Source organism: Mus musculus, chromosome 6, assembly GCF_000001635.26.
Source record: "Mus musculus strain C57BL/6J chromosome 6, GRCm38.p6 C57BL/6J".
NCBI classification, from domain to species: domain Eukaryota; kingdom Metazoa; phylum Chordata; class Mammalia; order Rodentia; family Muridae; genus Mus; species Mus musculus.
The window spans coordinates 3685325-3947017 of NC_000072.6; the positions used below are offsets into that span (position 1 = coordinate 3685325).

Genomic DNA, 261693 nt, shown 5'->3' on the forward strand with positions numbered 1-261693 from the left:
TGACCTGAGGAGATGTTGGACAGATCAAGTCTGGCTTCAGAATAATGAAAGCCAATACGGGACAAAATGATTTTATACGTCCCTGTGTTGGATTTATATGCTATCATCCCCAAATGTATCTAATAATAGACTGACAGTTATGGATGGTTTCATATTATCAAGGATATGAGGCCTGTGCCACCAGGTTAGATTCAAAGTGGTTACACTGATAAAGATAAGGATCTTGGATTCATGTAAGCCATCTCTAACCTGTGCCTTTAGATCCTTCTCCCTCCCACAAGACAAACATGGTGGAATGCTGGCAGCTCATGGCTGAAATGAAGAATGCATGGAATGAGCAGGGACAAAAATGAATGAATGAAAGATGACAAATGTATTTCTTTATAAAAATATGCCAATATACATCTTTGCCTTTTTAATATGCTCTGTATTTATACATGTACACAGCAGAAGCGTTTCACACAATTTAGGTATGACATGCAATGTTATGGTAAGTCAGTTTGATTTCATCAGCTCCTACTACATAAGCACAATAACATCTCAAACACTTCAATATATTATCACATTTGTACTAGAGCTGCCTGAAATACACTGATTTCGATGTGTGTAAACAAAACATAGGGACATCACCAGGTAACACTGTGATTGAAAAAACATCCTTCCTTCAATCCGTCCTTCCATTTTGGTAAAGGCAACTCTCAGTATCCAAGGTCCACAGTTGCTATTGAAATACAGTTTTCTCTGGGTACACCAAGCATGTAACCAGAACAAATCAAGTTACTTTTGTCTTTACACAACTAAATCACCTCTGAAAGGCAGTGACAAAAGATTACAAAGGTGAGAGGAGATTTTGAGGGTCTCAAAAAAGCTCCTCATTTAGCATACAAATTAAGTAATGATGACTGGTTACTGTTGCAGATTCAGAAATCTGTGATGGTATTGGTTTATTCATGGATCTTAGATGATCTCCTACTGGGGAGTAAAGAGGGGTATGGAGATATAGTACTGGGTTTTGATGAGAAGCTCTGTTTTTAATTTAAGATGAATTAATATGAGGTTAAATTTGAAGTCCCTACATTGTGGGTTTTTTCCCCCTCTTGTTTTGCTAATAGCAGCAAGCAAGAGGTCAACAAGAAACTGATTTGTAATTAGCCACACAGAGTCTTCTTGAAAAACACAGGGATCTTGTTTAGCTTTGAAGCTGGGTGGAAGGCAGTTAATGGACTTGTATGGAGTCTTTTAATTACCAGTCGTAAACAAATCTTTCTCTTACTGCTAGATAGCACCCAAGGGCAAGAGGTAATCTGCTTTATAAACCTTGGAGTGATTTGTTTTATAAATCCTGTAGTTTAGGAAAGTGGAAAACTCTCTTTAAAGATTGTTACATTTTGGAGGGCAGTTTTGTGATAAATTTGGTGATAGGTTCTTGGTGACCTCCCAACTTATAAATGTCAGTGACCAAAGCACATACAAGGTTCAGATCAATTCATTACAGCATTTGGGTCTGCCTGGTGAACTGGATCATGTTATAAAAGACACACCATCTTTCAGAGGTCATGCTATATGTGTAGTTGACATTGTATGGATGGTAACATGTGTAATATAGGAACTGACTGAAATAAAAACATTAAAAACCAGATCTGTAGTCAAATACAGAAATAGTCTAATTCAAAATCCAGTGTCAAATTTAAAAACATTGAGAGTGATTTTAATTTCTCAACGGTACAAATGGCTCAAAATTCACAAGGAGCACCCTGTATCTGAACTAGGTCAATAGTGTGACATCTTTTGAACACCTTGCCTGCTTTCCTACGAACACAGTCATCTCAGTCCAGGATGAATGATGGAGTTCACAAGTTGCAATGGGAGACTCTATTCCTAGACTGACTCCCAAAGCAATAGTACCAAGAATCACTTTCTTCAAATTCACTATGGACAAATTCACTTAACACTTCTTCACAAATGATATGGTCAGCTCCTGGGAGGATGGGAATCACTTGAAACACATGGTCTGTCTTTCCCCAGGAAATGAAGGCTCAGTGGATCACAATGCTTGGGGTGGCTTCACATTCAAGCGGATGCGTCTTGCTGGATGACGTTCATGGGGATCATTTCAGTACTCTCCTCGCCTTCGTTGTTGCTGATTGGAGGATTCCGTGGTTCCTGATGGCAGATGTAAATGGGGAGGCCATCTGGCTCAGCGAAGGCTACAGCCCGAGGAGCACTAACTACGCGGTTGGTGGGGCGGCGGCGCCTTCCCCAGCGTTGGCTCCACTGGATCTTGAACTGCGTCCACTGGCGCTTCAGGGTGACTTGCACCTGCAAGAGCAAAGAGAGCCTGTTTCCATAGACTGTGGGCAATGACCCCAGCAAACCTTATGTACATGACTTTTGGGGCTCATCAGAGGCGAATGGAGGTTACATTGTAGATCTGATCTAAGAACCGAGTTTATACTGAGGCAAAGAAATACACCTTCTAGGAATATCAATATGCTAATCAAGATATCGAGTTACTTGTTTAGGTAACAAGAGAGAGTAAGTAGAAAGAGTTAAGAAAACTTACCTGCTGCCTTTCATGTTTTAATCAAAATGATCATGATTTGATCAAAATCTGAGCTTGTGTAGCATGAAAATATATTCATAAAGCACAACACTCATAGATTCTATGATAGTAGGACCTATGTTGTACATTTTCCCTGAGCACCAAATGAGGTGTTCCAGATAAAAACTTTGACTAATGGAGTGGAAACATTTTAAGAATGAGACTTTAGTCTCTCTTTGTAGAAAAACAAATCAGAATAATTTGGTAATTGGATCATGTAAAATACTGGACTTACTTTTCAAACAAGCTATGGATGTATGTGTGTGTATGTGTGGAGCATTTTAGTACATTTTAAGGAGAGAACACCTCTTACAGCGCTAAGAGCTGAGGTGTACCATGCCGCTGGAATTTGCCCTGATAAAAGACATACAGGGACAAAGGACGGTATAAAGCCTTTAGTTACTGCTTACTGATTGATTGCCCCAGGCCATATTATAATCACCTGATTTGAATTATTTTTTCTAATCCTCACAACAGCCTTCTTCCAAGGGCACCGCTGTTGTGTTCACTTACAGATGGGAGGGCTTAGACTACACCACGTGTGCACAGCACAGGAGCTGCAGAATCCAAGTTCCAATCGAAGCCTGGCTTTGTTTGGATTGTAAGAAAAGCCCTTTGATGTCAGGTTTATAATCTAGAGACAATCCGTGTACTCTTGAGAAACTAGCAAAGATGCCTGTTCAGTGTCTTTGGAGATGCAGTGTCTGTAGCTAAAGGGAACCAACCAATAGTTTCCATGGATTCAGCATCTCTTAGGTACCAAGGTTGTCCTTACAGCTAAAGCTTACTTGGAGTTTTAGAGGCACCCATTGCAGATGGTTAAATATGTAGTGTTAGTTGGCGAGAAGTGCCCCACATGGAAATAAAATCTTGTTTTTGCCTCTCCTGTCCTTTTACAATCCCTACCAGAGAATCCAACCCAACATGAGTTCGAAGTGCTTAAAGTCAATTTTAATTTTTTAAAATTATTATTATAGGAAGTTAGCAACCTTTTCTAATTGCATTTCAAATTTATGAGCCATCCTTTTGTGTGGTGATGATAATCTGCTTCCAATCTGCTTCCATTTATAAAGTGTGTGTATAAAAACAGTCCCTGAGCAGCAAACAAAAGATACAGTAATGATGACAGTCCAATAAGGCTTATCTCTTAGAGAGGTAGGTGGATATAGTACTTGGACTATAAGCTGATTTGAGGATAGGAATAAGGGCATTAAATCTGTGATCTTGAAACAAAAACCAAAAACCAAAAAGTGAAACAATCCTGAGACTTCTTTCTATTCTGGAAAGCAGGAGAAATGTCTAGCAAGTTCATAGGGTAAAACCAATGCACAGTGTTTCAGATTATTAATTTGTTTTTGAATTTGAAAAATGAAAGCTCTGCCTGAGGGTTTGAAGACACAATTGTTCTTGCTGTTTCTATTACATAGGACTCAGCCGTGGAAGGCTTAGGTATATTTGTATAAGGTATATGTGGGCCTCAGTTACCATGTCTGAGGAGATCAATATTACGCTGAAATCTTCTTGGATAGATTAGGATGTTTTGCTGTGTATCCCTCTTTTCCTGTTAAATTTTTCATAAGCACGTAGTTATGTGCTGATGCATGGAAGTTGGGGTTTCTGTTCAATAGTGGACAGAGTTAAGGCCTGTTCATCATTCTTTATTCCATCACCACAACCTAGCATACCCTCTGATCTTAGGTTATCCATGAACCCTGTCTATAAGGCTTAATTTCTATGATGGTGACCACTGACAGCTACATGCTGATAATGGATCAGAATTAAATTTTCAATTTTTTATCATTGCATTCATGACCTACTGGCCCCTTGGATCTTTGCCGAAACTCAATATCCACCCAGGCAGAGCCTTGTGACAGACTTATCTCAGATGTAGCTGAAAGTAACATCCTACGAGTGTGACAGAAGGAGAATGTATGCAGAACGTCCAGCTGAGACCCAGATGCCTGATGTCCGTGGGACTGTGTGATATTACATTTTGGCACAGCATACCATTTTTGTAATATTAGAAATGTCACATTTACACCTTCCTCTAGCTACACAATCTTAATAAAAACAGAAACATTTCAAACCCAGAAAAAATATAGGCAATAAACTCCAGCTATTTGAACTGTCATGGGTCCCCCTTGGGTTTACTTTGTGTCTGAGACTCCCAATGACATTGTCGTTAAGACACAGTAAATATCGTGGCAATTTTACAAATGCACGGGATCCTCTTGTGCCGTTCAAGGCTTGGCCTTTCTGAGCCTGATCTTTGTATTATCCCTGTTTTGGTATTTATTATTTTCGATGAAAAAATTTATTTTATATACCAAAGCAAACTCAGAATGCAAAAGTCTACATTTACAGAGCATTTTCACTGGTATGACAATATTTCACACTGGATGATTTAAGCCCCATTCAGTTTTAAGTTTTTACTGTCAAAGAATAAAAGGAGGAGAGGTTATTCAACCAGCTAGTAACAGAAGGAAACCTTGTTTTTATTCCAGACTCCTACTATGTCATGTGGCAATCATGAGTCTACAAATACACTTTGTTGAGTGGAGGAATAAACTGTTGGATCGAAGAATAAGATGTAACAGTGAGGCTGGCTGAGATGGCTCAGTGGGTAAGAGCACCCAACTGCTCTTCTGAAGGTCTGGAGTTCAAATACCAGCAACCACATTGTGGCTCACAACCATCCGTAATGAGATCTGACTCCCTTTTCTGGAGTGTCTGAAGACAGCTACAGTGTACTTACATATAATAAATAAATAAATCTTAAAAAAAAAAAAGACGTACCAGTGAAAAGGGAGTAAAAATATTTAACTTCTATTTAGAGATGGGTATCAGTTGATGGAGCAGGTAAGTATTTTAGATACTCAGTGAGTATTATTTAAAGAAATAATAGAACAGGTATTAGGTACACATTGCTAATGATTAGAAAATGTTCCTAAACACTAAATGCATAGAGTGGGATCATATGACAACAAACTGGGATTTGTCTTGAATAGAAGTGTTTTTCCATAGGAAATAATTTACAAGGAGAAGAACATTTGTGTATCCTAACAATTGAGGAGCTGTTATTCTTTGACATTCTGGAGCTTACTTGGAAGAACCTCTAGGGCTTTAGAAGCTCTATTTTCATGTTGTATAAATTGGTCTCTCAGGCAAAATTTTGTTAGAGGGGAGGTGACTCTGGCTGAAGCTACCTGGGTAGTCTGGTTGTCTAAGTCTCTGCGTATACTGAACCAGATATTCAGATTCTTATATAAGGCTTTACTCCATGACAGCAATCTCTGACAGAAACCTGATGACAGTGAATCAAAATTAAAATGTCATTTTAATTTTATCATTGCTTTGCTGACACTATCAGCTAAGAGAACACCTGGTGTGCTCTTTGGGCTCTATGTGTAATTGCACCGAACATCCATAGGTGAGTGTGATTCTGCTTGAGGTAGTGGGATAACCACCAGTACACCATTACTCACAATCCCCTATGAGAGCATATTGAAATGAGATCTGATGAAATTGCACTGTGGTCCTTTAGAAAACGTAAAAGGCTGGCTTTATATACGTGGATGATATTATTATGTGAAACACATGCTTACCTCATGGTTGCAGAAGCAGTAGATAGTCGCCACAAAGAATCCCTAAAAAGAGAAGGAAACATATGCTAATTAAATTTAAAAAATTAAAAAGCTGTGGTCATCAGAAGAATCTTTTGCAAGTCTGAGGGTGAAGCTGTGGACTGTGAATTAGTGAGGAACTGTTCCAACTATGTCTCTCAGAAGCCTGAATTTAGTTGTCTAGGGGGTCTTGCTTAAGCTCATACAATGCCTTGTGCTAAGTTGTAAGTATGATCCCAGTAGCTTAGGTTATTAAACACATGCTTGGCCTTTCTTTGTGACTTAATTAACTTTACCCTGCTCCTCATATTAGGCCTTGGCAGTTGGAAGAATGCAGTGAATTTGAAGTTTGTAATTGAGAAAGAAAAATTCTGGCCTAGACTCCAGTGCTAGACCCTCTTCCTGAGACCCTAGTCATATCCAGACTGAGTCTCAAAATACCTAGTAGTAGCCTTTATTGGAGCTTTTAATCTGGGTCAAGTCTTTGGAGTGAATGGAAACAAGGAAGCCGTTCTCTTCTCTAGTTTGGCTAATTGTGCAACCCAGGACTGCTCTGACATCTCACTCTGTATTCTCCTATGTGAGAAATGTTAGAAGCCCAGGTATAGTGTTCCTTTATAGGCCTAGAACTCTCATGGATAGATTCATACAATGAATGGTAATAGGGCAGGAAGCATGGACAGCCCTGTGCAAATTCACTACTCTAATCACTCCAAAGTCACACTGGTTTATGAAAGAAATGCTCTGTAGCTACCTGATATGTGTAAAGCTCCATGTGTGGGGCCAGTAAAGGGGCCTGTGTATCAATAAAGTAGAAAAAAATGCCTTTAAAAACCCTATTTCCTTCAAAATTTTTGGTTGGGTCTACTCAGTTGAAGGCTATGCATTTTGACTCCTAAGATCATAATCTTATAAGGAATGTTCTGGGTTTTAGTCAGATTGACGTAACAGGAGAATAAGCCATCAAGTAAACATGGGGTTGGTTTCCTTACCTGGAAATGAATCAGAGAGTGCATGAGATAATCATAGATCTTCCCAAGCACCTTGTTGGAGGGCCTCCAGGGAAACACAACAAACTGGATCCCCAGCAGGGGCACAAGGACCATGGTGGCCTTCACAGCCTTCAGGTACATGTAGGACTCGGCCTCGTGGGTTTGCCTCATCTTGGTCACAAGCACGCGGACAATGTTGAGAAGAAAGAAGAAGTTGACCTGCAGAGAGTCAGATTGGTGAAGGATTCATTTCTGTGGTGTGGACAATACTATATCTACTAGATCGAGGACTAGAGAACTTTTAAAAATAAAAGAAGTTGACATCTGAACCACATCTAATTTTTGGCTCTGATGGTGAGTTTTGAAAATAAAACTTTAAAAGAATTTTATTGTAAGCACATAGAGTGAATTTTTAAAAGCTGGAATAGAAATGGCCATTTTGCAAAAAAAAAAAAATGGAAAGAAAGGAAGGAAGGAAAGAGAGAAAGAGAGAGAGAGAGAGAGAGAGAGAGAGAGAGAGAGAGAGAGAGAGAGAAAGCAAGCAAGCGAGTGACTTTTGGTAGTCATTGAATCCTTCAAACTTGGGTCCCTGACTGAAAAACAAAGGAAGATAAGCACCAGCAGAATTCATCGCTCTGTGCTTCCTGACTGTGGACACAACCATGTGAACAGCCACCTCATCTTCTGGCATGCAGCCTCTGTCAGGATGGTCTGTTTCTCTTCAAACCAGGAGCCAAATATACTCCTACCTAAGTTGTTTTTGTCTCAGCAAACAAGAAAAGTATGTAACCCAATGGGAGTGACCAAAACCCAGCCTGGATGGTGATCCAATTTCTTTGGTTACCAAGAGATGCCTCCTCAGTGCAATAGCAGATTGTGGTCATCCAGATTTGAGACTGTTTTTATTTTTATTACTATGAGAAAGGAAAACACCACCTTTGAGATTAAAGTGCTATACTGTGTATATCCTGTGTATGCAAATGAGCTTCTGCACATATAAAGCAAAAGAAATTTTTTGAGGAAAATAGTGGGTTCCTTTATGATAAAATCCCATTAAATCTGCTTGATCTTGTAGTTGCAGTACATGTGCCACATATAAATGTATTCACAAATTTGGGCAATGACACTTAGAGCAATATATTTAAAAATCAGTTCTCACCACCAGAGCCACCATGACGGGTCCATGGATGATGTAAAGCAAGTGGGTTTCTGCACTCAGCCAGCAGCTGAAGAAAAGCAAGGGTTCATATCAGTACAAATGTGCTCTTTCTTTGGAGTATCCTATTAAAAACCAACCTGATACTTACTTGTCGTTGTAGTAGAGGGCACGAGTGATGGCGTGGATAATGGTTGGCACTATCGGGAACCCTAAAATTGGGAAAAGCACAAATCAAACTTGGCCCCCATGCCATAAGCTTAACTAAGATTGCATAGATAATGGGGGCATTTTTGCAAAGATGGTTGCAAATTGAGGATACCTATCAAGACATTCCTCTGATGTTTGTAGACAAGTGATCTTTGGCCATGCCAGAAAGAATTGCTCCTGGCTCAAGCATCATCAGCATGTGGAGTTTGGCTAAGAGCATCCAGACATTTAAAAGCCTTTCACCAATTCCTAGCTGTAGTGGGTATACAGTAACTTGCACTGAGAGTCTTACTAAAGTTGTTTTCTGAATACGCTTTTGCTGATACTCTGAACTGGGGCAAGAAAGTCTTTCATTGTTGTGGATTAGACTCTCACATGGTGAGATTCTGGGCCAGGCTTAAGGGATGTCACCTGGGATGCTGAGTGCTATGAAAGCCTTCCTTGATGTTCATATGAATTCTTTTGGGTCTTATTTTATTTTCCATGGATTCTGTTTCCTTTTAAAAGAATATTTTAGAGAAGCCAGTATACTCCTACCACTGTATAGTTCTGACTGAGGCTTTTAGAGGAAGTGTACTGTCCTCTTCCTTTTCAAAATCTAAGTGCTACTAGCAAACATAAACAAAACTCCCTTTGAGTTTATCTTGAGAAAAATACAGATGATATCCATTCAGCCTGCCAGATTATATATTTCTAAAATATTTTTTCTCTCTACAAATGTATTCTCAAGTTGTAATTTTCCTTTAAAAAGATTGTCTTTTTATTCAGATGTACCTAATACATGATAATACAGCTTGACTTGATTGAAGCATCTGTAGAAAGAGGTTTGTTGTTACAGTCAGGTTAAGAAATGTGTCTCAGGAAAGAACTAAACTGGTACTCTTCAAATTTTTAGAAATGAGATGAAAGGAAGAAAGGAAAAGAGGAAGAAAGGAAGAGAGGAAGAAAGGAAGAAAGAAAGAAAGCAAGCCTAAAACTATTATGTTTTCACATAAAATCATGTGGGTTTCTAAATGCATAAATGAAATAATTCAATAATACCACTGATTACATGTTGGGCTTGAAATAATTTTAACCTGGACTATTTACACAACATACGATGGATGTGCTGTTCATAGCAGGTCTAACAGACTGTTTCCTCATTTGAATTCAAAGACCCAAAGTTATTGTCTAGATTTATTCTGAAATACTCATTTTAGAATTAGACAGGAAAAAATGTATTTGGGAATCAGAGTCTACTACTCCACTTCACTGAAAGACAAGCATATTTCCTAGCCAGTAGGTATACCCGACATCTAACTGCTAGGTCTTGACACATTCCTATAGCTACTGTAGCTTTTTTTTTTTTAATGTTCAGTTTTGGTTTTTCTCTCTGTTCCTGTTCTTCTAATCCTCAGGACTTGTAACAACCTGACCTTTCTACTAAAGGCATTGAAAATAAGAGCAATACTTATGCATTTCATAAATCATGGAATTCCATTCCGGTTTGGATCCTGGATTTGGAAACATGTTTTTTAACCCAGATGCTCTTCATGTTCCCCAAAGACTAGTTAGTGCCCAGAAATTAGCTTTGGGGGCATGCTTTCTGCGTCCTAACTTTGAGGAGTATTTTCAAAATATCAGTTGTGCATTATTTTATTGATATTGTAAAGTCTAAAACCCACATTACCATTTTATATTTTCAACATGAAACCATATATTGCCAACAGAAAGTTTTTCTGTTCTATTACATCTTTTAACATCTCTTTGAAACATTTTTTCTTGAAAAGTTCTTTGAGGATACCTTTACTTGTGTTCCTCCCACACAAAGACAATGTTATTTCAAGTTCTAAGTGAAGGCTATTATTTTAAAACCTGCTACTCCAATGGTCTCAATTGTTTCAGGGGAGTTGTATTTGGCATTCTGAGTTTGTTTGTTTTTTAATGGTAAGGAGTGTGGTGGATTTTAGTTTTCTCCCCCCACCCCCTTCCTTCTTTTCTTCTGTGTGTGCGAGAGCAATCATGTGTTTGAGTGTGTGTGTGGGTAGAAGTGAACAGACCTTGGCATGCTCTAATAGTGAACTGTGGGGAGCCGCCCTCACATTCGCCGTTGCAAGATGGCGCTGACATCCTGTGTTCTAAGTGGTAAACAAATAATCTGCGCATGTGCCAAGGGTAGTTCTTCACTCCATGTGCTCTGCCTTCCCCGTGACGACAACTCGGCCGATGGGCTGCAGCCAATCAGGGAGTAAATACGTCCTAGGCGGAGGATAATTCTCCTTAAAGGGGACGGGGTTTCGCCTTTCTCTCTCTTGCTCTGGCTCTTGCTCTCTTGCACTCTTGCGCTCTTGTGCTCTGGCTCCTAAAGATGTAAGCAATAGAGCTCTTGCTCTCTTGCACTCTTGCTCCTGAAGATGTAAGCAATAAAGTTTTGCCGCAGAAGATTCTGGTTTGCTGTGTTCTTCCTGGCCGGTCGTGAACTCGTGTAAGAGTTGGTGCTGAAACCCGAGACGAGAAAACCCGGGAGGAGAAATCCTGGGACGAGAAAACCCGGGACGGTTACCATCACCGGCGCAAGGAAGATCCCTCATTCCGGAACCAGAACTGCGGGTCATGGTAATGAAGTGTTCCTGTAAAACAGACTGTTGAGAAGGATTCAACTGTGTGAATTCAGAATTCTTCAGCTGGGGAACGGTGGTAATGAAGTGTTCCCGCAACACAGACTGTTGAGAAGGATTCAACTGCGTGAATTCAGAACTCTTCAGCTGGGGAACAGGGTACCCGTAAGCATAGCTTTACAAGGTAAGTCTGGTCTTGAACTTTCTAACGAAATTCAAGACAGTCTATCAGAAGTAAAGTGGGAAATGGCTTTACAAGGTATGTTTGGCCTTGGACTTTTTCTAGTGTTAGGAGCCCTTTTGTTCCTTTTCACATGTTATCAAGCGGTTAAGGCAGGGCTGAAAATTCTGGATGAAATTCAGGGCAATCTATCAGAAGTAAAGCGGGGAGAGAGAGTAGGAGCAAAGAGGAAATATGGTTCACAAAATAAGTACACAGGCCTTTCCACGGGTCTTGAACCCGAGGAAAAGTTTAGGTCAGGTAAGAATACCTGGGGAGAGATTAGAAGGAAGGAAAAGAAAAAAGAAAAGAAAAAAGATCAATTAGCGGAGGTCTCTAGGAGAAGGAGCCTATACTCATCACTAGATGAGCTCAAGGAGCCAGCTCTTAGTAGCTCTGAAGCAGATGAAGAATTCTCCTCTGAAGAAACAGACTTGGAGGAGGAAGCAGCTCATTATGAGAGAAAAGGGTACCAGCCAGATAAAATGCTAGCTAATCAGTTAAGGAAAAAGCCAAAAGCGGCTGGTGAAGGCCAGCATGCTGTTCAGCCTCCGGGCAGTCGGCTTCAAGGTCATAGTGCACTTCCGCCCTATGTGGAGCCCCCGCCCTGCGTAAGGCGTCAGCCCTGCGCAGAGAGGCAATGGACAGAGAGGCAATGCACAGACTCGTTCATTCCAAAGGAGGAACAAAGGAAAATACAACAGGCATTTCCAGTCTTTGAAGGAGCCGAGGGTGGGCGTGTCCACGCTCCGGTAGAATATGTGCAGATTAAAGAGCTTGCCGAGTCGGTCCGTAAATATGGAACCAATGCTAATTTTACCTTGGTGCAGTTAGACAGGCTTGCTGGCATGGCACTAACTCCTGCCAACTGGCAAATGATTGCAAAAGCCGCTCTCCCTAGTATGGGCAAATATATGGAATGGAGAGCTCTATGGCAAGAGGATGCACAAGCACAGGCCCGAGCAAACGCTGCTGCTTTGACTCCAGAGCAGAGAGATTGGACTTTTGACTTGTTAACGGGTCAGGGAGCTTATACTGCTGATCAAACAAACTACCACTGGAGAGCTTATGCCCAAATTTCCTCCACGGCTATTAGGGCCTGGAAGGCGCTCTCCCGAGCAGGTGAGGCCACTGGACAACTAACAAAGATCGTCCAGAGACCTCAGGAGTCCTTCTCAGATTTTGTGGCCAGAATGACAGAGGCAGCAGAGCGTATTTTTGGAGATTCAGAGCAAGCCGCACCTCTGGTAGAACAGCTCATTTATGAGCAAGCCACGCAGGAGTGCCGAGCGGCCATAGCCCCAAGAAAGAACAAAGGTTTACAAGACTGGCTCAGGTTTTATCGGGAGCTTGGGGGAACTCTCAACAATGCAGGCTTAGTGGCCGCCATCCTCCAATCCCAAAAATGCTCCATGGGCAGAAATTAATCAACGCATAGATCTTGTCCAGGAACAACTAGATGTATTATGGCAAATAGCTCAGCTGGGATGTGAACAAAAGTTTCTGGGATTGTCCATTACTTCCATTCAGTATGAGAAATTTACTAGGGCAGCTAATTTGTCAAAAAGTCTTTCTCAGTATATGTTACAGAATTGGACGGCTGAATTTGAACAGACCCTTCGGGAATTGAGACTTCAGGTCAACTCCACGCGCTTGGACCTGTCCCTGACCAAAGGATTACCCAATTGGATCTCCTCAGCATTTTCCTTCTTTAAAGAATGGGTATGGGTGGGATTATTTGGAGATACACTTTGCTGTGGATTAGTGTTGCTTCTTTGGTTGGTCTGTAAGCTTAAGGCCCAAACTAGGAGAGACAAGGTGGTTATTGCCCAGGCACTTGCAGTACTAGAACATGGTGCTTCCCCTGATATATGGTTATCTATGCTTAAGCAATAGGTCACTGGCCATTCAGCTCTTGCACCCCACGAGGCTAGTCTCATTGCACGGGATAGAGTGAGTGTGCTTCAGCAGCCCAAGAGAGTTGCACGGCTAAGCACTGCAGTAGAAAGGCTCTGCGGCACATATGAGCCTATTCTAGGGAGACATGTCATCTTTCAAGAAGGTTGAGTGTCCAAGTGTCCTTCTCCCCAGGTAAAACGACACGGGACCAGACCAGGACCCCTCTGGGTGATGAGCCTGGAAGGAGGTTATGTGTACGGCTCCTTTACCTGCACACTGGGGATTTGACCTCTATCTCCACTCTCATTAATATGGGTGGCCTATTGCTCTTATTAAAAGAAAAGGGGGATCTGTGGGGAGCCGCCCTCACATTCGCCGTTGCAAGATGGCGCTGACATCCTGTGTTCTAAGTGGTAAACAAATAATCTGCGCATGTGCCAAGGGTAGTTCTTCACTCCATGTGCTCTGCCTTCCCCGTGACGACAACTCGGCCGATGGGCTGCAGCCAATCAGGGAGTAATACATCCTAGGCGGAGGATAATTCTCCTTAAAGGGGACGGGGTTTCGCCTTTCTCTCTCTTGCTCTGGCTCTTGCTCTCTTGCACTCTTGTGCTCTTGTGCTCTGGCTCCTAAAGATGTAAGCAATAGAGCTCTTGCTCTCTTGCACTCTTGCTCCTGAAGATGTAAGCAATAAAGTTTTGCCGCAGAAGATTCTGGTTTGCTGTGTTCTTCCTGGCCGGTCGTGAACGCGTGTAAGAGTGAACTGCTGAATTCGAGTTACTTTCTGTCTTTCCAAATACCTAATATAAGGAGGAAATACTTCCTTTTTTTTTTTTTTTTTTTTTTAACCTGTGGCTAGACCATTGAACTGGAGAGCTATTGCCTATGCCAGGACCAATTAGCAGTGTTCCATCCTGTGGTTGCTGTGAGTGTAATTATATTTATGTTTCTACTTGGATTTTGCTAATGAAGTTTTAAATATTTTCTGATCAAGGAAAGTTAAGGTATTGTATAAATATGTCATTAGCATTCCTTCCTTTTTTATACAGGTAAACAATTTATTTTGCCCTTAGTATTGTTTATGTGCTAAATACAGATACTTATTGAGCTGTATACAAAGGTGCCAACAAGCTTTATAATTAATTTACAATGAACCAGCCTGGAAAGAAAAGTATAAATGTTCCTTCCAATATATCCTTGTCACAGTTGAATGTCATAGGTGAGAATAAATTTGTAGCTAGATTTTGTTCTCCTGGAATATTTTCTGAGTTTTACAGATAGACACTTTTGAAACTCGTACAAAGAAAATTCCATCAATTGTATTTCAAATGAAATAAGTAAACTAGACTTGAAAGAAATATGTGAGGGAAGTTCTTCAAGTGACTAGAATTCTGAGTGTGTCTTTCTAAATCAAGACTGGAAGAAGGATATAAATATGCAAAGATGCAAATATGAAAAGATGGGTCCCTAGCTCCTCAGAATCTAGCTGTTTGAAATACATACCCCAGCCAAGAAGATAGTACCAGCGTAGGCGTTGCTCGTCGGTAAACACAGCCATGACAATCAGAGTATGAAGATAGATCCCCTCGCAGAGCATCCAGAAGTAGTTGCAAGACATCATGTACTGATGTAAAAAGTGTAGAACCTTGCAACTTATCTGTTAGAAAGAAATAAAGATGCTGAATGGAAGGCATTGTTGAAGATGTGGTTGGAGAAAGAGTGCATTGATGAGCCAAAGTGTGTGCATTGAACTCTCAAGAATCACTCTGAGTATTTGTCAACATGTGCCCTCTACATTTACAAATTAAAGGGACAGTGTGAGAGTCACAAGTATTTTATGTAAATAGCTGAATAGGCTACTGAAATTGGAGGCCACAAAATAATTTCTCCGTTAAATTCTGGAGACTAACCTAGACTAGAGCAGTTCTTTTTCCTATGAGGTGTCTGAGACTAACGGTTTTTTAAAGAACATCCAAGGGTTTTTCATTTCTTTAATCTTTCTTCTTCCTGTGGTTCATGAGGCAAATCACCCTAGACATTAAGAGTTGCTTCTGAAGCTAATTGGATTCTTAGTAATGCCTTCTTAGCCATAAAAGAAGAGACCACCATGGGGGAAAGTTCTCTTGTATGGACCAGGAACCTATTCTGATCCCAGCTTCTCTTTTATATGTAGCCTTGTTTTCTACATTAGGAACCAAGGGTATGTCAAACCCTCTGCAAACATGAGGACTGTGTCCTCAGTGACTGCTCAGAGAACAGTTATGAATGAGTTAATTATGTATCTCGTAGTCACCTAATGGGAAAACTACCAACTATATAACAGAATATCCTGCTAGTTCCTAGTCGTTCTAGAACAGTCATTCTCATCCTGGCATCCCTGACATTTTTGGCTAGATAACTGGTTGCTGTTGCCCTGAGCTACTTAACAGTTAATTGTTTCTGACCTCATTGATACTGAATTCATGGCCCACAGCACAATAGCCACTACTTGAAAGAAGTGTACTTGTCTTTTACTTTCTTTGTAAGCATATCAAGACTTTCTTGTTTTGCCTTAAAGCAAATTTATCAAGGGATAATTAAAAGCAATGGCCATATATTCCTTAATGGCTCTATTCTTGTAGAGTTCAATGCTTATGATCAAGCGAGCAGCCTTCTGGTGGCAAGACACACATGTAAACAAATGTAATCATGCACAATGACTTCTAGAAATATGTATGTATATATATTCAAGTTAATCTGGCTATTAAACTATTTTAACAATTGTTTCCTCAGATACATAACAAAGTCTGGCATTTAGGAGAATCAATGAAGTTAACTAGAGTGGCTTGTTTTAAGAACACTAAATTTTCTACTTAATTTGGGGACAACCATCAAGGAGTGGAGTATTAGTCTGAACACATTAGTGGGTGCTGTAAAATGCTCTGCTCACACGTTGACTTTTGTTCTTTTGATGGGATGGAGCAGGGTGTGGCAAGGCAGATTATTTTATACTAAGGGAGGTAGCTGACTATAAATTTACTTCTCAAATCCTTACAAAAATATTGAAGCAAAATGGAGCAAATACAAAGAATCTCTCTCCTGTTTTTTTGGTTATTGAGGGACAAAAGAAGTTCCTAAGGAATTGTGGCTAACCTTTAAGAGTACATGGCTTAGTATAATTTTTTTTTAAAATCAGAATTAGTTTGAAATGGCTAGTATGCTAAACCCTAAATGCTTTCCCCTGAACTAAAGCTTTCATTCTGAGTTATGCCAAGTTTTGTTTTAAAACAGAAATAAGCATTGTTGCTTCTTTGAGTGATCTCCAGTGATTCAGCACACTTCCATACACTTCCTTGGAAATCCTGTTTTCTCACCAGTTCACTTTAATACAAAACAAAACAAAACCAAAAACAAACAAATTAAAAACAACACCCATGAGTGGGAAGTTGTGTTTATTTTATCAAGGGAGGATGAATCAATAATTCAGTTTCTAAATATTTAACTTGATGTGTGGAAAGACATTTTTGAAAGATTCCATGCAGCAAAGATATGTGGTCTATGTTGATTCAATGTTTAGGTTAATTTTAAAATTAAATTAAATTTAACATCTAGGTTCCATGTTGAGTGAACCTACAGTTGCCATTAATATATAACTATTTCATCACATACGTTGGACTCCTCCACTACTATCCTAAGGACTTGCATCCAATAATATTCAGAGAGAGGTGTGTAACAGATTCTTATACAATTTAAATGAATATGGCTCTATATATGACTCATAATGTTGCTCAATTGAGTGTTTCAACTCTTAATTAATATTACTATTTAGGACATAAACCAGAATTGCTTATTCAAGAGTGGATACAGTCTTCCTGGCCTTTTATTTTAATTAAATATTATTGAAATTCTTGAGAATATTTGTAGACATCAGGATATATCTTAGGGGTCAGGCTGCTGACATCCATAGAAAATGTATAATGTTCAGCTAAACTCTCCTAAACTGAATTTTTATGTCATTTGCATTGTGGGTCTTTGTCATGTCCCCCTTAGTGTCCAGAAAGGGTATCTTTTGATGATGGCTCTCTCTAGACAAAATACTCACAAAAATCTTGTGACTTTTCTCTTGGGTTCCCATTGAAAGAGTTGTTTTACTTTGCCCAGCATTTAAAAAAAAATTGGTATGTGTAGGTTCCATTGGACACACACAGAAACTCTTTAGTAATCAATACTTAACCCAATTTTCTAGTTCCTGTCACTAAGTAACAGTGTATTGATGTTTCACTATTCGTTATTTATCCTTCATAATGCTTGAAACATTGTTGTCCCTTTAAGCTTCATTTTGTCTTTGGCAGTTCTTTGTTGTCTCTTCATGATATTTATAATATCTGTATTTTGCATTTTTATGTATTTGGCTTACATGGTCTTGGGACTATTCATCCCTCCCTGATATTTTATGTATCTTCTTCAGATTGGACAGTTACTCTTGGTTAACCATTGATTTTGCTGAATCTTTCCTTGTGGCCTCCAATCTGCAAATAAGCTAATCTAATTTAACTTATTTATATTTCAGGACTTTTGGTTCTAGAATTTCCATCTAGTTTATTTTTAGTAATTTCAACTTTTTGGTTAAGATTTTTATCTTTCTATTCACTCACAACTTTTAGAATAGTTATAATGACTACTCCATAGTTTGATCATTTTAACATCTGGATAACTAACAGTTGATCTTAATTCTATTTTCTTTCTTGTATAGCCTAGGCAGGTGTACCACACATGGTTATTTTTCTGCCTAGTCTCCTGAATGTTAGGATTACAGGAATGAGCCACCAAACATGTCTGTATTTTCTCTTGACAATGGGCCATAGTTTCTAATTTTTAAAAAAAAAATCTCGTATTTTTTAACAATTTCTAGATACCATAATTATTGGGAAGTTGTAGACTTTCTGGTATAGAGTCTAGATTCTGTTGTATTCCTTTGAATTTTTCTTATTTTGTTTGCTTGAATAGGTACTTTACATGGCTAAATCCGAGTTCCCAGTTGAACTGTTGATACCTTAAATCTCAGCACCTTAAATTCAATCTTATTTAGATTTAACTATACTCTTAGTTTCCTTTGAACATATATGATCAGATGGCATCAAACATATATATATGCATGTGTGTATGTATATGTATGCATGTACACGGAGCTTCAGCTCCTCAACTTTCAGAGAAGAATACCCTTTCATTTTAGGGCACTAAAATTGCCCTATTCTAATATTATGCAATAGAGGAGCAACTTAGTCATCACCGTTTTCTCTTAAATCAGTCATATAATCTATAATATTATGTGAGGATTATAATGGCTGGGTAAGCATGAACCAAATTTTAAAGGAACATATTTTCCCCACAAAACTGGTTTTGCCATTTAAGTAAAATGAAGAGTAGTAGGCCAGGGTTGACTACCATTACAGGACAATTTCATAGCAGCATTCTTGTTTATCGTCCCAGCAAGTAGGTTTATTTTCAGTCCATATTTCCACAGGAAACTGAAATAGGTAAGTCTTGTCTGGTTTAATCCACTGTGAGCTTTTCATTCCAGCCTTTCCCTCAGTCACTATTTCCATGGTCTCTCTTGTACCAGCGGCCCTTCATGGGCAGGAGCAGCCATTTGCACCTTGGACTTTACAATCCACAGTGTCTGGATTCTGAGCACACTTTCAAGTTGATTGTTCTGTAGTCTCCCAGAATGGCACTGCAGTGTAGTCTGGTGGCTCAACTGTCATGGACATGTGAGCGTCATGCCATTCTTGAGTTTGGGACTCTGTCTTACTTAGCTAAGAGGCTATAAGAATTGTCTCAGCCTTTGAGGTGCAAAGTGCCAAGGTTCTCAGGGAAAACCAATCTCCCTGTATTGTCCCTTTTAGAGCCAGATAGAAAGTTCAGACAGACATTACGTTCTAGAAAAATGACAAGTATCCTGGCAGCTTCGTTTAGATGCAACAAGAACAGTGCTTTTAAAGCTGCCTTATGGAGATCACTGAGTGAACAGATAGAACAAGAAAAGTGAAAATTTGGATATTATGGAAATGAAATGCTTAAATGAAAATGGGCAATTTTCACATCACTCAGTAAACTGAGGATCTATTCAGCCCTTATTTATGGCATGAATTATTTTGAACTTAACTTGAAAAAATAGAAGAAAGTGAAGGAATAAGACTCTTATCTTGGGTAATAGAGGTAAGAGTAAACCTATCAAAAAAACCCTTTGGAGGAGCCGAGAGCCACAGAGATTCACCGCTGTTGAGAAGGCTGTTCTGTGCCTTTTTTTCCCTCACAACTAAATGAAAGCTCTTACAAGAGTAGCAAAGCCACATTGGTACATATGAGATGAGGTGGTCTCTCTTATCAAGAACTGATTTTTCTTTTTAGTATATTCCCCAATTATTGGGCAGAAAAGTTTTGTGATATTTAGTGAATTGGAGTAGAAAAACATATCACTTCTCACCTTTAGTATACTTAGGAGAGAAAAATATCACTGAAAATTAAGTATTGTGTTTTTCTTTAAAGGAGACAGAGTCCATATGACATTTAGAAATGGAAAGTGTACTAGTGAATTAGCTTTTATTTAATTTTATGACTATGGCTATAGTGTTCACATTATATTTCAATAAATATTTGTAGATTACTAAACATTACATTTCCAAAAAGTTCTTTTCTGTTGTGTTTTCTTTTCTCTTTTCTACTTTTATTTATTTATTTATTTATTTATTTATTTATTTATTTATTTATTTATTTATTTTCTTCCTTGTCTTGGTTTTTTATGGTGAGGCAGAATCTTGGTTTCATATAATTTGGGTTCTTCAAATCACTGCATTGCAATAACTTTAAATGCATGATTCTGCATATGTAGTGTTGAGAACATGTTTCTCTGTCTTTGGTTTCTGGTTAGGCTGTCTCATTAGACAAGGAGAACTTTTCTCCCAAGAAAGATGGAACTTGGGGGAAAAAAGTTGAGTTTTCCTTGTTCTCATCTCTTCCCTCTATACTCAATTCTATGGCAATAGAGGAAATATCTTTATTTCCTCACAACTAAATGATAGGGACTACTATTATCCTCAGAGATAATATTCTGGATGGGAGAAGATCCTCATGAAACCGGGCTTTCGTGAATGCACTTGCTGTAGATTATACCCTCTCAAGGCGAGAGATCACAAATTTCAAATTGTATTTTCCAGAGATGGTAATAGCTTCAAGGACCAGAAACATTTCAAATGTGCCTGCTTATGAGAATCCCTGAAGCAGTTCTGCTTCCCCAGAGTGAGTAGTCCTATGACACTTATTTATGGAGGATCAGAATTAATGAATTCTTGCTGAAAAGCTGTAACTATTCAAATAGAGAATGTACGTGAAGCAAATCCCTTAATTTCTTTCTTCTGGGAAAAGGGTAGGCTGAGGAGTTTACAAACATGAGTTAACTTTTGGAATTATAATCATTTACTGTTAGTCTGTACTATTTATGATTTGGTGAGAAGTTTGGGTTGCCATACTTCCTCTCAGGGATGAAACAGACATTTGGAATTGTGAAAGAGAACACGATATGAGAACTTCTTAAAAACAGGCAAAATCTTTTTTGTTATTCTCATTTGATGGATACATTTCCACCAGTTCCTATAACGTAGTAGTAAACTTTGTAATGGTGTAGTGAATTTGACTTTTTAGTCTATTTCAAGATGATAACAAGGTCAGCAAGATCTCATAAACTGTGAGGATTCTTTTTGCTACTAACAGCAGGGGAGCAAGCTGAGCAGATGGGAGAAAATCTATTTGTGAGCATAAGTACTCTGCAATGTGACTGAGCACCAATCCCAGGTCAGTGTGGTTGATTATTCAGTGACTGAAGTGCAACCCTTTAATGAAGAAGCTCTGACAGAGGCTTCTGAGAGGAACTTAGTGCATTGCTTATACTTTGATGGCTAATTACAGAGAATCCTTGCAATGGATGAGACTGTTGTTTCTTTTTTCTTTTTCTTTTTCTTTTCAAGAACATAAGGAAATAGTAGATCATCAAGAATACAGAAAAGAGCGATAGGATTGAGTGAGATTGGGCCATCTTGAGTCCTATCTCCAAGTACTCATAATAGAAAAGAAATTTGCCTTCACAGAACTTTGGTTTCCTAACTTTAAAAATAAGGTAATATCCACTTCTCTCTGGGGATGCTGTTAGTGTTAAATTAAATGAGATTAATTTTCTTTCAATCAGTTGTCATTTAAAAAGAAAAAAGTCATCAAGGAAAACCCATTTGGCTACATAATTCTTCAGGTAAGACAAGATGTTGTGTCCATTAGCATGGATTTTAAAGAAGACTCATAATGATTTTATGAATATATTCAAATGGCAAAAGTGTGGATTTCATGAGAAACCAAATTAAGCAGAAGCTTAATTTGCTATTCCACTGCTATGCCACTGTTATGCCGGATGATGCTCTGGGCAGACTTCATGCATTTTTGTCATTGAGTTGGCAGAACTGCCAAATGCCAGATTTGAAAGATGAGGCTATCTACAGATGCTTGTATAATACAGTTAAGCAGAGAAACAAAAGTTAAAATATGCCCTGGCCAGTCCTGTGAGCTAGCTAGCTACAGCCTCTGCTTTCTGGTTCCCTCTCCTCCCATCCCGTTGTCCCAGATACGTTTAGACATCTCTCTATAGCTGCTGAGGCTTCCTTGAACTCTAGTTTCTAGATTCAGCTCAGTTAATGGGACCCCCTACACAAACTAGCCGATGAGAATGAATTACGAGAAAACAAACCCCCCACCCACACCCCGCCCTTTGTGGGTTTGTCCCAGGCTGGTTGTGTCTGGAGACAGAAGTCACGAGTCTCTGAAGTTCAATCCTCATCATACCACTTCACTGGCATGAGGGTCCATCTTTCCCTCGTGTGCACTCAGGGGTAAGGGTGGTGACAGTTCCCACTGCATTGTCCACATATGTGTGTTATGATGAAAAATATGCATCTGTCAATGTTTCAGAACAAACATGATCAAATATTGGCAATGTCATATGCAAGGTTTTACAGGCACAATTACAACATTAGACTGTTTCCTTAACTGACTTTATAGCAACTGACCTTCAGCATCATGGGAATAGCAACTAGCTATTATTTCTATTTACCCAGTTGGCTAAAGTGTAGCCACATCTAGAAACTAATATGAGAAGAGAAATCTTAGAGAAAAAGAAAGAAAGTAGAAGACAAGCATGAATTATTGTAAGCAACCCTCAGAACAATTCTGACAAAAGGAATTCATTGTAGTTCTTGGCAAATGACTTCAGTTTTTCTCAACAATACATAGAAGGATGGTGCAGAAAGCATGAATTTCATGAATGTTTGTTTTTTTGACCTTAGGTTCTTTTTATTTCCTATGTTAATATGGATCTTTTCCAAGGCATACCAACATAGAACCCAGCCATATGTGTATGATTCATCTGGGTAAATGCACAAGTGCACACAGCTAAGGGAATTGCAAACGCTCATGCTGGAAGCATTAGAATGAAAATCAGTGGCCAACTGGACTTCATTGTGGAGCACTGGTACAGTGTGACTAATATTATCTGTATTCCCAAGAGGTACTCAATATTTTCCCCATAGATATTAATAGATCATTAAAATTGATAAATTATTGGGTAGCCATAAGCACATGCATTATTACATAATTTTCACCAGTTTAACATGTAGCAATTATTTTAAGAACCACTAATAGGCTTTCTTCATGCAAAAATCAACTACAGAAGTTAATGTGATTATGCTTTAAACCACTGGTTAAGTCAACAACTAGAATCATGCTATCTTTAGGTACTGTGATCTTTACAATAAAATTAAAATCAAAGTCAGATAGTACTTACAGGATCCCGCCGCACCAGATCTCCATTGGGCACAACCTCAACCAGGTGGATGATGATAATGATAGAATTCAGAATATAAGTAAGGAACATGTGCTTGTGCAAGGTCACCCTCTGGCAGCTAAGGTTCCTGGGGAAAAAATAACATGAAAGCACAAAGGGTTGTTACACGATAAACTTGGAGAGATGGTTTAATACTTCAGATTTTTAGAGGAAAGCTTTGAAATTCATTTTCCAGTGGCATTTCATGGTTTTTGTTTCTCATGGTGGCTTCCAATAACAAATGTAAGAGATTGAAAGTTATTTAATGGCAATAAATTCTTTTGCTTGGCTAAACCATTGCCTACCTTGTGTGTACTGGGTTTCTTCTCTACTTCATTAACTTGTACATTTGTGCTAATGTTAATGTTCACATGAAAATAGAGGTTTGAATATCCCAAAAATTCAATGAAAAGCCATCAGATATAGTAAGGTCTTATATGACAAGGAAAGTGATACATTTGGATTCAGTACAGGCTTTCATACTTAAGGAATTCCTCTTGCTATTTGTAAACCATGCTATATGTTTCTCTCCCTCTTCATAGCTCTGCCTTGCTACATAAATGCTGTGTTATAAAATGGCCAATGGTTATCTTTGCAATTGGTTGTATCAGTGTGGAAAAAGAAGATATCAATATCTTTTAATATTATTATTGATACTATCAATAATTTATGATATTATCAATTGAATGGTCTTTCTGTATGATCAGGAAAACATCCAGAGAAGCATAATGATGAATACTGCACAAGGCAAAGTCACTTCTTCATACAATATGCAAATATGGCAGGGAATAACAATTAGTTTTTATGGAGGATTGACATTTCTTCCAGATATCCCAGTGGAATCCTGCTTTTAAACGGCTCCATGACGATCTATGTTATTTGTCTGTTTTGTTTTTCCCCTGCTACTTATCTCTGAGCCAAGGCTACATTTATTTATTATTTTATGTGGTTAGAACTGTGGCGAATTGTTATTCTTTTACTTTTCTGTGTTTTTTTATTATTGGAAAATAACTCAAAGGTAGACTTTTAGCATCGTGCTTTTTAATCAAAGCTGTTGTGAGTCATGATGATTTATTTATTTACCATGGTGAAGAGCAATTGAGAAATGAACAGACATTCCAAAATTAATCATGTGATGTGATTACGCCGCTGTGTTCTGATCATTATAATTGAAAACACTCTCCTAATTCTCGTAATTAATTCTCCATGTCTTGTTGCTTTATCATCCCTTCTTCTGTTAAACCTTTGTGGAAGTGGCTTATTGATGATTCGTTTATGTCATTGTTCACTTAAAATTGCTTAGGTGTAATACTTAATAAATATAAGAACTGTTACCATGATACAGAAGAAAATGTAAAAGGATCAAGGAAAAGTAGTCATTGTGCTCAGGATGTGTTTGTAGGTAATTAGTCTCCCTTGGGGTTAATTGTATTTAGTATCATCAAGAAAATATTTCAATAAAAATCAACTTAGGATTCTCTTATACTATGAGTCATTATATATTTAATGACATGTAACATACTTTAAGCATGGAGGATTAGATGTATTTAAAACTCAAGAAAAACTCTTAATTTATGTCATTCCCCAGCCATAAGTAGTACCAACAGTAATGGCTATGATAACAATGATTATTATGTCAAATACTTATATTGCATTTGTTTTATGGCAGTTAATAATCTAAGTATCATCTGATTATAAGTAATCAAATTATTTTTACTTAATTCTTTTTAGTTTCTAATGTATTACTTTACTGTGGTATCTCTATAAAGAACATACATGCGGCGTATGTTAAATTTATACTTGTAAATATAGGTAAAACAGCTAGTGAGGCATAAATTATGAGTGCTTTATTTATTTATTTTTTCGAGACAGGGTTTCTCTGTGTAGCCCTGGCTGTCCTGGAACTCACTTTGTAGACCAGGCTGGCCTCGAACTCAGAAATCCACCTGCCTCTGCCTCCTGAGTGCTGGGATTAAAGGTGTGTGCCACCACGTCCGGCTGGGGTAGCCATTTTTGCACATGGCCGACCCTGCATGCAGACTTCTTCCTTTTGAGAAATAAAAGCACTCTTGCTAATTGCATAAGTGAGTGGTGGTCACTGTATGCATAATGTTTCTAACTTATTTTTATTTGATCCATGTGTGAACATATTCCTGTGTGGGGACGGCTTGAGGGTACAACCATGCATGAGTGTGGAGACTGGATACCATATTGGGGTCTTCTTGGGTTATTCTTTACTTTCTGAGACATGGCCTCTCACTGAACCTTGAGCTTGCCATTTCAATGTGATTGGCTGGGCACTGAGCCCCTAGTACCCATCTTTCTCTTACTGATTTCCCCACAGCTAGGGTTACAGACAAGCTATGCCTAGCTTTCAAACAGGTGCTTAGAGTCTGTACTCTTTCATGGTAAGCACTTTACTCATGAGCCCTCTCTCCAGCTCCAAGAGTTTTTAACTCATGATTTTAACTCAAATAGTTGCATTTGAACTTGAGAACTTGTGAGTGAAAGAAAATGGAGATACTTTCTCAGCAGCCCAGGATGGAACCATAGCTGGGGTAAAAGAGACTTTTACTGTAAGACCACATGGTTCTTATGGGTTCGCAGAATTACTACAGGAAGGAGGCATGTAGTCGTTGAAGATGACTCAGGTAGAGTTAAAAGTATATTTATCTAATATAGGTTTTCTTGCTAATTTATCATGCTGAGTGGCCCATGTTCCTACAATCCCTGTAACTGTACTCTTTTAAGATTCACTGTTATTTGTGTAAGTTGAAGATGGTGATAACATTAATAATAATAATAAATGAAGGATAGCTCTTCTCTTCAAGAATTTTCCTTATGATATTGTCTTGCTGAGAACAAGACACAAAATAAAGCTAATACTAGAATAAAAAACAAGTGGTATTTTCAATGTACTTACTTGAAAATCCAGAAGATCAGCATGGAAGCAACCAAAGCAGCAATCGACAAGGAGTGACCCACAAGAGCCAGGTAATAAAGAACGTACGCATTCTAGAAGAAAGAGTTGGAAAATCTTGTAAGTAGATGAACAAAAGCTTCAATTTCTCTCTCTCTCTTCTCTCTCTCTCTCTTTCTGTCTTTCTTTTTATTGGTTATTTTATTTGCATTTCAAATGTCCCCCTTCCTGGTTTCTCCTCCACAAACTCCCCATACCATGCCCCATCCGCTTTGCCTCTGTGAGGGTGCTCCCCGACTCTAAGAATAAATTAATAAATATTTACCCCTTGAAAATATATCTTAAAATTATAACAACTATTTCAGTGGATGAAATTATTTTTCTATATAGTGGTGTATATAAAAATAAAGTAAGCCATTTTCAAAAAACAAAACTCCTTGAGATGAATATCATTCAAAATATCAAAGGAGTAATTTTAAATGTATTAAAATGTATTGTCCCTAATTATAGTAGGCAATCCACACGGGTTTTAAGCCCTGGGGTCCTGTTATCTGCAACAGTTTGATCTAATCCATCAAAGTGAAGATGAATAGTCTTTGGAGATTCTTCTGACCCCTGACACTTTGAGTAACAAGGAGAGACAAGAGAGGTAAATAGCTCAAAATTCAAGAAGATATACCTTTATCTACCAATTTAAATAAAATTGGAGAATATCATTAGTATATTCTTGGCTGAAGAAGCCAAGATTTTCCTTGACTCTATATGTTAGTTGACTCTAAAGGATATCTTCCTTCATAAATTCACATCATAGTTTCTTTTTCTTGGCCATCCACCATCTTTCTTTTTCTTATGATATAATTTTATCATATAAAAAGAAGAGGTTGATCCACTCATTTTTCTCTCTCTATCTCTGACCTTGCCTCTCTCTCGATCTCACCATCTTGACTCAAGATTTTACAGTTAATGTTACTTAGTCACTGTTGTTAGTTATAGAAGTGCATATATGTATATATCTGCTGCTGATGGAGTTTGTTTCATTTATGTTTTCATTAATGAAGATACTATGTGCATAATTTTGCAGATATAAATTTTCATCTATGGACTTTTGCTCTGACATTCCTACAAGTATTTGTTAGGTCTTTATATGAACAAAATGGAATGGAGGTAAATATAATAGAGGTAAAGTGGATAATTTCTATGCTTCTTAGCAATAAATGTTACATCTATGTATTTTGATTATCTTAATTATTGTTAATTGCCCCAAGGAGGGATGTTGATTAAATAATTTTGCTGAATCTTGTCAAAACATGCAGAAGTCTTTATGTGTATAGTTATTTGTGCTAAAAAAATGCTGCTGTTTAGACATCAGGGATTTTAAATAAATAAATTAGCTGACTTCTTTTGAACAGTGTCCACTGTGCAGTTGACCACAGAACCATGTTGTTCTGAATTTTACCTTACTACTATCCTTCTCCTAACAACACTTCCCATCCTTACAGACAATGCCAATGATGTGGGAACAGCTGTTCTGTAAAAATACTGGATAAAAACTCAAGATAGCGTTTTAGTGGGGAGGGGAGGGATTCGGAGGCTTTTTATGAAAACTAATGATCAACTCCTATTTTTTTCTCCCAGGAATATAGCTTCTAAAAATATATATGTAACTTATGTCTGCCTCATTTTATAATAAAACCACATGTGACTTAATTCATATTCTTCAAAGTACTCTGTTTTAAATGGATAGTTATTCTCCTGAAATAAAATTGTCTAAATGTATACAATTAAATTAGCAGTTCATGATTTAGCCACCATCTTTTGTCATTCTCAAGACTCAGAAGTTTGGGGTACTTTAAAATTAAAGACTATACTGATTTATTCAAATTGGTTTGGACTACATTTACATAAAGAACTCATGAAAAGAATTTTAACTATCATATCAGGGGAACACTTTTTTCCTCACAAGTGGCCAGAGTGTCTGAGGAGGTCAAACACAACAGCACTGAGAATTATCTATTTAGATTTGCATTGCCCTTTACACTCTAATGAGAATACTTGTCCTTTTCTATATGAGCCTAATTAACATGCACTCATGAAGTTCCCTACATGGTCACGGCACTTCTCTGAGACTTCATTAAATGAATAGACATACATAGATATATATCTATGATGCAGAATAGCTAAGAAATTTGTTATGAGCCCACTAGCTTTGATTACCTCATCTGTTCTTGTGACAAGGTGATCCACCAGTCACCTGGTCTTTACTTAGCTTGCTTATATTGCTGTGATTTGTTTCAGTTTTAATAAAGGAAAACATTGATCTACTTTTAAACTTTTTAACAGCAAAACAAAGCATAAAATGCTTTTAGTTTCTGACTCGGTAATTACTTAATGCACGGGCCCCTCTTTGAAGGAAATGATTGCACATGTTAGAACTAAGAGGATAATTCAGAGATGCTCTTTATAGATAAATATTGATGTTATTTCTTCCAGCTATGAGGGTTAGGGAGTTGGTGGTAGATTTAATAATCTTTCAGATTTTTAATATAGTTAAAGACAAAATAGTATTTGTTTCCTTACTCAACAAACTTAAATAAACATTCTTTAACCCAAGAACATTACATATATTTCATAGCCTGTAAGGGCACAGGTATTAACAAATCAGAGTAGACACCTCTGAAAACTATCTAAAGTGCCCTCACTATATCAATGGGATGATGGGAGGCTCCATCCCACCCAGTAGTACAACTAATGTCATATCCAACTGGGGCGCTAAGAGAGGGTAGCTTTAGCTGGTTGCTCTCTGATAATTAGAGGCTCTGGAACTCTCCCAGGGGGAGAAAGCTATTAATGAGTTCTTTAAAATGCTGCCTAATTTCTGGCTCTAAGGAAATCCCATCATCTGCTCTGTGGAGAGTAGTCATATTTGGCTCGATTGCACATTCAAACAGAAGTATTGATGCTGAGCACCAACAAGGAAAGAAATGTTATTTTCTCTAATACGCTTCAGAAACCCTATTTCCTTACATAAAAAATATGTCGTTTTTTTTTTTTTTTTTTTTTTTTTTTTTAGTTATGTCCGTTATATGTCAGTAGTTTAGTTGTTTTTTGTGATTTGGGGTAGCAGATATTTTACAGTTTTACATCCATTTTCATGCATAAATAGTGGCATTCTTATCCAATACAGAGATTTGAAATAGAACTTACTTGCAGTTTCTCAGAAGTGAAAGCGTTGCACAGAGTATAGTTGGACCAGGTTCGGTTGCTGTCAGGGTGTCTAAACCACTCTCCATTTTCATCACAGTATTTTGAAACCTTTTCTGTTAATGGATCAAAATGGTAACGTATTAGTACATCAAATCCCAACAAGAAGAGTCATGGCTGAAAGCTTACAGGCTGTGCCTGAGAGTGAATCACACCAAAGAACTTAAACATAGAGATAACATGAACCATTTTGTCACTTAGACATTTAAGGCTGAAAGAGAGATTCCAAGTGTTGGGCTTCTCAGACCTCCATGGTAACCATTCCTGTTCACACTGTAGATGACTCCTGGGCAGTATATCCTCTTCAGAATTCCAATACTGACACAAACTTTTTCACTATTTGCTTCTGTGTAGTATACATGTGTTTACATGTTCCTGTATATGTGCAGTTGTTTGTGTGTGGCGGCCAGGGTAGATGTGTTTGGGGATTTCTCCAATTGTTTTCCACGTTAAGTTTTGAGAAAGCATCTCTCAAAGAACCTAGAGTGCACCAATTTGGCTAATTAACCTGGACGGAGCCTCTTGCTTCTACCTTCCCAGAATTGGGATTTAGGTTTGTGCCCTTGTGCCCAGATTTTTATATGGCTGCTGCAGAGCAAGCTCTTGCTTTCATAGATTTGTTCACTAAGACTTCCCAGTCAGCCCTCACCATCTGTCTTTTATCAAGCATTTCTTCAAAAATGAACTTCTGGAATTTCATTGGACTATTTTTGTGCTATTTAGATGTAACCTTATGTCAACAAAATTGTAAAGAATTGAAATGTGTTGAAAAAAGACACATTGAAGATGTTTTTTTGTTAGAAGTGAATTTGTCTTAAGCAAAGATGGCTCCATCTAAAAACTAGACTGAAAAGATGGATCTATGACTGGAAATCTCTCCTTTGCTTATCAAGACCATGCCTTTTAGTCAATATTTATAGCTACTTTGGCAAGAGCCCATTGCTACTTTTGAACTGACATAGTAGACCTCAATTGTTGGACAGGTTTTTGTGCCAGTCAAGTCACCTTTCAGGCAGTGGCAGATTAAGATAAACGAGGCACCACGTGTTGGGGAGAGGTAATAAAGACCTGAAGGAATCTCAGCATAGAGCATTTGGTTCCAGTTTACAGGAATGTAGCTCCGAGTTAGGGCACCACACAAAACCTGTTCTTTCTATGTCATCCTTTAGAATAGAATGAGATTCCTAGACATGCTTGGCCAATGCTGACATTTATTTGATTTTGCATTGGTTTAAAAAGCATCCCTTGTAATTATACTTTGATTATCTCTATTGTTCTGGGTTGGGACTTTGGTTTCAATAATAAGTGAGAAATTCCCTTGAGGAAACCCCCAAAGTATGTCCCAAGCCTTGTCTCAGTGAAGGGCTCATAGCTTGCTCTTATGGGAATTTCAGAGACACTTAAAACACTTATGACCAGGTCTAATCGTATTGGCCCTTGGAAAACAATATTATCTTTTGCTAGAGACTTACATATTGTATCTCTAGCTGATGCTATTTAGTTTCATCATCTGGACATCGTCTCTAATTAAGGCTTATTTAGCCTTTTAATGACCTTCTAGATTTAACTTCATGGGGCAGATACTTTTTTCTTCTAGGGTGTCTGAGTATGATTTTTCTGGCTCTGATCAAGCAGACCCTGTTGTGAGTAGCTAACCCCCAATAACCCTCTGCTGTCTGCCTTACCAGGCTCATCTGGTGCTCTGCTTCCTAAGGTCCAAATTGTTCAGTACATTTATTTGAATCTGCCAAGCCTTGATCATGTTTATACCAGGATTTCCCACACCTTTTATTAATTCAAGTTGCTCAGTCCCATTTCCTGCTCACATCTCTGTGTCTAGTGGATAGAGGCTGAGACAATCTCCCTGCATGGCTTTGCACCACTCCTGGGTATTCCTTGCAGAACTGCCCCGTTCCTAGACCTTCACCCCTGTATACACGAAGAACCTAAACTAAGTGACATCAGCCTTTAAAATCACCCAGAACCTGACCCTCCTAGACTGTCCTCCTGCTTGAGCATTCCAGGTTGGCATCTAACAATACGTGTGTGACAGGATCAAGCCCTCAAAAAGCAATGTGACCACTCTTAAAGGTTAGTGAATGTATTCCAACTTGTACAAGTTATGAAGGTTAAGAAATAATATGTAGTTCTGAATTGAGAGATCTCGACACCATGTATTGAGTTGGATTCACTTGGAGCCTTGTGTTAAATGTTGTGAGTATAAAAAGAGATAATAAGTATTACATGCTTGGCAATGTGAAGGGTGATGTTCAGTGTAACACGTCTCTATGTAACTTCAATAGCTGAAGTGGATTTGGGTCTGCTTGTTCACTTGACACATTTTTATTTATAACGTAAAAACATAAAATGAAACCAAAGAGCTTACCTGCTGTGTCAAAGTCCGGGAAGTAGTCAGGGCAGTGCTGATAGGCTGTGGCTCCAGCGGGAGTGTCGTCCCAGCACATCCAGCCATCCCAGGTGCGGTTGCAGTACAGACCTGGGAATTCAGGAAGAAACTAGGATTGAAAACATGTGGCTTAAGGAAAAGAGAATGTTTTCTGAGGTGGTTAGAGAGGCTGGATCCTATCGCTGCGGTCATGATCAATCACATTTCAAATGAGCCGTTCTCATTCTTTTTTTTTTTCTTCTTCTTCTTTTTCTTCTTTTTTAAAATAAACTTTTAAATGATTTTGGTATAGCAGTGGGGAAAATCTCATTGGATGGGAGGCAGGGTTCTCATTTTACTTTGTAAGAGGCTCCAAAGTTGGGCTTCTCATAAAGCAAGCAGCCCCAAATGATGCCTTTCTGTCCATTTAGTTAATTGTAGGGGAAATCTAAAATGTATCCTAGAAAAAAAAAAATCAAGGGCTCTGAGGTATGTTGATAAGTTTTTACTTATTGAAAAATTTACCCTTTTCAAAGTTATAGTTCATGTAAGGTGAGGCACATTTTTCTACCTTTATCTTCATAACAGTAAAAAAAAAATTCAGCTATGGCATTATTTATCGAAACTGATGACACAGGTTAATTCCTCAATAATCTGAAATATATTTACAAAGGGTGAGGATATGTTCTACTTTAATAAAGCATATAATTCTGTTGCACCTGATAAGCCTTCTTAAAAATTATTACTTAAAGTAACAGTGTATATGAGAGCATACATATTTCGTTACTTTCCACCCTTCAAAGCAGCTTTTATCTTAGAATGTTCGAGGCTACCCAAAAGCCTTATTGACTCTGCGAAGTTGGTCCAGAGACTTGGAAGAGAATTTAAAAGGCCGTGCCAGTGCTTGCCTGTCACACATTTTTCATTTTTCATTTTCTTCTTTGGTACTTCTACAGCAAGTGAACTAGACTTAGCCCTGAAAATATTTGGGGCAGTTACAAAGATTCCTCTAGAGAAGAGCACAGACTAACCATGCTTACTGAAGCAGCTCCCCATGGACTGGGGATGGGGTAATGACTGAAGAATTAGCAGAGGTTGTCAATGAGTTGGCAACGAAGGAAAGATATACCTAATTTATCCAAAAAACTCAGGGTTTGCACAGGTTCCACCTCAGGCAGATTCTCTGTCCATCGACTTGCATTTCTCTGCTGTCGCTCAGTCCTGTACTGTTCCTGCTTATTAGGTGTGAATGCTGAGTTACTGAGGTAATTTTGTTGTAAGGGCAAATGGCAGCCAAAATGATGTTCGGTATAGTGGGAAAATCATCCTATGTGCTGTACAAAATACACAGGCACACCACAACGTGAGACTGTGGATCTATTCCATTTCAGCTATCATCCAGCACTATGTGTACCTTGGGAAGAAACAGGCTTAAATGATGCTTCACACATAGGTTCACATGGTTTCTCTTACCTTCTCCTTCATAAGAGGGCAACTGATGAATCCGGTCATAGCATTTGTACTGAGCATCCAGCAGCTTCTTGCGGCCAACCAAGTACAGGAATGGCTCCTGATCAAGGCCGGAGTCAGTGAGATTGGTAGGAGCCTGAAGAACTGGAGTTGGGCTCTGTATAAAAGGTAAAAAGGTAGTTACTTACAGAGTAGGTAATGAATTAACACATAAATAAATGTGATAATTGTAAAATTATGAAAACATTTCTTTTTTTCTGTAAGCAACATTTATGTAAGACTCCACATAAAATATTCTTTGCTAAAAATGCATTACATCTAGCCATATTCCATCCATTTATATTTGTATCAATGTACAGTTGCTATTGAGAATGTAGAACAATCATACACACTCACACACGTCTTGATAATCTTCTATTGTTTGAATTTATTTTCTTTGGAAAGCTTACACATGAACAAAACAAATAACTTGATTTTTAAAAATCTCCACAATTAAACCAACTTTTCCATCTTTGTAAATCTTAAGAATCATAGATAACATATTTTAAAAAGAGAAATTATAGGACAATATGTTTCTTTAGTGGACATCTTCAGCTAGGTTTTGTTCAGGTTTGGATTGTGTAGTCTGCCAAAACTTGCCTTGTTTATCTCTCAAATCAAAGAAAATAATTGACTTTAAGTTCTTCAGAGTGGTTTCCTTGACACTTGGCTTACACATAGTCATTCATTTTCAGTGAATAAAGCAAATGTAACCCTTGAATATTTATATCAGTACATCATGTTTCAGAATAAGGTGACACTGTCTTTCCACTCAGTCACCATCTACAGGTCTTTCCTTCCTGTAAGTTGTGTGTGTACATGTGCACACGAACATGGTGAACACTATACTGCCTCTTCTAGCTTGTAGTCAAGAGTTCAGTTTTCTCAATCTCTCAGCCTGATGTGCTCTTTAGGAGTGCTAGCCACCTTAGGAATAAAGCTTATTGATTTATTTATTTGTTGAGCTTCATGCTCAAATGTCACTGATCCCGTGTCTGTCACTATGTACGGCCCCTGCAATAGCATGCCATCAATGTGAAGCTGCATAGTACAAAATTCAGACTAAAGAGAGGATATGGAACAAAAATATTTGGTGACAGTTACAGATACATAGAACTTGAATGGGTTCTTGGATTTCTGGAGATACATAGAGAAGAAAGGCCATGGGAAGTAGATGGGAAAGACACACTAATATTTAGGGACTGCTATGACACTCTGGCAACACCATCATGACAAGGGAATAGAGTTTAGGATAGGTAAGTGGTTGAAAAAAAATCGGGTATTGCAGAGTTTTGAAAGACCAACAAAACAAAACAAAACAAAACAACAACAACACCCCCCCAAAAAAAAACCCCAACTTTACATATTTTGATCGATCAAGGTTTTGAAGGCAGAATTATAGTAAATTTCATGCAGCAGCATAGATTTCCACAGTTCAAAGTCATGGGGGTAGGAAGAGGTAGAAAAGTGAATGTCTGGGCCATATCACTCTATGGTTGAATAAGAGAACACAACTCTCAACACTTTCTCATTCAGTGGAGAGATGAAGGCATATCCAAATATAAGGACTGGGGATAGTGATTCCCAAAGGGCCTAGGTATTTGGTCCATACTACTGAAAAGGATGATTCCTGGGGGAAGGGGATATTGAGTCAAAATCTTTGTAGGGGAAGATGAATCCTGTTTTAGACATGCCCACAAGTTAGCTGGGTAGAAACTGTTTACACGGTGAAGAGGGTAGATACTTCTAAGTATTATAACACTTCTACCATTTGAATATTGATTATTTAATATTTAATGCATTATAGATGTATGACATCAGGGAAATTGATGATCCTCATAAAACAATTAACCATGTGTGGCCCCTTTAACCACATCACAAGACACAAGTCCCTGTCAAGACTCATCTCTCAGTGACTTTCAGTGAGAGGAATTTACTGACGTTGGCAAGCTGAACATTCCTAAGAATGAAGTCCTGAAGCAAACAGGTGTGAATCCTGCTCCTGTGGAGCTTAGAAAGACACACTACGCGTGCTCCTGACAGGAGAGACTACAATCAACCACCTCCCCTCAGGACATTCTCAGATAGAATTTGTTTTTGTTCAGCTTATTCTTTTCTGTAAAAGAGATCCCTTATTTGTGTTTGTGTTTTAACGCTTAATTTACTCATATTTGTATGAATGTATGTGACTGTATTTAAAAAGCCTAAACTAATATGACTGAACCACTAAAGAAGGGAGGATGACAGTGCCCTTGTGGGACAGCTATTCAAAGTTTATCTATTTGGAAACCATTTGCAGGCTCACTTGATATGTGGGCTACCTGCTCATTGTCTTCTAATCAAATTAAAAGCTGGGATGAGGTATGTGTATACACACACATACACACACACACACACTTTTACTCTTTTTTTTAACTACAAGTTTTAGACATTAGGAATTATTTTCCTTAGGTATCTTTCCAGAACCATATTCTAAATTCTATCCCTGTACGTTTTGGCAACTCATTAAGAAATATTCTTGTAACAACTGGAAATTCATGGGAGCCTGAGGGAAACACTATGTGTAAGGATGCTAAATAGAAACACTCTACACTTGTGTTTTCAGCAACATCTTTATTAGGTTTGACACATTGTAACATCAGTAGGAGTGGGGATAACATGAGGGAGGTATTGGTAGCTGATTGGGGCAGCTTCACACTTAGCACTCCTGCAATACTGAAACAAACTCCAGTGAACTCGCTTTGGAGCTTGGTTCAGTAGAGATTGTTTCAACACTGAAAGAATGAAATCTCAGAACCTCTGTTATCAGAGAAGCCACAGAATTCTGGGCTGCTTCCAGCCTGGTCCTTGCTTGGGCATTGAACTCTCTAATGACCTTCTTCCTAAATAACATGCACCTTGAAGTACTTCATTTACAGATGGGTGGATGGATAGATAGATGATAGACAGGCAGATAGAAATATACATTATTTTTCTAATAATGAAATTAGTACTACTTAAGATTGAATTTATATATAAACATTTTACATTGTTAATTAAACTTTTCTGATAATTTCATGCAAATAAAATTGCTAATGAGATAGCATTATTTTCAACAGTAATAAGAAAAACTAAAGCCAGCAGTGATATCATGAGACAATCAAGCAATATGCATCACATGAAGCAATTTGACTAATTTATTATTATTGAGCTTATGATGCAACAAATATATAATGCCATGCTTATATAAAGGTGACAATGACACACAAACATGTCACATGTCTTTAAAAACTAACCAACACACAAGCCTATATCTTACTTGTTGTTCCATGTAACAGTTTAGCTGCCATATATGTGGTGTCATTCTGGAAGACTTTAGAAAGTGTCATCACACATATGACAACCAAGCTGCCACTGCAGCAGTTAGCAGCAGATGAGGCGTCACCAGGTCCTGTTGTAGGTTCTGAAAACTCAGCAGTACATTTGCTAGCATGGTTTCTGCCCTCATGGGGCTTACATTCTAGAAGGTTTAATTCATAATGATCATGACGTACAGAAGGAAATGGCCTCAGGTGACATGACTTTGTGCTAGGGTCAATCCTACTTTGATATGAGTTAATCAGTTTGCTTTTGGGTTACCAGAGGTTTCTAAAAGTACCATAATAATGAGAGCCTGTTCTAGAGTGTTGTAAGCAGTCCTCTTGCACTTAGATCAGGTTCACCAGATCCATGGGTAATAGGGACATGGATTCAGACCATACTGTTGAAGGTGATGTGATGGTGTGTCCATAATTTTGATACAAATTTACACCAATAGAGTGTTCTAAGGCAATTACACCTCTAACTAGCCAAATCTTTATGAGTAAAGAAACATGAAGTTATATAATATGAATCTGAACTTAAAAGGCACAAAAGAGTTACAGAATACCAGTGATTCCTAAAGTACTGAAGATTCTTAGTTTTGATCAGAAATTCATTGGAGAGAAATCAAGGGCTAGAGTGGCAGAGTTCAGATGTTTTAAAAGCATTGAAGAGCCCAGAAGCCACAATCCAAATCCACATTTCAAAAACATGTAAAAAATGTATACAGGCTGTCTGTACTATGAATCTGACACAAATTATTATGAACTTCCCCAAACAAATGGAATTTAATTGTTCGGATAAATTATGACAATAATCAAAATGAGCAAACATCCAAAGGACATTTCTCACATCCTTCAAGAAGAATGACAGTTTGGAGAAGCCCAGTTTTGGTTTCCTTTCAGTTGCCAGTTCACCCACACTCAGACACTCCTCTCTACTCTCCATGACCATTAACAGGAAACAGAACAATCTTCACTCACCACTAGGAGCAGGAGCAGCAGGGTGAACCTGTTCACGAGAAGGAACCTCATCTTCGGTTTGCGGAGATTCCGCCTTTTCCTGGAAAAAGAGTAATGAAGATGTAAAATGGTATAGCTCTCAGATCTTTACCCTGTTCCCTCTCCAGATGCACTACATACAATGGCATGGAAACAAGACTATTATGCCTGTGACATACCTGCATGTACATGTTTCACTGTTCCTTTTGTCAAGTGGGCTGTTGTCTATAAAGCGCTATTAAAATTTCTGACCATATCTATTGACATTTTCATCAGCTAAAGTGAGATTTCCTGGCTTTAAAAGGTATTAAGTTGAACGAAACAGTTTAATACAGGTTATAAGAAAAATGGCAAGATCTATTTTGAACATGGGGGATGGAAAGCCAAGTGAAAGATGTATGAAGAAGGAAATCAGCTAATGAAATACATTTTTAAGGTATCAGTCAGTATATAGGTACAATTTTAGCACTAGCTTGAAAATTGGTATAATTTATTATTATTCATCAAGTTTAGCAAGCCATGTGTGCTATGTGATAAAATAAACTATAGGACACAAAATAAAATTCCCACCAGAGCATTTATCAATTTAAAACTGATTTTCAAGACAATCTTGGTATTTTTAAATTAACTGATCTGAGAATCTAAGTATTGCAGTTGATATATACATACTACAGATAAGGCATATGCAACATATGCATTATATCTGAGCTACTTAAAGAGGCTTAAGTGTAACAATAAATATGAAACTTAAAATTAGGTAGCTACTTTTCATTTCAGAACTGAAATAAAGAAAGACTAATAGAGACGAACAGTCATATTGACTTCAACAGTATGTGTAATCAATAGAAATTGATGAAATGCAGCAGTGACATAAGAAGTCACTTCATGGGGCAGAAGCCAATGAAGTCCATGGTTTGTGAAAGATATGTAACATGAAGTCAACTCTTAAAGTTGTCTGAGAGCCCCAAGTATTTTTCCTAATAAATACGTTCCTTTAAATTTAAATTTACTTTTGGTAATAAATTTCTTTCACAGCAAAGAATGAGAGCTTCAGTCAAGAGCTCACTGGTCCTGCTCAAGAACTCAATAGTCAGAGTAGATCACTCTGTCACAAATATCCAATAGTCTCACAAACTCACAGATATCATTATACATGGAAAGAGGGTAAAGAGGTGAAAATGTAAATATTCTCCACATTTTTATCATTAGGACTTGGGGAGAAACAGTATTTTGACTAGGGACAAGAGATTGTAATTGCTTCTTAAGTGGCATAATCACCTTTTACACTATCTCTATTGTCTCAGTTACAGATTGAAATTGGAATCTATAAAGTGTGTGTTATGCACTTGCCTCTGTGTGAGTGAGCTATGCTCACTTCACATACTGGTGCAGTAGTACACAGAGACTGCATAGTGTCATTTTGAAATGCCATCTTATATTCTGGCCATCAATCATTAGTACTGATTGATTTCATATCCACTCTGTAAATTAGATACAAACATAACATGCTTCTATGCTAAGTAAGGCACTGTGGGGAATATGGGTGATCCGGGTGAGGGACAGTTCATGTTAGGAAACTTAGCACTTGGGAGAGTTAGGGAGTCAGTATGTGTTATAAACTAGGATGTAGACAATAACTAGGATGCAGACCAGACGAAGCACTCATCAACACTGTGAAAATACAGATCCAGTAATTTCTGAATAAGAGGATCAGAGTAGGGCTCATATTTTGACTTAGAGTAGGATTGTGAAAAGCAAAGACCTGCTAGAAAGAGAAAATAAAAACAAAGTGTGGCGACAACAAGGAGGGTAATTGAAGGATATTAAGTTGAAGAGTCTAATTTAGCTGGCACATACAGCCTCATAAATGCTGAAGACAAGTCAGGAAAGCAGGCTTTTAAGTATGAATGAAACTTACTAATTAAAGCACTCTGTCATTTTGCATGAGTGCCATATAGCCTAGCAGTCTTACTCAATGCTAGTCTCACGTAGACAATTGCTTTTTAATATATCTATGTATGTCTGGAACCTCTTGTAATCATTTGAGTGTGACTGTTGATATTATTGATAATGATGCTTTTTTGTGTACTAAGAAAATAAAAGAAACATTGAAGTTTGAGTTTTTATAGCCTGTCTTCTTCACACTATGGTGCTAATAAGTCGGGGTTCTATTTTCTCTATCATTCTTTTGTATTTTCCATACCAGAGACTATCACAATTATCCATACATTGTCTGAGTATGAAACTAGGGACCAAGCTAGGTCTCAGGCACTTCTCTATCTCTGCCATCCTGTTTTCAGGACTATCTGTTTCTCTGTGTATCACAGTTCAACCTCCAGCAGCAGTGTGCAGAGCTGTGCCATTAAGGTGTTGATACCTTCAAGTCATCTCAGTGCTCAGATGAGAGTGATCTTGTTTTTGTTCCTACTTCATAACTGCAATTTTGCTACTGTTATAAATTGTAATGTAAATATCTCTGTTTTTCCAGTGATGTGGGAAAAAGGGTCATTTCACTCCCCCCTTCAGACTGAGAACCGTTGCTTTAACGGATTTTCCTAGTTTGCTTTAATATGGAAACATTCTTGTTAAGCTGCCTATTGAGATAATACTAGCTATGTCCACAGTATTGCTTTAATTTCCCTTAGTCGCCTTCAGGAACTCTGATTGCTAATGATTTTAAGGATATTTTAACTCAGAAGGAGCTTAGACCTGAATAAACAATGTTAAGTAAATGCATGTTGTTCAAATATATAACCACCAATTCCTACTGAAAGATCTTCCAGGCAGGACAATTACTGGCTGTTGGCCACAGACAATGTATCGATGCTCACCAGTGCTAAACTAACCCGGTTGCTTGTATGCTTTTGTTCTTGATATTATAACCTTGATAAATATTGCATTCCATATTTTATGTTAATGTTTGCAGAAATAAAAGTGGGATAGAATGGTGTGGGGGAGAATCTATTGTAGGAATTATGAATTGTAGAGGATGGTCAAGTGAGTATGATCCTTACAGGCACCATTAGATAGTTCATCTGGTACAAGGGATCAACTTCCTTTTGATTTCCAATTCTAGCAGCACATATTTATTTGTAGGAAAAGTACCACCTAGAGCAATGTAATCATCACATAGATTTTACTTTGCGATCCTGTAGTGACACTCAGTCCTCCATCCAAGCTTTAAAAGCAAAGACTCAATGTTCTAAGTGTTCAGTGCCCTCCACTGCCGTTCCCTCTCTTTGTATCCTGAGGGAAAATTGCATTATTTTCCTGTTCATTACAACAAAGTAATTTATGTTTCTGAAAACAAAATAACTTCACACCAACAGAAAAGTTTGAAAGCTGCTAGTTGTTCCTCTTGATATTCCCTAAGGAAACTGACTTAGCTTATCTACCCCATGTAGTCTGAGCATGATGTAAAGGCAGAGGAACATACCACATGTGTGCCAGTCTTAGTGACCAGTGGTACTTGTTCTTGGCTCTGCACATCCTTGTTCAAGGTACACATGGTTTGCCTACTCACATATATACACAGAGACAATAAATTCAAGGGAGAGGAAATTAAGGAAAGACACATAGCCCTTTTAAGAACATTAACGTGCGGTGAGAAAATATTCCTTTAAGAGCTGTTATCTAGCCATGACCAGGAGGGAGAAAGACTCCAAGCAAAGCAGACCCTTGAGAAATTGAACAGTGACCTTGGGAGAAATAGCCTACATGTTGAGTTAGGTCTCAAGAAAGAATTGGTGGAAAGAAATGCAGAAAAGTCATGGCTTTGCCTGAACCGTTGCTTGTAGTATGAGAATCAGGCTAAAGGTCTGTGTTTACATGTAATTAGTTATTTAGACTGCAGAGGTAACATTTTTCTCACTTTTCCTCCATGAGAGCCAATATTCCTTATTTTATGAAATCTGGACTCTGATTATTCTAAAAGTCCTAACATTAGACTGTGTGCCCCAGTCTACAGTCAAAATCTTATGAAAATGTATACCTACTATGTTGAAACCTATATATCTTTTTGGCATGTATTGAGAGAAGTATACACTTATAGCTCAGATATTGGCATGATATCTATGCTTATGTAGAATATTTAATACAAAACAATTGCAATATGTTTATTCAACAAAAGGGAGGTGTAATGATGAAGTACCATTGTCAGGTGGGTATGCTATTACTTTGAAAAGTGAATGTTTTTAAAAAACACACATTCCGGGGCTGGGAAGATGGCTCAGTGGTTAAGAGCACCGATTGCTCTTCCAAAGGTTCTAAGTTGAAATCCCAGCAACCACATGGTGGCTCACAACCATCTATAACGAAATCTGATGCCCTCTTTTGGAGTATCTGAGGACAGCTACAGTGTAGTTACATATAAAAATAATAAAATCTTTAAAAAAAAAAACAAAACAAAACACACATTCCAATTAAAGCATTATATGGGATTAATTTCTGATGCAATTTTACTGAATTTAATCCTTAATCACGCTACTACAGAGAGTGAATTTTGTTTGGTAATAAACAAAGGGTAAGTGGTGATGGTAAATAGGAGTTGAGTGGTCTAGCAGGCAGAGTCAATGAATGATTCTTAATTAACCTAGTTGGAAATGAATGCTTCCTCAAATGTTTTGAGATTCCTGGTCTGGGTTCCAAGTAAATACCAATTTACTATGATATTGGCGGTGTGGCTAGGCATCTGTCTACATTAACTCTCTCAGTAGAGGAAAGAAAGTTGTAGTTGAGAAGGTGGCAGACCTGGTCACTACCAGGTCTCTCTTTACAGTCCCTGTACTTAGCAACTGCATAGACCATTCCAGATTTCAGAAGAGTAACTTCTGCTGAGATGTGGTCGTTCTCTTGCTAGTGGTTAGATTAGCCAAACACTCAGCACAGAATAGCCGGATAAGAGCGTCTGCTCATCTGTGCACTCACCAGTCATGAACACCCGGGGAGCTAATTTCAATCAGATGGCACCGCGGTCAAAATAGGCACCAGAAGAGGTCAAGTCAAATAACAAAGTCAATATTCCAGGGAAATTCAGATGAGGCTTCTAGTTGTATTGTTCTCCCATTTCCCTTTTGTGACTAACTGGCTTTGCAAAGAACTTCAGGCATTCTTTGTTTCACCCACATTGGTCTTTTGCTGTATGTAATGCACACAGATTTACACTCACTGCACACATCTTATTTTCACAATCTACAAAAATGTGTGCTAGTAATTTGGACTGAAAATAACTACCCAGGGCCAGGGAGATGGCTCAGCAGGTAAATGTGCTTGCCGAGTTGATTCCTAGGACCCACATGGTGGGAGAAGAGAACTGATCCCTAGAAATTGCCTTGTGATATTCACACACTGTAGCATGTACATGGACCCCACAAAACAAATAAATTAAAGTGTAATAAGAAAAATGTAAAAATATAAACAATGATCATACACAGATAACAAACATTGGCACCAATAGAGGAAAGTCTTGCACCAACTTTTTAAAAAGATTTATGATTTCCATTTGTAGATGAAAACACATATTTTCTATAAATCTTTAAGTGACAGGTAGACTCTTACTAATAAAAGTTATTAATATTGCTTAATATCATAATAAACAATTATAATATTGTTATTTAGTATTAATGATAAATTGTTACAACAGCTAAGCAATAATAAATATATACAAAATTTCAAAGTTGAATAATTTAATGTCGTGAATTATTGAACATTGTGTTTAGTGTGATTTTCTAAACACACAATTAACTTTTTTATAAATGCACTTCTTGAAGAAATACATTTTAGCCAGTCATGGTTGTGCACGCCTTTAATCCCAGCACTCGGGAGGCAAAGGCAGGCAGATTTCTGAGTTCGAGGCCCAAGTGGTTAGGCCATGTAAAGAACTCCCTGATTATCTAATGGGTTGTTCTAAAAGAGGCAATCTAACTAAAAAAATCATTTCTAAATCACTGGAACCCTTAATTACAAGATGATCAATAAGATTTTTTAAAAAGTTGATAATCCTAACCACGTTACACACTAAGAACATCCTCAAACAGAATTAATGGTGGCATAGAAAGCAAAAAGCTCCAGTTGTAATTTTCATGGAGAAAGCAAGAATAAGGCAAGTGTCCCAACATATCACTCCAACTTTATAGACACGAAACATAGAAACTGTTACGTAGAAACTGTTACATAGAAAAAAGTTGCCTAGGTTAAATGAAGAAGTGAATGTATGTCGGTGACACTGATTGAGGATTTAGAAAATCATGTTGATAACTAGAGATTTTAGAATAACAATAGTTACTTCTAAAGCTAGGGAGGGATGCACCTGCATGGCTAAAGAGAACACTGTAGCTAATGAGATCCTGACTGTTTTAGAATCACTGTTATGTCTTATATATACAAAACAAATACTCAGTATCTACTCAACTTGTAATAAAAATCCCTTAAGATGCACAATGTGGAGCAGGCTTAATTAATCCTTAGAAAGGATTTTACTTAAATCTTTCATCCTTGGAAATGGGTAGCTTCTGATTTTAGGCTTACATGTATTTTTTATAAAAATTAATTCATCAAGAATTTATTGAGCATAATGACCTAGACTCCTAAGTAAGAATCCCTCACAATAAAGAAATTACGAGACATTAGAAAGCAATAAAATAGAACTCATACATCAAAGTTTGCAAGAACAACTAGAAGTAGATCCACTGACAGACCAATTGTTGCAGTTCTCTGACCAGTACTTTAAAGTCATTATTAAACATAGATGAACTAGTAACATAGTGATGAATGACAGCTGTTGTAAATGAAGTGATGGCGGATTTCAGGAGACACTGAAAAATTAATGACATACCAAATATAAATTCTGTGAATGAAAATCACATATCTGCAGTAAAATAAAATATTGGCTAGGGTGAGTAAGAGATTGAACTAAGCAAAAGAAAGATCAGTTTGGGGGATAGGCATGCATTGCTCATATAAAAGCAAAAGCAGGCAGGAATACCACTTTAAATGTCTTCAATTGAGGTGGGTCTTTATTTTAGAACTAGCCATGCTTACTGCTTTGTATGAGCAGAATAAGCCCCTGCTGAAATACAGAGCTATGAGCTACAGCATTTTCAGTGATGTATAGGATGCTGGCTGAACGACATTCAAGGTTCTCTCAATGTGCTCAGCTGAGTATGTCTGTGTGTACAGTGAAAAGGAACTGAAGACCCGAGTGGAGAGTTGGTGTGATCAGGCCTCGTACTGTTTACTTTTTAGCCACTAAGCTGTTTGCTACCTAATGTCTTCAGCTTATACAGTGAGACACTGCATTCAAGAGAGATGAAGACACTCATCTGAGAACTTTGCAGCCCAAGTCTTTCTGACTCTCCAGTCCATGTTTCTACTTTCCCCAGTACCTCCCTTTAGTTTCTTCTTGTTAGAGAAAACAATCTTGTGTTTGATTGCTACAGTATAAAATGCAAATGATCTGAAGCCTTAGCACCTTTCACAAGACTTTTGTAAAATGTACATGCAATCAGCAGCCATGTGATAAGTACACACGTGGGAGATACTGAATTAAATTGCTGAATTAAATGCAGCCAGAGATCTCACATCATTTAAGATAATTATGTTTTTTGATTGCATAAATTGTTTTGACTTGTGTTGGCAATCTAAAATGTCTAATTAAAAGGTAATTGTGCTGGTAGAGTGGATACTCTTGGGCTGTTCTTGAAGAGCCTCGTGCAGTTTGCCTGCACCTGCCCCTTACACCATCCAAGGTATCATAGGATTCTAAGGAAAATTACACGATTCTAAATTGTCCTTATGGAACCCTTTTCTTTACGAGTGGCAACACAAGTAATCTATGATAAGCTCCTCCTCCCCTCCAGCACATGATTACTGTTCCTAAGACCTGCTATCTCACTGATACACTAATTAAATCTTTGTCTTGGCAACAATGACAGTATAGAATAATTGGTTATTTCTTTCTTTCACATTGGCATTTACAGAAATTATGTAGTTTTGTTCTTAATAATTCTACAATCATTACAATATATTATATTGGATAATGTGTGTTTTTCAATACAATCACCAGCTAACACTTGTCATATGTCAGGATAGAAGAATAAGTCTGCATCCCTGATACAGGGCTGACCACCTGTGTAACTAAGCGAGCAGCACTTAGTAAGAGACTTAGGCTTTATCATTTTTATTTGAAAAAAGGGCATCATAACTGTCTTGTAGTAAAAATGTGTACTTCAAAGAGGATATCTCTATAAAGCACATAGCTTGCAATACATACTTAATATCAGATACTGGCATTTAGTATGGTCTGGTCCTATTCCATTTGTTTTTATGAATAAGAATAGCCTTCAGAAGGCTAATAATTTAGAGAGAGGCTCTCAGGATAACTTTCTGTACAGTATTAATATAAACTCTGTTATTACTTAAGTTCGCTGTCAAATAAATAGAATATAGCTTTAATACCTATATGCTAGGGCTGAGGTCTTAGAAGGAAATGAAAACTTCAATAGAATAAAATATCATTGATGTAGCAATATAACTTCAATTACAAAAACAAATTGAACATACCACCTGTCAGGTGCTGCCACCAAATATATGTATTCCTTAGTTTAGCTCAATATCATATCTTTGAATATATACAGTTTAAGGTTATGGTGGATTCGAATATCATGGACTTGTGCCCCAAAACATATCTATGTGTTTCTGTAAGATTTAAATGCAACTTTGAGTCTTCCTGACAACCCACAGCAATATATTTTTCATAAGTTCTATATAAATTCATTTTTTTGCCAAATCACATTATGCCAAATCATTTCATGATTCTATAGCTATAAACTGCTTTCGTTTAAGCCATTCCTGAAGCTGGCATTAAAGAAAAACAAAACTCCACTTACTTAAAATTTATAGCACACAAACTTGTCCTCTGCAGAAAAATACACAGAGAGAAACGTCAACCGTGTCCAGGCATTGACAGTGCTTTTGCCTCACCATGTGTTTTCAGAAAAGCAGAGATTTTGGACTTTGAACATCATGCATATTTGTGCGTTTGTTAGAAAGTTGCAAAACGTTGCTTGATTGGCAATGATAGTTAAAACCTATACAGTACACCATAAGGGTAATTTTGTATAGCTATTTTTACACTGGTATGTGTTCTATATCCGCTTAAGTGTGTATGTGTATATTATTTCTATACATTGATTATAGCTCTTGATTCTGATGAAATACTACACACACACACACACACACACACACACACACACATACACGCACGCACACACTATTGACATGCTTTTCATAATTGAAAAATCTCTAAAATAGAAATGGACCCGACAATCTGAGTTCAGTGGTAAGTGAGAAACTGTTCCCACGGGCAGCTTTGAGTTGGAAAGTGATTTATGGAATGCCAGTCTGAATGTGACATTTTAGGGTGCATTAAACAAGTTTTCTTTTCTTTATTTTTTTATTTCAATTTAGCCATAGATTAACATGTTATAAAAAAAATCTATCTAAATGAGACTGAAAAAAATCTTTAGGTATGCATAAAATTTCTAAAATAGACTGTGGATTTCTAGTATAATTGAAATTTCTTATTTACATAAGGACCAACATAATGGTGCATGAATGTGGGTTGCTTATAATTTCTACCATTAGTGAACATTAGAGCAACAGTCTACCTAACATTTTTACCTATTAGTCTTATTTAAAATTTTTGTTAAAATCAATTTTAGACTTGGAACATTGCCCCTTGTTAAAAATGTTAAAATGCCTTTAATTTAATCCTTTAAGTGTTATAAATTCAAAGCTTGCAAGAAAAATAGACTGCACATCTGCATGATTTTTATGTGACCCCCAAACTCCACTGTGAACTCATTAGAATGTTCTGCTAAGGTTCTGTGTGCTTTGTTACTAACATCTACTTACAGAGCTGTAAAATTTTGTATACATACTAATTCAAAGGTTCACTGCTGAGAAATGACTGCAAGCAAATCTTATGTGGGCACATATTTGGCTAAAAGGACTAGCCTTAGACTGTTCATTACAGCAAAACCTACCATGTGGGGCCTGGGAATGGAACTCTGGGCTCTGATTTAGCTGCAAGAGCCTTTACCTACTGAACAATCTTGCTGGCTCGTTTGCAAAAACTTTTCAATGTAATGAGTTTATCTTACCATAGTGAAGTATTTTCTGTTTTATAACTGAAGGTAATTCTACAATTTCACCATATTTTTAAGCTGATAAACCGGATCACAAAAGGTTGTTTGGTGCACAAGGTTCTTTCAAGGCATAGCCAGGAGCAAACTGGTGTGCCACTGGTATGCCATCTGTGACCCTGGCCTCTGTCAATTTATTCATCTTTTCTCATTTTCTGTGGACCCTCTCATGCTGCTATGAAAATATATGTAATGAAGTAAAGAGACAAGTATCCATATAAATACAATTTTTAAAAAATCATACTCTCTATGCCAATGACAAGACTTGTTGAAAATAAAAAAAAAAGCAAATATGGAGAAAAACCAGTTTTTTTTCCATTAGTTTCCTGCCTTAGATGGATGAAAAGATGTCCATGACTTGGCCAGTTACTGTATGGTACTGGGATGGAGGCTCTACATGAATATGCTAACTATGCTGTTTCACAGTACTGATCACTGATGTGCAATAGAATATGGTAAGTTAAACCTTATTAATCAAGAGGCTTATGTATTTCCTTTGCAAACACTTAGGAAAATTGCTTTGAATTTTCTTTTCAATAATTAAATGCAAATGACCATCTCATTCGAGTTGTTTCTCTTTGCAAGGACTGTGAAACACACGTGTTTGCTTCATACATTTTTAACCCCCTTTTTAGCAGGCAGACGAAGAGTCTTAGAAAAACATTATATTCTCTACATAGTAAGTTTCAGCCCAGATGGGCAACATCCTACCTTGTCTCAACAAAACAAAACAACAGGTACTCGAAATAAGATTTTCCTTGTTTCCTTTCTATTATTGAGCAACATTCCTAGACCTTACTTTCAGTCAAAATATTGAAGTAGTATTTAGAAAAAGTCTCCAGACATTAACAGATAGAAGCCCAGTGTCTAATCCTAAATCTGATAGTTTGGTAACGTGGCCACTCTCTACAATGCACTCTCATATTCTTAAAAATGTATTATATGTGTAGCTGTTTCTTGTGAGGCTATGCCAGGGCCTAGCAAACACAGAAGTGGATGCTCACAGTCAGCTATTGGATGGATCACAGGGACCCCAGTGGAGGAGCTAGAGAAAGTACCCAAGGAGCTAAAGGGAACTGCAACCCTATAGGTGGAACAACATTATGAACTAACCAGTACTCCCCGGAGCTCGTGACTCTAGCTGCATATGAATCAGAAGATGGCCTAGCCGGCCATCAGTGGAAAGAGAGGTCTATTGGTCCTGCAAACTTTATATGCCTCAGTACAGGGGAATGCCAGGGCCAAGAAATGGGAGTGGGTGGGTAGGGGAGTGGGGGGGAGGGTCTTGGGGACTTTTGGGATAGCATTGGAAATCTAAATGAAGAAAATATCTAATTAAAAATAAAAAATGTATTATATGATGGATTTATAATTCTTGGACTCTAGTTATAACATGATTTAATTATATTTCTAGTTAGCATAGTTAGTTTATTTTATATATAGATAAGACTCCCTTATTAATAAAAGGAAAAGACATGTATTCGAAGAAAGAAACTTGGCTCGTCCCACCATTCTAAATAACTATGTCCAAACTTAATCTCTTTCCAGCTTTTAAAAAGATGTATCTGTGACTTTTCACTGCAAACTTATAATCAAATTTTACTTTTTATATCTTATGTTTTATTTTTGTGTGTCCATAAGGGAAAATGCTTTCTAGTTCAAAGGAAACAAAAATAATTCCAGTTTTTCTCTAGTTCATCATCTTCTCCTCTCACAATAAGCTCATGTGTGCAACGAGGCTCAGGGTAAAGCTAGAAACAGTGAATGTGTATGTCTTTGTGCGTCTGTTATTTTACCAATTATCTGTACTCTAATCCTTTGTCTGTGTAGATAAAATTAATTCTGGGAATTAATTCAAAAGGCACTTAGGATAAATAATAAAATATACTTTGTATATCATCTCTCATTGTGTCTTTTGCCTTTAAAAAAGGCTCATACAGTTGTATTGTATATGTGTACACATGTGTTAGCATATGATCACCTGTGTGCAGGTGCAAAGGTATATGTGGATGGTTGGAAGGAGGCCAGGAGAGGACATCAGGTCCCTTGGAGCATGACTGACAAGTGTTTGCAGGATCTGGGTTTGCTACATGAGCGAGTGCTGGAATCAAATTCCAGTCCTCATGGTTCGCAGCGATCTCTACTACTAAGCTGTCTCTTCAGCCCTTCATTTAAATATGTGGTGTATGTTGTATGTGTACACATGCCCATGCATGTGGAGGCCAGAGGCTGACACTGAATGTTCATTGCTTTCTATGGTTAATTTTGGATACAGCACCTTCACGCTGAACTGGAGATCGCTGACTTGCTTGCAAGCTACAAAAAGACCTGGTTATATTTCTTATAATTATGTTCATACTAACAATATGGCAATCATTCCATGGAAGGAGGGGGCATTCTAAATTAAAAGAGAGAACAGAAAACAAGGTAGAAGCAGGTCATAGTATGTGAACTAGCGCAAAGCAAGAAGAGACAATAACTGTTTTAAAGAGAACGTCTTACTTCTTATGGCCACAAGTATTATTCTTCTTTTATTCCATGAATTCAGGAGTATAATTATTCTAGACATGAAAGTTTGTCAATTTAATTTTTTTCAGATAGTAGGAAATAGATTGGCAGTAGCCATCAGTATTCATCCTTTAGTTGTTATTTTTTAAAATAAATTATGTCAGTATGTCTCCAAATATTTTTGATCAGTATTATATATGGGGGTTAGAGAGTATTTAATATTAAATTAATTTAAAAGCGATTGAATACTCTTTGGAGAAGAATTGGTGTTTGTGTTTGTGTGTGTGTAATTTTCATATTTTGTTCTAAAAAACAAATGCATTTGTAGTTCACCTCTTTTCTTTCACTCTCACTTGTACACATTGAAGTTTTATGAAGTCTCCTTTTATGAAGATTCAAATTAGAAAACAAACAGGGATAGATAGTGTTTTTCATGTTGGCATTAGAAAAAAAAAAAAAACTATTCCAAAATGACTCATTGTGTCAAGGAAGATATGGAAAAGGGCTTTGCTCTCCATGTATGAGAGCTGGGCCTGTTTTGTTTATTTAAGTGAGGACATTTGGGTTCTGGTTGATGATGTAATTTTTTCCAAGGTGATGTTGGCAACAGAGGCAGAGCTTGGATAACATGCCATCTCCTCTGGCATCTGCCTTAACAATCTATCATCTGCTTGTCCTTAGAACATGAATACCTATTACCTGTTCCAAAACACAGGAATAGAGGTTGATAAGGAGGAATCAGTAATGCTGAATTACAGGCAAGATAAAGGGAAAAGGTTAGGGTGTGACTTATAATGTACATCTAGTCGTCAGCATCAAAGACAACAGTGCTTGTGTATCTTGTGTGTGTTTCAAGGGATGTTCCCAAGAAGATTTCAAGGTATTTTACAGAATATGAAATAATATAAAATGAGACTTTTTGAAACGTTATTCTATCAGGCAGGCCACTCAATTTAAACAGGGTGTTATTTTAGGAAGAGACAAAATGATATTATTAGTGTTAATTTAGTAGAAAGATAATTGTGTCATGTGTTACCTGTGGCTCCAGTTTTGAAAGTGTGTTTAACATAGTCCTGCGAGCTTCCTATGTGTGTTAAAGGAGGAGAGAATTTTCCATTGGACTGAATGGTGTAAGATAAAAGACTGCCATTATTTTCACAGGAAACCCTAGCTTGCACCTTCTATTGTAGCTATGCAGTAAGCACATGATTATGATCAAATTAGGGTTTTTAATATCTAGGGGTATACACACATACATGGATGAATAAATATTCAGGCATGTGATAAGCATAAATCTTTCATTTAGTTGCAAAATAAAGGCACAATCTGAAGATCTTCAAAATCTATGTGCTTATTACAATTTTGTCCCACTTAATTTAAAAATACATATCCTGTATATATCGGGGATGTTTTGATTTGTCTTCTAATTTCATCTTTAAACATCCCACGTCTGGGAGTTATAGAGTGCTTATTAAGACACAGGTCCAAGGCACAGTTTTAAGTAAACAGAACACTAGGTGTTCATATTTGCGCAATGAATAAATGGGTGAATAGAAAGAAGATGAGGTCTGGGGCACAACAGTGACCATCATTTCATTTTGAATAGTCCCTGGAAGGCTGGCACAATAAAGTGCAAGCCCCCCTTTGTGTTTCAAATGACAGTTCAATTTATGTTTTACTTTGACTCAAATAAATGTTTCTGTATCTTTCCATGGCAAACAGCATCCTTGTTTTCAGGGCTCTTTATCTGTGCTCCTGTTTACAGCAGGATCTCTCAGGAAGTTGGCTGGCCAAATTGAACACATGTATACTAACAGGCAATCAGACTATTATTTGTATTTTACAAAGTTAAGTTCTGACAGCAACTCTTTTCATTCATATTCTTCTCAATTTGGAGGTAGGTCCACACAATGATGCTGTGTTAGGGAAACAAAGAAGCATGCTGAGAGGCTAAGAGATCCCCATAGGAAGAAGTCCTGACAGACAGAGGCTTTGAATTTATAAATCAAAACATTTCCATTTTATTGGATTTATAAATAAAAATAAACAAGACCACATCTTCTTTCTGGACTGCCAGCCTACCTGAAAACTCGGCAGGTTGGCTGGGGTTTTGTCTTCATTGTTCAAAATGACATTCATTACGTAACCATTTCCACCTTTTAATTTAACTTTAGTGCCCCAGCATATGAAAGTGTTGGCTCGAATTTATTTTGGTGGATTAATATCACATATTGGACAGGAGGTCTATAATTTCCTTAACATATGAAGTGCTTATGATCACCCACAAATGACACATTTTAAAATTCATTAGAGATCTCTGACATGCTGTCCTCTCTAAAAGGTTCCAGCGAGCACAGATGTCCATTAGTCACACAGGTGCTGCTGGTTAACTTTTCTGATTGAGGAACAACAGCCTCCCAATCTGCAGAGATGTATGGGATCACTGAAAACATCTTTCATAAACTCCTATACTCTACATACATTCCTTGGTTGATTTCGATCATAAATGTCTGATTGGTGGAGAGTTCAGTCCTATAAGAATGATAGGTTCTTTTAGTTGAACTATTGCTTCTCCAATGGTCCCTGGGATAGACAGCCACATGGGCGACACTCATGAGCTTCTTAGAAGGAAACATTTCTTTGCTTAAGATCTGCTGAATCAGAAACTATGGTGGTGAGGCCATAGGTCTCCAAATGATTCTCATCCCAGGAAACTCACGAGTGTGTTGAAAGGTATTTGGATGCGTTTGAAGAAGAGTTTCTCCTGAAAATAAAGTGTAATATATGAACTAAATTGTTATTTTACATTTATATTTAAGTAAGCATTGTTTGGTTATATATAAAATAGTTAACTTTTGTCTTTCATGTAAAATTATCTACTGAAGAAATGCAGAGTAATTTTAAGAAACATTTAGCCTTCCAAAACCCATACAACCTTCAGTGCTGTGACCTATACAAGGACTGCCATATAGCACTATTCGGGAATCATATAAAGAAACAACTTATACTGGACATTTCACTGAATGCCTAGAGCGATTTAAAAACTAACAAAGAGAATAATTGCTCTCTTCATCTTTGAGACAGGAAGACTGAAGTCCTGAAAACAAAATCCTTGGCCATGCTTATTAAATTCCTGAGTGATCCCGTGCTGATCTCTCCTAACTTCCTAAACTCAGTATTACTTATAGACTATTTTATGCCATTAATAATCTTTTCACAAGTTCTATGAAACTAGAGAATATAGAAAAATGAATGAAAATTTTACTGATAGTAAATTTTATGAATTAAGTTTCTTTATTTTGTACTTACCCTCTATTTCAAGTATGTTTACTATTTCCTGTAATACTAACACATAATTTATTCTAGACACAAGTCATGATAACTTTAAATAACACTAATTTCCAACTAGCAGGACATTTTCTGTGCAAGCTTAAATTCCTTAGTTCTTGTAGTCTTTTGTCTTAACCCTTAATTCTCCTTAGTGCTATGCAGAGTCTTTTTCCACCATTTTTTTTTTTTTCTGATCTGAGAAACTGGTGGGGGATTTAAGACGTGGACTACGAATTAAATGATAATATTGCAACATTAAATGCTGAGGTTTGGGAAATGGGAGTTGGGGGATGGGTAGAGTTGTTGCCTTCCGTCTCCCTAAGTGGCTTTTCAAGGGTCATTTGAGCAAAACCCTAATTTCTGTGGCAATTGCAATTGAGTTTTGTTGGTGTAGACCAAAAATGCTAATTAGTTTTAGAGGATTTGAGGAGCATGTAGTTCAACTTTGAAGTAGGTGAGTTTTCAGTTCAATGCAAAAAACCTCAACATGAGTAGATGGGATAGGAAAACAGATGAGCCATAGACGGTCCACCCTCCTGGGTGCTTGGCAGGTAATGCCCCCGGTCAACAGGACTGCAAATAATTTTTGCCTTTGGTATAATTGGAATTATACCAAGTGTCAAGGCTGTGAAATAAAAGATCCTGTGTGGTATGGGCTGAGACCTAGTACAAAGTTCATCTTGACTCATATACCTTTTCCCCTTTTGATTTTACTGAAACAATGTATGTCTTTTCTTTACATCAACTTAAAGCAAAATTGAAGACTATTGTCTACTAGCAGTTAACTTAAGCATGTATTGAAATCTCTTTTCTTGTTTACTTAAAACAACTTAATGTATTCAAAATTTAAAAAATAAACTCAAATGTGAAGAGATCTCTAAAGAAAATATATGCTTCTATATTGTATTGAAGTTATATACTGAGAATCTGGTTAATAGGAATTAGGATTTTCCCATAAATCAATGTAATTCAACATCACTTTTCTTATTCACCATTGATCAGGAAAGATTCAATGGAGAATTTTTCAATATTGGTATTGAAAGTTCATTTTCATTAGTGAAAATGAGCAGTGTTGTGACATTAACACTCATTGTCATCGTATAAACACTAAAATAGATGAGCTGTGTTTTCAGTGTATAACTTGTAACACATGACTGCCATGCAAATTCACTCCACTGGGCTGAACAATAGATACAAATTGGATTTATAAGCTCCAGAATCACAAAATCAAATTATAGCTTTGTGAATGAAATACCAAACTAAGCACTGAATAATTTTTTTTTTAGATCAAAGAGCATGAGAATTGAAATCAAGGGCTTAAAGCTGGAGGGGGCAAGTCATCCCTACATTTGTCATTTTATTTGTATTTTTTCTGGTTAAAGATGTATTTATACTTATAACAGCTAATAATAACATTTAGAGGATTTCTTCCTTTAATATTTTGGGAAAATTAAAATTAAAGAACACATAGGATATGTTACAAATACAGACAACTAGGAAAGCAAATGGAAAACAGAGAATTTACAAAACTTAAGACCAAAATGTTAACTATAATAGTAGACACGTTTGGAATATATTCTCCTCTTAACACAGAGTAACCTTTTCATTTTATTAAAACTTAATATACTGCTATATTGATATGAAAATAAACAAAAATGGTACAGAAGTGAGTGAAGTAAGAAAAATTATCTGACATCAAACAAAAACAAAGAAAAGTTTAAAACTTTGAAATTAAATGATATCTACACTTTGAGGTAAGGTTAGTTGTTACAATTAAAAAGCAATAGAGTTAAATATAGTAAGTAATCTCGACAAATACGCAATTAAGGTATATTTATTACATTAATTTATGTGTCCCATTCACTGTGAGGGTAGTTGGAAAACTGTATGCAGATTTTTCCTCCATTCGTTCTGTGTGTGTGTGTGTGTGTGTGTGTGTGTGTGCGCGCGCGCTCCCATGCACACATATATTCTTATTAATTTTGGCCATTTTTGGAAAACATTTATGGATATTTTATGTAGTGGTGTGGGCAAAAGTTTGTCCTATTCATATAATTGAGATTTTGTTTATGCATTTGTTGATGGATATGTCTGTGATCTAACAGAAGAGTTTATATGTTTGTAGTCAACCATGCCAGTCTGGTGTATGAATCCCCCATTCTTTTCTATCTCTTGGGATGGTCTAAGCCCTCAGGAACCTTCCTCCAACTCTGCTAGATGAGTTCTTTATTTGGAAGCTGGAGCGGGATTTGAGCCTGCGCTGTGGTGGAGCCTAATGACCATTTCCTTAGAGTCAGACTTGGCTGGGGGAGCTTTGACAAATCTTCCCACAGCCGTCCTCCAACTGCTAAGCAGCAAAGATATTTATGTCACAGCGCGTCTCCACACCTGCGGTCAAGGATTTCATGCTGCTCAGGGCTCATTTCATGCGGAGCAGGAGGAAGGGCGCTGAAGCAGCTTTCCCAGGCTGAATATGAGCTCATCTTTCCTGCGAGCTGTCCCACACTTCCCTCAGACCACAAGAGGGGCGGAAAACAGGCAGCAGAGTACAACCAACCGCCTGCACTTTTCCCCTTGTGATGCTGCATCGGGCACAGAAGGATATACTACTATAGTATAACTGGTAGAAAGAAAAGAAAGCACACACAAACACACACTCAGGAGATTATTGGTGTACTCTGTAACCCCGAGACCCCATGCACAGGGCATTTCTGTTGATAGTTTTATCAGGACCGAAAGAACCTATTTGGTTCTTTATTAAAACATCTAGCCGGGCGTAGTGGCGCAAGCCTTTAATCCCAGCACTAGGGAGGCAGAGGCAGGTGGATTTCTGAGTTTGAGACCAGCCTGGTCTACAAAGTGAGTTCCAGGACAGCCAGGGCTAAACAGAGAAACCCTGCCCCCCCCACCCAAAAGAAACATGTATGTGTTTAATAAAACGTGTATATGTCCCCTCTCTTTTGGGAGCATTTTCAGACTCCTGCTGGCTGGAGAGGAGTGTTTTTGTTAAATTAAGATTTAGGAGGGAAAGATGACTTAAATGGTGTGCATTGAAAGAATTTAAACAGACAATGTAAAAACAGATGCAAAAGATACAACAAAGTAAATTTGCTAAGTGGCTGAACTAAACAGAAATTAAATCCAGCATGTCCTACTGCTGGGGTGTATTTATTGAGAAATCCAGGTCAAAGAGCATCAGCTTGCTGAACTTGTGTGGTGCTTGCCAGTGAAATGACGGGTGCCCCATTGTTGGGACAGCTGATGTTTAGGCTGGCAAGAATCCTGAGAACATGTTTTAAAAAAGACCCTCTGCTGGCAAAAGGCATAGAGATGACTTCATGGGACTTCTGAGTCTAGAATTTCTTTGCTTTTATTACCGATTATTTTTGCTGGATTTTTTATTTTTTGACGCAGTGTTTTTAACTTTAAAACTTAAAAAAAAATCTAAACAAAAATAACTGTCTACTTCCTGAAGTCACACTGGAGTGGGCTGCTGTTCTAACAGTGGCCTCATCTCACCCCTCATTCGATGTCTGACAAGGGTGTTGCTGGAGTTAAAACAGCAAGCACCGTCCTCACCGCACTCTGTGTTTGGGCCACAACTTTGGGTCTGGAAGGAGACCCAAAGTGAGTGTCTCCTCACCAACTAAGCATGTAAAATGGCAACACCCACTACCAAACATTTAACAGTTTAACTGGTTTAATTCCGATGCTGTAAATGCATATATAGAGAGTGAGTGTAAGCACTGAAACAAATATTCGTTTTTAGAAATGTTTGGCCATAATACCTTTGGAAATGTCATTATATTTTCAGGGGAGCATTAGCTCACACACTTTAACAAAGACTCTCCTTACAGTAGTATGTTCATGATAGATAAACACCCTCTGGTCTTATTGTATGGGTTGTCCTGCCTATTCAGAAATAGTGGTAGAGCTCCTAAAACTTCTAGAGATGTTATAGGTGTAAGTAGGCAGATTGGAATGAGAATTTCAGCCTGCAAAGCGTACCTAGCAGCACCCAGCGAGAAGACATTAGATGATCATTTCATAGAGCTCACTTGTCTTTGAAATCCATGGCGTTCATCACGCCCGACATAGGATTTCAATTTACTGTGTGCCAACTGCTGGGCAAAGAAAGCTCTTATGGCTATTTGAAAAAAATAAATGAAAAGTATTGCATAAATGATATTTTAATTATCACACATACTAATATAATATAATAATGCTAATACTTTTATGGTTTTGGACCTTAAGAAACCAAAACCTTAAATTTCAGAAGCAAAATATTTTATGTGGATATTTTTATGTTATTTTTTTTCCCTCATGAAACATGATACCAACTTTCCTTCAGTAAAGAACTTGAGGAGAGGTAAGATTACAGGCAGAGAGGCAGAGGAGTTGAGAGGCAGAGAGCTCCTCGTATCACCCAGGTTGTCTAGGTAGTGTTTGAATGAGAACAGGGCGCCACATCAGGACCTAGTCCCAGGGAGGATGTATTACACTTGGGAAATCATTCTTCATATTCACAAGAAACAGCTGGTCCTAGTAAAATCATGGGACAGAGTCAGGTTTTTCTGTACATCCTGACTTGTTTCTATGAGATGTTTTCAGACATTCCATCTCATTAAAGGACTCAGAACATGAACGAGGGGCTGTTGTTTCAAGACAAGAATTTGTGGAGCTGTCCTGATGGCGGAGTCTGTAAACAAATGTTTAGTCTATTCAAGGACCTATTTCTCAGAGTTGAGGATGTTCCTATCTCTGGATGTCCCCAACCCTGTTCACTTCAAATGAGTCCAACTCTGCAAATGTTAGCTAGCGTGGAGGGCACATGAATAATTTTGCTGAGAGTTAGCTGATACCAGGTCTCCATTTCTGTGTTTTGTTTTGTTTTCTGAATATTTGTCACTTCAGAACTTTTCAGGGGGCAAAAAAGCCAACTGTCATTGGGTATCTTCCTTCAGTGTTCTTGACTTTTATCTTTTGAGGCTGTATCTCCCACTGAACCTGATGCTTGCCATTCTGGCTAGGCTGGGTAGCCAGAGAACCCCAGAGCCCTCCTGTTTTCTTTCCCAATATTCTGGGGTTGCCAATGAATCTTACTGAGCCAGATTTCTAAGTAGGTGCTGGGGATCCGAGCCCAGATCCTCAGCCTGTGCTGCTCTACTGAGCCATTTTCCAGCCCCCCCTTTTTTTTTTGTTTTTTTGAGACAGGGTTTCTCTGTATAGACCTGGCTGCCCTGGAACTCACTCTGTAGACCAGGCCGGCCTTGAACTCAGAAATCCACCTGCCTCTGCCTCCCAAGTGCTGGGATTAAAAGTGTGTGCCACCACCGCCCGGCCAGCCCCTTCTTTTTTGATAGCTATGGGCAGTATCTCACTTTTCAGGTGATTCTCATGATTATCAATTCTGTACCCCCTTCCACTAGGGAAATAGAGAGAGAAAAGGATATAGGACTTTTTGAGTAGTCTTAATTTGTAAACTGATTCAAATAGCCAGTTTCAGAGGATGACCCTAGTAAACATAATGGTACTCTTGTGCTACAAATGAGGCCCTTGTTTTTCATAGAAAGTTCCCTAAGAGAATTTTTGGGTAAGATTTATGGTCAGGGTTAGAACCCAAATGAGAACTAAGAGTCTGCTTTCAGAATCCACCCAGTCCATCTGGATATAGAACCCAAGTGTAGCTCAAGGACTTGATGAAGTCCTTACAAAGCAGAGACCATGGAAAGCAAAGGCACTTAAGTGCCGTGTTTGTAACTAACATGTGATGTGTAGGCGGTGAGCAGTGTTTGGGCAAGAATATTCAAAGGGCTTTAAACTAAGTGAGGAGGCTTTTCACTCCCAGTCCCTCAATGTCTGATCTTCTGGAGAGATCAGCTTCACAGGTAAATGCAGAAATTTACTCCTGAACAGTGGCAAAGCTTGTCCCTTGCTCTGTTTTCAGTAAATATCACAAAGGCAAAAATGTAAGGCAAGATCCTTTTGTTTTTCTCAGTATAGGGCATTTAATTGTTGTTTACAGTTTACTACTATAAGATGCTATTTTCCTTCCACAGATCAATTAGCAGACAGAACTATCAATGTAATCAATAGGATATTTTTGAATTATATTGCAAGCAATCATTTCCATTTGGATTAATCTCTCTCTCTCTCTCTCTCTCTCTCTCTCTCTCTCTCTCTCTGACAAACACACACACACACACACACACACACACAGAGGGATGGGGGAGATGACAAAGTACCGACAAGACATATTGAAATAGCTGCAAAGTACTTAACTTTAATCTGATTTGTCCAAATGACTGGTGGATCTGAGCTCCCCAGTGTCTGCTGTGCTATGACTGTGGCTCAGATGCACGGGAGATACCAGTGACACTGGCGACAACCAATTCTACAGCCCAATCTTGGTTTTGCAAATTTCCAAAAAGTTTACTTAAAAAGTGTGTAATATTTAAAGACCCATTTTCTAGTTTTATATGCTTTTTCTTATATCTGAGCAAAAAAAAAAAAAAAGACACAAATGGTGTAAATCGTTGAAGCAACAAGGCATAAGTGGATCTCAAATTAGCATATAGACCCCCAAAGAGAGGATGCATGAATTCAAAATTACTTGATCCTAAAAGATATTTTCAAGAGTAAAGTTAATACCCTGAGTATATATTTAAACAGTTGAGATATGAAGCAGCTCCCTCCTGAGTCTCTGAGCCAAGTTTAAGGGTATATTTCTTTGAACACAAAGGCCACTGAGTGTTAATATTGTGCCACCTACTGGACAGCCTGTTGGCTCCTACAAAACATACTCACAGCATGGAAATGTGTATTTTACCCACAAGGCTTCAGCAGAGGTGAACCATATGATCAAAACACTCTGGACATTTTGATAACACGTTCTGCTCCTTTTACTATTGAAGGCCAAAATTGTTACTAATGAGATTCATGTATTCAGAGTCAATACTAAAACGTTCAAACAACAAGAACACTAACAATGCAACTTCCTTCATTGGGTTTTTCTGCGTCTGGCACTTTAGATTGATTCTCTAGTCACTATAGCAGATTGATTTATAGGCACTGGGGCTAATGTGAGGAGCAGTTAACAAAAATTTGTGGGAATATCTCAGCTACTATCACCTGACACTTTGGGAAAACATGTCATGGGTTTTTTTTTTTTTTTTTTTTTTTTTTGGTCATGGGTTGTTTTATTTGGGGGGGGGGTGTTATGTCTCCTGTACAGTAGGAATAGAAAATTACACATCCTCTGTGCACACAGAGAACACAAATGAGAAAACATCCCAATGTCAGTAAACAAGTAAAATATTTATTATTACTAATAGAAAAAGGCCACTAATTTAAATATTTATACTAATAAAAAAAAAGTCAGTATTAAAAAATATTCAGAGCATAGACAGACCTGACTTCTGCAGACCCAGTTAAGGCTAAGTGATGCTGGCCAATGTTAATTTGCCTCCCAGTGTTTTAATCCCCCCTACAGGCTGACTCTTGTCTAATTTACAAAACAAATGGCTGTGGAGTTGCACAAGGCAAGACACTCTTCTCAAGTCCTCAGATTTAGCAGGTTCTTAGTAGAGATTATAAGTGGCACCCATTAAACTCCACAGGAATGTACACACGCATGCTTTAAAATTAACCAAGTTTAAGAGGCCATCTTTGTGAACTGTTCTGTTACATTTCAATCCACCTGGCTCGGAGTATAGTTAATCATGTTTGCTTTACATGTTCTGTCTGTATATTATATATGATGGCTCAAGGAGACACATTTGTGCTCCAAGATCAAATGGGAATGATACCTATGCAGGACAGTCTACCACTCCATATGACTGTGGCCACAACCGGTCTTCTTGTGTGCACTTATTCTCACTGAGCCTAGAGGTGGTTTCCGTGTCCTACTCAAAGCAGGGCTGTAGCTTAGAAAATTACTGAAAATGAATCAAAAGAAGATGAAAAAGGAGGAGGAGGAAGAAGGGAGGAGGAGGGAGTGAGGAAAGAAAGACAGAAAGAAAGAAAGAAAGAAAGAAAAACAGAAAGAAAGACAGAAAGAAGGAAGGAAGAAAGGATAAACTGACCATTTTTGCTTTTATTATGTTATCTGTGTTAGATTGTTCAAGAAGTTTGCATCTTAATGCCAATTTTGAAATTTGCCAAGGTCAAAAGGTAAACCTGTATATGGTTTTTTTTTTTTTTTTTTTTTTTTTTTTGGCATAGTGTGAGTTTTTCATGTGGGTTTGACAAATTCCCATGAGAATTTGCTTCAAGGCTTTGTGTTGGTTTTGGCATATAAAAAGATGTACCATTTAATAAACCATTGTGAAAGTTGGTGTGCAAATTGTGCTTTATTTGAAATATTCTTTTTATTTGAAGCTCTATTTACTCAACAATCTATTGATCTGGAACTCATGCATCCTAACAGCACCTGGCAGATGTTCTCAACACTTTCTCGGAGGCCTGAATATTTTTTTATTTTATAGATTTAGACGCACTCTGGATATACAAGTCTTTCTAAAAGAGAGTGAGTCTAGATGGGAGGGAAGCAAGTGAGAAAGGAGTTAGAAGGGACATGATTAAAGGTGATGCTCCTAATGTCAAATTTCATTTTCAGTTGACAAAAAAGAATCTTAACCCTAAAGAGGTGCTGGTGGAGGAACTAGAACAGAATCACAGGGCTCAGCATGCATCAGTAGCTGGTTGGCAAAAAACTTAAGACCAATCAGCAATATCGGCCCTAGTTGAAGCAAGGCACTTTTTCAGAAGGAAGTCCCCTCTTCAGGGATAGAATAATTGCAAAATCATAAAGACAGAGTCAGTAACTGTCCCGTTCGCCAAGCCATGTGTGTGACCTATGTGTGTGCGGGTCATTCTCACGTGGTGAATTCTATCAGGAATGTTTAGTCATTTGCCCTGCATTGATCAGCCAGAGCCTTTTGCAGACATGATAATCTGGAGAGTCAGCACCACAGAATGAGAGGAAACTGAGGCACAAAAAATGTTAAAGTGCTTGCATTAGGCCATCATCAGTAAGTAGTGTGGTATGTTTGACCTTAGAATATCTGACACCAGAGTCCCTGTGAATAACTACTGCATCAAAGCAGCCTGGTGATTCTGGAGATTCTAGGCCATCTCCCTAGGACTTAACAGGTGATATGGATTTCTATATAAGCAAGGTCTGACTGAATAAAACAGAGCTCCTTTGTCAGAACTCTACATGGGGTGAGGAATTCCATAGAGAAACAGAAGGTGCTCAGAAGGGAATTTTGGCTGCATCAGGTTGCAGCCATGTTCATGATGCAAAATAGAGCAGGCCCAGTTAGCTCAGGCCTCTGAGGGAGTATGAGGAAGCTACTGGACGGTTGACTCATTATCCTTGAGCTGCCTTTGAGGAGGGAAAAGCAGGTCCTCACACTCCTGGGCTCACTGGAAATAGCCAGGATAGAGTAAGCTGGTACCTCAGAATAAATTTGACAGGATTTATGTGAAAAGTCACTTATGGAATGGAAACTCAAAGCAACACATTGAATGCCTGCCTGTGTTGAAGTTGTTTGCAAATCCTTTCAAACAATTGTCAAAGGGAAGATATTGAATGCCAAACTTTGCAAATCATTTTTTTGATGTAGGCAAGTAACAAAATAAAAATGGCAGTGATTACAAGCATATCACGGTGCTTATCAAGTTGATTAAAACAGGTAGAAACAACAATAAAATATGTTCTGAAATAGTGTCTTTAAAAATGGGTCTTTACAAGTAAGAATTTGATGGTGAGAAATCTCACCTTGGGCTGCCTGGTAAATAGATGGAGCTTATCATAGTTTTACTCTGTTTTAAATTTCAATTAAAACATCCATTTCCCGCTGTGGTCTTTTTTCAACAGTGTGAAAAGGAAAAAAAATTACCTTTAATGGGGAGGAAGCATACAGATAGGAGGGGAGGAGTGTAGTAAGGAAGGCTTCCTGGATCCACTAGTTAGTTGCAAGTTAACGCTATACTGAAGGATATTTGAATTTGGTTGCCTAGAGCAAGACTGCTTTAAAATAGCAAAGGAGGCATGGATAAAGAAAATGGGAATGGGGTTTTACTCTCAGTGCTTTGCTGTTAATATGGAAGTACACCTAGATCTGCAGGGCATGGATGTCCCAGCTGAGAGACAGGAAGGGCATTCTGAGCCTCCAGGGACCCAGTTATGTGCATTTACCTGCAGTGGCCTTGTAGTTCCAAAGAGGGAGGCCATAAAGTCTCTTCTATTTCACTTTTAATGATGGCAGGGAGGCATGGGCAAAATACCCAGGCACTTGAAAAAGCATTTTGAGTACTTCCACTCACTACTTTTAATGGAAAAAAGTTAATCTCTGAAGAAATATGTTGATCTATAGGCGTAAATACTTTAAAGCCGTTTTCATAAATTTGTCTAACTGGAAATGTCAGAATTATCTCCCACTGGCTTGCTCACACTTCTCACCGGTGGCTTTCTCTTGGGTAATACTGACTTTTCCTTGCAAACTCAGTCTTGTACTATCCCTATCTGGGGGTTGACATCCCATGTGACAATTTCTCTGCTGCAACCTTGCATCCCAAATCAGAAGAAGATATAAAACGTAATTAGTAACTATTAAGATTCTATGTTCAGGATACTCATTCTCGCAACCCAGGGTATATCCATATGACCTTGCTCTAAATACATTAGGAGCAGCTATTTAAGTTCCAGATGTCTAATGAACTCTGAGCGAGAAATGGAATGCTACATTAAGAGAAAAACAAGCCCTGTAGAAGAAAGGAAAAGGAATTGGTTTCCTTCCTCATTTGTTTCTTCTGGGGACTAAGTCACAGCCTACTTCTGCTTTCTCTTTACAAAGGCAGAAACCTTCTGTTCTTTAGCATTAGGGTGAAAGCAACGCGTCTAAGGAAGCAGTGCGTGCAATTATCTCTAATATTCTACCAGCAAAGTTATGCTGTAATCTAGATGTGCTGGGTGACTGTACAGGATAATTAATAGACTTGGAATAGAGTAAGAATAAGAGTAAAAGTGGTTGTACAGGATAATTAAAAGACTTGGAATAGAGTAAAAATGGTTGGTATAAATATATCCAGCTTTGCTTTACCAATCCTGTTCATGGAACAAAATTTCTGTGACTAATTGGTTATTATTAAATGCCTAGGCCATGAGGTTGTCTCATTGTCTGACTAGTTCTTAACTTAGTTAACTAATTGAACTCTTCTATATCTATCTTTTGGTAAGTTACCTCTACTTAAGTACTTAAGTCCTTAACACCATCACCTAAGTTTTAGCTCATGTTGGAATCTGTGCTGTGCTCCCCCCATTCTATATGAGGGTCAAAATAATAATAAAGAATATATAAGTTGTCAGAGGTTTAATTCAGTGGCAGAGTACAATACTGATATATATTTGACTATAGGTTTGCTACCCACTACAACAGAAAATTGGGAGAGAGAGAGAGAGAGAGAAAGAGAGAGAGAGAGAGAGAGAGATTCACTCCTGTGTGATTCCTGCATGTTTGATAATTTCCCCCTGTATTATATAAAATCTATGTAAGACTTCACTTTGAAATTTTATTTTCCTTACAGAAATCTGTGCATAAGGAAAGCCAAGCACTAGGTTCTAAAGATGGAGCCCCAGCTGCTGGAGTAGTGCTGCTTTACACAGTAGTAAATGTCTATTAAACGAAAGGGCAGAGACACTGCTTGATGCGTGTATATGGTGTTCAGCTGGAGTTCAGGTGTTTTGTATATGGAGAGGGTTGTTCTATGAGAGTAGATTAGACAAGGCTGGCGACAGCCTTCCCTTAAATGTCTTTTAAAACTAGAAAGTGTATATATGTATATTTTACAAAGGCCAGAAGCTTACAGTTTAAGAATTAATGCTATTTTCTCCCATTGTTCCAAGTATGAGGCAGAAGGCACGGGACTGACAAATTTTTAATGAGTGTTTTTAAAAATAATTATCAGCCATTTTGAGTGTCATTAGATTTAAATGGGATATTATTGTTCTACAAAAGGAAGACTATGTTTCTAGAACAAAGCTCAGTCCTTTATAGAAAAAGGTCTTAGTAGTTACGGAAACTCTTAACATTGTCTTTGAGCTTCTCATTTTGCTACTAGACAGTGAAACTCTGCCATGTGTTTGTAAACAACTCTTTTCGATTAAAAGCCACATGGGATCCTGAAAAGCTACACACTCAGCACCAAGCAGACATGATCAAGCATAGACTCTGTGTTCAGTAGGAGTATAGGACAGTGATTAAGACTATAGTGTGCTGTTCATATCTGCCCCTACCTCTAGTTATAGGACCTTTTTTTTTTTTTCTAAGTTTCCCCACCTCCTGAAGTTCACTGGGAATAATAAAAACATCTGTGACAACTGTGTGAAGAAAATGGGAGTAATTCTTCCAAGAACTGTCAGAGTAAGCCTTTGTGTCACTGAAAAATGATTGTACTGGCATATTAGAATTAGCATCTTAATTCTAATTTCTTCTTATAGACTTCTTCCCCTTCTCTGGTTTTCAGTCCTTATCATTATGAACCGGAGGCAAAAATGTCTCATTCTTGGGCTAGTGTGCAATCTAAATGAGATAATGTGTATGCATATTCTGTCTGGCAAATATACATCTGAAATTGAGTAATAGTATGCTTTGTCTGTTTTGGAACTCTGTTTAGACATAAGAGAAATAAAACTAATGAGTACATTAATATAAACTATAAATCGCAGCCTCCCCCCCACCCGATGTTCACATTTCCAGGAGCTTGTCTGCTTGTCTAGCCTCCCCAGTGTTGCTTTGTCTCCCACACACCTCCTCCCCATCTGTCACCACTGTGGATAAGTCTGAAGCCACACCTTTTTCTTACTAAGATTATATCTTGCAAGCTAGAAGTTTCTGGACAGTGATGGAATAAGACAGAGAGGGAAATTCTCCTGTATTATTGTGAGCTTGACTTCTTAATAATGACCTAATAATCTTCAAATTCCCGAGGAAGCTAGATAATTTGACTTAAAGTAAGTTCTACCTCAATGGTTTTTCTCTTACTGTTCTAAAATTCATCTGTACCATTAGAGAAAAAAAGTTGTAGATTAAACATGATTTACACTAGAATGTAAGACATGTGTAAGACAAGCAAATGGAAGGGGTGAAATTAATGTAAATGTAGATATAGCAAATAAACAAACACAGACATAATTAATAAAAACCACTTACAGAAGACTGAATAGCCTGAATGCACTCGAAGGACTTACACACAGTTTCCTTTGGGCTTCAGGATGGACAGTCCCACTCCTGTTGGCCCCTCCCCCTGTTTGCCCAAGTACACAGAGTACCAAGGTAGTCATCAGATAGGGAAATGTCCAGGGAACATGGAAATGAGCTGTCATGTTCCAAAATAGAGCTTGGAAAGTTTATCATCTCTGAGTGAATAGGAAAATTGACATTTTTAGACTAATTAAAATTCGATGTGTTTTCATTTGCCATTTTGGGCTCATACATTTATTTTCCCCTCCACACCATTAAAACCACAGATACCATGGGTTTCTGACTAGCTCTCATGGAAAGAGGCAAAATGTAGTTTTGGGATTCTTTTTAAGGTCCAGTTAAGAGTTGTGTTGAATATTTCTAATGGAAAATTTGAAATAATAAGTCAACTTGTTTGCAGTATGATCTTGATTTTTTTTTTAATGAATGAAATTGTCAACTTGGAGAGCACACTTTTCCCTGGTAAAGCTCAGTTTGCAGTGGAATACTATAAACCTGGGTATAAGCATGACAGCTTCAGAGAAAGATATTTACAATAAGGAAACCCTTTATTATTTCTATATATTTTCTAAGACAGAAATCCATGGATCTGCTGCTTCAAGACATGCAAAATACAAAGCGAGAGATATTTTTCATTAAGAGAATGAACTTTGGCCGTCAGAAATGTAATAGTAAGTACATGTCTCTTTTCTGATTTACTTACACTCTGGACCTCCTTGGAGTCATTTTCAAATCCTCTGTGTAGTAGCCCTGCTCCCTCGGTTTCTTCTCCTCTGGAAGGCGCTCTAATGGCACTTACCTTAGGTGGATGCTGCAAATATCAAATGTATTAAAATCAGTGAAAAGCACACAACATTAGTGGCTCATAGTAAGTTCTATGTAAGTGGTAGATATGTTTTTCATGATTATTTTTACTGATATGTTTTACAAAATACTGATATGTATACAAAATGCATATCTTTATACTTATATATGCATATAAATATATGCATTTTGTATACATGGTTGCTTACAAGTTCTTAATTAGTTCTCAAGTCATTCTTAAGTTTTGAGAACCTACCATTTACAGGTTAGCTATAATGATATAATCTGTTCTTCTTTTAGTTAGCTTTACACTGAATATTAAGTCTTTAATATCTTTAGCTGCAGTATAAAGATAACATTTTGGAATTAATATTCAAAATTATTACACAAAGAGATCATCATTATTGCTGGTAATTTTTTTTTTTCCTGAAGAGAGTTAAGTGCAGTTTAATCCTACATGTAGAAAGCAAGATTTGTGGGTATGGAGCAAAAAAGTAGTAGATTTGAGCTTGCAGGAGTATCAAAAGAGACAGAAAGAGAGACTCTGGGGTGGTTCAAGCAAAGGGGCTTTTTCTTAAGAAGGTATATATATGGCCCACATGGCATTACTGTGCACATTTTAAGTACTGGGTGTGCCAGGATAATAGATGGAACAACCAAGATAGACTACTCCTGTCATGTGTTCCATTCTTCTCTCATCCATGAGTACAGTGGTACATGAGGCTTTCTGTAAATGCTCATGGCTCCCAGTAACCTTGTCTGCTCTTTGGAGAGAGCACTGGGCAGGGAGTCATAAGGATGGGGTTGCCCTGGCAGAAGGTGGTAACCTTCTGCTGGGCTGAACTGTGACACTTCTGTGGTTTCTTTCTTAATGAAAGCATTGGGTTCCTGATCTTAATAAAGGTAAAATATGAATTACCCGGAAAACATATGGCATCACCTTAAAGGCAAAAGTGCTATTTTAACGAATTAAAATGCGGCTCAATGAGTTCATAACATTCAAAATGGACATCAAGCTGCTGCTCCTCAAATGTGCCTAGATATTAATATTTCAGTAGCTAGAAAGAAAAGCCAAGTTTCTCCCTGACCTTCTATTCACTCAGATAACATTTCCAATTTGTAAGAATATATATTTTCCTCATGGGATACAATAAAATTATTTTAATTTTCAATGGGAAAAGAAGCAACCTAGTAAATTCTTATTTTTTCCTGAATTGGCCCCCAAGCTATGATCATTTGCTTCGTTGGGGTTTTGCCTTAATGCCATCTTTGCAGTCTGTGTGATGTTAGGAATGAAAAAGTGTTCTAATATTGTCCTGACCTTTTAGCCTTGTAGTAGGCCCAGGCAAAAAGGTGCTGAAGCAATTTGCATTACTGTGTGTTCTGTGCCAAGAACGTCTCTGAATCTTGGAGTAAAGAGGCTCCATCCAAATGCCCACAAAGAGCAATATTTACTCAAGACTCTCGTATGCCTGCCTGGAATCCTACCTGTCCCACATAGCATAGAAAATCGTTACACTGAAAGTTGGATTAATTAACGTATGAGTTGAGTCAGTTTAAAATTAAATTTGGCAGCAATAAAATTTGTCTTTCCTTTACCTGTGTTTCCTGAGATGACTTCATAAAAAATCACTCTAGAAAGAAAATCTTAAATAGCCAAGCTTTTCTTTAGGAATCACTATTATTATTAAATGGATATTTTCTCCATTCTATCTATAGGATAACCAGTAATTATCTTTGAGCTCCAGGGAAGGATAAATGGAGCTTTTATGTTTCGTGGCCATCAAATTGCTGTGTTAATAATTATTAAATTAATTTGATGACTCTTTAAAAGAGGAATTGGTCAAATAACAAAAACTTAAAATTATAAATCAATATTACATTTTACATTTGGTTATTGTGAAAAAATGTCTGCTTATATATTTAGGCATCTAGAACATTCCCTTAGGTGGGGCTTGTGCTATTCCAAACTGTGCCAAAAGGTTGGACTTTGGGGATAAGGGCAGTCACAGCTCCTGTAGGCCCCGTGGGTGGGAATGCCAGTTGTCTGTCATGCCTGTGGAGAGGGGCTCCTTATTTCATCTGTTACAGAGGCTTGACCATCTATGATGATTAATATTCTAATTATAGGATTTTTAAAAGGTCTTCAAGTTACCATCAAATGCCATTAATTGGAGTAGCAGAGAGAAGGAGATCAATCAATCGTAGGTTTGAACTGTCGCTCTGCCACATTCAGAAAGCCATGAATTTTCTCATGTTTCTAATCCTGCTTTCTCATTGATGGATTGGGTTTGATAGTACCTTATAAGGACACAGGATACTATAATAGCCTCCTGAAAAGTGACTGAGTAGTGCTGTATGCAGCATACATTAGGCCCCTATGAATTGTTGCTGCCTTTGTTGTTATTTTGTTGTGTATCCTAAATCAGGAGGTCCTAGGTTATTTTAGAAGATAGATTTTCTGTTTAATGTGACTTGCTTCTGGTTCTGGTCTATACTGGGAAAATAAGATATTCGAGTAGCTTTGTTCACATGCAAGAAGCAGAAGTAGGAATGTCCTTAAGGATCCACAATTAAAAACTGGAATATGTAATTCGCCTACAACTTCCTTATGTAAAACAGGGCAGTGCTTGATTGTAATCCAAAGCACACGCTCCTGTCACCCTTTTAATCATACCGGGGCTGCATGTAATAACTGCTATAATGTAAATGCTGTTTAAGGAATTGCTTTAATTTTTAATTATGTGTAGGTGCACATGTTGGTGGTATGCACATGTGACTTCAGCTGCCTGTAGAGGCCACTGGTTTTCAATCTCCCTGGCTTGAGCTGGAGTTACAGGCAGCTGTGGGCCATCTGACATGTGTGCTGGGAATTGAAATCCAACCTCTGCAAGAGCACTATGTGCTTTTAACCACTGAGCCATCTCTCCAGCTACTATAGATGCTATTTAAATATCTCCCTGGCTTCCCGTGTTCAGGGAATAGCTACAGGGAAGAAAAAAAAAAAAAAAACAGCGTGCCCACTTTTTCAAAAAGATGTTTTTAGCATGGGTGCAGAATCCATGGCTGCGCCCCACAGACAATGGGCATACACTTTACTTTGTGCTTTAGAGGGGTTGGAGGGAGCACTGGAAGCAGTTCTGCATGATGTGATGGGTTCGGAGCTGGGAGGGAGGCTTTCAATGTTTACAGAAGAAAACATGATCTGTTCCATACGTTAGCATGGACTCCAGCCTGACGCAGGAGAATGGGTTTAATATGCTTAAAAATGAAAATGGATTATTGAGGAAATATTACAGAGAAACACGTCAAAGTTTTGAGACAATTGCGAGTTGATACTTTAAAAGAAAACTTCAGGCTTCACTGTGACTGAAACCACTTCAGGAAAAAAATTGTCAGCATCTTTATGGTTAAATTTAAGTAAGTTTTAACCCTTCCCTATCTGAGCATAGAAATCTGTCTGGATTTGCTGAGACAATTGGAAAACAGATGACTGTCATTTGTAACCCTGAACAGAAAGAAAAGAAGTTAACACATATTCATAACAAAAGGGACATGTCATAAAACAGAAAAATTTTCATCTTTTCCAAAAGTTGACACATTTGTCCTGAAAACTTGTATGCAACTTCTTAGGGCATAATCATTCTGGGAACAGTTTGTATATGCTGAAATACTAGAATCTCTAGGGGGCTGGGAAAGCTTTTGTTGGCCTCCCCCCCCATATACTAAAGAGAATATGTTACCTAAAAGTAAATATACACATATTATATGTGTAGCACACACACAGGCACTCATTCACACACACACACACACACACACACACACACACACACACACACACACACACACACAGAGGCACTCATTCACACAGGTTCCTGTGCACAGAGCTTGTGGAGAGTCTTTAAAGAAACTGACAGAAGGCTCTTTGGGAAGCTATCAGTGGCCTGCAAACCTGATGGAACATCTCAGGTGTCTGCAGTTTCCCAAATCACTGTGTTGGTTTTTGCTTTGGAAGGTTACTTTTGTACTGCTCTTTGCTTCTATTTGTTTGTTATACAGTCTAGTTTCCTACCTGTTACTTCATGTCTCCCCTCTTTACTTAGCTTTTTATGAACTGTCATTTTAATGCCAACTCACATCCTCTTTACAAGGATCACCTCCCTAGAAACTGTTCCTGCAACCCACTTCAGAGCACCAAGGAACTGTAATTATCATAATATTCTTTGACCAAAATAATAAGCATTTAGTACATATTTACTGAGTATGAAAATATAAGTGATGGTATCAGGATAAAATCATGTGTGTTAGGGGGGAATAATTAATATTCTCTGAGGGATGGACATAGGTTAGATATAAAATGCTAGATTCTGAAGCCCCAGACAAATAAAGGACAGCTCCTGGGAAAAGAACTGTTGGGAGAAACATAAAGCAAAGCAAAGCAGCCTAGCAACTTTATATAAGTGAGTGGACAGACAGGCAGACACACACACACACACACACACACACACACACACACACACACACACCAGTGTTGAGGCAATGTAAACTGAGGTTGACAAGCAAGGGCACAAGGTTGCAAGTGAAGGATGGACTGTGAATCTGGATTCAGTTTTCCAAGTATGATTGTAGCCCCTGAGCTGGAATTAAGGAGCTGCTGAGATTTTCTCCATTCCATTGATGGGGGGAAATTAAATGAGGTTTTATCATGAAGGGTCTTAAAAGAGGGCTACATCCTTGGACATTAACTGAACAATTTTGAATAGAGTATGACAAGACCATAGCTTGAAAATAATTCTGCCTGTGTTGTAAATTCAAAACACAGGGACTGAAATGTGGCTGAATATTGGGAGAAAATTTAAATGTTTTTGATAATGGTAATAAAAGGGGTGGCTGAAGAGCTTTTGAAAAGGCTTAGCATCTGTCAGAAATTGGAAGTACCCCACATTTGATAATTTGAGAGAAAAGAATTCACTGCCAAAAAATGTCAGTGCAACAATACAGTTAAATATTGGTTACAGAAACATTGGTTGCACTGCGCTGAACGAGGTGCTTTATTTCTTTGAGAACGAACTCCTTGTGGTTAAAGAATCCAAACTATTCTCATACAGAGGACACTGATGTGCATGGTTTCTTTAAATAGAAACTTCCATCAGAACAGAGCAAAGTCAAGTGGTCACAGGTGCCAACAGGTGTTGGCAGCTGAGCGGAGCTACGGGCACCATCTAGGGAGAACAGTGGGCTCCCAGATGTTATCTTGCAAGCCAGCTCAGTGTCTGGACTTTTACTACATTCTTTGATGAGCATTTTCTCTTTTAAATTCATGTTTTTTTTTTTCAGGATTAGAAGTAAAACCACATTCTAAACACACACACACACACACACACCCCATTGCTCTTAAGAAACTGATTTGAGAAAATTGTACTTAACTGTATTAATGAACATATATCAATGGGAATTTCTACAAATTCATCTTCAATGTTTCAACCTCATGATTTACTTGAATAAAAAACAAAGTTTCAAGCTCTGTAACCCCACCATAGGTCTGTTTTCTAACCTTACACATTAAAGCCAGAGCATAGGATTTTCTGTGTTTTGATCAAATCTAAAACAATGTAGGACCACCTTAACAACCTTAACAACAGAAAATATTACCATCTGGGTTGTTTTGTTGTTGTTGTTGTTGTTTTTTTTTATCATTTGGAGCTCAGCAAGATCACATTCACACTGAAAGATACATAACTGTCATATACCAAACCATGCTTTTAATTATACTCAAGATGGAAAAAATGCCAATGCCTGCTTTAAATAATCATCTATTTATTTATGCTTATTTTTTACTAGATGCAACATATTAAGGACAAGGATATGACTTTTTATGTACTGGCAGACTTAAATCACTGGTTGGCATTTAATAAGTAATAGAAATGTTTATGAATAAGTGGCATTTTAAAATTAGACATTTAAACACTTACATAGAACCTACTATGCATAAACACACAAATGCTTTACAAATGGTAATTCACTTAATGCACATGAAATAAAATCTTTTGAATCGATGTACCCTTTATAACACAGAACAGCTAAAATACTTGCCTGATTTATGCAGCCAAACAGTGGTGGAACCCGGAGTCCTTCCCGGGTCCAGCTATATCAGAACCTTTGCTCTTATCCTATACCACTTTCAAATAGATGCTGTCTTTAAAAAGTTAAGAATATAAATATTCACTTAATCTGTGATTTATGATACAGTTAAACTCAGAATAAGAAGCTATGAGTTTGAGTACATCTTTATATTACTTGATTTGCTATATTAAGCAAGTGTATTAACAGAATGGAACCTCAATTTTCTCATGTATAAAATCAGGGCAGTAGATTTTTACCTCAAAAGCTTATGATGAGTTTTATAAAACCAATTTGTATGAAAATATTACAACACAATTGGCACCCAGGATATGTTATTGGTATGCCAAGGAGAAGGGCTCTAAGTTTTCTCTCTCCCCTTTCAAAATGCACATTTGCACAATGTATAGCATATTGGTGTTAGTAAAAGGAAATAAAATTCTTTGCTTCATAAAGCATTTTTTAAACATTTCCTGAAGCTAGAGTTCATGTAGTAAGGCATTTTCTGGATGGCAGGATAGCTTATTTTCTGGGGAAAATGTTGGGATCTGTTATGATTTAACAATCTAACATAAAGAATAAAATCTTTCTTCTAGTTAGAGAATCAACTTAACTGCATCACATACATGGAAACAAAGAGTTGACTGGCAACACAACAAATGACATTTATCTTCACCAAGATCCTTCAACATTAATGGGCTCAAAGAAATCCAAAGATCAGCATAAGTAGCATTTGTGTTCACCAAGACCTTCCTACATGAATAGGGTCTATCAACTCATAGAAAACTGTATCAGCTGATTCATGTCAGTCATGGTTGCATGTAATCACCTAAAGATATTCATCAATACACAGGCCTTTCCGCCCAGATACTGTGATTTAATTAGGTTAGGTTAAGTAGGGTCTGGCATGCTTGCTTTTTGCTTTTTTTTTTTTTTCATTAAATAAAAATTCTCTCAGAGATTCTAATTTGTGGCTCAAGTTGAGAACATCAGTTCCACTCACTAGTAAATCATCACTGACCCCCCCTTCAATTTTCACCTCACCTTTACTTTAATAAACACCAATGAAATTTATTATTTTCATTCAAGTCACCATTGAAAGAATGTGTGCATGTGAGGTTTCATGGAGATTCATGAAAAACAGAGATACCATGGCATGACTATTTGATATTTTAGCTTCATTTCTTTTAATTGCTTAAAACAAAGGCTATCTTTATTTACCCCAAATCTTCCAAAATTACGAGTAACTGGGCAATAAGAAATATAAATTAAATTTAAATATAAATACCATCAAACAATACAATAGATTTAGAGTGTGTCCTTTGGATCAATTTTAGTGAATATGTTTTTTATTATATATAGATTACAGTATTCAGTGTGTTGGTGTGGTCAATAAGCAATAAGCATTTTTATAATATGATAAATATTACTCTTAAGACTTTAGTTATTAAAATTAACTGTAGGTGAGAGTTATTGTTGAACCAAAACAAATTCTAGTCGAGGGTTGTTTGGGGCTGCTACAAACAGAATAGAAATGAGTGTGAACACTGACAAAATGGAGGGCTTTGCAAACCTAGCCCATGCTTCATTTTTCTGATTTAAAATATACTATAGATTAAATAGTATAATTAGATTAAAGGTATCATAAAGAACATTTTTTTCCTCTTAGTTGCCCTACAATTTCAACAATTAACCTTGAATAGACAGGCTTGCTCAGAGTCACTTCATCCACAAAGGTGGCATGGTCACCTAAGGATCAACTACTGAAAGTATGTAAGGCCAACAACAAGCAATCACAATTTATACTTAATAAATATCATAACATTCCCACTTTGTCCTTAACAGTAAGTCAGCGAGCTTGACTATATAAAATACTTGTCTTTTATCATCAGTTCAGACAGTGAAACTTGGAGACCATGCTATTTAATATTGATTTTAGAACCTACATGTTCAACCTATAGTTTATTTTAAACATCATTTTTCTCTCAGCTGCCCAACAATTTCAACAAATATCCATGATTAGGCAGGCTCATTCAGAGTCATTTCAACCACAAAGGTAGCATGGTCACCTAAGGATCAACTACTGAAAGTAAATAAGGCCAACAACAAGCAATTAAAATGTGTACTTAATAAATACCATAACATTAAAAGCATTCCTATACAGCTGTCTTCTGAGATATAGCTGTCTTCTGGAGAGGCTCTGCCAGTGCCTAACAAATACAGAGGTGAATGCTCTCAGCCAACCAGTGAACTGAGTATGGGGTCCCCAGTGGAGGAGCTAGAAAAGGGACAGAAGGAGCTGAAGGCGTGTGCAGTTCCATAGGAGGAACAATATGAACTAACCAGCACTCCCAGAGCTCCCAGGGACTAAGTCAGCAACCAAAGAGTACACATGGAGGGACCCATGGCTCCAGCTGCATATGTAGCAGAGGATGGCCTCCTTAGACATCAATGAGAGGAGGGGCCCTTGGTCCTGTGAAGGCTTGATACCCCAGTGTAGGGGAATGCCAGGACAGGGCAGCAGGAGTGGGTGAGTTGGTGAACAGGGGGAGGGAGGATGGGATAGGGGAATTTTGGAGGGGAAACCAGGAAAGGGGGTAACATTTGAAATGTAAATGAAGAAAATATCTAATAAAAATAAATAAATAGAAGCATTCCCACTTTGTCCTTAACAGCAAGTCAGCAAGCTTGACTATATAAAATATTTGTCTTTTATCATCATTTCAGACAGTGATACTTGGAGACTGGGCTATTTAATATTGGTTTCAGTACCTACATGGTTAACCTATAGTTCATTTTAAACCATTTTTTTTCTCAGATACCCATGAATTTCAATAAATATCAGTGGACAGGCTCATTCAGAGTCATTTCCAACACAATGGTGGCCATGGCCACCTAAGAATCATGTTTCCTTTTTCTGATTTACAATATATTATAGATGAAGTATATAGATTTACAATAGGTCATAGATTAACATACTATTAGATTAAAGGTATCATCAAGAACTCTTAGGTAGATTCCAGAGGCAAAGCTTGCAGAATAGGCGGCCATTCTAAGTGCACTTTTTTGATTTTTGACTTTGCACCATTTTAGACCTCAAGGTAAGTGACCTCTTGACCTCTTAATTAATTAATTAATTGACCCCTAATTTACTTTATCCACCCTGTCTTAGAAAGAGCAGTAAAACAAAGGAGGCTTATTAGGAAACTATGTAAACAACAGATTTTTCTTAATAGGTGTGAAGAATGGTTGCTATGCATAAATGATTGTTGGAAATTCTGTGTAGAACATGACCAAACAAGCAACAGCATTCACCACTGTATTCCAAGACCCAGCACAACGCTGCCTAGATGCCCACATTCTTTAATTGATACCTATTAAACATCTATTAGGAAAAGCCACGACCTTAAGCCTAGAAATTGCTATACTCAGCAGTACAGGAGGCTAAAACTTTTGAGAGAAAATTCATATGAGTAATATCATAAAACACCCACAGAACCAGAGAGCTCCACAACACAAAGGTATAAACTATCACATCTTCCAATGACACTTTTTTTTCTTAAGCCATGGTAAAATGAAGCAACCGAGACTAAGCCGACCCTACAAGAACACCTCTAAACATCACAGTCAAACTACAATTTTGCAATAAAAAAAATCCACAAAGTATCAGCCAGTCAAACTACAATTTTGCAATAAAAAATTCACAAAGTATCAACCAGTCAAATTACAATTTTGCAATTAAAAAAACCCACAATGTATCAACCAGTCAAACTACAATTTTGCAATAAAAAAAATCCACAAAGTATCAGCCAGTCAAACTACAATTTTGCAATAAAAAATTCACAAAGTATCAACCAGTCAAGTCACAATTTTGCAATTAAAAAAATCCACAATGTATCAACCAGTCAAACTACAATTTTGCAATATAAAAAAAAATCCACAAAGTATCATTCTCACTATCATCTTTCCTGGGACACTCCACATCTTTAATTCCAATCATTCCCTCCAAAAAAGAAAAAAGAAAGGGGGAAAAAACCCCTTCTTCTTACCAGGAATTCTCTTGCTGGATGTCTGGGCACAGCTCAGGTGTTCTCAGGAACGCAGACTTCACTGGGCATCTGCAGGCAGGGGATGCCAACGGCAGGGTGAGGCGCAGAAGTAAGCACCTCTCCAACCAAGAGTTGTCTGCAAGCCAGCCAGGTGCAGTCCGCCCAGAGTCTTGGGCGGCTGGCTCTCCTAGTTTAAAGTGAGAGCAAACTGAATTAGTCCTAAGCACTCCTTCTTGTCCACCTTCCAATTTCCAGACCTTTAAGCCTCCTTTATGGGGTAGGTTTAAAGCCCAAGACTGCAAAGCAAAATAGGCTCCAGGCAAGGTCCTTTTCCCGGTTGCTCTGCTCCCCAAAGCGCGGGAGCCTCACCTTAGCAGTGCCTGCCGCTGCTCGCTCCGAGATGAAGCTGTGCGCAAACTTCTCCGACTTAAGTCCTTTTCGGTGCGCGCGTCACCCGCTCCCTCCTCCCTACGCGCTGCGGCCAAGGGGGGTGGTGGGGGGAGCGGACGATCTCAGAGCCGGCCCCGCCCGGACCCTCCCTGCGCGTCAGCCCCTTCAGCCCTCGGAGGGAGGGGCTAGCAGCCGCTCCGTGCTCCTCCGGACCCCAAGCCCCAGCGGGAGAGGGTCTGCACTCGCTGCCGCTGCTCCACACCCCAAGAGTCCCCACACCCCAGCGCTCGGAGCTCCAGGAAGCGGGAGAGGGTCCCCAGTTAGACCTTGAGTAGGGAGGGAGTTGGGTGGTCGACAGATTGGGCTCAGTGATCGTAACCCGTCCCTGGAGGCAGCTTTCTGAGAGTCCAACCCCTTCCCTGGAGGATGAAAATTCCGTAGGGAGGTGAGTTTCCCAAAGAACCCTACCCCAAAGAGAGTGGTCCCTGGCTCCAAACGTGGTCACTCAGGTGACCGCACCAGGGACCCGATGGAGAGTGGAATCTGTAGTGGGGCGCGGCAGTAAAATTAGGGTGGGAGCGTGAGAAAACAGCTGACCAAGACCTGGAGTGCTGAGTAAGGACCCCGGAGGCAGAGGGTAAGAAAAACCAGAGGGTCCAGCAAGCCCTGGACCCCTTTGGATTTGGGCAGGTGCAACCTAAGGTGCAGGTTGGATTTGGGGGGACATTGCCCTCCACAAAAGAGGTTGTTGCTGGTTTATTATCTTAGGGTGAATGACCGAAGTGAGCACAGCTAGAAAAGAGTAGTCTGAGGTACCTACCTGACTTGGTGTTGAGGACAATTCCCCTTCTCCACTGAAAGCCAGCAGGAGCCCGGGACAATCTGATTCCAGGCGGGCGCAGTCTGGGCTGGCAGGCGCACCCTGGGAGGAAAGCAAGTTGCTTCCAAGGACGGGCTATCCTCCACCTCCTATCCGGAGCTGGGTGCAGCCAGGCATCAGCGGGCACTTCTTTTCCTGACTGTTCAAGCAAAAGCCAGGAAAAGCAGTTACCTGTGTATCCCGGGAATGCAAAGTGGCTGTAGCCCTCGAGGTGACTAACACACCAGAAAAAAAAAGTAGTAATAATAGAATGGGGAAGCGTCAGAGAGCAAGACAAAATACTTTCCTAGGCACTCAGAGGTTGAGTTTGGGTAGTTCTGGGTGACAGATTCAGGTGTCTTGTGAAAGGGGCTGCAGTTCTCCTTGTTCATCCATCCTTGGATCCCTTGCCCCTGAAGTCAGTGACTTCAGGCAAAGGTGTATGTGCTTCTGTCCTAATTTGAACCCCTACTCGACTCTTCCATGCAGAGAGACTATAGGGGCCCCTAATCTGTTTAGTTTGGGGCTTTTATTGCCCCAGTGGAAGACAAGTCAGCTGTACGATTTCCATGGGGGTCTTAATAGGTCTTAATAGGTCTTAATAGGCCCCCTACTCCATTTGCTCTCTGCCTTTCCCTCTCACCTTCAACCGGGTGACCAAGAGGGCCGAGTGAGACTCATACAATCAAACCTAAAGCACTACTCCACTGCAGGGGAAGAGCCTTTAGCCCCTTCATTTTCTGGATTGAAGTGGCAGTAATAGTTGGCCGTGTGAAATGTGACAAGGGGCCAGACATTCGGGTGAGAGGGATGTTAGCAAAGAAAAATGCAGAGCAACATGCACAAAACCTGTATGTGAACCTTCCTATTTGTACAATTAATTTGGGCTAATAAAAAATCAAAAGAGATCCTCTAAATTCACGATTTAGATGTAAATCCTGGCTGTGTGCTTTAACATCTGTCCTGGGTTCAGTAGCTCTCTGATTTTCCAGCTGCTGCTAGCCAGCCGGCAGCTGATCAAACCTTCTTTTTAAAAATTCTTTTGGTAACCTTAATTGCCTTCATGGGTACAAACGGCACAGAATTATTAAAATTGTTAATTTATCTACTATATACTATAGCAACTGCTGGGGGGCCAAATATCCAGAATTATTCTTTTGTAGCTCCAAAGCACTGAAATATCAGTGAGTCGGGGAATGACTGGTGTGAGGAAGAAAGTGTCGCTGTCCAGCCAGCACAGGGGAACTGGTTGTTGTTGACTGATCCTTGGGCATCCCACAGTATTGATAACAAACAGGAGTGTTCTGATAGCAAATTGGACGTGTTTCTGTAAAGCCACGGAGTTGTACACGACTTAGATAAAGAAAAAAAAAGTCTAAGAACTATAGAGGAAACAGCACACGTATGTTATAAAGCCTTAAAGCATGTGTGGTGTAAGCATAGGCAACTTCAACTAACTGAGGTTCTAACTGTGCCAGAAGTAATTTTGGCAAAGCAAGAAGCCACTATAGCCAGATTTTGGGGAAGGTGATGTAGCTGGAGTGGATCAGGGATGAGGCTGAGTCTCTCAAGGGGAATAAAATGACTTTGCTTGCTACATTAATTTATTAATACCAAAATTGCTATGCACCTGTTAGATGCGTTTGGAATCACAGAATTGTAGCTAACTCTGTTGCTGTCTTAATGGTTCCAGAATATTTTCTGTGTGGACCCAGTAAGTCCCCAGATGGAAAGCTGTGGATGTGGGGGCCATGAAATAGCAAAAGTATGTTTGCCCGGTGATCTAGACTTTCTGAAATCTGTTGCTTGTTCCAAAGTCAGTGTAGTGAAATGGAGTGGAACCTAGCACAGTGGAGCATGTTTGGGAAGTATGGGTGTGGTTCCTCAGAAGCTCAGTCTCATTTCCACATTGGACTGTCTGCGCTGGACTGCTGAGTAAAGAGATGGATTATAATCAAAGGTAGCATAACCTTGATTCAGGGTAAGTTGCTGCTTTTCAAACAGGATGCCTCATATTTGCAAATAAACCTTTGAATAAAACAAATTTATCTGTGTGGCATTCAGGAAATAATCAAGTTAATTGTTAATTCTATATTTCTGCAATTGTCCCTGATTACTCTTGATATCAAAGTGCTGAAGTTTTATGAAAGGTTTACTGTTCTCCTTCTGTCCCTCTTTAAACATCTTGTCTGTTAGGCAGCCGTGAGTTTAGGGAGACTCTGTAATCAATCTTGTCTTCCGTGTCTGGAGACTAAAGAACTAACTGCTTTAGAGGCAATTCCACCTCTGCCTTTAAAATTCCCCGTCTTCATTGCTCAGAGTGTGGAGTCTCGCAGTGCATGAAGTTCAGAGCTTGTCCTTTGGCTGGCTAGCGAAAGCCTGCGATCTGCCTCGTCTGCCCTTCAGCTCCTGGATTACAGGTTTGAGCTGCTGGACAAGAGGATGCTGGGGCTCTGGACTCAGCTCCTTATCCTTGTACAGTGAGCACAGTACTCACTGAACCATCTCTCTATGAGTTTGTTCTCTTTTTTAAAAATAATCTAGACAAAAAGTTTTTCTCAGGAACTTAATCTGTTCTTTTATTAATTCCTGATAGGCAAAGCTTCATTGTATTGAAATACACCCCAGATCATTATACTCCATTTAGAGCATATTTAATACTCCTTGGGTCATAATACACTGGACTAGTCACCCTGGGGTACCTAAGGTGTATAATGTGCAGTTCCGACCCCAGGAAGCCCAGAGTCCGCATACAGACACGCAGTGCTCCCTTTTCGGCCTTCTTGAACACACAACACCTGGTGATTATCCTGTATGTAATTACCCTTCAGCTTTACAGACCTCAGGATGACAGTGAGAACAATAATTTATCTTGGTAAAAAATAATTTTCTTCCTTTGAAACAATTTGAACTTTGACCTGATAGATCATTCTTTTCCGGAAGGAAGAGAGGCTGCTTTGATTTTCTGGTTCTTTTTTTTTTTTTTTTTTTTTTTTTGACATGGAGCTGGTGTGTCTCACAGTTGTATTTCTATAAAGAATACATCTCCTGACAGCAGAAAACAAACAAACAAAAAAAAACCAAACAAACAAAAAAACTAAACTAAAGCGAAGCTGAACCACAAATTCCTCGGGAACTAGCAAATGCCTTCCCTAATTCTACTCAGTATAAAGTTTACTTGGGTTAACAGTTAACTCAGTCAATAAATAACCCATAGTAAGAGGCTGTGGCAGGGTGTATATTACTGAGTTGTAATGGAAACTAATTCTTCCATGTCTGAGGAAGTTGGGAAATAGGTACTTCCTGTTTTATAAAGAGAATTCCAGAGAGAAATCCAGGAGTTAGGGAAAAAATCTGCAAAATAAATAAAGAAATAAAAATAAAATGCATGCACCCATTCATTAAAAGAAAAAAAACATGAATAATTGAGTACCAAGAGCTTACATCCTAACGTGAGTTGGCCAGATGCAAATAATAATAAGCAGGAGAGTGGTTAATTTCAGGTACTGACAGTATCAAGGAGACTGCTGACAGACAGCTGAGATGCAGGCATGGCCGTGTTGCTCTACGTGTGAGGGAAGGTTCTCCTTGAGCTGAGCCCCCCATGCCTTCCTAGAAAAATCCTTGTGGTGTGCTTGTCTCACCCATTCCCTATTAAAGATATCCTTCGGTCAGGAATCTATACATCTTGGGATATGCATGTGTGGGTATGTGTGCCTCTGTAAACGGCTCTCTGTAATTTAGTCGTATTTGGTCTGTGCTCATGAATTTAGAACGAGAGGAACTGTGGAAAAAGTAGCCCCAATTTTCTGTACCTTCTAGGGCTGTTTCATATTATGTTATATTAGTGGGAAAACTGTCACTTGCTACTAACCTCTTAGCTTAAATTGTCAGGATATCTTATTAGAATGCTCAGAGGAATATACAACTTCCCCTAGAGCTATAAGCAAAAATGTAAATTGTCTTTCATAGCTGCATTTCTTAACTTTTGGCTTTATAATGAAAAACCAAGAATTTTATTGGCTCTCCCTTATTGAAAACTTACTATGTACTGATTTGTTATCAACAAGCATTGGCCTTATCTTAATTCTGTAGGGTAGGCACATTTTTATTACTGTTAAACAAGTTCAGGGGCAGATGCCGAATGTGTTAAATGTTTTTAACAAAGTAGCCAGGAGTCGACTGCAGGATGATTAATTTGTACACACACAGGACGACAATGTTTCCGTAAACACAAGAATGGTGATCGCCTGTATCCTCCATTCCAGTACTAGCTGGTCGGAGAGCAGAGAGAGAGTACGGGCTGTAAGGGCACTGGGTCATACTTTCTGCTTGCTTCCCACGGGCTTGCTTTCTTAATGTAAAAAAAGAAGAAGAAAAGAAAAGAAAAGAAAAGAAAAGAAAAGAAAAACCTTAGGATTCTAAATAGTGGAAGAGGCCCATGGCAGACATCTGTAAATATTTCAAAAATAGATTTTAATTATAGAGTTTATTCAGAGAAGGTGGTGAAGGTGTACAGATTTTTCAAAGGCAGAAATTGCAAAAATCAAAGAAATCCTTCCGTTTTAAAAGAAAAACAAAACAACAACAACAACGACAACAACCCAAAAAACAAAATAGGACTAGGAATAAAGCAGAGGCTGAATGGGAGGGAGGCACTGTGAAGGGGCAAGCTTGCTATCTCTGGGGTGATCCTGAACTATCCAGGTCACTCAGGTTGCTGTTCTTCAAAACTGACTACAGAGAAATTGATTACAGATGACTGTGTTTATCGGGGAGAGAGTGAGATCTCTTCAGTTACCTGCCTCTGCTTTTCCCAGATCCGAATTCTCCACTTCAAAGGGGGCAGTATTTTCCCATGTCCTCTTCATTACTGCTCTGTTTAAAGAATATATTCTATCTGCCGCCTTGTTTCTCCTTGCTGCCTAAACCTTTTCAGATGATTTCCCCCCAAGGTTTCAAAATCTCTAGTTGACGGATTCTGTGTTCCCCCTTCTTAAAGTGTATCTGCTCATGATTTTATCTCTCAGTGATGGACCAGCTAGATCCCCAGCTTCTTGAACGTGTCTCTATTGTAAAATATTATTTGAAAAGAAATGTTTATGTTTCTTATTAATCTAAATTAATATTTATGTGATACTAGACAAACATCACCTTCTGCTACACGCAGAATGTCAGATTCAGCTGAAGAAGTTAGTGCCTTGCTGTTCAGATTTTAAAGGGCTGCAAACTAACTGGGGATCTTGATGCACTGTGGCTTCTCCTTGGTACCTTTGGAGTGGGCCTTGAGATTGTGTGTGTGTGTGTGTATCTGTTTCATCTGTATTTGTGATGTATGTGGGTGCCATCCCTCTGGTGTGTGTGTGTGTGTGTGTGTGTGTGTGTGTGTGTTCCTGGAGGCCAGTTAACAACTCCAGGGTGCCTCCTTTAACATTTCTCCAACTTAATTTTTTAAAAATATCCTCTCTCAACTAATCCGGTGCACACAGAATCTGCTAGACTAACTGGCCAGCAAGACTTAAGAAACCTTTTGTTATCAGTCCCGTGCCCTGATTTTATAGGTGTGCACCATTAGGTCTAATCTTTCATTGTGGTTGCATCTGAACTCAGCTTCTCACACTGTGCAGCAGACGCAGATTTCTGAATTCCTAAGAAGTTCACATGATTTTGATGCTGGTTTGTAGATTATCTTTTGGAAAGTATAGATTCTGGTTATTCATCTCAAGTATATATACTGTTATATATACTGCATTCATTTTAAAATTTGTATATAGGTTTGATTCCATAATATACAATGTTGTATGACTCCATGAAATGGAATTGATTCTGTTTTGTTTTTTAATCTCAAAAATAGCTTAGTAATTATTTATAAATAGAAATAGCAAAGGCAATTGCTTTGAATAGGGAAAGCTTCCTATTGCAGGAAGCTGGGAAAGAAATTCATTCTTGGAGGCGTTATCAACAGAATTTATTTGTCTTAGAAGATGATTGGGTTTTAAAGAAACTAGTCTTTTGGAGCAGAAGAAACGAATGTTGGCAGGAGATGGATGATGCTCACAAGGCAACAATGGGGGTGGTAAGGTGTTTTTGATAGTTCTGGAGTTTGATGGTGATGGGGATTTGAGGCTGATTGTGTTCATCATAGGTGAGAGTGGTAGCTCTGGCATGGTGGCAGTTCCTGAACTGGTTAGAGGTGGTTGATAGTGTTGTCAGTTTTCAGTAAAGAACAGAGCAGCAGTTGCCCGTCTTGTTTCGAGCCCTTTGCTATTTTTGTGTATGCTAAAAAATATTACTTAATTTCTTTGATACTGAGTTTGCTCATAAAATCAAACATGATAATTATGTGATTATGCTATAGAGATGAAATACAGTACGTAAACACCTTAGCAAAATGGAAAGACCATGTCCTATATTAAACAGATATTGATAATTATTAGCAAATGTGTGAGGCTCTGCTTTCATTCTTAGCTTGCAAGTGTGCTACTGAGTTGAATTCAGATTTTAAAATTTTTAGTTCATGCTTTCCTGTCTGGTTATACCTTCTGTTTCTCAGAACCAGAGGTCATAGATATGTCATTAACCTTCGGATGTTCAATGAGTAAAGGCAGTTCAGACCTTTCTTTCTTAAAATTTTCTTCATACACAATTTCAGGCCAGTAGAGATTGGCATGTCTAGAATTTAAGAATGTATCTTTGCATCTAGAATTTTCAATAATCTGTTAAGTGGGTAGCTAGTGTCCAGGTATAGGAATTTGGACTCTGGACTATTTTCTATTATTTTTATCTTAGCCCACGAGCCTCGTGCTGTATAATCATTTTCCTGATTACCAAGGGAATGCTTAAGAAATTACAAAATTTAACATTGCCTGGAGATGAAGTCTCCTTGAGACATTTTAACAGTTTATAACAGTCCAAACTTCTTAGCCAGGCAGTCATGATTCTTCAAGACTGGGTAATAAGGCAATCATGGTCAATTGCTGGCCACTCTTACCTCTATGTGCACTTGACTCAGCTAGTCTAGACCACTTACCCATTAATAATAATAGTTTCAATTAATTAAATACTCACCACCTGTCAGACAGCACTGAACAGGTCTCAAGCATTATGTCATTGACCTCTGTGTCAACCCTGAAAAGAACACTTTATTGACCTTTGTAGATGTTTAAATATCATAATAGTTAAGAATTTTTATCACTGTCATGAAATGCATGCTGACTTCAGTTCATGTACCTAGGATTTACTTTTTCTAGGGTCAGCAGCCTCTCCCTCCACACTTTCTGGCTTATCATCTGCTGCTCATTGTTGGCTCTCATTCTGAAGTGTACTTGATATCTTATTGTTTTAGGTAAAAATTCCAAAAACATTCAAAGCTGCATTCAAATCCACAGGACTCTAGGAAACTTCCTTTATCTTTCTATGCCTCAATTCCTCACCAGAAAAATGGGAAAGAAAAGAGCTGGTTTTGTATTATGCAAATGATCTAGAATTAAATACGGTATCTTTTATATTCTATTGCTTATTCATGTAAGCACATGCTCATATGTGTGCATATGAACACACTCATAAGCTTGAATCTGTAGCTACAAAGGAAGTTAGATCAGTTCATGCACAAAGTGTTAGGTCAGTTTATAGAAGCAGATATGTTAGACAAGAAAATTCTAATGGAAAAGGTTGACTCTGAAATGAAGCTCACATTGTTGTGATAGTTAGCTCTGGAATTCAGGATTTTCATTTTCTTTATCAGAATATTTCTCTACTTTATTACATTGGAATGATCTGCCTTATACAATTTAAAACTTGCCATTAAACTTCCTTATACCTTTTTTAGTGGGGAACATTGAATAATCACTACTGTGATATGATTGTTACCACTCCTACACAGTTGTGACCTCCATGGAGGCAGAGGGTCTATCTCCTTCATCCTCCTGCCTCATAACACAGAGATACAGTGTGCATCCACATAGCATTTCCTGCATTAGTTGAGTGTCTGCTATAATGATTATATGCGCTGATTATTCATCAGCTAGAAATGGAAGTCCAGGGGTCTCTCACATCAGATTTCAGTTTTCTCGTCAGCTGAATGGCCAGGTACAATTGCACAGAGGAGAAATCAGAGTCCAAGAAATCAGAAGGATAATTGTACAGGTGTTTCCAAACTACCAGCATAAATAGACTGTGGACTCACAGGGTCTTTGAAGCATCTGTAACTATGCTGTCTTTCTCAAATGCAGATAAATGAGAATTGCTGGTGATTCTTTTTTTTATTTCTCTTGTGATTTTCTTAATATATTTTATTCTCATCTCTACTTTGTTTATTTAATAAAGTGTTCCAGGACATCGAATGATACACATTGCAGTATATTTAGAAAATGAAAAGAAGGAATGAGCTGCCGATAACCTCACAGAGATAAGCAACATTAGCTCTCCGGTTAGTTTCTCCCATTAGGTTTCCTGTGCAAAAACTATTAATGGTATCTGCTTATTTTTCTCTTTTCTTAAATTACATTTAAAGTGAGGTGACAATGCCTTTTAGAATGCTACTCCTCCCATCATTGCCCAGGACCTGGTGAATAAAAGCGGTCTCTAGAAAATAAAATGATGTTAACATGAACAACTCTGATCTCAGAATGCCCTGTCTAACAATGTATATGACAAGGAGCTCAAGCATGTATGGAGCACAAGGTTCCCTTGTGTTTGGTAATTCTTTTCAGAGGTTCCCACTCTGCTGTCTCTTTTCCCAGCTGGAAGTACGGCAGCTCGGAATAACAGCTACAGACACCTGTGTGCAGATAGCTCTGTCAGTACGACTAACGGGAGCCTTTCTCTGGGGAAACAGGCACGAGTGTTTAGAGCAAAACACACAGAAAATTTTGATACTTGCATGACTTTGCTTGTAGGCAGTCATAGTGACCAGATTTAGGAAACAAAAGTAATCGCATTGGTGCAGCTATGTCGGGGCTTTACTGTGAACAGTTGTAGACACTGCACTGATCTTCCTTAAGTGTTTGCATATGTTTATTAACTTATATAAACAATGGTTAGCTTTGCAGAAAGTTTCATCATGAAAATAAATGAGAATGCAGAATCTGGGTGAGGAGTGGTGAAGCCGACTGGCTTTCAATTTTAGCGATGTTGCTTTCTCTGTGAGACCTAGGGCCTCTAGCAATAGACTTTCAGTGTGGTTACAGGTAATGGAAGAACTGCAAATGATCACAGATTGATAATATTTATTTCTTATTCAAGAAGGATATGGAGATAGATATTCAAGAGAAAATATTGCTAGTAGAATCTGCCTATTTGAACTCTACACAGATCTGAGCTTCCACCCCATTTTCTCTCTCTTGTCAGGGAATTAAAAAAAAAAAAAAAAACCCAGGTCTTTAGGAATAAAAAGAGTTCTGGGCCAAAACCAACATTTCAAGGTAAAGGATGCAGGAGCTAGGGGGAAAAGCACTAAAAAATATATATAGTAAATTTCTTTAAAGATGGTGCAGAAACTACCCTGTTTCTTTCTCACTTAAAACTTCCTAGATGGAGCTGGCGAGATGCTTCAGAGGTTAAGAGCACTGGATGCTCTTACAGAGGACACAGATTTCATTCTTAGCACTCACATGATGGTTTACCACTGTTTGCAACTCAGTCCTAGAAGATATGATGCTCTTTTTCCTGGCCTTGTTTGACAAGAGACATGCATGGTATACATGCATATATTCACATAGGCATCACATAAAATAAAATAATAAAAAATCCTGACTGGCCCATAGTCAGATGGTTTACGTTCACTTGCAAAGGAATACAGAAAAATTTATCTTCACCTGGGTGACCATGTATACAAATTATACCATTGTGAAATACGAATACAGTGGGTACTGAGGGCAGTTTTGATCTTTTCCAGAGAGATTATTAAAAGCCATTGAAAATAACGTTTACATTTTATTCTATATGTATGTGTGTTCAAGTAGCTATTTAATGAATTAAATAGTACAATCAAAGCTGCCTGGTGCAGAAATGAGCAGACTGGAGCCCAAGGGCCAGAGCCAGCTGCTATCAGTTTTGTAAATAAGGTTGTATGGGGATACAATCACGCTCAATCATTTGTGTATTGTTTGTGGCTGTTCCAGCACCACAGAAGCCAAGCAAGGTAGCTGCAGCAGCAAATTTAAATATTTACAGCTCACCTTTCAGGGAAAAAAAATCCATCAGTTCTTGTTCTGAACCCTACTGTTTGGTGAATTTTGAATTTATCCACCTTTAAAATCATTCATGTCACTAGTTAAAATAAGGTATTTATAGATTATTATTACATTGAGCTGCATCTATAATAAGATATACTGGCATTCTGTATACTACTAGTTAGGTGAGAGATGAAAAAGAGCCAATGAGAAAGACTAAAAATATAATAAAGGTGTTTTAATTATTAAAATTGGAAGTGATTTTTTGTCAAATTATTAGCACCTGTCAAACCTAAGTCATTTATTGATTTATGAAAGTTGACTATTTTTCCTCTATTCCTTTGGAAAGCTCATATATATTCTGTAACACAGTAATTACCACAACTCATATTAAAAACAAACTTAGGGTGTTGCCCTGCACAGCTTATAATCCCATTGCAGAGACAGGCCAATCCCCATGGCTTTCTAGCCAGTTAGCCCTGCCTAACCTGTGAGACTCTGTCTCCGATATCATCGTGGACCATTACCTGAAGAATGACAACCAAAGTTGACATCTGATCTCTACATACATACACATACATCCACTGAACAAGCATACATATATATTCATATAGTTAGTTGCACACAGGCCTTGAAGAGGAGGCAGGATTGCCAGAGCTGGATTTGACATGCACAGTGCCTTCCGGGCATTAACAGACTGATGCAGTAAAAATCCCATGGAAGCTGGGGTTGTCTACACAGAATAGAGCTGCTCAACATTCCACCATGGAAGACTGAGAGGTTCAGGCCCACTCCACTCCTTACCACGAAACTATTGGCAGAAAAGTGGGGTTTTGTTAAGGGTGTGGCTCCTGGTGTGCTCCTGTTGATGGCCCCATACCCTATGAGTATGTAGGGAGCACAAACTGGACTCGGGGGACTATTTGACAAAGAAAATAGGACAAGAAGTTGGGTGGAGGTGGAAGGGTGGGGCTGGATCTGGGAGGAGTTAAGGGGAGTAATAGAAATTAATATGATCAAGTGATATTGCATTCCTGGATACAATTTTCAAAGTTAATAAAAAAATTAAAATCAAAGCAAATCCAAACACTATTCAAGTCTATTTTAATTTGGATGCCCAAAGGGAGCTCTTTGTGGGATAGTATGCCATGCAGGCTGACTCCTTTTCATTGGAATGTGAGACTCTTGTGGTCGCATCTTCAAAATCATTATCAGCAGCTCCAGAGCCTCTGCACATCTGTAGAGCCCCCCAAAAGAGCTCCTGTATCTGGCAGCAGAGAAAACAACATCTAGACTAGTAAGAGTTCTGTAGCTTTTGCCGTTGTTTTTGGCATCAATTTCAGACCATTTACTTATACCAAAGTAAATTATGTAGGAAGGCCAAAATCGGTGAGAAAGACTTTTTTAATATTTAAGCTTTTCAAAATGGTGCTCATAATCTATAAACAACCAGATATGTAAAAGGAAAAGAAACTCTAAATTATTTAAGATTTGCCACTTTAATTACAATAAGTAAAGTCTTTTTTTATTTCTTTAGAGGAGCCTTCCTATATTAGAAAAGTAATGTGGCAATGTATATATGAGAGAAGGAATTTCAAAACCTCTATTGCTTTAAAAATTGTATCATTGTACTTTAACAATACACACACACAAACACACACATTTTATATTTAAGAACACACACACATATGCAGAAAAACTGTTTATCTACCAAAATTGGATTACTTTACCAATTGCAAGTTTAATTAACTCGAAAAGGGTTACATTTTAATTAAAATTTAATTTAATTTACTATCAAGAACCATAGTGTACTTATTTTGTGATATAAAACTCTCACAGTATTATCAGTAGCTCCCAGGTTTGACCACTTACACATTCTAAGTCATTACCTGGAGAGTAAAACTAAAATACTGAATAATTTTTCCAAATTCTGAAAATCAAATGTCTAATTTATGAAAGGTAGATATTATATACTGAAATTTGAAAAAAAAATATTCCTAGTAGGGATAGGAAGAGAAGAAAAAAGTTAAGTATTTCAAAACAGACAAGTCTCCTAATAGATGTCCAAGACATGGGAGGTGCTAGAGAACTTCCATGGTCAGATAAGGGAAATGACGAGCTCACCTCAGAGAGTCTCTGGCAAGTCTAGTCTACAGCCTCAAGTGTGCATGTCATAAAAAAATGAATTTCTTCATGTCAGTTGAGTGTAAGGTTATTGGAAATAAATAAGAAGAGAGGAAAACTCAAGGGCAGTCTGAGGTGGATTATCACCGAATACTCTTATAGAGGGAAAGGCCAACGTTGGTCAGGTCTGAGTTGGAATCATCTTTGGTTGGAAGCCAGTGAGACAGGAAGAATGTGACCCAGGTGAAAGACGCCAAAGGTCTGGAGTGGAGATGTGCGTTGCAGTGGTTAATTTAGGTTATTGGCCAGGGCACTGGAAAGGGGGAGGTGAATCTTTACTTTCTTTGCAGAAATAAATCCGTTTGGTAGTGGGGGTCGCTAAGGAGCAGGGGAGAAGAGAAGGGAGAGGAGAGGAAGGAGAATGAAAGTTGCTATTGGGTGGCAGACAGGTGACCATGGCAACCCCAGAACAGAGTGCATGTCAGTTTGGGAACTGGGCAGGGAGAGTACTTTCCTCAGTTGATATCCATGTGATAATTGATGGATTTCTGTACAGAATTTAGGGCCCCAAATGGGACATTTGTGACTCACTTTAAAAAAAAAAAAAGAGCTATTTGTTTTTACTTCTGTGTAACTGAGTGGGTTTCGTGAGGGTGCATGCATGTCTGTGTGTATCCATGGAGTCCAGAAGAGGGTGTCAGGTCCCTGGGAACTGGGGTTTTCGGCAACATAGGCTGCCTTATGTTAATGCTAGGAACAGAACTCATATTCTTTGGAAGGGAAGTTAGTGATCTAAATAAACTATTGAGACATCTCCAGCCCTGAAGGACTCATTCTAACTAGGTAATGATTGAGACTGTGAGTTTAGATAAATTGTCAACAATTATTAGTAAAGACTATAGGTATGAGTGACACTTTCTGTCTATGAGTATGGGTGACATTTTCTGTCTAGAGTGAGATTTCAGATGGGTTTGTTTCATTTCTTTTGGAGGCCAAGGGAATTTCTGTGTGTGGCTCCTTTCTCCATCCCCTGACAGAAAGTGAACCTACCTTGATTTTTATCGGTGATTAACACGGCCCTGAGTCCTTTCCCCAAGCCACTGATGGGAATCTCTACAACTTCTCTCATACTTCTGGATTTAAATTATTAGTAAGGCAGATTCCAGCTTACTAATGGCAGAAATTCAGTGTAGTGTAAGCTATAAGGCCATTTCATTAGAAATGAAAGCATTGATTGAACTCACTATGGCAAAACTCCTTAACTCTTTAGGAAGGTATTGTTGTGATATTTAGAAAAAATAACTCTTCTGTGCAAGTAAATTATTCACATATGAAACTCTTTCAAGCCTGTTACCTTCATTGATTTACCCGAGCACACACCTCAATCCCCTCACAGACATCTGTCCTTGTATTTCTCACTAACTAGGAGTTGTCCCACTTCCTTTGAATAACACCACAACTTGTGTTTCTAGTCTTTGGAATCATCATTTCTTATCTGCTTTTATCAAATTCTGGTCCCTTCAAACAATGTTTTTAGTATTTATTCCTAATATCCATGTTCATATGAATATAGATTTAGAGTCAGAGACTCTTTAGAAATCCCACGATCCCTTGTGAAAGAGACCTGCCAAAAGTTATTTTCATAGAGAGCTGTAGAGTCTAGTAGGGATGAAAAGGTGGGGGGTGGGGTGGGGGGCTCTTTCTAGGGATGCTGACCATTCCTGCTCTCCTCTCCTTGATAATCATGACAAGTTGGGTAGGAAATATTTCCATGACATTTTGTTCATGATTGCAGCACAGCAGAGCACACTTTCATTTTTCCAAGGTGAAATGATAACCAGATTACTTGTGGAATTCCCTCAGGGTACTGGTGAGCATTACATAAGGGGTAGGGGGAGATTGTACAGAGGCAAACAGCAGATGTCGCTGATATTCCTGCACACCACTGTGGACTCTGAGCACTGCTGTCTTTGTAGATTTGTACCAGAGCAGTTGAAGTGGATGGGAAAGCCATCTGTTCAGGGAGGCAGGTAAAAGAGAAGATTGGACAATGGTATCCCTTGAAAGAATGATGGACACCACTTATGGTTTCCAGGATGCTGAATACCATTGTTTAGACGAGACCATAGTGGCCTGGTGCTTTGAATAAGAATAATAGCACTTTGGATGGAAATAATAGCACTTCAAGGTTACACAAAGAATGTCTTCTACACTTCTGGACTTGAGACAAAGAGAGGATTGGAGATTGTGTGTGCAGAGGAGAGGGGGAAGGGAGATATAAAGAATAGATGATGAGTTTATCACACTGATAACATGGAAAATGCAAGTAAAATAATCAATATTTTGTTTCCCTCCTTTGAAATCATTACTGCTTGATGATTTCTATGCGCAAAATTTCAACTCTTTTATAAGAATTTAGTAGTGGCCTGTTGATATTAATTCAGCATTTTCAGTGATCAGTCTTGAGAGGCTTTGGCCGGTGGTAGTTAGGAGTGAACGTTCTGAGGGTAGCCTCCCCTGTAACCAGGTCTGAGACACTCAAGCTCCATAAGCCTCGGCTTCCGCATCTATAAAACAGAGACAGTAGTGATAGTGCTGCCTCCACAGGTATTTAAAATGAAAATTAAATAATATTATCATATAATAAATTAGGCACAGTACAGACAATCTTGTTTTTTTTTTCTTTTAACTGTGTGATACTATTAATCTGGCTAAAAATTTGCTTTGTAAAGTAATTTTCACAAGACACACTAGACTTTGTTAAGCTGTCATGGAAAAGATACCTATATTTTATCGTTGTTCATTTTCCAAGTAGATACATGGTTTCACAGTTTATCAGCTGTGATCCAATTCTATCATCATTCTCTGGCAAAACTGCCTTCTCCAAAAAAGAAGGTAATGGGTACAGACCTTGGACAGGAGCAAAAAGGATGCAAGTTGCTAGTCTAAGGTGCCTTGCTTTGAACCCAAAGAATTCTCTTCTTCTGTTATAGTCTGATTTTTGCCTGGAATAATCCTTCATCTTTTCACATTTCCCAGAGCAGTAGCTTCACTGACAATTCAATAATCAGGTAGTTGAGAGTGTTGGTATTGTAATCCATTTTTTATCTAGATCCACCAATAACAAGGAAATATATCAAGGAAATAACTTTAACATTTTGTGTAACATTTGTATTTTAACACAATAAAACCAGAAGACACTTATAACCAACTATAATCTCAGTGATATTTCAGCCTTTCTGGAAACTCTAAAGGTGTAGTGATGGTGGTGGTGATGTCAGTATAGACTCTTCATTCTCCCTATCCCTCTGTCTCTTAGTCTCTTAGTCTTTCTGACTCTGTCTCTTTGTCTCTCTGTCTGTCTCTCTGTCTCTGTCTCTGTCTCTTACACACACACACATACATGCATACACACACACAAAGCCATCTATTTAGCCTTGACTCTCCACATCTTGTTGTCACAACATTTAAAAGGTACTTGGAGAGATTTCACCTATTGTTAACAGTTGTGAGCAGCCTTTCATGTATTCTAATTTTTGTGGTTTTAGATGTTAACACAAACATAAGACAAGCGCCTAAGAATACCCATGTAAATGATCTCTAACTATCCCTAGACTTTATCAAGATCACCACATCAAAAAGCAGCAACTTACATTCTAACTGCTGCTTGTCTTATGCAAATGATTTTCAAGATAAGAAGGTTTTTAAATCAAAAATTTTTTTTTTCTAAAATTGAAATCCAGACTGAGATAGAAAGGAATAACAGAAAGAATAAGAGAGAGGAAGGGAGAGAGAGAGAGGGAGAGAGAGAGAGAGGGAGAGAGAGACTCACAGAGACACACAGAGACAGAGAGAAAGAGACACTCAGATTATCATTCAATCACATAGATGTTAAGAAGCAACAGAGAAAAATTTCTAGTTGTGTGGTTGTGATGGTTAATTTTAATTAGATAAGTAAATCTTAATTGTTAGTAAGATACTATGTCTAGAGAGGGTTAAATGAATAACCAGATAAGCAAGCAGCTTCACCCTCCCTTGCCATCCTTCTCCATGGCTATGGGCTGAACCTTTGCAATCTGTAGACAGAGTGGAAGCCTTACTTCCTCTCGTTGCCGTTTTCCAGGTAGTTAATCACAGCATAGAGAAAAGCTCACCACCACCACCACCCCCATTTTTCTTATAAAGCTTTGGAAACCTAAATGGTTTGTCATGTCCCTGATGTCAATATCTGTGCTCCAATGCTTTCTTTCCTCAGGGGCAAATCAGAGCTGGTCTTCTGCCCAAGGCTCATGTTGAGCCCCTGACTTCAGCTCTTCTAAAGCTGCTCCTGGGGTTTGAATGAATATCTCAAATTTAGAGCATAAAAGATGCTGGATAAATATTTGTGGAATACATAAAAATTATTTAACAGACTACATTAGTGTTTTGCTCCTAAAACATTTCTAACATGATCATAAACGTTCTCAGTGAAAATTTTAAAAAAAGAACAAATAAATAAGAAAAACAATGAAATTAATTATGTTAGTAAATGATATGATATTTATAAATGTTTATGTCCCAGCTTTGTCCTCCCTCTCCTCCTCCCTTTCCTCCTCCTTGTCTTCCCCCTGTTTTGTTTTGTTTTTCATTGAGGAATTTCTGCTCCTGGAACACAGCAGCCTTTGGTTCCCACTGATAATTTAACCCGTAGAAGCTTTTCTGCCTTCCTGATTCAGGACACTTTGTTGGAAGCTCAGTAAAACGTTCTCTATATTTCTCCAAGTATATCAGTGTTACATGGCCAGATTTCTTTTCCTACAGGGGATGCTTATTTATTCAAAAGGAATTGTAAGGACTCACTGAAGTTTTATTCACGAGTGTTTGTGTATGGGCATGCACCACATACAGATGCCACAGAGGCCAGAAGACCGTATCAGATTCCCCTGAAGCTGAGTTGCAGGCAGTTATTAACTACCCAGTGTAGGGATCAGAACTCAGATTCTTTGTAGGAGGAACAAGCGTTTTTAACCTCTGTACCATCTCTCCAGTCCACAGTCATAGTCAACAATTTTAAGTGATCTCTTAACTTCAATTCCAAGAATTACTTGGATACCCAATCTTTTCTTTCTCACCCTCTTTGATTTTTTGTGTTACTTAATTTTTAAATACTCACATACACACACATGTGCATGTATATATGTATCATGTCCTCCCGACAGCAGCTGTCTTTCCTTCTTCTCTTCCCCCTTCTCTTCCCTCTTCTCTTCCCTCTCCCCACCTCCTTTTCCCCCAGATCCACTCCTCTTCCATTTCCTTTCTCTTCAGAAAAGGACAGGCCTGTCAGGATTACCAACCAAACATGGTATATCAAGTTGCAATAAGACTAGACACATCCCTTCATATTGAGGCTGGATGAGGCAACCCTCTAGGAAGAAAAGGGTCCAATCTTTTCAATGTCAAAAGCTGTACTTCATTTTAAAGTTTTAAAGCAAGCAAGCAAACAAACAAACAAGCAAACAAAAAAAGCTACTCCTAATCAGAGTGTGTGTATGTGGTAACTTGTTTTCGAAATGTCTGTCCCTAGCTGTGTCCCTGCTTGCTAAATTTATCACACAACACTTGATGCATGTTTATAGTAAATGCCATAATGGTATGAGTCCAAATACAGCCCCTTAGCCTGTCATACAGCTCCCCAGCCTCAGCCTCAAACAGCCCCCCTTAGATGCCACTCGTCAGCCTTCACTCCCTCAAGCTAAATGGCACAAAGTGGGCCACTCTGTCCACTGAGCGCATGCTGCTTTGTGACACTACACAGCTTATTATATACACAATAGCAGGAGGAGCAAAAGCCCATGACCAAGCCAAAGCAAGCAGGTTTTCATAAAGTTTGTCTTATAAACATCTGATAGTGATTAAAGAAAGGCTTGCACTTGGAAGTCGTTTAATCCCAATTTCTTTGAGGACATTTGGAGACTAACAATATGGATCTGTACCGTTTGGAACCGAGTCACACATGGCTTGAAGTGCCCCTGTGAGAAATGATGCAGAATCTCTTTTAGGACTAAAGTAATTAAGTGCTTTTTAAGCCTTCAACTTACTCTCAGACTTCCAGGTTTGCGGCTTTGAATACGTAACTTCAGCAATATTACCTTGGCTAATGGTATCTTTAACTAAAATTGCTTATTTTATTCTAAAACAAAACAAAAAGAAAAAGAAAAAGAAAAAAAAAAACACCCAAAACCAAAACAGCACTGCTTCAAGCTCCCTCACATGTATTGAATAGCATACACAGTTAAAGCAGGTTTGTGTTAAACTATTTTTCTTGCTCAGATACGACAGACAGAAGCCCACCTAGTGTTACTTAAAGATATAAAGTAGATTTCATTGTAATGTATGAAACAAGTGAGAGGATGGTGTGATAAAAATATGTTAATTGTCAAGAAGGTGAAATATGTCCTAAATGGATCTAACCAAATTGATTTTAATAAATATAAAATTTTAAACCAGAAATAAATCATATTTCTATCATAGTTTGTAAAAAAAAAAGAAAAAAGCAAATAATCTGTCACTATCTTTTACTTGGGAATATATATATATATATATATATATATATATATATATATATACGTATATAATAAACATGTATGTTTAAAATATATATATAATAAACATATGTATGTTCCTTCTTTGTACATATTTTTTATGTTAAAAAGACAATAAGTCTGTAGCAAGATGATCCTAGTTTTGGTTTGTTTTGGTGTGTGTGTTTTGTTGCATGTAGTTTTTCCAGGTGTATCAAAAAGTGCTCATTAAAAATAACTGGACATTTTTTTGTATTAAGGTCAGTGCAGCCTGTGTTCTTGAATTTTCTTTCTTTGTATTTTTGGTTGTTCTTCTTCCTACATTAAGCGCACTAGAGAAAAAAAATGATGCTTCTTTATTTAATATGGGTGCATTAAACTTTTTGGGATTCTAAGTTCTTTCATCAATATGCACAAACACTTTCAAAGCTTGAATAAGATAATGTGGCCTTAAGAAGTGATCCTTCAATTTCTCCCTTTTTTTCTAGAATATAATCTGTAGACAGAGAATGCATGATGCTAGGAACGGAGCACACCAACCAAAGCAATAAGTCAATAAGCCAATAAGTCCTTGCGCTGACCTTACACAAAATGTTTTTCCAAGAAAAATGTCTTAAGTGAGAAAAAAATCTCCTCGTTATTTTTTTTTGTTGTTGTTGTTGTTGCATTTTCTTTAGTAAGAGAAGGGTATTGTTGTGTGCTGTGCATTTTTTTCCTTCTGTTAGCCTTCAGGATCTATTAAACTTAAATTTGTAATTAAAATAATATATATCATTAAAAACAGTGGACAATGTTTTCATGATGGCAAGAGAAGTTAGCAGGACAAATTATAGAAAAGAACACAAAAATCAAAATGCAAATTTAAAAGAAGTAAATGCTAATCAGTTTAGTCAGTAAGAAACATAATTTTCCACATAATTCCACATAATTTTATTGTAAAGCTGCTGTGTCCTGAATGGCTTTCCCACCATGGAACCTTTTGTGCACTCTGCTCCATGTCAGCCGTCCACACTGACACGCATCCTTGATGATACTTAATATTTATGTCATTAGGTGAGCAGTGTTTTCACAATGTCAAGTCCAGACTGGCATCTCACAACTTTAAAGATGTTCCTCTGTTCTCCCTCAAGGCTCTATTCCAGGCAAAGAGATAATTACTCCTTGAGTTCTTGTACATTGAGTTCACTACTACATCTCAGAAAGCATAAAGGAGAACTGTGTTTTGGTGAATCTAGATACACAATAAAGACCCACACAATACTATCTCTTGCTAGTCTTCCGACAGCAAGCTTCAAGTATAGTTTAAAGTTGCATACAACTCTGCTAGGCACAGGACCTGTCTTAGTGAGGTAACCTGGCTTAGGGAGTTACCCCAGAAGAATGAGAACATTCCATTTTTCTAAAAACTTTGAATTTCTGGAGAAGAATCCACTTTCTTGTTTTTTTCCATTACTTGAGTCCAGTGTCAAAATAATATTTTAAAATTTATTGCAGAATGTTTGCTAAATTGAAGAACGCATCTTTCAGATGGGTTCTGAGAAGTTTCTTAAATCTAGATAAGCAATTCAGATTAAGATGAAAATCATACCAGGTTATGGCTACGCTAACAGAGTAAAGAATATCAGCTTTTATCATATAAAAATTACAAACAATTAAAATCCTGTAGATATTTTTTTTATTGTGGGTACATAAAGGGAAGCCTAGGGCATCATTATTTCTGGAAAAACTTCCAAATACATCTCATTTCTCCATGGTCACTGTGCTTTTTTTATTTCAAAATATCAAGAGTTTCTCTGAATTACTAAGCACTCAATGCACTGTCTGGGGTAATGTGCCCTTCATCCTGGGTGGCTCTTCGTATAGTTAGAGACAGCTCCAAATTATCTACTGCAAGCAGTAAACCAACATCAGTCTTTACATGTAGCTCATCTCTAAGTAAATCCTGTTATCTGCTGGAGGAGTGATTCCCAATGTGGAGCATGAAGTCACTGATAACATGTATGGCCTCTGAAATAAAATCTTTTAGTACAAACATATGAAAAAAGAAGTATCCTATTTTCCCAAGGTAGTTATATAGCATATTCTAAGCATCAGCTGTCAGTATCCTAATATTCTTCCAATTGCTTTCTTGGTGTGGGAAGAATAGGAAGTTGGTGGCTTCATTATCCTCCAGCCCACATCATGTTAGTTTTGATTAGATATTTGGATTTTGTTTGTTTTATCTCTCTTTTCTTCTTTGAAACTGGACCTTGCTATATAGTCTAGGCTGGCCTCCAATCAGCATCCTGCCTTATTCTCTGGAGTAGGAGGATTACAAGCGAATGCATCACCATTGCTGGCTAAGATGTTTAAAGTACCACATACCTTCCTCATTATCCCCAAGTTCAAGGTGTATGGCTCTTTAGCTGCCACAGGTTCAGATGCATGACCTGTGGCTAGCGATTCTCTTGTCTAAGTACCCAGTTGTAACAGGTCAGAGCTCTCATTGCTGTTATTATATATTTTTAGCAGCACCTTTAACTCTTGCTTTAAGCTATTTAAAAAATAACTTGCCCTATGGACTGACTAATTGCTATATCTTCAAGGGGCCTTGGAATAAACCTTAGAGATGCAAATTAAAAGTTTAGGACATTTAGAATAAAAACATATTATGTTTCTGCAATTTTGGTTTATGGGAAATGAAAAGACAATCTTGTCAGGAAAAAACCCATAAATTTGTAACCTATGAAGCAAATTAGGATATAATATTATTCTCGAATGTCATTGCTAACATTGACAAGTGAAATGACAGTATGAGAGATAACTGTGGAAGGTTTTTGTTGTTGTTGTTGTTGTTTGTTTCTTTGTTCTGTTTTGTTTTGTTTTTCTCAGTAGTTAGTTTTGGTCAGACAAATTCTGTAAGCCTTGATGTAAGTCCTGAAATAGAGTCACGTAAAACCGGTCCATTTTTGCGTGCCTTCATTGCTATGATCCAAAGAATCAATTCTGTTTTATTATAAGATAATCTGTCTTAAATTGCAGGCCTTGGCTCATATTCCTTCTTTCTTTTTGGAGAAACTTGCTCTATATTTTTTGGGGTTGGTAATTGTATGGGAATATAGATGAACATAGCATCTTTCTATTCTCCAAACATCCCAATGCTGAGTGTGTCGATGCGGTTTGGTACCACTTCTAATTATGGTTTCTTTTTCTTTTTTTTTTTAAATTAGGTATTTTCTTAGTTTACATTTCAAATGCTATCCCAAAAGTCCCCCATATCCTCCCTCCCCCACTCTCCTACCCACCCACTCCCACTTCTTGGCCTTGGTGTTCCCCTGTACTGAGGCATATAAAGTTTGCAAGACCAAGGGGCCTCTCTTTCCAGTGATGGCCAACTAGACCATCTTCTGTTACATATGCAGCTAGAGACACTAGCTCTGGGGTTACTGGTTAGTTCATATTGTTGTTCCACCTATAGGGTTGCAGACCCCTTTAGTTCCTTGGGTACTTTCTCTAGCTCCTCCATTGGGGGCCCTGTGTTCCATCCAATAGCTGACTGTGAGTATCCACTTCTGTGTTTGCCAGGCACCGGCATAGCCTCACAAGAGACAGCTATATCAGGGTCCTTTCAGCAAAATCTTGCTGGCGTATGCAATGGTGTCTGCAAATGGAGGTTGATTATGGGATGTATCTCTGTGTGCGGCAGTCTCTAGATTGTCCATCCTTTCGTCTCAGCTCCAAACTTTGTTTCTGTAATTCCTTCCATGGGTGTTTTGTTCCCAATTCTAAGAAAGTGACCACACTTTGGTCTTCATTCTTCTTGAGTTTCATGTGTTTTGCAACTTGTATCTTGGGTATTCTAAGTTTCTGGGCTAATATTCACTTATCAGTGAGTACATATCATGTGAGTTCCTTTGTGATTGGGTTACCTCACTCAGGATGATACCCTCCGGGTCCATCCATTTGCCTAGGAATTTCATAAATTCATTCTTTTTAATAGCTGAGTAGTACTCCATTGTGTAAATGTACCACATTTTCTGTATCTATTTGTTGGGAGCCGCCCCCACATTCGCCGTCACAAGATGGCGCTGACATCCTGTGTTCTAAGTGGTAAACAAATAATTTGCGCATGTGCCAAGAGTAATTTTCCACTACATGTACTCTGCCTTTACTCGGCCATGGGCTACAGCCAATCAGGGAGTGATGCATCCTAGGCGAAGGATAATTCTCCTTAAAAGGGGACGGGGTTTCCGCCATTCTCTCTCTTACTTGTGCTCTCTTGCTCTGCGCTCTGGCGCGCTGGCGCTCTGGCTCCTAAAGATGTAAGCGGGGGGCTTTCGTTTTTGGGGCTTGGGGCTTGCGCTCCTGGCTCCTGAAGATGTAAGCAATAAAGTTTTGCCGCAGAAGATTCTGGTTTGTTGTGTTCTTCCTGGCCGGTCGTGAGAACGCGTTTAAGAGTTGGTGCTGAAACCCGGGACGAGAAAATCCGGGACGAGAAAATACAAGAAAACTCGGGACGGGAGTTAACCATCACCGGCGCAAGGAAGATCCCTCATTCCGGAACCAGAACTGCGGGTTATGGTAATGAAAGTTCCCGTAAAACAGACTGTTGAGAAGGATTCAACTGCGTGAATTCAGAACTCTTCAGCTGGGGAATGGCGGTAATAAAGTGTTCCCGTAAAACAGACTGTTGAAAAGGATTCAACTGCATAAATTCAGAACTTTTCAGCTGGGGAACAGGGTACCCGTAAGTATAGCTTTACAAGGTAAGTCTGGTCTTGAACTTTCTAACGAAATTCAAGACAGTCTATCAGAAGTAAAGTGGGGAATAGCTTTACAAGGTACGCCTGGCCTTGAACTTTCTAAGAAAAGTCAAGACAGTCTATCAGAAGTAAAGTGGAAAATAGCTTTACAAGGTATGTTTGGCCTTGAACTTTTTCTAGTGTTAGGAGCCCTTTTGTTCTTTTTCACATGTTATCAAGTGATTAAGATAGGGCTAAAAATTCTAGATGAAATTCAGGACAATCTATCAGAAGTAAAGCGGAGAGAGAGAGTAGGAGCAAAGAGAAAATATGGTACACAATATAAGTATACAGGCCTTTCCAAGGGTCTTGAACCCAAGGAAAAGTTTAGGTCAGGTAAGAATACCTGGGGAGAGATTAGAAGGAAGGAAAAGAAAAAAGAAAAGAAAAAAGATCAATTAGCGGAGGTCTCTAGGAGATACTCGTCACAAGATGAGCTCAAAAAGCCAGCTCTTAGTAGCTCTGAAGCAGATGAAGAATTCTCCTCTAAAAAAACAGACTGGGAGGAAGAAGCAGCTCATTACCAGCCAGATAAAGTGCTAGCTAGTCGGTCAAGAAAAAAGCCAAAAGCGGCTGGCGAAAGCCAGCATGCTGTTCAGCCTCCGGGCAGTCGGCTTCAAGGTCCGCCCTATGCGGAGCCCCCGCCCTGCGTAGTGCGTCAGCCCTGCGCAGAGAGACAATGCACAGAGAGACAATGCGCAGAGAGACAATGCGCAGAGAGGCAATGCACAGACTCATTCATTCCCAGAGAGGAACAAAGAAAAATACAACAGGCATTTCCGGTCTTTGAAGGAGCCGAGGGTGGGCGTGTCCATGCTCCGGTAGAATACGTGCAGATTAAAGAACTTGCCGAGTCGGTCCGTAAATACGGAACCAATGCTAATTTTACCTTGGTGCAGTTAGACAGGCTTGCCGGCATGGCACTAACTCCTGCCGACTGGCAAACGATTGTAAAAGCCGCTCTCCCTAGTATGGACAAATATATAAAATGGAGAGCGCTTTGGCATGAGGCTACACAAGCACAGGCCCGAACAAACGCAGCTGCTTTGACTCCAGAGCAGAGAGATTGGACTTTTGACTTGTTAACGGGTCAGGGAGCTTATTCTGCTGATCAGACAAACTACCATTGGGGAGCTTATGCCCAAATTTCCTCCACGGCTATTAGGGCCTGAAAGGCGCTCTCCCGAGCAGGTGAAGCCACTGGGCAATTAACAAAGATCGTCCAGGGACCTCAGGAGTCCTTCTCAGATTTTGTGGCCAAAATGACAGAGGCAGCAGAGCGTATTTTTGGAGACTCAGAGCAAGCCACACCTCTGGTAGAACAGCTCATCTATGAGCAAGCCACAAAGGAGTGCCGAGCGGCCATAGCCCCAAGAAAGAACAAAGGCTTACAAGACTGGCTCAGGGTTTGTCGAGAGCTTGGGGGACCTCTCAGCAATGCAGGTTTAGCGGCTGCCATCCTTCAATCCCAAAACCGCTCCATGGGCAGAAATGATCAGAGGACATGTTTTAACTGCGGAAAGCCTGGGCATCTTAAGAAAGATTGCAGAGCTCCAGATAAACAGGGAGGGACTCTCACTCTTTGCTCTAAGTGTGGCAAGGGTTATCATAGAGCCGACCAGTGTCGCTCTGTGAGGGATATAAAGGGCAGAATCCTTCCCCCACCTGATAGTCAATCAGCTTATGTGCCAAAAAACGGGTCATCGGGCCCTCGGTCCCAGGGCCCTCAAAGATATGGGAACCGGTTTGTCAGGACCCAAGAAGCAGTCAGAGAGGCGACCCAGGAAGACCCACAAGGGTGGACCTGCGTGCCGCCTCCGACTTCCTATTAATGCCTCAAATGAGTATTCAGCCGGTGCCAGTGGAGCCTATACCATCCTTGCCCCCGGGAACCATGGGCCTTATTCTCGGCCGGGGTTCACTCACCTTGAAGGGCTTAGTAGTCCACCCTGGAGTTATGGATTGTCAACATTCCCCTAAAATACAGGTCCTGTGCTCAAGCCCTAAGGGCGTTTTTTCTATTAGTAAAGGAGATAGGATAGCTCAGCTGCTGCTCCTCCCTGATAATACCAGGGAAAAATTTGCAGGACCTGAGAGAAAGAAAATGGGCTCCTCAGAAAATGATTCTGCCTATTTGGTTGTATCTTTGAATGATAGACCTAAGCTCCGCCTTAAGATCAACGGAAAAGAGTTTAAAGGCATCCTTGATACCGGAGCAGATAAAAGTATAATTTCTACACATTGGTGGCCCAAAGCATGGCCCACCACAGAGTCATCTCATTCATTACAGGGCCTAGGTTATCAATCATGTCCCACTATAAGCTCCATTGCCTTGACGTGGGAATCCTCTGAAGGGCAGCAAGAGAAATTCATACCTTATGTGCTCCCACTCCCGGTTAACCTCTGGGGAAGGGATATTATGCAACATTTGGGCCTTATTTTGTCCAATAAAAACGCCCCATCGGGAGGGTATTCAGCTAAAGCAAAAAATATCATGGCAAAGATGGGTTATAAAGAAGGAAAAGGGTTAGGACATCAAGAACAGGGAAAGATAGAGCCCATCTCACCTAATGGAAACCAAGACAGACAGGGTCTGGGTTTTCCTTAGTGGCCATTGGGGCAGCACGACCCATACCATAGAAAACAGGGGATCCAGTGTGGGTTCCTCAATGGCCCCTATCCTCTGAAAAACTGGAAGCTGTGATTCAACTGGTAGAGGAACAATCAAAACTAGGCCATATTGAACCCTCTACCTCACCTTGGAATACTCCAATTTTTGTAATTAAGAAAAAGTCAAGAAAGTGGAGACTGCTCCATGACCTCAGAGCCATTAATGAGCAAATGAACTTATTTGGCCCAGTACAGAGGGGTCTCCCTGTACTTTCCGCCTTACCACGTGGCTGAAATTTAATTATTATAGATATTAAAGATTGTTTCTTTTCTATACCTTTGTGTCCAAGGGATAGGCCCAGATTTGCCTTTACCATCCCCTCTATTAATCACATGGAACCTGATAAGAGGTATCAATGGAAGGTCTTACCACAGGGAATGTCCAATAGTCCTACTATGTGCCAACTTTATGTGCAAGAAGCTCTTTTGCCAGTGAGGGAACAATTCCCCTCTTTAATTTTGCTCCTTTACATGGATGACATCCTCCTGTGCCATAAAAACCTTACCATGCTACAAAAGGCATATCCTTTTCTACTTAAAACTTTAAGTCAGTGGGGTTTACAGATAGCCACAGAAAAAGTCCAAATTTCTGATACAGGACAATTCTTGGGCTCTGTGGTGTCCCCAGATAAGATTGTGCCCCAAAAGGTAGAGATAAGAAGAGATCACCTCCATACCTTAAATGATTTTTCAAAAGCTGTTGGGAGATATTAATTGGCTCAGACCTTTTTTAAAGATTCCTTCCGCTGAGTTAAGGCCTTTGTTTGGTATTTTAGAAGGAGATCCTCATATCTCCTCCCCTAGGGCTCTTACTCTAGCTGCTAACCAGGCCTTACAAAAAGTGGAAAAAGCCTTACAGAATGCACAATTACAACGTATTGAGGATTCGCAGCCTTTCAGTTTGTGTGTCTTTAAGACAGCACAATTGCCAACCGCAGTTTTGTGGCAGAATGGGCCATTGTTGTGGATCCATCCAAACGTATCCCCAGCTAAAATAATAGATTGGTATCCTGATGCAATTGCACAGCTTGCCCTTAAAGGCCTAAAAGCAGCAATCACCCACTTTGGGCAAAGTCCATATCTTTTAATTGTACCTTATACCGCTGCACAGGTTCAAACCTTGGCAGCCACATCTAATGATTGGGCAGTTTTAGTTACCTCCTTTTCAGGACAAATAGATAACCATTATCCAAAACATCCAATTTTACAGTTTGCCCAAAATCAATCTGTTGTGTTTCCACAAATAACAGTAAGAAACCCACTTAAAAATGGGATTGTGGTATATACTGATGGATCAAAAACTGGCATAGGTGCCTATGTGGCTAATGGTAAAGTGGTATCCAAACAATATAATGAAAATTCACCTCAAGTGGTAAAATGTTTAGTGGTTTTAAAAGTTTTAAAAACCTTTTTAGAACCCCTTAATATTGTGTCAGATTCCTGTTATGTGGTTAATACAGTAAATCTTTTAGAAGTGGCTGGAGTGATTAAGCCTTCCAGTAGAGTTGCCAATATTTTTCAGCAGATACAATTAGTTTTGTTATCTAAAAGATTTCCTGTTTATATTACTCATGTTAAAGCCCATTCAGGCCTACCTGGCCCCATGGCTCTGGGAAATGATTTGGCAGATAAGGCCACTAAAGTGGTGGCTGCTTCCCTATCATCACCGGTAGAGGCTGCAAGAAATTTTCATAACAATTTTCATGTGACGGCTGAAACATTACGCAGTCGTTTCTCCTTGACAAGAAAAGAAGCCCGTGACATTGTTACTCAATGTCAAAGCTGCTGTGAGTTCTTGCCAGTTCCTCATGTGGGAATTAACCCACGCGGTATTCGACCTCTACAGGTCTGGCAAATGGATGTTACACATGTTTCTTCCTTTGGAAAACTTCAATATCTCCATGTGTCCATTGACACATGTTCTGGCATCATGTTTGCTTCTCCGTTAACCGGAGTAAAGGCCTCACATGTGATTCAACATTGTCTTGAGACATGGAGTGCTTGGGGAAAACCCAAACTCCTTAAGACTGATAATGGACCAGCTTATACATCTCAAAAATTCCAGCAGTTCTGCCGTCAGATGGACGTGACCCACCTGACTGAACTTCCATACAACCCTCAAGGACAGGGTATTGTTGAGCGTGCGCATCGCACCCTCAAAGCCTATCTTATAAAACAGAAGAGGGGAATTGAGGAGACTCTACCCCGAGTACCAAGAGTGTCTGTGTCTATGGCACTCTTTACACTCAATTTTTTAAATATTGATGTTCATGGCCATACTGCGGCTGAACGTCATTGTTCAGAGCCAGATAGGCCCAATGAGATGGTTAAATGGAAAAATGTCCTTGATAATAAATGGTATGGCCCGGATCCTATTTTGATAAGATCCAGGGGAGCGGTTTGTGTTTTCCCACAGAATGAAGACAACCCATTTTGGATACCAGAAAGACTCACCCGAAAAATCCAGACTGACCAAGGGAATACTGATGTCCCTCGTCTTGGTGATGTCCAGGGCGTCAATAATAAAGAGAGAGCAGCGTTGGGGGATAATGTCGACATTTCCACTCCCAATGACGGTGATGTATAATGCTCAAGTATTCCCCTGCTTTTTTACCACTAACTAGGAACTGGGTTTGGCCTTGATTCAGACAGCCTTGGCTCTGTCTGGACAGGTCCAGATGACTGACACCATTAACACTTTGTCAGCCTCAGTGACTACAGTCATAGATAAACAGGCCTCAGCTAATGTCAAGATACAGGGTGGTCTCATGCTGGTTAATCAACTCATAGATCTTGTCCAGATACAACTAGATGTATTATGGTAAATAACTCAGCTGGGATGTGAACAAAAGTTTCCGGGATTGTCCATTACTTCCATTCAGTATGAGAAATTTACTAGGGCAGCTAATTTGTCAAAAAGTCTTTTTCAGTATATGTTACAGAATTGGACGGCTGAATTTGAACAGATCCTTCGGGAATTGAGACTTCAGGTCAACTCCACGCGCTTGGACCTGTCCCTGACCAAAGGATTACCCAATTAGATCTCCTCAGCATTTCCCTTCTTTAAAGAATGGGTGGGATTGATATTATTTAGAGATACACTTTGCTGTGGATTAGTGTTGCTTCTTTGGTTGGTCTGTAAGCTTAAGGCCCAAACTAGGAGAGACAAGGTGGTTATTGCCCAGGCACTTGCAGCTCTAGAACATGGTGCTTCCCCTGATATATCTATGCTTAGGCAATAGGTCGCTGGCCACTCAGCTCTTGCATCCCACGAGGCTAGACTCATTGCACGGGATAGAGTGAGTGTGCTTCAGCAGCCCGAGAGAGTTGCACGGCTAAGCACTGCAGTAGAAGGGCTCTGCGGCATATATGAGCCTATTCTAGGGAGACATGTCATCTTTCAAGAAGGTTGAGTGTCCAAGTGTCCTTCTCTCCAGGCAAAACGACACGGGAGCAGGTCAGGGTTGCTCTGGGTAAAAGCCTGTGAGCCTAAGAGCTAATCCTGTACATGGCTCCTTTACCTGCACACTGGGGATTTGACCTCTATCTCCACTCTCATTAATATGGGTGGCCTATTGCTCTTATTAAAAGGAAAGGGGGAGATGTTGGGAGCCGCCCCCACATTCGCCGTCACAAGATGGCGCTGACATCCTGTGTTCTAAGTGGTAAACAAATAATCTGCGCATGTGCCAAGAGTAATTTTCCACTACATGTACTCTGCCTTTACTCGGCCATGGGCTACAGCCAATCAGGGAGTGATGCGTCCTAGGCGAAGGATAATTCTCCTTAAAAGGGGACGGGGTTTCCGCCATTCTCTCTCTTACTTGCGCTCTCTTGCTCTGCACTCTGGCGCGCTGGCGCTCTGGCTCCTAAAGATGTAAGCGGGGGGCTTTCGTTTTTGGGGCTTGGGGCTTGCGCTCCTGGCTCCTGAAGATGTAAGCAATAAAGTTTTGCCGCAGAAGATTCTGGTTTGTTGTGTTCTTCCTGGCCGGTCGTGAGAACGCGTTTAAGATCTATTCCTCTGTTGAGGGGCATCTGGGTTCTTTCCAGCTTCTGACTATTATAAATAAGGCTGCTATGAACACAGTTAATTATGGTTTCTTATACATTAATTCTCTTGGTCAAAAATCAAGACTTCCCTGAAACTTAGTTACTGAGAAACTTATTACCTCTTTGATTGTAGAAAATAGATATATTCATGGACAGATAAGAATTTTAGACCTTATTTTCATAAAGGTCATATTCAGGCAGACAGAAAAAAACCAAGTGTTTGTATGTTCAGTATATGTATGTGTGTTGTGGTGGTTATCATATGTGAAATATGAACTAAAAATAATAATAAGATAATGATAATCTAGAAGTATTAGGTGAGGCCATCCAAGATTCATCAGTAAAGCAACAAAAGGATAGGGCAACCTTAGATTTATTGTCTTCTCATCAGGTCCTATGAACCACAAGTTCTTATGTCGCTACATTTTCTCTTGTAGGATTAGCTCCAGTGGACTTGTGAGCTGCCTATATCTTACCAGTTTATTGGTTCTCCACTTCAGGGCTAGGACTTCGTGATGAAGAGGTATAGTTGTGACTAGCTGTTAATCAGCAATGTCCAGATATTCGTTTTGTTTGTTTGTTTGTTTGTTTGTTCTTTTTCTTTTCTTTTTTTTTTTTTTTTTTGGTTTTTCGAGACAGGGTTTCTCTGTGTAGTCCTGGCTGTCCTGGAACTCACTCTGTAGACCAGGCTGGCCTCGAACTCAGAAATCCACCTGCCTCTGCCTCCTGAGTGCTGGGATTAAAGGCGTGCGCCACCACCACCTTTACCTAGGCTTCGTGGCTTATTTCTAAGCTATATTATACAACAGAAATGGTGGTTTGTACAAATAATATGTACAAATAAGTGATGCCATGGATTACATCTTGCTTTTCTTGGATCACATGGTCTAGAGGAAGCTAACTCCCAAATTCTATAGATCTATGTTTGTCAAGAAACTTGAATCTCATGTCTGTCAATAGCTTTGCTGCATAATCAAATGACTAACCCACAAATATCATCACTACAAGCTCATGAAATGTCCCAATCTACATTCATGTGGATGTTTCTAGATTTCTGGTACTCACAAATTATGTAATACACCATAGCTTTGTTGTTTTAAAATGCTAGTATTTGGAAATACCCTGTTGCATTATATTGTGATTGAGAGACTACCATGCTGTGAGAACCCTCTTATTAGAGTGAATGTGTATTAAAATCAGTTGCAAAATAAATGCACTGGGCTCAATCCTGTTCTATATCTATATGTTCCTGATCTATAGAATTCTCACAGAGTTCATAGTGAACCTGTGGCTATTCTAATACTGACATGCTTAAAAGGATAGGCAAATTCAGTAGCTGATTGAGACCTTATGTCAATTCCTCTATCTTTGGAATAATAATAATTACAAATGACCACTTACCCTGTAAGATAGTAATAAGTAAGAATAACCTCAGATGGAATGATAGATAAGTGCCATACAAACATGTGAACAAACAAACAAACAACCACAACAAATGAAAGATGACAGTATTGCCCTTAAAAGGCCAGGTGAATCATGGGAGATAATAATCTACTTCTGAGAAGTTATATATTTAGGCTACTCAGCCTACATTTCTCAGGGATCTATGTAGAAGATAGAGCAGAAAGAATATAAGAAACAGAAGTGGCTTGTGATTTCAAGGCAATGATGTTTACAGGTACAAAGTAGATGCAAATACGGACTGGTTATGACAACATGCACAAGGCCAACACAAGCTCACGTCAGTCAAAATCCCAGCATAAAGTGGGGAAGACAGGCTGCCCTAGCTGAAGAAGTTATTGGTATTTGATTGTTGCTGGAAGAGGGAGAGCCAGTTTTCCTCAATAGAATCACATCTGGTATATCAACTGCACTCTAGAGCAGGCCTCATACAAAATTAATTTGAGAGGAGTTGATGGAGGGAATGTATATGATCTATATATAATATGAAAATTTCAAATAATAAGTTCATTATTTAAGAAAATATCTTAGTTGGAGAAATTCTCTACCTAAATGTTGACTATTAAAGGATATTAGAATTTTCACCTTTGTTTCTTGAGAATCATGAGAGCTGGCCTTTATTTTTAAAAGCAAATAAAAAGGAAATATTGGGAATGAACAGATGTTCATCCACCTCATGGAGCTGTCTTAGAATCTCCCACAAGTAGGCCTTCTGTTTCTATGACTACACCATGAAAAAATATCCATCCTACCAATTCCAGAAACCTTTACTCAGAGATCACAAATTTCAAAAGTAGCATTGATTACTCAGTAATACTATGGCTACAACCATATTGTCACAATATCTCAAAACATTCATTGCTAAGAATATTTGTGATTTATCATCTATTAGCCTCCTACCTTGAAGAAGTCAAGGAAGTAAGGACAGATTCTGCTGCAAGAGTTACAACCACTTTGACATAACATTCTATTGACTGTTTAGCACAACAAGGCTATCATTTGTCAAAATTGTTCTCATTTTCTGGCTTTAATACATATTCACTATAAACACAGAATAAATTCATATATTATGGCATGCTAGAGGCTGAAGGTAGGTGCTTTTTTCTATTATTTTACTTCCACAATCTGACAAACAATTCTCTGATTTCACAATTGGCCAAGATATATTTAATATTTTTTATGAAAACATTTGTCTCAGTGGAGTAATTTGTCAGTCAGGATGCTGAGAGAATTTTTCTTTTAAAATAGAGAGTGAGGTTGAAATTTCAAAATCTCTAATAGAAAAGACTTTGCTTATTGCATGGTAGACTCATATGGTTCTTGATAAGGAGTTTGCTTTAACAGTGGGTGTTAGGGTCCATTTCAACCCTTATGATGTGGCCTTCCAGAGAATATTCAGAGTAGTCATAGCATGTACTGAAAGAACAGAAGAAGAAGGCATCAGGAATTGGGTTGTCCAAGTTTACTTATAGAACCAATACTTCTGGAAAATAAAACATGCAATTCTTTTGCTTAAAAATTGGGTTTTCAAATCGAGGCTGTTTCCTTGGTGACATATGACAGGGCATCAGGAGCAACCAGAGCTGCCTGAGTGTGATATCTATTATTTAAATGTTTGGAGGTAAAAATTTCAGTAAAGCAAACACACCAAATACAAATATGATAGGAACTGGAATACTAAAATATCCTGCCTGAGGGCAGCTGCCCTGGGCTTGACCTGGTGAACCAGCCAGGGGCACGAATATGTGTATTTCTTGACTGTTTGTCTTAATTCATTGAAATACAAGAGATGATGTCCTAGGGAGAGAGCAACTTGGTATGGATGTTGAGCAAAGATGCCCTGTGATCATTAGGTTTGATTTAAAGATTGTTAATATCCTAGATGAGATTAGATTAGAGAGAAATCTCCCCAAGGACTAGTTAATCACTTTGTAGTGTGGTCATTCTACTATTGCTTTATACCTTATACTTTGTTACCCACCGCTTCACCCTTCCCCCCATGCGTGTCAATTTATGCATAGAACACTGATGGAGAAGTTGATTTTGTTGTCCCCTTTGGCTGCCCTTTATTTTTTTCTGTCTAGTAGCTGAGTTTCTGATTTGCTCTGTGAATTTAAACACACATTATTAAAATTTCTTATTTTATTTTATAGTGTTTGAATCCTTAATTTAAAGCCTTCTTCTAGGTTTCTTATTTTCTAAAATAACAAGACCCGCCAGCTTCGTTTTTGTGTTGTTCTGCAACGTTGCCCTGGGCTTAGGATCTTTCTGCTCACTTGTCTTTTCCTTCTTGTGCCGTTTGTGGATGGATAAGTGTCTCTGAAAGGCCTGTATGATAAAAGCATTGTCACGAGCATAGAGCTCTTCTGTGAGGTTGTGGAACTGTTAGGAGATGATGTTCAGAGGGTCGATGGAGGAAATTGCATTATCAGAAGTGGACCTTTGAGGAGATATTGGGACTGGACCTTCCTCTTTCCTTTCTGGTCACCAGGAAATGGGTAGCATTGTCCTCTTCTGTATTAACAAACTTGTTTCTCATTACAGGCCTTGAGGGTTGAAATATTTGAATGTGTGACCCAATACAAATATTTCTCCTTTAAATTGATCATCTCAAGTGTGTAACTATAGCAACAGAAGGCTAACCAAACCCTTGGTGCAGAATTTTAATAATTCTACAGCTATAGAACCTAACACTATATTTATCAGGGCAAATATTTCATTTATTTTGTGTACTTGGAGATTACACAGATCCTAGCACCTACCAGGATTTCAAAAAACTATAAAAATAATTTCATATTTAATTTTTGAGAATATATATTTGTTCCCATTTCCAATTCCTTGTAGATCATCCTCAATTCTCTGGTCACTCAACTTTCTCTCTCTCTCTCTCTCTCTCTCTCTCTCTCTCTCTCTCTCTCTCTCTCTCTCTTATTTTATATCTCTCATTTAAACAACAACTTCAAACAAGGAGTTATCTGACTACTCCTGGTCATGGGGACTACTCTGAAGTGTGATTGATATACCAAGTGTCACTTCAATGAAGAAAACTGACTTAGTACTGAATGGGAAACTTTTTTTTCCAGATAAACTTTTCAGTTCAGAACAGCTATTCCTACATCATAGATGACAAGATAGATAAATCCATCAAAATATCTTTAATCATCATAGTCTTTGTTAAGTACATGAAAAATATTCTGCCGAATATTCGAGACATCTACTTGAAGTTTACATTCTTCACAAGCCTACAGGGTGGACTAGAGGGCTGGATTCACATTCATTTTACTTACACTGCTTTCATCTTCTGGCTTTGATCACCAGTTACATAGTTTCCATATCACTGCTTCCTTCTGCCAGTATCTAGAGAAGTCAACCTTCCTATGTAGGCTATTACTCATTCCTAGCTGCTTTTAATTCTACCATTAGATGTCAAATAGGAAAGTGAATTTTTCAGATCTTGAAAGCAGAAAAGGGAGAAGAAGCCACTAGTATTGCATTTTCTCACTATGGAGCATCAGTAAGATTGTGTTCCTTTTGTATTGCACTTTACTCATCCACTGTGTACTTAGGAGCATACCATGCTGACTATGAAAAGAGCTGACTATAACATGTATAAATTCACTTCCTTATAAGGAGCTATCTTGTCTTTTTGTCTTAAAAAGTGTCCCCCAGTCTACCCTGGGCTACATTATAAAACATTTTGTAGCTATATTTCCCCCCTCCATCTATTTTTCCATTGTCAGTGCCAGTTAACCATTAATAATACTGTCATTTTCTGAAGCCTGAAGAAAAATGTAACAGAGATGAAAGTTTCTAAGAATTGCCTAGAGTGGAAGGGGTTATAAAATAATGTCCTTTGAGAAACATTGCCATCAGTATAAGAATGAATAACTTAGAAAGTTTGGAGTGGCAGCATGTAGCTGTAATCCCACCAGTTGGGAGGCTGAAGCAGAAGAATCTTGGTTTCAAGGCTGGAATGGACATCAACGATATAAAAGGAACTTGTCTCAACAAATCACTACAGCCACCACCACCAATGGCAAATGTCAAGTGCTTCACATGAAATCAAGAACTTTGTTAGGAAAGGTTTTGGAAGAGTACAGTGTATTTAGTTTGTTCTAACTCTACTCACCTTCACCCAAACATTTCTAGATAGCATCATTGTCTCCTCAGTAGGTTCTGGGTTTCCAGTTCCTCTGCTGTGTCCTTCTCTGTATAGCAACACTACATGAATAGTGTGATCTGAGTGTCTTCCCTTTGAGTATCATCAGATCACCTCCCTCAGAATAGTGTTCTCTGGCTTAGACACTTCTAGAAGTTCTGGAAGGATACTTTACATTTTCTGTCATATTTGGAAAAACATATTTTGAAAGAGCATCTTGCTGTCACATTTCTGAAGCTGTCTCCTCTTTCTAGCAGCATGAGCCCAGGGGAACTTCTTAAAAGCAGAATAGTACAGGCTATTCAGAATTCAATGTTAAATATATAGAGTATATCATTTCAGTCTTTTTTGTTGATGACTAACTGCTGTATTCTTGAGTTCCATGTAACAGCGTGGGGACTGGCTTAGAAAAAAGGTTCATGTTTTTGCCTATTGCATTTTAAATGCCCACACAAATACAGTGCCTCCTGCAGCCATTAGCAGTTATACTTATGATTCATTCAAATTATAGTAATTAATTGTAATCATATGGAGGTAAATTAACATTTGCCACAGAGTGTTTGTTTAAAGGCATCTATTTATTATAAAAGCGTTTGAATGTCAAATGATGCATAATAGACACAAATATGATTTTCGTCATAGAAATCCCCCATTACAATGTTGTTTCTTCTGAAGTGACTTTTTGAGTACGCCTGTTTTCCTTTCCCAGATTTTTGCATTCTAGATGCAAAAGGTAAAGCTCTGCCACCTCTATACTTTTGCCTTTGGAAACTGGATACACGAAAACCTTAGAAATAACAACAGGATTTATGAGCCTCAAAGGAGCAGAATGAAAAGTAGACTCACTTTTTTTTCAAAATTTTTATTAGATATTTTCTTCATTTACATTTCAAATGCTATCCCGAAAGTCCCCTATACCCTACCTCTGCCCTGCTCACCCACCCACCCACTCCCACTTCTTGGCCCTGGCGTTCCCCTGTATTGGGGCATATAAAGTTTGCACGACCAAGGAGCCTTTCTAGTCATCTTGATCTCTTTGTCTGGATCTTGCTTCTCTCCTTCCTCTCTCTATGTGGTTTGGAGTCATGTTCACTTTGTACTGTGCTTCCTGGCTTTGATTATGTTCTCTCTCTTATGTATAATAAACTTCCTACTCCATCATAAAAAAAAAGAAAAGAAAAGAAAAGAAAAGAGAAGGAAAGGGAAGGGAAGGGAAGGAAAGGAAAGGAAAGGAAAGGAAAGAAAAGAAAAGAAAAGAAAAGAAAAGAAAAGAAAAGAAAAGAAAAGAAAAGAAAAGAAAACTCTTTGTAGGAAGTAAAGTGAAGACTTAATAACTAATAGAAAGTTGAAGGTAGGGGCCCACCGTAAATGAATTTGATGCTTCAGGTATCTTGCAAGGCTATCAAAGTTCTGTAAACTGTTTCTGGGATGCCTGTGGAATTGGGTTAAACCAATAATTTCTTCTACTTTCACAGTCTATATATGGCAATAATGTACTGATCAGTATTGATCTTGAAGGGAGTTGGCATGACAGGTTCAACTATTTCTTAGTTTGATCAATTCTTAGATGTGGATTCAACCTTAAAAATCTATTCTTCATAAAATTATGATCAGCGTAAGTACCTCTGACAGAACATTGACAGCATAGTAATAGGTTTTTCTCTGTCAATGACACAGGAGGAAGCTTAAGTATTCGATACTTAACAGATGATTTTAGATAGCTAATTAAAAGAAAAACAATTAGGAAGAGTTTAGAAACTACATACTTATGTTTTAAGCTCTTATTATGAGAACTCTGACCCCACTCTACCTATCTGTCTGTCTGTCTGTCTGTCTGTCTGTCTGTCTGTCTGTCTGTCTGTCTATCTATCTGTCTATCTATTCACCCAACTAACAACCCACACACCCAACAACCTACTCATCCAACAAGCAACCCACCCACTCATCCAACAGCCAACTCAACCACATGTCCATCCATCCATCCATCCATCCATCCATCCATCCATCCATCCATCCATCCATCCATCCATGCATCCATCTATTCTACCTATCCATTTACATGCCCATCTACCTACCTACCTACCAATCTCCCTCCCTCCTTCTCTTCCTCCCTCCCTCACTCCCTATGTACCTGCAACCCTGTCATCTTCATTTACTCTGCTCTAAGTTTTGCAAATTATAATTTTTCACACTAATTTGGTTTTAGAAAGAAACCCCCTGCACACAAAAAAACCCTTTTTATACTTAATTGAATTCTCACCACTATTTATTTTAATTCATTCTCTAAAATTTAGGGTATATATTTCCATGCAAATTTCTATGTTTTATTCCATATGTTGCTGTTGCATTTTGTAAACAAATCACCTCATACTTACTGTTTTTACCAAATTGTTTTATTAGCATACACTAATTATACAAAGTAAAGGATTTCTTATACCATTTCTGCATAAAGGTTTTAAGCATAGAATTCTCACACATAATTTAGGAACTATTTCTATAAGAATATTATCTGAAAATATTTATAATATTCTTTATTACTTTATATGGAGTTATTTACTGAAGTCTATTTTCCAGTTCACTGCTGTGCATCAAAACACAATTTCTGCATGTTCACTTATATCCTACAACTGTATTAAAGTCTATTTTTAGTTCCAATTTCCTTTTAATTCGATTCTTTATGGATTACTATATTTACAATAATGGTGTCTATAGCTACAAATCAGAATATTCTTCTGCTTGCTATCTATATTCCTTTAGTATATTTTATTCTCGTAAGTATAGTTTGTCAGAGCTGAGTCTTGTCTAGCTCTCAACTTTAGGGGGCTAACATCCAGTACTTGTTATTCAGCATGACATTGGCCTAAGAGTTTGTACATTTTCTTTATCACAATATGCCCTGGCCTTCCCTTGCTTTTTTGCTATTTGGTCTGCCACAGATTTGTAACGGGATCATGAGTGAATGTTAAATTTTATCATTTTTAAAAATTCTGATATGATTTGATAGCTTTTCTTCTTTATTTAGCTATTTTGATCGCATCCCTCCCCAACCCCTCCTATATCCCCCTAATCTCCATACCCATCCAACACCCTCTCTCTCTCTCTCTCTCTCTCTCTCTCTCTCTCTCTCTCTCCCCCTCTCTCTCCCTCTCTCTCCCTCTCCCTCTCCGCCCTCTCTCTTTCTCAAAAACAAAACAAACAAACAGAACCACCAAGATAAATAGACACCAAACAAAAGCAAAAAGCACCCACAAAACATATCGTGTCCATCTGTGTTGGGCAGCTTCTCCTGGGTGCCAGGCCTGCACTGGCATGTGGCTGACACACCAGGGACACTTTCCTTTTTCCTGCAGCTACCAATTGCAAACAGCTTCTCGGTAAAGGGTGGGACTTTGTGTTCTCTTCTCCTTCTCAGTTCTGAGACTTTCTTTAGTCTGTTAACATAAAAAAAAAATTGGTTTTACTTTTTAAAATGAAAACTTAGCATATGCAAGCCAAATCTCACTTGAACTTGGTGTAATATTCTGTTATTTGTTGGCCATGTATTATTTTTTTTACTTTTTAAAAGTTGATTTGTTAAGATTTTAGGGATTTATACTTGTTTTCTATAGGAATATTCAAAATTCCACAAATTTAGCCAATCAATAACTATTTCATACTTCTGTGGGACCTAAATTTATTGTGGCAAGTCTGAATTATCTGGGTTTCAAGGGCTGAAAGTCGAGTTTCAGCTGGACTGCATTTTTGACTAGAGATACAAGAGAAAATGAGTCTCAGAATTCATTCAGGTTGTTGGCAGAATTTATTGTCTTATGTTTGTAATGTTGAGTTCCGCATTTCCTTGCTGACTGTCAGTGTGGGGCTGCTTTCAGCAATTAGAGGCCAGGTTCATTACTTTCCCCACAATCCCCAGGACCACCAGGCTTGCTGTGCTTTACCAAACTGTTTTGGAAAGCTTGACTGCTTCTTACTCAGCAGGAGAAAGTCTCCACTTTTACATGTACTTGTGGTTTGATCTGATTCACCTAGCTATGGCAAGCTTTAAGGATAACTCTGTAACCTATCCTAGCCACTAGGGTAAAATCGGTCATATTTAAGATTCAGGAATTATGCCATGCAGAGCACATCCCAGGGTGGTTAAGATTCTTAAGTCAAGCTTACAGTTCAGCCTGCCACTGGATGCCATCTGACCCTTAAAGTCCTTGCCAAAGCATAACACCTTCTCTCCCACATCCAAGGGCTCCAAGACTTTCACCCTATTATAACACTGGCCCAAGTCCAGAAGCTCATCTAAAGCTCATTAGCCAAAAAGTCCAAATCCAGAGTCTGAGTGGTGAGCTGCTGCCCTTCCTGCAATCAGCAATATGAAAGATACAAAGCAACCAGGCTAACCAGTTCTAGAAAGCAGCTGACAGGGTGGTCACAAGTTTGACTAGACAGTCCTTGCAACTCATTAAACCTTTATTTGTAGTGATAGCAGAGTGGAATCACCATCCAAGTGGGAGCAGCCAATCAAGGATAGGCTCAGTATGATGTATGGAAATAATATATATAGACTGAAATTTTCTTTTTATTTGTCTTGTTTTGATCTGTTGAGAGCAAGTTCAAGTTGGCCTGTAATTTGCTATGTAGCCAAAAATAGCCTTGAGGAACATCTGCATTCAACTTTTAAGTACTGGAATTACACTTGTGCAACTTTGTCCCAGGCTCATGCACTACTGGGGATCAACCCAGGACCTCAAACAGGCTGGGCATGCACTCTGAGGACTGAGCTATGTTTCAGTCTTCTATTATTTAATCATTGATTTCTGTTTTTATATTTACTATTACCTTCTCTCCTCTTGCTCTGAGTATAATTTGTTAACCTCTCTAGTTTCTAAAGAAGAAGATAAGACCATTAATTTAAAATATTCTGTTTATATGTGACTGACTATCCATTTTTAACTTCATTCAAAACAAGATTCAATGTTTTGCTTTAATTTCACTCCAAAATATTGATGTATTAGACTTTTTTGTTGCTTCACAATGTTTTGTAATTTTTGTGTGTGATTTCTTGCTTGGTCCGTGTTACTTCATAAGAAAACTAAATATGTGGGGAATTTCCTAGATGTTTATTTTGATCATTTGCAGGTTAACTTTTTCCCCTAGGGAGTATAAAAATTTCCACTTTTAAAAATATTTGAAAGATTTATTTTACAATCTATCTTCTGACCATGTATATTTTATAAGTACTTTAAACAATTATGTATCTTGAGCTTTTTGGTGTACTACTATAAATAACTGATAACTGGGCTCATCTGGATAATGTCATTTCATTTTTTCAGTTTATTTCTTGGGACTGTGAGCTGGCTCAAAAGATTAAGGAAGACCTTCAATTACAGACCTTTTTGTAGGAGTGCTATGCTTCCCTGGATATTGGTAATTCCTAACCAAGATAAGACAGCTCTTTGGTGGGATATGAATGTTTGGGTCACAGTGGCCTAACTACTAAGCACACAAGGGACATAGGAATATTTTTGTTCTCATTCCATTACAGCTCCCAAAATGTCACACAGCAGACAGTGGTCAGTTTTCGTGGGTGAATTTACATGTTACAGTAGATCTTTTTCTACATTCTCTATTTACTTTTCTTTTCAGGACAGCTCCTTGAGACTGAATTTATTCATCTGAGGATACACATTGGTGAGTTTATTCTGGGCAAACCTATCTAGGTTTTTTGGTTCTTTTTCTCTTTAACTGTTGGTTGTAGATCCAATTAGTCTTGTATCACAAGTTCTTTGCAGCTATCTATCTCCTCAGGAGTTCTTTCAATAAGGTAGGACACCCCTGTTAGAAAGCTGACTGTGTTGTTGAATTAGGGAACACTGAAAGAAGCTGAGGAGAAGGGTGATCCTGTAGGAAGACCAGCACTCTCAATTAATTTGGACCCCTAAGATCTCTCAAACTCTGAACCACCAAACAGACAGCATACACTAGTTGATATGAGGCCCACAACACACCTACAGTAGAGGACTTCTGGGTCTGTGTTCATTCAGAGATGATGCACCTAACCTTCTAGAAACTTTAGGCCCCAGGGAATTTAGAGGTCAGGTGGAGTGTGGGTAGACATCAACATGGAGATGGGGGGTGGGTGGGGAGGAGGTATGGGATGTGGAACAGTTGGAGGATGGATGGGGGTCAGATAAAATATGGAGGGTAAAAAAATAGAAGAAAAAAGAAAAAGAAAGCTACACCTCATTGAGTTGCAGATATCTTGGTCCTCTTTCTCTGGAGGTTGTCCTGTTAGAACTTAGGGTCACTGATCTTCTGCCTTCCATAGGATGACCCTTTAAATACTTCATCAAGGCCATTTTATGACAATAACAAAGGTCCACCCAATGAGCTAGAAAAGGTAGAGATGACACTGTGCTGTAAATTGAGGATGATAGCAAAGAAATAAGACTATTGCAGAAACAAGGTCAAGGAGAGACCTTGGACAATCTTCAATCAGATCCCTCCTCATTAAGATAGAAATCTCCATAACAGATGGGACTGAGTAATGTCTCAAGGTTCTTTCACAGGGTGAGAGGCTCCTGAAGATCTTCTGAACCAACTTTCACCAAGTTCTCTGACTCCCTTGAGTGACGACTCAGAGATTTTCTCCCTGCATCCATCTCTCCTCCACCAGTGCAAGATCAACCAGTCTGCATTAGTCTACATCTGTTGTTCAAGAAGACCAGTTACTAATACATAAACTCATGAATGCGACATCAAGCCCTATCCGACATGCTCACCACTTTTTTGATATTATCCTTCGAAATCTCCCCGCATATTTCCCTTCTAACACCCAAGAGATCACCAGTTCCCAACTTAGAGATTTCATTCTTGATCTCTTTCTCCAGGGTGATCTTATGGATTTCACTTGGGATGAAGTAATGCAGTTCCTGGAACTTCCATAAAATATGCCATTATGTCTCTCCTTACAATAAAAGTGGATCTGGATCTTGGTTGTCTGTGTGATCATTTTTCTAACAGTGCTATGTCCCCACATTGTGTCTAACAACTCTTTTACTCATTGGGCTAACTCCAAACTGCCACGCCCTCTGGTCGAGTCAGCTTGACAGGCTGAGGCTTGGAAGCTACTCACGAGGCAGAAGAGTTTCACGGAAACTCACTCCTGGAGTCTGGTGTTCTCTCTAACCCATACATTATTAGACCTAAGATATTTGTAGCAGCACTGATTTTAAGAATTACTGCCTTAGTTGCAATTTTAACTTCTTTTGCATTATCTACCACAGCCTTAGTTCAGCAACTGCATACCGCTCATTTTGTTAATGATATGCATAAAAACATTTCTGTAGCCTTGTCAGATCTACATATTATAGATAAAAAATTAGAAGAGAAGGTTAACGCCCTAAAAGAAGTAGTGCTGGCAATAGGGCAAGATATTGCTAATATTAAGACCAGGTTAGCTACTAAATGTCATGCTTCTTTCCAATACATTTGTGTTACCCCCTTACCTTATAATACAACCATTGATTGGGAAAAGACTAAAGCTCATTTACAGGGAGTATGGAGAGATACTAATATTTCTCATGACTTGGAACAGTTAAAGGCAAAAATTTCAGATATTAGTAAAAGTCATTTAGACACTTAGAACATTGATAAATTGTCTAGAGATTAAAAAAACAACCTAAGTGCATTGAACCCCCTAGGTTGGGTTCAATATATAATCCTACTTGTTATTATTTTGGACATTGTTTTCCACTCATCTTTAGAGTGCTCCTGAGGTCTGTAGCTACGGCAAGGGGAGACATCCTAGAACTTTGGCTAAAAAATAAAAAAAGAAAGGGAGAAATGCCACGCACTCCGGTCGAGTCAGCTTGACAGGCTGAGGCTTGGAAGCTATTCACGAGGCAGAAGAGTTTCATGGAAACTCACTCTTGGAGTCTGGTGTTCTCCCTAACCCATACATTAATTTTCCATTCCCGAGTTAGCCTAGTGCATAGATCCACGTGCTCTCTTTTAGTATTATCCTATTATAAGTGCCTTTTAAGATTGAATTCTGACATAGCTAAAGCCTTTGACAGTGTTCCAACAGTCCTAGAACGTCCTTGAGCAAGACCATGGGCTTGAAATTCAGGAAGAATGTTGCTATTCAGTGACATTCAGAATAGCCTCTGGTACTACACTATCACTTTGAATAAAAGCAAAGTCACTCCCCTACACAGGAATTTACCATCACCAAGGAAGAAGGAAGTTTCAGACCAAAGGAGAAACCAAAATACATACTTAGAACTATAGCTGAGTTACACCCATACACACGTATTTACAATGGCCTAAGGGGAAGGTGGACTATACAATAGACTAAAATAGGAACTATGGCAAGGGCATGAAGCCCTTGACCCTGGCTTCTAAGATTAAGTGAATCTTAGGTAGAGCCCTTGTTGATCCCAGTTGTTAACAATGAATTCTATCCCAGGTGGTTCCTGTTAGACCTTCTGTGTTTGCATTCCTCTGTTTTATGTAAGAATCCAGTAACCTCTTTGTACCTTGCCGGTATGTCACCCAACTTCCTTATTGTCTTCTGTATAAAAAGTTTGATGCTCGACTTGACAAATCACATTCAGATTCTACACAACCTCTCCTGTGTGCATCTGTCTGTCAATTCATCCGACGCTTTGCCCACCCGTGACTAGAGACCAATTCCATGCAGATAAAGGGGCCCAGAGGGTCTGCAGCACCAAACCTCACAACACCCATACTTCTCTGACTTCTTGTTACTCAAGAAGTATAAATTCCTTAAAATTATAAATTAGTATAATTTTATAAGAATCTAAGGTCCCTGACACATATAGCAGAGGACCACCTGGTCTGGCTTCAGTGAGAGAAGACATACCTATCCCTCAAAAGACTTAAGGCCCCAGGGAGTGGGGAGGACTGGTAGGGTGGGGTTTGGGGACATCCTTTTGGAGATGGGAAGGAAGAATGGGATGAGGAAATGTCAGAGGGCAGACTGAGAGGAGGATAATGACTGTACTGTAAAAAAAGATTAAATACTACTACTACTACTACTATTGAAAAAAGTTATCTTATAAATTCCTAAAAATCTAAAACTTTTCTTAAGCAAGTGGCTATTGGTGTTGTCTGTCACTTCTTCCCAAGTGACAGGAATAGTAACATGTAGCTACACCTTTTAAATGGATATGACAACACCAACTCATACCCTCGCTAAAAAGAGATTCTTTAATGCTGATAAAATGAAATAGCCCTAGTAATCCCTTCGAAATAACAATAACTTTTAAAATATGACTGTCCAAGAACAGCTCCCAACCACATCTCCCTTTGTAACCCAGTTGTTATCCATGTTAATCTTGACCTTCAAGATCCAATGTGTATATTAAGGCAGAGAACACAGAAATGTTTTCTCTTCTAGATAAGTAGTCTGTCTAACACTCTGTAATACACTCTGACTCTAAAATGCTGTCTCCATGAATACACAAGTTAACAAGTCTAGGACAGCCTAAATGTATTCTGTCCTACTCACCCCAAGATAACAGACTACTGAAGTAAAAATGTCACCTCTAGTGAAATTCACCTTGTCCCACCACTATAGTAAGACTTAAAAAATGCCAATTCCCTAAACAAATGCTCACAAAACATGCTACTGAGTATCTATAATGCGGAGAACATTTAGATATTATTCAATCTTATCCTTAATTGAAAACAGAAACCTCCATCAGTTGGGCCACAGGGATAGCCTATGCAGTCCCTCATCAGGGCAATACTAGTTTCTTATTTTTTCTTTCAATTACTTTTGAAACTCCAAGAAAGTCCAAAGGCTCTGTGGTCAAGTTTTCTGATCACATTTAACACCTGCCCAACTATGAAGGTCTTTTCATTTTCTATGACATAATGTCTTGTCAAATAAATAGACACTGCAGTTTATATTACACCAGACATCTAAGTTGTTCCTGTCAATCAATCAGTTCTAACTTCTATATTTTACTTAGCTAGCCCAAAGTGATTCAAATTAGTTCTTTTATTTGTCAGATTGTTAATGAAAGTGTGGTACAGGGATAGCTGGTTCTGTCCTTGCATTCTTGCTCATTATCCCCAGCAGTTGGTTGTGACTACATCTCAAATGCTGTTAGGTCCTACTGGACCAAGTTGATTTATTAGTGTCATGATGACTAACTGATGTCTGTTTCTAGAGAGCAGATACTTGGTATCTATGCAAACAAGTTAGAAACAGTTTGGGACATAGTAAAAAAAGACTGAATCCACACAGTCTGGTAGAATTTGAGGGAGATAAAAATAGATTCGGAGACAGAGATAGGAGGAAAGGAAGGAGGAAGATTGAAAATGAAAGAGAGAAAATGAGAGAGGGAGGATGGATGGAGAGAGAGAGAGAGAGAGAGAGACAGAGAGAGAGACAGAGACAGAGAGACAGAGAGAGACAGAGACAGAGAGAGACAGAGACAGAGAGAGACAGAGGAGAATAGAGAATAAGGAGAAAAACACTTCAACAAATCTGCTGTCTTTGGAACTGTAACTCCTGAAAACCTCCTACCAGGACTTTCAGGACCCAACATTTCCAGGTCTAAATGATGCTTCAGTATGGATTCCAGACAGTACTATGAAACAATTCATGACCCATAGGTCTATAGAACTGGCTTTCAGGTGTTTCTATGCCGTCATTCTTTTTTTAAATATATTTTTTATTAGATATTTTCTTCATTTACATTTCAAATGCTATTCCCAAAGCTCCCTATACCCTCCCCCCGCCCCTGCTCCCCAACCCACCCACTCCTGCTTCCTAGCCCTGGCATTCCCCTGTACTGGGGCATGTGATCTTCTTATGCAGTCATTCTTTTTTTGTTTTGTTTTGTTTTGTTTTTGTTGTTGTTGTGTTTTCAAGACATGGTTTTTCTGTGTAGTCCTGGCTGCCCTGGAACTCACTCTGTAGACCAGGCTGGCCTCGAACTCAGAAATCCACCTGCCTCTGCCTCCTGAGTGCTGGGATTAAAGGCATCTGCCACCAATGCCTGGCTCATATGCAGTCATTCTTAATCAACATCTCTTTCTTCATTGTTTGATGCTGTCCCATGGCAGGATAACAGATAGGGACAAGGATATTGCCTCTTTGAGCCTTAAGAACTTCTAGAAGAAGAGACATTTGCCTTAATTTTTAAGATTTGGCCTTACTTGTCCTTTGTTATGGAGAATATGGGGGAATAAAGAAGTCTGAGGTTCTATGCATGGTAATGATTTCTGGATGGTCTCATCCTACCATCTGAAACAATCAATTAAAATTAGGCATGCTATCATGTCAAATATCCTAAGCTCTCATCCTGACCAGTCAAACATCGGTATTTCAGGAGTGCCATGATACAGTCTTTCATTTTATAGTAGAACCCTGACCAAGAATTTTTTTCCTTATAAATCGAGCCATAACCCACTGATGGTATGCAGTTCTTCTACTGCTACTCTGTCTGCTGCACCCTTACTGTGGACTCAATAAACTTCCCCTTTTCTATTCTGATCTCATGAGTAAATTCTTTCAGTGCTCATGACTGAGGACCACTATATTTCTCTTTTGTAAATCTAACACTAAATCATAATAGATTTTCTGCTTATACATCACATATTTCTCTATTTCCCACACCTAAGGAATCATATAAAGTTTCCAGTGTAAAGCTTCTGACACTTCCCCTCATCTCTTGTTGGTTTAATTTTATATTTAAAGCCAATGCCTCTTGAGAATTATTCCATGAACTATAAGTCCATTGGTGGCAAAACAGGATAGGTCCATTTTACACAACAATATGAGTACTTTAAAGGTACAAAAAGTAAGACTAGTTTCCTTGTTTGAACCATACAAAATTGTGGATAAATATATCCTATTTAAAATTTTATCTTACTAATGATGATGGGTGATTTGATCAAAGCTAGATTATATAGTCATGCTCAAGCAGCTATTACTTTTAATAATAATTAAACATAAGCAAATGACAATCTCATTAATATTCAGAAAAAATAAAGGAAATTAGCTCCTCATCTAAAACTTCAGGAAATTAAGCCAAGTAATAATTATAGGGCTAAGGATGAAACAGCAGCCTGTCTTCGCCAGTGGTCTCCCACATAATTATCCTGATCTAGAGTGATAAATGAGCCACACACACAAATACTTCTTGGGGGAAACATGTTTTGATTAGATTATGGTTTATTTTGGTTCCCAGTCTTGAAAAGGAAAATGTGTCAATATGTATTTTCAAATTTCAAACCATCACTATCTGTACAGAGATTACCATAAAAAAATGGTCTAATATTTTTTATATTCACTTTTCTTTTCTTAACAGTTAATGTCAAAACTGGATTTTAACTTGTTCCATAAATCATATATACAATTTTATATACCAAATATGTGTTAGAAATTCAATATGCAAAGTTTGTAATCTGTGAGGTACTCTTTGGAAAGGATTGGCTTGAGTAATTGAGCTAAACAACTAAAAAACCTGGGTCAGATTTCTGCATATATTGCTTGATAGCCCTTAGCAAACTTGGGTTTATTTATTTATTTATTTATTTATTGAGGGTTTTTTTTTTTTTTTTGAGTTTTTTTCCTCTTCACAAGGAGAAGGGCAAAGCAATAATGTCACTAACTCCCTTACTGATTTTATAATTTTACTAATTACTAACACTCTATAGCAGGGCCCTACAGAGACCTTCTGACTGTTAAACACAGTGGTTGTCAGTCCCAGTTTAATGTCTAACATATTTTCTCATTCTCTCTCAGTACCCAGATAGTCAACTTGTTATTTCTTTCTTGGGCTGTGGACTACCTTGACCAGTGTCTTTCAAGTATATGTCTTGGACTATCTATGTCATCATTTGGTTTGTAACTCAATAACAACATCACTCACTAACAATGATTAATGAAAGAGAGATCACAGAATTTAGAAAGAACAAGGTCCTCCTGGAAGCATCTTCAAGGAGGAAAGGAAAGGGAGGCATTATGTAATTATATTAGAGTATCAAAAATAACAGAACATTTAAAAACAGCTTCTAAAAGCAACAGATAGTTGCTTGATGGGAAAGCCAGTACCTTAATTGACTAGCCAGAGTTAAAAATAATTAAATTAAAATTTAAATGGCTCATGATTTTCTTCTGTCATTCTGAAAATTTCCATATAACTAGAGAATAACTTCTCTTAAATAGGAATATTTGGAATTATTAACTTTTGGCAGCTTTGGGAACAACTTACCTTACTTTATCCACTTCTGTTTCTTTCAGTTGAGTGTAAGTTGCTACTGAAAATTAATCCAGATGTCAGGGTTGGCACAGGTCCTTGTAAAATTGCAATAAAGAAAAATAGCTTAGGATTTCATACCCATTCTGTGTTTCACAGCGCATTGTGTGTGCCTTTGACAATAAATTGCTTTTGATTTCATCTATCTGTCTGTCTGTCTGTCTGTCTGTCTGTCTGTCTGTCTATCTGTCTATCTGTCTATCTGTCTATCTATTTATATATCTACTGTTTTTTTTTTTTGAGACAGAGTTTCTCTGTGTAGCCCTGGCTGTCCTGGAACTCACTCTGGAAACCAGTCTGGCCTCAAACTCAGAAGTTAACCTGCCTCTGCCTTCTAAGTGCTGGGATTAAAGGCGTGCACCACCACTGCCTGGCTTGATAATGTATCTTAATTAATGTTTTTATCATCTTTACTAGATAAGGGGTTACTAAACAATTAAAATAGTTGCTGAGGACCTTTCTTCTCTCCTAATTTACCTATCATATTATATATTTAGTGCATAGATTAAAAAATACAAAATATGAAACTCTTCTTTTGAGTTTTTAATTTTTAATTTTTTTCTTTATTGATTTATTTTTTTTTTTTGGGGGGTGGGGTGGGGCAGAGACAGGAGAACCTCTGGGGTTTGTTGGCCACCAACCTAGTGCTGGGTTTAGTGAGAGACACCGTCTTAAGAGGATAAGGTAGAAAGTGACCGAGCAGGACACCTGTCATACTCCTCTGGTCACCATACCCACACACGTGTGTGCACACACCATGTGCACACCCATACACGTATGTAAACACTGAACACTGGGGGGTTTAGATGCAAAGGGGAAGGACGCCAAATTATCAATGTTGGTCTGTGAGCATTCTAGCTCCGTGAAAAATACAATGAAAATATAGCTGTCTGGTTTTTTGTGAAATTCAAATAAAAGGATTTTTTTAATGGATAGTAAAATCATATTACTAGGCATGGTGTGTGTCTACTCCCTTTGAAACAGCTCCCAAGTCTTATTAGTGTTTTTTATTTTTTTTTTTTTCCATTTTTTATTAGGTATTTAGCTCATTTACATTTCCAATGCTATACCAAAAGTCCCCCTTACCCACCCACCCCCACTCCCCTACCCACCCACTCCCCCCCTTTGGCCCTGGCGTTCCCCTGTACCGGGGCACACAAAGTCTGCGTGTCCAATGGGCCTCTCTTTCCAGTGATGGCCGACTAGGCCATCTTTTGATACATATGCAGCTAGAGTCAAGAGCTCAGGGGTACTGGTTAGTTCATAATGTTGTTCCACCTATAGGGTTGAAGATCCCTTTAGCTCCTTGGGTACTTTCTCTAGCTCCTCCATTGGGAGCCCTGTGATCCATCCATTAGCTGACTGTGAGCATCCACTTCTGTGTTTGCTAGGCCCCGGCATAGTCTCACAAGAGACAGCTACATCTGGGTCCTTTCGATAAAATCTTGCTAGTATATGCAATGGTGTCAGCGTTTGGATGCTGATTATGGGGTGGATCCCTGGATATGGCAGTCTCTACATGGTCCATCCTTTCATCTCAGCTCCAAACTTTGTTTCTGTAACTCCTTCCATGGGTGTTTTGTTCCCACTTCTAAGGAGGGGCATAGTGTCCACACTTCAGTCTTCATTTTTCTTGAGTTTCATGTGTTTAGGAAATTGTATCTTATATCGTGGGTATCCTAGGTTTTGGGCTAGTATCCACTTATCAGTGAGTACATATTGTGTGAGTTCCTTTGTGATTGTGTTACCTCACTCAGGATGATGCTCTCCAGGTCCATCCATTTGGCTAGGAATTTCATAAATTCATTCTTTTTAATAGCTGAGTAGTACTCCATTGTGTAGATGTACCACATTTTCTGTATCCATTCCTCTGTTGAGGGGCATCTGGGTTCTTTCCAGTTTCTGGCTATTATAAATAAGGCTGCTATGAACATAGTGGAGCATGTGTCCTTCTTACCAGTTGGGGCTTCTTCTGGATATATGCCCAGGAGAGGTATTGCTGGATCCTCCGGTAGTACTATGTCCAATTTTCTGAGGAACCGCCAGACTGATTTCCAGAGTGGTTGTACAAGCCTGCAATCCCACCAACAATGGAGGAGTGTTCCTCTTTCTCCACATCCTCGCCAGCATCTGCTGTCACCTGAATTTTTGATCTTAGCCATTCTCACTGGTGTGAGGTGGAATCTCAGGGTTGTTTTGATTTGCATTTCCCTGATGATTAAGGATGTTGAACATTTTTTCAGGTGCTTCTCTGCCATTCGGTATTCCTCAGGTGAGAATTCTTTGTTCAGTTCTGAGCCCCATTTTTTAAGGGGGTTATTTGATTTTCTGAGGTCCACCTTCTTGAGTTCTTTATATATGTTGGATATTAGTCCCCTATCTGATTTAGGATAGGTAAAGATCCTTTCCCAGTCTGTTGATGGTCTTTTTGTCTTATAGACAGTGTCTTTTGCCTTGCAGAAACTTTGGAGTTTCATTAGGTCCCATTTGTCAATTCTCGATCTTACAGCACAAGCCATTGCTGTTCTGTTCAGGAATTTTTCCCCTGTGCCCATATCTTCAAGGCTTTTCCCCACTTTCTCCTCTATAAGTTTCAGTGTCTCTGGTTTTATGTGAAGTTCCTTGATCCACTTAGATTTGACCTTAGTACAAGGAGATAAGTATGGATCGATTCGCATTCTTCTACATGATAACAACCAGTTGTGCCAGCACCAATTGTTGAAAATGCTGTCTTTCTTCCACTGGATGGTTTTGGCTCCCTTGTCGAAGATCAAGTGACCATAGGTGTGTGGGTTCATTTCTGGGTCTTCAATTCTATTCCATTGGTCCACTTGTCTGTCTCTATACCAGTACCATGCAGTTTTTATCACAATTGCTCTGTAGTAAAGCTTTAGGTCAGGCATGGTGATTCCACCAGAGGTTCTTTTATCCTTGAGAAGAGTTTTTGCTATCCTCGGTTTTTTGTTATTCCAGATGAATTTGCAAATTGCTCCTTCTAATTCGTTGAAGAATTGAGTTGGAATTTTAATGGGGATTGCATTGAATCTGTAGATTGCTTTTGGCAAGATAGCCATTTTTACAATGTTGGTCCTGCCAATCCATGAGCATGGGAGATCTTTCCATCTTCTGAGATCTTCTTTAATTTCTTTCTTCAGGGACTTGAAGTTTTTATCATACAGATCTTTCACTTCCTTCGTTAGAGTCACGCCGAGATATTTTATATTATTTGTGGCTATTGAGAAGGGTGTTGTTTCCCTAATTTCTTTCTCAGCCTGTTTATTCTTTGTGTAGAGAAAGGCCATTGACTTGTTTGAGTTAATTTTATATCCAGCTACTTCACCGAAGCTGTTTATCAGGTTTAGGAGTTCTCTGTTGGAATTTTTAGGGTCACTTATATATACTATCATATCATCTGCAAAAAGTGATATTTTGACTTCCTCTTTTCCAATTTGTATCCCCTTGATCTCCTTTTGTTGTCGAATTGCTCTGGCTAATACTTCAAGTACTATGTTGAAAAGGTAGGGAGAAAGTGGGCAGCCTTGTCTAGTCCCTGATTTTAGTGGGATTGCTTCCAGCTTCTCTCCATTTACTTTGATGTTGGCTACTGGTTTGCTGTAGATTGCTTTTATCATGTTTAGGTATTGGCCTTGAATTCCTGATCTTTCCAGAACTTTTATCATGAATGGGTGTTGGATCTTGTCAAATGCTTTTTCTGCATCTAACGAGATGATCATGTGGTTTTTGTCTTTGAGTTTGTTTATATAATGGATTACATTGATGGATTTTCGTATATTAAACCATCCCTGCATCCCTGGAATAAAACCTACTTGGTCAGGATGGATGATTGCTTTAATGTGTTCTTGGATTCGGTTAGCGAGAATTTTATTAAGGATTTTTGCATCGATGTTCATAAGAGAAATTGGTCTGAAGTTCTCTATCTTTGTTGGATCTTTCTGTGGTTTAGGTATCAGAGTAATAGTGGCTTCATAAAATGAGTTGGGTAGAATACCTTCTACTTCTATCTTGTGAAAAAGTTTGTGCAGAACTGGAGTTAGATCTTCTTTGAAGGTCTGATAGAACTCTGCACTAAACCCGTCTGGTCCTGGGCTTTTTTTGGCTGGGAGACTATTAATAACTGCTTCTATTTCTTTAGGGGATATGGGACTGTTTAGAAGGTCAACTTGATCCTGATTCAACTTTGGTACCTGGTATCTGTCCAGAAATTTGTCCATTTCGTCCAGGTTTTCCAGTTTTGTTGAGTATAGCCTTTTGTAGAAGGATCTGATGGTGTTTTGGATTTCTTCAGGATCTGTTGTTATGTCTCCCTTTTCATTTCTGATTTTGTTAATTAGGATTTTGTCCCTGTGCCCTTTAGTGAGTCTAGCTAAGGGTTTATCTATCTTGTTGATTTTCTCAAAGAACCAACTCCTCGTTTGGTTAATTCTTTGAATAGTTCTTCTTGTTTCCACTTGGTTGATTTCACCCCTGAGTTTGATTATTTCCTGCCGTCTACTCCTCTTGGGTGAATTTGCTTCCTTTTTTTCTAGAGCTTTTAGATGTGTTGTCAAGCTGCTAGTATGTGCTCTCTCCCGTTTTTTCTTGAAGGCACTCATAGCTATGAGTTTCCCTCTTAGAAATGCTTTCATTGTGTCCCAAAGGTTTGGGTACGTTGTGGCTTCATTTTCATTAAACTCTAAAAAGTCTTTAATTTCTTTCTTTATCCCTTCCTTGACCAAGGTATCATTGAGAAGAGTGTTGTTCAGTTTCCATGTGAATGTTGGCTTTCTGTTATTTATTTTGTTATTGAAGATCAGCCTTAGTGCATGGTGATCTGATAGGATACATGGGGCAATTTCAATATTTTTGAATCTGTTGAGGCCTGATTTGTGACCTATTATGTGGTCAATTTTGGAGAAGGTACCATGAGGTGCTGAGAAGAAGGTATATTCTTTTGTTTTAGGGTAAAATGTTCTGTAGATATCTGTCAGATCCATTTGTTTCATCACTTCTGTTAGTTTCAGTGTGTCCCTGTTTAGTTTCTGTTTCCATGATCTGTCCATTGGTGAAAGTGGTGTGTTGAAGTCTCCCACTATTATTGTGTGAGGCGCAATGTGTGCTTTGAGCTTTACTAAAGTTTCTTTAGTGAATGTGGCTGCTCTTGTATTTGGAGCATAGATATTCAGAATTGAGAGTTCCTCTTGGAGGATTTTACCTTTGATGAGAATGAAGTGTCCCTCCTTGTCTTTTTTGATGACTTTGGGTTGGAAGTCAATCTTATCAGATATTAGGATGGCTACTCCTGCTTGTTTCTTCATACCATTTGCTTGGAAAATTGTTTTCCAGCCTTTCATTCTGAGGTAGTGTCTATCTTTTTCTCTGAGATGAGTTTCCTGTAAGCAGCACAATGTTGGGTCTTGTTTGTGTAGCCAGTTTGTTAGTCTATGTCTTTTTATTGGCGAGTTGAGACCATTGATGTTAAGAGATATTAAGGAAAAGTAATTGTTGCTTCCTGTTATTTTAGTTGTTAAAGGTGGCATTCTGTTCTTGTGGCTGTCTTCTTTTAGGTTTGTTGAGGGATTACCTTCTTGTTTTTTCTAGGGCGTTGTTCCCGTTCTTGTATTGGTTTTTTTCTGTTATTATCCTTTGAAGGGCTGGATTCGTGGAGAGATAATGCGTGAATTTGGTTTTGTCGTGGAATACTTTGGTTTCTCCCTCTATGATAATTGAGAGTTTGGCTGGGTATAGTAGCCTGGGCTGCAGTTTGTGTTCTCTTAGTGTCTGTATAACATCTGTCCAGGCTCTTCTGGCTTTCATAGTCTCTGGTGAAAAATCTGGTGTAATTCTGATAGGCTTGCCTTTATATGTTACTTGACCTTTTTCCCTTACTGCTTTTAGTATTCTATCTTTATTTAGTGCATTTGATGTTCTGATTATTATGTGTCGGGAGGAATTTCTTTTCTGGTCCAGTCTATTTGGAGTTCTGTAGGCTTCTTGTATGTTCATATGCATCTCATTCTTTAGATTTGGGAAGTTTTCTTCAATAATTTTGTTGAAGATGTTTGCTGGACCTTTGAGTTGAAAATCTTCATTCTCATCCACTCCTATTATCCGTAGGTTTGGTCTTCTCATTGTGTCCTGGATTTCCTGGATATTTTGAGTTAGGATCTTTTTGCATTTTCCATTTTCTTTGATTGTTGTGCCGATGTTCTCTATGGAATCTTCTGCACCTGAGATTCTCTCTTCCATCTCTTGTATTCTGTTGCTGATGCTCAAATCTATGGTTCCAGATTTCTTTCCTAGGGTTTCTATCTCTAGTGTTGCCTCGCTTTGAGTTTTCTTTATTGTGTCTACTTCCCTTTTTAGGTCTAGTATGGTTTTGTTCATTTCCATCACCTGTTTGTATGTTTTTTCCTCTTTTTCTGTAAGGACTTCTACCTGTTTGATTGTGTTTTCCTGTTTTTCTTTAAGGACTTGTAACTCTTTAGCAGTGTTCTCCTGTATTTCTTTAAGTGATTTATTAAAGTCCTTCTTGATGTCCTCTACCATCATCATGAGATATGCTTTTAAATCTAGGTCTAGGTTCTCAGGTGTGTTGGGGTTCCCTGGACTGGGCGAAGTGGGTGTGCTGGGTTCTGGTGATGGTGAGTGGTCTTGGTTCCTGTTAGTCAGATTCCTCCGTTTACCTTTCGCCATCTGGTAATCTCTGGAGTTAGTAGTTATAGTTGACTCTGTTTAGAGATTGTTCTTCTGGTGATTCTGTTACCGTCTATCAGCAGACCTGGGAGACAGATTCTCTCCTCTGAGTTTCAGTGCTCAGAGCACTCTCTGCTGGCAAGCTCTCTTACAGGGAAGGTGCGCAGATATCTTGTATTTGGACCTCCTCCTGGCCGAAGAAGAAGGCCCAAAACAGGACCTTTCTCAGACACTGTGTTGCTTTGGCAGTTCCCAGGTGGTACAGACTCTCACCTGTTCAGACTAATTTCCTAAGTTCGGCGGGTCCAGGACCAAGATGGCGACCGCTGCTGCTGTGGCTTAGGCCGCCTCCCCAGCCGGGCGGGCACCTGTCCTCTGGTCCGGAAGGTGGCCGGCTGTCCCCGGCCCACACAGGGTGCTGCCTCAGCGCCTCTGTGCTTCCGCCTGTTCCAGAAGCTGTCAGGTTCTCCTGATTTATTTTTTATTAGATGTTTTCTTCATTTCCATTTCAAATGCTATCCAAAGGTCCCCTATACCCTCCTCCTGCCCTGCTCCCCTACCCACTCACTCTCACTTCTTGGCCCTGGCGTTCCCCTGTACTGGGGTATATAAAGTTTGGTAGACCAAGGGGCTTCTCTTCCCAATGATGGCCGACTATGCCATTTTCTGATACATGTGCAGCAAGAGACACGAGATCTAGGGGATACTGGTTAGTTCATATTGTTGTTCCACCTATAGGGATGCAGACCCCTTCAGCTCTTGGGTACTTTCTCTAGCTCCTATTGGGGGCCCTGTGTTCCATCCCATAGATGACTGTGAGCATCCATTTCTTTATTTGCCAGGCACTGGCATAGCCTCACAGGAGACAGCCATATCAGGGTTCTTTCAGCAAAATCTTGCTGGCATATGCAATAGTGTCTGTGTTTGGTGGCTGATTATGGGATGGACCCCTGGGTGGGGCAGTCTGTGCATGGTCTATCATTTTGTCTTAGTTCCAAACTTTGTATCTGCAACTCCTTCCATGGAAATTTTATTGCCTATTCTATTGAGAAATGAAGTATCCACACTTTGGTCTTCCTTCTTGATTTTCATGTGTTTTGGAAGTTGTATCTTGGGTATTCTAGGTTTCTGGGGTAATAACCACTTATTAGTGAGTGCATATCACATGACTTCTTTTGTGATTGGGTTACCTCACTAAGGATGATATCCTCCAGATACATCCATTTCCCCAAGAATTTCATAAATTCATTATTTTTAATAGCTGAGTAGTATTCCATTGTGTAAATGTATCACATTTTCTGTATACATTCCTCTGTTGAGGGACATCAGGGTTCTTTCCAGCTTCTGGCTATTATAAATAGGGCTGCTATGAACGTAGTGGAGCATGTGTTCTTATTATCAGTCAGAACGTCTTCTGGGTATATGGCCAGGAGAGGTAGTGCTAGATCTTATGATAGTACTATGTCCAAATTACTGAGGAAACTCCAGACTGATTTCCAGAGTGGTTGTGCCAGCTTGCAATCCCACCAGCAACAGAGGAGTATACCTCTTTCTCAACATCCTCGCCAGCATCTGCTGTTACCTGCTTGGAAAATTGTTTTCCAGCCTTTCACTCTGAGGTAGTGTCTGTCCTTTTCCCTGAGGTGGGTTTTCTGTAAGCAACAAAAGTTTGGGTCCTATTTGTGTAGCCAGTCTATTAGTCTATGTCTTTTTATTGGAGAATTGAGTCCATTGATGTTAAGAGAAATTAAAGAAAAGTAATCATTGTTTCCTGTTATTTTTGTTGTTAAAGTTGGGATTCTGTTCTTGTGGCTGTCTTCTTTTAGGTTTGTTGAAGGATTACTTTCTTGCTTTTTCTAGGGTGTAGTTTCGGTCCTTGTGTTGGTGTTTTCCCTTTATTTTCCTTTGAAGGCCTTAATTTGTGGAAAGATATTGTGTGAATTTGGTTTTGTCATGGAATACTTTGGTTTCTCCATCTATGGTAATTGAGAGTTTTGTTGGGCATAGTAGCCTGGGTTGGCATTTGTGTTCTCTTAGTGTCTGTATAACATCTGTCTAGAATCTTTTGGCTTTCATAGCCTTTGGTGAGAATTCTGGTGTAATTCTAATAGGCCTGCCTTTATATGTTACTTGATGTTTCTCCCTTACTGCTTTTAATATTCTACCTTTATTTAGTGCATTTGTTATTCTGATTATTATGTGTCGGGAGGAATTTCTTTTTTGGTCCAGTCTATTTGAAGTTCTGTAGGCTTCTTGTATGTGCGTGGGCATCTCTTTCTTTAGGTATGGAAAGTTTTCTTCTATAATTTTGTTGAAGATATTTGCTGGCCCTTTAAGTTGAAAATCTTCATTCTCATCTACTCCTGTTATCTGCAGGTTTGGTTTTCCCATTGTATCTTGGATTTCCTGGATGTTTTGAGTTAGGATCTTTATGCATTTTGCATTTTTCTTGATTGTTGTATCCACGTTCTCTATGGGCACCTTCTGCACCTGAGATTTTCTCTTCCATCTCTTGTATTCTGTTCCTGATGCCCGCATCTATGGTTTCAGATTTCTTTCCTAGGGCTTCTATCTCCAGTGTTGTCTCACTTTGGGTTTTCTTTATTGTTTCTACTTCCCTTTTTAGATCTTGGATGGTTTTGTTCAATTCTATCGCCTATTTAATTGTGTTTCCCTGGATGTCTTTAAGGACTTCTACCTCTTTAGCAGTATTCTCCTGTATTTCTTTAAGTGAGTTATTAAAGCCTGTCTTGATATCCTCTACCAGCATCATGACATATGATTTTAAATCTGAGTCTTGTGTTTTGGGTGTGTTGGGGTATCCAGGGCTGACTGAGGTGGGAGTGCTGGGTTCTGATGATGGTGAGGGGTCTTGGTTTCTGTTAGTAAGATTCTTTCATTTGCCTTTCGCCATCAGGTAATCTCTGGAGTTAGTTGTTAAGTTGTCTCTGGTTGGAGCTTGTTCCTCCTGTGATTCTGTTAGCCTCTGTCAGCAGACCTGGGAGTCTAGCTCTCTCCTGAGTTTCAGTGGTCAGAGTACTTCCTGCAGGCAAGCTCTCCTCTTGCAGGGAAGGTACACAGATATCTGGCGTTTAGACTTGTCTCCTGGCTGAAGATATAGGCCCAAAACAGGGCCTGTCCCAGAAGCTGTTTCACTTCTGCCTGTCCCAGAAGCTGTGTTGCTTCTGTAATCCTCACTCTCACCTGTGCAGACTAGTCTCTGAGGGATCTGGGACCAGAGATGGCTCCCCGACTTGCTCCCTAATTTTATTTTTTAACTTAATTTAATTTATTTGGGGGCATGTCTGGGAGACAGAGCACACTAAAGCAGTCAGAAGACAGCCTATGGGGACTGTATCTCTGTTTGTATCATGTCTGTCCCAGGAATCAAATTCAAATGAAGTTTGATGGAAAGTACTTACAACTACTGAACCATCTTGCTGCCATTAACTTTTTTGTTTGTTTTCTTTCTTGCTTTATTATGTTTGCCATGCACGAAATTGAACTTAAGGCATGCACACAGTAGGTCCATAGTCCCCATCTTTAGGTAGAAGTCTAGTTGTTTTATTCTTCCTCTTTGTATTTCTGGATGGCCAATTAATGTGTTACTTATTGCAAATTGAGTTGCCACTTGTCATTTGCTTCTTTTGCATAAATGACAAATATTTTTTTCTTCCTGAGTTTTTAAAGATATTCTTCTTTAATGTGTCAGTGAGTATTCATGGTACAACTTACCACCATCCTTTCTTTAATGCATCAGTGTGTGTCCATGCCAAAACTCATCATCATCCTCTCATTTCTAATTTTTTCATATAATATTTATCTGTTAACATTGTCATTAGACTTGCAAGTAATCTAGGCCCCAGTGAGGAATGAGGCAAAGGACCACAATGCAAAAACAGCCTAAAAAATCAGTGTGCATCTTTTTTTCCTTCTACCTCTAATCACATCTATGTAGAGATCAAGTATCAACCAGCCCTGGCTTCAGAAATTTTATGTCCTACCTGTAACCTTGATGTGCACTTCTATAGAAGGACCTGCGAGCTCTTCATTTCCTCTTCACAATTCCTGGGAAGTGATACATAGATTGCTTTACATTCTGTTATTTTGGTCATAGCTTTTCTTTTTTTCTTCTCTCCTCTCCTCTCCTCCCCTCCCCTCCCCCTCCTCCCCTCCCCTCCCCTCCTCTCCTCTCCTCTCCTCTCTCCCTCTCTCTCTCTCTCTCTCTCTCTTTCTTTCTTTCTTTCTTTCTTTCTTTCTTTCTTTCTTTCTTCCTTTCTTCCTTTCTTTCTCTTTCCATTTCTTCTTTTAAGATAACCATGTTTTAGTTATTACTCTCTATACTTTATGTCCATTTTGGAAAGACCATAAACTTACTTTTTCTTATACAAACCACCATTTGTTTAAGTCCCTTTATTCACACAGTGACTGTACCCTGGTCAAGCTATCAGTCAGTCACCCCAGCACAATATGTTATAAGAAAACACGTAAAGAAACTTCTCAGAAACAAGAAACCAATTTGTGAAAACTCCTATGATTTCCTGTCTTGCAGAGCTGTGGAAGTCTCATTATTCCTGCTTCCCTTGATGACATGAAGCTAACACGCACAAATGTGACAAGAACATTCCTTTGTTACGCTCTGTGTGTCTTCTTTATTTGAACATTTTATGCATATTTCTATTTTAAATGGCATTCATTAAGAAATATATTTGGTAATTTTTACATAAATTATCAATTCATAAAGAGCCAACAGAAGTCATTCATTATGCAGAATGAAGTAAACCCATGCCATTATCTAAAGAAGAAACTTCCCTTGAGCAGTATTTTCAAAGGTAGTAGACAAATTTTTGAAAGATAGCCCACTAAGGCAATATTTTTTCATTTTGTTTTATTAAATTAATCACTGCTACCCTATTTTTATAGCATGATTGTTTACTATTAAAAATCAATAGTTTTAAAGATAATATGCCATTAAGCTGTCTTGAAATAAAACTAGAATACACTTTGCTAATACAACTGACATACAAGCCTAAGCAGGTCTATCATATAGAGTCATGTAAAGAAAGACACTTGAGCCTTTAAACTCAACATACAAATGTCCTGAACAACACTGAGTATCTAACACTCAAAAATTAAATCTTTATGTCAGCAAGAAGCATCTAGAATATATCCTCTTTATTTTATTACCTCTGTACATATAGATAAGAGTAGGTGTGTACCTTTCCAAGTATGCAACATGGCTTGTTGTTGTTGTTGTTGTTTTGTTTTGTTTTGTTTTGTTTTGTTTTGTTGTTTTTTGAGACAAGGTTTCTCTGTATAGCCCTGGCTGTCCTGGAACTCACTTTGTAGATCAGGCTGGCCTTGAATTCAGAAATCTGCCTGCCTTGGCCTCCCAAGTGTTGGGATTAAAGGCGTGCTCCACCACGCCCAGCCTGCAACATGTTTTATAATCTTCAGATATATGTCAGTGTTGTTAACCAAAAAGCAAATTAAATATCTGTCTGTAATAGTGCTTTTCAACCTGTGGGTCATGACCTCTTTAGGAATTATAATGACCTTTTCACATATCAGATATCCTGCATATAATACATTTACATCATGATGTATAACAGGAACAAAATTACAGTTATGAAGTAGTAATGAAAATAATTTTATTGTTGGGAGTCAACACAACATGAAGAACTATATTAAAGGGTCACAGCATTAGGAAGGTTGAGAACCACTGATCTGTAGAATGGCAAATGGAAATCAAGTTTATCTCAGTGCTGCTATCATTTGCCACTGGGACATTGTATGATCTTGGATGACACATGGAATCCTTTTAACTTCAGTTTCTTCATCAGTAAATCAATGTCTGTGGGCAGCAAATCTCCAAGTACATTTTATAGTTAGCATTTCTTGTTCTACAGAGCCCATTTCCATTTGTCTCAGAATAAGATTTCTTCCTTAATTTGACCAGAACCCATGGAAAGAAAGAGATAAATAAAATGTACAAGGAGTCATGATATTTTCAGGAAGCCTGCATTAATATTAGTGAAAACTCTACAAATAAAATAGCTTACATGAGGCGGAAGAGATGGCTCCACAGTTAGCTTAGTGTCTGGCAATGAGGATTAGACTCCAGATCCTAGCACCCATGCAGGAATGCTCACAGATGCCTGCAACCTCAGCTCCAGGGGATTCTCTGCTCTCCTTCTGTACTCTGTGGACATTCAACATACATGTAATCACACACACTCACACACACACACACACACACGCACACACACACACACACACACACACACACACACACACACACATCCCAAATACTTTTAAAAATAACATTTCTTAAGTCTACAGGTCTGCTGACAGTTAAGAAATAAGGCTGAATAGGGTACATGGCAACACTGACTTGTTAGATTGGGAAAGATCCAAAGACAAACACTAAAGAACACAATGCCCAGGAATCTAGGAAAGGGACAGTTTTACCGAGGTTTAATTTTCTCTCTCTCCATATGCTGTGTTCTGAGATAAAAAACAAACAAATGCAAAGGCTATAATGACCTTTTAAACCAAAACTCGTATATCATTTTGAAATACAACTATAATTTAATAGGGTTATACTTTCAGGTAATGACTGTTTTCTTTATAGCCTGGTATGAAGGAATTGCTTAAACATTTGACAAAGACTCTATTTAAAATTTTTTGACTTCTTTTTCTTTCACTTTTAATTTTATCTCATTTTCAGGTAAATGAAAGTTTACAAGGAGGAAAATACAATCCATGATGTTGGTCCTCTTAGACACAGGGAGTAGTTCCTTGAGTCAAGTAGATTATTTTGAATATTTTAACTCTATGAACAATCTATTCCTGAAGAGTGTATGAGCAGCAACCTGGTAGAAGAGTCTCACACAATAGAATCATACCTGTTAGGTTTGGAAGCAATTCAGTTTGAGCTAGCCAAGAAAATTCATTTGTTCAGTTTTGAGGTCAAGTCAAACCATTACAAGGAATGTTATGAAAATGTCTGCTATTCTCTTTTGAAATGTCCAATACCTGCTTAGCATTTGATCTACAAAGTATTTCATGTGTGATCAAAAGAGGTTGAGCAAATTAGTCTTCATGTTGTGAGATAGAACCTGGGATCCAGTCCCGAGAAGCGGAGGGCTTAGTGCTATGACAATGAGGCAGAGCTGCAAGGTTCTGTGGTAAGATGTTAACCCTCTAAGAATATAACTGAAGCATTTGTAGGAGGGTTATTTAGAATCACTGATATATTCCATTCCAGTGCTCCCCATTTCTGGACCTATCTGTCAACTCTGAATGTAGAAGAGGTGATAAACTGACCCTTTAGAATCTTCGTCTAGGTACCAGCAAGTGACTTAGCAGGTAAAAGATCTTATCATACATGTCTAATGGCTGAGTTCTGGAATCCATATAGATACCATGGCCATGTCAAGGCAAGAATGCATTCTCTCTCTCTCTCTCTCTCTCTCTCTCTCTCTCTCTCTCTCTCTCTCTCTCTTTCTCTCTATCTCCACCCCTCCATGTGTGTGTACACAGGTGACAGGTGTGTGCACACATGCACACGCACATGTCACACACAATTAATTTAATTCTGTGAAGATTATCAGAAGTGAGAAAGACTTTGAAAGGTTGTACCAAAGTCTAGTGATGGTATCCTCTGGTGTGTCTGTGGGGATCTGACACCTGAAGGAAGGAAACTATGTATTTCTTTCCTTCCTTTCCTCAGAACTCTGTTCATGAGGAGAATTCAGATGTAGTCAGTGCTCTACAGCCCAGCAGCTGCAGGAGCTAAGGCAATGGCACTATGAAGAATGAAGACGGTTGGTGAGATGTGGAAAATGTGACACAGGAAGCAGAAAATGTTCTCCCCAGACTGCCTTTGGGTGAGGATGCTTCAATGAAACTGAAACTATTCCTCAGAAAGACAGATTTGCAAAATACACACAATGTTTATCTTATCTTCTGATTGCATAAATATACATAATGTTTAGTGATTTCCATTGATCTTTTTGTAAACACATTGTTACTGATTAACATCATTTATCATAAATAATGTTAAAACATTCAGATAAACTGGTGCATTGGTTCATGTAGCCAAAAACTAGGTTATGTAATTATGTTTTGTATACTGTATTTCCTATAATTATGTTGTAGTCTATATCCTAATAGATGCTCAACTCCTAATTTAAAAAAAAAAATCAAAGCCTGGGGAAATTATACAGTGGTTAGAAGCAATTATTACTTTTCCAGAGCACTAACTTTGATTCCAGCACCCACAAAATTATCTGTAACTCTAGTTCCAGGGGATACAATACCCTCTTCATGGGCAGTAGGCATACCTGTAGTACACATATATACATTCAGATAAAACAGCCATTTACATAAAATGAAATAAAAGTTTAAATGATATATCAAGTTAAATTTTACTGTCATCTGTTGTGCTTTCTGATAATGTGATTTGAAGTTCTGTGATATGGATGTGATATATCATATTAATATTATTTTTAAAATATTATTTCCCATCTATAGAAAGGAATCCAGAAGGATAATGACATATTAATATATAGAAAGCTCTTTAGATAAAACTTTCTTTACATTTGAGAAACTTATGATTTCTCTTGTTAGAGAGAACATTTTGAAAATGTGTCCCATCCATGAGTTACTACAACACATTGAAGGAGATGTGAGTTACTACAACCCATTGAAGGAGGTGTGAGTTACTACAGCACATTGAAGGAGGTGTGAGTTACTACAACACATTGAAAGAGGTGTGAGTTACTACAACCCATTGAAGGAGGTGTGAGTTACTACAACACATTGAAGGAGGTGTGAGTTACTACAACCCATTGAAGGAGGTGTGAGTTACTACAGCACATTGAAGGAGGTGTGAGTTACTACAACCCATTGAAGGAGGTGTGAGTTACTACAACACATTGAAGGAGGTGTGAGTTACTACAACCCATTGAAGGAGGTGTGAGTTACTACAGCACATTGAAAGAGGTGTGAGTTACTACAACCCATTGAAGGAGGTATGAGTTACTACAACCCATTGAAGGAGGTATGAGTTACTACAACCCATTGAAGGAGGTGTGAGTTACTACAACACATTGAAGGAGGTGTGAGTTACTACAACCCATTGAAGGAGGTGGAGGTGTTTGCTTGCTGAGTATGAACAGTGACTACCTATCTCTGCCTCTCAGTCTTTCTTCTGCTGCTCATTTGTATCAATCAACACCTTGGCAGAGTGACTAAAAGGTTCTCTAGGACTGATACCAGAATTACTTGGGAAACGGCTTTCTCCTATACAGTTTGAATTTGTTGCTAAATTTTTCCTTTCTCCATGTGTCATTCTTTCCCTGTGTGTCCCCTGCCCATTCCAAAAACAAAACAAAACAAAACAAACAAACAAAAAAACCCTAAATGAAAATATAAATGGTACTTTCAGGAATGGTAATAGCGTTTTCATTTTGTCATTCTGTATTAGGTACTCACTCCCTTAACATTGCATTATTATGTTAAGTCACTTTCTGAATTCTTCAAAGAAACCCTTCTGGAAGTGACCTTGTTTGTATCTCAGCAACGTTGGTACTATCATGTGTATTGAAGACAAACTTGCTTTTTTTCCTTTCTTCATTAATAAACCAAGCATGTACTTGTGCCTATTAAATTTAGTGGTTTATATTCTGCTTGTGTGGTACAGTACAATATTGAGTTCTAATTTAGTAGGTTAGAATTTTCACAAAGTATAATTTTTGTGATACTTTGATAATAGATTTCCTCTGGGATAGAAATTTATAACGGAGTTCTCTATATTTGTGACCTATAAATAAATAAGTTTATTCTTGTTTTGTAAAATATTTCCTTAGTAGATTAAGAAAGTACTCTATATCTTTAATATTTTTTTAAAAAAAGCTTGCTCTGAAATATAGAGATATAACTAAACCAATAAATAAAATACTGTGGTGTAAAGTGTTGGTTTGGCATCAGGCATATCAGTGTTCAAAAGATTTTCACCCTATCAGTAACAGATTTTCCATGGCTTATTCCTAAAATACTGTCCTTTGAAAACCTACTGAACAGAGAAATCATGTGGTCCAGGAAAAAAATTTAAATTATAGGCATGAAAATTAAAATGAGACTAAGAGAGTAAATGATATAATTACAATATTTTAAAGGTTAATATTATTTTTCCTCAGTATCATGTGATGTTCATAATTTGCTAAACTGATGAAGAGCAAAGCTGAAGGAACTTAACAGGTACGGTCCCACTGCATGCACCACAGACATACCATTCCATAGAACAATAACACAGAATATCTTCACTATGGTCTGAAGTATGCACTGGATGTTTTCAGTGGAAGAAGCTGTCACTTAGCAGTTGTCTCAGGATGAGAGAAGACAACAGGGCAGCTACAGGCAAGATGGCAGGAGAATTTCCACTATTGATATAGCATTTGGGTTTCCTTATACCCACGAATGGATCTGTTTGGTTATTTCCTTCATTTTGACAAGAACTAATTTAGAGTGTACTACTACTGACTAATATTTATGTCTCTCCTTTAATAACTCACTTAAAGATATACAGGAGGGAAAAAAAAGATATACAGGAGAACACTGCTAAACAGGTAGAAGACCTTAAAAAGGAAGCACGAAAATCCCTTAAAGAATTGCAGGAAAACACAACCAAACAGGTGATGGAATTGAATAAAACCATCCAAGACCTAAAAAGGGAAGTAGACACAATAAAGAAAACCCAGAGTGAAAAACGCTGGAGATAGAAGCCCTAGGAAAGAAATCTGAAACCATAGATGCGAGCAACAGCAACAGAATACAAGAGATAGAAGAGAGAGAATCTCAGGTGCAGAAGGTGCCCATAGAGAACATGGCTACAACAATCAAGAAAAATGCAAAATGCAAAAAGATCCTAACTCAAATCATCCAGGAAATCCAGGACACAATAAGAAGACCAAACCTACAGATAACAGGAGTAGGTGAGAATGAAGATTTTCAACTTAAAGGGCCAGCAAATATGGTTAACAAAATTATACCTAAAGAAAGAGATACCCATGAACATACAAGAAGCCTACAGAACTCCAAATAGACTGGACCAGAAAAGAAAGTCCTCCTGACACATAATAATCAGAACAATAAATGCACTAAATACAGATAGAATATTAAAAGCAGTAAGAGAAAAAGGTCAAGTAACATATAAAGACAGGCCTATTAGAATTACTCCAGAATTCTCAAAAGACTATGAAAGCCAGAAGATTCTGGACAGATGTTATACAGACACGAAGAGAACACAAATGCCAGCCCAGGCTACTATGCCCAACAAAACTCTCAATTACCATAGATGGAGAAACCAAAGTATTCCATGACAAAACCAAATTCACACAATATCTTTCCACAAATTAAGGCCTTCAAAGGAAAGTAAAGGGAAAACACCAACACAAGGACGGAAACTACACCCTAGAAAAAGCAAGAAAGTAATCCTTCAACAAACCTAAAAGAAGACAGCCACAAGAACAGAATCCCAACTTTAACAACAAAAATAACAGGAAGCAACAATTACCTTTCTTTAATTTCTCTTAATATCAGTGGACTCAATTCTCCAATAAAAAGACATAGACTAATAGACTGGCTACACAAACAGGACCCAACCTTTTGTTGCTTACAGAAACCCATCTCACGGAAAAAGACAGACGCTACCTCAGAGTGAAAGGCTGGAAAACAATTTTCCAAGCAAATGGTCTGAAGAAACAAGCTGGAGTAGCCACTCTAATATAGAATAAAATTGACTTCCAACCCAAAGTTATCAAAAAAGACAAGGAGGGGCACTTCATACACATCAAAGGTAAAATCTACCAAGATGAACTCTCAATTCTGAATATCTATGCTCCAAATAGAAGGGCAGCCACATTCATTAAAGGAACTTTAGTAAAGCTCAAAGCACACATTGCACCTCACACAATAATAGTGGGAGACTTCAACATCCCACTCTGATTAATGGACAGATCCTGGAAACAGAAACTAAACAGAGACACATGGGCACTAACCAAAGTTATGAAACAAAGGGGTTTAATTGATATTTACAGAACATTTTATCCTAAAACAAATGGATATACCTTCTTCTCAGTGCCACATGGTACCTCCTCCAAAATTGACCATATAATTGGTCACAAAACAGGCCTCCACAGATGCAAAAATATTGAAATAATCCCATGGATCCTATCTGATCACCATGGACTAAGGCTGATCTTCAATAACAACACAAATAATAGAAAGCCAACATTCACATGGAAACTGAACAACACTCTACTCAATGATTCCTTGGTCAAGGATGAAATAAAGAACGAAATTAAAGACTTTTTAAGAGCTTAATGAAAATGAAGCCACAACATACCCAAACTTATGGGACACAATGAAGGTAGTTCTAAGAGGAAAACTCATAGCCCTGAGTGCCTCCAAAAATAAACTAGAGAGAGCATACACTCACTAGTAGCCTGACAGTACACCTAGAATCTCTCGAACTAAAGGAAGAAAATTCACCCAAGAGGAGTAGATGGCAGGAAATAATCAAACTAAGGGCTGAAATCAACAAAGTGGAAACAAAAAGAACTATTTAAAGAATCAAACAAACCAGGAGTGGGTTCTTTGAGAAAATCAACAAGATAGATAAACCCTTAGCCAGACTAACAAGAGGGCACAGGGACAGTATTCTAATTAACAAAATCAGTAATGAAAAAGGAGACATAACAACAGAACCTGAGGAAATCCAAAACATCATTAGATCCTACTATAAAAGGCTATACTCAACAAAACTGAAGAACCTGGATGAAATGGACAACTTCCTAGACAGATACCAGATACGAAAGTTAAATCAGGATCAGATTAACAATTTTATCAGTCCCCTTTTCCCTAAAGAAATAGAAGCAGTCATCAATAGTCTTCCAATCAAAAAAGGACCAGGACCAGACACGTTTAGTGCAGAGTTCTATCAGACCTTCAAAGAAAACCTAATTCCAACTCTCCTCAAACTATTCCACAAAACAGAAACAGAAGGTACTCTACCCAATTCATTCTATGAAGCACAATTACTCTGATACCTAAACCGCACAAAGATCCAACAAAGAAAGAGAACTTCAGACCAATTTCCCTTATGAATATTGATGCAAAAGAACTCAATAAAATTCTGGCAAAACCAAATCTAAGAACACATCAAAATGATCAACCATCATGACCAAGTAGGCTTCATCCCAGGGATGCAGGGATGGTTTCATATATGGAAATCCATCAACGTAATCCACTATATAAACAAACTCAAAGACAAAAACCACATGATCATCTCATTAGAAGCTGAGAAAGCATTTGACAAAATCCAACACCCCTTCATGATAAAAGTTTTGGAAACATCAGGAATTCAAGGCCCATACCTAAACATGATAAAAGCAATCTACAGCAAACCAGTAGCCAACATCAAAGTAAATGGAGAGAAGCTGGAAGCAATCCCACTAAAATCAGGGACTAGACAAGGCTGCCCACTTTCTCCCTACCTATTCAATATAGTACTTGAAGTTCTAGCCAGAACAATTCGAAAACAAAAGGACATCAAGGGGATACAAACTGGAAAGGAAGAAGTCAAAATATCACTATTTGCAGATGATATGATATTATATATAAGTGACCCCAAAAATTCCACCAGAAAACTCCTAAACCTGATAAACAGCTTCAGTACAGTAGCTAGATATAAAATTAACTCAAGTAAATCAATGGCATTTGTCTACACAAATGATAAATGGACTGAGAAAGGAATTAGGGAAACAACACCCTTCACAATAGTCACAAATGATATAAAATACCTTGGTGTGACTCTAACTAAGGAAGTGAAAGATCTGTATGATAAGAACTTCAAGTCTCTGAAGAAAGAAATTGAAGAAGTTCTCAGAAGATGGAAAGATCTCCCATACTCATGGATTGGCAGGATTAATATAGTAAAAATGACTATCCCAACTAAAGCAATCTACAGATTCAATGCAGTCCCCATCAAAATTCCAACTCAATTCTTCACTGAGATAGAAAGGGCAATTTGCAAATTCATCTGGAATAATAAGAAACCTAGGATATCAAAAACTATTCTCAACAATAAAAGAACCTCTGGAGGAATCACCATGCCTGACCCAAAGCTGTACTACAGAGCAATTATGATAAAAACTGCATGGTACTGGTACAGTGACAGAGAGGTAGATCAATGGAACAGAATTGAAGACCCAGAAATGTATCAACACACCTATGGTCACTTGATCTTTGACAAGGGAACTAAAACCATCCAGTGGAAAAAACACAGCATTTTCAACAAATGGTGCTGGTACAACTGGTGGTTTTTATGTAGAAGAATGTGAATTGGTCCATTCTTATCTCCTTATCTCCTTGTACAAAGCTCAAGTCTAAGTGGATGAAAGACCTCCACACACAAACCAGAGACACTGAAATTAATAGAGGAGAAAGTGGGGAAAAGCCTCGAAGATATGAGCACAGGAAAAAAATTCCTAAACAGAACAGCAATGGCTTGTGCTGTGAGATCAAGATTTGACAAATGGGACCTCATAAAATTGCAAAGGGTCTGCGAGGCAAAAGACACTGTCAGTAAGACAAAAAGGCCACCAACAGATTGGGAAAGGATTTTTCCCAATACTAAATCTGATACTGGACTAATATCCAATTTTATATAAAGAGCTCAAGAAGCTGGACTCCTGAAACTCAAATAACCCCATTAAAAATGGGGCTCAAAGCTGAACAAAGAATTCTCACCTGAGAAATACCGAATGGCAGAGAAGCACCTGAAAAAATGTTCAACATCCTTAATCATCAGGGAAATGCAAATCAAAACAAACCTGAGATTCCACCTCACAACAGTCAGAATGGTTAGGATCAAAAATTCAGGTAACAGCAGATGCTGGCGAGGATGTTGAGAAAGAGGTATACTCCTCTGTTGCTGGTGGGATTGCAAGCTGGCACAACCACTCTGGAAATCAGTCTGGAGTTTCCTCAGTAATTTGGACATAGTACTATCATAAGATCTAGCACTAGCTCTCCTGGCCATATACCCAGAAGACGTTCTGACTGATAATAAGAACACATGCTCCACTATGTTCATAGCAGCCCTGTTTATAATAGCCAGAAGCTGGAAAGAACCCAGGTGTCCCTCAACAGAGGAATGGATACAGAAAATGCGGTACATTTACACAATGGAGTACTACTCAGCTATTTAAAACAATGGATTCATGAAATTCTTGGACAAATGGATGTATCTGGAGCATATCATCCTTAGTGAGGTAACCCAATCACAAAAGAAGTTATTCAATATGCACTTACTGATAAGAGGACATTAGCCCATAAACAGAGAACACCCAAGATACAATTTGCAAAACACAAGAAAATCAAGAAGAGTGAAGACCAGTGGGTTGATACTTCATTCCTCCTTTAATAGGGAACAAAATACCCATGAAAGGAGTTACAGAGACAAAATTTGGAGCCAAGTCTTAAGGATGAGTCGACTATCCAGAGACTACTCTACCCGGGGATCCATCCCATAATCAGCCACCAAACCCAGACACTATTGCATATGCCAGCAAGATTTTGCTGAGGTCACCCTGGTATAGCTGTCTCATACGAGGCTTTTCCAGTGCCTGGCAAATACAGAAGTGGATGCTCACAGTCATCTATAAGATGGAACACAGGGCCTCCAATGGAGAAGCTAGAGAAAGCACCCAAGGAGCTGAAGGAATCCACAGCCCTATAGGTGGAAGAACAATATGAACTAACCAGTACCCCCAGAGCTTACATCTCTAGCTGCATATATAGCAGAAGACAGCCTAGTAGGCCATCACTGGGAAGAGAGGCCCCTTGGTATTGCAAACTTTATATGCCCCAGTACAGGAGAATGCCATGGCCAAGAAGGGGGAGTGGGTGGGTAGGGGAGAAGGGCGGAGGGAGTGCATAGGGAACTTTCAGGACAGCATTTGAAATGTATATAAAGAAAATATCTAATAAAAAATTAAAAAATAAAAACTAAATAAAAAATAAAAACATTGTTAAATTAACTTTCATCATTATTCAATATAAAATCCAAGGGATACTTTCTACCAGTATCCTCCTGTACGTAATAGGTCCTTTATTCTTTAGCTAGTTTTACAAATTATCTTTATTTAGAATTTTGGGAGTTTGATTATGCTAAATGCAGGCATAGTTTTCACCTTTATCTGTGCTGAACACTTTGGGGCTAAGGTGTTGATTACTGTCAGGAGGTCTAAAGGTTCCAGCTCTCGTCTCATCAAAACCTAGTTTTTCCTCACATGTCTCTATTTTTAAGTAATGTTTATGATACACAATTATTTTGTTCTATTCACTTTAAGTAGGTATTTAGTATTCTAGGGTACATATAATAGTAATGCAATAATGCAACATTATTAATAAGGATTTTCAAAGTGTTTAAAAGCAAGAAACTATCAAATGTGTGACACAGAATATTGATCCTGATTTATTATTGCTTTGTAACAAGTTAAATATGTGCATCCATACCATAGCCTCTTGTGCTATACAACAAATGTCTTGTCTCTTTGACCTTGATTTCATTGCTAAGGATTTGCTATGACTAATGACATTAATTAATAAATTAACAAATGGCACAAACCATACTGTAAACTGTTCTTTTGCTGCAGTGTTTGTTCCTAAGTACCTGTATGAAATTAACTATAAAATCCCTGAATGTGCAAGCTGTTGTATATGATTCTGATAAAGAACATTTGCTTAGCATGTGTGTGAGGCCTTAGGCTTATATCAAGTGCTGATTTCTATACTTATACATGAAGCACATAGTATTTATAATATTAATAATTTGTTTTTTCTTTTATTAAAAATCGACTTTTTCATACAATATATTGTGATTACAGTTTTCTGTCTCCTATTCCTCACTTTATTCTCCTCTTTTTGTCTTTTTGTTCTCCTCCTTTTTCTCTCTTGTTAGAAAACAAAGGGCCATCTAAGTAATAATAAAATAAAATAAAATAAAAATGATAAAAAGAAATTAGTTTGACAAAACACCTAAACAAGAGAAAAATGGCTGAATAAAAAAACCAGAAAAAATGCATATTGATGCAGAGATCTACTTATTCACACACACGAGAGAGAGAGAGAGAGAGAGAGAGAGAGAGAGAGAGAGAGAGAGAGAGAGAGAGAGAGAGAGAGAGAGAGAAATCCTACACAAGCTCAAAACCAGAAAAGGACTCACAATATAGAAAAAGCCAAACAAAACCAACCAACCAACCAGAATTTCATTCTGACCTAACCTTAAAAGACAAAAAACTCCAAAGAAGCCTTTGAGTTTGTTTTGTTTTGGCTATCTGCTATCTGCTATTTGGCTATCTGTTTTGTTTCCCAGGTGAGGCACCCTTGGAGAAAATTATCTTTTTGTTTGTAAGTGCCTATCAGTTAGCATCTATCAAGACACTAACAGAGGTGGTGTCGGCTTAAGGATAGGTTGTGTGTCCACTTCTCCTTTCAGTTCTAGGATCTCATCTGGACCAGGTCCATGCAGGTTCTGGGCATGCTGCCACAGTCTCTGTGCTTTTGTATGTTCCTGCCTTGTTATATCTATGAAGCTTTGATTCCTTGGTATCCCACTGCCCTATGGCTCTCACACTCTTTCCTCCTCATCTTCTGAAGATTTCCTTATACTATGAAGTCATGAGTGGTGGAGGAAGTGGTGAAAACATCCCATTTTGGTTGTGTATCCCAAGCTCGCTCTCTCTCTCTCTCTCTCTCTCTCTCTCTCTCTCTCTCTCTCTCTCTCTCTCTCTTCACATTGTCTGGCTGTGCGTCTCGGTACTTGTTCCCAAATGCTGCCAGAGGAATCTTTCCTAATGATGGCTGAGCAAAACATTGATCTGTGAGTACAGCAGAATGCTATTAGAAGTGTTTTTATGACTATATTTCTTTTGTAGAAAGCAGTGTATGTCTTTCCCCTGTGTCCCTGGGTTATCTATTCTCAGGTTCTTGGACACCCAAGCAGCATTGGGTATGAACTTCATCTCATGTAGTGGGCCTTAAATCAAATTAGATATTGGTTGGTTTATGCCACTTTTAGAGAGTAGGCTTTGTAACTGGATTGGTGTTTACCTTTCTCCTTCAGCAGTGTGCAGGATTCTTTCTAGTACCATAAACACTAGTTCATATGAGTGAAAGCTCTGTGTAGGTGTCCGATAGACTTCTCCATTTTCACCTAATTGTGTAGGTGTCTTCAGTAATGCATTCTTATTGTCAGTTGTGGAGAGACTCTATGCTGATTTCCATAGTGATGTCCAGTTTGCATTCCCTCCAGCAATGCATTAGTGTCCCCCTTACTCCTTGACAGCACAAGCAGTCACTTGTGTTAGTGATTGTGGCCTTTCTGTCAGGTGTAAATGAAATCTTGTAAAAGGTAGTTTTGACTCACATTTTCCTGATTACTAAGGATGTCAAGTATTTCCTTAAGTGCTTCTCTTTGAGTTTCCTCTTTCTATTTAAATCAGCATCCTATCTTTTTTAGCTGTATTATTTGTTTTCTTGATGCCCAGATGTTTCTAGTCTTGAGTTCTCTACATATTTGAGAAATTAGTCCTCTACTGGATATGTAGTTGGTAAAAGTCTTCCCCATCTGTAGCCTCGCATTTTGTCTGGATGACAGTGTCCTTTGCTGTACTGAAGCTTTTCAGTTTCATGAGGTCCCATTTACTACCTGTTTTTCTTAGTGCCTGCACTGGTGTTTTTTTCCTAGTTCAGAAAAGTCTTTTTCTGTGCCAATGAGTTCAAAACTATTCCCTACTTTCTCATCTACCACTGTGGTGGTTTGAAGAAGAATGGCCCCATGGGCTCATATATGTGAAAGCTTTGTCAACAGAGAGTAGAACTCTTTGAACCCCCCAGAGCTCCCTGGGACTAAATCACCAATCAAAGAAAACGCATGGTGGGACTCATGGCTCTAGCTGCATATGTAGCAGAGGATGGCCTAGTCAGTCATTAATGGGAGGAGAGGCCCTTGGTCCTGTGAAGGCTCTACTCTCTAGTATAGGGGAATGCCAGGGCCAGGAAGTGGGCATGGGTGGGTTGGGGAGCAGGGGGTGGGGGATAGGAGATTTTTGGAGGGAAAACTAGGAAAGGGGATAACATTTCAAATGTAAATAAAGAAAATATCTAATTAAAAAAGAAAAGAAAATACAAAAGAAAAGAATTAAGAAGTGTGGCTTCACTGTTTCTCTAGTTGCATATGTAGCAAAAGATGGCCTAGTCAACCATAAATGGGAAGAGAGGCCCCTTGGTCTTGTGAAGATCATATGCTCCAGTACAGGGGAATGCCGGGGTCAGGAAGTGGGAGTGGGTGGGTTGGGGAGCAGGGCAGGGGGAGAGTATAGGGGACTTTTGGGGTAGCATTTGAAATGTAAATGAAGAAAATATCTAATAAAAAGTAAACAAACAAACAAAAGAAGCGTGACTTCGTTGGAGAAGTATGTCACTGGATGGGCTTTGAGGCCTCTCTCTCTGCAGATTTGGATGTAGCTCTTCTCTCTCTCTCTCTCTCTCTCTCTCTCTCTCTCTCTCTCTCTCTCTCTCTCTCCCTCTCTCTCTGCAGATTTGGATGTAGCTCTCAACTCCTTTTTCAGCATCTGAAAGAGAGCTACATCCAAATCTGTAAAATTCGAGGTTTTGGATAGTGATACTTCCAAGCAGTTCTTTTGTTATTAACAATTGATTTAGGAATCCTGATATTTTTTGTGTTTCCATATAAAGCTGAAAACTGTGAAGAGCTATGTAGGGAGATTTGATGGAGATTGCATTGCATCTGTAGATTGCTTATTGTGGGACAGCTGTTTTTACTGTATCAACTGTACTGATCGATGAGCATGGGAGATGTTTCCATCTTCTGGTATCTTTTTCAATTCCTTTCTTCAGTGTCTTTCTTAAAGTTTTTATCATATAAGTCTTTCATTTGCTTGCTTAGAGTTACCAAAGACATTTTATATTTTGAGGCTACAATAGTAACAACTTAATTATGGTTAAAACTGCTTTATCGGTGAACAGAGAATTTTGAGATCTGTCTCTGATTTCTGTCTCTCTCAAACACACACATATACACTCACACACACAGGCACACAGATACACTTGTGATCTTCAACTCTGTATCTATCACTGGGTCATGATCTATTTTGTTTATACATTTTAAAATAATGGTTGTTTTCTTGGAAAGTAAAGAAATTCATCAGAACCTTTTTATATGTCTTGCTTTCGAATGACAACCAAATTCTCCCACTGTGCTTTTAACAAGGAGTCTGGAAAATGACCTTTGCTCTGAAACTTTAGAGGCTGCATCACAATGGCTCCAGCAAGATTTGTTGTGTTGGGTATTATATTAGTCCAGTGTCTTCTTCATGCCAAATGCCATCACAAGATGTATTATATCTTCTGATTTTCCCCACAAATGTCCCATGTGCAGGTTTCTGGGCAGTCTCTATAAAGTGAAATTGACTCACCCAATGTTTATTGAACTCCTACCGTGTTCTAGGAATTGAAGATATAGCAGTACTAGAATAGATCCCAAGTCTCCTGCAGCTTACATCCCACTGAGAAATATAAAGTCTAACGTGATGGCTTTAAACACCTCTGTTGACTAGAAACATGAAACTACAGAACTCCCTTTCTAAGTTCTTTGTGTGGCAAAGCTTTTGGTGTTTTAGTCTTCTCAGGCTGCCGTAACAAAGCACCCTGGACTGTGGTGAGTTAAGCAAGGGAAATTTATTTTTTCATAGATCCGAAGACTTTGAATTCATCACTAAGTTTCCAAAAGGGCTGGTGTCCAGTGAGAGTTGCAGACTCTTACTTTCTCACTGTGTGCCCGTGGCCTTTGCACTGTAGGAAGATTTCTTTTTTTCTCTTGTGGCCACACACCCTGGGACCTAGCGAGATAGGTAAAAGTGCTTTCCAGAAAGGACTGGAACCTGGTTTGATTGCCAGCACCCATAAAAAGGTGAAAAGAATACTCACTGTACAAAGTTGTCTTCTGACCTTGACACACATCTGTACGTATCACACCCACACTAATATTAATGCAAAATTAAAACGAAAGACATTAATCCTAACAATTGTAGCAGTGCATGCCTGTAATTCCAGCACTCAACGTCCCAAGGCAACACTGTTCTTAAATGTTTCAGGCAAGCATCTTGCATATAACAAGCTCCAGCCAGGCAGGACTACACAGTGAATTGCCTCAAAAATAAATACAAATAAATACAATAGCAGCAACAAGACAAAACACAAATGACAAACTAAAACAAAGCAAAATAAGAACTCAAATAAACAAATCAATGTCATCAGATTAGGGCTTCAACTTTATTATCTCATTTAACCCTCATTACTTCCTTATATCAATTACACACTTGGGGTTAAGGCCTCCAGTTGTACATTTTGGGGAGGGGTCCAGACATAAAAATCTAGTCCATCAAACTTTCTGACTTCATTTCTTTCCTCACTTCCTCTTGACTCAGAGATCCTGTTGCTGATACCTGCTATATTATCCTTAATGATACCTGCAGGTCACATAGGCCAATCTCTTCCATGGTTGTGGCTTTAAAGCTTGTCATTATTGTGAGCTCATGCTGTTTATATGTCAACTTATTCTCCATCCCCATATCTCGGCACTGTGCAGTCTGTCCCATCACACTGATGATCAGCAAACTCCTATAAAGAAGCCCACAGCTTCACTTCTTCCTACCTCTCCATCTGTCCTTCCTGAGACTTCTACCTTCCTTCCAGCTATTTCACATCTAAAGACTAATGCTGTTTGTCCCTACTGCATGACAAATGATCTGCCATTTCTAGGATTGCTGCCTAAAGTGTTTACACTATAGATAGCTCTCCATTAGTCTTTGTGGGATGACCCATGACCTCATTGGGCTTTGTTGCACTTGAATGCTTTGAATTGTTATATATGTGTTAGCACTAAAAACAGGGACTTTCTCAATAATTTAAGCAAGCTTGTGACACCAAGCACATCTGTTATTTGTTGGTTATATCTCAAGTGTCTATGAGGAGCATATAATTGGATAGGTTACTCATTTCAAGGAAGAAAAATAATGGTGTGTAGATATTTGAGACATAGCAAATAAATCACAGAGAAGGACTCCTACAAGAATTGGATACTCGTCCCAGTTGTGTCTACTAAGGTGGATCTCATATTAAGAAGGTGAGTATTTTTAGAACTGAGTGTTCCCTAACTGGCCATTTGTGTCAATTATGTCTTATGTTCCCATCAAAAGAACAATCACAACCTCACAGGATCTTTTCCAGATCAGTAGAACGAATGGCACAATCTCAGTGAGGATTGGAGGTGCTTCATCAGAAAAAATAACACAAGAACGTTTAAAAAAAAAACCACAGTAAGCTTCTTTAAAGATCTTGTTTATAGAAGAATACTAAGAAATATCTCCTTCCTTTTTGAAAAATAACCACATTTTTTTCTCAGTCTCAATCAGCTCCATGGAGTCCTAGATAATGTGAAGGTACTGAATGTCATTGTAAATATCCCAATAAGTGCAGAACAAATCTTGTAGCAGCTCCTTTCTGGGGATTCATTAAATTACTGGCTTATTGCTTGGTCACTCCAGAGATCCTATCAGGAGTTGTCACTCTGTTCTGAGATAGGAGGAAGATAATGGAACATTTTGCCATCCAGAGATGTGTCATCCAAACATTTTCCATTCCTCTTCTGTATCTTGAACAACAATCAGGGAAGTTCTGAAGCCATTATATGTGAGGTGATAATTAGTACCAGTCACATACACTTGCCTGAAATTTTAGGGACAGTAAATAGAAATCATTTTTATTTATATGATGAATGAAGTACCTATAAATAAAGTTAACTGGGTAGAAAAACTTATATAGTAAAGCATCTCCAGAATGAAAAATTTAAAGTTTATAGTTTAAAGACATTCACTTTCTATCTCTTTGTGTCTTTATTCATTCCATCAATTCTGCAGCAGTATTTTATCATGATCATCACTGTGTGCATTTCTCAGGTTTTAATATATCTATGTAAAGACAAGAACCATGTTGGCATAAAAAAGTACCAAGCATAAAGCCCAGTACTTAGACAGATGATATAACCAAAGAAGTTAATAGCTTATCCATAAATGTTTTTATTCCCCGTGCTGATTAGTGTTTTGTTTGTTTGTTTTCATTGGTTGTTTGTAGATGTTGTTGTTGTTGTTGTTGGCAAGTTGACACAACCTAGAGACATATGGGAAGAGGAAACTCAGTTGAAAAACTATCTCTAAGAAACAGCCTCCATGCTACGGAAGTTTGTGTGGACGTTTAGTGAAGATCTGAAAGGGTGCTCACCACTGTGCCACTCCAGACATTTGAGCAACCTATGGATAATGGGTCAGGAAGCAACTTTGTTTCTTGTTATCTTGAATCAGTTCTTGCTACAAGTTTCTGCTTTGGTTCCACTTAGTGATGGACAATAAACTGTAATCCAAATAAACCCTTTCCTCCACAAGTTGCTTTGGTCATAATATTTATCATAGCAACATAAAGCAAGCAAGAAGACTCTCCAAATACCTTCAGCATATTACGGTGAATTTAGCAAAAATAAATATGAGATAGTGTTTCTGTAAGTCTATCTTTAATAGATACCTTTAACATGATAAAATTGAATTTTCAATAAATGATATAGTATAAAAATTTTAGCTTCAAAACGGAATGTTCCAAGACAAAAAAAAAAAAAAAAAGGTAGCTACTGTTATCTTTGCCTAAGCCTGAAGTTCCAGTTATTTGAAATTTGTATTCTGTGTCTTCAAAAATACAATGGTGAATAAGACTAATAAAGTGAAAAGTACACCTGAGATTTCTTTACTGGATTTTACTTGTACCACAAAATGAATCAAAAGTTTCATATTCCAGTCATAAGAAAAATTTAGGAAAACCATGCTCTGGTTCTAATACATCCTTTTAAGAAAATAGAACTTCAAATTCCAATATTGTTCCTTAAGATAGAGCTAGGGAGCTGTGGTGATGGCTCAGTGGATACAGTACTTGCTGTGTGAGTGTGAAAGATGAGTTTTAGCTCTCAGCACCACAATCAAAAGCTAGACTTATTTGATCTTGGTACTGGGAGGTAGAGACAGGAGAATGCATGGGCTACTAGCCAGCCAGCTTGGCATCATCTGTGAATTTCCAGTTATATGAGAGACTTTGTCTCAAACATGCAATGATGAGTGATGAGAGAGACACCCAGCATCTACTCTGTCCTCCACACTTGAAACCCCATAGACATAAGTCCACTCATATACTACATGCTAAATGGGATAGAAATAACAATGATTGTCTTTATCCAAAGGAATTAATTATAGGCATAAATAACATATTATGTAGAAGCATTTTAGAAAACACAAATTGCCAGAAAATAAAAGGGTTGGCTCAAATAGAAGAATATGCAGAAACAAGATGTGGGCTTGGTTAACTGTCTTTCTCCTTCATTCAGTATGAAATGCTCTCTAAAACAAACACATGGCTGTTGGATTGGGATGACCATGCTTCATTCTTAAGTCCTGAAGTATGGCCCTGTAAATTCTAGCCTTTCTGGATGAATCTTTCATTCACCTTTAACCTCCTTACATCCTTTCCTAGCCCGTGTAGGCATGGTGGCTACTTCCCATTATTGGGCAAGGTGTCTCCTCTTTCCCTAGATGCATTTTTTTCTCTATGAAAGAAAGTAAATAAGTCAGACTGATCCTTTGTCCTCTGCTTTGTTTGCCTAGTTCTAGGAAATAGGAAAACTAAGCTGAATAATAAAATTGGGCAGCCTTGACTCAGGGCCACTTACCTCTTGCCAGGAGTACATGTTTTTACATGTTTTTCTTTGCATTGTGAACCCTGCCAGGATACACTCCACAATGTATAGTCCTTTCTAGGGTCATCACTTCTTGAAACTACATGCCTGAATTTGTCTCATTCATGATCCCAGTATTGGTAACTCAATGTCAGTAACACACTTAAACCTAGCCAGTTGTTAATAGAAGTGACTGTTTGTTCCATGATTACTGCTTCTCGGTTGTACAGGCCCCATGCAGTGAGAAGATGTGCTCAGGTTTGTTTTTCTACCTTCCTTGAACCCCAGAACTCTGTACACACAGGCTAATGGTATCTTAAATTTTATCACAGTATCGGTCTCCTAGCACCAAAATCTATTCACAGAATTTTCTCTTCTCTTGTTTTCTCAATTTTAATCTAGTATTCCTTGTTACTGTATTTCTTGTCCTCTGACCCTCATTTCTTTGTATGTATCTTGACACCCCTTAACATAATACATTAAGCCTTCTAAAATTATAAACCACTGGCAGCCTAATACATACATTGAACATTAGTCAGGGAAAAACAAACTGTAGGACTAGCCCTGAGGGGCTGAAGAGGACCTACTTGGCCTAAGTTCCCACTTCTAAAACAGAAGTTGGTATGTCTGTCACACATGAACCTAAATACTAGTTTCCTTTCCTATTCTGCATTTTGTCGTTTTTTTTTTTTTTTTTTTTTGTTTTTTTTTTTTTTCTGTTAATTCATAGAGGTCTCCCTGACAACACGGGAGCTATTTGGATTCTAGAAGAAAAACTTTGATTTGCTCTGAAGCTACTTTGGATTTCCTCTGTCTATGCAACTAGCAGTAAGATGTTTGGAACTACCAAAACTATGACTTGATATATTTAATAGAATGTGACTGAACCTTATTCAGTACCACTCTTCTTTGGCTTTATAACCACTGTCATTTAACTTGGCTGTCTTATTTCAAGACCTTGACAGTACTGTGCCATGTTATTGCTTTGCAGCCAGCATGGGACAGCTAGTTCAAAGGTCACAGGCATACTCAGCATGCATGTATGCCATTTTCTACTTGGGAGGTGGTTTAAAGTTCTGATTGACGTCACCGAATTCCAGAGATTTAAAAGATCTCTTCACTGAAGAAAAAGGATTTCAATAAGAGTTCTTAAAACTGTCCTGAATATAGCAACTGTAGAATTCAAAAGGCAATTTCAAGGGCCTTTAAAACCTCAGTTTAACAAGATGAACTGATACAAGACAGCACAGGTCATCCATCCAGTAGAACTATAATAAATGTAAACGCAACAACTGGACCAGACTTAGTGTGTTGTCTGAGATAGGCCTTTCCCACTTCATGTCACTGTTTTCTTATTACCAGGGAAACAAAGATGAATCATAAATGTCTTCAATTTACCTGCTGCCTCACACCATTGATCATTGGAAAATGGTCATTCCTTAAGTTGATAGTCATTGGCTCTTAGAGCGAAAATACTGTTAACTTTGTGTTTTATCTGCTTGTGCCCGTAAGGTTTCAGTCCACACACTGTTCTGACTTCCTACTCTTGCTTTCCCTGGTGACATGTTGGAAAGGATGCTGGATCTCACATTAGAACTCAGTTGGATTAGAACTGCTGCCTGTGACAATTAGGATTTTCTTTTTCCAAGAGAGTGAAATGATATCATGTGTGCTTTAGGTTTGCCATGCTTATTAAAAGTCTTGTCATGTGATTATGGTCCAAATTTCCATCAGCTGGAAATATCAGCTAAAGCATATTAATTCAAAACATATTAATTAAGAACATATTGATTAAAAATAATAAGTTGAACTCTAACACTGTACACAAAAACCAAACCCTATAATTAGGAGAAAGATTACTGACTTTACCAAGGAGCTTGTGTATGTGGTAAAACTCAGTTAGCTTCCTGAGTGACAGAGTTTAATAATAACAAGAATTATCTGAGCACTAACCATATGCCTGGCATTGGGTTATACTTTTTATGTCTTAATTCATTTAGTCTTTAAATAAACCTGTAAGCATTGTCATTTACTAAATTTTCTTGATGAAAAACGACCTTCAAAATAGATTAAGTAATTTACAGAACAAAATACAGTGGCTCTGCTAAAGCATTAACTTAGCTTTCTCAAGTGGAATAAACGCTCCTTTGTCATTTGAAGTTTGAATTCAGGTCTTTGTGTCTGGCAGACAAGCACTCTATTCTAACTTACATTATTGTCCACATACATGTTTTTAGAATACACTACCAAGAAGTTCTTATAGGAACTTTGTAGGATGTCTTCAGGTGTATAAAACTGCATCTGCAAATGAGACAAACGATGCTTAATAAAGGGCAAGTGCACTGATATTTTGCCTGTATTATTGAAAGACAAAATTTTTCAGTCTTAGAAGTTCAGCCAAGGCATTACCTCGTCAGAAAACTGTTCATTTATGTGCCAGGGCATTATTTTTATATAATTCAGAGTGATTAATTGATAGTTTGTTTAATCACTATTTGAAGCATTCAAGTAAAGCAATCAGTATGATATTGCCAGAGGTACCCCTTTCCACTATGATAAATGGGAAGTCTGTGATTCTTCCATCTTCAAATAATCATGGATTCCATAGAATCACTGAAGATTATAACTTATAGCTACAAAAAAGTATGTACATTTTCAAGGTACCATCTTATTTGCTTTTAATTAAGAGATATTAAAGAAATACATATACATTAAGGACTTGAACAGTGATTCTAGTTGATCACATGCATTATTGCCACAAAGGTGATAGTTTTAAAAATGCAGAAGTCTTTGGGGGCACTGATTTCATTTCCTTTGAATATAGTGGACAGATAGTTTCTAGAGATGTTCTATTCTAAATTATCTGAGGCATGATCATGTTATTTCCATGCTGGCTGTATTAATTCACATTCCCATTAAGAGTATGTAAGGTTTCTATATGTTTGCATTCTCTCCACACATTTTAGCTATTGTCTTTTCCGTAATAAACATCTTAACAGGTTTTCTTTGCATTTTCTACTTTAAAGCATATGCATTGAAACTAACTACTTTTGCTAAAGTCCATTGACTCCTCATTTGGGTCCACAAAATACCTAAAATTGCTTTTATTTTGTGTTTGTCTCTCTGTCTCCTCTGCTTTGATGAGAAGGTTCAGAGGTAAACCATTGTTCTAAATCTTTCCTGTTGAGTCACCCTGGAGTCTAGAAAGAATAAGTCTCACAGGATAGATACATCCATATAAAAGGGCAATTATACTTAAGAGGAAAACCAAAGATTAATTTACTGGACTAAATTGTGGGGCCAGATCTGAGACAATGATAGGCCATAGTAGATAGGGCAACGGCTTGACCAGGACTGGAAACAATTGATTTCTGCATGCTGTTCACACATCCAGTATTCATTTGGAGTCTTTATTAATTAAAGAACCCTGTAATTGTTCTTGAATTTTCCATGCAGATGCCTTGTTTTAACTAAAGTATCTCAGCTGCATGTTTGGTTTGGTTACTTTTTCATACCACCCCCCCCCCTTTTAAACGCACGTTTGATCCCTCCAATAGCTCTAAAACATTATGGCTATAATTGTGAGTCCGTGTTTATTTACATCCTTGTCAACATTTGGATCTTTTCAGTTTGACCACACTAACAAGTACATAGTGGTTACTTAGATAATTTATAATTATTTCCCCTTTTTATTTTCTTAAGCTCATTGCTTGATTTTTACACAATAGTAATTCCCATTTAGACTTTTTATGTTATCACAAATATTTAAATCATGTAAAATTCCCTCCTCATATTTCTTTGGATGTATTACACTCAATTTTAGTTATTTTTTCATTATTTAGCTGTGAAAGTTTTCTAATCTTAGAATTTCTGCCTGTAGATTATTCCTATTTAAAACTTAAATATTCAACTATATGTGGCTTTAAAGATGTGTTTTCATATTGATTTTTATTTTAATTATATTTTGGTCAGAAAAGAACATTGTGCTAGATTGATATGCATCCATTTTTCCTTAGTGATCTGATACTGACCAGGTATAGTAAGTATTTTAGGTTCCTCTGAAATACCTACAGATTATTCATTGAAAAAACAATTATTTTCAACAAGTTATAACTTGCTAAATGATATGTGTCAAATAGAAGAATTTTTCTTTTTTTGCTTGTTCTTGGGGTGTTTTTATTTGGTATTCTTTAAAATTATGATTTGGGGCATATATAAATACATAATTATTATACATTAATAAAGCATAAAATTTTCAGAATATATGTACAAAATGTGCACAAGATCAAGTCATGCAAAATATGGCACAAAGTCCCATGTTTGAGGAGTTACTGGCAAATAGATGGCTGCTGGCAGAAGGAGAGTTGGTTTTCTCATAGGCTACCATCCCTGCAGCATAGTGCACACTGGTACCACTCAAGGACTCGGTGGATTTAAATAAAGAATATATGGAGCTGGGTTAAACAAGTAGGATGAGGCTATGGAGGGCTAGGGTAGAGGGAGGAAGTGAGAGTCCTATCTGATTCACATGATAAACATGTTTAAGATACAAATAAACAATCAGCAATAGAAAATAATGTATACCACACATTGGTGTGACCCCTTGTTAATGTCCGGATGGGAGAGAATCAAGTCACCTTAGGAGGAAATTGGAGCTGAGCAGTCACAGCATTAACACCCACAGTTTCCAGTATTAGAGAATTACAGGAAATCTGCCATTGAGAAGGACCTAAACCAGATCAACTCACAAAAGTGGTCAACAGAGAAAGTGGTGAGACTTAACAAACAGAAGACATTTTTAAACTTAAAAAAAGAAAAGTGATAAGCTTTCTGAAGAGTGATGTGATGGTGGCAGTTGACTCTAGACTGGACTTTCCAGCACCTCAGATCGCGCTCTTATCCAGTACATCTCTGTGAATCTTCATTTCCCCTGTTCTTGCTCTTTTGGTCTCCTGAAATGCGTTACCCCAGCACTGTTGCACGTGACTATCAGGCATGCTGTTTCTGTGGTTTGTGGGCTGCTGCCAAGTGTGTAGGAGCCACTGCTCTTTAAAGTTCTTGTCTTCTACTGCTTCAAGTCTGGAATGTGGGGAAAAGCTGGTCTTTAGAAACTTTGTCTCACCTAAGATGGAAAGCCTCCTCGCACCTGGCCCTTTTAAGAAGAAAGGTCTTTTGATTTTTGCATTAGTTTTAATTATATATACTTCATGTAACATGTTATATTTGGATATACTCAGGATCTTGTAAAATTATTAAAGTACAATTACATTGTTTTCTACTTTCCATTTTATTCCTTCCCACACACACTCCTTCCTTATTCCCTTTCACACTCATGGCCTCTATTCCTTAATTGTTGCTGCACACTTGCCCTCCAAGTAGTTTTGTCTGTGTGTATATTCAGTGTTGATCTCTTGGGACTAGGTCGCCAGTTTGGAGGATCGTTCTTGAGGAAGACAGTTTCTCCCACTCTCAGGATTCCTTGGCTAAGACCACATGAGTTTTCCTGCTTCTGTGTTAGCATGTCTATTGCTGTCCCCATTGCTCAGTTGATGCTTAAGCAGCTGTACTGGTGAGACGTCATGGGTGTAGCCTCTCTGAGGTAAATTTCACATCAAGCCTCTGTTTCTCTGGCTCATTGTTTCTTAATCTTCCTAGTGCTGTGACCCTTTATTACAGTCCTTCATGTTGTGGTCACCTCCAACCATTAAATTATTTTGCTGCTACTTCATCATTGTAGTTTTGCTACTGCTACGAGTCATAACGTAAATATCTGATATACAGGGCACCTGATATGCTATCTCAAAAGGGTTGCGACCCACAGGTTGAGAAACATTGGGATTCTTAGAATAGTTTTGCCCCATTTTCCACTATTATTAAAATTATTTTATTTTTGATCTCCTCTTTTAGTTGTTTCCTTCATTTTAACCAGAATCACACAGCATATATATATTTTGAAATAAAATTAGTTAATATATTCATCATCATTAACACCCATATCAAGTTAACCACAGTTTATAGTTAATATCTTATTTATCCTTTAGAATAATTTATTTATTTATTTATTTATTTAGTTTTTGTTTTTGTTTTCTTTTTTTTGAGACAGGGTTTCTCTGTATACCACCGGCTGTCCTGGAACTCACTTTGTAGACCAGGCTGGCCTTGAACTCAGAAATCCACCTGCCTCTGTCTCCCGAGTGCTAGGATTAAAGGCATGCACCACCACGCCTGGCTAGAATAATAATTTCAAAGATCTTATTTTCATTTGCATTCTCTCTTGATTTAGAAGTTTTTGTGTTTGTTACTTTATTTTTTTATGTATTACATTCTTTGGTCTCTGTGTTATTATTTCATGTTTATTTCATTAGAAATTTGCTTTCCTACTTTCTCTTCATTATTCTTCCTTACACCTTAGGTTCTATTAGCAGCTTTCTTCTTTAGCAATGCTTTCTTAGTTTTTAAAAGAATATTCATAGTTAGCAAACGTTTTTGGTTTTTTTTTTTTGTTTTTTGTTTTTTGTTTTTTTTTACTTAAATAGACAATAAACACTGGTAATCCTGAGATACTTTCAGAAGATTAACAACAGAACTTCATAAATTAGAAGATATGATATATGTGTAAATAATTTTAACATAGAAGTGGACCTGTCTAGAGAGGGAAGAGTAAAAGACAGGAAGTAAGAACGATATGGAGTAAATTACACCGAGTGTGCAATACACACTTAAATGAAAATAAAATGTAATGGCATATGTCATGAATGTAGACAATGAAAAAGATTGGAAATAATGACTCTTTCTTCTTTGAGAATTTCATTAGATCTGTTTCAACTACCCCCTCCATGTCCTCCAGATCAACCCTCACTTCTCTACCCATACAACTTATATTCCCCTTTTGTCTTTTTTAGCCAATTGAGTCCAGTTCATACTGTCCATAAATCCTTGGATGTGTGACTTTCCCCTAGAATGAGGTGGTCACTTTAGAAGGTGTACAGGTTGGTGTTACCTGTCAACTTGACACAAGCTAGAGTCATCACCTATAAAGGAGTCTCAGTTGAATAAATGCCTCCAGGAGATCAAGCTGCAAGGAATTTTTATCAATTAGTGATCAGTGGAAGAGGGCCCACTGTGAGTGGGGCCATCCCTGGACTGGTAGTCCTGGATTCCATAAGAAGGCAGGCTTAGTAAGTCAGGGGAAGCAACCCAGTAAGCAGCATCCCCCCCCCCCCCATGGCCTCTGCATCAGCTCCTGCCCCTGGGTTCCAGCCCTGCTTGAATTCCTGTCCTGGTTTCCTCCAGTAATGCATTGCAATCTAGAAGAGTAAACCAAATAAACCCCTTACTCCCCAACTTGCATTTTGGTCATGGTGTGTCCTTGCAACAATGAAACCCTGACAAAAACACTAGGGGACACACTCTTTAAAAAATGGACTCTCCCTCTCCCAGAAACTATCATCTGCCAATAGCTTCATGACTGGGTGAGATTTTCTGTCCATCTCCCTACTCTGTCCTGGAAGGTTTTAAATTTGTCTCAAGGTTGCCCAGGTCTGGAACATACTGTCATAACTGGGAGGAGTTAATAAATGCAAATGCCCTCCTGTGTAGAGGAATTTCATATCCAAAGATTTAGGTCTGTGTGATCTAGCTGGGCTGGAATGCAGACACAACCTTAGTGCACACATTTAATCCTGCTGAATGGAATCCTTGTCCTTTAATACCAAGCAATGAATTCTAATTGAGGGGCAAGCAAAGTGACAAATCAGAGAAAGATTTGAAAGAAATGAGTCAGAGATAGGATACATCCAGCTCTAGGGAGAAATCTAAGAGCAGTTCAGGGAGAGAATCCGTTTAGGCAGTTCAGTTAAGTGGACTTAAGTTTGAAGCAGTCAGCTGGGCGTCAGTGCAGTGAGTGCAGTGCTGTGGAGTTGAGTCAGCTGGGTGTCAGTGCAGTGAGTGCAGTGCTGTGGAGTTGAGTCAGCTGGGTGTCAGTGCAGTGAGTGCAGTGCTGTGGAGTTGAGTCAGCTGGGCGTCAGTGCAGTGAGTGCAGTGCTGTGGAGTTGAGTCAGCTGGGCATCAGTGCAGTGAGTGCAGTGCTGTGGAGTGGAGTCAGCTGGGCGTCAGTGCAGTGAGTGCAGTGCTGTGGAGTTGAGTCAGCTGGGTGTCAGTGCAGTGAGTGCAGTGCTGTGGAGTTGAGTCAGCTGGGTGTCAGTGCAGTGAGTGCAGTGCTGTGGAGTTGAGTCAGCTGGGCGTCAGTGCAGTGAGTGCAGTGCTGTGGAGTTGAGTCAGCTGGGCATCAGTGCAGTGAGTGCAGTGCTGTGGAGTGGAGTCAGCTGGGCGTCAGTGCAGTGAGTGCAGTGCTGTGGAGTTGAGTCAGCTGGGTGTCAGTGCAGTGAGTGCAGTGCTGTGGAGTTGAGTCAGCTGGGCATCAGTGCAGTGAGTGCAGTGCTGTGGAGTTGAGTCAGCTGGGCATTAGTGCAGTGAGTGCAGTGCTGTGGAGTTGAGTCAGCTGGGCATCAGTGCAGTGAGTGCAGAGCTGTGGAGTTGAGTCAGCTGGGCATCAGTGCAGTGAGTGCAGTGCTGTGGAGTTGAGTCAGCTGGGCGTCAGTGCAGTGAGTGCAGTGATGTGGAGTTGAGTCAGCTGGGCGTCAGTGCAGTGAGTGCAGTGCTGTGGAGTTGAGTCAGCTGGGCATCAGTGCAGTGAGTGCAGAGCTGTGGAGTTGAGTCAGCTGGGCGTCAGTGCAGTGAGTGCAGTGCTGTGGAGTTGAGTCAGCTGGGCATCAGTGCAGTGAGTGCAGTGCTGTGGAGTTGAGTCAGCTGGGCGTCAGTGCAGTGAGTGCAGTGCTGTGGAGTTGAGTCAGCTGGGCGTCAGTGCAGTGAGTGCAGTGCTGTGGAGTTGAGTCAGCTGGGCGTCAGTGCAGTGAGTGCAGAGCTGTGGAGTTGAGTCAGCTGGGCGTCAGTGCAGTGAGTGCAGTGCTGTGGAGTTGAGTCAGCTGGGCGTCAGTGCAGTGAGTGCAGTGCTGTGGAGTTGAGTCAGCTGGGCGTCAGTGCAGTGAGTGCAGTACTGTGGAGTTGAGTCAGCTGGGCGTCAGTGCAGTGAGTGCAGTGCTGTGGAGTTGAGTCAGCTGGGCATCAGTGCAGTGAGTGCAGTGCTGTGGAGTTGAGTCAGCTGGGCATCAGTGCAGTGAGTGCAGAGCTGTGGAGTTGAGTCAGCTGGGCGTCAGTGCAGTGAGTGCAGTGCTGTGGAGTTGAGTCAGCTGGGTGTCAGTGCAGTGAGTGCAGTGCTGTGGAGTTGAGTCAGCTGGGCATCAGTGCAGTGAGTGCAGTGCTGTGGAGTTGAGTCAGCTGGGCATTAGTGCAGTGAGTGCAGTGCTGTGGAGTTGAGTCAGCTGGGCGGCAGTGCAGTGAGTGCAGTGCTGTGGAGTTGAGCTTGTTCCTGAGATCATGCAGTTCAGTGCAGGTCAGCAGAGGCAGGTGAAGCAAGAGAATAAGAGGGAGACAGATCAAATTGCCAGAGTCAGTTTAAGGCCAAGCAGAGCAATTAAGTGAGAAGCTGTGAGAAGCTAGATCGAATCAGTCAGCTTGGAGAGGAGTTGGAACCAGAAGAGCTGAGTTGAACCAGCCAGCCAGAGTTCAGAAAGAACTAGAAATGGAGAGCTTACTCAGCAGTAAGCCTCTGACATGAAAATTACATCAGATGAATAGAAGTTACATTTACACTTCTGTGTCAGTCAAGAAAAGTCTCTCCAACCCTCTGCAGATGAGCTTCTATATATAGTAGACCCACGATGGGTCAGGATGCAGATAACAGGAAACTAACATACATGACTTTTATTACATTGGGAGAAAAAAGTACTAGGATGTTATTTTTTTAATTAATTATTTATTCACTTTACATTCCGATCACATCTCCCTGCCTCTTGCCTTCCAGTCTAACCCTCCCACTCCCTTCACCCATTTCTTCTTCTCTGAGGAGAAGGGAAGCTCATCCCAACCCCATATCAACATTTCCTGGCACATCAGGTCTCATCAGGACAAGTGTATTCTTTTCCACTGAGGCTAGACATGACAGCCCAGCTAGGAAAAGGGATCCAAAGGGAGGGAATGCTTTTAAAACCATTTTATTTTTCATTTTTTAAGAGCATGTTTACACTGACATGGAGAAGGGATCCAACAAGTTTGTTATTTTTGTAGGAATATTTTGCTTGAATAGAAAAAATGCAAATTTTATTACATTTTGAAGCTTGAGTATATATCTTACATTAATACAATAAACAGATCAATGTTCTAAGGAAGGGAAATTTGCATAAATCATGCTATATGTTAAAACATAAATAGTTTGTCTCAAACAGAAGACCTTGCCCAATAGTTTCAATTACATAATAAATTCGCTGTTTCTCATGGAACATTTCTTTAAGTGAACAGCTTTCCAACAAATTACGGAGATCCAAATTTAGGATGCTAAGGAGGAAATGTCTCTTCACCAAATGTAAGTCTGTGTCTTCCAGGAAAACAAACAGTACTGTGCTGATAAATGTTTAACAACTACCCTCTGCTACGGGAGCAAGTCTGATTTGTAGAATGTAGCCAATTTCTATGGTACAAATACCTTTAGCAAGTCTTACTTCAGAGTTCTGACTTCATATAAATAAACACAAAGCGAGGAACAGATGACCAGGTTTCAGAAGCAGTCACAAACTCATTACCACCTGCTATTGTGGACATTGCCAATGGTGAAAGCAGAGATATTCTGGTTAGGCTTTAGGAAAATTTATATCCAGGAAGATGAGCCTGCAAATTTTCCAGCATGTAAGAACTCCAGGAAGTCCAAACTGGTGGCTCCCAGGGTAACCTGTACGTATGATATAAATACAGAGACACAAAACCATACACAGAATTAAAAATATTACAATTCAACATTAAAAAGACTAAGACATCAGTTTAATGCAATTCAGTATAGAAAGCTTAATTGATATAGTTTTAGATTTCACACTATAGCTAATCTTTAAGGAGATACTATTTGACTATGTGGGTCTAGCACTGAGCAATAGCAGACTGTTAAAATACTCTTCCCCTTCCAACTATCAACCATGGAAGGCTAAATTGTCCTCTGTCCTTCATGTTTTCATATCACGGCAGGAGGATGTCTTATTGTCAATGTTGACGCTAAAGCTGCAGCTCTGCGAAAACTGGAGAACCAAGGGATCATAGTCAGATGTCTGACTCCTCAAGCCAGGATGAAGAGCAAACTGGGTGTGTGATATTACTGACGTGGGGTACCAAGTGCGGCTCAGGGAGCATTCCCTGTGGCACTCCTCACTGTGGCAAAGAGAACAGTTTAGTTACTCAGAATGCCTTAAGAACCATCTTTCTGTGGATATCAGCTCTCACTTAATTTAATGCTTTTCATGACTGACAACTAGTTCCTAATTCATTTATATATTTTGTGAATATCTATGGCTTTATTAAAACACTCTATATTTGATTTTACAATTCCACAGGGGAAAAGACTAGATGTGCTTAGTTCATTTTGAAATGGCCAAGAATACATCACAGTCAAATTTACACATAATGAGCACACCAAAGATCATTAATTTCTTCTCAGCTAGAGCGTATCTTAAGAAACAAAGTAGATAACCCATCTTCCTTATTAATCTAGAAAAGATTAAACTTTATTCTAATTTTTCAGATATGTGTAGTAATAAGATTAAAACAGACGTGTCCACTTGAAAACCCAACTTATTAATACTAATTCAAAAGTTTGATGGTAATTTATTATTCAAAGTATAGTATTCATATAATCATGTATTATTTCCCTTGGACATGTATTCTCAAATTTGTATCTTAAGAAACTTTCTATTCCAGATAAATATAGAGCTGTTGCCCATTAACTTAGCACTTGATAAAAGCAGATACATCTTAAGATATAAGCCCTTGATAACATTCTGCTACAAGAGATTAAGCTATGTAGGGGACAATACTAAGGTAGTGAGGGTAATAAATCATAACTGAAATAAAAGACAGTGAAAAAATATCAGAAAGAGAAAACAGAAGAGTTTCTAGGCTTGAGGGTCCTGTAGGGATGGCTCCTCAAATCTTCAGTTACATGTGTCTGTATGTTTTGAGGATGAGTCTTTTCTTCCATCCCTTTGTCTTGTCTCCCAACTTGCCTTGTACTGTGGGCTCCACTCCTCTCCCTTATCTCTGATAGCTAACATGAATGTGAGATTTGTTAGATTCAGGAAATTCACAAACCAAGACAGGCCAGGTAGAGCAAAGTATGGCGTGTCTTATTAACTTTCCATGATTGTATTGTTTTGTGAAAATTAGATGCTTATTTAAATGAGAAGGGGTAAATTGACTGAGTGCTCTGACCATTACAGTCATTACACACTATTCATATATTCAATCATGCCTGTGTTTTAATTATTCAATCATTATTTTTGTTTGTTTGTATGCTTGTTTTGTTATCTCTCTCTCTCTCTCTCTCTCTCTCTCTCTCTCTCTCTCACACACACACACACACACACACACACACACACACACACACACACGGCTTCTCATGCAGCCAAACTTGCCATGAACTTGCAACTGGCAGTGATTCTCCTGTCTCCACTTCTCTGGTGTTGGAATTAGAGGCAAAGGCCACCATGATTGATTGCATCAATTCTTTTTGTCTACACTGTTTCTATGGCTACAGCAACACTATAACTTGGTTTGGAAGAAGAAGAAAAACAAGGATTGAAAAGTGAAAATTAACCACAAGAAAACAGATGCTTTTCGTATGTCTATGTTGGTGAATTTCTATTTAACAAACAAATTTACTTATAGCTGTCAAACTGATAAGACTATAGTTGCAATAATAAAGACTAGTTTCACTAACTCTGGTGGCTTTTAAGAGAAATTGGCAAAATCTATTAGAGACCTAGAGTGAACACATGTTATTTTCTTCTACTGGAAAGAATGAGAAAAGAAAATGATAAAAGAAAAGGAGACAAAGAAAATAAATATGAAAATTAAAGAACAACATTAATTTTAGATGTGGTTTATAAGATTGGATTAATCTGATCCCCAAATCCTATCACAACACTGCCTACTAAAATAAACACAAACCCTACATATTATTTATTGGAATATGCAAACTATTTTTAAACCTTCATGCATGTAACTAGAGCTCTAAGAATGAGTAAGGGCTGGAGGGAAAGTCACACAATGCGTGTTTTGTTCAGATTATTCTTGGGGTCTATATTTCCCACTGCTAATAAAGACAGTGGCATTTCATGTGTTCTTGCTCATTAATCAACTGGTAGGTTCATTGATTCCTTGTGGGAGACATCTATTCTGAAAAGTATCATGATAGAGATGCCCTGCTCACAGAGCATCCATACATGTAGCAGCAACGATTTATCCATGAGGATGCCTTTCTTCCATCCTTTGGCAGGACATTTTTTTCAGCATTAGCAAATACACTCATGTCCTTGTAATAAAAAGATAATAATTCAATTGCTTTTCTTTGGATATATGAAATGTATTATGAAGATTATGAAGGTTAAATATAGTGAAAATTTCTTTCTCTTTTATTTGAAATAAAAAACTCTATTACATATTAATCTGTATTTAGACACTGAAAACCTGAGTAGTACTTTAAATTTTAAAAAAAGTATCCTTAATTTACATGCAGTTAAAAATCAGTCTTTATGTCTCCTAATTCTAGGAGACTTGACAAATGTGTAGACTCACATAATCACAAGCACAATCAAGATATAGAATAATTTCATCAATCCTCACTGCCACTCAAATAATTATCCTTGGTTGCCACTTGATAGTCTGATCATCTTCTTATATTGACCTGATCTATAGCCATACAGCTTTTTATATTATTTTATTTTGTTTTCTGTAATGCCAAATATAAAAGGAATCGTACTTCTGAGTGCTTTTGAATCTCCCTTCTTTAACATGCTGTATTTGAAATACAACCATGTTGTTGTGGTACCGGCAGTGTGTACATTTATTATTACTACGAGTATTAGCAATACTGTGTGATGTTACAGATTAAAACTGGAGAAGTGTAATTGCCTATTTTGCCCTCAAGGATATTTACTGTTTCAAAGTTCTAACAAATAAAAGTGTATAAACACATTTGTCTAAAGTTTCTCTATGGGCGTAGTCACTTCACTATGCCAGTGACTTTGAGTGGAACTCATGAGCAAACAATAATTGTCCAGTTTACATGAACCCACTGGGACATCTTTTAAAGTTATTTTATTTATTTTTTACACCAAATTGCTGGCCATCTTCCCAGCGCCTCCCTCACAGAGCATCTTTCTTCATGCCCCTCAGAGAGGATGGGAGCCACCCTGTGTATCCTCTACTCCTATCAAGACATTTTAATTTGTGTTTTTCTTTCCAACCAGAATGTGAGAGCCCTTCTTGTTTTTTTACTTTTGCTGTAGTTGCCTTAGTGAGGTGTTGCCATTGTTGGTTGTACTTTGGTTATTCTGTTTGAAGGATAGTAGAGTCCTGCCTTCTTCAAACCACATTTCTTTCATCATACGATTTAGGCATCACTTCATATGTCTACTTGCCAATGAAGATTTTTCCTATGGTTGGATTTTTGCTTATATAATTTGTCAACTTTTTAAAGTATTTTTATTACATTTTGAGAGTTCTGCATAAGAATCTAGACACATGTCCTTTGTCAAATACGTGATTTGAAAGTGCATGTATCTGAGGAGTACTATGGGAGTTTCCAGTCACTTTCTGATTGGATTTAAGTTCTGCTTTTCAAGATAACGCCATAACCACCCCCCCCCCCCCAAGGCACCATTATTGAACCAAGAGCTGTGGCTCGATGGAGAGAAGCTATTGTATTATTCTTCTAAATTGACATTCTCTAAGATGTAATGTGTGTGTGTGTGTGTGTGTGTGTGTGTGTGTGTGTGTGTGTGGTGTGGATGTGCGGATGTGTGGTAATACACATGTGCATGCATGAATTCTCAAGAGCAGCAGTTTTAAGAAACACTAAAGGTTCACATAAAGCCTTTTTCCATAAGTGAATAGACTTTGTCAAGGATTATGAGCCATAATATAATAAAACTTTATTAAGCCATAAAAGTCATGTGCTTTCTTCTGGTATCATTTCTTTCAGCCTGAATAACTTTCTTTAGCATTCCTTTTATGAAAAATCTGAATAGCCATTTTTTTTACTTAATTATATTTATCAAAAAAGTGTCTTTGTTTTTTCCCCATTTCTCCTCATGCTGTTTCCAAAGGTTTTTTTTTCTTTAATTTTTATTATTTCAACTACAAAATATTTAGTAAATTTTTTGAATTATCTCCCTTGGAGTTTAGCTTGTATCTTGAGGTCATAAGTGTATAACTTTACCAACTATTTCTATAGAGGAATGTTTAGAAACTGTACACACTCATTTCTCTCATGAGGTAATTGAGTGGCTAAGCCCTGTAACTAACTATCAGTGAACGGCCTCAGCCATTATTGACAAATATTCAAAGGGTTTTCAGATTTTCCCCTACTACAGCCAATAGCCAATCAGATATGGCAATGTGTTGCAACCAATTACCATTCATCACAGAGGCATTGAAGACCTCTCCAGTAATAAGTCAATGAACCTGCCACTATGTGCTCCACCAGAGTATGTTCTGAAGGGTGATACTTCAGGTAGGTGCTATGCATTCATGTTTATAGTTATCAACACACAAAACTAGGACCTGTTGCCAGTTTTAAAGAATGTTTCTAAAGGTGTTGTTTATCACAGTTCAGGCTCTTCTTTTAGTCTAGCACGAACAGAACGGAAGCTTCGCTTTCAGAGCTTTTGTACAATTGGCTGAGTTCCTTGTCTGGGAAGTTGTCTGTTAAGCTGAAAGAGCTTCTAGCTCCCCAGCAGAGAGTGTACAGAAGCAGTTGGGACGTATGGTCTCTACTGAGTGCACCATCTGGCATCTCACAGCTGCTTTTCATGGTGCTATGTGCTATCCAACTTTACCCCTCCCCTCTTCATTGAAGTTTTATAATTTGTACGTTGACATAATTTACCAAAAATCCTATTAGAAAAACAATGAAGGCTGTTAATAACTGTAGGCCATCTTTGATAAAAATCACTTGGCTAGCTAGCCTAAAAGTATTGATTCTTTTCAAACAATTTACAGTTTTAGTGAAATTCTAATAAAAATACAATTTTCAAATAGACAATACAATTGCAAATTATGTTTTGCTTTGGATAAAATGAGGAGAACACATTTTGTTTCCATTTCTTTCCTTCCCTTTCCTCCCTAAATTCCTTTATGGTATTATAAATACAAGGCAAGCACACTACCACCCAGCCCCAACCCTCATGTTTGCATTTTAATATTTGTATGTATTAACTTTACCAAAACGTTGATTCTATTATGACATTTCCAGGCATGTATACAACGCACTTTGACCTCCCTCAGCATGTTCGTCTCCCTGCCCGTCCCCCACCCCACTGGCCTGCTGTCTCTTTCTTTCTAAATACCTGGCAGTCTCCTTTTGCAGCATTTAAAAGCACAACTCTTGACAAGCAATACATCATCCTGCTGCTCACTATTGGTTGCCTTTGTCTTTTTTGTTTGTTTGTTCATTTTTTTCTCTTAATTTTCATTTGAGTATATTAGTTGAGAATTCTTGTGACCACACTTTATCTAACGAACTAACATTTCATCTTTGAACCTCTGTAAATATAATGAGCAGACTTTGTATTATGTTTTAAAATACCCTAAATCCACCTTTAACTCTACAGATCCCTTTCTTTGTAGCCCAGGGAATATAGAATAGACCTAGTCAGCCTTCATTCTCTTTTCTTTTAAATTTTATTAATTATAATTATTATAATCTTTATTATGTTGTATATGTGTATCTATAGAGGCACTCAGTCCTGTTTCAGAGTGCATGCTCAAGGATGTGCACACAGCTGCCACAGCATGTGCCTGGAGGGCAGAGGAAATCTTTATGTAATTGATCCTCCCCTTGTACCTCTGTATGAGTTCTGGAGATGAAACTCAGTTTACCTGGCCTGTGTAAATAGCATTTGACCTATAGTACCATCTTGCCAGCCCTAGCCTTTCTTAATTTGCAATTTCTAAAATCCCTCTTGCATTTACCAAGATAATCATTGAGAGAGAATGGTAATCAGAATGATATGTAATGACATATCAAATACTCCACAGAACCATTCATTGAATTAGTTGCATTAATGACTATTCAGTTTGAAAATGGTGAAAATAATTGGAAAAAATTATACCATATTAAAATGCTCATTTTTATAAGTGGGTACAATCAATGAAAATATTAGCTCAGTTTTATCTAATAAATTATCGTGCAAAGAATCAAAATTATCCTGTATATGTAGAGATGATTTTCAATTGTGTTTCATTCAATTTGTATTAGAATATCCATAACAATGCAGATCAAAATCACCAGAACATATTCATCACTCAAATACTTGTTTTCAGGCAAATAATAAATTATATTTCATCTGCAATATAATCCAAACCACAAACATAGGAATAAACCTAATTTAAATGATTCTATATAAAGTTTTATTTTACAATGGAATAGAAATTACTATTATTTTTTTAAAAGCCAAGAACATTAACCCAGACATCCTGCCCCATGTCTATACAAAAATCAGTGTACTCTTTTTTTCCAGTTTTTCATGTGATTTTATTTTCTCTCTTCAACTATAATAATATGATACCCCAAATTTGTCTTAGCTGGTAGATCTGTAAACACAGACTTATCTATCCCACTTACAGGCAGAGCAAATATTGCTTCTTAAATTAGCCCCACCATTGGGTTGGGTCCTCTGCTCATCCAACCCAAGTCACCCCCTTGTCTGGCTTTATCTTCATTATATTCTGTAACCACTTCACTGAATCTCATCTGAGACTTTAACTTTTCCATGGCTTCCATGGTTTTCCCATAGAATGTGTCTGATCTTTGCTGCATTGCCAGCCCCTTTAGGACCCTGAGGCTTCTCGTCAGGACTGTCATTCCCAGAAGCTGCACCTCCTTTCTCTCTTTTTCCAGAACTACGTTTCCCCTTTGGTGGCATCTCTTAAGCTTTCAGTTGAACTCGGCAGTGTACTCTATTTGTTATTAAGGTGTTGTTAGGTCCAAAATGACCTATCTATTAATAGGGGATGGGTACTATGCATACATTGTAATTAGAAGTGGAAAATATAGCATATTCACATGAAGTGAAAATATGGGGAAGTTACACAGAATTAATGGACTGTGTATATGAAAGAAAACTTATACCAAAATATTTTTTGCAGTAAATCTTTTATTAGCCCTCAATTATCCTTTGTCCAAGAAATCATATTTAACCAATGCTCTTCTGTTTTTCAGAAAGTTCTATACATTTAAAAGCAGTCCATAATATCGGGAATAAAGCTTGGTGGTAGAGTGCTTGCATACCACACAGAAGATGCCAGGTTCAAGTTTCCACATGCAGCAAAGGGAAACCAAAACAATATGCATGATTATAAGTTATCTTGTACTGCATCCTCTAATCTTCATCATTCAATTCCTATAAAGTGTTTTTCTCCATTAAAACATAGGAGTCTACTTCATTTTTTTCCTAGTGTCTAAAAAATATTTTTAAAAAGTAGACAAGACATATATCTAACACAAGTATGTGACCACTACACATTGGGCTGTATCCTCAGAAAAGACTCCCAAAGATGGAACACAGCTAAATGGCTTAAGAGTCAGAATGTAAGGGGGGAATGTTCAACACACAAATAAAATTTTAATTTTATTTCAGTGTTCTAATTTAAATGGAGAAAAATATTGTATTGTGATACATATCTATTCATAAACAACATAACCTTGTATATACACATGGTTTAAGACAATGATGGCTTAGTTTTGTATTAGCATTGCATGTTCCTATTTGGCTGGTAAAGGTATCTATTTATTTAACACATTCTGAGACTTAGGTTGATAGTCCAGCTACTCTCTCAAATACTAGAGGGTAGGTTTTGTACTAGGGATTAGTGTTTGACCTGTAAGTTAATTGTAAAATTTTCAGTCCCAGCTAAAATGCTGGGAGGAGTTACATAGCACCATTTGGGAACTGGAACCTGTTATAGACCAGGCACACAAATGGTGAGGAGCTTGAGGGAACAAAACTAAATGCACTACACACAGGAATAAGGTTATGTGTTAGCCCTGCAGTGGTCATTTAGACATGGACTGCAACAATGCACAATTCCTTACTCAAAACCAGACAGTGGGTGCAACATGTAGCTTAATATAACAATTAAGTCTGTTGAGAAGAATTAAATACAATGGCTAATCCTGGCTGTCAAATTAACTGATAGAATATCAAGTAAGATGCAAGCCTTTATGCATTTTGCTGAGGATTTCTTGATAGGATTATTTAAACTTGGAATTTGAACACCAAGAGGGGGGAAAACTTCTGCATTTTGTCTGCTTGCCTTCCCTCCAGTTGATAAGTTCATCAATCTTGTTTGTTTGGTTTTTCTTCACTGTTATTAGAACCATGCCCCTTCATGTGGCATGGGTGGTAATTTCATGTGCAGAGCTCAGGAGTCTCACTAATAAAGGGGAAAACATTCATACTCTGCAGAGACCAATACAACTGCTGTTTATGGCAAAGTACTGCAGAGGAAAAGGTGCACAAACAGAGAGGTCAGGAAGAATAGGAGAAGGGGGAGGGGGGGAGGAGGAGAGGAGGGGCCAGCCCTTCCCATTCATTCCTCTCCCTCCTTTCCCTTTTTTTTTCCTTGCTTCCTTTTCATCTTTCATTTTTATTTCTCAAGATTACTGGGGCGAGGTTGCTTGCAAGCTCTCTTCTCAAAAATAGAAAAGAGGGAGTATGTGGGTACACGGGTGAGCACCCTCTTAGAGGCAAAGGGGAGGGGAGATGGGAGAGGAGGTTTGCAGAGAGGAGACCAGGAAGGGGAATAACATTTGACATGTAAATAAATAAAATAACCGAAAGAAAGAAAGAAAGAAAGAAAGAAAGAAAGAAAGAAAGAAAGAAAGAAAGAAAGGAAGGAAGGAAGGAAGGAAGGAAGGAAGGAAGGAAGGAAGAGTAGAAAATGGAAGAATGGGTTAAAAGGAGAAAAATGTCTACAAATAACACATGAAAATTTGTTGTCCCTTTCTTTGTCTCCCAGAAGTTACAATTCATAAAATATTGAATGGGACACTCAGAGAGACCTTGCCTTAAAAGCAAGAAACCCTAGATGGGCTCAGATTCTTCCTAACAAAACGTAAGTGTTTGCTATTGAAAAATTTCCAATAACTATAATTCCAGAACAAAGGTCAATTACAGAATAGACATATACTCAGCAAGTAATAAATATTTAATTTGCATTAACATCTATATTAGTCAACTTCATGTTACTACAATAAATTTCCTGGGTAAAGTGACCTGCAAAGAGAAAATTTTTTATTTAACTGTTCGGAATTTCACACCCAGGACTTGTCAGCCCATCGATTCAACCTCTGATGTGTGTGGTCGATGACAGCAGTGCTGATTCCAGTCAAAGCAAGTGGTTGCATTACAAACCAGGAAGTGGAGAGGAGAATATGATAGTTGGAATTGCTGTGTCTATTTGAGGACAAATTCCCCAAAGCCTAAGGGCTTCCTATAAAGTCTAGTTTCTTAAATTTACTGCTTCTTCTAACAGTGCTACTTGGGGTGCAGCTTTGACATATTAACCACTTTAGGGATTGTTCTTTCCACCCATAATCCCACTAAAACATTGCCAGGAATACCAATGAACAGGAAAACACAATCCATAATGAGGGGAAAAAAAGTCATTAGCTGCAAGCAAACAAGAATTGACATGGGGTCAGATAAAGCACACAAAGATATTAACACAACTACTTTAACTATGTCCCATATGTCCAAAATCCTGCATAAAACACAAGGTGTGTTACACAGCCACAGGGATACTACAGATAGTCAGTGTTCAAAGGTAAAAACTTAAATGTTCAAGGTGAAAGCTGCCCATGTTGAATGTGATGTGGGAAAAGAAAGCTTGATAAATTTAAAGAACTAGTGGAAAGAATTATCTGAAAATGAAACACACAGAAGGAATATTCAAAATGCCCAAGTGTTCAACTGTAAATGTCTTTAATGCATATACACCCAGAATATCAAAAGTCAAGCTGAAAGAAGGGAGGAGAGAAATCATGTTTGGAGAAAGGAATGGTCATTTGCCAGTATATCTGATTAACATTATAACTCAGTTGAGCCAATGGGGTCAAGAGATTTCCCAGGCATATCATGAGACATCTGCAACTATGAAGGTCTGAATTCAGAATAATGTCTTTAAAGTAATGAAATAAAATTGGCCCTCCCCAAACTCTACACCCAAGAAACAACTTTCAAAGAGAACAATAAAATGAAGACATATTTAGATCCATCCATAAGAAGCAAGCTCACATCATGATTAAGTTTAGAGCAAGGTTTTGAGCAGACAGATATGGGTCTCTAAAAAGGTCTGAAATTGTAGTAAATGACAAGTGCATAAGTAAGGCTATATTTTTCTTATATTTTAATGTGCATCTAGGTTGGTGACATTTATACAAGAGTAAAACAGTGTGTGGGTTTGTAACAGGTTAGAAGGAAAGAAGAAAGCAGACTTGACTACAAAACTCACATGTATAGTAACCAGAGCAGTTGAGACATTCAACACGACAACATCTATCAATTGACTTAAAGGAGTTGGGCAAAGGGGCATTTACAAAACAGGCAGACTAAGTCCCTTTGTTCATTACATTGTGAAACAGTAAAGAAACTGTAGATGAGACTCTATACTGACTTTTAGGACATTTCTTACAAGGAAGAAATTGGGAGAAGCATGATCAAGAATGAAGGCAAATATTGGGTATGTTAGAGATGCTAACCTAGGTACATGCCTAGATTTTCTATCAATTCTGTGAGCAGCCTTCTCAGGACAAACAGGTTATGAAATAGCGAGTTTAATGTGCATGTTCCCTGACATCCTCTAATTCAGAGGATGCTCTAATTAGGTAGGCATAGTGATGCAATTCCAATTTTTCCTCCAGAGGGCAAGCTATAGAGTGGCCTGTTAGTCGTGACTTTTCTCACCTTTCAACCCTCTAATTTTGATACATCAATAATTCTCTTTACCAGTGGGACTTATTCTTAGGATACAGAGACTGATCTCGTCTTGGCTAATTAAACCCTGACAGATAAAATATACTATAAAGATGGTAAGTATGAAGTGTTATAATTAGAAGTGTGTATGCTGAGAAAGACACAGCTTAACAGTATATTTGAATAAACCATTTTTATTAAAAATAAATTTGAGATGAATAGTGTAAAGTATTTATTAGAAATATACTTACCTTTGGCTATTCTTCTAAGCAGAAGCACCTGTTGCAAACCTTTCTAATTTGTATACTATTTAAAAGTCACATGGCATAGGCTAGGAAAATAGCAAGTTATGTCATGAAGTGAACTATTTAAAATGTTTTCTTTTTTTAATTTTGTCTAGAGATTAGGCGAGCTTCTTTGTCTAGAGATTACAGTGGTCCAAATGATGTATAACTTTCTATTTTTAGGATGTTCGTATGAAAGGTTGTGAAATTTAGTTTCTTTTAAATATCATATAGGATTAAGAACAGCTAAAAATTTTATTAAACAAATGAAGTGAACCCAAATCCAGTCTAAGGATTTACAAAGCATTGGGTGGGATGGGCAGGCCAGTTACTTCTTATCTTTTCCATTGAACAATATTCCTCTGCTAATTCCAATTTTTTATTTTTCAAAAAATTAAGCTTTTTCTTTCTAGTTATTACTCTTTCTTTATCCTGCATCCTAGCTCAAGACAGTAGTTGGAAAATTCCACTAGCCCCTCAGCATTGCCTCTCTGTTTGCTCATATTCTCCCCTATCCACTGTTTTCAGAGTAATCAGCCTGCTTCAAGCAATATTTGCATCTTTGATCTTGCCACATACCCACTGGTAACTATCTTGTACGTTCCCACTTCAGAGAAATTCTTTGTTCTTGGCAATAATTACAACACTGTCTTTAAAGTTCCTTGGACCTTGTTTCTGGCCTTACAATCGGGCACTGCCTGCTCCCTCACTATGTGTGTTTAATGTTGGTATTCTTTTGTTCAAACACTATTTTTCCCCATAAACTTCTCTGATGAAGTTTAGCTTTCTGAGATCATAGTCCTCTGCTGTTACTTTTCTCCTGTCTCATTCTTTCTGAAACATTCTATTTCAATTTAAATTAGAGTCATTTCAGCAAGGATGATTTGAAAATATTTTATATATTAGTGGGTTTTAAACAGGAATTAGGCACCTGATACATAAAAGGTAGAAATCAGGAGATGGTCAAACATTCACCGATACTAAGATATCTGCCTGAGGTCAAGAACTGTCCACCCTATGGCAACCACAATCCTGGGATTGAAACTTTGATTATTTCTTATTATCCCAAAGTTTTTATTAATATCAAATGAATTCCTCTCTGTCACCACCCCGTACTTTCCCTTGGAATATCATTTAAACTTTCAGTTATTAATGCAGTTATATATCTATTTGTTGATGCTAGTTTCCTCCACTAACCTACACATTCCACAAGAACAGGAGTCATCTCTCTGTTTTTCTCAACTCTGTGAAGTCAGTGTAACACAGTATTTGGTGAACAATAAATCATCAATAACAATTGTTTAATAAATCATTTAAATTTTGTTATTAAATGTGGCACTATTTTATATCGAAAATATAATATATAGAAGTTGTTATTTGACATATTATCACTGATATCCATGACAAGCGTACCAGAGGATTCACATGTAAAGAACCAATTTTGAGTGTGACAGAGGACTCACACATAAAGAACAAATTTTATGACAATGCAGCTTATTTAAACGCAGAGTTTAAAATCATATATTTGAAAAGTTCAAAGGAACGAGAACTCCTAGTAAATAACTGAAAATCCTGTGGCTCCTGGAAGATAACCATCCTCATTCTTATTTTCAAGAGATGATGAAATGACACATACAACAAGGACTTCATGCTATGTTTGTAAGGAGAGGCATGATAGAGTTCACTCACTCTCATCACACTCTCATTTATTAGTCATCCCTACAACTCAGAATAAGTGGCCCAGAGGAGAATTAAGTGTTTTCATCACAACATAATTCTATGCCATAGTGATCACTCCCAAAACATCTAAGAATGCTGTTTATGATGTTGAGAAGAGTCCAGAACTCTTTCCCTTATTTGAGATCTCAAGGCAAACTAGAGTTTAACCACCACTTGTTCTTGTGAAATAAGATGTCCAGTGGCCAGCCAGCATCACTATTCCAGTTGGCAACAATTACTTGGATCAAAATTTCTAAGAGATATGCATTGCGTACACATATGTATATAAATAAATGCATGCATATCTTCTCTTCACAACCCCGTGTACTTGAAATTCAAAAAATAACTGTGCAGTATTTCCAAAAACCTGAGCATTTAGGGTTCTTGCTCTTCTGTTTCTTGAAAATTATGCTATTTTGAACTTCAGTTTTCCAATTTAAACAGATATTTGAACACCTGGCAAAACAATGTGTCCCACTCACTCATCTCTCAATTCTCACACAAAGCATTTACACAATTCTTAGTTCCAACTGAAACCTTGACATCCTTTATGTGTATGCATGCTTTTTCTTCAGTTTACAAGTTGCAGAGAAAGAGCTATTGATGGGAATCCCATACAGGACAAATGAAACTTCTCAGTGCTGAAGCTGTCTATTTTCTTCTATTTCCACCGAGGCCTTATTCCTCTCTATTTAACCTACTGGAGGAATTATTTCTCCTTAAGAAAGCCAAGTGCCTGATGTGTTCACAGTCTCCCACATCTCCCTTCCCATGTTTCACTGCCACAGTGATATGTACAATTTCAAAACTTCCCTTTTCCCATCTACTTTTAAAATATCCGGACCACATATTTGCTTTCCAGTTTCTTCTATATCCAATTACATACTATATTAGAATTCTATCTCTTAAGTGTGTTTAGAATTTGTTCACATTTTCCTATAACTTGTCATCATTTAAACATAAATGGCCATCCTCTCAACCCTGGATCAATGAATTCTTGTCCTCTGATACTGTCTCCATACAGAATATAGGGCATGAAACCATAGTCACCACCACTCAAATATGAAGTAACCAACACTACTAGTTCACCATGGTACCATCCTCCTGAAACATCACATCCCATTCTTCTACATTTCTAAATATTTATTTTGTTCTATAACTTCCTGCATCAGTCGTTATTTTGTACTTCTGCTATATAGAGCTTCTCATATTTTAAATTCCCTAAATTCTCAATTCTTCTTCTTCTTCTTCTTCTTCTTCTTCTTCTTCTTCTTCTTCTTCTTCTTCTTCTTCTTCATCTTCTTCTTCTTCTTCTCTCCCTCTTCCTCTTCCTCCTCCTCTTCCTCCACTCCCTCCTCCTCCTCCTCCTCCTTCTTTTTTGGTTTTTCGAGACACGGTTTCTCTGTATAGCTCTCCTTACTTCTATTTACAACCTCTTTTATTGTTGCTTTTTCCTAGGTGTCCCCCAACCCTTTGTGAAAAGCCTACATAAATTTTGTTTAGTCTTTGTCTTTGCCTAAAGATCATTTCCCTGTGGAAGTAATTTATTTTCTGATATCCAATCCCTGATCTAATTTGTTCATCACAAATCCCACAGTTGCTATTTTTTTTTCTTGTAACCATTGTTGTGAATGTAAAATTCACAGAGGCCATAACTCTGGCATCTACCTCATCCATCTATATCTCCCTAGTGACAAGAACAATAGATATGCAGTGAATATGTGTTTAATGAGCCAAGTACTAGGCTGTCAGTAAAAACACCAACTAAATTAATTATATAAGGAGTTCACTTTCTACCATGAAGAGAATGTACTGGCAGGTTACAGAATTCAAAGCAATCGCTTATTTGAAAAGCTGTGTTTTGTGTCATGCTTTATTTGAAAATAGACTTGTCCAAATATGATTGTAAGCATAACAGCTCTGGTTTGAGGAAATGTGGTTAGAGGAATTTATTGTTTCTCCTAGGCTTTAAGTAACACTGCAATGTAAAAAGTATATGTATATGCAGATCTCCATAAAATATTTCCAATTAATTCATCAACTATTCTTAAAGTTATGCCTTTGTTTTAAAGAAAGAATGTATTTAAAAATCTATCTTTTAGGTTCTATAAGTACAATTTAAAATTATTATAATAGGAGTTATAAACCCAAAGAATAAAATGTTTATCCTCTTGATGCTTTAGTTTTCATGATACAGGAAGTAGACATGCAAGTGCATGTATCCTTCATACAGAAAGTTTCTGTCTCACTAAAGAAACATGAAGAAAATTCCTCTCAACATCCTCACCAGCATCTGCTGTCACCTGAATTTTTGATCTTAGCCATTTTGACTGGTATGAGGTGGAATTTCAGGGTTGTTTTGATTTGCATTTCCCTGATGACTAAGGATGCTGAACATCTTTTCAGGTGCTTCCCTGCCATTCAGTATTCCTCAGGTGAGAATTCTTTGTTTAGCTCTGAGCCCCATTTTTCAATGGGGTTATTTGATTTTCTGGAGTCCACCTTCTTCGATTCTTTATATATATTGGATATTAGTCTCCTATCTGATTTAGGATAGGTAAAGATCCTTTCCCAATCTGTTGGTGGCCTTTTTGTCTTATTGACAGTGTCTTTTGTCTTACAGAAGCTTTGCAATTTTATGAGGTCCCATTTGTCAATTCTTGATCTTACAGCACAAGCCATTGCTGTTCTATTCAGGAATTTTTCCCCTGTGCCCATATCTTCGAGGCTTTTCCCCACTTTCTCCTCTATAAGTTTCACTGTCTCTGGTTTTGTGTGGAGGTCTTTGATCCACTTAGACTTCAGCTTTATAGAAGAAGATAAGAATGGATTAATTCGCATTCTTCTACATGATAACCGCCAGTTGTGCCAGCACCATTTGTTGAAAATGTTGTCTTTTTTCCACTGGATGGTTTTAGCTCCCTTGTCAAAGATCAAGTGACCATAGGTGTGTGGGTTCATTTCTGGGTCTTCAAATCTATTCCATTGGTCTACTTGTCTGTTGCTATACTTGTACCATGCAGTTTTTTTTTTTTTTGTTTTTTTTTTTTTTTTTTTTTTTAATCACAATTGCTTTGTAGTACAGCTTTAGGTCAGGCCTTTTTGTTTTAGGATAAAATATTCTGTAGATATCTGTTAAATCCATTTGTTTCATAACTTCTGTAGTTTCACTGTGTCCCTGTTTAGTTTCTGTTTCAATGAACTGTCCATAGATGAAAGTGGTGTGTTGAAGTCTCCCACTATTATTGTGTGTGGTTGAATGTGTGCTTTGAGCTTTACTAAAGTCTCTTTAATGAATGTGGCTGCCCTTGCATTTGGAGCATAGATATTCAGAACGGAGAGTTCCTCTTGGAAGATTTTACCTTTGATGAGTATGAAGTGCCCCTCCTTGTCTTTTTTGATAACTTTGGGTTGGAAGTCGATTTTATTCTATATTAGAATGGCTCCTCCAGCTTGTTTCTTCAGGCCATTTGCTTGGAAAATTGTTTTCCAGCCTTTCACTCTGAGGTAGTGTCTTTCTTTTTCCCTGAGATGGGTTTCCTGTAAGCAGCAAAATGTTTGGTATTGTTTGTGTAGTCAGTTTCTTAGTCTATGTCTTTTTATTGGGGAATTGAGGCCATTGATATTAAGAGATATTAGGGAAAAGTAATTGTTGCTTCCTATTACTTTTGTTGTTAGAGTTGGCATTCTGTTCTTGTAGCTGTCTTCACTTAGTTTTGTTGAAGTATTACTTTCTTGCTTTTTCTATGACGTGGTTTCCGTCCTTGTATTGTTTTGTTTTGTTTTTGTTTTGTTTTTTTCTGTTATTATCCTTTGAAGGGCTGGATTCCTGGAAAGCTATTGTGTGAATTTGGTTTTGTCGTGGAATACTTTGATTTCTCCATCTATGGTCATTGAAAGTTTGGCTGGGTATAGTAGCCTGGGGTGGCATTTGCGTTCTCTTAGTGTCTGTATAACATCTATCCACTATCTTCTGGCTTTCATAGTCTCTGGTGAAAAGTCTGGTGTAATTCTAATAGACCTGTCTTTATATGTTACTTGACCTTTTTCCCTTACTGCTTTTAATATTCTATCTTTATTTAGTGCATTTGTTATTCTGATTATTATGTGTTGGGAGGAATTTCTTTTCTGGTCCAGTCTATTTGGAGTTCTGTAGGCTTCTTGTATGTTCATGGGCATCTCTTTCTTTAGGTTTGGGAAGTTTTCTTCTATAATTTTGTTGAAGATATTCGCTGGCCCTTTAAGTTGAAAAAATCTTCATTCTCACCTACTCCTATTATCTGTAGGTTTGGTCTTCTCATTGTGTCCTGGATTTCCTGGATGTTTTGAGTTAGGATCCTTTTGCATTTTGCATTTTCTTTGATTGTTGTGCTGATGTTCTCTATGGAATTTTCTGCACCTGAGATTCTCTCTTCCATCTCTTGTATTCTGTTGCTGATGCTGGCATCTATGGTTCCAGATTTCTTTCCTAGGGTTTCTATCTCCACTGTTGCCTCACTTTTGGTTTTCTTTATTGTGTCTACTTCCCTTTTTAGGTCTAGTATGGTTTTGTTCAATTCCATCACCTGTTTGGATGTGTTTTCCTGTTTTTCTATAAGGACTTGTAACTCTTTAGTAGTGTTCTCCTGTATTTCTTTGAGTTATTAAAATCCTTCTTGATGTCTTCTACCATCATCAAGATATATGCTTTTAAATCTGGATCTAGCTTTTCAGGTGTGTTGGGGTGTCCAGGACTGGGTGAGGGGGTAGTGCTGCATTCTGTTGATGATGAGTGGTCTTGGTTTCTGTTAGTAAGATTCTTATGTTTTCCTTTCAGCACCTGGTAATCTCTGGAGTTAGTAGTTATAGTTGTCTCTGGTTCGAGCTTGTTCCTTTTGTGATTCTGTTAGACTCTATCAGCAGACCTGGGAGACTAACTCTCTCCTGTGAGTTTCAGTGATCAGAGCACTCTCTGCAGGCAAGCTCTCCTCTTACAGGGAAGGTGCACAAATACCTGGCGTTAGGTCCTGCCTCCTGGCAGCGACTTGTGACCCTAGTCAGGCCAGGTTTCCTGCTTCCCTAATGCTGTCTCAGGTCCCATGTGATTGGATTGGAACAGAAGTTGTGTTCCACTCACTGGTGGTCCTAAGCTTGCGTGAAGAGTCCTCTCAAGCTTTTTAATTTTATGGAAACATAGAACATTAGAGACTGTGGAATCTGACTTAGAAAGATTAGTCATAAGAAAGAGTTATAATGATTCTTCTTTTTCCTTCAATGTGACCAGTTATTCTACCTCAATCTTGGACTGGTCTAGTAATAATTCCAATATTAGAGATTCCTATTTAAGATAGCTAAAAATCTTAATTACCTAGCAAAGTTAATTTGGAGCACAGCCTCCACTTTCAGAGAATCTCTGGCCTGTCTGCTAATTCTCAAAGCCAGCTCCCCCACACTGGGAGGTCAGAGTCTGAGCTTGATTGTTGCTAATTTGCAACTGAATAAAGTACCTGGGCTTCCACAAAGAAGCTTTTATCCTGTTGTTTTTCAAGCAGGTCAGTCAGCCACACCTCACAGTCTGATTCCAGCAAGTGTGCAGCGTCTCCAGCAAGTGCAGGTGGCAGAAATTCATCAATATGAAGAAGCATATTCAGTATATATTGTTGCTTTGGTCTGATTGGGGAATAAGGTGTGCTATGAGGGCTGGTTAGTCAATGAAGGCAACCAGATTTTGAAGCCATATCAATTTAAGACAGAGGTATATGTTGAGGTGCTGTGGTTTGTTAATAATACACCACAGAGCCATGTTTGTGCAAAATAAACACAAACAAGCTGCATATATTCTCCTTGATGGATAAGAATGCCTTGGGAAAATCTGAGATCCTAAAATAGGCGTGGCCACCAGCCACCATAACTCCCAGGCAGGACTATGGAGCACAAATAAATCTTATGTCTCAGTCCAGCTATTTTCATTATATATTTAGGGAGGAATTGTAGCCTCCTCCAGCCTGAAGCAGGCTGGTACAAACCTTGTCGCCACTGAGGTGGGGCCACCTGTGGTGCAGATTTCTGACTTGGCTGGCTCCTTTTTGAAGTGACAACTGCCCTGAGATTCTGCTACCTGCCAAGAGGCTGAACCTGTCTTCCTGAGAGATTTCTGAATAAGCAAACAACCTGGCAACCGAGTGCTGACAGAATGGCTCCAGGCACCAAGAGTGGACTGGTGGGGCTTGGTGGGGATGGTCCTTCCCCCTTATAAGCACGGTCTCTTAGTAAACTCGCAGGCCTTGAACAGAATGTCTCTTTCAGCCCCAGCCTGACTCCCAGGTGTACCCAGTTCATGTAGGCCGCAGGCTGGCATACAACACCACTAAGAAGGGAGTCAGGTGTAATGCTAGTCTATTGTTAAGCCCACCACCAGGGATTCTTAGTAAATGCCTGGTTTATACTGTTTCTTTGGGCCTAGTGAAGAAACCTGTCTCAGGAGGATTCCCTAATTCTTTCATGGTAAACCCACCTATTCACTAGGCCTTTGTGAATTCCTTTGTCTGGGTAAGACTAGCTATTGTCCCAAGTAAACACTCTGCAGACCATCCCTGAGCTATTCCAGCTCTGTTCTTTGTAATGCCTAAATAGTTTCACAGTCTCTACTAGAAGTAAATTTGAATGTCACTGAATAGATAACCTTACTGAATTCCAAGTTTTTCGGCTTCAAGGATTTTCTAGGACGTTGGAACACTGGTGGAGGCTTACCTATGTCAGAATTCAATCTTAAAAGGCACTTATAATAAAATAATACTAAAAGAGAGCACATGGATCCATACACCAGGCTTACATGGGGATAGGGTATGAGTATACGGGTTATGAGAACACCAAGGTTCCAGGAGGTTGAGTTTCCTTGAAACTCTTTGCCTCATGAGTGCTTCCAGGCCTCTTGGCCTGCCAAGCAGACTTCACTGGAGTGTGTGTAGCAGATTTTCTTACTCAAATTTTAAAGCCTTTCATATTCTCCACACAAAACTGATTCTAATGACTATGAAACACATACTCATGTTTATGAAAACCATTGCCCCATATCTTGATATGAAATTTCTGTATTACTTATTTTTCTTGTCACTATGACTAACAAAGGTATGTCTAACAAAATACCTTAAGATAGCTGGAGTAACTACTTGGTGGTTAAGAATGCTGGTTACTCTTCCAAAGGACCTGGGTTCAATTCCAAGCACTTTCATGGCAGCTTACAACTGTCGTAACTCCAATTCTCAGGGGATCTGAAGCCTTTTTGGCCTCCAAAAGGCATCAACATGCATATTCAACACAGAGATACAAACACAGAGGCAATGCACTCATCCACATTAAATTGTAAATAAATAAAATTATTAAATACAACTTAAGGCAGAATTATACTGGGTCACAGTTTGAGGGTACATATATTGAAGACAACCCCATCACAGCAATGAATATCCTGAGAGAGGCATAGGATGTGTGGCAGGGAAATGATGCATAGCTTACATAGAACCCATACTTGGGAAGCAGAGATGTAAGAGCTCATGCTTATCTCTCTCTTCCCTTTCATTTAGTCTGTATCATAGTACACAGAATGGCATCATTTATTTTGAGGATGGATATCCCTATCTCACCAAATCTAAACTAGAATCTCCTTTACAGATGTGCTCAGGTGTTTCTTTCCAAGGTGAAGCTATGCCCCTTCAAGTTGACAATCAGGATATATCTGTGACAGTAAACAAGTAATCTGAATTTATAAACTGGTTACTAAAAATGTCCCTGTAATAAACATTTGTATGCATATATAACTACAGTATTTTCTATTACTTCAGGCACATACTCAAAAGATTTATACCTGGACAATCATATGACATTTGTTTTTGTTTGTTTGTTTGTTTGTTTTTTGTATTTTGAGGAACTACAAAAGTGGTTGCATAAATTTATATTCCCACCACCTGTGCTTATTAACTGCTTCCTTCATCTCACCCCTGCATCCCTGTCAGCATTTGTTTGCCTTCACTATCATAATCATTCTGACCAGAATGCTATTCAGTCTCAATGTAATATTGATTTACATTTCCCCAGGGCCTAAAAATACTGAACATTTTGTCCATGCAGTCATTGGACATTGTATTTCTTCATTCAAAGTGTCTTTTCTGTTTTCAACTTATTGATTTGATTATTTGTCCTATTGATGGTAAAGTTTTGAAGCTATTTGTGTCTTTTTAGACATTTACACCAAGTTGGATGAATAGTTAGAAATGATTTTGTACCACTCTGAAGGCTGTATCATTACTGCTTCCTGTGTGATGTAAAAGGCTTTTAGATTGATTCTATCATATTTGCTAGTTTTTAGGATTATATCTCGAGCTTATAGCACTTTTTCAAAGCTCCTTGCCAACACTGAGTTCTAGACTTATTCCTAGTAGAGTCAAGGTTTCAAGTCTTTCATTAACGCATTTGTTTTAATTTTGTATATAGTGAGATTTAGGCATCAAGTTTTCTCCATGCCCAAGATAAGTTTTACTTCTCCAAAAATGAGTAACATACTTGTTGAAAAGTTACCAATTCAATATTAAATTAGTCACAGCTCACAGAGATATTTTCTTGATGACCTTTTCATAAATAATATAACACAAAACTTCTATCACATTAGGTATGCTTTTAGTCTTCTTTGAAAGTTATACTGGTTTGGTTCATTTATTAACCAACTATTCATTGATTATTAAGCATTATTCTTTTTAATCAAAGCTGACCTATCACCACTGTGCCCTTTCTTTATGTAAAGAAGAAACAAAACTTTAAATAGATCTAAGTGGTTTGCCTCGGAGGGCTTTCCCGGAGCACCTGGGGGAGCCATCTTGGTTCCTGGACTCCTCAGAGACTAGTCTGCACAGGTGAGAGTGTGGACTACAGAAGCTAAGAGCTTCTGGGACAGGCAGAAGTGACACAGCTTCTGGGACAGGGCTTGTTTTGGGCCTTCATCTTCTAACAGGAGGCAGTTTCAAATGCTAGATATCTCTGCACTTTCCCTATAAGAGGAGAGCTTGCCTACAAAGCATACTCTGACCACTGAAACTCAGGAGAGAGCTAGTCTCCCAGGTTTGTTAATAGAGGCTAACAGAATCATTGGAGGAACAAGCTCTAACCAGAGACAACTATAACAACTAACTCCAGAGATTACCAGATAGATAAAGGCAAACCTAAGAGTCTTACTAACAGAAACCAAACCACTCACCATCATCAGAAAACAGCACTCCCATCTCATCCAGTCGTGGATAACCAAACACATCTGAAAAGCTAGACCCGGATTTAAAAGCATATCTCATGATGATGGTAGAGAACATCAAGAAGGACTTTAATAACTCACTTAAAGAAATACAGGAGAACGCTGCTAAAACGGTACAAGTCCAAACAAAACAAAACAAAACAAAACAAAAACAAAAACAAAAAACAAACAAACAAACAAAAGAACCCCAAAAAGAGGAAAACAACCAAACAAGTAGAAGTCCTTAAAGAAACACAGGAAAACACATCCAAACAGGTGATGGAATTGAACAAAACCATACTAGACCTAAAAAGGGAAGTAGACACAATAAAAAAAAACCAAAAGTGAGGCAACGGTGGAGATATATACTCTAAGAAAGAAATCTGGAACCATAGATGCCATCATCAGCAACAGAATACAAGAGATGGAAGAGAGAATCTCAGGTGCAGAAAATTCCATAGAGAACATCAGCACAACAATCAAAGAAAATGCAAAATGCAAAAAGATCCTAACTCGAAACATCCAGGAAATCCAGGACACAATGAGAAGACCAAACCTACAGATAATAGGAGTAGGTGAGAATGAAGATTTTCAACTTAAAGGGCCAGCGAATATCTTCAACAAAATTATAGAAGAAAACTTCCCAAACCTAAAGAAAGAGATGCCCATGAACATACAAGAAGCCTACAAAACTCCAAATAGACTGGACCAGAAAAGAAATTCCTCCCGACACATAATAATCAGAACAACAAATGCACTAAATAAAGACAGAATATTAAAAGCAGTAAGGGAAAAAGGTCAAGTAACATATAAAGGCAGGTCTATTAGAATTACACCAGACTTTTCACCAGAGACTATGAAAGCCAGAAGATAGTGGATAGATGTTATACAGACACTAAGAGAACGCAAACGCCACCCCAGGCTACTATACCCAGCCAAACTTTCAATGACCATAGATAGAGAAATCAAAGTATTCCATGACAAAACCAAATTCACACAATAGCTTTCCAGGAATCCAGCCCTTCAAAGGATAATAACAAAAAAAATAAAAAATAAAAAACAATACAAAGACAGAAACTAGGCCCTAGAAAAAGCAAGTAATCCTTCAACAAACCTAAAAGAAGACAGCTACAAGAACAGAATGCCAACTCTAACAACAAAAATAATAGGAAGCAACAATTACTTTTCCTTAATATCTCTTAATATCAATGGACTCAATTCCCCAATAAAAATGCATAGACTAACAGACTGGTTACGCAAACAGGACCCAACATTTTGCTGCTTACAGGAAACCCATCTCAGGGAAAAAGAAAGACACTACCTCAGAGTGAAAGGCTGGAAAACAATTTTCCAAGCAAATGGCCTGAAGAAACAAGCTGGAGGAGCCATTCTAATATAGAATAAAATCGACTTCCAACCCAAAGTTATCAAAAAAGACAAGGAGGGGCACTTCATATTCATCAAAGATAAAATCTTCCAAGAGCAACTCTCAATTTTGAATATCTATGCTCCAAATTCAAGGGCAGCCACATTCATTAAAGAGACTTTAGTAAAGCTCAAAGCACACATTGAACCTCACAAAATAATAGTGGGAGACTTCAACACCCCACTCTCATCAATGGACAGTTCATCGAAACAGAAACTAAACAGGGACACAGTGAAACTAACAGAAGTTATGAAACAAATGGATTTAACAGATATCTACAAAATATTTTATCTTAAAACAAAAGGAAATACCTTCTTCTCAGCACCTCATGGTACCTTCTCCAAATTTGACCATATAATTGGTCACAAAACAGGCCTCAACAGTTACAAAAATGTTGAAATTCTCCCATGCATCCTATCAGATCACCATTGACTAAGGCTGATCTTCAATAACAACATAAATAATAGAAAGCCAACATTCACGTGGAAACTGAACAACACTCTCCTCAATGATAAAGGAAACAAATATAGAAAGAAATTAAAGACTTTTTAGAGTTTAATGAAAATGAATTCACAACATACCCAAACTTATGGGGCACAATGAAGACATTTCTAAGAGGAAAACTCATAGCTCTGAGTGCCTCCAAACAGAAACTAGAGAGAGCACACACTAGCAGCTTGACAACACACCCAAAAGCTGTAGAACAAAAGGAAGCAAATTCACCCAAGAGGAGTAGACAGGAGGAAATAATCAACTCAGGAGTGAAATCAACCAAGTGGAAACAGGGAGAACTATTCAAAGAATCAACCAAGCGAGGAGCTGGTTCTTTGAGAAAAGCAATGAGATAGATAAACCCTTAGCCAGACTCACTAGAGGGAACAGGGACAGCATCCTAATTAACAAAATTAGAAATGAAAAGGGAGACATAAGAACAGATCCTGAAGAAATCCAAAACATCATCAGATCCTACTATCAAGGCTATACTCAACAAAACTGGAGAAATTTCTAGACATATACCAGGTACCAATGTTAAATCAGGATCAGATTAATGATCTAAACAGTTCTATATCCCCTAAAGAAGTAGAAGCAGTCATTAATAGTCTCCCAACCAAAAAAAGCCCAGGACAAGATGGATTTAGTGCAGAGTTCAATCAGACCTTCAAAGAAGATCTAATTCCAGTTCTTCACAAACTATTCCATAAAATAGAAGCAGATTGTACTCTACCCAATTCATTCTATGAAGCCATAATTATGCTGATACCTAAACCACAGAAAGACTCAACAAAGATAGAGAACTTCATACCAATTTCCCTAATGAATATCAATGCAAAAATACTCAATAAAATTCTCGCTAATCAATCCAAGAACACATCAAAACAATCATCCATCCTGACCAAGTAGGTTTCATTCCAGGGTTGCAGGGATGGTTTAATATACAGAAATCCATCAATGTAATCCACAATATACACAAACCCAAAGACAAAAACAATATGATCATCTCGTTAGATGCTGAGAAAGCATTTGACAAAATCCAACACCGATTAATGATAAAAGTCTTGGAAAGATCAGGAATTGGAGGCCCATACCTAAACACAATAAAAGCAATCTACAGCAAACCAGTAGCCAACATCAAAGTAAATGGTGAGAAGCTGGAAGCAATCCCACTAAAAATCAGGGACTAGAAAAGGCTGCCCATTTTCTTTCTTCCTATTCAATATACTACTTGAAGTCCAAGCCATGGAAATTCGACAACAATAGGAGATCAAGGGGATACAAACTGGAAAGGAAGAAGTCAAAATATCACTATTTGCAGATGATATGATAGTATATATAAGTGACCCTAAAAATTCCACCAGAGAACTCCTAAACCTGATAAACAGCTTCAGTGAAGTAGCTGGATATAAAATTAACTCAAACAAGTCAATGGCCTTTCTCTACAAAAAGGCTGAGAAAAAAATTAGGGAACAACACCCTTCATAATAGTCACAAATAATATAAAATACCTTGCCGTGACTCTAACTAGGGAAGTGAAAGATCTGTATGATAAGAACTTCAATTCTCTGAAGAAAGAAATTAAAGAAGATCTCAGAAGATGGAAAGATCTCCCATGCTCATGGATGGGCAGGATCAATATAGTAAAAATGGCTATCTTGGCAAAAGTAATCTACAGATTCAATGTAATCTCCATCAAAATTCCAACTGAATTCTTCAACCAATTAGAAAGAGCAATTTGCAAATTCATCTGAAATAACAAAAAAACCTAGGAGAGCAAAAACTTCTCAAAGATAAAAGAATCTCTGGTGGAATCACCATGCCTGACATTAAGCTGTACTACAGAGCAATTGTGATAAAAACTGCATGGTACTGGTATAATGACAGAGAAGTAGATCAATGAAATAGAATTGAAGACCCAGAAATGAACCTACACACCTATGGTCACTTGATCTTTGACAAGGGAGCTAAAACCATCCAGTGGAAAAAAGATAGCATTTTCAACAAATGGTGCTGGCACAGCTGGAGGTTATTATGTAGAAGAATGCAAATTGATCCATTCCTATCTCCTTGTACTAAGGCCAAATCTATGTGGATCAGGGAACTCCACATAAATCCTGAGACAGTGAAACTCATAGAGGAGAAAGTGGGGGAAAGCCTGGAAGACATGGGCACAGGGGAAAAATTCCTGAATAGAACAGCAATGGCTTGTGCTGTAAGATCGAGAATTGATAAATGGGACCTCATGAAACTGCGAAGCTTCTGTAAGGCAAAAGACACTGTCAATAAGACAATAAGGCCACCAACAGATTGGGAAATGATCTTTACCTATCCTAAATCAGATAGGGGACTAATATCCAACATATATAAAGAACTCAAGAAGGTGGACTTCAGAAAATCAAATAACCCCATTAAGAAATGGAGCTCAGAGTTAAACAAAGAATTCTCACCTGAGGAATACCGAATGGCTGAGAAGTACCTGAAAAAATATTCAGCATCCTTAGTCATCAGGGATGTGCAAATCAAAACAACCCTGAGATTCCACCTCACACCAGTCAGAATGGCTAAGATCAAAAATTCAGGTGACAGCAGATGCTGGCGAGGATGTGGAGAAAGAGAAACACTCCTCCATTGTTGGTGGGTGTATTAGTCAGGGTTCTCTAGAGTCACAGAACTTACGGATAGTCTCTATATAGTAAAAAAATTTATTGATGACTTACAGTCGGCAGCCAAATTCCCAACAATGGTTCAGTCACAGCTGTGAATGGAATTCCAAGGATCTAGCAGTTACTCAGTCTCACACAGCAAGCAGGAGAAGGAGCAAGAGCAAGACTCCCTTCTTCCAATGTCCTTATACTGTCTCCAGCTGAAGGTGTAGCCCAGATTAAAGGTGTGTTCCTTGAACTTGGAGATTTAATCTTCTGGAATCCATAGCCACTATGGGTCAAGATCTCCATACCAAGATCCAGATCAGAAACTTCTATCTCTAAGCCTCCAGATAAGGGTCACTGGTGAGCCTTCCAATTCTGGATTGTACTTCATTCCAAATATAATCAACTTGACAACCAGGAATAGCCACCACAGTGGGATTGCAAGCTTGTACACCCACTCTGGAAATCAGTCTGGTGGTTCCTCAGAAAATTGGATATAGTACTACCGGAGCATCCTGTAATACCTCTCCTGGGCATATATCCAGAAGATGTTCCAACTGGTAAGAAGGACACATATTCCACTATGTTCATAGCAGCCTTATTTATAATAGCCAGAAGCTGGAAAGAACCCAGATGCCCCTCAACAGAGGAATGAATACAGAAAATGTGGTACATTTACACAATGGAGTACTACTCAGTTATTAAAAAGAATGAATTTATGAAATTCCTAGGCAAATGGATGGACCTGGAGGGCATCATCCTGAGTGAGGTAACACAATCACAAAAGAACTCACACAATATGTACTCACTGATAAGTGGATATTAGCCCAGAAACTTAGAATACCCAAGATACAAGATACAATTTGCAAAACACATGAAACTCAAGAAGAATGAAGACCGAAGTGGGGACACTTTGCCCCTTCTTAGAATTGGGAACAAAACACCCATGGAAGAAGTTACAGAGACAAAGTTTGGAGCTGAGACGAAAGGATGGACCATCTAGAGACTGCCATACCTGGGGATCCATCCCATAATCAGCCTCCAAATGCTGACACCATTGCACACACTAGCAAGATTTTGCTGAAAGGACCCTGATATAGCTGTCTCTTGTGAGGCTATGCCTTGGTCTGGCAAACACAGAAGTGGATGCTCGAAGTCAGCTATTGGATGGAACACAGGTCCATTGGAGGAGCTAGAGAAAGTACCCAAGTTGCTGAAGGGATCTGCAACCCTATAGGTGGAACAACTATATGAACTAACCAGTACCCCCAGAGCTCATGTCTCTAGCTGCATATGTATCAGAAGATGGCCTAGTTGGCCACCATCGGGAAGAGAGGCTCCTTGGTCTTGCAAACTTTATATGCCTCAGTACGGGGGAATGCAACGACCAAGAAATGGGAGTGGGGGGGTAGGTTCTTGGGGACTTTTGGGATAGCATTTGAAATGTAAATAAAGAAAATACCTAATTAAAAAAATAAATTATGAAAAAATAGCTGTAAGTGTTTTGTCTATTTTTCACAGACATTTTAAGAGTTATTCAAATATCTTTTTCAGCATATAAATCAGAATTTTTAACAAGAAATACACAATGGCATATGTAGATTTAAGTATGGAACTGGTCATTGAGCTAAGCAGAGTTCATAAGCATCACAGTTATAAGGTTACCATTACAAGATGATTAAACGATAGACCAGAATCTATCATATGTAGACACCCTAACACTTCAACTAGCTTTCTTTTTTTTCCATATTTTTATTGGGTATTTATTTCAATTACATTTCCAATGCTATCCCAAAAGTCCCCCACACTCTCCCCCACCCAGTCCCCTACCCACCCACTCCCACTTCTTGGCCCTGGCCTTCCCCTGTACTGAGGCATATAAAGTTTGCACGACCAATGGGCCTCTCTTTCCACTGATGGCCGACTAGGACATCTTCTGATACATATGCAGCCAGAGACACACTCTATTAGGAGAATCACTAACCATTGTTTTTCAATACAATACTTACATAGGATATCTAAAACGTGTTATTACAAAGCAGATAAAATATTTAACAAGGAGATACTGTCCATATAATCAGTAAAATAGTGTAGATGGTTGTAGAGAAATCACATCTTCATCTAGTCATGAATTAATATTTTATATTGCATGTACCAGACTATATACTGTAATTTTATGCCAAAGCAATATAGTCTTGAAATTCAATTTTAACATAAATAAATAATAGAAATTTTACAGGATACATGTGTTTAACCTATTTAACACATTATTCAATAAAAGCACTATGCTGTATATGTATGAAACATTGACTGTCTTCCTAACAATGACTTCTGTAGCAGTTAAAATTAAAATGGAAAATGTCTATTATAAATCTAAACTTGCAAAAGGGAGGTTAGAGCTCCATAAACACTGTCAGGTATAAACTGCCAAGGTTCATGCATGATTAATATCTTGAATATGTGTTTTATCATTTTTCTTGATCTGATAATATTAAGCCTGGGATAGTTGTCTTCTGAGAGTCTCTGCCAGCACCTGACTAATACAGACGCAGATACTCACAGCCAACCATCAGACTGAGCCCAGGGACCCCAATGGAAGAGTTAGGGATAGTACTGAAATAGATGAAAGGGATTACAACCCCATACAAGAACAACAATGTCAACTAACCAGAGCCCTCAGAGCTCCCAGAGACTAAACCACCAACCAAATAGAATATATGAGTCAGTTGATAGCTCCTGCTACATATGGAGCAGAGGATTGCATTATCTCCCCTCCCTATGGGAGGGGAGGCCCTTGGTCCTGTGGAGGCTTGCTGCCCCAGCGTAGGAAGATGTTAGAGGGGTGAGGCAGGAGTGGGTGGTAGGGGAGTGGGGGAGCACCCTCTTAGAGGCAAAGTGGAGAGAGATGGGAGATGGGATGGGGGTGTGAAAAGGGGAGACTGGGAAGGAGGACAACATTTAAAATGTAAGTAAATTAAATAATTAAATACATAAATATAATATGTGTATAATTGTTTCATATATATATATGAAACACCATTTCACATGGGTCACTTACTGGCTCAGAGATAAAGATTTGAATCTAGTGATGAAGACGCATCAAATTCAAAATAAGTAACATTGTAGTAAAAAAAAAAGACAATGTTATTCACAACTACACATTTTCACATTTTAAAGCTAAGATGTTAAAGATTAAAAAGACTGAAGAGAAATAATAACTTATAATATATTAAAGAAGTGATCCTAGTTTAGATGCCTCAGTTTAAAAATGAAATCCAGTAAAGAACTTTGAGTCAAATGAGAAAAGGATAGTTTGGATAGCAGACAAAATAAAGTGTTAATGTAATATTCACAACTTGATCAATAAACTGCACTTGAAGGCAAGCATCCTACTGGTAAGAAATGCTGCCTGCAACCAGGATGAGCAAGTATTTTTTTAATTAATTTATTATTTACATGCTATGTTCCATTCCCCACACCTCACATCCACTCTGCGACTGCTCCACATCTCACACCTCCTTCCCACTCCACTCTGTCTCCACGTGGATGCCCCCACACACACCATCTGACCTCTAAACTCCCTGGGGCCTCCAGTCTCTTGAGGGTTAGGAGTATTATCTCTGAATGAACACAGACCTGGAAGTCCTCTACTGTATGTGTGTTGGGGGCTTCATATCAGCTGGTGTATGCTGCATGTTTGGTGGACCAGTATTTGAGAGATCTCAGTAATTGAGACTGCTGGTGCTCCTGCAGGATCACCCTTCTCCTCAGCTTCTTTCAGCCTTCCCTATTTCAACAACAGAGTCAGCTGCTTCTGTCCATTGGTTGGGTGCAAATATCTGCATCTGACTCTTTCAGCTGCTTGTTGGGTCTTTTGGAGGGCAGTCATGCTAGGTCCCCTTTTGTGAGTGCTCCATACTTCAGTAATAGTGTCAGGCGTTAGAACTTACCCTTAAGCTGGATCCCACTTTGCACCTGTCGCTGAACCATTTTTTCCTCAGGCTCCTCTCCATTTCCATCCCTGTAATTCTTTCAGTCAGGAACAATTATGGGCCAGAGATGTGACTGTGGGATGACAACCCCACCCCTCACTTGATGCCCTGTATTCCTGCTCGAGGTGGGCTCTATAAGTTTCCTCTCCCTACTGTCAGGAATTTCATCTAAGGTCCCTCCCTTTGATACCTGAGAGTCTCTTACCTCCCAGGTCTCTGGTGTATTCTGGAGGGCCCCCTAGCCTCCTATTTCTTGAGGTTGCCTGTTTCCATTCTTTCTGCTGGCCCTCATGGCTTCAGTCCTTTTCATGGTATATTTGGGTATATATTTGGGTATATTCTCAAGAGTGATATAGCTGGGTCTTAATGTAGATCTATTTCCAATTTTCTAAAGAACCTCCACATTGATTTCCAGAGTGCTTGTACCTGTTTGCAATTCCAACAGCAATGGAGGAGTGTTCCTCTTTCTCTACATCCTCTCCAACATGTGTTCTCACCTGAGGTTTTGATCTTAGCCATTGTGATTGGTGTAAGGTGGACTCTCAGGGCCATTTTGATTTGCATTTCTCTGATCACTGAGGACTTTGAACATTTCTTTAGGTGCTTCTCAGCCATTCAAGACTCTTCAGTTTTGAATTCTCAGTTTAGTTCTATACCTCATTTTTTGATTGGGTTGTTGTTTTTTTTTTTTTTTTTTGGGTGATTAAATTCTTGAGTTTTTTGTTTACCTTGGATATTAGCCCTCTATAGGTTGTGGGGTTAGTGAAGATTTTTTTTCCCAATCTGTAAGTTGCTGATTTGTCTTACTGACTATGTTCTTTGCAGGATGGGCAAGTTTTGCTAGGAAAAAAACTGTACTATAATATTAAGCTATTTGAGAATAAGATATAAGCATTATTAATACTAACTTTTTTATGTTTAAGCTATAAAGCGTTGTTTGGGTTATTTTGTATCACTGTGGTAAAAATACTTGATACATACAAGTTTGTTGAGGAAAGATTTAACTGTGCTGGTAATTTCATTTAATGTGACAAGGCATCGAGATTCAGTCTATTCTGTGGTGGCTGCATCATATACCAGAGTAGTATTCTGGCAGATCAGAAAGCAAAGAGAAAAATTCTGGAACCAGTGACAAGTAAAACCTTCAAAGTTCATCTTTTAGAGATTAACTACATCTGCATGCCTATGCCCCACACCTGAAGGTCCCTTAGCCAATCACCACCTGCTTCAGAATAAACATCAATATATGAGCATGTAGAAAATGTTTTAAGTTCAACTATAGCTGAAAGCAAAAGTAATGCTTACCCCAAATTTAGGATATAGTAAGGTAGACATCTATGTACTATAGGGAACTTTTCCATAATAGTTCTGGGGATATACTTGTTTATACATGCATTTGTTATAAATTACAATGCTGTATAAAAATTACATTGAAACACAACAAATGTCACAAAAAGTAAACAAATCAAAATGAAAGAGAAGTATAAAAATGTCAAACAGTACAGATTCCAATAGAACAAACTAGATAACACCTTGGAGTATTTTATCAGCAAAGACAATGTAATTTGTGTTATGTTCAATACCTGTTGCTTTTCAGAAGTAAAGTTTGCTCTAGCCAATTCCCAGGAAAATCCACCCTCTGCAGAAGGTGTTGATCTGTGTTACTGGAGGGCAAATTGTTAATGGACCAATTTGAAGGTTAAAAGTTCAGTCTTCACCCTCCCATTGCTATAATTTATTCTCCAACCTTTTACTTATGGACTTTTGTCCAGTTCTCTATTCTTAACTTACAAAATAATGATTGCATGAGAAAATATGAGAAAAGGGGATTTCAGTAGATGTTTTTACAAAAAAATGCAGTGAATTTTGCTGTTATTATTTCCTATTTCCAGGAGACCTCAACATCAAATCAGATATAAGATACATTCTCCAAAAGTTCATTGTTAATCAAATGCTTACTGAAGCTTTTCTGGCTGTTGTGTTATATCTTCTGATGTTCACTTGTATGTGAAACATTCAACTTCAGCACTTAGAAAGTTAATTAGACCCTCTGGTGTAAGGTAGAACTTCCCAAAATCAAGTCTTAGAGTGTCCTTCCTAAGGAATGCCATGGCTGCTCAGGCTAGAATCGTCTGGAGCAGACTTAAGCCAGTAGAAGAGTCATTAAGTTCAAAACTTCTCCAAAGTAAAAGCAGTTGAGGGCTACCAACTTATCCAGGGCTGAAGAAGCAGATCGTAGAGCAGAGGGAAGAGAATCGACATAATTTTCATAAGTAGGATTTGCAAAGGAAAAGATCTGGGCATGAGCTGGAACCCACTGAAATGATGAAGCAGAACTAGTTAATTCATCCACACTTTGATACAGATTCAATCACATTATGTGTTCTGGTGCTTCTGCGCCTTTTTTTTTTTTTTTTTTTTTGACTTGTCTAAAGCAATAGCTAGTAAGTGGCTAAAATAGGTGAGCAAAGGATAGGTTACGGCTCTTTCTGAGTCCATAATTGATACCCACCCTCTTCTTCCTCAGCAGCACCTAGATTTCTTTCAACCTCAGCCAGTGCCTTCGTTGGGCTGATGGAAAGACAGAGACTCAGAACTCAAAGACACAATGTACTTGGTTGCCATACAAGTTTCAAGCTGTATTTTCTATCCCAGGAAACCCTTAAAGTTTACTATATACTTCTTTCCCTGTATTAGATAGAGGTTTCAAGGAACGTCAAATGACAAAGTAGCAAATCACGGCTTAATACAAGACCTGGTAAAGGATCCGTTCCTCCTGCTTCCTTAAGGAGCATAGCAGCATCAGAGGCGTGTCTTAAGTTCACTTGGATAGAAAATAAAACGTTTATGTAGGAGAACAATTACTCTTGCTGACACTTTCTGGATTCCAGGTAGCAGTGTATTTCCCCTGGCTATACTAACCTCTGCAAGTCACCTCCATTGGGAATGTTTAGCTGGCTCTCTCTGAAGTATACCAACCTCTGTCATTTCAGAGACAACTACCTAATACAAATGTTGATGGACCAGTTGATCCTGTAGGATGTTGTTATGTTACTGCAGGATTATATGATTATTAAGGCATTTTCTGATAGTTAAATTTAGCTAACCAAGACTTCACAGGTAGAAAAAGAAAGACATATCTGAAATATGCATCACTCTCACTACAAAATAAAGTTACTGCTCCCCCAGGGAAGAAGAGGGACCATTCACTTGGCTGACTCAAGTCGCTCGTAATGCTCATAAAGAGATCCTCGTATGAAGGATATTGTCATTTTACGTAAGGCACAGCATGTGCTGTTGTGTATTTCTGTTGCCTTTCCCCCTGGCTCCTATGGCTATTACATTAATGAATCGATTGTCCAAATGAGGGCATGAAGTCAGAAGATCTCAGCTGTTCAGTCCAATATGAGTCAGCTTTTAAAACAGACTCTCAGATTTTCTGCTGAGAGTGTGCATTTAAAAAGGCAGTGATCTAGGATAGAATAAAACAATAGATTCTCACCTTTTCAATGAGACATATCGCCTAATCACTGCAGAGCTACTGAAGAAGTGTAAATGCTAGCCCAGATGGGCAGATGTCTTTTCAAATGCAAATTCCAACCTCTATTTATGTCAATGGTGTTCCGGAGGGCTTGCAAATATCAGAGATGGACAGTCAGACCTCTCTAACTTATCAGGGATATTTAAAATATTTCAGGCTCCTAACAGATCCACAGGTTAGTGTGTATTATTATCAGTTTCACCCATCATAGCCTTGAAGAAATTTAATGGAGACTTTACCACTTCCAGCATTGTTACTGTGTATAGATAGTCAAGAAAAAAATTCCTCAATTTTTAGAGGAGAGTTATTTTTATTGTTTTTTAAAAAAATAGATTAAATGTCACCATTTATATGTTTTGTTCTGACATTTCCAAAGGAGGCATACTTGGCCTGAAGGTCCCCAGAAAATAAGATTTGCACATTATTTATTTTATAGTCTCTGCTTTTTTGGTCAAATCAGCTGTGTATCAGCTGCTGTTACTTCATCAGAGATAGTTTATTCATCATACCAGCTTGACAGAGCTCAAGACTGACTTTCAAAATTAAGAAAGGCAGTTAATGTTCTTTCCACAGTAATGCCCACATCAACATTTCAGTCATTCACTCAGGTTATGTAAACCTGCATTTTAAAATTCCCAACACATTGTAGTTTAGACATTTTAAGATCCCAAGCACTCAGAGCGGTTGACTTATTAACAAAAGGAAAGCATTTAACCTCTTGTCGTCCTCAGCATGAAGACATTCTCCCTTGTCAAAGTCACCATTTATTCTTAGTCTTGGAGAATTAAGAAACAATAACCTGTTCAACCAAAATATAATGGCTTCATTATTCTCTCAGAAGTGGAATGGCTTTAGCATATATATGTATGTATACATACATATATATTACAAATTTCAAACAAAAGCAGCACAACTGTTTTTTTCTTTATATGTGTTATTTAACTGCACTGCTTTTATAATCATGGAATATTTTATATTGTGATCCCATAAATCAAAAATATATTGCCATTTTAGTCAGGGTTCACTTGCAGAAAGTAGAATGCTCTGAAACAAATCAGAACAAAATTAGATTTATTACAGAGCATTTAAAGGTTTACCAAATCATCCGAGTTGCAAAGAAATCGTGTTAATACAAAATAACACATTGGACATGTATCCTGCCATTGACAGAGGAGCAGCAGACAGACTGGATGGGGATACCATACACTTTCAGCCTATACAAGATCATATACTAGATGGGAAGCTGGTGAAATAGATCATCATAGAAATAGAATTTCAAAATGATCAATATTTCCTGGAATAAATAACACCATATAACAACAACAGAAATGGTACAACATGTGAACACAGGAATGATATATTGTTCCTTATACTGTTTGATTTAAAAAAAATGAATAGGGTAAGAAAGTGATTTATATGTAAATATTTACATCAGATTCTTACTAATATGCTAAAGGGAAGGTGTCTATATTAAGCCTTTAAATATTGCAAAGTACATAGGAATTTTAAGATTAATTTTCATAGGGTGTATATATAATATTTTTCATCAAATCAATTTGTCATCTGAACAGCATAAACCCCCAACCTTAACTGAGGCATCTCATTTATGTGTCAGAATGCCAGAGATTAATATTAAAACAGTTACTATCTAGTTGTCTTCAGAAGATCTAGGCATGTCTCTTTCTTCAGTGATCAGAAACAATGAAATATAAAGACACAGGGTCCCGAGAGAAAAACTGGAAGATTGATTTTGCAGGGTTCATCTCCGTCGGGGATTTCCAGTTTGGGCATTGTTTTAGTTGCTTCTGTGAACAGAATAAGAGTGAGCTTCTTTTGAAATTAGAGCTGGAATTTTTAATTTTATGTTGCCACTCACAGCTGCTTACGAGTTCCATTCCTAGGAATAGTGTCAGTAATTAGAAATCAACTAATGATTCATTTTGTTCCACAAATAGTGATTATCTCTCCCTGTTAGGTTTATAATAGAAATTACAGTTCACAAAAAAGAGGGAAAGCACCAGGAAGATTGAGAATATTCTCATCCTCATTTATTTACTCTGTTTGTGAGCCCCCTTCCCTACCAAGTTTCTAAGCCCCCCCTGAGCAATGCATTATCTTAGCATAAGAAACTTGGAAGTGTTGAAATCAGTAATGTAGGGACAGAAAAATTACTGCAGTATCATAAGCTACTGTGACTAATTAACAGGTATAAATTTCCTGGCTATTGCAAACAATAATTTGCATTAAAGATTCTTTAGAACCTTTCTGATTTCCATTCTCAAGTCTTGGACTGAGAAATTAGATGTTCCATTTTCTCTCTCTTTGAATTATCTCCAGGCCAATAATAAAGTAGTCGTATTATCTGTCAGGCTGAAAACGTTACTGTCATGCTTGGCACATCCTAAGGAGAGTAAATTTTCTAGTAAGCTGTTTTTATTTTAATTCTACCTCTTGTTGTCTATGATGATAATGTGTTATACCATAGAATGATGCATATTGCTAGTACCCCTCCTTTTCCTCCAGTCTTAATATTGTTTATAGCTTACCCAATAAATAAGCAATTCCATCCAATATTTATTTTTTAAGTTAAAAATATTTTTATTATTTTATGTAGTGTGCTCACTTCTTCCTAGATCTTTATTATCTACCCAACCATCAGTGTGTCTGCCCTTTCATAGTTTATATGCATCAAGTCCAATTTGTTATATCTATGTATGTGTTGTCTGTGTTGTGGTTGACTTACAGGAGCTGGCCTTCCCTCTTCTGGGATCTATTAATTGCCAATACTTCTTGGCTAAGACTGGGACTTTGAGCCTACCTCACCTCTCCATACTGACATTTGACCTGGTTTGCACAGATACTGTGTACCCTGTCATAACTGCTGTAAATGTACAGTTGCAGTTGCCCTGCTCTATCTAGAAGATAACAATACCTTGCAGTTATCCACTACCTCTGACTCTTCTCTTTCTGCTTCTATTTCCACAGTGGTCCCTGAGCCCAGGGAGGAGGGAATTTGATATATTTGTTCCATTTAGGATTCCACATTTTATACTCATTTTATTCTTTGCACCATGACCAGTTGTGAGGTTTTGTGTTAATCATGCTTTACAGAAGATGGAAGCTCCTATAATGATAGTTGAGGGATGTATTAATCTGTGGGTAGAATGGAAAATCATTAAGATTTGGTTGAATACTATAGCCAGGTAATGAAATAGTAGTAGACTCTTCTCTTGGGCCTTTGCCTTAGTCACAAGTTCTTGGTCTGACAGTGGTACCATGTATACCTTTCATTATGTAGTATGATACTTCAACCCCAAAATGGTTACTTTCATGATGTTCATACAAGAATTGCATCAGTGGGTACTTCTTGAAAGGCCTGTGGCTATTATACTTTGCATGGTTCACAGGTAGATTGACTTTTCTCCTTCAGCAGCATGCCTGACACCTTCCAGCCAGTAGGGACTGTCCCCATGTCAGCAACACTTCTGTACTGAGGTCAGGTTTTAGGAAACCTGCTACTGACAATTCTTTACGTATCAGGAACAGTAAGGTCAAGTGAGATGAAGACTTCAGAGAATATAGTCACAGAGCTTAAGTGAGTCAGCAAGATGAAATGAATCAGGGAAACAGACAGCAAATGAAGAGATGAGGATTAAGAGCTCTAACCAGAGTTTAGTGAGAATCATGGTGATGAGGACAATGCTCTCTGCAGACAGTGGTCTCACGTAGAGATATTCTAAGCCTAGCTATCCATGGGTAAGCAGAGGTGGAGCTAGAAGAAATAAATGTTTCAACTTCTCCCCTTCCTTCTCCACTGAATACCTTTTCCTGCAGGAAATCAATTGCATGGTGATGCAGTTCACTGGGAATAGTATTTCAGAGTTTGAGATTACATGTGGATAGGTAAAACCTAGTTCAGGTAAGATAAATAAATGTTCATGACAGATCTCCACAAACAAGACACAAAAGTAGCTCTCTGGAGAAGATAGTTTCTTTATTTTCTTTCTGGTCCTGCCACTGGCAGAGTAACGTAGGGATATCACATTCCTGGTGGTGATTGGTACACTTTGGCCTCTGTCAGTTCAGAATCTCTTTATTTCCAACAGAGCATTGGTGACCATCGTTCTCATGTTTATTCTCGCCTTTAAACAAGAGTGTCTGCAGTAAGATGTAGAGTATTCTCAGGGATCTCATCATTAAATTAAATATCCGTAGGTTCTTACATCTGTGCGGTTCAACATAAGTAAGCAAGTCCCATTGGTAAAAATTGTTCAAACTTACTATTTTTGTGAAAGTTTACTTCTACTTTCAACATGTCCAAAGGGTTTCTCTCTTTTGAGCTCCACTTAGTGTACCCCTTTTTCATGTTAAGGTTTTAGGCAGCCACGTGAGAAAACAGAGAATTATACAATGAATATAACATCACAGGTACTAACTCCTCTTTTAATAAATTTTACTCAAATTAGAATTTTTTTTTTCATTGGGACTGATGTTCCCAGGAACTGATCAATATAAATTAGCCAGGTTTTACAAATTGGTTTGTAAGAAGATCTTGTCAAGATGTTATTGACGGAGATTCTTTATAATGAGTACAAAATTCCTCATGCTTCAACCATCCTCTCATTGATTACAATTTAAAATGAGAGTCAGACTTGGTTCTGTTCCTTAGGACATAGTGTTCAGATGGCTGTTTTTTAAAAGAAACTCTTTCAGCATTCATTACTAATGCTTAGCTTGTCTGCACAGAATTGTATATTCACACTTTCAAGCCACAGTGATTATTGAGTTCTCTTTAGATTTTCTGTGGCGCGTTACACCATCTTCAGAACAAAAGCAAAGCACCACTTGAGTGCCCCATGATAAGAAAATCAATTAACAGCAGAGACAAAACGGCAAACTGTTAATATTCCAAAGTAGATGCTCTACTCCTATTTTGTTCCATTAAAATGTACTCTGAAGCCAGGTGTGGTGAATACCAGGAAACCTGGGGAGGAAGAGGCAGGACAGGAGGATCACGAGTTCACATTTAGACTACAGTGCATGTTCAAGGCTTTCTGGGTTACCCTAAGGAGAAACAAAACAAAACAAATTATTCTGAATTTTATTTCTAGAAAATTAGCTCTGAATCTATTGATTTACTGCTAGTAATAGTTCTAATTCAAGAGAATTCTGCTTTTCATAACTGCTACTGTTATTAATGGTAATGTAAATATCTGTGTTTTTTGATGATCTGGGGCTACCCCTGCAAAACAAAACAAAACAAAACAAAACAAAACAAAACAAAAACCTCATTCAGCTCTCCTCAGAACCATATAGAATAATACAAGGAACAGTAAGAGAAAGACTGAGTGTGTGTGTGTGGGGGGGGGGGGCGGGGGGCGTCCCTGATGGAAGAGTTGGAGAAGGGACTGAAGGAGCTGAGGGGATTTGCAGCCCCATGGAGAGAGCAGCAGTGTCAACCAGCCAGAACCCCCAGAGCTCCCAGGGACTAAACCACCAACTAAAGAGTATACACATGGAGGGACTGACCCATGGCCCTGGATGCATATGTGGCAGAGGATGGCTTTATTGGACATCAGTGGGAGGAGCAGCCCTTGAGCCTGAGGGGGTTCAATGCCCCAGTGTAGGCGAATGCTAAGACAGGAAGGCAGGAGTGGGTGTGTGGGTGGGGACCACCCTCATAGAGGCAGGGGGAGGAGAAATGGGATAGGGGGGTTTTGGAAGAGAGACTGGAAAGGGGACAACATTTGAAATGTAAATAAAGAAAATATCCAATTTAAAAAAAATAACAAAATAAAAAAGAACTCAGTCCATTGACAAGTCATGTACTTGTCCTTCTGTTCCTGGCTTATTTCACTTAATATCCTTCAGGTTTATCCATAATATGCCAATGTTAGTTTGCATGCCATTGTATATATGTGAATGAATGTGTATGTACAAATGCACACACACACTCACTCACGCACATGCACCTTACATGCACATTGGAGTCACCCATTGGTAGGCATGAATTTGCTTGATTTTAAATCATGTTTATTGTAAACAGTGCTGAGAAAGATGTCTCTTCCAATCTCTTCCATATGCTGTACACAAGAGATACCAGCAAGTTTAAAATTGTTTAATCTTACAAATTAAAAGAAGAGGCGAAACACGCCATGAACAGGCTATAATAAAACAGTCCTATGACTCTGCATGTAGAATTTCTCAAAAGTACAGCAAAGCAATGGTGGAGCCAGAATTCAGCCCTGAGCAGACTGGCTCCACTGTCTGTATTTTCCTGGGTAATCTCTCCATCCTGCACAGAATATGGTCTGTTATAAGGGGGTTTAGTACTCTTAGTGGGTGTGTGTTGGGGGGGGGGAATCCTAGCTGAATTTTCTCTCAGTATCCAATTGACATAGCAAATTGAAGAATACAACAGAATAATAAATAACCTGGGAAAATTACAATCTTGCTTATATTTTCGTGGCGACCAGCTATTCTCGACCTTCTGAACCTGAGATCCTTTGGTACAGTTCCTTACGTTGTAGTGAGCCCCCAGCCATAAAGTTATTTTCAATGTTACACTATAAGTGTAATTTTGCTACTGTTATGAGTGGTAATGTAAATATCTATGTTTTCTGATGATCTCTGAAAGGCTCTTTCAATCCCCAAAGGAGTTACAACTCAGGCTGGGAGGCACAGCCAGTGCTGAAAGAGGCTATAATCTATACTAGCATCAGCTGGATCATGCAGCATATCTATTGAGAGGACATTTATGTCTTGAACAACTGTGTTAAGATTCCACAGCCCAAGAGATACTGATGATTTATGAGTTTATATCACAGGGCATTGCCATACTCTAGGGTTTATATCACAGGGCATTGCCATACTCTAGGGTGAGATTAAGACCCGTCCGTCAGTATGGTTGAAAAGCAGCCTATGCATTTACATTCATCGCTTTTGATTTCTGAAGAAGAACTTTATCAAGAAGCTCGAGGAAAAGTTCAATTATCATATTTTAATTGGGTTCTGATAAATAATTAGCAAAATTAAATTTTAGCCTAAAATAGCAACCAATTGAAACTTGGGTGAAGACAAAGAAATGAGGACCTTCAAAACTTCTCTCATTCATAAAAGCAATAAAAATGACAGCAAAACATGTCACAATTGATCTTTTCAGAACGTTAAGGATTGGGCAAAGGCTTGTAGCAATCCAGGAGAAGTTATTAAAAACAAGACAAAACAAAACACAGCACAGATGAGTCCCTCCCAAAACAGTAAGCTGCTGAGCTCCTTAGTTTGTTCTATTTTTCCCTTCAATTATTCAATTTCACAATAGGTTTCTAAACCAATAGCCTAAATCTTTGTGAAAATTGATTTCCTGTAAGACACTGAAAGAGGTGGAAGAACGCCGAAGGTCTTTTACAGCCCCAATAGCAGACGATTGTTATTGCGGATGCATCTGGTGATTCAGTAGACTAACCATTTACAAGTCTGTCTTTGTGTGTTCGGGCAAAAAGTCTGCTACAACCTTGTTTGTAGAGCTGCTTGCCACATAAGAGCATCCTTATCCTGAAGCAGTGGATAATTTTTTTTTTTTTTTTTTTTTTTTTTTTTGGTTTTTTGATTTTTTGAAACAGGGTTTCTCTGTATAGCCCTGGCTGTCCAGGAACTCACTTTGTAGATCAGGCTGGCCTCGAACTCAGAAATCTGCCTGCCTCTGCCTCCTGAGTGCTGGGATTAAAGGCGTGCACCACCACGCCTGGCTTGGTGGATAAATTTTTGCAAAATGTTAGGGTAGCCAAGAAGCTTAGAAGGAGAATTGGAGATAAGATCTATGGAAGGAAACCATGTATTCCTGGAAAACTGGTCAGGAATGTGTATGTATAGAGCAGTGGCTACTTATGAAAGTATTAATAAATCTTATTATATTCTAGACTTATTCTAATGCTCTGTACAAAGAGGAAATGAGGCTAAGGCAGAGTTATTCACTTATTAATTGAGTGTTTAAGGTTTGCCTGACTGCAGGACCATATGCATGCACGTTGAGTACACACACACAAACACATGTTGTGGTCTGCTGGCCAGACACAACACACACACACACATGCACACATGAGAGAGAGACAGTGACAAAGAGGGACACAGAAAAAGACAGAGGCAGAGAGACAGAGACAGAAACAGAGAGAGACAGAGAGACAGACAGAGATGGAAAGAGACACTTAGACTATTACATACACAGAGAGAGAGAGAGACAGAAAGAGAAACACAGAATCTAACAAGAAACTCAGGTATTTAAGAACACTTCACACACACACACACACACACACACACACACACACACCACCCCACATGAGAGAGACAGAGATAGAGAGACAGAGAAACAGAGACAGAGAGATAAAGATGAAAGGAGACAATGAGACACATGCTCATACAGAGAGCCAGCCAGAGACACACATAGAGAACATAACAAGAAACTCTGAAAGAATCCTTTCAGGTATCTAAGCACACCTTTGTCCAATTACTAGATGAGCTGATGAAGGCCATTTTAGTGGTCATACATGATACAGAATATGGACTGTATAGAATTATTTCAGAAACTTTTTGAAATGGTAGAATGCTGTCTATGAACTAAGATTGAAGTTTTTTATTTTTTAATTGTTGTTGTTCTTGTTGTTGGTTTGGTTTTCCAATTTCCTCCCAGAATGCAACTGAGCACAGCATTTGGAGCACGAATATTAGCATAATAATGAGGGGGCAATGTTCTACTCGAATCTTTTCCCAAACTACGGACAGCTGAGGCAAATGGGAACTGGGATGGGGGAAGCAACAGTGTGAATGGTGGCAGATCAGTTTGTGAAATTTACACTTTTAGGAACTAAAGCAAATCACTGGCTAAATTGTTTTTTAGGTCTAAATAGTGATTAGTACATTGTTCCTAGCACTCAATTTAATATGACCCAATGCTACTCAACTAAGCAAGGCACATATGAGCTCACAAAGACTGAAGCAGCAGGTAGAGGATCTACATTGGTCTGCACTAAGTCCTTTATGTATATATTATAGCTATTAGCTTAGCATTTTTATGGGACTCCTGACTGTGAGAACACATGGGCCCCTAACTCTTATGCTTGTTATTGAGACTCTCTTGCTCCTTTTGGGTTGTCATGCCCAAAATGATATGATAGTTTTTGCTTGATCTTATTACTTTTTATTTTGTTATGTCTCTTGGAAACCCATGTTTTGTATGTTTGTCTGGTTGGTTGTTTTTGTTGTTTGTTTTTTTCTTTTTGTTTTTCTAATAAGACACAGATCCAGAGAGAAAGGGAAGGAAGATGAGAAAGAACTGAGAGGAATTGAAGGGGAAGTAATTAAAATCTGGATATATTGTATGAGAAAAAAATATCTATTTTCAATAAAAGGTGAAAAAGAAGGGATGAGTTTTGTATCATAGTCAACCACAGACTAGTACAAGCACTTAAGCATTCAAATTTAGTTTTGGAAAGTCTAGAAATTATTAATCCTAATGTTGAAGACACATCTACACTAACACTATAACTGGTAACACTCAGCATTTACAATTGTGATAAATATCAACTGATCAATAGAATAGGTAAAGGTATAAGGTTTCCCTGTTTCAACAATATCTCTGTATTATAAACAAAAAATACTTTAAGGAAATATAATGGATAATGGAAGACTGCTTTTCTTTAAAGTATTTTATTAGAAGACATATTTAGTTTCATTAAACGTGGCTCTTGGCTATGCCTCAGCAGTTTACTGGTACTAATACCAGCAACAGCTTTCAAGAACCTTAAATTTTATGCTTTTTTTCCCTACTGGAAACACACCATAGAAAAGAATTTTTAGCACATTGCAAAAAAAAATCCCTGCTAATTATAAATGCTCCAAATATAATACTTTTATTTTCAGTGTGCTACCTAAAGCTGTATTTTAAAATATCAAAGTTCTAAAAAACATTGAAAGCAATATTATTGTGTTATTATATGTTAAATATATGAGGACAAATTTTCTTTACTGTTTCATCATTTTATATAAGCCAAAGCATCAAAGTCATATGTTTGGATAATTTGCATTATCATTTGAAGCTGTTTTCCTTAACCTGTGGATTGTAATCATACCAGTTAATCATAGATTTGGCATTTTTATCTACTATCTTCTGCAAAACTGGCTACCTATAGGAACAAAATGATGTGAATACAGAATCTCTTCACATTCAAAGATGATTAGGGAATAAGTGTTTTTCCACTTTGCACTGTGATCCTAAGGAAGTGATAGGCCTTCCTGATGTACTGTGGCTGTTCTTCTGCTCTATCTTCTTCCAGTCTTCAGTCTTCAACATAGAGTGTGGATAGAGATAGAGATATATAGATATAGATAGGTATAGATATATGCCTGCTGTAAAATAGAATGTTATTACTATTGAAATTGAGAAAGTAATTGATTTGTGGAAGATATAGTGAGAAAGGATAATAATCAAGAGAAATTAAATATATGATGACAAAATTTCTTTACTGTTTCATCATAATGAGTAATAATATATTTTATTAAGCTAATTTCAGAGAAGTCTTAGAAAGCAAAAATAAATAGAGTGGTTTGAAGAGTAATTGAGAGGGGAACCATCATGTTGTAGACTTAGATTTTCAGAAGACAACTACATTTACAACTTGAATATGGAGCCAAAGAATATTTTTACTGACATGGAGACTAGAGAACTTTCAAATATTTATGTAGTCTCTCTCTCTCTCTCTCTCTCTCTCTCTCTCTCTCTCTCTCTCTCTCTCTCTCTCTCTCTCTCCCCTCTTTCTCTAATTCTTACAAGATCAGGGCCCACCAAGAAAGTGAGGTATCACTTGCCTTTTTATGCCACAGACATGAAGAACAGTGGATTTATTGGCAGCAGAACCTAAATCTTCCCTTCTGATATTTGGGGAGTCATTCCTCTAAGCACTTATTTGGGACCTATCAGTTCATAAATGAACTATCCCTTTAGTTCACATGCTTGTGAGAGGTATATTTAAAGCTGTCTAACAAAAGCAGACTCCTTGATTGAACTACTCACAAACAGGTGAGCTCCTTCAGTAGTTAACTTACATTAAGATGCCCTTTCATTTCTCATTGGTGACTGGCCATTCATTGATCAGATGCCTAAAGAATTATAATTAATACTCAAGATAGTATTCTATGTGTAGAATTTTGAACAGAGGAAGTATAGCTTAATAATAGTGAACTCAGGAAGATAGATATTAGTTATAGAGTATAAGAGAATTAAAGAGATTTTCAGAGAAGGGTTAGTGATCACAGAAAAATACAGACTTGCCTAGTTTTCTCATTGTGTTCCTGAGGTCTAATGCAATACCTAGAATAGATAGTAGTTGTCAAATGAATGGAAGAATATTCAAGTAAAATAAGTGAGTATTCCTCCAAGGGATACTAAGAGTACTAGAACTGTACAAATTGAACTCAGTGGGTTAAAAACCAAAGAAGGAAAGGACACGAAGTTTTATGAAATTCTCAAAGAATTTGTAAAAAATGTACTTTAAAAATAAAATAAATGTGATATTATACACTGTTAGTCATTGTCCAGTTCTCTGAGGGTATTGATTGCCTAAATATTCCAGTATTGATTTAATATTATGAGCCCTGAAGTTTTCCATTAGACAAAGGAAAGGTGCTAGATACATGTCTATTTGGGTTTTTATTCACATAGAATCACTAAGCCAGTTCCTAGCATTAATTCATTTCTTTGAAATTTCATTTTAATTACATTAATAAAACTAATTAATTTAATAGTATAATCCTATGTCAATTTTTTTCTTTTCTATTTTAAGAGAAATGTATTACTACAAAAATTCTACAAACCTACCCTGGAGTTTTCTTTTCTAATTAGGCTTAACTTTTTCCTTGCAAAATACTAATTGACTAGAAAGAATAATTTTCTCTTATATTTGGTGACTATTGTGGAGAAGATTTCTACTCATAGAAATCCTGGAACATGAGACTACTTTGCAACTAGAAAATTTTAAAAGTATTTAGCATTTTATTTTGTGTGTAAGAGTTTTACAATTTGAGACTATTTAGATACTAAACAGAGACATTTTTGGTCAGAGGAGAAGCTCTTCCAATATGTCGAAGGGACGTGAGCAATACTATAGGTTAAATGCCATTACTAGGCAATCTTGAGACCTCAAACATGCAGAAAGGTTTTTCTCAGCTATAAGACAAGAAGTAGAGGGCTGCACCAATCAATCCAACAATCACACACCGTTTCTTTGAAGGATAACTCTTCTGAACAGAACAAATCTTTTCACAGATGTCTGGTACAAGCCTGATGGACAACTGAGAATTTTATAGTATCTCACAGTAGCCATAGCTTAAAGAATTCTTTTCATTGAATTATTTTCAGAGCAGCAACTTGTAAGCCATTAATTCAGGCAGTTGTTGCCAAGCATTGTGTCGTGTCAGGAACTACAAGTGTCGAGATGAATATTTAAATCAGATGATTACAAACCAAATTTAAGAACACATCAAAAAGACCATTCACCATGACCAAGCTGGTTTCATTCCAAATACACGTGATTGGTTTAACATATGTAAACCAATAAATGTAATTGGTCATACAAATGATCTCAAGGACAGAAATCATAGGATCATCTCAATATATACAGATAACTCCTTTGACAGAATCAAACATATCTTCATGGTAAAAGACCTGGAGAGATTAGAGATGTAGGGATTTCTTCAATATCCTAAGAGCTATGTAAGAAAAACTAGTAACAAATATCATGCTAAATAGAGAAAAACTTGGACCATTCCCACTAAAATCAGTAACAAGACAAGCAGGTCCATCCTTTCCACTGTTATGCAATGCTAGAAGTCTTTTTTTTTTTTTAACATTTCCTGATTCTTTTTTTTAAATTATTTTATTTATTTATACTCTAGTCATTGCTCCCCTTTCCAGCCCCCCTTCTACAGTTCCTCATCTCATTCCTTCTCCTCCCTTGCCTCCAAGAGGGTACTACTCCTCCTTAACAGGAGACAAGAAAAGGAGGTAAGGGGGACACACATGGAAAAGGAAGAAGGAAGTCAAAGTATCTAATTTTGAAATGATATGGTTCTATACATGATAGAGTATAAATTATTCCTCTTTGTGTTGACTCAGACTTTCACACATTGTCAAGATTAATAAGAGGGATCAGGCTTGTCTGGCTCCAGAGCCTTGTTATAAAGATTTAAGTGATCTAATTGTTCATCATATGTCTATTATTGATATTAACTATGAAGTTGAGGAAGGACACGCTCAGCTTCTAGGACACTAAGAGGTTTTCTTTCTTCAGTAGTTAAATGAGTGTTAATTTCTTGTCAAATGCTTCATTCATGTCACTTGTTCATATGAACATGTGTTTTTCCCGTATAACTTGTTAAAATTTGGTAAATTAATATTTAAATTTGAGACAGCCTTTCATGCCAACTAGAAGTACATTGTCATCATGATTTACAATGCTTTTTACATGTTGTTGGATTTGATTTATAAAAATTTTGTTAATTTGTTTGGTGTTTTATGTTCATGACTTATGCTGATTTATATTTCTTTTTCTTGAAATGTTTTTCCACCTGATTGTAGGGTGACATTGATCTTATCCAATGAGCTCAGAAGCACTTTACCGTTTTAGTCTTCTAAAAGTCTTTGTAGAGAAATATTACAATCACGTATTTGAAAATTTTGTATAATTTGCCAATGAGGATATCTGTCGCTGTCCTCATCGCCCGCGGAGACACGAACGACATGGACATTCACGCTCTAACTTCTTTACTTGTGGCTTTTTCCCCTACAACTCTTTTCCCCAGCAGCTTCTTCTTCCTCCCTCCTTCTCGCAGCAAGGGCTAAACTCCTAACTCCCAGCAACAACAACTTCTCTTACTACAACTAGCTTCTACTTAGGGCAAGGGCTAAACAACAAACCTATACTCTTGCTGACCTCCTTCTAGCTCCACCCCACCTCATCCAATCAGAATTCACACACGCTCCAGGCAGGAGCTCAGGTCAGTCACCGATAGGCTGACAGGTCCGGATCACGAGGAAATGTACAGCCTGGTTGCAGCCTCACTGCGCATGCTCGGGCAAGGCAGTAACCATCTTGACCCATGCGGCCACACCCGCTTCCCCCGCACATATCTGAGCCTGATGTTTTCAGTGGTAGAATGTTGTTAATCATGGACTAATTTTTTTTATCACATATATATCTAGAGTATTTATATTCTTTTTTGAGATTTGGAATATTGACTCTTTCAAGGAATTGTCTCATTTCAGTTGTCACTGAATGCATAAGCATGACATTATTCACAACATCCTTCACCATCATTCTAATGTCTACTGGATTCACAGAAATACCTATCTAGTTCCTTATATTAGGAATTTGTGTCATTCACTTTTATGCAGTTACCCTAGATAGAGGTTTATTAATTTTCTTGATTTTTTACAAAAAGCTAGTTTTCATTTTATTGATTATCTCTATTTAATTTCTCTTCTCAATTTAGCTGATTTCTTCCCCAATTTTGCACATTAATATTTAAAAAATATGATACTAACTTTGCATTAATACATTATACATAAAATTGGAATTGACATTTCACCGTGTGACCTTGTTTAATATTGCTGATATAAGTTTATATAAATAATGACAACACTATTTTCAAAAATTTTAGTGTTAAGCAAAAGTGGTTTTCAAATTGCTATAGTTTGTAGATATAGTTTTTAATTTTATTTTTTGAAATTAAAATTACTTATTTACCTCCTTCCTTCCCTCCCTCCAAACACTTCTACATAACTTACCTTGCTCTTTTTCAAACTTGTGGTCTCATTTCCCATCTCTTGTTTTTACAGATGCACATATTCCTAAATACCTACCTACAACTTGCTAAGTCTGTATGTTATTTTATGTACGTTATCAGGGCTGCCCATTCACTATTGGATAATCAGATGGTGTACTCTCACCAGGAATAATTACTCCTTTTTTTCCCCCAGCATCTTAGTTTCCTGTAGTCATTTGTGTAGGGTTGAAGCCTCATAGAGTTTCTTTCTTGCCAATATCCTGTTTCTGATTGCCTTTGTTCAGCTTGAGCAACCACATTGGTCAAAATTTATTGATGCAGATTCCTAGAAACTGATGTATTTCTAGGAAACACAGCAAACTCCCTGGTCCTTTGCTCTTACAACTTTTATTATTTTTAAAAATTGTTTAAAGCAAACCATGCATGTTTTTAAATGTATTTTGTAGTATATATTATTTATATGTTGTACTATGACACACACATATATACACATATGTATATATGTTTGCATATACTTTTTAGATTTAATTTTCTCTTTTGTTTCCACTGTGCTTGGTATAGTATTTGATTGTTGGTTTTCAGATTTTTAGTTTTTATACTATAATGACTGAAAATTATAAACTTTCTTCTACATACAGTTTGTTCCATCCTAAAATTTCAGATGTTGTTTTATTTAATTCATTTCTTCAGAGAGTTACTTTTGACCCATGTTTAACTTACAAACATCTTGTTTAATCTCCAACTATTGGGGCATTTTTCAATTATCTTTCTGCTATTGTTTTTTGTTGTTGTTGTTTAATTTTATTATGACTTGCCAACAGACATGGTGTGATGTTTCTCACTTAAGTTGTACTTCAAAGATTAGAATGTGATCTATCTGGGTGGATGACTCACACACAAGCTGGAAAATAATATATTCTTTGGTGTTTGGCCAAGCAGTTTAGTGAATTCAACTGTATTTGGTCAAGTAATTGATATTATTGATTGTAACTATGTCTTTATTGATTTTCTGTAGATTGGATCTCTCCATATCTCAAGGAATGTAATAGTTATTTCAGTGTAATAGTTATTTCCTCTAAATGTTCTACTTGTTTAAGGCACATAGTACTTTATATTTTAATGACAACCATCATTATATTCACACCAAAAAGTGTTGTGTCTTCTTGGAGAAATAGTTCCCATATCACCATATAATATTTCTTTGTATCTCTTATAAATTTTCTTTTTAAGGAGTTATTGTTTTATTAATAAGTATTGTAATAATAATTGGTTTCATTAATTTATTTATTCTTTTAACATCCTGACTGTAGGTTCCCCCTCTCTTCTCTCCTCCCATTCCTCACTCACAAATCCCTCTCCCATTACCTCCTCCCTTTTTTTCTCAGAGAAATGGAAGTCCCACTTTGCTACCATCCCACCAAGAGATAGGAAGTCAAGAAAGAACTACTTGTAAATTTTCTTACTTAATCTCTGCTCTTTTTGAAATTAGCATAGTTACTCTTTTCTTCTTGTTAGCATGCGATATTGCCCTTCATCTGCCTGTCTCACTCAGTGCTGTTTCTTAGTGTCATTAACATCAGATTATCTTAAGCACAGGTTTATATCTCACTGTATATACATGAAAAACACATACTATTTCATATGGGTATATATACATTAACAAATTTAATTGTGAAACATCACCTATAACTTAATTTTAGACATCTAATTGCTATTTAGAGAAACAATTAGACCTAAATTAGCATGATTAAAAATTAAATGCTGTAACATTATCCATATAATAACTTTGCTACAAATAATGCAAAGCAATTCCAGTCACACCTCTCCTCTGTCTTTAGAGTTTGTCTAACAGCACTAAACATATGGTTGGATTTGGATAAGGTTTAAGAACACCCGGCTTTAGGAATGAATGACTCCGGGTCATATACTTTTGAAATTTTACTATTCAGAAGCATATTGTACTTTGAACTATTTTAACACATTAGCAATAAATCAATTACCATCTCCACCAAACTGAATTTCCATGATATGCACTGGTTTTAGAATTGTGTGTGATGAATCAATCAGGTCAAGTCACTGTGGAAGTGGTTCTTGATACTTATGACATGGCAGCAACCTCTGTGTGGGTTCTAAGAAAAATCTCTTATTTATGTTATCACCTTAAGTATCATATAAAGGTATGCGTTTAACATTGAGCATACACTCATGTTCCCTCATGTTCCATATCTTCTCTTCTGTCATCTCTCACCATTCTCATTTGCCTCCTATGGAACTTCTAAAGTATGTGTTACAAATTTTGCTTCCAGCTCTGATAGTCTAGATCATTCTGAACTGCAGAGGAGATGCATGAGCAAGGGGCATCTGTGTTCTTATGCATAGGGTGTGCAGGGAGGAGAGCTTCCAGTGCGGTATTGATTTCAGCCCTCTTGTTTAACTTAGTTCTCTCTCTCCCTCTCCCTCTCCCTCTCCCTCTCCCTCTCCCTCTCCCTCTCCCTCTCCCTCTCCCTCTCCCTCTCCCTCTCCCTCTCCCTCTCTCTCTCCCCTCTGTCCCTCTCTCTCTCTCTCTCTCTCTCTCTCTCTCCCCTCCCACCTTCCTATTTAGGCCAGTTGTATAAAAAAGACTAACTAAAATGAACCTACAGTTGTCCATTCCTACTCTTTATTTTAGGGGGGCATACAATGACAAGTTGTTGTTTTTAATATATAGGTATCCTAAATATAGAACATAGAAAAGAAGAAGAATTAGAGAATAGTTAAGCAGAGACAGTAATACATAGAGCTGTAATTATTAACAATTGTTCATAAATTCAAGCCATTGCCTAAACAATCCAAAAGTATATTCAGGAACTGGGAGGACATAGAAAGCAATTTAATTTGCTGATGGAATTTAGTACACTCAATTTAATACACTGAATCTGAAGTTGAATAAGTACCTTGTCTCTGATTCACAATGAAGTAGCCATTATTAGTTTAAGAATCATACTCTGAGTATACCAGAAAATAAGTCCAATAATCCTATTATTGCCTTGGGTGGTCAATAATTCTTTACTTCATAATACTCAGAATTGTTTTACATTTGGTGACCTCAAAAATATGGCCATTGTGTCATCTAATAAATGATTCAAATCTTTTCTGCTACACTCGCAACATCTGTAAAGTGAACATGAGCTAATATTAAGGCTAACAGTCTCGTCTGTGTGTAGCAGCCATTCGTGTACTTTTGAGGCAGAGGCAGTCAGATGATGAAGCTCCATGCCAGAGATTCCATTTCAAAATCGAATTAATTAAAGATCATATAAAAGTATAGAAAATCAGAACAAAAGACCAGGGAGTACTTGGCTCAATTTCATGATTTTAAAAATGCCTTTTAACTTTTCTTTCAACACCCATATGTGATGATTGGACGCCTTTCTCCAGAACTGGCCTATTATGTCTTAGGCCATGTCATAGCCGTCATCTCAGGGTCAGCTACAATAACTCTGCAACAAAATAATCTGGTGTGGAAGCCCGAGGGATACTTAGGGGCAGTGTCATGGGCACTTCAGAAGGCCTGGTGCAATGGCTGCAAGATTAACCTAGGAGGGAAAACAGCTTTCAAACAATCAACACCAACCTCTGCTGACATTAGAACCCAACATCTTCTACAGTGAAGTCCCAAACCTTTTCTATGCTCCAGTGCTTCCTCCCTCAGAAGTGTAACTTTTTCTAATAATCTGCCCTTGCTTATGCTAATGTCCGTGTATCTGTTTCCAGTCCCTTGTTCTGGAACATAGTGGTCTAGAACCCTTTATAGTTATCCACTGGATCCAGTAGCCACTCATATTAAAACTACTGTGTAATAACTTTCCTTACAAGTATTTAGGCAACAGTAATACAAATACAGTGTATATAAGTGTGTATATTTTCAGTTACTTGGATTCAGTTTGAAAGTCATAAATACATAAATAAAACAGGAATTATTTTCTCTTAGCAGCAATGCCTCTGTCATGAAAATTTTATTATTGGTCAGCTTCACTAAAATGTGTGTTTTAGCTTCTTTTGGGGATATTTTCTTCAACTACATTTCTCTCCCCCCCCCCAACTACATTTCTATGCTATCTAAATTTTTATTTCTTTTCTTCCACATTATCATCTTTTATCACAAAACTTATAATTCAGCTATCTTTTAGGGACTGTGAAAGGCTTTGACATCTAGGTGACTGTATAAAGACACTTTAGGGACCAGATCCCCTGAATAAAGCGTTGTGGTAGCATCTTGCTCTGGTTTGAATGCAATTAAACTGTCAAAGCTGGGAACTATTTGCAAGATTATGTCTGAGGAATTCTAAAACAATATTGGTTATTGTAGATTTAAGCATTGTCAAGTTGGAATTTCTTTGGAATTCTATCTCAAGAAATCTACAATCAACTACTTTATGTGTTTTTCTGTCAAATCAGTTTTCAAATCCATTCAGGATGAAGACACTTGAATACACCAACAACCACATATAATTCAAGTGAAATGCAATACATGGTATAGAATTTACCTAGGATATTTAATCTAATATTAAAAACTTCTAATAAGTAAAATACTGTATAGCCCTCAGTTTATAAAGGTGTGTGTGTGTGCACACACATGCATGCAGATGTGCACAAAGTACATTTCAACAGTCATAAAGATAGTATACTTGGAGTTCAATCCATAAAAAAATCATTTAAATCCCACACGTCCATTTCATATACTTCTGTATATCTTTCCAAATAAAGCCAAAGGGGTTTTTTAAATATTATTTGTAGACTGTACCTACATTATATTATGTTTTACTTTGAATTCGGGTATAATGCAAATCTATTGCTGAAGAAAACTGCAGTGATTTTGAGTGTGGCAGAGATTTTCTTTCATACCTCTGGTGTGAGAAAACTCAAGAGTTAGTGTGCTAGATGTTGACACAAAACTCCCACAATGTTTATGGTCTATGAGTTCATGCCCATGAAATTTGGGGATCAAAGAGAGTTATGTTTTTCTTATAATTATTTTATTTTGTTTTTTAAAGAGTTTTAATTTTTATGTGTATGTGTGTGCATATGTGCAATGGAGTTGAGTACCCTTGGAAGACATTCCTAGGGTGAATAGGAAGTATCTGTAAAAGGAGAAATAAGGAGAAAGTGGACCTCCACTCTGGTCTGAGAACTGAAGACATTTGAGCTATGTTCCTTCTCAGTACCTGTGACCTTTGGCAAGGATGCAATTACGAATGTGGAACATCTCTAGTTTTGAACCAAGGAAAAGCCATTTGTTCTTGGGATTCTCTGCCTTAAGACTGTCTGGCTAGTTTTTATTTCCTGTTCTCACCATCAGTTTACCTACTTAAATAAATATCTGAAATCTTTCAAATCACACCTAGAAGTTAAATTAAAATAGAGGTTAGGGCAAGTAATAAGCAGAAAAGGATCAGGGACAAAGTTAGCAATAGAACAGAGTGCAGCAGGGTTCCATTCCAGAGATGATCCCAATGAAGAGGAAACAAAGAAGACAGTCCAAGGTCAATCAGACAACTTGGCTTCCAGACAATGATTGGTCCGTTAAGTATGGGAAGTATGTACTCCAGGCACACCATTCTTGGGAAATGTGCTTCTGGGAAGAGAACACCTTGGAAAGAGAGGCCTTCTTTGGAGGCACGCTGACAAGAGGTGAAAATGCAACTATGGACAGAAAGGTTCCAAGAAAAAAAGTATCCTCAAAGATGCCTTATGAGAGGAAGAAAAGAGAGGAAAGCACAACGCTCACTAGAGGTCTTGTACTTTGTTGTAGAAACAGAAGAGGGAGCCAGTGAAGTAAACATTTAGTAAATATTAGGAGGCAATGTTGTAAACGCTACAACTCTTTACAAGCCTCCTCCGCTTAGAATCATCTGTTGTCATTCGTACAGTTCATCCCACAGACAATGTCATGAGTGGATTAAGAAAGAACAATTCTCAGAATGCAGTTAAAGGGTCTTTGAAGAACATGGGAAACAGTGGAGGAGAAAACACAAGTCACAAACTCATATTCTAAGAATGAACTCTTCTGAAACCTCACTCTTCCCATGAATTGTTCATAGTTGGATAAGAAGCACCTCCGTGTCTTTAGGACTCTAAGACCTGGTTTAAGACTTAAAACTCTCTACTCTTAAGTTGTTGGCTGTGGAGTTTGAGCCAGCCTAGAAGAAATGCCAACAATCTTCAGAGAACTGTAACAGAATTTAGTATATATGTAGTAACATTCCCCATGTATGAGGTACAATTCGAGCTGATTTGACATATAGGGAATTATATTTCAGGTTATGATTGATGCATTAAGTCAAAGGCAACATAGATTTTGCAATATTTTTTAAGGACTAAAAACCTATTGTAATATGCTCAAAAGGATTTTTATGAGAACTTTATGACTGAGAATGTAAAATATTTTACCAAAAGTAGAAAGTATAAGAAGCAGAAAGAGGCATTTTATAAATATAATATGCACATTTTTGTGCTCTAAATAGTTATAAGAAAAATATTTTTAAAATGAAAATAATAAAATGATGGAATTGAGTACAATTCAAAGAAATTAATAAAAGAAAAGGTAGAGGGGGGAGAAGTATCTAAAAGTTATCAGGGACATTTGTAGAAAAATGCAGTTAGTCCTTGTAGAGCTGAGATAATAGAACAAAAATAATTGAAGATATAATGGTGGAAAATCTTTGAGTTTGATGAAAGGCATAAATTTACAAATATAAAAATACAAAGCAGTAAGTAGGAATAGAGATATAGATATGACCATTCCTAAAGACATGGCAAACAATTTGCTAAACAGAAATAAAGAAGAAAACATTCTGTAGAGAAATTTATTTGAATGACTATATATTTCTCATAAACATAATTAGAGCTAGAAAACAGTGGATCAATATCCTTAAAGTGCTGAAAAAGAAATAAAACTGACCCTAAATTTCCAAACCTCAGTAACCAATATGGATTAGACTTTCCTAGATAAAATATGACAAAAAGAGGTTTTATCTAGTAACCCTTCACAGACATGAGAGTATTTTTTAAGTATAAAAGGAAACTATACCAGATTAAACAAAAAAAGAAACAAACAAATCTCCATGAAAAGAATTTACACTAGAAATAGCAGTTTATTCATTCTAAAAGAATGTGTTTTTTCTTAATTTGCTAGTAAATGTACGTATTAAATTATATTCTCTGAAAAATGTGATTAAATTATATATTAATAGCAATATATAACTTGAATAATCGGAAAATATTTAAACATTAACACATTTTAATAACCTATGAGTTTTATCTAGAAATATTAGAAAGTATTTTTATTTTAACAATAGTAGGACTGCAACTTATCACAATCTGTGATATGCACCTAGAAAGCCAAAAATACCTGTCAATCATGTCTTTAAATCCTAATAAATAAAACTGTCGAATTTTATGCACTACTTGTATCTCTCATGAAGAGAAGAACAGCATCTGACTCAAAGATTTCATACCAATGGGTTTTGTCTCTATTTCTGTTGTCAGGATATGCAATCAAATTAGTAACATTTATAAAACATTTTTTATTAAAAGCTTTGAAATGCTCAAGGGCATACTTTTACTTTTTCCACATTTGCAGTGTGCTTAGAAAACAGCTAGGAATGAAATATAAAGATAAACATGGTTCTGGGACTGAAAGACTATGGAAGTCAGTTGGGAAACAGATAAGAAAGTCAGCAGTATGCCTGAAAATTGAGCCAGGGTGTTAATGTTCTTTCATTTTTTTCTCCCATTTTTCTTTTCTTCTCTTTCCAGTAGAGATACTAGAGATGAAAAACCAAACCAACAACAACAACAACAACAAACATGAGGAAGTCCTCACTAATAATAAAGGCAAAGTAAAAGAAAGAATAATCGGTGTTGAAGCAAACTGAGGAAACGTTCTGTAACTTCTAATAACTCTTGAACTTGATCAGAAAACAAAGTTTGGAGACTAAACAATAGATAATAAATAAATAAATAAATAAATAAATAAATAAATAAATAAATATAAATAAATAGCAGGTCACTGAAAATTTGAGGAGATAATGTAAAAATTCCATGATCCAACAAAAGTCTAAACAGTATATCAGAATCTGAGTCATAGAGCAAAGCTAGTTTTAAAAACTAAAAGTAGAATTGTCATAGAGTCTGCTATACCACTCCTGAGCATGTGTCCAGTGCTTCCTACAGAGATAATTGCACATCTATGTTTATTGATGATCCATTGACAATATCCAGTGAATGGAATTAATACACCAGTTTATTGATGAATGGGTAATGAAAATCTGGTATATGCACACAGTGGAATATTACTCAACTGTTAGGAGGAATGAAATCACGGAATTTGCAGGTAAATGAATGACACTGGAAAAGGATATATAGTGAAGTCACTTAGGTCCCAAAAATAAATGTCACATGCTGTTACATTACACACACACACACACACACAAACACACACACACACACACACCACACACACACAGGGCATATATTTGAGAGAGAGTTGAAACTGGTGTGGAGGGAGAGGTTGGACTTGCACAGAGAAGATATGGGAGGGTTTGGAAGGACGTAAAGGAAGAGGAGACATACTATAATTATATTTCAATTAAGTAAAAATTATTAAGGAAAACAGCCCAGCAAAGAAGGACGATTCCTCTTGCCCCAGCCTAGTGGAGGAACTACTGACAGTTGATGACTGCTGAGGGAGAAAGAATCACTTTTCTTAGGCTAAAATGGCCATTGGTAGATTGCCCATGCTTCATTGGATGACCATACACACGGAGACATATGCACAGTACTAATGGAGCCTAGAGATTCATTGGCTGTATCTACAGGGACTCAGTGTTCTGCCTTTTTACAAGTACTAGGTCACTAAGAAGAAAACACAGTCCAGCAGCCATACTTGCGTTTGATATGTGAATGAAGAAAATATCTAATAAAAAAAAAAGAATGTCCCAAAAAGAAGAGAAACTAAAGAGTAACATCAATGAAATTATAGAGAGATGGGAAAACATATATCATACAAATAATAACTTTTTTGTTCTAAACATGTTTTCTATAATAGGTCATACCATGTTTTAGGATTTGTGGGTAATACACTGTCATTAGTAATTATTTAAATCTGTCTCTGTTCCTGTCTTTGTAGTATGAAAGCAGCTATTGATAATGAATTGAATGACTACATTCTGAAAATGTTGTATTCATAAAAATCAGCCTTGTTTGGTTACACTTTCCCAATCTTTGGTACAGCTGGAATGCTCATTTTTTTCATTATTTGAGAAAATCAGAAAATTCACTGGGATATTAAAGATTGTAGGGAAATGAAACATGAACATTAATAAGGAGATTAAATTACCATATAATCTTTTCATATTATTAAATAAAAATGAATTTGTATGTGAAAGTTTCAACTAAGAATTTTAGTAATTAAAATACAGTGTTAATCCTTAAAATGGGAGGAGAAAGACCACCGGCCCAAGGTCATCTTGCCTAATTAACTAAAGCAAACAACTAATTAAAGCAAGCTGTTTTACTTGTGTACTCAGGCTGCCTCCTCAACCCGCAGGTGAAGTTTGAGAGGTCAGCACCGGGTGTGAGGAAGACAAGCTTGTTATAGCTTAGGGGTAGTGGTCTTCCAAATAAAAATTGCAGTTTGGTAGGCAAAATAAGTGGAGTTAAAGGAGTAGAATATAAAAAGTTGCTTAAAATAGATACCTTCTGAACAAAGGTAGGGCTACAAGATTGTCATTAGAGCTTTTTGAAATGAAGACATGATTGCAAGGTGGTCATAATATGGTCATAACAACAGATGGTCATAACAGCAGGTGATCGTAACAACCTTTTGAAAAAAAGGTATGGCCCTGGAACACTACAAATGCAGTTGCGGTTACAGGTGAGTTATAGCCCAATCCTTGAGAAATAGAGGTTTAATTCAAAACAAAAATGAACCTAGTTTGCTTTTCTATAAGATGACTTTTGTGGCTAAGATGCTGGCAGGCTGGTTCATTAAAAAAACAATTAGAAATGTGTGAGTTGACTCTAGTCCCTGAAAGAAAAGGTATGTCTTGTGAACAGCTTCCAGCAGTCATTAAATTAAAGGACACACCATGGAAATTATATTTGAAGGGAAATTAAGTTTTTAACTTAGACCTGGAGCCCAGCAGGAGGCTTTGCATCTGGGAAATGTCTGGTTAAACAGAAAGAGGTGATCGGCATTTCTTGCATTTATGCTAAGATGCAAGCACTTACTTCTTGGGAAAAGGTTTGTGATTGCAGGTTCAAATATATCATCTGCACTCTGATGTCGAAGGTTAAGAGACGTTCAATGGGAAGTGGTTAGTGAAATGTCATGTGGCAGAATTCTGATCGCAAAATGCTGCAAAATGAGGGGTCATGGCAACCCGTGGTGTGAAGGAAAATGTCAGTAATGGAACAGGCAGTAAATAACAGCTCCGGACTTGTTATCTAAATGGACATTGGCAATTCATTTTTCCTTCCCTTGATCATTTAACTTCCTCTTTCTGATAATCTATGCATAGGCAAGCACCCGCTGAGCCTGCTCCGCCTCACTCTTCTTTCCCACACTCATTTTAAGCAGGCACTGTTGGAGTGACTTTAAAAATGAACAAAAATGATATTACAACTGTAAAGTCTGTCCGTCTCAAGGCCAGCTGTTCCTTCTCACAACACATTCTGTTAAATAAAATATGGTAAATTGAAGACTATAAAATGGTAGAGAACAGTCCCTGAGCAAGGTAGATTTGGAAAAATGATTCATAGTTTTTCAACTTTAAGGTCATATTAAAAGAACAGAGAACCCAGTCTGCCTGACTGTGTTCTGTAATGCTCAATAAGTTTTCACGTTTTAATGGATCTTATTGGAGGGACTTTGTGAGATCTTACGATCTATTCCACTTACAAATTGCTGTCACTGAAACATGTTCAGCGTGGCAGGCATTAAGCCAGTTTATGTGAACATGGTAGTATCTTAGTATCTTTGGAAGTAGATATTGTTTAGGCAAGACAAATGTATTTTTTACACTTAGTAAGTACACTTTTATTTTCTAGATTAGCAGTCATTGAATCGGCCTCCCAGTCCCCCAGTACTTTTAACCTCACCTAGTCTCACATCCTCAAGTAAGCAGTGGTCTTGAAATCTTCTCCTTATAAAAATAAATTAGACAAAACATTGTCCCCACTCTGAGTGAGGTAACCCAGGCACGAGAAGACAAATGTTGGATAGTTTTTCTCATTTGTTGATGTTATCTTTGAATCTTTATATATCTGTGTTTTATTTGAAACACCCAAAGAGGTGATAAAATTGCCTTCTTCTTTGGCAGGTAGGTTTTCATACATGTGTCAGTACGAAGCTCAAAATCATTCTATGACTTCATCATAGAGTGGGGACAATGTTACTTCTAATTTATTTCCAGCTCCATCAATTTAACATGAATTTAACTATTTCATTTTTCTTTTGGGGGGCGGGATTTGAGACAGGGTTTCTCTGTGTAGCCCTGGCTGTCTTGGAACTCACTCTGTAGATCAAGCTGGCCTCAAACTCAGAAATCCACCTGCCTCTGCCTCTCAAGTGCTGGGATTAAAGGTGTGTGTCATTACTTTATTTTTCTTAACAGGTGAATATCATTCCACCTATTATTGTCTAAATGTATCATACTTGTCTATTCATCAGTTGATGAATATCTAGGTTGTTTCCATTTCCTGAACATTGTCAATAGAATAGTAATAAACATGAATGAGTAGATTGCTTTATAGTAGGCTATAGAATTCTTTGGGACATTACCAATGGTGGAATAGCTGGATCTTGTGGTAGATCTATTTACAGCAATTTGAGCTGACTTCATAGCAGCTGCATCAGGTGACACTACTATCAACTGTGACTGTTCCACTTTCCCTGCATTCTGCCATCATTTGTCATTCTTTAATTTCTTCTTCTTTTTTAATCTTAGCCATTCTGGCTGTGAGGTATGTTTTAATTTGCATTTTCCTGATAACTACAAAAATATTAAAAAATGATTCTCAGGCATTTCTTTTTTTGTTATCTTTTTTTATTAGGTATTTTCTTCATTTACATTTCAAATGCTATCCCAAAAGTTCCCCAGACCCTCCCCCCCCCCCACTTCCCTACCCACCCACTCCCACTTCTTGGCCCTGGCATTCCCCCGTACTGAGGCATATAAAGTTTGCAAGACCAAGGGGCCTCTTTTCCTAATGATGGCCGACTAGGCCATATTCTGATACATATGCAGCTAGAGACACGAGCTCTGGAGGTACTGGTTAGTTCATATTGTTGTTGTCTCTTGTGATGCTATGCCGGGGCCTGGCAAACACAGAAGTGGATGCTCACAGTCAGCTGTTGGATGGAACACAGGGCCCCCAATAGAGGAGCTAGAGAAAGTACCCAAGGAGCTGAAGGGATCTGCAACCCTATAGGTGGAACAACAATATGAATCTCAGGTATTTCTATCTCATCATTGTAGGGCTCTGATTAGTTCCATGCCCCCTTTAAGTTAGGTTGCTAACTTTCTGATATCTAGAGCCTTTCTTTTCTTTCTTTCTTTCTTTCTTTCTTTCTTTCTTTCTTTCTTTCTTTCTTCCTTCCTTCCTTCCTTCCTTCCTTCCTCTCTCTCTCTCTCTCTCTCTCTCTCTCTCTCTCTTTCTTTCTTTCTTTCTTTCTTTTGTATATCCTGGATATGAACTCACTATCACATATATAGTTGATAGAGTTTTTCTTATTCTATCAGATGATTACTTATTCTTTACCAAACAGTAGCTTTTTTTATTTTCATGAAGTTATATTTATTAAAATTGTTGGCTTTTATGCCTGTAGTACAAGGGGTCCTGTTCATAAAGTTCTTTTCTGTGCTGGATCATGTTTCTTATCTTCTGTTCTATCAGATTCAGCATACCTGATTTATGTCCTACACCCATTTTGAGTTCTAATTTGTGTAGGATTAGATATACAGCCATCTATTTAGTTTGCCCAGCACCAGTTTTTGAAGATGACTTTTCTTCAATGTTTGTTGGCTCTTTTGTCAAAAATCAGGTAGCTCCAGAAGTGTGGGCTTATTTATGTGTCCTCATTCTATGCCATTGATCAAGGTCTATTTTTAACCCGATACAATGACATTTTATTAGTGTAACTGTATAGAGTATACGTTAAAATTTGAAATGGTGAAACCACCAGAAGTTTTTATTGTTCAGAATTTCTTTGTTTATCCTGGATATGTTGTATTTGCATATGAAATTTACTCAATTTCTGTGAAGAAATACATTGTTTTTTAAATGGAGTTTTCATTAACTCTATTGATTGGTAGTTAGGATAGCAATGTTTACAATATTAATTAATATTTAATAATTAATATTAGTCAATGAGCATCGGTTTCCACCCTTGATAAATTCATGCCATTTTCCTTCCCTCTTTCCTTCTTTTCTTCCTTCCTTCTTCCTTCTGTCCCTTCCTTCCTTCCTTCCTTTCTTCAATGTCTTAAAATTTTTTACTGAACAAATTTCACTTCCTTGGTTATATTTATTCCAAGATTCTTTTTGTTTGGTTTTGACTGTTGGGCATGGGATTGTTCACTTGTTTTTCCTTATACTTGTTGTTTGCATGTATGAAGGCTGCTGATTTTTCGGTGTTAATTTTGTATCTTTCTATTTTGCTTATGTTCTAATAGCTGTAGGAAGTTTATGATAGAGTCTTTGGGGTATTTTATATACAGAATCATTTCATCTCCAAATAAGAGTTCTTTGACTTCTTCCTTTCCTATTTGTATCCCTTTTATCTTCTTAACTACTGTAATGGTTCTTTTGAACTGTCAACTTCTCTGGATTTGGAGACCTCTAAAAAGCTAATAAAACACACTTCTCTCTGTGTCTAAGGGTCTTTCAAGATGATTGACATGTGAGCCAGTGAACTGAAGGGAAAGACCTGTTCTGATGTAGACACATTGTTCAATATGCTGGGGACATGGACTCAGGTAAACAAAAAAGCAGTGGAGAATCTTACCCTTGTGTGCAATCTAATTCCTGAGTTTATGCTGTTTCTTTTCTTTCTGTTTTGCTTTGTTTTTTTTTTTTAACTGTGATTTTTTTTTATTAGATAGTTCCTTTATTTACATTTCAAATGTTATCCCCTTTCCTAGTTTCCCTTCCCAAAATCCCCTATTTCCTCCTCCTCGCCCTGCTCCCCAACCCACCTACTCCCATTCCCAGTTTTGGCATTCCCCTATACTAGGGCATAGATCCTTCACAGGACCTAGGGCCTCTCCTCCCATTGATGACCAACTAGGTCATCCTCTGTTACATATACAGCTAGAACCATAAGTTCCACCATGTGTTTTCTTTGGTTGGTGGTTTAGTTCCAAGGAGCTCTGAGGGTACTGGTTAGTTCATATTGATGTTCCTCCTATGGGGCTTCAGACCCCTTCAGCTCCTTGGGTACTTTCTCTAGCTCCTTCATTAGGGACCTTGTGCTCCATCCAATGGATGATTGTGAGCCTCCACGTCTGTATTTGCCAGGCACTGGCAGAGGCCCTCAGGAGACAGCTATATCAGGCTCCTGTCAGCAGGCTCTTGTTGGCATCTGCCATAGTGTCTGGGTTTGGTGGTTGTTTATGTGACGGACCCCCAAGTGGGGCAGTCTCTGGATGGTCGTACCTTCAGTCTCTGATCTGAACTTTGTCTCTCTAACTCCTTCCACATCTGTTCTGCTTTTATTTGATTGTTTTATTATGTGCTGCTTCTGTTAGCCTTTGAATTTGTGTTTGGGAACTTCTGGTCTTAAGACCCATGTGAGGCTGTTTCAATGACTTCTATGGCCTCAGAAATTTCCAGCTTCTTGGACAGATGTTATTGGTTTCTCTGTCTCTCTATGTCATAGACAGTTGCAAGACTATCCAGAATTTGATTGAGTAAGCTAACCTAATACATCCTCTTTTATAACTAAATCTATAACTATAATTATATTTATAATCTATAATCAGTGATCTGTGTTGTATGTTTATAAACATAAATACAATGTACTCTGACTCCTTCCTTAATTACTTAGAAATATTAAAGCATACACTTTACTCGGTGTTTACAGTAGTACTGCTAAGCTTTCTACTTGGTAAATGTTGATTGCATTGAATTTAAAAATAACAGTTATTTCTTCTTGTTTTACATCTACTACGTGAAAGTCTTAAGCAATTAAAAGTGTATGGGCATTGATTTTCCTGTGTTAAAATTTTCCATTTTAAATCAAAGAGTTTCATATGATGATAACTGGAACTTAAAAAGATTTGCTCCCTGTGTTAATTGTTTCTGTCTTGATTCCAGTGCACACTGCTTTTTCACTGTGTAGGGTGAATGTTTTCCAATGTGACCAACTGTGTACAAATAGTTTAATAATTTTCTACTGTTTTATGGCTTCATTGCGATGTTTAGTAATTTATTGATTTTGTTTTTCTTGTTTTTGTTCAGTTGCTGCATTGTCATTTATTATTATTATTATTATTATTATTATTATTATTATTATTATTAAACAAGGTACTCTGGGAAGTTGTTGCTGAGGGAATGTACAGCATTCTTTGAGACCTTCCACCTGCATCATATGTCTCTTTGTTTTTCTTTCAGAATCCTAGAACTGTCTTCTCCATGAATGTCATTAATCTGTGTCCTCAAATGACATTAAGCCCTGTGTTGGAACATCTATTGGATGGACAAGTTTGAATCATAGTCACCAAGAAGGAAAATACATGTAAAATGGCTTTGATACCATAGGTCATTGTTCTTAACCTCTTTCTGTCCAGGTTCCACAATCCCAGTTTTCATACACAGCTAGATCCAGCCCAATGGTATATCAAGTTTGTCCACATGACTGTCACCAGTCTGTGATGCAGAACACTTGGTCTCACTTTTATATTCTGTCACCTAAAGCTAATCTGCTAGGTTCCAAGACAATTTCTTGCTGCTGTTTCCAATTCTATTCATGTACATATTTTAATCACAGAGTGTTTATGTCTAAGAAAAAAATAAGGGTCCCACTATGAAGCTTTTGAGATCCCTTTTTTCTGTCCAGTGAATTCAAATCTTAAAATATAGAAGCCACCTGTGGTTTCATCTTGACTCTTCAGCTTTCTGTTCCATCAGCTATCATATCAAACCTTAAAGTTTAAAAACACTTCTACTAGCCTTATTAAAAACTCAGAGTTTAGTGAACACTGTCTTGCTTGTACTCCTTCACTTGATTTCCTATTTTTCATCTGTGCTAGCATTTCCTCTTTGACACAAGTTATTGATAGAAGTGTTTTCACTGTATTCTCTGAAACCCCTGTATGTGCTCCTATTCTACAAACCAAAGGTATGTGCTGTATGATTCTTATGTCACATTGTGACATATTGAACATTGTAATTTGCAGTGATTGTTTTTATGTTTTCTTCCCCCTGCCCCAGTACTAGAGATTGAACTCAGGACCTCATCATATATGCTTGGCAAGCTCTCTATCACTGAATATATCCACAACCATTTCATGTGGTTCTTAAAAGTGTATTCTGTGCCATTATTTCCTGGAAATTTCTTAAACTCAAGAGTTATTGCTATCATATCCCTTCCTACGCTGTACTTAATGCAAGAGGTTCATACCAGCTGTGTAACTATTTGCTAAATTGTCCTAAAAATCCAAAGGGAAATGTATAAATGTATAGTCCTTCTGATTACCCAATTTTAAGACAAAACGGATAGGTTGGTTTTATTTTTTTGTTGTTGTTTTTGTCTGTTTGTTTGTTTTCCATATAGCTTCCCTTGTGGCAAAAGAGAAAGAAAAAGCCATTTGATCTGTTAGATCCATTTTAAAGATTCAAAATGGAACCTTGAGAAAAATTGTAGAGCAAGTATTCTTTAAATTTTTTCACAACATTATTAAAAATAATTTTATTTCAACCAGAACTTGATAATAAGCTTCAATTAAAATAAAGTATAAGAACAGTAATTTCTTTTCAAGGTTGCTATTCATTAGTCAAGTAGTGAAAAGCACAAATGTCTCTCATATTCCTTTTTATAATACTTATCAAAGATAAATGGTGTACATTTAGTAAAGCTTGAAGCTATTCCTTCCACTTAGTTTTCATTTGCAATAGTATTGATGACAGATTATTTTGAACAAATATGTCCAGAATAAGACGGAGACAGAATAATATTTGGTTAAATTAGCTAACCACAGCTGAGCCAGGAGGATGTAATTAGAGGCTATTTGAGGAAAGAACATTTAGTTATGGCAAGTTGCAAAGATATCTGAAAGCTCTTTGGGCCACTTTTCCTTACAGAAGTGATTCAATGTTCTGCAGGCAGCCTAGAAATAAGGTTCATTCTGGCACGACTCCATGCTGCGGAGGTGTTGTTATTCATATCCCCACAGGCTTTCATATCTTACTCCATTAGATGAAACACATATTATTAAAATGATCACAGGCATCTAGACTCAGAGAAAAATTTCTCATTCAGCTCAGGGCTTCTCGAGTTTCTTTATGTGGGAGTGTTGCATCCTTGCCAGTGGTCTGAGGTGTTAGGTGTGAATGTCACTGATCTGGTCCCACAGAGAGTGCCCACATTTTCATCCTTTTGTCTATGAGTAACATCTTCTGACAAAAAATCACCCCACAATCCATCAAGATGACACAGTATTTATCATAGTTTCTTTCTATCACAAGATGTATTGCTTTCTGTTGGAGATAATTATCTCTCTGAGGAGAATTTAAACTTCATTTTTATCATTTATTCTACCAACAGCTTTATTGTTAATCATTATATTAATATAGAGAAGCATTATTAACTAAATTGTATCAGGCTAAGCACTGGAATAACTAAGAATCTTTGCAAAATAACCAGATTGCTATTGCTCTGTGCTAAAGGTATGACGGGCGAGAAGGCACTTCTGTGAGTGCCCATGCACAGCAGCTCACCCTAAGTAAGCTCAATACTTACCAAGAGTCATTTGGATTTGCTTCTAAATGTTTATTCCAACTCCTCCTGCCTCCCATAGTGAATAGTTTCCCAAGGTAGCTGCCATTCACTCATTCATTCATTTATACATCTAACATGCAATGTGCATCCATTACTATGAAATATTTTTTTCAGGTTGTAGAGTTTGATTGATATAAATAGACACAATACAGGAAACAAGTCAAACAGCTCTCCCTCAGGAACAGTTGGCAAGCACCTATCATATGGTCATGCCACTTTATTCCTTCCAGAAATGTTGTCTATCTCTCCTCCACTTGAATATAGGCTACTCTGTAACTCATTTTGACCAATAAGGTGTGGCATCTATTGTATTATGTTGACTCTGGCTTAATCTTTAAGTGTAATGACAGCTTTCCTTTTTATCACTTCCAGATCATTTTGAGAACAGTATGATGTGAGGAATGTCAAGACAGGCTGGTAGAGAGGCAATTTGGACAGAGATACTTAGTTACCCAGATATCCCATCTCATCCCAATTGAGGCATCAGACTACAGTCCCAGAGGATAAAAGAATCTCTTAGTTGATTCCAGTTCAGATTAGAAAACTTAAGAGAGAATCACGTTGTATTTTAAGTTCTGTAATTGTTTTATATATCAATATAAAGCTAAAATATTTATAATAGTTTAGTTTAGTCATATATTAAATATTGCAGAGATACTTACGTTTGAGTATGAGAAAATAAAAATAAGGCTCTGGGTGAAATCATGAGAATCCCTGCAGAGGATCTTTTGTAGGCTTTAAAATAGAAGAATTCTCAGTAAGATACATAATTGAGAGAGAAAATATAAAATCTGAAGCATACTCTACATTCATAGTATTTGCAAATCTATATATGTAGTACTTTATATGTCTAAACATATTGACAACTCTGCTATTATAAATGCCTTGCAGTCTCTAGCATTTATCTAAATAGTACTCTTAGCTTTGAATGTTACTGCATAGTTTTTATTGTTAGAAATATCACAGGATGTTAGAAGGCAGAGCCAGAGTAACTTGAGCTTAGCTGATTATCTGTGCAAGAAGTGTGTCCCAAACACAGAAGTCTCGTTATCCCTTTCTCTACCTGAGGGGCATTTTATTCCAGTTACTGAGTTTAGTCATCTCAGTTAGAAAGTGCTAAGGAAATGTGTTTATAGAACTTGTCAACATTATGGTCTTCATATTATAGACATTTCATTTTCTATTATGAGAATATTTTCTCCAAGTATGTAACAAAGACACCAAATCTTCCATTCTACTTCCTATAGCCATGAGGCCATGCAGTTGCTCTGGTCCAGGGAATTAAAATGTGAGTGGAATTGAGATGATTCATTTCTCTTCAAAATAATTAGAAAGCCACATTTATTATCATGATTGTTCAGATCCTAACACCTAGGACACAGTAATTAAAATGGGTGTTAAAGTAGAGATGACGTAACTATGAAAAATTAGACTCTAGATTGCATAGTTCCCTAAAAAGAAGGGAGAATGCCCTTTGTCTACCTACTTCAAATACGTAAAACAAATAAGTCATAAACTCCTGAATTTAATATTGTGGAATTATTGTGCATCATAACCTAGTCCACTCTTCTAATACATGTATATATATATATCAGAGATAGTTCATTCATTCATTCATTCATTCATTCATTCATTCATACATCTAACAGGCAGTGAGCATCCATTACTATGAAGGATTTTTTTATTGTAGAGTTTTGTTGTCACAAATAGATGTACTCAGTTATGGTCTAATGAGGAAACAAGACAAACAGATTTCCCTCAGAAAAACTTAACAGGCACCTAGCAAATGTTCCAACACTACTGTGCTCTGCCTATAATATGTACTAGTGACTGGTGGCTACGTCAGGCTTGGGAGAATGTTGCTTAGCTGAGGTTAGGAAGATGAGTGTGGAATAAGGAAGAAGGGACAAGGCTTAGTTATGCTGTGTTGTTACCTAGTAACGAAGCTGAGAAGCACTCACTGAGATGAAGCTTGGTATACAGATCCTGATGATAAGAGAGTCTTCACCATCTTGCATCATATACATGAAAAGTAAGTTTTGATAGTTTTAAGACATGTTTATGTGTAGCTATTACTGTAATAAAACCTACTTCATTCTGAGATATAGAATCTTAAACCTAGAGAATAGTTCATGCCAAATGACCTAGAGGTTAGAGAGGTCATGGTACAATATCCTTACTACAAATCTTCTGATAGAAGGGCAGGAGAGAGATGTAGTTAAGCAGGAGAGAAGGCAAAAGGCCCTTCCTGCTATGTTAAAGCTTTTCTATTTTATTCTATAAACACACACAAAAGATAATTTGGGAGCAGAGATATATAAGGTGTGATGCCTTAGATATCTCCCTCTGTTCATGTCTGCTTGATCCTGTGCTAAGATGGCCCTTTTTTAAAAAGGCCACAGATAAAGATTTAAAATTTTTCAGTTGTCCCATTGAAACAGCCATTAGGCATGTTGATGACATAGCACTGACAACTTTTTGCTTTGTACTGTCCAAAATGGGTCGTTATCAAAGCCTTAAATCTACTGCCCGTCATTGCACCATACCTTGTTTGGGGGATGTTAATATCTGCTAAAAAGTAAAAGTGAAAACCTTCCCTTTTTTAAGATTTGCTTGAGAGATGGAGTAACACGTCGATTATCTGTGGCAGTGGGGAAATGAAACTGTCACATCAATTACAAAAGCTGCTAAGTTGCCAGCAGGAAAAGCATTGATTCTCAGTGAGTTCAGATCTGTAATTTCAGATACCTTTGTCATCTTACTGAATGGGAAACTTTGAAAAGAAAATCACTTCTTCCATTCACAACAATACCCATCATTGGAGTCTTTGAAAGGAGCTGATAAGATGGAGATTTCGTTTTGAGATGTTCTCAGTTGTTGTTAATTTTTATTTCTAATTTAATTTTCATTTCTCCTGTCGGAGATATCAATCCATCAGCTCACTGGATTCTCAGGGGGACTCAGAATGAACAACATAGGCCTTCTTAAAAGTTCACATTCCACATTGGAATCTCCATACATAAGAACACATTTCTATCAAAAACTAAAATTCTGGCCATAGTTTGCTTACCCTCCTGCCACTTTTACTGCTATGATCAATTTTTTTATGAAGCAAAAATTGGGAATTTTTTGTAGAACCTTGGAAAAATTTTGGATCTCTACAGAACAGATAAAACTTATTTAGCCTAAAAGGACACAAGGAAATACTAAGAAAAAAAGCCATGCGAGGTAGAGTAGGTAAAAGTGAAAGAAGAGATGTCTGAGAACAAAAATTGAGAGCTGTTCATTTGTTTACTATTTCCATGTGTTCTGCCTGTCATAATTATCTGCCAATGGAAACTCCTTGTTCATGTCCAACAACCAGTTCCCAGGATTCCTGTGTCATGAGGTCATAGTCAGGACTTGCACACCTGTTGCTTACTGATTTCACAGAAATAACTATAACCTCAACATTCCTCACAATTCTTCTGTCCCTTTTTCAAACAGACAAAAAGACAGTGATTCTGGACTCAAGTGTGTGCCTGGCTCTGCAAGGACCAAGGCTACTGGGTGTTCACGGAAAGTAATGAACCCATCTTTAAAGTATGTATGCCACAAAAATCTCCAGTGCTCACGACACACTCTTCTTTCTGAGATGACCACAAAGGCCATGTTTTCAGATGGCATTGAGACAAGATGGAAGGAACTCAGTTTCCTGGTTCAGCACTGTGAAGGATACAGACATTTCTGAAATGCTCGAAACGGTTGTGCATTTTTATCTCTCATTGAATTGTCATTTTTCTCTTCATTGCCACCTAGGACATTGAAGTTTGGTAATTATTTATTCAAGTGGGAGACCATTTCTTGTTCTCATAATATGAGATATTAATCCATTCATGAAACATTGCCTAATTTGGCAAAGAATGAGAAATAGCAGGATCCCAGAAACTCAAGATTTCTGAATTATTCCTCTGATAAATTCTACTCTTACCTTATTGTTAAGACTGTATTAAAAATGATGCTTTAGAGGTTATTTTAAATAGTTATCTCATTTTCTAACTTTGGCTAGAATATTAACAGATCCATGATGTATTTTATGATATTATAATATTATATAAATGCAACAGGTAAAACACATAACAACAAAAACAATATGGTATAACTCTGTAAAGGGAATTTCTCAAAGTACCGCGACTCTCTCTGTATTAAAGCACACTTTAAACAGCCCATTTGGTCAAGTGAGACAAACGAATCAGTTGAATAAAATGGTGGTTTTTGCACAACCAAATGCCGAGTCATTGGGATGGAGAAGGTGTTTTTATGTCTCACTTTTCAGAGAGATCTCATGTGTTCCCAGGAACTACCTGTCTATCCCAACTCCAGACATTCCTTCAGCCTTTTGTGTACAACTCAGTTATTTGAGAGTTTGAGTGTAAGGAAGTGCACATATGATGTGTTGATGGTGTTGAACCAGCAGACTTGCTTTATGGGAGCAGCCTATATATATATATATATATATATATATATATATATATATATATATTGCTTCTGTAACATATAATTACAGTTTTTAACATTTCTTCCTTAAAAGCCCAATTTTATGCAGAGACTACGGGTTATTGATTTATTTGTTTGTTATTGTTATTACTTATTTGAAAAATGCAGTTTTTAACATTTTGCTTCACCGACTATTTCATATCTGATATGACAGAAAGACATTTTTAAAAATTCATTAGTTGCTTCCTTTAACCTTAAAATCTTAAGTCCATCCATGCACTAGCAAAGTGAGTCACTTTTACAGAGTGGGATGGAGAGTTTATACATTTGAATCAACACACCAAGAACGCTTATCCACCATGCCTCACACATCCAAATGCCTGGGTCTAAACTTCTAAAGAATCATATGTTCTACCTAGTTAACTCCAATTCATAAGAAAGCAAATTGTCTTTTTCTCTTTTGCTTCTATTATGTCTTAAAGAGTAATTTTATTCTTTAGAAGTAAGTCATTTATTTATTCTTCCTTATCATCAAGATTTCTAAAATTTTGACTTTAGTTTACTCTTTATAAAGTGTGGCATTTATATAAAGTGTTTTATTTCATGATTTGGACTTTAAAATAATAGCTTATTATCTAAGACTATTATCTTGTATTTAGAATAATAAACAATTATCTAAGGACTAACAAAAGCAGAGTAGACAGTTTTTAACAATCATGTAATGTTAGTGGCACTGTTCAAATATTTATTTGGATGTTGTTTGTATTGTTGTTCACTTGGAGATTTGTGTTTTCCTTTTTTATTATTTTGTATATTTGTTTTAATAACAAATGTCAGAACTTCCTTCCTGGTTTAGAGACTCCCAAATTGAAAATTCAAAATTTCCATTTTCTCAGTTCTTAACAGCATGTAGTTTCAGTTTGTCTAGGAGTGAAGAATCAGCCTCCCTCCATCTGAGGCTTAAAAGCCATGTTATAGTACGGATAAACTAGGTTCCTTTGTGTGTATGATGAAACCTCTCTTTCTCTAGGATTGAGCTATGTCCCACCTAAAACTTTAACTACAAATGGTCTGTACTGCCTATCCCAGTAATGGTAAATATGTCTTTGTTTTAAAAAGTTGTTTATAACAGTCTTGCAAACATACCTTTGTTTCAAAAGGGTATATGACCACATATGACTACCTTGTTGTGACTAGCTGTTGTTATGACTACCTTGTTATGCTCATGTTAGAACCATGTCCATCTTTCAGAAGTCACTAATTCAACTTGTTATGATGCTCTGCTCCTGTAACCCCACCTATTTTGCGTGCCATATCTCCCATTTGGAATCCTGCTACACCTGAGCCTTTTCTCCTTTCCTTTCCTTTCCTTTCCTTTCCTTTCCTTTCCTTTCCTTTCCTTTCCTTTCCTTTCCTTTCCTTTCCTTTCCTTTTCTTTTCTCTTCTTTCCTCTTTTATTAGATATTTTCTTTATATACATTTCAAATTTCAAATGCTATCCTGAAAGTTCCCTATACCCTACCCCTGCCCTGCTCCCCTACCCACCCACTCCCTCTTCTTGGCCCTGGCATTCCCCTGTACTGGGGCATATAAAGATTGCAATACCAAGGGGCCTCTCTTCCAAGTGCTGGCCGACTAGGCCATCTTCTGCTACATATGCAGCTAGGGACACGAGCTCTGGAGGTACTGGTTAGTTCATATTGTTGTTCCACCTATAGGGTTGCAGACCCCTTCAGCTCCTTGGGTGCTTTCTCTAGCTTCTCCATTGGGGTGGGGGGCTGTGTTCCATCTTATAGATGACTGTGAGCATCCACTTCTGTATTTGCCAGGCACTGACATAGCCTCATATGAGACAGCTATACCAGGGTCTCTTCATCAAAATCTTGTTGGCATATGCAATAGTGTCTGGGTTTGGTGACTGATTATGGGATGGATCCCTGGGTGGGATAGTCTCTGGATAGTCCATCCTTTCGTCTTAGCTCCAAACTTTGTCTCTGTAACTCCTTTCATGGGTATTTTGTTCCCTATTTTAAGGAGGAACGAAATATCCACCCATTTGTCTTCCCTCATCTTGATATTCTTGTGTTTTGCAAATGGTATCTTGGGTGTTCTATGTTTCTGAGCTAATATCCACTTATCAGTGAGTGCATATCTAATGACTTCTTTTGTAATTGGGTTACTTCACTAAGGATGATATCCTCCAGATATATCCATTTGTTCAAGAATTTCATAAATTCATTGTTTTTAATAGCTGCTGGTGGGATTGCAAGCTCGCACAACCACTCTGGAAGTCAGTCTGGATGTTCCTCAGAAAATTGGACATAATACTACTGGAAGATCCAGCAATACCTCTCCTGGGCATATACTCAGAAGAAGTTCCAACTGGTAATAAGAGCACATGCTCCACTATGTTCATAGCAGCCTTATTTATAATAGCCAGAAGCTGGAAAGAACCCAGATGGCCCTCAACAGAGTAATGGATACAGAAAATGTGCTACATTTACCCCTGAGCCTTTTCTTTGTCACATCCAAAGTTGATCTCTTAAGCTCTGACTTAGGGGGAGGCAGACCATGTACATTTAAAAAAAAAAAGATTGCTTTAACTAATTGCTTGCTTTAATAATTTAGACATGATGATTTGGGTCAGTGGCCTTGGTCCTCTTATCTTTGGGTTTAACAATAGTTCATGAGATAGCAACTATGCAGTCATTTTTTAAGATCATGAATAATATTTCATGCAGCCTAAAGATTTCCTTCACAGGAACTGTTTCACATACTTAGAGATAGATATACATATATGTCCTATTATAGGCAGCAATATAAAGAGAAATTTGCTGTGATTATATCCAGACATTTACCTAGGAAGATCCATAAAAAATAGAATATTCAAATAAAGTTGGAAGAAAGAAAAGTCAAAACTGAAAGACCATTCCATTCTACAAATGTACTGAAACAACAACACCTTAAAAATGTTACAATTACAAACCTCAACCAATCTCCATCCTACCAATCTCCAGTAATGTGAACAAATCACAGAGATAGTCGAAATATCAGAGCAAGAACTCAGTCTTACTTTGTAAAAGAAAATATAATAATAATAATTTAGAAGACTTAAACAAACCAATACATGCATACACACACACACACACACACACACACACACACACACACACACACACGCATGCATGCACACACACACATAGCCATATACTAATGATGTAGTAGAAATTTCTGTATGGGTGTTTATAGCTTTTCGCCTTTTCATTCTTTTGTGAACAGTTTTTTATATCATTGGTTACAGCATTTTTGTTTTCTATTTATCATTTATAAGTAAAATGCTTAATGAATAATGACTAAAGGAGCTTAGCAGAAATGGAAAACAAGAGAGAAAAGAGGAGAAATGAGGGCCACAGGCAAGAAAATAAGAGAATCACAGTATGGCTTCCTCGTCTCTTCATTTTCCTGCATTGGGTTTGGTTGCTGCAGTCAAAGTGTGACACTTTCTATGTATCTACAAATGGATACAAAATATATTTGAGACTGTTATATTATGAATACAACTGGAGAAAAGGGTCAAGGTATGTAGGGTTTCTAAATTCCTCAAGTTTTGATACTTATATTTTGGGAACTCTGTACTTATATAGAACAAGAGCAATTCCTGGCTCTTGTTAGGTAGTGATAGGAGATGGTACACATTGAAACCACAAGACACACATACATGTTAATGCGTGAACACCACATGTTATAGTTAAAGGGGCGATACCAACATGAAACAGCATGAAAAATGAAGAGCTGGCTACCAGATATGAGAAAGCCAAAAGGATCTGATAAAAGATAACACTGTCTATAAAATGCCAGACTGGCTAGCCTCTATGAAACTATCCCTAGCACCCTCCAAGACACTCATTCTGACCACCATGGCTCTGGAACATACTCCTGCTTTTGAGCAGCTAACTGTAGAGAAAGCCACCACCCATTTCAGCAAGGAACATCCTGTAGAGGAGTTAGTTAAAAGTAACGATAGTGCTTCTTGGTAGCCGTGAGGAGGAAGGGCTGGTGAAATTAACAGCCTAGCAAGGCAGGCAAGGGGAGTGTATGTAATGACTGCTAACTGACTCATAGCTATCTGATAACCAAGGTCAATAAGTAAGAATACTGAAGTCAGAGACAATGGACGTGATAGATGTGGGCTTTAGCCATCCCTAACTGGGTGGACGGCACATGAGCAGAGCATCACCTCCTTCCCAGGGAGCCATACATCATGGAGCTTGTGGAGCCTTGGTCCTAGTAGCATGGAGAACAATATTGTAATATCATAAGAAAGATGAGTTGTCGGAGTCTTTTCCCAGTTCCTTGTATAGCCTCATTCAACTGCCTACAGGGTAAAGTTAGTGCTTCCTCCCTTCCTTCATCTGTTACTGAAGTTTACATTATGCAAGGCTTACTCACATGCCGTTAACTTTCACTGGAGTGTGGCAACAAACTAGGAGTCTCTGTCCAGTTTGATCTCTGGTCACCATGCGTAAATGTCACTCTAGACCTTTAGATGAACCATAGCTGCCCAAGAAAAATCGGGTACACTGAAAACTTTGGTAACACATCTTTCGAAAATATATAGCAGTTGATAAAAGACAGAACATAACAAAACAAAAAATAAAGCCACTTGCATTTATTAAACAAGCAAACATTTGGGAAAGTAACAAACAAAAACTAAAACACCAATCTTAGCTCCTAATATGGAAGTAATTATACTACGGCAGTTTAGAACTCACCAAATAGCCAGGTATAGGGGTGCACACTTTTAATCCCAGTGCTCAGGAGGCAAAGGCAGGTGGTTTGAGGCCAGCCTGGTTTACAAATCGAGCTCTGAGACAACCAGAGTCATACAGGAAACCCTGTCTTGAAAATGTAAGAAACAGACAACAACAATGACAAAAATACAAACAAACAAAATAAATAACAACAGACTCAGCAAATACACTCCTGATTGTCTTCCTAGGGAAATGGAGATTTAATCCTATACACACTTTAAATCTTGTGCTGAAATGTCTGCCATTTTATTTATAATGGCCAAATTTGAAAACATGTTGGAAAATGTCTGTTTTTCTTTGAAAACATTCTACTTAGAATGCAGTCTGTATAGGTGAAGAATCCTTCAAAACCTCTTTCAAACTTCTCTCGTTACCTTTGCTTCAGGATAGGAGCGCCTCATATACTTACTGTGTCCCCTGTATCTGCAGGGCATACATTACAACACAGCCAGTGGCTGCCCAGAACCCTAGTTCACCAAGCCTGTTTTAACATTAGACCTAGGATAAAGTATAATCTGTACATAAGGCACCATGAGAGATGCAGAACAACTACTAAAAGCACAACTATAAAAGTATAAGAAAAGTTACATCGATATAACCTCTGTTGAAAGAATCAGTACAAACAATAGTTTTGGATTCTGATTGAGTGTGGGTAACTGAAACAGTGGAAGTAGTAACACAGAGGAGAGAGTGGAGAGATGGCCACAGTGTACTGTCCTCTCAAATGCTAGCAAAGGTTACCTGCCATTTCTTCCCTTTTTTGTGAGACAGGATCTTGCCGGGTTGTCTGGGCTGGCTTTGGCTGAGATTGTCCTGTCTTAGCTTGTGAAGTGTTGAGGTTACAGGTGTGTTCTAGCACAGCCAGCTTGCCACCCCTTCTTCTTGTGTTATTTTCCTTGTTGATCAGGCAGGACTGCTTTGTGAAGCTGCCCCAAGGTGGCAAAGGGCAGCGTTCCTATCAGAAGATGCCCGTTTCAGTATCCCTGCCTGTCTGGTGTGCACACTCATAGACTTTAAGCTTGCCTTGATTTTTTTTCTTACGTTTTTTTTTCTGTAAAATTATGAAACTTCATGAACCTGTCTTCATGTTAGAACATGGACTTTGAGGTACCTAAATAGGTGTTTCCAAGGGTGGTCGCTTAAATGGCTCCAGAATACATTTTCTCTTATTCCTTTCAAGATGAGAGCTGCAGTTTTTACACACTGACAAAAGTTATAGACCGGCAAATGTTTGGCCCCTTGAAAATTCTAAGACTCATGTAGTAATGAAAAGTCATTACTCAATTCATTCATCTTTAAACAGTCATGTTATGGGTATTTTCATTCCTTACCAAGTCCTGTATCTTTTTCCCTTAATCACTTATTTTTCAATGTTCCTGTAGTTCAGCTGGGCAAATAAAAGTAATAATAACAACAACAACAACAACAACAACAACAGTTCTTTTATCTAAGTTGAATCCAGCTAATGTAAATCAAACCCAAGAGTGATATACTAATTCATGTACATTATTTTAAGTTTATGTCTTAAAATAACTTTATCCATATCTACTTAATTCCAAAGATAAGTTTGTAAGCCTATTTTAGGGATCTATTCATAAACTCCTTAGTTTAGCAAAGTTTACCCACAGCGTCAAATAGTAGAGGTTTAACTATTAGACATTCAGATTTCAATAAATAATAATAGCTATACTTTAAAAACATTTAACATCAAGTAAAATTTCCTTTGAAAGACTCTGTGATAAGGAGTCAGAGAGGATCCTTTGAGAGGAACGATATCTGAGCTTTTGGCTTGACAGAAGTTAATCTTTTAAATTAATCCGTTCTAAAAGGTTTTTATCTATTAGTGATGAGTTCCACCACAGAGGTGGGCAAGGAGTGGCTTTTCCTAAGTGCCAGAAATAACCCAAGATAAGCTAATTAGCCTCTGGATCAGCAACATTCCAATCTCCGCAAAGGACTGCAGTTCTAATCAATCCGCCAGGCTCTGCAGAGCCAGCTTCCTTCCATGAATGCTTTTTATTTATGGAATACTCATTCATATCTTTTAGCTCAAATATTTCCTCCAAAATAGTCTGTTGTCCCTTATAATTTGCTATATTGTGGTGTAGAAGAAGATGAAGAAGTTAATAGTCTGAACATAGAATAAAGGGTAGCTTGTCAACATTTAACACAGGGCACAGCTGTAGTTTGTTCTCTTGCCTTCCTTCACTGGTCTTTCCTGTTTTCCCGGATCCTCAGCCCTTCTTCCAGAGGACTCTCACCCACTGCTAAGGATCATGACACGGTCACAGCTTACAGTACATATGGAAAGAAACCCAGATCTGAGGAAAGAGAACACATTTGACTTAGAGTGTTGATTGAGTTTGTCCCTTCATTTAACTGTGTTCAGTGTTAGGGTCAGAACATGACCCTGGCTGACCTAACAAGCTAAGCATAGCTAACTCTCCTCAAGAGTTAACTAAAGACACAAAGTAGTAATAAAAAGTAAAAGAAGATTTATTCAGTACGGCTATATAGGGAAGAGGAACACAGAACTTCACTGATTCTTTCCACATGTAGCATCAGGGCCTTGATATGAGGTATAGTTTTAAGGATATGGCAAAAAAATATTCATAACGCATAGTGAGATTCTGTCCATCACTCATCATTGTCTAGGTTTCTCTTATTAAGTGGTCTGAAAAGTTGTAGATGTGTGAAATCTCCTTCCTTAGACAAATTTCTCCTCCAGCCGGTACTTATCAGGCTTCAGATTCTTCATACTCCCAGAATGAAATTCCTGGGAAAATTCCAGTGCCCTGGGCCCATTGTCTGACAGCCAAAGGGAAGGTCACAAGGTCTCTAGTGTCTTCAATCCTGGTAGGACAATTAAAACTGCAGACATTTGATAGATGGAGAACATTTTCCTTCTAGGTTTAAATGAGAATCCACAATGCTAGTTATCTTATTGATGAAAAACAACAAAACAACTAAAAGCAGAGGCTTAAAAACATATTTTATACATATTTACTTTGTTTCTGTGTTTTGTCCTCATAGATGTTTATGCACAATGTGCACACCTGGTGCCCTCACAACTCAGAGAAGGCAAATCAGATGCCCTGGAACTGGGTTACAGATGTGTGAGCACCATGTGAGTGCAGGCATCCAAACTTAGGTTCTTTTTAAGAGCAGCAAGTATTCTTAGCCAGCCTTTTGTTATTGAAAAGTTAAGTAAATGTCTGACATTTGATTTTGACTCACTTATAGAAGACAGCTGACTAGCATCAAAGTATAAGCATGAGCAACAGCCAGAAAATGGGTTTATAGTCCATGTTTACTAACACCATTACAAGAGCTTTTAAATGAACCCTGCAAGCCCAAAGCTGTTCTGAATTTCTTAATGGTTACTGTAGATTGTAGTCATAAGATGATGATTTTCATATTGTACTCATCAGGACAAGGCAGGCTGGACTTCAAGTTCAAGTAGGGATGATTTCCATCTTGACCATGAATGGTAAACAGCTAGGCATGTGCAGTTGTTGACAACTTGAATGTTGAAAGGAAAGTACTGCAGGGGGGAGAGGAACGACAGAGGCAATGCTGAGAATGTCAAGTTTGTTACACATCCACAGACAGGAGGCTTCTGACCTCAGTAATGTTGACTGAGCACAAGGGGCAATGAGAACATTCTATTAAGTTTTTCCATCAATCATTTATTAATTCTCTTTTATTTCTTGCCTAATTATTGACTTTATTCGGTGTTAGCAAATGTCATTTTTACAGTTCTGTAATTATGCTTATCCATAATTCATACGTATCAACAGAATTCTATAATGAGTATTTTTCATCAACCAAGTCTAATTGGCTACATTGTTTACATAGAAAAGTCAAGGAGTATAAATTTATGTGACTCTCTTTTTTTCACTTTTTAAGTATTTTTGTAATTGGTTGAAGAATTTAACCCATGAATATCACTGATTTACGTTACTTCTATACCCGTCCTTCTCTCCATTCCAACTCCTTTCTATCTCTCTACTCCAGCTCATATTCATGACCTTTTCCTTCATAGTAATTATTGTCACACACACAGATACACACACGCACGCACGCACGCACACCATGTACAACTGTTAATCACACAGAGAGCAAAGAGAAAGACCAGAGACCCAGATCATGTCCAAATCAATTACAACAAGCAATTAATTAAAGCCAACTTCTTATAATTGTGTACATGGTCTGCCTCTACCTAAAGATAGGCTTTAAGAGATCAGCAACGGGGATCCAAATGCCGACTTGACAAATAGGTAGGGTTACCAAAACAGAACACGAGCACACCAAGTTGGTCATAACTCCCTGAAACAAAGACATGGTTGCAAGGTGGTCATAACAGGGTATTCATAGCAACAGATGGTCACAGCAACCTCTTAATCCAAAGCAGAGTTGTGAGGTGGTCACAACAATGTGGCCATTATAGCCTTTTGAAACAAAGGCATGCTTGCTATTGCCTGAAACAGGCAGTACAGAAACATTTGTAGTTAAGGTTACAGATGGGGCATAACCCAGTCCTTGAAGAACATATTTAATCATAAATAGAAATGAATATAGTGTGTCTTTACTATAAGATGGCTTTCAAGCATAAGGTGAAGGCAGGCTAATTCTTCACAACCTACTAAATCCATTTAATGTTGCTTGTAGGTACGCGTGTTTAGGGCTAACGACTGGCACTAAATAACCTATCAGGGGTCTCCATTCTGAGGAAAGCTGATCCTTGCTCTGCATCCATTAAGTGTCTATAGCTTGTTATCTAAGGTTGGTGCCTTGTAAAACTTGACACATCTACATTGGATGTCAACTGGTATGCTCATTATGCAGATTTTATTTAAAGATAAATAATGTTTTATCTTATATAATTAGGGTAATTTAATTTTGTGTTTTACATTTTTATTTATTTAACATTTTACCTATTTTTATTACATTGATTTAATATTTTAAAATGCAAAGCATGTGGTATAAAATTTTATTGAACATAATACACAAATTAGTTTCTTTGACTTTTTTTTTACACACCATTAATCAGCTTGATTTAAAAGAGGTTTCAAGAGAATTGGTGAAGGAACTGCTGAAACCAAGGTCACATCATGGGAAGCTCTTCAAAAGTGAAATAACTTTATTTAATGAGAAAAGAGGAGAGTGAGTCAAGAGTAAGGGGGAGGTAAGAGATGGAGGAGGAGAAATTGGAAGAAGACAAGGAAAACAAAGAAATCTCTTGCCTGGGGAAATGGGAGTGAGGCTACAGGGACTGCTAATAAGCAATAAAGCACTGGGGTGTTGGTGCCATCCATGGCAGCAGATGACACTGAAAGAGAAGCTGACTCAGATTCTTTACAAATAAGTATGAAGTATTTGACTGGGGAAAATTCGTAAGACAATATTTCCCCAATTCTCTTTAGATCACTCTAAGGGCCAAATTGATGCACTAGGCATCTTGGAGATTAAATTTGCCCCATAACAGAATGGGCTCCAGTATTTTATCCTTAGAAGCAAACTTTAAAGTTCACGCTCCACAATGCATGAATATGTAGACTTATTAAAAATCAATTAAAATAAGACCAGGTCTTTAAACAACATCTGTATCTTCTGCATTATTTCAATTACATGCATATTTTTTCTTTTAATATATGGGCATGCCATCCAAGGAGTACACATGGCTCCAGCTGCATATGTAGCAGAGCATGGCCTTGTCAGGCATCAATTGGAGAAGAAGTCCTTGGTCCTATGAAGGCTTGATAGATGCCCCAGTGTACGAGAATAGAGGGCAGGAAGGTAGGAATGGGTGGGTGGGTGGAGGAACACCCTCATAGAAGCAGGGGGAGGTGGATGGGATAGGGGGTTTCTGGGAGGGGGGAACGGGGAAAGAGGGTAACAACATTCGAAATAAAAATAAAGAAAATATCCAATAAATATATGGGTGTGATATTGTTTCAGCCATGAAATTATTTTGTTTAACTTTATGAAAAGTGGTGTTTTAAGACTGCTCTGTTTCAGCCGGACGTGGTGGTGCACACCTTTAATCCCAGCACTTGGGAGGCAGAGGCAGGCAGATTTCTGAGTTAGAGGCCAGCCTGGTCTACAAAGTGAGTTCCAGGACAGCCAGAGCTACACAGAGAAACCCTGTCTCGGGGAAAAAAAAAAGTGCTCTGTCTCTGAAAGCAAGCTTAGGATTTGTTGACAAGATTGTTTTTTGAAAGCCCTCTCATCATTTAAAAGAAACTATTTAGAAAGATGTCTCCACCAGTGTGCCCATCAGGTTAGAGGGGTCAGCATGGAGAAACATTGAGGCCACCTTGACCAAATGTAAAATGAGGGAATCCATCAGGAAACACACTGGAAACTTCAAAAAATTCCCTGAAAGGTAGAACATAAAACAAACAAGCAAACACATAAATAGTCTATCCTTTGTCTGAATGAAAGGACAGACTATATAGGATTCTATATGGGGAAAAAAAAAAGGAATTCTAGATACTGTAGCTGTGAATTTACCAGAAAAGGCAGTGCTTGTGTTATTAACTACCAGTCTGAGATCAAAGCTTAAGAGAAGGCAGTGACTTATTACATTATCATTCCCTAAATGAACAGTGTTGTGCTCTGATCAGAACATAAGATGGCCAGCATGATGGAACTTACACTTGCTTATCACCTAGATTTTCCCAGTGGTTATACACAGTGCACCCTGCTCTTTCTGATCCGAAGCCCTTTGCCTCGGATGTGCCTGTCCTTCAAAGGACCAGCACTTTGCCAGATGATTTTGAACGAGGCTAATGATTCAAACATTATTGAGCCTAAAGTAAGCCTAAAGTTTGCTTACAACAACAAAGGTCTGGAGCCCACGTTGTTATGGGGCAAATTTAATCTCCAAGATGCCTAGTGCTCTTAGAGTTATCTAAGGACATCTGGGAAAATATTTTCTTGTCTGATTCCTGTCTCCCACCCCAGTGATTTATTTATACTTATTAGTGAGGATGTTTCTCTAGGGTGAACAGACCCAATGCATTTTGTCAATCCCATGCCACATAGCTCACATCTCTTGGCAATCTTGTTTCACTGGTACAGATCTGCAGGAAAGACGGAAATTAAGCAAACGAGAAGAATAGTCTTTCATTTTTAAAATCTTAGAGAAAATGAAAACAAAGCCCTACGCAGGAAGAGTATAACGTGTGCTGCCTGAGACTGAAGGGGTTCCAAGCCCACAATCACCCAAGCAATGGGCAGTTAATAGTTGCCAGAACAGACAGAAAAACCTGCAGCAGACTCTTAGGTACCTAACAGACACCTTCCTTTCCCTTCTCTTCACCCAGGCATGGCTCTTGGACTTTCAGAAGGAAGCACAGTACTGCACAGATACATACACTGTGAAATGCTGCTGTCAGACTTTATTTAGAAACAGGGTCTGCCAATCTTGCTTGTGATTTTTCTGCTTACAAGGAATCTGCTGAGACTCGCTCTCACTCTATTAATGGCAAATTCTAACAGGTGTTATTTTCCTGTCAAACTTTTCATTCCTTTCATGACTCCTAGACAGGTTTGAAGCCTCTCGTTTATCTTTACTTTTCCCTACCTTGGGTTCTACACCTTCTGCCTTCCCCATGGCATTCTGATGCTTGTAAAGTGGGTGCCATTTACTGCAATGTCATGAAGTGGCATGTGTGCATGCATATGTGTGCATGTATGCATGTGTGTGTGTGTGCCAGTGTAGGTTCATGTGTGTGTGTTTACGTTTGTGTGCCTGTTTGTGTGTGCATGTGTGCATGCGTGTGTGCCAGTGCGTGTGTGCCAGTGCGTGTGTGTGTGTGTGTGTGTGTGTGTGTGTGGTGTGTGCCAGTGCAGGTTCATATATATGTGTGTGCATGTTTTTGTGTGTGTTTGTGTGTGTGTGTGCCTGTTTGTGTGTGCATGGAGGCTACAATATGCCTTCCTAAGTCACCCTTCACCTCATTTTTATTTAACTTTTCATATAACATATTTAAATCTTATTCTTCCTCCTTCATATTATATTTGTGAGGCAGAATATTTCACTGAACCTAGAATTTACAGATTTGTCTAACCTGGCTATCCACTGACTTCCAGGGTCGGCCTGTCTCCATCCCTATCCTAACACCAGGGATATAGACGTGTGCCACCATTACCAATTCTTACGTGGGTCCTGGGGACTGAAACTCAGGCCCTCAGCGCAGATGGTGGACTCTGCCAACTCCGAAGGCACCAAAGTCTACTCTTAAGTTGGGTATCTCTTTGTCTCTCCTTAACAGTAAATGCAGCAATTTTAACCTCCTTTCATCTTATACTCTTTAAGAAAGGAAATTCTCATCTATTTATACTCCAGGTTTACAACATTTAATGTAAAAGGGAGACAAGAGATACTTTGTTATTGCTTTGGAAACACATATGAATGTAAAGCTATATTGTTTAGCAAAATATAAGGTTCCTTTACCCTTCTTGCTTGATCTTGACAGCTAGATTTCTTAGAAGGCATCCTGCCATGAGTATGGGGTGAGGGGGTAATGGTCTATACTCTATTTTTATCAAAATAAATAAATAATAAAGAAATAACAATATTCTCTTTGTCTTCTCTCATATCTGTGGTGGATTTTGTCTGAGTACATGTTCAATTCTTGTAGAAGCAACACTAGTCAGACCCAGGAGGTTCAATATGCACAACTCTATGTGTGTGCATGCACGGCACTTACTCCTTTATCAGAAATACACCAAAAATATCGCTTTACAGAAGGCTGGACAAGAAGCAGCTCCATTTGTCTTTTGCAGGGGACAATGACTTCTTCAGAGGATATTACCCATCTGGCACCTTGTAACCGTTTCTCTTGGCTTTGATAGGACTGTGTCCTTTCCATTGTAACTATGACTTACAAGCTAACTGTGTGATTTTATTGGTCTCATATAATAGGCTTTTATATTCCTTTGTTCTGTTTTATTTGCTTATTTTTCATCTCTTTTAAAGTTGGGGATGTTGACCTAAGCTGACATCTATAATTATGATAATGTTACGGATTAGTATAAACTTCCTATGTATTTAGAATTTTTCTTTCCACACTTAAGGTCACTGCCCCTTGACAATAAATGGACAAAAAGCATTCAGTTTTTTGTTTGTTTTCTGTCATGTTCATTATTTTAGTCTTGATTTTTATCTTAAATATTGCATTTGATCCGATCTTTAAATAATTTTCTATTTATGAGTAAAAAAGGCTGAACCCTAAATGCAATCAACTCTCTTATATCCAGATATTCAGAATTTCAATGAACATTGTCTTCAGGGCAGAAGATATACAGCAGGAAGAATTTGAGGTCTCTAGAAATTTATTCAGCAATGCTATCTATTGTAAGTTGAAGTTTTAGTCAGCATGGCAAAGCTATTCCTAGTGGCTGAGAATATGAAACAAAGGTACAATTCCATGATTCTATGTAAGTCCCATGAACCTACCAGGTTTGTCTGTGTAGTCATCACAGAGATTCTCAGTGTGCTGTGAAAATATTCAAAAGAAGGCAGTTTCCTCCTTTGTGATGCTTCTAGAAACTTCCATGTACTTTCCTATTAAGATATGATGTTGTTCTTTTTTAGTTTTCATATTTTGCTTGCCCAATAATTCCTAAAGTGGCTTCTGTTTTCTTTATAATTTTTATCCTCGAGATGAAAATAGAAGAATAATTTTCTTCTACTGAAAGAAAAAAAAAGGAAAGAAAGAAAAGGGAAGAAAGCAAGGAAGGAGAAAGGGAGGAGGGAGGGAGGAAGCAAGGAAGGGGGAAACGGGAAGAAAGGAAGGAAGGAGGGAAGAAAGGAAGGAGGAAAGGAAGGAAGGAAGATTGCCTTCCCTGAGTGTGGTGTATCCATCTGCTACAGAGAATTCCATTTTTATCATAAGCAAGCACCTGAGCCGCTTTAAGGGGGGTGGGGATGCTGATTATAAGAAGGCTGTGCTTGAGAGTGAAGAGCAGTCACAGCTACAGCTACGTAGTTGCTGGTTTGCATGCTGCATCGCACCCTCCTTTCGAGCAGTGGAATCAGAGTCTGTGAAGAAGCTACTCTGCTTTCCTCTGCTTTGCTAAATAAACAGAATCAGAATTTTACGCAGCTGTAGGAAGAATTTAGGTATCGAGTATTTTTCAGGGATGCTCACAGCAAAAAATTCACCAAGAAAACAAACAAACAACACCATCATTTCAAATTTTCTATCTCCCCAAATTATATAGTAGGCAAACAATTGATTTAGAGTAAGCTAAGCAGTGTTACAGGTGTTAATTAATTTCCCCGTCTTAACTATTTTAGGATAGTTAAAATTAGATAGCAGGTCTTTTTTTCTTTTTTTTTTTCTTTTTTTCTTTTTCTTTTTTTTTTTTTTTTTTTTTTTTAGGAAAGGCTAGCATAATATTAAAAGACCAGTAAATTTCATGATGTTTCATAAGTTTCAAATTTACCAGAGACCTCCTATGGATTCATTCAGAAACTCCCATGTGTCTCATTAAACATAATAACTACTCATCATATGTCTCTGCAAATTCTAGAACACATCCAAATGTAAACTCTTTTTTTTTCTGAAGTGTTAAACACTCAGTGTTTCAGCAACTGAAAAATCTACCTAATACATTTAGTTTTGGAGAAGATCTAGTTCCTGCTTTGGCATTTCATTCTTCCCAATTAACTTAAATCAGCAGCTTAATGAATTCAAATAGATCAAAATATTTAACTATTAAACAAGTAATCACAGATTAAAAATTAGTAGAGGTAATGACAGCACTGTGATTAACTACAAAACCCTTTTAAAGAGTATTCATGAATATGGATTTTTTAATTGATACAAAATTGCTAATTTTCCATGTGTGTGTGCATGAGTGTTGCGTAAAGTTTACATGATAGACTGTGGAAACTGATATAATGACCGGCGTTTTAGAACAGATTTACCATTTAAATATATGCGTCTGAGTCTCATATTTCCCTGCTTCCCTGTTTCTTGTCCTATGTCATCTGGCTGTGATGACTAACAGTCTGAACCTGCATGGCATTTACACTGTCATATGAGTATCTATTTATATATTATGTGTCTCATTCAATGTATATATGTATTCAGCATAACTGGCATGCACAGGTAACACAGACTGTGTTGGGCTTGTTTCTATACAGTTCTTTCTTCCAAATTAAAACATTCCCTTCTGGAGGTAGGAGGGATGTGTGTTAAGATTCAGAAGGTTCCCAAATTCCAGCATGGCTGTGAAGGAAGCCACTGCTTAAGGTTACAGGAGCAGAAGCTCTTGCTAAAGATAAGAGTCTTTGAGCAACTGAGCTGCCTTCAAGCCATTTAAGAAGTTGCAGGGAAGCACCTTTCATCAACTGTAACTCATGCTGAAGTGGGATTCATGCTGATGCACCCACTTTAAGCCACCCACATTCTTGTAAGTAGCTCTTCACCTAGCTCCTGTAAATTACCCCAATGGACTCATTCACTAAGATGAGGGTGAGTTGAACTATTTCTTTAGTCTGCTGTCAGCAACCCATCTGGAGTGAATGGATGTTCATTCTTATTGTCTCCAGGAAAAGTCATACTACAGACATGAAGACTATGATAGAAAAATCTGAAAACTTGCAGGAACACTGGAAATGAAGCAAAGGCGTGAAGATATAAACTTCATAATTTCATTAGACTTGGATCGAGTGTAAATACAATGCTTGCAACTGAAAGTAGAGGAACACCTGTTCAGAGTGACTCCTGAAGGTCTCTAAACAGGAAGAGAGGCGTCACCAAAGATCCATGAAACTTGAAACCTTTTACTTGATCAAAGGGAAATAATGGAGAAAATAACAATGTTGAGAATAAATATTGAGTGTCCTCTGGACTTTTCTTTTACCTTCCTTATTTCCTCAAAGATCACCAAATTAAATATTAAATAGATGCCACTTGATAGAATTATTATAGGATACCAGCAGATATTATTGTTCCTATCAGAGATAAAAATTTTGGTTTCATTTAAAACATGACTTACTCACGTGTCTAGTGATACAGGTGCTGTGGTTGAAGAGAGCCTTACATTTTAGAACTCTTCCCCACTGTATCCGTTTCAAAACCCCTGCAGCTTTGACTCACTGAAAAAAATTCATATTGACTCCTAAGTTATATTCAACAATTTCCAAGGCCCCCGGAACAAAACAAAACAAAACCTTATGTTTATTTGTTCAAGACAATACCAGTCACTTCTAGCAAATATAGCTTAGTATAGAGAAAAATCTCTTGAAACACAAGTCTATGGGAGGAGAAAATGATCAGAAAATATTGTATAGAGTAGAAAATTTTATAAAAAGAACAATTATGTGTTATTTAAAACTTGCATTGACAAAAAGTGTCAACAGCTTGACAGATTCTAAAGTTCAACCCCACAAAGTAGATGATTGACGTCTCTTTACATTTAAGATATTTTGCAATTATATACTTTTGAGTCCAGAAAGAGGGGGAATTCTGACTAAAATTTTACCTCAGACACTTGTTTCTAAGAAATAATGGATTTAAACAATTTAAATCCCCCAAAAGCCAATGAAATGTAATATCTGATGGATAAAATATGCTAACTGAACATCCTATCAGTTTCTTTCCCCAAATGTACATAGAGAGACAAAGTAACATAGGGGTGTGTATGAAAAAGTTATACTGGAATGCTTTGGAAGGCCACAAATTATGAAGACTGAAGTACAAATGTTACCATTCGGTCTCCTCCTTGTTCTTCCTCTAGTAGCAACTAAGACAGGGAGATATGAGCACTGACATTATTACACACTAACCAACTTCAGTAAAAGCTGTCTTTCAAAAAAAAGTCATTCATTATACATCAAAGATAATAGAAGATCTGTTGACTCCAAAAAATTGATCATTCCATCCAGTGTATTGTGCCCCATAATCAAGAATAAAAATTCACTAAACAGAAACCAATTTGTAGATGATAAATTTTGCCTATCTATTTATTATTATTATTGTTATTATTATAGTTATTATTTGGTTTTTCAAGACATGATTTCTCTGCGTACCCCTGGTTGTCCTGGAACTCATTCTGTAGACCAGGCTGGCCTCGAACTCAGAAATCCACCTGCCTTTGCATCCCAAGTGTTGGGATTAAAGGCGTGAGCCAGCACTGCCCCTCCATTTATTTATTTATTTTTTAGTGTATTTACTTATTAACGTTGTAGTTTATCCTGTTTGTTCTTGTAGAAGTAGGAAGATGATTTGAGAGACTTAGCTCTTTTCTGCTATGGTGTCAGTTCCAGGATCAAGCCGGGGTCCTCGTGTTCTGCAGCCTTCGTGTTCTGCAGTTCGTGCCTTCATTTTCTCTTTGCTTTCATGAAAACATACTCCCAAGTTAGAACCGACTAAAGTTGCAAGGATGAAAATCAATTCCAAGGACATGCAAAGGAAACAATAACAATTAACATATCTGAAATGTATAGAAACTGTTCCAGGTCAGCGCTGGGATGTTCGTTATTGCTTCTCCCGATTCGTCCCATGTGGGACGAATCCCATTCGTCCCATACATGCAACACAATGGAGAAAGGTAAAAGCCCTATGCTGCTGTAATCTCAGTGTTGGGGAAGTGGAGCCGGAAAGGTCCCCATGATTTACTCTCAGCCATTCAAGCATAAGGTTAAGTTCAGTGAGAGACTTTGTCTCTAAAATAAGATGGAGAGTTAAAGAAGACACACAATGACAACCTATTCATATTCATGTACTGTGTGCAAACATCTGTATGCACACACACATACACACACAAACACAAGAATACTCATAGACAAAAATTAAAATAAATAGTTTTAAATTCACTTTATGAATATTTATAAAACTGATAAATCCATACCAAGATCAATTTTATTAAAAAAAAACAACAATAAAAACAGAATAAACACAAATGTATTTGGCATGTCCAAGATTGAAAATTTATAGGGTGAAAAATTTAATCCTTTACAGTATGACTTTTTTGGATATATTC

General features: G+C 37.9%; 1 protein-coding gene, 1 long non-coding RNA gene, 2 other non-coding genes and 1 pseudogene across 9 annotated transcripts; 1 reads left to right on the plus strand and 4 right to left on the minus strand.

Moving 5' to 3' along the window:
* Positions 1 to 353: 353 nt before the first annotated feature.
* On the minus strand, positions 354 to 79389 carry Calcr (calcitonin receptor). Of its 4 annotated transcripts, none has more exons than NM_001377018.1 (16): positions 78267 to 78299; positions 77898 to 78084; positions 67628 to 67735; positions 37599 to 37677; positions 33241 to 33394; positions 31768 to 31878; positions 29325 to 29437; positions 26124 to 26215; positions 23162 to 23288; positions 22165 to 22275; positions 14803 to 14956; positions 8525 to 8585; positions 8377 to 8443; positions 7218 to 7436; positions 6208 to 6249; positions 354 to 2319 (listed from the first exon to the last, which is right to left on the minus strand). In NM_001377018.1, exons 3-16 carry the CDS (start codon positions 67648 to 67650, stop codon positions 2071 to 2073), a joined length of 1602 nt encoding a protein of 533 aa, NP_001363947.1. In that variant the 5' UTR covers positions 67651 to 67735; positions 77898 to 78084; positions 78267 to 78299; the 3' UTR covers positions 354 to 2070. The 4 variants fall into 4 exon arrangements, with proteins under 4 accessions (NP_001363947.1, NP_001342121.1, NP_031614.2 ...); NM_007588.2 differs by lacking the exon at positions 78267 to 78299 and adding an exon at positions 79108 to 79389 and having other exon boundaries at positions 396 to 2319; NM_001355192.1 differs by lacking the exons at positions 22165 to 22275; positions 78267 to 78299 and adding an exon at positions 79108 to 79389 and having other exon boundaries at positions 356 to 2319.
* Positions 35977 to 36061, minus strand: Mir653 (microRNA 653). The gene has a single exon (NR_030612.1). It is a non-coding gene; the product is annotated as a microRNA 653 (primary transcript).
* Positions 36573 to 36679, minus strand: Mir489 (microRNA 489). Its single transcript, NR_030250.1, has one exon. It is a non-coding gene; the product is annotated as a microRNA 489 (primary transcript).
* On the plus strand, positions 78475 to 122101 carry Gm33576. 3 transcript variants are annotated; one of them, XR_377297.1, is made up of 4 exons: positions 78475 to 78732; positions 109941 to 110026; positions 120758 to 120802; positions 121681 to 122101. It is a non-coding gene; the product is annotated as a predicted gene, 33576 (long non-coding RNA). The 3 variants fall into 3 exon arrangements; XR_377296.1 differs by lacking the exon at positions 109941 to 110026; XR_377298.2 differs by lacking the exons at positions 78475 to 78732; positions 109941 to 110026 and adding an exon at positions 78864 to 78924.
* Positions 177706 to 178140, minus strand: Gm44221 (predicted gene, 44221; annotated as a pseudogene).

Excerpts from the sequence above, each read along its gene's own strand:
- Calcr (NM_001377018.1), bottom strand. The coding sequence starts at position 67,650 with ATGACTCCAAGGAGGTCCAGAGT. Across the intron at positions 33,395-37,598 it reads TGCTGCTCCTGCTCCTAGTG|AGCCCAACTCCAGTTCTTCA; the intron begins GTGAGTGAAGAT and ends CCTTTTATACAG. Across the intron at positions 8,444-8,524 it reads GCCCTCTACTACAACGACAA|CTGCTGGCTGAGTGCAGAAA; the intron begins GTAAGTATCAGG and ends GCTTTTCTTCAG.